This window comes from Hippoglossus stenolepis, chromosome 18, assembly GCF_022539355.2.
Source record: "Hippoglossus stenolepis isolate QCI-W04-F060 chromosome 18, HSTE1.2, whole genome shotgun sequence".
Classification (NCBI taxonomy): Eukaryota; Metazoa; Chordata; class Actinopteri; order Pleuronectiformes; family Pleuronectidae; genus Hippoglossus; species Hippoglossus stenolepis.
In genome coordinates this window covers 5,849,314-6,137,671 of record NC_061500.1, presented here as the reverse complement: position 1 = coordinate 6,137,671, position 288,358 = coordinate 5,849,314, and the positions used below count along the sequence as shown (strand labels likewise).

General features: G+C 42.0%; 10 protein-coding genes and 2 long non-coding RNA genes across 24 annotated transcripts; 8 read left to right on the top strand and 4 right to left on the bottom strand.

Moving 5' to 3' along the window:
• The first annotated feature begins 18,921 nt into the window (after positions 1–18,921).
• ank1b (ankyrin 1, erythrocytic b) lies at positions 18,922–80,904 on the top strand. Of its 7 annotated transcripts, none has more exons than XR_007034981.1 (43): positions 18,923–19,738; positions 45,977–46,078; positions 48,716–48,814; positions 49,367–49,465; positions 49,768–49,866; positions 50,274–50,459; positions 50,742–50,840; positions 51,022–51,120; positions 51,258–51,356; positions 51,685–51,882; positions 52,093–52,191; positions 52,465–52,563; positions 53,149–53,247; positions 53,378–53,575; positions 53,703–53,801; positions 54,043–54,141; positions 54,386–54,583; positions 54,671–54,769; positions 55,005–55,103; positions 55,341–55,439; positions 55,819–55,911; positions 56,104–56,176; positions 57,600–57,723; positions 57,943–58,006; positions 58,229–58,341; positions 59,273–59,497; positions 59,938–60,092; positions 60,333–60,544; positions 61,825–62,029; positions 62,190–62,286; positions 62,408–62,636; positions 62,818–62,946; positions 64,750–64,869; positions 65,130–65,214; positions 66,315–66,389; positions 66,663–66,794; positions 67,056–67,214; positions 67,954–68,025; positions 72,692–73,343; positions 73,458–73,584; positions 74,285–74,356; positions 75,505–75,640; positions 80,768–80,904. XR_007034981.1 is itself a non-coding variant. In XM_035184634.2 (43 exons), exons 1-42 carry the CDS (start codon positions 19,613–19,615, stop codon positions 74,874–74,876), a joined length of 5,676 nt encoding a protein of 1,891 aa, XP_035040525.1. In that variant the 5' UTR covers positions 18,923–19,612; the 3' UTR covers positions 74,877–74,902; positions 75,505–79,779. The 7 variants fall into 7 exon arrangements, 5 of the variants coding, with proteins under 5 accessions (XP_047200397.1, XP_035040525.1, XP_035040529.1 ...); XR_007034980.1 differs by lacking the exon at positions 80,768–80,904 and adding an exon at positions 76,725–79,779; XM_035184634.2 differs by lacking the exon at positions 80,768–80,904 and adding an exon at positions 74,808–74,902 and having other exon boundaries at positions 75,505–79,779.
• On the top strand, positions 80,857–84,366 carry LOC118125727 (eukaryotic translation initiation factor 4E-binding protein 1). Its single transcript, XM_035184639.2, has 3 exons — positions 80,857–81,108; positions 84,028–84,222; positions 84,310–84,366. The coding sequence occupies exons 1-3, from the start codon at positions 80,973–80,975 to the stop codon at positions 84,339–84,341; spliced, it is 363 nt and encodes a 120-aa protein (XP_035040530.1). The 5' UTR covers positions 80,857–80,972; the 3' UTR covers positions 84,342–84,366.
• A 1,492-nt stretch (positions 84,367–85,858) lies between these two features.
• On the bottom strand, positions 85,859–87,861 carry LOC118126040 (nodal homolog 2-A-like). Its single transcript, XM_035185186.2, has 3 exons — positions 87,585–87,861; positions 86,414–87,156; positions 85,859–86,293 (listed from the first exon to the last, which is right to left on the bottom strand). The coding sequence occupies exons 1-3, from the start codon at positions 87,859–87,861 to the stop codon at positions 86,141–86,143; spliced, it is 1,173 nt and encodes a 390-aa protein (XP_035041077.2). The 3' UTR covers positions 85,859–86,140.
• A 2,354-nt stretch (positions 87,862–90,215) lies between these two features.
• On the top strand, positions 90,216–111,117 carry LOC118125348 (low-density lipoprotein receptor-related protein 2-like). Of its 5 annotated transcripts, XM_047344350.1 has the most exons (46): positions 90,216–90,315; positions 91,376–91,498; positions 91,694–91,942; positions 92,261–92,374; positions 92,507–92,626; positions 92,849–92,974; positions 93,369–93,572; positions 93,779–93,947; positions 94,086–94,254; positions 94,369–94,591; positions 94,673–94,792; positions 95,060–95,278; positions 95,497–95,805; positions 96,228–96,446; positions 96,692–96,838; positions 96,917–97,165; positions 97,266–97,460; positions 97,566–97,814; positions 97,895–98,113; positions 98,329–98,577; positions 98,666–98,884; positions 99,131–99,379; positions 99,468–99,692; positions 99,788–100,054; positions 100,373–100,591; positions 100,702–100,878; positions 100,972–101,085; positions 101,910–102,074; positions 102,161–102,376; positions 102,468–102,697; positions 102,772–102,901; positions 103,051–103,244; positions 103,362–103,548; positions 103,685–103,897; positions 104,049–104,232; positions 104,313–104,514; positions 104,637–104,801; positions 104,903–105,148; positions 105,302–105,664; positions 105,894–106,095; positions 106,314–106,439; positions 106,886–106,993; positions 109,555–109,791; positions 110,086–110,389; positions 110,567–110,663; positions 110,941–111,117. In XM_047344350.1, the coding sequence occupies exons 1-46, from the start codon at positions 90,258–90,260 to the stop codon at positions 111,004–111,006; spliced, it is 8,835 nt and encodes a 2,944-aa protein (XP_047200306.1). In that variant the 5' UTR covers positions 90,216–90,257; the 3' UTR covers positions 111,007–111,117. The 5 variants fall into 5 exon arrangements, with proteins under 5 accessions (XP_047200306.1, XP_047200308.1, XP_047200307.1 ...); XM_047344352.1 differs by lacking the exons at positions 97,895–98,113; positions 98,329–98,577; XM_047344351.1 differs by lacking the exons at positions 98,329–98,577; positions 98,666–98,884.
• A 1,572-nt stretch (positions 111,118–112,689) lies between these two features.
• Positions 112,690–118,352, top strand: LOC118098033. The gene is made up of 4 exons (XR_004694108.2): positions 112,690–113,026; positions 114,613–114,919; positions 115,679–115,746; positions 116,293–118,352. It is a non-coding gene; the product is annotated as an uncharacterized LOC118098033 (long non-coding RNA).
• Positions 118,353–120,095: 1,743 nt separating this feature from the next.
• cldn23.1 (claudin 23.1) lies at positions 120,096–121,943 on the bottom strand. Its single transcript, XM_035141423.2, has one exon. The coding sequence runs from the start codon at positions 121,778–121,780 to the stop codon at positions 120,950–120,952; it is 831 nt and encodes a 276-aa protein (XP_034997314.1). The 5' UTR covers positions 121,781–121,943; the 3' UTR covers positions 120,096–120,949.
• Positions 121,944–125,902: 3,959 nt separating this feature from the next.
• LOC118125730 (poly [ADP-ribose] polymerase tankyrase-1) lies at positions 125,903–194,653 on the top strand. Its single transcript, XM_035184642.2, has 29 exons — positions 125,903–126,479; positions 127,855–127,970; positions 129,236–129,344; positions 135,853–135,948; positions 152,714–152,750; positions 156,166–156,241; positions 168,926–169,020; positions 169,538–169,604; positions 169,826–170,012; positions 172,096–172,217; positions 172,367–172,458; positions 172,547–172,625; positions 173,575–173,746; positions 174,222–174,301; positions 175,980–176,125; positions 176,221–176,386; positions 180,090–180,309; positions 182,207–182,316; positions 183,151–183,339; positions 184,000–184,080; positions 184,330–184,516; positions 184,646–184,725; positions 186,738–186,858; positions 187,167–187,264; positions 188,069–188,143; positions 188,743–188,848; positions 189,765–189,951; positions 190,178–190,334; positions 190,611–194,653. Exons 1-29 carry the CDS (start codon positions 125,924–125,926, stop codon positions 190,695–190,697), a joined length of 3,894 nt encoding a protein of 1,297 aa, XP_035040533.2. The 5' UTR covers positions 125,903–125,923; the 3' UTR covers positions 190,698–194,653.
• A 2,328-nt stretch (positions 194,654–196,981) lies between these two features.
• Positions 196,982–206,769, bottom strand: dusp4 (dual specificity phosphatase 4). The gene is made up of 4 exons (XM_035141639.2): positions 206,050–206,769; positions 204,643–204,770; positions 202,487–202,706; positions 196,982–200,169 (listed from the first exon to the last, which is right to left on the bottom strand). The coding sequence occupies exons 1-4, from the start codon at positions 206,417–206,419 to the stop codon at positions 199,781–199,783; spliced, it is 1,107 nt and encodes a 368-aa protein (XP_034997530.1). The 5' UTR covers positions 206,420–206,769; the 3' UTR covers positions 196,982–199,780.
• A 2,966-nt stretch (positions 206,770–209,735) lies between these two features.
• Positions 209,736–217,723, top strand: LOC118125434. The gene is made up of 3 exons (XR_004698845.2): positions 209,736–209,886; positions 215,296–215,615; positions 216,838–217,723. It is a non-coding gene; the product is annotated as an uncharacterized LOC118125434 (long non-coding RNA).
• A 3,972-nt stretch (positions 217,724–221,695) lies between these two features.
• LOC118125349 (putative cytochrome P450 120) lies at positions 221,696–238,320 on the bottom strand. Of its 3 annotated transcripts, none has more exons than XM_035183801.1 (11): positions 237,910–238,320; positions 236,733–236,810; positions 236,269–236,353; positions 236,063–236,098; positions 235,812–235,951; positions 235,532–235,655; positions 235,134–235,278; positions 234,781–234,891; positions 232,316–232,443; positions 226,263–226,350; positions 221,696–223,020 (listed from the first exon to the last, which is right to left on the bottom strand). In XM_035183801.1, the coding sequence occupies exons 1-11, from the start codon at positions 238,097–238,099 to the stop codon at positions 222,859–222,861; spliced, it is 1,287 nt and encodes a 428-aa protein (XP_035039692.1). In that variant the 5' UTR covers positions 238,100–238,320; the 3' UTR covers positions 221,696–222,858. The 3 variants fall into 3 exon arrangements, 2 of the variants coding, with proteins under 2 accessions (XP_035039692.1, XP_035039693.1); XM_035183802.1 differs by having other exon boundaries at positions 237,897–238,012; XR_004698835.1 differs by having other exon boundaries at positions 222,959–223,020; positions 226,263–226,568.
• A 1,102-nt stretch (positions 238,321–239,422) lies between these two features.
• Positions 239,423–272,154, top strand: si:dkey-247m21.3 (5-hydroxytryptamine receptor 4). Its single transcript, XM_035183945.2, has 7 exons — positions 239,423–239,558; positions 250,807–250,888; positions 251,268–251,438; positions 251,846–252,046; positions 252,213–252,366; positions 253,308–253,972; positions 270,214–272,154. Exons 2-7 carry the CDS (start codon positions 250,866–250,868, stop codon positions 270,305–270,307), a joined length of 1,308 nt encoding a protein of 435 aa, XP_035039836.1. The 5' UTR covers positions 239,423–239,558; positions 250,807–250,865; the 3' UTR covers positions 270,308–272,154.
• Positions 272,155–277,208: 5,054 nt separating this feature from the next.
• On the top strand, positions 277,209–286,757 carry LOC118125841 (sulfate anion transporter 1). The gene is made up of 8 exons (XM_035184870.2): positions 277,209–277,350; positions 282,611–283,094; positions 283,185–283,388; positions 283,502–283,748; positions 283,891–284,122; positions 284,217–284,400; positions 284,659–284,946; positions 285,385–286,757. Exons 1-8 carry the CDS (start codon positions 277,286–277,288, stop codon positions 285,961–285,963), a joined length of 2,283 nt encoding a protein of 760 aa, XP_035040761.2. The 5' UTR covers positions 277,209–277,285; the 3' UTR covers positions 285,964–286,757.
• Positions 286,758–288,358: the final 1,601 nt, after the last annotated feature.

Below are 288,358 nucleotides of genomic sequence, written 5' to 3'. Positions count from 1 at the left end.
CATCCATCCATTTCGTATTCTGCTTAACCTTTGAGGGTCACAAGGGGGTGGAGCCAATCCCAGCCAACATTGGAAGAGGTGGGGTGACACTCTGGATTGGTCAGCTCGAGCCTTGAGTCTGTTAAAGAGACGATTCCTCATCAGGATGCAGGACACGTAACAGATGCTAAACTATTTGAAAGAGTAATTTCATCACATACGGCTGCAAATAAAAAAAAAGCACAAAAGTTAAATGACAAATTTGGTTGTAAACAGAACGTTATCGTTTTGTTTATGTCATTGAAAGACACTGTTAAACCCTTTTTCTCCCTGTTTGACTTGCATGACTCAGCGGAATCCATCAACGCGATGAGTCATCAGCTTTTGCACAGTGTGTGTTGCTGTGTGTGTCACGTCTAAAGAACAACACAGCAGATTCCATTCAATGTTTTAAAATAACATTTCATAGCGGATACTTTAAAGCAATAACGTTAAAAGAAGAGGAGCGAATCTGCGGCATATACAATATTCAATAGGTAAAAAAAGTAGAAAGCATCTAAGCAGGCGGTTAATAATTCAGCTTAGATATAAAAAAAGAGAGATATTGGTCACATGAGACTAAACAAAACCTGATACAAAAGAACTTTGTTTTCTGGATATTCTTTATCCAGCTGATTCTGAAGCTGCTCACGTCACGCTGGGATGAAGAGCAGCCTACACAGGTCTGGTCACATCCCTCCGACTCCACACCCACAGATTTATTTCATATTCAGTTTTGTTGTCTTCAAACCGAACATCACTCGAGGCAATTAATCAGACGCCACGCAGCTTTTCTCCACATAAGGACGAGCACAGTTTGGTGGCTGTCGTGAACTCTTTTATAGCTGTATGCTCATAAATCATTGAAACACTGTATTTCAGCCGTGACTCGGGCAGCTCAGTGTGAAGCATAAAGACAAGCCGAGGCACAAAACCACAATTTAACAAGCCATTCAGGGACAGTGCCTGTTGATGAGGTGCTGTAGGACATTTATCTAAAAAAGCTGCTGCGGAACAGCTGTTTGTTGTGTTGTTTACCCTATTCCCGTCTCTTAAAGGCCTAATGACTGCGTCAAGACAGAATTAAACTGTCTGGGTCTAAAAACCACGGTGCTGTGCCATATGTGTTTGTGGAGCAGAGTGTGTATGTGTGCTGTAGGTCTGCCTCAGCCCTCTGGTTATTTCAGGCCATGACAGTATTTCTCTGGGTCCTGTCAGCGAGCTGCTGGAGAGGCAGACTGAGGCGCAGCGAGGAAAGTGGAGTCATGCTGCAGAGGCTGAGCTGCAGAATCATGATGGAGCCGAAGGAGGGAGGGACAGAGGAGGGAGGGGCAGAGGAGGGAGGGGACAGAGGAGGGAGGGGAGTCAAAGAGAAGGAGAGAGAGAGAGAGAGAGGAGAAAGAGGGCGAACGAGCACTGAGGTTTAGAAAGGTGTGTGTGGTGTGTGTGTGTGGGAAGGGGGTTACAGTCTATATCAACAGGTCCTTTTATCTGAACCACAGAATTTGGTATTCCCTCTTGAATGACTCATGCAACTGTTTTCTGATCTGCGTCTTGTCATTTCTAACGTCTGGGTAGTGCGGTGGTGACTTCTGTTGAATACAGAGCAAAGTCAACGTCAAGTCAAACTGATTTACATAAAGCCGAGAAAGGAGATTTTTCTAAAACTGTAACTAAACCTATTTGATTAGGATTAAGGAAAGATCACGGTCATGGTTAAAGGGAAATCAGCATTATCATTCAGGATGGAAACCACATCCTTCAGCATCAAATGTGGATAAACACACACATTAATCTACATTTCTGTAAAGTTCAAAGGTCAACAGGATTTTACATTTCTATTTTTCAAAAGGTTTTTTACATGTCAGGGATTTTTTTTAGCAATGTATTTCTCAAATTATAAAGTTGATTACGTGAACAGCAGCATTAGAACAGACGTGGTTTATTTAAACATGGAGCTGATGCTACGTCTCACCCTGCTCCTGTTTTCTTTAGTTCCTGTTTTATTTTGAAATCCTCCTTTAGTACCTGTGGCTGTTTGACTTCCTGCTTGTTTGTTTCCTGTCTCTGTAATGGCTGTCTCCTCCATGATCAGTGTCCCCCTCTCCTCCATGTGTCTTCAGTCCCCTCAGTCTTTCTCTGCCTGTCAAGTTGTTCTCTTTATTCAGGACTTGTTTGTGAGTCCCAGCTGAAAACTGTGAGTTCTCTAAGTTCTTCAGATTTGCTTTGTGTGTTGTGTTTGAATCCCATGTGGGTTTTTCCTCTGTTCTCCCGTTCCTTTACTTTTTATTCAACTTTGCCTCGTGAGTTTTTTTAAGTGGCAGCCACTGAAGGTACATTTGTGTTTTCAGCTCAGCTTTGGCCTCCCCCAACTCCTGAGAAATCGATCTGCTGAATGATTCACCAGCTAGTTGCTAACTCTGTGTTTCTGCTGTGTGGAGATGGGTCCGCGGGATATTGTCGGGGTTTTAGGCCATTTCTGGAAAAAACAACGAGCTCAAAGGTGCTGAAGTGTATTGTGCACCTGAGGGGAACTTCAAGGCCGGGTTCTAGTTCTCTCTTTCACTTTAGCTGCCAGTCCTGTAGAATAAAGCGAGAACATTTCTGTAAATTGGTGGGCATGTCTATGACGTTTCTAGCATTTGATGGACGTGAAACTGGACAAGTATCTCAGGAGAGGTGTCACACATGTAGAAGACACATAATAGATTCAAGCACTTTAAGCTATATAATAATAATGTCCTGCCTCATTGTCCCAATGTTGTAATAATCTGCGGCTTTGTCCAGACTCAATTTCACAGAAATGAATCTGTCAAACAGGAGTTTAAAAGAACTTGGTCCATATACTGTACACCTAAGTGTGTGTACTTGTTATATGTACTGTAGCATATATTCTATTTTCAGAACTTCAGTATTGCATTGAGGTTTTCTCTGTGTTTGAGCTCCTTGTGCATGTCTCCTGCAGCACAACCACCAACGTGTCAACGTTGGTTTTTGGGGCTTTGAGATTAAAGTGATTGTGATTCAGAGAATGACAGGAGGTTAACAACGACTACATTTATTTTCTTACAGTAATAGGTTCACTAACACGGCACCAGTGTGGGGCGCCTGCAGCCAATCCTGCTAAGTAGCACTTAGTATTCTGAGACAGTTTGTAATCCCTCAAATCAGTGACTGCCTCCTGGAGTGTGTGTGTGTGTCTGTGTGTGTTTGTGTGTGGGTGGGACTCTCTCATTGCACATGAGATATACAGTAAAAGTGTGTGGAACATTCATTTCACTAATGCTCCTCATGAATTGTGAATCAATGGATGGATGCGGGACAAGACCATGAAACTTGGTGGAAGGATGCATTATGGGTCGGGAAAGGACCCATGAACTGTTGGTGCGGATCTGGATCAGGGGGCAGATCCAGGAATAGTTTTCTACTTTCTTTATTATTGTGCTACAGAGTGTTTCTTAACATTTGTGATTTCTCAGAGATGAACTCACGGACCTTGATGAATAATAGACATGTTTACGGGTCTGAAATGTATGAGTGTGTGCAATTTGGTACAGAATTAATTTTAAAAAACAGTATTTAGTGAATTTAACCTAACAATCTTATAAAGGTGTGTGAGTGTTTTTGCTTTTCCCATAGTGTCTGCATCAAAAGAGCTGAAAGTTGAAAGAGAAAAGCGTCTCATTCTTTCTCTGCTCTTTATCCCCTTTTATTTCTTCTTTTTCTCTTAATACCTCTAATACAACAGTCACTATCTACAAATAGCAGCTCTGAAACTACAGTATATTGTATATTTTTTATTTAATATACAGTGTTTGCAAAGAAAACCTCATCAAATTCTGTCGATTGTATTGTCATGTATTTAAGTATATTTTTCCACTTCTCTCTATTAGCCTAAGCTCTGCTGAGCATCTCCCTGGGGTCGGCTCTTCTTCACTATCTGACACTACATTGTAAATAAAAACCCTTTTTCTGGTTGTTGCAGAATTTACTACATGTACTCGCTGTGCTTGCTCAGTCTATAAAGAAACTAGATGCAGAGATGCATTAAAGGAAAGGAGGGATATGTAGGAGGAATAAAAGGACAGGATGGAGGGAGGGAGGGTGTTTCCTTAACGCAGATGAGTCATGGTTGTTGGATCCTTGCATCAGCTTTTGTGCCTCAGCGTTGCTTTTATGTGAAAATCCCTGAAGTTAATGCTTCATTTATTTTAAAAAATGAACAAACTCTGCAGTTGCCCTCTCTTTTCCCCTAATCTCACAACCACTCCTGTTCCTGTGGTGTGAGCTCTGCGCTGTGCATTTGTTTCAAGGGGTGATTTGCACATTTAAATGACTTAAATTAAACTCCACTTTTTTATTTATTTTACGTCTCTGTGCTTTACTGTTGACTGGATTTCCCTGCAGGGAAAACCAAAATCGAAAAATGATTAGAAAGCTGTCATTGCCTTTCCACAATAACACAAGATTAAGAGAAAAGACTGATTTATATTACTTAATTTGTTAACAAGTATTTTAACAACTTATTTGTTCATTGTAAAATAGAATGTGATTGCACTGAAAATGCAGTTTTCCGATGCTACTGTAATATAAGTACGGCGAAGGTCAATAGACAGTGTGGCCGTTAAGTTTTTGGCAGATTGAGAGATAGAGTGGACTTTTTCTCAGGTTTTATTATCATATACTTTATATCACACTCTCAGTGTACATTGAGATAATATTAGGGATGGTCCCTTTTATGTAACTGTCACATATATTGTATATAAATAAGACATCATCTGCCATATTGATGTAATTAGGGGGAAAAAAGCAAAGCATGACATTTTCTTTTCTTTCTCCTGTAATCCACTAACCTCTCTCTCTCTCTCTCTCTCTCTCTCTCTCTCTCTCTCTCTCTCTCTCTCTCTCTCTCTCTCTCCCCCCTGCTGCTGCTGCTGCTGCTGCTGCTGCAAACTGTGCCGTGAGCCAGACGGGCTGAGAGGCAGAGTGGAAGTGTCACGGTTGAATAAACCGTCTCCCTGGTTTGGAAAATGAAACTAAGGAGTCACGCAACCCCCGACTGGTGAACGGCAATTACTGAGGTCAAGTCTGCATATTTCATGAGATTGAGACAGGTTGCTGAAAACTGCTCTCTGGCAAAAACTTGAGTGTAGAAAAACGAGAGTTGGTGATCCAGGCACTAAAGGAGCAATGTTTTCAATAGAGATGTGTTTAATTAAGGATGATCCGATATTATTTGTCCCTTCCTGATGCCGATACCCTGTGTTTGCGTATTGGCCGATACTGATCTGATAACTATGCATTTAGAAAAATAACTTTTCATATAACGTTTGTTTAAATGAAATGTGTCCCCCCCCCTCACAGTTTGTTGAGGGCAGTTTCGCATATGTTTTTGCGACCAGACAAACTTTACCTGGCCGCTTTGTTGTGTAGAAATATGAATGCAACAAGTGTGTTGGTTCTCCTTCTTGCTTTGGGGTTGTCTTTGTTTTTGCGGTTTCCCAAGTTTGCTGCTGTGATTCGTCATTTTTCCCCTTTGCCTGAACTTGTGCTCTTTCCTGGGATGGTTCTTCAAATGCTTTATGAGTTTGCAAGATATCATCAACCCCCCTGAAACTGAAGTCTAGCATACATTACATGAGGGACTTTCCTTTGTGATATATTGTCAAATTGTTGGATTTTTAACTTGCTCTGGCTGACGCTACACTACCAGAAATCACTTCTTCTTCACTGTTCGAAAAACAGCACTTGCCAAAGAGTCGCAGTGCAGCGGCGAAAAAGTTATATGTGGGAAAAGAAATTAATATACTTTAAAGATGTAGTATCAGATCGGTTAAGGTCCCACCCAGTATTTTCAGCTTTCAGATTTGACTACATCCAATACATACAGCAAAAAGTAACAGAGTTAATAAATAAATCTAAATATTTGGCCTCTCTGTGTAAATTGTGGCCCCTTTTCGGCCCCTGATTAAGAAATATCCTAGAACCACCACTGGTGCAAAAAGTTTTTTGAGAGAGTTACCTCTCGAAAACATAAAAAGAACCGAAAGTTAGTCGTCTGAGCTCCAGGGCGAAAAGTGGGATTTGGTATCAGAGGCACAAAAGATTCACACACTCCCATCACACACTTTTTGAGCACATATACTCCACGAGGAAGAAGCGCATGTAAAACACCCGGAGATGAAATATCACAGGCTTCTCCCAGAGTTTTCCTGACTCGCTTTGATGTCTCAAAAAGTGCCAAAACGGTTCGTGTTCATCCAGGAGAGGTGCAGCAGCTTCATCAGCATATCTCATTTCCTCTGAAGAGAGAGGGCGAGGCCGGGAGCGACAGGATCTGTGTGTGTGTGTGTGTGTGTGTGTGTGTGTGTGTGTGTGTGTGTGTGTGTGTGTGTGTGTGTGTGTGTGTGTGGGGTGTTTTTGCATTTTAGGAGGGGCAGGTGTTCCCTTGTGCACGACGAGCAGGAAGTTTCTTCTCCAGGGTCTCTACAGTTTTTTTGCAGCTCCCTATTTTTGTCCCGAACATGTGTTGTTTTTCTCCAGACTTAAACAGAAGTTTGAATGAGTGTCTTTGAGGAACTGAGGCGAACACACTCTGGATATAAAATATTTATAATATTCAAATATATAATGAACACCCAACATTTTTCATAAGGTACGACTAACTCTAAGGTGTATATACAGTATATACCTTAGAGCCTCATTCATTTCATTGTAATGTAGGCATTTGTATATATGTGGTTGTGCATATGTGACGTGAAAAATGATAAACTGCATTTATATATAGAGCAAAATGAACTATCATCCATCAGGGGAATTTCGGGGTTCAGTATCTTTCAAAAGGACAACTTGGCATGTGGACTGGAGGAGCCGGAGATCAAACCATTGGTTTTTTTGGTCAGTGGACGACCCGTTTTACCTCCAGAGCCGCAGCTGCCATGGGTGAGCCACGCCCTGTCAGTTACACATGCATGAACGTCCTCCTACCTGCCTGTGTGCTGCTGTAAAAGCTTGTGCCTCCCCGGTATAGGTGTTAACATTCTCCGTGCGCCTGTTATTGTAGTTGTATACCACAGTGTTTCTGACATTATCATTACCACAGAGAGCCCGGAGACCTCATCAATATTTAAGAGGCACATTCAGTGGTGAGGCGGGTCTGACGCAGTCGGGCACCAATGCTGGAAAACCCTGAATTGTAAATAACTGCATGAGCAACAGCGCACACACACACACACACACACACACACACACACACACACACACACACACACACACACACACACACACACACACACACACACAGGGGAGGGAGGGAAATGTGATTCCTTTTGTTTCAGCTCGAGCTGAACTTCAAAATCGTATATTTCCTCAGAGCGAGTTGGCAAGATATAAAAAGAAAACAGTTTATGCACCGAGTTTCACTGAAGTATTAAATATCGTACATCAGATTTCCTGTGTTTGGTATCGTTGCACTGTGATGTCTGCATCACTTCAGTCCTGTGCTACAACGAAGGTACAAATGTAAACATTTAATTGCTGCTGCTCATTTTTTAATGCAGGACAGATTCAATTTGTACATTTCTTGAGGGGAAACTTAAGTATAAATTTGTTAAATACACTTTCTATTTTGCTCAATATGCAAAGTCAAGAAACCAGGAGCTGGATTCCGTTTAATGCTAAATCATACTTATCAAACTGGTTTTAAAGTCTCACTTTGTAACATTTACTGGGGGTGATATAGGAAATATAAGGATTCGGGGTCAAGTCCCAAAAGTCTAAAGGAGGCTTTCATGGAATAATCAGAAACGGAAAAGAGCCAATTGTTGAGTTGGTAGCGCAACAGGTAGCTGACTGACAAAACTTTTTTTTGTCTGGTTAGGGCGGCATGTTAGCGCAGTGGTTAGCACTGTTGCAGCTTGAGAGTCCTTGGTTCAAATCCCGGTTTGGTGTTTCTGTGTGGAGTTTGCAGGCTCTGTGTCTTTGGTTTTCTCGTAGTACTCCAGCATCTTCCCACAGTCTGAAGACACTAAGCTAATTGGGGACTAATTGGCGACCTGTCCAGGATGTTCCCTTAAAGGATAATGGAAGAATGGAGTCTGGTGAGAAAAGGGAACATGACTCAAAAAAGTAAGATGCCAACACAGAACTAGTTTGTGAAAGGTACAAAGTCCTCTCCCTCTAAACTGTCTTCCCCTCTGGCTCTCTTCAATATCTCTCTCTCTTTCTTTATGTCGCCTTTGAGTTGTGACTTTCTGCTTTTTACCCGTCTCTCTTGACTTGTGCTCCCTCTTTCTTTCTTTCTGTCTCGTTTCCTTTAAAAGCAAACACAGCTCTCTTGATAGCAAGGGCAGCAAGCGGCACCATTATCAATTACTCCCCGTCTCCTGCACCAAATAACCCCCCCCCACCCCTGCAGACACAGCACATTTTCCTGGCTCGAAGAAGAAGAGGGAAAGAAATAAAGAAAGAAAACAGGAAAAAAAAAGGGATGAAGAAAGAGTAACAGAGGTATACAGAGAGAAAATCAGAAATGGAGATATAAGTAGCAGGACAGGAGAGGTAAGAGGAGAAAGATGGAGACGGGCCTGTGTAGAGAGGACGGTAAAGAAAATGCTTACGGCGTTAAACATTATATTGCCTGTCTTAAGGTGGGTTGGGTGATAAGGGAGCGTCTTGCACATTATAGCTGTATATATATATTGCTCTGTGTGTGAGAGTGTGAATGTGTGTGTGTGTGTGTGAGTGGGTTCTGTCCTCAGTTGACCTGCAGGCCTGTACATGCACATGCACGGTATGAAATGGAATCGGAGCAGCTTTTCAGGATCTGCTGGTGATGATTGATCAGTACTGCAGCATCCAACGCAGAAACGTTTGCAGATGAAGAATTAATGTCCATTATCGAGCGTTTATTGGATCTGGGATTCATTTGACACAGAAACACAGCAGCTGTTAAAACAAGTAGAAATGACGCAGCAGATCGTGAACTTCTGTCTGAATTCCTTTTTTCAGTTAGAAGTTAGAAGCATCACTAAAGCTCTGAATGATGATATGAACAGAGGAGAAGAATAAACGGCAGCAGATGACATAAGAGAGTGAAAAAATGAAAACTGTCGATACTTCAATGCACCACTTTCCCATTCACAAATTTCCACGACCCAGACCCCACTGCATATTATATATTTATAAAAATACACAGTTGTAGTTCACTAACCCCAAATCATAAGTCTTATCATACCCTGGTTTTCCTGATAATGCACAGCTACATGTTTTTGTCATGGTTTTAAACTGGTTTTCTCAATGATGACACATTTTTTTTGTCCCTTAAAACTTTTATTTGAAATAAACATTTAGGTTTATACAAATACAAACCTTAACTAATTATATAAATCATTATTATAACTTATAGTGGAGGAAATACTGTATATATCCTTAAGGAATATTAGAAATACCACAATGTAAAATATCTCTATTACAAGAAGAAAGTCACACATTATTAATTACATTTTGTTTTATGAAAAACTGCAAACATTTTCAGCTAAAGACTATAGGATTTATTATTACTAATAATCAAGTTTAATTGATAATGTCATTCAGAGCAAGTTTCACTGTCAAATAAAGTGGAGTAAGAAGTATTTTCTCCGAAACAAATAAAAATACCTTGAGTTTGTGCTTAAATCCTTTGTTTAGATGTACTTAGTTACTTTCCTCTGGTGAATTAATAACCTCAAAGATAACCTTGATCCTAAACCTTATATAGTTTCAGACTAACCTGGAATTTCCAAGTCATCTAAGAAAAAAAACTATCTTGTTCAAACAAACCAAATCTATATTTTACGTCTAAATTTCAATGTAAAATCCACCTGATCCACTTCCCCTGCACCAATCATCCTGTTTCCTTTTCATCCGACCTTTTTCTGCCTCCTGCTCAGCCAACGCCCAGTTGCTGCAGTGCAGCTCACTTCGCTGTTTCCCAAAAACTCTGCCTCCTCCCTCTCTTCATCTGAACCCCCTCGCCTCTTTCTCCCTCCCTCCCCCTCCCTCCCTCCGTCTCTCTCTCTCTCTCTCTCTCTCTGTATCTGTCTCTTTTCCTCTGTCTCTCTGCAGTGTGGCAGCGAGGGGGGGCAACGGGACAGGACGTGAGTTTTCGTGCCTCTCAGACCTTAATGCTGCACTGTCCTATAAACAGAGGAGGAGCCCGGATCCACAGCTTGTTGCAGACGTTCAGTCAATAAATATGTTGTAATGTGAAAAACTTGTGTTGAGGAAGGTAGGAATCCTCCTGCCTCTCTCTCTCTCTTTCTTTCTCTCTCTCTCTCTCTTTCTCTGTCTCTGTCTCTGTCTCTGGTGTATTTAACTTATTAATAGCAGCAAATTTACCGTTGGAAAAAACACTGCAGCAGACAAAGATCTAGATTTATATTTCTCCGTCCTCCCTTGTCCTCTGCGATGTCGGCCAAACTTAATGACCCCAAACAGTCTCTCACACATACTTCATCTAAATGAGTGTAATTTGCTCAAATTCACAGTGTGGGATGTTTTTAAAAAATGTCTCTGAGACCTTATTAACATTAACGGCTCAAGCAATTTACTTTTTTTTATCGCAGAAAAAGTTTTAAACTGATGAAACGTTTCGAGCAAGTCGGTGCTGAACCTCTGGGAGTAGTTTAATAAAAGACTAAACTATGTAAATCTCCACAGAGGAAATTGACTTGTTGCAGCAGCTCAAAAGACGCTCAAAAGACGATAAAAATAAATCAAACTTCTGTTTTAGCGTTGTCATTATGGGATGTTTCACGTTTTCATTCTCATGCATGTGAGCAGAGAAGGTGAAAGCTTTTACAACATCTTCCTCTCACCCACCGTCCTCTATGAAATCTAGTCGAGGACAGAGTTATTCATCTCATCCAGTTTATAGATTTTTTTTTTCCCCCTGTCCTCCGCCCGTCTCCATCAGGCCACTGTTCAAAAGTTAGTCATAAATAGTGTTGTGTCCTTCACGCTCCTTCAAGGGGAAATCAGTCTCCATTCATCATGACCTTCTTGTACAAGACACGCATGTTGTCCAGTCTGTTATACGATTATTATGAAAACAAAAAAGTAAGAAGACTCAATAAGACACTTTTTGACTGAGCTTATTCCAAAAGAGTTTTTTGTGGTAAGGTTTGTTAGAAAATACACAATATGTTTATAATTTATTGTAAAAAACGTTATTAATTCTTTTTTAAATTACTATAAGCGAATAAACACTCAAAACCTGTTCAAACTGGTGATACAAATTTTAATATTATGTCTTCAAACACATATAAAACAACTGTTATTAAGATCCTGTCCCCCCCATGACCCTCAACTGATAAGCTGTGTAGAGGATGATGGATGGATGTTTCATGTTATGGGCTCGGGTGCGAAATTTGAGCTTTTCTCGATATATCACCTAAACCACACTGAATATAGATGTCTACACTTGATCCACTTGAGTTGGGGTCCCATGCCTCTGTAGTTTAGTGGGTGTGGTGATGTGTTGGTGTCATATCCATCATATATTAAACCACATTACATGACATCGTGTCCTGTCCCTTCCCATCACATTACGTCACATTGGATCATCCTATGACACAAACTGTAAATCACAGCTGCATTAAAGAATGACAGTGTCATCCGCTGAGCAGCCACGTGGACAGGAATGGATCTGTACTTCCTAATCTATGGAACAACGTGTTTGCCGCTGCAGTTTGCCGAGCCCCTGCAAAGCGAACACATTTACTGTAATGTAACTCTTGTAAAAATAAATAAATATATAAATAAAAAAGGCAAGAGTCAATGAGCATTGATCAGAGGCAGCGCGAGCCGTGTCCTCAAAGTGCATCTGAGCTGCTCTCTCAGGCCCCGTCAGGTAATCCAAGCCTCAGAGGTCAGCAAGTTTCCCGGCAGCAGGACGAGGGGGAGAAGGAGAAAAGGCTGCAGCTCCAGAGAGAAGGAGACAAAGTAGTCTGGTGCTGGATTCACTGGTGATTTGTAAGAGTTAATCAACACCTCTAGACCTGCTTCATCATTTTTACCCACACACTCAACGACAGGAGGTTGGACGGCCGTGGGAGGTGTCAGTTAAGGGCACGGGGGAGAAATCCAATAACTGTTTAAAAGCTGATAAATATGCAAGTTGCACGATCATCAGGTGCTAACTGAAACAGCTTTGACGATGAAAAAGGAGACTATTATAAGCGATGCAGAATCGCCGCGTGTGCTAGTCCCCTCATCAGCATTTCAGGCAGAAAGAGAGAAAGTTTGCGTTATTCCTCTTCTTGACAGGAAGCTGGTCTGCAGTATCGTGGCGTCTTGGCTTCCACTGGGGTGACTCTGAGATAATTTTTGGGTGTCCGCCAAGTGCGTTTCACCCCCCCAAGCACTTTGATTCTCACAGAGTGGCTCTCGAACGCCCAGTTCCGATGATCGATAGGTCCTAATGGACGAGCGGTCACACTCAGCGTGACATTAAAAAACATAACACCGAAATTCTGAGCCTTTTTTCCCCCAAAGCCACATTTCTTCGTGGCGTCATAAATCAATCAATCACATTTTATCTGGGTGATTTAATTTTTATGATCGGATCAAATATGCAGGAGTCGTCGCAAGAATATGTTGTACAGGTTTTTGAACTTAGCAAGTTTTAAAGTGTTTAAAATACAGTTTGATGACGTTCATTGCATCTATGTTTAATCTATAGCCAGGAGCCTGCAACATTAAACATACAGCTGGCCTGTGTCTGTCCAGATAAGGAGGTGCCTACACCAGCCAGAGGGAGGTGTGCTTGACCAGCTCAAGCCAAAAATAGACTTCAATTAGAACGATATTGAAGTGGAAGCAAAGTCCTCAGAGGAAGGTCTCTCCACTCGGCAGCCATCTTGGGACAGTTGCTTTGGGCTAACAAAACCAGGCTCTGTTCTAAATGGAGGGGGGAGCGGGACAGACCTGCACTTTCAATGGTTACAGTGAAATAAATACTGCAAGTATAGATTTAAAATAAACTTTAAAACTATAGAGCCCCTGGTGACATTGCTGGAAAAAAGTAATAGCCTGGCCACAATTTATAATGTAGTTTTAATGCCTTATTAATTCGTGCTCACGTAATATTTTTTCCCCAAATGTCACCAGGGGGGGGCTCCATATAAAACACGATTTTCAACAGGTTATATTTTCCCTTAGAAACCTCTTTTACGGCTCAATCCGGATTCACCGATGTGCATTATACTTTGAGTGGTGACTAGTTATACGGCTGCAGACGAGCGTGCTGGTTAAGATGCCCTTGACTCAACTTGCACCAGTCTGAGGTCAGCTATGAGATTACATGTATCACACACATGCATGTATATCGGTGGAAACTGTACTGGCTCTTTAGAAAAATAAAAGTGACCAGCACGTCTAATCTCACTTTACATCTAAATCATTTATAAAACCTCCAGGAAACAATTTGTCTCTGGAGTCTTTGTTGCCTGAAAACCTCCAGGAACCAAGAAAGGGTCCCACACATGACCCCTGTCAAAACTCACATTTACTTTTGATAACAATAAAGTCTTTTTGATAAATAGTCTCCTGGCTGCAGCTTATAGACATAGTGTACTCAACATTGCAAGAAAATAAGCACATCAAATCCCTTGTCTTCAAAAGTACGTTTCATTTAAGTTTTTAAAATGTCATTGCTTCGGTTTAAGGTCTAGAAAATGCAGTGGTAGTTGTTTCTGATGATAGTCCTGTATGTCAACACAATGTGTTCACATTACCCCTTCATTTTGTTATAATAAATACATGAATTTAACATCTTTATTTTTGACTTTTCTTCTCATATGTTGCAGTTCTTTTCTGGGCCCACAATTGTATTTAATATCTCAGAGTGAGAAAAACAGAACATCTCATTGTCCTGCGGCGCAGTAGCTGAACTGCTGATTAAATCAAATGCTTTTTTTTCATTGTGTGTTTGTGCTCCTACACAACCATATGTCTTTTGTACTCTGCTCAGCATTGTTTAGAACCAACAGTACAATCTTTAAAGTGTCATACCAGAGCTTATTTCTTATGCTGAGGCTGCTTAATGAGATGTGTATTTCTGCAGTTTTAAACAAGTGAACCCCACAGTAAAGAAAACGAGGTGCAGACAAAAAGCTAATAAATAATAGATTTCTCTGACACTGACTAAAATATAATATTTCAACAGCAGTTTAGTAGAGTATCTGCCAGCGTGTGTACAACAGTATTTAGCAAATACTTTCTCCTCAAAGCTGTGTAGCAGATCCATTTGTTGAAACTGTGCTGCCACCTACAGTTGCCAGTGTGTAAGTGTGTGAGTTGTGGCCCAATACTGGTAATAGAACAACTAATAGTAATTCTGGCAGCAGAGGAGCAGTAGCAGTAATAGTAGTTTTGAAAAATAAATCAGCAAGGGTTAGGAAACTTACTCGGACAATTTGAGGTTGATATCTGAACAAGGAAATGATGCACTGTTCATTTAATCTAGATAATATTTTTTCAATTCCAGGATGTGGGGTCTTATGAAGGTTATTGTAATGACTTGATACTGCTGATAGAGTTGCACACACACACACACACACACACACACACACACACACACACACACACACACACACACACACACACACACACACACACACACACACACACACACACACACACACACACACACACACACACACACACACACACAGGTCGAGATAAACTGTGGTAAAGGATATTTCCACTTCGACTCTTAATATGATCTCCATCCAATTCCTGTCAGAGTCCCTAATTAATACACAGTTTAATGGTCAGTGAGACGTGGCTGATGGTGTCTATTCTGAGAACATCACATGAAAACATCCCGTCAAGGGTAAGATAAGGACGTGTCCTTCAACCTTCTCCTCCTATAGTCAGAGATGACCAGAGACTTCAGATTGGACACAGCAGAACTGGCTGAGACCCAGAATGTGCTGAGGGAAGTGCAAGTCATCGTCAAGGGCAAAGAGCAGCGGATGTAGAGTCTGCTCTGGAGTCAGGCCAGATGGCAGGTGACACACTGCAAAACAGCATGAAACAAACATATGTAGAGCATGTATTACTATTTGTAATAAACTAGCAGAGATAGAAAATACAGAAGAGAACATATTAATATGTATGTTTTATATATAAATATAATAAAATAAAACAATAAAAAATCTAATCAAATAGAGTAACCAATAATAATTCCAAAAATCAATTACAAACACACAAAACGTGTGCGTGCGTGCGTGCGTGCGTGCGTGCGTGCGTGCGTGCGTGCGTGCGTGCGTGCGTGCGTGCGTGAGAGAATATGCTGCAGGTCTGATTCTTTAAAACATCTAGTCAACATCTAGAAATATCACCTGAATGTCGAACTGGACGATACATTTAAGGAAGTATCCTCACTACAGTTTCATGGAGGATATTTTATATAGGAAATTAAGTATTCTTGGATAGTTGCAATAACAATCATCTGCCACCTGATGGCAGTATAACACAGTGAACACAACATTGTTTAAAATGTTTGTGGCTTTAAATGCACTTTGTAAATCTCTGCACGCTCATGAATCACCATCGGCTGAAAACAGTGTAATCCTCTCAGGAATGTAAAGCACGACACCCTGGCAATAAATATCACACTTCATGCTGCACCGTATGTTGATTGATTGATTCAACTTGGGCAACTAAAAAAAATTAGAGTGAGCCGTAACTCATTCATTCATTGCTCCTGCCGCCACTTCACTGCTGCCCGGTTTGTTTTTAGATTTAATTTTTGCAGCCCTGTCGTAGAAAGTGATGAATTATTTAGTCATGGTCGTGCAGCATCCTTGAGAATCTTGTACAGCAAACTAAATATTCTCCGAAGAAAAACTGGGAGCGCTGCCTTTATCGGTTGTACTTATCAAATATGCAACAACTTGCCCAAAGATCTTCGAGCAGCCTAAAATTTATCCCTCATACATTTTTAAAGTTCTTAGGAATGAACGCATTATTCTATTATTTTAATATTGCCTCGTGATTATTGTGAAGTAAGTGGTAAGGGTAGTTTTTCTTTACTCTTATTGGGGGTTAAGAACAGAGGCTGCCACACCTTGTTAAGCCTCATGAGACAAACTGTGATTTGTGCATATGGGCTGTACAAGGTCAAGGTCACAAGGTTAAACTCGTGTCACAGATCTGCATTAACCTAAAGCAAATTGATTGGACTACTTTGACCTATGACCCTCTCTGACATCATTCCTTCGTTCTGCACTCAGCTCTTGCCGTTATCTCCGTTTTACCTCTTTTCATGTCCCTGCTTCATCATTTTCCATATTTAGCTCGGCTCAGTTTGGCTCAGGAGCCGGAGAAGTAAGCCCCAGTGCTGTTTTCATCAGTGACAGATCTCAGCTCCATCTGCTGCAGCGCTTCATCTCTATTGTGACTGAAATGTTCTTCATCACTCACTACACTGTCCGCACATTTATAACGTCCTGCCTGCAAAGTCAAACCCAGCATGGGTTTATATGAGTGGTTACAGGTTATTTATTGATGTCAGATTTATAGATTTGAGTTTTGAGTACACAAATATAGATTCTAACATAATAAAGATGCTGATCAGTGGTCAGAGGCAGCGAGCACAACCCTGAGTTATTGAGATTCTACACCAGACTGGCTCCAGTAAGTTCAACATTAATTGGGCACAAAATTAACATCACATAATATAACACAAGTTAAAGCAATGACTACGAGCAGAGATCACGTTGAACAAGGTAAGAATTATGCTATAATACTATTTAATTCAGCTCATTTATCTGCATTGCCTGCGCATTATTTAATGCTAACGTTAGCGACTATTCATTAGCTTTTTTCTATACTCGCTAACTAAAATAGCAAATAAATAGATAAACAAATATATAAATAAATATCGCCACCATTTAATCTTAGGTAGCAAAACATTAGAAGTTGTTATCACCCAGCTTTAGCTAAACTACGCATATAAAAATGGTAGCTAAATTTAAGCTAGCCCGAGTTATGCTTCTCAAGCTAGACACTAAATAATGGAGCTAAAATGGAGGTGCCATCTTGAATTTCAAAGTCAGGGGTGGTGAGGTTCCTTCGACCTTCCCAGCTGAAATTCCAACTTGCGGTGGTGTTCCATTTGCAACGTCCGAGGTTAAATGGAACGACCCCATTAGCGGCACATGCTAAGTGCTAGCTAACTACTTCACTGCATTATTTTTGATTCATGTATAGATGCAGAGGAAAAAATGGCTTCTAAAACTTTGACGCTAATGTGAACAGGACTGGACATAAACTGTGAGGTACAGAGATAAGAGTAATAAGATTTATAAAGTAAAATATAACCTTTATGCTAACAGTAGCCTAACTAACTGTTACATCTGTCACAGTGGCATGCTTTTAATTAAATCATGATTGAATCAGCAGCACCGTGGCGCACAGGTAAAAGGGACACATGAGAAAACAATTATACAAAACGATTTAACAACAATTTAGAGCCATGACCTCTCTCCTGGCAAAAGCTGATTTAATATGGCAGCACGGAGACGTCCATACACCGGCCTGATGACTCAATTGAGCTTCATTCATTTAAGTGTCTAAGTGACCGCTCGTCTAAAAGATTTGTGCCCGCAGGAGATAATTTGACTGACGCTATGGGAGCATCGACCAGAAAACCTTTTGTCCAGTAGTCTATACGCTGTGCACATACAAGCCTTGAAGAATGTAGACATGCATCTCCTGAGGGTGATTTCAATGTGGACTTTGGAATAACTCTTCTGGTTATATCGACAGCTTTTCCATGAGACCCCCAAGCTCCTTCTGGCAAATCCAGACCAGAGGTTGTGGCGTAATTATGTTTACGACCTCCAGCTTAATGGATCCATTAGGCACAATGCAAAACTGTAGCTCAAATTAATGCACATTGAAACATTTAACCCACAAATATTAGTTGTTGAAGCACAAAAACACTAAAAGTCGGCAGAAAATATCCTTAGAAATACTTCTATCATCGAGAGAGCATCCGATTTTGAATATCCACACGTGGCCACAGTATTGATTTTCACGTCAGGCCTTTTGGCTTTGTATTATCTGGTGTTGATCGCTCAGCAGATGGCGTCTATGAATATAACATGTATTAGTTCCTAGTCTTGTCACATGGTCTCTTTGTAGAGGGCACACTATGTTGCAGCATCATTCTGCAGAAAGCTGAAGTTGCAGAGGTGGGAGGGAGAGAGAGAGAGAGAGAGATACATGAGAATAATGTCATATAACGTCGGTGCATCCTCTGATGTTGAATAGTTGATATGTTGAATAGTGGGCTCCAGAGAATATGAATAACAATACAGTGTGTGTACGATGAGGATGTTTGATTAGAAAACAGATTTACTTTCTTTTCTGTGTTTCTAACAATTGAGTTTAAATATTTTCAGCGATTAAATGGAAATACTATCACGAGTTTTGCAGGAGTTTGTCTTCCGATATATCAATCCATGGACCAATCACTGTGCTTTATTTGTCTATGAATTGTTCTGTCTGCTGTATGAAACGTCCATGATGCCCTCCTCATGTGATGGAAAAAGGGGAAGGCAGCGGAATGGAAGGGGAGGCAGAGGACATGCAGTTTTTATGAAGCATTCATGTTGTTGATGTTTTTTTACTCCCTGTCTGCTTCTGACACTGAAACATGAGGGGAAGTAGGGGTGGGGGGGTGTAGGTGTCAATGTATGGCACCATGTTTCTACACTCACATTTTACACACGCACTCAGTGACTGTATATTAGGATCAGGATATTAATTTCTATCTTACGCCCTTCCATCTCTCTCACCACTGTTCTCTCTCCCCATCTGTCTCCAGGAGGGAGGTGCCATGGAAAAGCCATGGTCAGAGGGAGGGAAGACGTGAGGAGAAAAAATCCCGTTTGAAGGCATTCCGCAGCTCTGGTGCCCTCATCTATTGTACCTCAGTTATGCAAGACGCAACAACACCTATTGTGAGAGAAAAACCTTGAGCAGAGAGGAAAACTGTGGAGAAAGAAGCGGAGCAGAGGGGAGCACGTTGGACAGATTGAAAGAAGGAGCGCTGCTGCAGGATTCCCACTGTGCTGAACACGGGACTGCGTGACAGGTCTGTGCAAGGAGAGAGGGAGGAGAGAGGAGAGAGGGAGGAGAGAGGAGAGAAGGGAGGAAGGTAGGATAGGAAGAAGGGGGAGGGGAAGGCAATTCGGCGCAGTGCAAGCTGACTGGATGAGTAGCAGCCGCGACACAGGCACCAGCATCAGCATCAGCACCCCTAGCTGTAGCATCCTTCTGTGTGGCTGCTGGAGAATGTCTTGTGGCTGCTGTAGCATCACCATCACCCACATACACACACCAGTATCCAGACACAGAGGTTCCCACCTCTCGCCTTACACACACACATGATGTGGTGGCCACCAGAGAGGAGTTAGTAAGTGACGGAGCTTGGGGGACACGGGAGGAGCAAGCAGGGGACGACTGGAGGTAGTGCAAGCCGGAGGAGGGCTGGAACGACGGCGACTGGAGCAGCAGCAGCAGCAGTAGCAGCGGCACCATGGCACAAGCCGCCAAGCAGCTCCGCAAGACCAAGGACCTTGCAGAGGCCGCCGCCCAGGAGCAGAGGGAGAAGGAGGAGGAAAAGTTAAAAAAGAGGAATCGATCCAGGGACCGCAGGCGCAAGGTATGGCTGGCTGTCTCATGAGACATGGAAGGTGATGGGGTTTCTCACGTCCGTCTTTCCCCACCTCTACCTGTCTTTCTCTCTACAAGTCTCTCTGCATCTATTGTGCGTGATTGGCAAGGCTGCAGTTACACATTTATAATCCCACATATGGTCTCGCAGCCTCAGCTGGTGTGTGCGTGCGTGCGTGCAGGCTAACCAGTCAGGCACATATGCTCTGGTGCAGGTTGTGCTTGCGCTCCATCCGATATTCAGCTACAGGGGAAGGAAAATGAGGCTGATGATGAAAATGATGATTGCTGTAAGGTGGAAGTTGTTGATAGAATAACAGATTCTTATTGAGAAGCGCTTTGTGCTATTACAAGGCTGCAGCTCATTCATTTTAATGCAATGCAAGTTCAGTGCACTGCATACACACGTATTTGTATGCATGTAATCACATCCTCATTGAAACGGTGTTGGTCTTATATTCGGTGTTTCCCCCATATTACAGCTTTTTTTTCATTGGGGTAGATATAAAATGGAGGGGGAAGATGGAGGTACACCCTAATAATAACCCATCTGTGTATCTGTTTGGTTGCATTCTGCATGGGTTGTCCATTGAAGACATCTATGCTAGTTATATTATAAATAACAGTATTTGTCGCCAGTATTATTAATCGTGCAGTAAGTGAATATTTAAAGGAATTGTCACTAACTAGACATGCAGTTAATCTTCCTGTGAGCATTACAGCTCTCAGTCACCCCTGCGTTTCACTCTCTTCTTCAGGCTCCTGCTCTGGCTCTGCCTTTGGGTGCAGATTTTTTGGGGTTGCGCTTGCACGCACGCACGCTTGGCAGCACAGAACAATTTGTGAAAGATACTTGTTGAACAGATTTAACAACGTATGGATTTAAAAAAATAATAATTTTCAACATCACGATGTGGAGATTGTACAACGTGTGTGTGCATGTAAAACAAAGAGGGTAAGAGGGTTTGTCAGAAAGACAAAGGGAAAGAGGCAGAGTACAAACATAAATGGAATCTGCAGAGGGAGCTGGGGCTGCTCACTGCTCATGGGGTGTCATTTCTTTTCTCTTTAGTTAATGTTCAGCGAAAAACTGATTATGTAGATTGTTGTTTGCTGAGGGTGTCAGCTGGTTGTGCAGATTTACTTTTCATTGATAGAAACTAGAAAACTGTTGAAAATGTGATGTATGCATGTAAAGTTGTGGCTACAGTAACACAGTATCACTTACAGTATGTTGACTCTATATTTTTAGCAAAATCTGTAATATTCTCCATTCCCTATTCTGTTCTTAGCACTTTTCTTGATTCACCAATATTCCATAGGTTAATCAAGTGATTTGAATTGATCTTTTATACATGACAATATCCAGAATGTGATGTAAGTAGAAACCCCTACATAATTAAAACAAACACATGTGTACAAACACAATATGTTTGTACAACAACATAAAAGAAATCAAATGGTACAAATTGCCACCAACACATCAGTTATTTGAAGATTACTCCGTCGTAAACTGGATTACATTGGATTGGATTTAGCATGAATGGATCTTGTCATTTTCCTGTATTCGTTTTGTAATAAGGTTAAAAAGCTAAAATGAGGTTGGCATGAGTTTGAATTTCAGCTATGATTAAAAGCAAAAAACAAACTTTTTTGAAAAATGAAATTTGAAACACACTGAGATGAAAACTGACGGAAGAAATTGTTACCAGGATACATATTTTGTCTTTTAGTGTTAATACATTTGAAATTAAGCCAGTTAACCAACTTCAGTCACTCCACTCACACCAGATGCCAAGATTATTATTTATTTTTATCAACTGCAGGTAGGAATACTATCAAAAATATATTACAGGGAAATATAATCTGTTTTTTGTGGCACACAATTTATCAGTTTATGAAATAACGACTTCATAAATGATCAAACTAAAAAGCAACAACTTTGGCTGTATCAGTTACCCGGGTTTTTTAATGAGTATATTAGCTGTGCAAGATTTTTGCATCAAAATCATAGCAAAATTAGTCAGGTCATCAAAAAACATTGAGAATTCAACATTTCCTCCTGTGGACTATGGATCCAGATGGAGCGAGGGAGCAAGTCAAAGACAGAGGAGGCACAGGCAGGTCTTAATGTCCTGAGGATGTTAATTAGCTTCCTTCGATGTAAATCAAACTTGGCAACGTGGCATCTCTCTGCTCTACTCCCATCGCACAAAGGTCATCCACTGCAGTGCCAACAGAGATCCTGTGATAACTGTGGATCGGCTGGACAGTAATCTAGTTACAGGAGGGAAAGTGCAGGGCCGCTCTGCTAGCTCTGCTGTCTCAGGTGCGTGTTATGAGTCCGACAGTTGGTTTGGAATAGATCCACGACCTTTGTCAGCTTCTTCTAGCATTTGTCGTATATATGGAAAATGGAAAGGTTGACTATTAAGAGAAGAACAAGAGCAGAAATGTCATATAGGCAGACGGAAGTATGATATACTGATGTACTCTTGTGTGCTAAACGCTATTTTTTTGTCAAGGGGGTGCGTGCTGCGTGGGGGAAGCACTGATTAGACCTGACAGGAAATAACATAAGAGTAAATACACTTCTACGTGCAAATTCAATGGGAATCAACATTTATATTTTTCTACTAAGTCCACAGACTAGCTACAGTATAGTTGCTCTTTACCACAAGGTAATAAAATCATCAGGCAGTTTGAAATCCAGCCAAATCCAATGCATTGTCAATAAACTGTGGCCACATTGACAGTATGTATTCTTGACCCGCGGGCTGTAACCTTATCAATATGGATCACTCGATCACTATCTATCTCGCTAGCTTTGCTTTGGTCAGTAGGTTTATTGATCCCTGCCGTATGTTTACCGGCAGCACGTCACAACAGGCTCATGATTGTCGTAGATTTCTGCAGCCATGAATTATAAATGTCCTGATCAGGTTTTTTTGGCCTCGATCACAACCATTGTCGGAAACCACTAAATGAGTTGGAAACCAAACCTTCTCTTGGGCCGCAGTCAGCTGGCATGAGACTCATACTAATAATAACATCCTTTAAATAAGCTTCACTCTTCCATGGCCGTGATAAGATAAGGAAAGAAGAATGGAATGACGTGACTGAGGCAGAACATCAAATTGCCATAAAGATTGTTTGAGTTCATTGTCAGTTCCTTGTGACCGATGAGAGCGACTAATCTGGGACATGAAAGCTTTTACGGGAGGAACTCCGCGTGAGGCTCTTGGGCACTGCACGTTGTCCCGTTTCCTTCAGGCCTGCACTTAATACAATGGATCCAATCATCTGCTAATGGACAGTGGGTGCTCTCGCTTGCTTGTATTTTCTAAGGAGCTGTGTGCACATAGTTTGTGTGTGTGTGAGTGAAACAAAAACAGGGCTTCAGGGTATCTCACTCCACTTTTATGTAACCTTATAGATACTTGGGCCTAATTAGTCAAAACTCTCTTCTGTGTCTCTCCCTCTTTCACTGCCTCTTGTCTTCACCCAAAACAACATACAGGATGATGACATCAGAAGTTGTTTTCAGTGATGCCTAACATTGGTAATTAAAGATGATATAGGGCGGCACATTGGTGCAGTGGTTAGCGCTGCCACCTCACAGGAAGAAGGTTTGAATCCCAGCTTGGTCCTTCTGTTTGGAGTTTGCATGTTCTCCCCTGTGTCTTTGAGGGTTGTCTCCGGGTACTACAGCTTTCTCCCTTAGTCCAACGAGATCCAGACTGAGGTTCGGTTAATTGTAAAAATGTCCATTACCCTCAGATGATGAGGGGTAATAGAGAATGGATAGTATAAATGATAGACAAGAAAAAAATTATCCTCATTTTGCTATTTTTATATTCCAGAGCTTTGGGTGTAAATTAATAGATCATTTGGGTAATTTGTGTCACTGCAGTTCACAGCACAAAGGTGAAGAGAGTTTTCCTCTCTGAAAAATCACCCATAGCTCCTCTGACGACTGAACTGCAAGAGCATTGGCCTCAGGTTAGACAATTTAAATCTACAAGAAACCCAAATGATGACACAAGAAAACATAAGATTCTGCTCCTCAATCACATGACAAACCTTTACATTTCACACAGGGAACCCTGGTCAGCTGCTGTCTTTTGCTAGACCAGTTTCTTTGCAAACCAGGTGTCAAATGGTTGGAGATGTTGTGCACAAAGATGCAATTCTGCCCAATTTCAATAGTGTTGCATGTTGTCCCAGATTCAAAGGAAGAGGAGGTTTGAAAAGAATACTTTCATACACTGTGTATTTGTGTGGGGAGGGGGAGGAAATGAGCATGTTTACGTGCGCCCATGGGACTGGAGCTCTTTAGGAAGTGTCCTAGAATCCAAGGGTCTAATTTGTGTGAGAGTCATCTGTGCTTTTTTGCGGTTAACCTGTGTCTTCCTGTGGAATTAGCCATTCTTAAGTTTGGGTACAGTATGTGATTATATATTTGTTACTGATTTTAGTTTTTTGCTTAGAGCCACATTTATAATTTCTTTTTGTTACTAGTGACCAGAGAACACTGAACAAAGATGTCAGATAAACATGAATGGTTATGGCTAACGTGTTTGCCTGCGTAGATTAGAGTGTGGATACCTAACCCGAGACTTTAAGTACCTGTCTGGACCCCACGAGTCGGGTTGTGCTTGGACAAAAGGTTTGAAGCAACATTTTGATTGAGTCAGTCACATTGGCTAGTATATGTAGGCATACTTGATTTTTTTTGGTGCACTCGCCAGTAATCAAGGAAATTGTCTGACTGGGGTTGTGTTTAGACACAAGGTTCAGACACAAGGTTCAGACAAAATAAAACCATTTGAAGCTGCTTAGCTTTGTCTGTCATTCAGGTACAGTGGTTTCTTTGTTTCCCTATGACTCAAATTTTACAGAAAACAACAAATGGCCTAAAAGAGGATAAAAGGCTAAAAATACCTTAAAGCTGTGCAGAGCTTAAAAGGTGAATGTTTGCGTAATATGTGTTATTTCAGTTATTTAACCCAATATTATCAAATTATTATTTTTGCTGCTATACCTATAACCTCACCTTCATGTGATAAAAACCTCTTTTATACTTTGTCAGGAGGTGCAAGGTATGGCGAGAGCCTTTACATTGAATTAGTCATTGAAAATAGACAAAAGCTACAGTAATTGGCCGCAAGGTCATATGGACCAGTGCCTTTTCATCCCCGCTGAGGAACGGGAGGGCAGGATGAGCCAAGGTCAAGCAGAGCAGAAAGGAGCAGCACTCAGCCCAGCCTGAAAGCAGCCACAGGCTATATTTACCTGTCAGCCTTGGATTACGCTGCATCTGAGACCAGAGCTGGACATGCATCCGCACACACACCACAACTGTGTGCGAGCCGAGCACCTGCTCCGATCATGTATCTGACGTTGCCCCAGATCTGTACCTGCTCAGACAACACAGGAAGATTCCAGAGTAGAGGCATGATGGCCGATGTTTATCAGACCTCACGAGGGCTTATCTGGGACTCGACTCCCATATTTTGATCTGGAGATCAAGGTGACTTCATATAAGCATGTCTATGTTAAGCACCTTCGATAAGAATCAGGAAAGTCAGTTTGCGCTGTTAATGCAAAACTTTGCTTGGCTACCAATGTCTGTGTACCTGCAATTCTAGTGCATTTACTGTTTTAATGGACCATATTTAATAGCTTGAAAGAATAGGCCTGTGAATGTAATTTTACAAAATGTTCATGTTAGATTCTAGAAATATCTACACAGGCATAGACAAACAAAATTGCTCTTTTTAGGCTAATGTCTACAAGACAAATTATTTAGTTCATAAATGCAAAAAATATATAATAATAAAATCTGCCAATTTACATAGATAGACAGACAGACACTTTATTGATCCCATAGGAAATGAAGGCATCCCCTAGTTTTGAAAAAAAAAATGTTGATTGGGTGAGTTTTCCATTGATAAATCTCTGAAAAAACAAGTTTCCCAATTCCACAATTTAGATATTTTGCCTTAGTACTGCTATTTAATGAAACTGTCCTATCATTTTGCCTTTTATGATAGGACAGTAAGAACCAAACATACCCTATCGTACCAAAGCTTTTAGCAGAGTAATTGTAGGTTGAAGACCAGATCTTCACAAAATGTTTATCTTTTAGTGTGTGTTTTGGCTTTTAGAAAGTTCAGGTTCAGGCATTTGAACCATGAGTCGACGTTTTAATACTTCAGCGAGCAGCAGCTGTTGAACCCTGTTGTGGTCAGAGAGTCAATGTGCCGATGGCCCGTTAGATCAACACGCGGTCGTCGAGTTCCTCAAGAGTAACGGCTCATATGCCAGCGTGCTAATCAGTGCATCCATCACCATTGTTAGCAAGGCCAGGCGGCACGAAGCTGTAAATCTTTTTTGGCAAAGTTTATCACGACCCTGGGGTCAGTGGACAGGTGGTCTGGAGTGACTGATGTTACCATGGTGATTACGGTGTGTCACAGCACGTGGCGGGATGATGAAGGGAGGGGGGGAGATGGACGAGGGTAAACCTCAGCCGGAGATGAAAACCTGCTGCACAGAAAGTCAACCAGACACAAAATGCTGGAAGGGGGGTGGAAGAAGCGTGATGTGTTGGCTCCACTCTCAATCATGTGGATGCTGAATTTCATTTCAACTCACAGCAGCTCTGATGAGACTACATCAATAAGAAAAGATGACTCACACAGCCACTGTATTTCAGATATTTCTGAGATACGTCTTGCATCCCAAGTAGCTGCACTTCATATCAAAAAGGGACAATCTAAAATATACAACAGTCACAAAAACACGTCCCATTTACGTAATTGACCTACATGCAGCGTTTACTGCACCTAGTGCTAATGATGCACTTGACGTTGAGGGTCATTTGCAAAGTCAGTATGTGAGCACTGCTAATTCCGAAGAATCATTAGAGGAAGAGTGAAAGTGATACAGACTGGCACGATGCCACACGCACTGATACGCAGACCACGAGTACACACACACACACACACACACACACACACACACACACACACACACACACACACACACACACACACACACACACACACACACACACACACACTTTGAGCAGGAGCTGGGCATTATGTAATGGACTTAGTGCTCCTCAAGGTCTGCACAGATCATGTGGCCTGCAGGAGCCCTAATGCACTGGAGCAGCCGCTCTCAGGCACACCCTGACTCCATCACTTTGCTCTGCTGGCCTAAACACGTTCTACAGTTTATGTGTGCCGGCTAATGGACGCAGGGCTTGATAAAAAATCTTTGGTTTCATACTGCGGTGGTTTTATTGTTTGTTAGTGTTGGTCTGTAGTGGTGAAGGCACATTTGTGGTGCAAATATGTATTCGTCACTCGCTCCACACAGACTTGATATTGATGTTGGGCCTTGAACAAAGATGAATTTGAGTTTTATGGTAATATTATGCAGAACCGCACATATATAATCAAATGCAATTTGATATAATTGCCCTGTCTGAGAGAGATGTTTATTAATTTCTTTTGTTTTCTCACAACATATTTCCAACTGATACCGTATTAACTAATCATGCATATTATTATAAACCACCCATCAGCTTAGTCGTACGCATGCGTCTTTGTGTGCACGTTCCCCGTGATGAGCAGGGGTGTCATGTCATTGGTTATTGCTGCGTGATGAAACTTCTTCACTCGCTCAATGAACTAATCAATGTGAAGCGATTTTCTATTATCTAGAGGAAAACTTACTCTAAACAGTTGTTGGATTTCACGTCTCGAAAACGAAAATCAAAACAACAAAAGTGTAACATCGCTGGTTTCCAAACAACCTTGCCAAGACCAGCTGCCATTCATTCACTGATATCACTTCACACTGTCTGATCCGACGGAGCTTGCATCAGCACTCATTGATGGCAGCCGGGCTGGGAGCACGACAGCTCAGGGTGACAGCGAGAACTCCAGACTGAGTGGTTCTCCTCAGTCGACTCCACATCCTCCAGTCATCTCTCTGCTACTTCCCCCCCCCCCACCCCTCCTCGACATTCCTCTTCACCCTGTGGGTATGATATAGCATTTCTGGCTGTGAACGTACAACTCGTATGTGGAAAAAAACAAAAAGATGAATGGTAGCGATCACCAGCGCTGTAGGTTTCCCTGCACTGTCCTCGTCTGCTGTCGTCTGTACGGAGGCATTGAGTTGGAGAACCCACTTGTATAAATACTTCATTGCTAATTCAATTTTAAAATCTAGATGGAAGACGGCAAAAGGGAAGCGACTGTTTGTTCCCTCACTGTGCCCTCGGTGCTTTCGTCCATCAGCTGGCTTTTTGTCTCACTGCTTACCTCTTTCCCTCCCCCTCAGTATCTCCCTCTACCTCTTCTTCTCCATTCTCAAATCCAGTCTATTATTTCCTTGGGTTCGTAGCTCTTCTTTTCAGTCACTGCTTCAAATTTCTTTAAATGGTCGAAGCAAATGCTCGTTGTGTAGCTTTGTTGACTTAATTCCAGGTTTCTGATTATATCCAGAATAGTGTATGTGAAAATTTGACTTGATCCGCCAAATGTCTCACTGATACATCTAGTGTTGACAATAAATCCTTGAGCTTAAGACGTCATCCATTTCCAGGAAAACTTCATTCTTTCACCCTGCAATACTTCCACACAGAAATGTGTCTAAAATATCAAACGAAAGGCAAAACCTAGTGCATGCTGTTTGCCGTTTCCCCTTCTCGTCTCACCTTCCTGCTATCATCCATCTCTCCATCCGACCCTGAAACTCTTCCCTAATACCAAGATGATACTTTCCTAAACCCTCTGATCCAGCATTGATACGTGAGAACGAGTGTGGAATAGCAGGCAGGGAACGAGTTAAACATTTCCACTTTCAAATTCAGGAAAACAGATGATGCTAAATCTGTTTATCTCTCTTCAACTCAATTTCCTTTATTTCACTGTTTTCCTGCAACATGACCTGTCATCACTGAGCCATGCACAAGCATCACAATGTGTTTTATCTGGTTACGGTAACTCCAGTAAACAATCAGGTAGCACAAATCATCCATGGGAAAGCCGTCCATTAGCAGAGCTGGAGGCTGAGCTGGATAATAAAATGTTGACAGTGTTTTGCCAGAATAGCCTGTGAGTCATGAAAATACAATTCTTGTATTTAGATGATATCGAGTCACACAGGAACAGACGGAGAGGCAATATGGCTCTTCACTTGTCCTATTTGCATACCCATCGCAGGACTTAATCATAAAACGGTAGAAGGGAGGATTCAGAGTTTCATCTCCTCCCTCGGAAAATCGTCTTTGGCTCGGTGTCCTCGCCTCCGCTTTGTTTACTTCCTGTTGGCGTCTGTTACCGAAGTCACAAGAGCATGGAGCGGAGCCAGTGACTAAACTACAGACAGCGAGAAATTATCTCATCAGCACAGTCTTTCACTGCTGTTACTGTATCACCCAGTGTATGATTCATTCACACCAGCGCTCCTGTCCTGAGTCAAACCAGCCGTCGGACAGCGACATGACGACGGGAGTCTGCAGTGTCACACGTGGATCACTGCAGCATCTTTCCCCTTCAACCCACACTTGAGTTTCTACCTTGTCCTTCTCCGTCTCGCATGTATGACTCACACAAAATATTTGTGAATCGTGGCCCGGTTGTAATGAAGCAGAGAGTCTGACTCAGCTCTTTTAGAGGTTTGACTGACTGACAGGGTGACAGGCTGTGTGCGCTGCTGGCTCTGCACCAGTTGTCCCTCAAGGGAGGCCAAGGTGAGAGCGGATGCACCTTCTCTCAAAAATGCACATAGCCTGCATACTAAAAAAACTCCACCTTAATCCTGTGGCTTAACAAGCTGAGGCGTCATCAGAATTCCAGACACCGAGCTCACTGGAGCATGCAGAGAAGCCCAGAGTGATTGATTGCTCTTAATTGCCCTGTAATTTGCATCGTCCAAATTGAGAATGAGAAAAAAACTCCTGTAAAAATGGTGCATCAGCTTTATCTCACTTTATCTCACTTTAAAGATTTTGCTTTGTGTTCTCTTTTTAATCTTTTACTCCTCCAAGAGATCTGCTACAGTCGATGATCTGTCTTTTGTAGATATTTATATGGTTGTGTTTGTGTTTTCTTATTTATAGCTATTTCTAATAAAGTTCATTGGTAAACTGTAAAATATGAATCCTATTACATTTCTTTGTCATAAGGTTTCAATCAGAAGTATCAGGGAGTATTTGTTATCTGCATTAACCCCCAAAAACCATCCTTGTTCAGGCTCCAGTATATTTTCCCTCGTGTCTCATGATTAAATCAAATCAAATCAAATATACTTTATTGTCCCCATGGGGACATTTTTCCCAACGCATAGTTATCTACATCTCAGGCTTTTTTCACTCTTTGATGTGAAATATAAATTAGAAAGAGAGTGTTTGATACATACGGTTGATTCACCTCTAAGCCGATTTATCTTTTTAAGGTGTCACAGTATTCATTCTGTCCCACAGGAAAAAAACAAACTCCATTCTGAATAGAGCTCTAAATAATCTACTTTTATTTTTAGAAATCGCAGCGATTTCATCCCAAACTGGACTCGATATATTAAAATGTCCTATTCATGTGGCTGACGTGCAAGGTTTACGTGTAGATATATTGTACATGTATGTACGTATGAATATCACACGATCGTTCCACGTCACAGGCGACAAGCTTCCCCGCCCGGTAAATGATGAGTGTGATTGATGGCACTCTGGATGAAGTGCAGCTTTATGCTGCAGTGTGTCAGCTTGTCGTGTCCATATTTTTAGCTCTCCCTGGTGCATCAGGTTTATTATAGCATGAGCTTTGGAGAGAGCTCAGACACTTCTCATTGGGACATCAACTGGCATGTGTCACAGTTATGCAGCTACCCCTTGTTCACCCGCTTGTGCTTCAGAGAAAAGGTTGATAATGCAGATAGTGAATTTATGTTGCCTTAAACCGAAGGTGAAACAGTTTGCACTCTCTTCCTGTGTCGGTGACAAATCAGTGAAAATGAAAAGCTGTTGTTTTGACAACGCAAGGTTCCTACTCGTCAAACAGCTGTAGGTTTCATGGCTGCTGTACCTCGGAGTAATTTAGCTGTCTTGTGAGATGGATTATTCCCGGCAGGATTCGAGAGTCTCACATCTTCTGTGTGTCACTGTGATCGTTTTACCATCTGCTTTTGCCTTCGACCCCCTGAGTCAATATATTAATGACTTTAGAACAGAATTCCTTTAGTATTCCTTTAGTTTCCTCTTTGCATCGCTCAGTGACTCGCTTCTCTAATCTGGACTTTATGGAAAGTTATATTTGGCTGGCCTCAGGGGGGGACAAGCCACTTGCTGCAGCCGCGTGCGATGTGTTAACCCCTACTGGACCTGGTGCTTCAGGTCTGACCCTGGCATCAAGCGTTTGTCCCATTGACGAATGGCTCCTCCTGGACGACCCCTGTAAACCTGCGCAGAATGCTGAATCACAGGAGTTGGCTCTATCGACCGGCTTCAGGAGTAGTTGCCTTCCTGTGAAATCCATCAGACCAGCAACAGCAATTTTGTGGCTGAGGGTAAATCCATTACTCTCCTGTTGTGGCACGTTGAGGTTATTTGCCTTTCTTTTGCCGTTTTGGGCTCATACTTGATGATTCTTCTTCTTAAAATGATTAATTTTAATCTTATGTCATCTCCACTGCGTTTCATTCTATTATTATCTTTCAAATACCTTGTGCCAGCGAGAGAGAGCCCGGTGCTGATACCCTTAATGTTATTGCTGCATCATTGCTATTTTTAGAAGCAGTAGTGATCCTAACAGTTATAGTGGTGGATGTGAACTCAGAAGCCGTGCCCTCCTTCGATCTTGACTTCCTCTGCATTTTCTCCTCGTCCTCTGTGACTTTTCCTCCTTCACCCTCCATCGGCCGCTCGGTGTCTCCATCCCTCTCTCAGCATGTGGCTTACTGGTATGACTCTACGCCCACAGGGTGATTAGTGATGTCCTGCTGTCACCAACACAGACATGCACAGTGGGGACAACGCACCATGCTCATGTCAGAACTTGGAGCTGCCGCATGTATGCACAGACTCACACAGATGTGCAAACACGTGGGTATAAACACAAGCGCGTCATATTTCTGGAGATATTAATGCTATCCAATCAAAAAAGCAACTTAATTAGCAGATATAAACCTACATGGTATGTTTAAGATAATCAAACTTTCAATTATATAGACTTAAATTGAAAGTCAAAAGTCAAATCACCTGTCAAAATCGGCTTGGGAACCTGATATGGTTTCATCTGGTTGTGGAGTTTATCTCCTGTGTACTTCTCCAGTATTTCTTTAGCATTGTATGGACACTTTGCATTGTACGTTAGCATGAAAAACCTATGTTATGTGGCCCAGCAGCAAGCTCCAGGCACGCCCACCGCCAAGCGTTAACGCAACCAGTATGTGAGTGTTGACTGATTTTCTTTTTTGTGACACCCGGCTGTAGTTTTGGGTTCAACTACCTGTCCGCATCTTGTTTCTGTCCTCCTGATATTGAAGGGATTTCCCTCCCCATTGGAGGAGGTGCAAGCTTTCAGGGCATTTGTAGTTGAAGGAAAACACCTCGTATAAGTACAATGAACACATTTAACATTTTGAGTGTCTCAAACAAATACATGTATACCAGGACGTGGGGAAAATGTGTCCATTTAAGGAGAATACGCCGGCAGAGTGCTGAATAACCTGTTGAGTGGTTTTTGGATGTACAATGATTTCAGTGTTGTTGCATGTGCGGCATGCTGCGAGCAGTCAGCTGACATGTGCGCTCTTGTGTGTGCTGGAGTCTTTACATCCTGCGGTGAGGAGCATATGTCGGCTTCTGTGACCGCCTGTTGGCAGCGGGACTGAAGATGATGTAGCACGTTACAGTGTGTCTGTTCGCTCTGATATGACAGTCTGCACATGAGTCGTGTGTTTGCATTTAAATGTGCCAGTGTAAATCTGTACATCTGCACATTTTTGGGTGCACATGCATCTGCACGCACGTTACGACGGCGTGCTTTCTTCTGCATTTTTGTCCGCGTGCATGTGTGAGTTATACGTGTCAGCTCCAGAGCCCTCTACAGTTCTGATTCATGACACGGGTGATTTGAGAGTCAGTCAGTCAACGTCATGATAGTGCAGCCGCCTCTGCACCCCCTCACCACACCCCCATCCCTCTCATGTCATCCATCTCTCCCTCCCGGGCCACAATCATAGATCCTCTGACATCCAACATCCAACCACGTCACATGAGTCACTCTGCAGTGACCTTATAGTCACTTCCATGTTGAGTTCTGTAGTTGATTTACTTTCATGGTATCTAATACAGCTGTGGTTTTGCTTTTAATAGTAATGATTTAATGTTTATATGTCAAATTTAAGAAATCATAGAAATAGAACTAATAGCCTCCAAAGAATGAGATTTTTGAATGTCTTCTATATCAAAGTCCAGTAGTTTTTTGTAATGCTACTAACTAACAGACAAACAAACAAACAAATGCCCAAGAAACCATAACCTCCTTGGCAGAGATAATAATATATTAAGTGTAATTATGCAGCCTCATTGTTCTCCGCTACATTTTCTGTTTTCTTTTTAAACAAAAACATTTGAGATGTTCTAAAAATGTTCAAAGCTTCTTTTTTCTGTGTCTCTCTATTTATTACTTGATTATTGTAGTAGCATTGCTTTGATATCATCTATTTGCCAGACTAAGTGAATTTATTAAACTTCTCACATATCATTCAGCAATAGATATGTGCATCATGTCTATGATACCATACTGTTGCATGGGGGAGTTGAACACAGACACATCTGGGTTCTGCTCTTACATGTCGCCTACATCCTCTTATAGCTGCACAGATTTTTATGAATCAGTCATGTGTTAAATGTGTTAAAACAATGTGGCAGAGAGAGCATCGTAATGGGCGGAGGTCTCAGGAGTTTCCTATAGTAACGTTTACAGATGTGAGCTTGAACGACCCTCCTCTACAAACACGGCTTCTATTGTATATTTATGCTGTAATGACATAACCCAATTCCTACAGTAATGCCGAAACACATTAATAATTGATACTATATCAAAAATTAAACAATGAACTATAAATGTGATGCTGCAAAATACTCATCTTCTCATGTTTAGTCCTTAGTAAGCTAACACCGTACGATTATCACAAAAATGTTGTGCATTAGTTTAAAGATTTTGAAACGATAACTAAAAAGCATTAGAAAATAAGCCTTAATTATTCAAACAAGGAGTAAATACACTGTGCCACCGCCCAAAGGCAAAGGCAGCGGCCACAGCTTTGACCTGAGTTCACCTCTAAACGAAACAGGTGACGGATGGATGAGGGGGGGGGGATGGAGGAGTGTGAAACTGACAGTGCTGAAATGAGAAATATTACAACACTGTGTCATCCACATGGGAAAACCCAGCAGAGAAGCTTTTTATTTCCCATTTGTGTGCGGACTCCTCTTAGTGTGTGTGTTTATGTGTGTAAATAAGTGCACTTGTAATGTGTGTCTGTCTATTGAGGGGATGTGTGGAGGAGACGAGAAACAGAGAGAAGTCGCTGAATTAAATTACTGACGGCTTTGCTCCTGAATCCGGATCTCAACACTGATACAAAGATTTATACGGCACATCTCCATGTCAAGGGCAGGGAATCACAGGCCATTTCGTTTCTGACAACATCCTTCAAGGGCCAAAACGTTACTGAACACAAATCCCCCTCTCCTCTCTAACGCAACGCTCGGAAATGCTTCTTCAGATGTCGGATGATGGTAGTGATGATGATGCTACTCACAGCTGCTTTTAGCCTAAACAGCCTGATTGAACGAAGCCTTGCCTCTGATACATCTTCACAAATTCTGCTTCTGAATGAGGTTTCAGCTTCTCACCACAAAACTTGTCTCCGTCAGAATGTGGTCTAGTGAAAGCTGCTCGTCGGAATCTTTTACATCCCTCCCACCAAAAAACAATCATATGTCCATATTTCTTGGAAAAGCATGACAATCTCTATATACATGTATTTTTACTAGACAGTCGTAGTGATGCTTTTCAACAATGAAAGGGAACACGTGTTTTGTTCACCCTGATAGAAAGGGTTAAACATGAAAAACATTATCCTGCTATTAGCTTATTTTCTGGTAGGGCAAGATAAACTAGCCTATTTTCTGTTTATGGGTTTTTCTTGCCAGCCACATCAAATTGTCTTGCGGGCCATATAAAATATGTTCCAGAGGCCAGAGGTTCCCAGTCTCCAGTCGATGAAATAGACATATAGAGCAGCTGAATCATTGCACTGTCAGTTGCTATCAGGTGGGAGTGTGTTGACTCGTACAGTACAAGCCGGGGTACCCGTCCCCACCCACCCGACTTGATAATCAGGAATGACTGACCTCGCTTCAGTGTCGCCGAGCAAGACGCCGCATCCTCTCTGGCCTCAAAGCGCCCTCTCTGTATCTGACTGTGACCTCTGACCTCTTCCCGTAGGGGGGGGAATAGAAGTACAAAGCAAATCGCACAGGGATTACTTCCTCTTAGACATCTATCTCTCTCCATCACACACACACGTACAGTTTGCTTCGACACGTGACTCCTCTCGCAGCTCACTTTCACTTCCCCCTCCTCCTCTCGCTGTCTTTCTCTCTTGCACCTGACCTCTACTTCTCTATATCACTGTAAAAGTCATGTCCACGCTAATGGAATCATTCCAGCTTTGGCCCTTTAACATCTCTCAAGCTTACAACCACCAAAACAGATCGTTTGAAATGTCATCCACCTTAAAAACAGACCTGAGGAAAGAATAAAATGCATAAAGATGTGTGGTTCAAAGCCAAATTCTCTGCATTGCATTAGTGTTTCAAAGTGGAAACCTGAAATGCCAGTATGGAAATAATCCATTCAGCATGTAGAAACAGCTTATTTAAATGTATCAGCTTTAATATTGAGGTGCACATGTTTCTCGGGACCTCAGTAATCCTTCTTAGCTTCCTTTCCTTGCACTCCCCTTCCCCCCTTTCCTTCCTTCTCCACACACCTCTCTGCTCTCCCCCTTTTCCTCTCGCTCATTATTTCCCTCATTACCCTTTTATGTCCGTTATGCCATCCTTTATTTGGATTTACACTATCACCCCCCCAGCTTGCTCTCTTCTATATGTCCTTCCTGTCTTCCTCTGGCTTCCCATCCATCACCCTGGCTCCTCCCTGTGCTGATTGCTCCCTCCTGTCACCAGTGATTGTATATTGGCCTTATGGGGGGGGGTAGTGCAGCGCAGTCACTGACCATGTGCGGCTGAGTGCTGTGCATTAGTTATGCACACATGACTTTCAGACATTGTGGCTCCCGGCTTCTCCGTGTCTCCTCGTCTTCCTCATATTCTTACCTTCATTTTTTACGTCTCCCCCCTTTTTTGTGTCTTTGCAGTTTTGTTGTGTCTTTATGAAGCATTTATGAGATGTCTCTCTTTTCCTGAAGGACTTTTATCCATTTACTTCAATCCATTTACTCAAGAAAGTGTTGTCATAAAATGATCTCCAACCATAATAGAACATTGTTCTTTGTAAATATTTGTGGCATAAGTGTTATAAGAGGAAAATGACGACTATAATCAATATTATTGATGATATTTCCTTTATATTTCCTCCAGTTTTAAACCCTGGTGTTGTGCGTGTTGTATCACTTAATTTCACTGAGCTACCATTAAAGTTAAATGTCCTGTATTTAGCGTCAGATTTATTGAACTAAATCTCTTCCTTCCACCTCATGTTGTTTCCTCAACAGAAATTGTTTGTATATGACCGTTTATTTAATTTCTTTTTTATGGCATCTGACTGCAACATGAATTATTTAAAGCAGTTTTTCTTACTGGATATTGTGATACAGTGACCAACACCTGACACTCACATATACCCAACCCTTAATAATTTAGATGCAAGTGTTTTTACTGTAGTTTATGGCTCAATTCCCTGATGGGACCATAATTTCCTGTCTGGTATTAAAATGCATTTTCAGATATGGGGCGTTGCTGGCAGGGAACTTGACTTTTGTTCGGGTACCGGTTCGGGGCTGGGAGCCCAGAATGCCAGCACAGAGTGATGACGTCAGGAGCTGACTCTGAGGGACAGCTCTACCCAGCATGCTTTGCCAGTAGCATTTCTGCAGTGCTCATAAATATTGAAAGGTTATGAAAAGAGAGAGAGCGTGAGGAAGGTTGCACAAAGCTGCAAGAGACGTGAGGGTGAGGATGAGAGAGAGACGCTGAAGGAGTAATGATGAGGAATGAGTGGATATGATGTGTAGCTGAGCAAGTGATTATGAATTCAGGAGTTCAGGGCCGCTTCGCCCTCTCACTGTTGTTCTTTACTCTCTTTCTCTCTCGTCTCTTAATTTCTCTGCTTGAGGCAGAAATGTTCACAACAGATTTTTGTAAACCTGTTGTGTAACCCATCAAAATGTTCTGTAAAGGCAGAGGGGTGAATTAAAGGGTGTAAAGGGTGATTATTCTAAACAGACAGTAGATAATGTGGGTTTAAACAATGAAACTTAAGTTGAAAAATGATAAATTATATAGAGTAGAAGAGGGAACTTTATTTATTTTAGGCTAAAACCCTAAATACCAGGGTTTTTGAAGGTTTTTAAACCCACCTCCACCTCTTGTAGCATATGAAATCATTATTGATACCCATGTTTAATTTTTTTTTATGCTAGCCCCGGTTTAACCGACTATTTCAGTAAAGATTTTAGATTTTTTTATTTCATTTGAAGTTTACAGAATTTTCTTATCTGTAACGTTTTCATTCTTATATTTCTGCTCCAATGTGTGATCTTCAAATATATTTAAATTTGTTCTTATATTGTTGCCTTAAGTTTTTCATTTGAACAGATAAAGCACCCTATAACTGCTTTTTGAATTATTTGAATTATTATAGTTATTATTATCTTGTCAGTTGGCATAGGCAGGTATCCTTGAACATCTTATACTGTACATGTGCACAATGTGTTTATGAACAGTGTGTGTGCATATAGTTGTGTACGGTCCTTTCTCTTGATCATTTCTGTGTGTTCTTGTGTATTTTGTATTGATATCTCTCTGAAGACATACATACCACATACCAGTATTAGCTTGTGTGTGCGTGAGTGTGATGTGCACGGAGCGAGACATCAAGACATATGTACAGAAATAAGGAAAAGCATGCTTTGATTGTAATGGGTTGCAGAAGCATTGGCCTGACAGAGGCTATAAATATTTCAGATGCTCTGTTTTAGTGCAGGGACGGAGAAGACGAGGGGAAGATCCTTGTTGTTAATGTGTCTCATTGTTTCACCAGTGAGGAGGAATTTTGGTTTTGCTGCGCTCATTTAATCTTTTATTCCGTCTTCAACTTGTGTTTTTTTTTTTCAAGATAAAGAGCAAATTAGGCTTCGGAATGAGCAGCAGCGGGTTGCACAGAATTTAGCTGTTAGGAGAAGATGCAGGAACACGAATATATAAACTAGAATATTAGCTGTTAGCAGTAGCTCACCTGCAGATACTTGTACCTGTGGTATATTTGGATTTGCAGAACTATTTGAATGGTAGATGTACTCTGAAGGTTTTCCTAACATGATTGTATGATTTCGCAGTACAAACTGTACGTCCTGTAGTCCTCTTCTTACTGTGAGGATTTGGAGCCAGCATCATAACCATCTTTAATAAATCTCTCTTTGTGCAGTTGATTAACTTTCATGTGAGATCGTTTGACGTCTCACTATTTGTTAGTCTTTTTGTTAGTCAAAAAAGATTTGTTGAAAAGTCTTTCTTTGTGCAAACTGGAGAGCTTCAAACTGTCACACTGCAAAAGTGCATTTTAACAACCCACCCTATTTTTAATTAGATCGTATGTCTTGACTTTTATGACACAAAGCAAATAGCCACTGGAAAATAGATGTCAACTATCTAATAGCAATCTTTCAATTTAAAAGTTTCACTCCCTGCATGTGGCTTTACATCTATGATATTTGAGTATCTGTTGTTATTTAGCATGTGCAGGATCTGTGCTTATGTTATTTTTGTTGCGCCATCTCAATCTCACAGACTCCTGCCACCTATCCATCCATCCACCCATCCATCCATCAATACTGAATCAACTCCCACTCTGCAGAGCCTGAGCTGGGCTCCATTGATTTTTCATTTTCCCGCGCTATGACTTCATCTTGCCCGGCAGAGTCATGCTTTTAAATTGATCTCCTCTAATTTTATATTTTTCCGTTTTCTTCAATTATTTACCTGTCTATCATATTTATTATCTTAAATACTAATCATGGGATACCAATGAAATACAAATTATTACATTTGAATAAAACTGTGGAAAATGATGGATTTTTTTATTGCAGTATTTCCCCTCCAGGACTTGCTACTTATTTATTAATCTAAAAGATAAATGATACCCTTTATCTTTTCTCACTTACTGGGGAGTGATAAAAAGTTAGTGAGATGGGGCATTTAATAACTGCAATGTATTTTCTACACTGGTCAGAATGAGGTGATTTATTTCTTATGACTCCTAAATTACCATATGTGGGATATAAAGGTAAATCGTTTATGTTCTTAAACTGATCAGTATTTTTCATTAACTCTGGGCGTTCTTGCTACAGGGCTTTACTCTTACAGACCGAAGTCGAGGGAATTGGGGAATGTTTCAGAGAACCATTGAACAAAGTGTGAAAGAAGAAATAGTGCCCGTTATATTGGATGTTTTAAATTAGGTGCCTTGTTTTAATGTGTCCCTGTGTGGCACAGCCCCGGTGATGCTGCCATGTTTAGAGTCCTAAACTCTGTGTATGTGTGACAGAGGACGTCATCAACAACACACCCTGGATTTGGGGTTGATAATAAAATCATGAGCACTCCTGGAACTGAGATGCTTTGGATAAAACATGGCGTGCAAAATGTAGCTTTGCTTTATCTTGTGTTTTGCGTGTTTCTCTATTGACTCTCCAAATCAAGTTTTTCTCTTCTCGTGCACGCACATTAGTATTTGCTCTGCTAGTTGCACTCACAACTGTCACTGTCGAGGCCTGCGAGGCTTCTTCTTCTGTTCCCTGCTGTCGGAAGCCTGCGAATCCTTGTGTAACTTGGCTTTATGTGTAAATCTTACCCTGGACTGCATCATTAAAGTTCATGTCTGCCTCTGTCTCATGTATGTACGAGTTTGCTGGGATTCTGTCTTTTGTAATAGAAGCGTGTCTTTGTTAAAACCCATGAGGATTCATTACTGTGATCCATCTCCCTCCTTGTTGGTGCCAGCGCTAACATACTGTGGCGTGTGTGCGGCTATTTTTAGTTCTGGTTTGTGCGCATGTGTGTGTTTGTAGGTAATTTGTCTCCATATGCATCTGTTTTTAGCGATGGATGTGAATTGGGTTTCTTGTTCATGCTCACAGTGACAAATGGCCACAATTTCTCCATCCACACTTATAATTTGTGACTCACTGTCCACCAGTATTCATCATAATATTCCTAATATGCTGCTTCAGCTCCGGCATCACTTTAAATCTTCTCCTTGATTTTCCAGCCACTGCTTCTTAGTCCAGTTTCTCCATCTACCTGTAGTGATGGATCAGGATATTTAGTTACCTTCATTCTCTGTGTCCTTCTCATTGTTTTTATAGAGTAGATGACCCTAACCCCTAACCCCTAACCCCTATAACACTTTGGCTTTAGCAATCTTGTAGCCCATCGGCAATCGTCTGATTAGCAATTAGCCTCTTGGGGCTACGACCAGTATCTTGGCGCTTCTGGTGTAGACAGTGACCTGGGAACCAGAAGAACACTCAGTCTGACTAGTTTCTTCAATCACAGTTCTCCTCTCAAAACAAAGTGCTTTAGGTCCAGATACATTTTGGCTAATCTCTATTAACATATATCTTATTATGAATATGAATGCAGATAAATTAAGTAGAACATTTTGTAGAAAATAGTAAAAGAGGTAGTCACAGAAGTGAATTATATCTAACAAACCAAACCATGTCAATATAAGAAGAGTTTCTAAGGCAAAATGCTGGTTTCTGCCAATTCCTTAAACACACTCTCTCCATGCGAGTAGTTCTATAGTATAGAAGCAGCAGGTGACGAGATGCATGTTGAAACGTGACGAGAAGTCTCAACTTGAAGTGACACAAGGACTCCTTTTAAAAATCAGAAGTGACAGGAGCTGTCACTACAATAAGTACACGTACGCAACTTTCTGTCAATGACTTCTGTCAGAGAAGACCCACAGTACAGAAAGCCATCAAACTCCTGCAGCACACACGGTCTGTGATACCGGGGGATCGAATGTCTGTATCTCATCTCAACTCCTCCCAAGATCACGACTGTTTATCACAGAAAACAGTAGAATTGGGGAGACAGACGCGAGTATCCTGAGGACAATGAAATCAGTCCTGACACATTCTGATATAAATCCTTCTGAAAACTTAAATCACTACCTTAGATCATTGACTATGTTCCATATTCCAACTACTGATCTTATTCTGAATAGGACATTATTTTGATTACGACGTTTACCTGAGTTATTCCATGTTGAAGAGCATTTTCTGATCTGACTCACATCAATATTACATCTTGTTTACATTCAAATCCAGGGCATGTGTCATAAAGCATGTTAGTAACTGAACTAAACATAATCATGCGACTAAGGTCGGAATACTAACCCTGACCCTTAACCCTCTGTTAACATGGGTTAATATTGGTGTCGATGTAAACGTGTTTGCTGAGGCTGTCACATTATACATGTAAAGTTCACACCAGCAGCAGCAGCAGCAGCAGTTTATATAACGGCTCATATTAAGTGTGTGACTCAGTTCCATGTGTGTTTTTTTTTAACGTTATCCTTTTTAGGAATGAGGTGTTACTCCTCTTGTGAGACTGGTTTCAAAATCAGAATACTTCACTTGCTCTTGCTCATTGGTTTGTCTTTTTAATATATTTAAAGTTGCAATTTAATGCTTGTGTGTGTGCGCGTGTTTAAAAACGTTGGTGCCAATTGAAGAAAAGCACAGAAAACTGATGCGATTGTGCCTATGGCAGTTTAGATTTCAGTATCTTCTCGCTCAGTATTAATATCAGACGTCTCAGCCTCTTCTGGCCTCAGTCATGTCGAGTTTTTTTTTGGAAACCAATCTATTTTTGGCTCAGCGTGAGGTTGTATGCGTGTTTAACTGTGAGAATATTCAAGTCAGATTTTCAACACACAGGAAGGAGAGGTTGAAACACGAAGCACAAGGATGAGCGAATCTTAAATTACAGCACACACACACACAAACATTAATACAATACTGTTTGCATATCACAATTTCACATCCAGCATAATCACAGCTCGTGAGCCAGTGTTAGACCTTACAGATGTGAGTAAAGCTTTCACATATAGAATTCAATCTGACATTATTCATTTTCATTAAAGGAATCCTAAACAAATATTGTACATTCATTGATGATATCTGTTTGTATGCATTTTAACTGAAATCTGTCTCGCTGAGAAAACCGCTGATCTCAATAAGTCAAACATATGGTTTATTGACTTATATGTTTTATGGATAATCATTACAGCTTGGTGCATGGGGTTCTGTATATGTCATAATATATCAAAGCCATGAGTGATTATTGACCTGCAAGTCAAAACTGGGATTATACTCCATAAATTCTGACTGGTTTTAAAGGTTGTGTGACCAAATCTTCAAGGATTTGATGTTGTGGAGCCTCATTTAAACCACTGTACATGTTGCCCTCTTCTGTTTGTGTGTCTCTGCCATTCACTGTCTGCACCAGCTGTCTCGGCCGGTGTGTGTTGTCTCCTCGGCTCATGCGGGTCAGCGCTGACTGAGTTGTGGCCTCTGAGACGTTGACCCAAGCCTGAGGAATGTGGCTCTTTAACAAACGGCGTAAATATGCTGCTGTTACACTTGTTTACACTCTACTTATTTCTGCAACACTTAAGCTGTGTGTCCTCATCAGCTGCTACTGCTGCAGGGTTTCTTAAGGCATTGCCAAAAAAAAAAAAAAGACCTCAGCTTTAATAAGTCGACCCATGAATATTTCCACTGACGTTGGCTGATGTGAAATGGATTTCCCTCTACACAGCATTAGTGACTCAGACGAGGTTATGAGTATTTCATTTGAAATGAGATAAAGTAACGAGGCAGTTTTTTTTGGATTAAAGTCAGATTTTAAAATGTAGTATTCTTTTAAATAACTTGTTCGACTGACTGGTGGTGGTTGTGTGTTGCTGTTACTTCTTTCAATGCCCCTGAAAACAGTTTTTCCAGTGCTGTTGTATTTCTTTTCTCAACTTTCTCTTTTTCTAGTTTAAACTGTGCTCTGATATTTATATTTATTTGATAAATAGCTAATTTTCCTTTTTTTTTTTTACTTTAGTCGTGTATAGTGTGTTGATGTGTCTTGTTCTTGGCATATTAAGGCAACTTTTGTGTGTTCATTGCTATTTTTTGAGTCACTGAAAATGTGGCATGTAAGACGATATATTTATTTTAAAAACTGAAATCCAATCATTAACATTTCACAAGAAACAGTGTAATCTATACGTTTGAATAAGTTATGAAGCGTGAAGTTGAGATGAAAAATACGTTTGGCCGTATAGGTTTTCAGAAAATTTCAAAAATCAATCACTGCTCGCTCACTTGCTGTGAATTGGCATCAAGCTCAATCTCCTGCATCACGTTGTAAAACTCTTCATAATCACCTGAGGCAGATACAGTGTGAAACATCTGGTTTCATTTGGCCCGGGGATCACATCACATGGCCTCACTTGCGAAATGAGACTGTATTCTTGTTTTTTCGAATTGATTTAGGATTGACTTCTCCAGTACAGTTAGATGAGAACCGTCTCCACTGAGGGTAATGATGGTAGCGGGCAGGTAAAGGAAAATCTGATTTACAGGCAGGTGAATGGCAGGTGAACGACTGATTCATGCATTTTGAGGGGGTCTCAGTAACAATCATTATTGAGTGTATTTGACCCTATAATTAGAAATAAAGTAGTAATGAACTGCCAGGGTCTGAGGCACCGATCTGTGATGTATGGATGAATAGTAGGTAGTGAGGAAACTGGATTCCAGCCTCACAGCAACATGAACACCAGAATGAGTTTGTGGAAGGTGGTGGTGCCAGATTTTTCCATTTTCTGCAAAATATGGTCAGCTCATGACTCATGCTGTTGTTGAATTAATATATATACACACACACACAATCATTAACAAGCTCATATTCCAGATGATGGATGCACATAGAAATCTGGTTCATGAAGCAGGGAGGTGTGGAGTCCTGGGGAACGAGGAGGAGGAGGAGGAGGAGGAGGAGGAGGGATGCAGGTGGAGAAGAAGAAAACAAAAGGTTAACTGTGATATTAGAAATGGTGGATTCATGCATGTTTTCAAATGCCAGTTTCCTCATTTTGAAATATTTATAGTGGGACAGGCAGCTAAAAACATACAGTACCGACGCTTTAGGATGTGAATCTGCAGAGGCTCCTGTCAGAGGCTGTTTGAAGTCCTGTCCCTCAGTTCTCTTACGCTGAGTAATGTCTAGCTCTCATGTTCAAAGCCCAGGATGAGATGGGGAATAGATCACATAGTCACTCAGCCACTTAGGATGGAACAATAGAGGCACAAAAAAAACACAGCACATCAAACAAAGGAGACTGTTTGGATTTCAAGCGAAGCCAAATATTTTTAGTATACAGTGGATTTGGGAAGTATTCAGAAGCCTGGGGTCTATTTAAGTAAGTAATAATATAATGGTACTCAGTAGAGCGCATACTTTCGCCAAGGGCCCAACATCACAATGTGAATGAAAGTGATAAAAATACTTTGTACGCAGCAAAACTTTAAAATCCAATCCCTGTTTGAAACCATTTTTAAATCGAAAAGATCCAGATTGCACACACACATTGATGTCAGGCCCCTAGATATCCATTTCTTCATGAAGAAGCATAAATTATTCCCTGGGAAATTGATTAATATTTTATATAAAGAAGAAATAAAGTGGAAAAGAAAAACTACTGGATCTGCCCCTGTGTCCCAACCTTCCTCCAAGTTGTGTGGAAAATCAGTTCTCTATATTTCGTGTAATTCTGCCAATAAACAAAGAAACAAACAAGTCAGCTAACACATAATGGACAGGGATGAAATCATAATCTATTTTGCACAGGTAATAACAGGTAATAATTAACAGAGCTTCCTGGTTTGAATTGAGAGTTAGATAACAAAATGTCAAAGAAGCTCATTTGAGGGGTGAATCCTGAGATATTTATATAAAAAGGAGTCGAACAGAAAACTATTGGAGAGAATGGACATGAAAAACAGCAAAGATATAAATAAAGTTGGGGAAATAAGACTGTTGATAGGGAAGCAAATCTAGTTTGTGTGTTTGATAAAATCTAAAGCAGTGTGTCAATCACCAGCATCAGCACAGATATGACGGGAGGAGAAAAAAAAAGTCTCAGTGATTTGTAAAGGGCAGGCGTGTCTTTCAGCAATTCGGGATAATTAAGCCACTTGGGAGTAACAGCTCAAACAGATCCGTAACTCTGCCGGGGACAGGGGTGGAGAGGGGCTGGGTCAAGAGGAGGGAGAGGGAGAGAGGGAGAGGGAGAGAGAGGGAGAATACCTCCTCAGGGCATTGGAAGCATCTCATTGTGCAGGTCAGCTGCATTACACTGTTGGCTGATGAATGAATACAGAGGTGGGCGTACAAACACTGACACACACACACACCAGCCACAGGCGCGTTCCCTCTGAGATCAGGCAGGCAGGCAGCGGAGCTCGTGGCGAAGTGTGCTCGGCTATGAAGGCCTGCCAAGCGCAGAGTGTGGGCGAAGCTCAACTGCAACCGCTCTGACATTTTTAGCCTCTGACAGAGGGCAGGTGAGGAGATGAATGGAGTATTGTATTTCCTACTTTGTGTGTCTCGCCTGATTGTTATATTTCACGAGGGATTGAAAAGCAGTTTGTAACCTGACTGGGCCTTTGAGTGCATCCTGATGTCAAGGACTTGTGGATAATGCTGGAGGAGCTGCTTTCTATTTATTCGTGTTTTTTATTTCTAAAGGTATTCTAGAGGTATTAATCTGCAATAATCGCCTCTTTCCCTTTTTATAACACTCCTCCTCTTTGTCCATTGCAGGCGGATGCATCCACCAGCTTCCTGCGTGCAGCTCGTTCGGGGAACGTGGACAAGGCTCATGATCACCTCAAGAACAGACTCGACATCAACACATCTAATCAAGTGAGATGGATTCGATCGGCTCCCTATCCAGAGATCAATGTTTGTGTGTCAGTGGCAACAAGATCCCATTCACAGATTCCATTTAACAAAACAAATTAAATTGTGGCGAGGGTTCACTTCAGGTCCGGAGAAGGAAACAAAAAACGAGATAGCAGACTTTGTGTAGAATTAAATGTGATTGTAGAACGGGACCATGTCTTCAGCTGTTATCTCCTCCCATCTTCATGATTCATTGCTCCACATGGTGTCTCGTGGAGAAAGGACCTCTCAACGTTTGAGTCTGGAGGTTGTTTTGTTGCTCACTTACTGTGTTTGTGTCTGCAGGACATTAAGCTAACTTCTAAATCATTCAGTACCAGTAATACCTTGATTTTAAATTCCGATATATTAAAATTTTGTTTAAATTTTCTGTCAGGACGTTGATATTGGCATTGGTCCTTTAACTGACATGGAAAACCAGTGTCTGGAGTCTATGCTCGTTCTCTTGAGGGGTCAAAAGCTACAGCAGTCTTGACTATTAATAGAGAAACATTAAATTGTTAATACACAGTAAAGATCACTGCTGAACCAAGGCAGGAGCATGTTACTGCTTGACTTAGTAATGTTAGTCTGGAGAGATTTCCACCGGTGCTGGTCTAGATCATATTTATTTTATAGTAGAGCTGAAATTCTTTCCACTTTATGTGCTGTTTTCCTGGAAACCACCCCGCAGTTCATTCACTCATGTCCAGTGGCAGCATATTGGTAGTAGTAAATGTGTCTGGTTTTACTGGTTCCTTTGCGCATTGCCTTCTGGCTACCTATTGTTCTGAGCATGAAATATTTCACCTTTAGAGGCACCCCTGTCTGTGGGATTATATATATCTGGGCTTTTTGCTGAGACCGTAACAACCCGAAAGTCTCCGATTCTTTGACCAGATGTTTGGCAAATTACCTCTAAACCATCATCAGATTGTTCTCAACCTAATCAGAATATGTGCTGTTGGACTGGAATAATAATTACTTTAGAGAATGAGTGTCTCGTTCTTTCTGTGGAAGGAAATCATAAACAGGGAAAGAAGAATTTAATTGGAAAGTCAAATCACAAAGTTTACAGCTTATGAATCAGGTTTAATGGAGAATGGTTGGTAACAGGGGAAAGAAGAGACTCTGCAAAGTTTAGTCTTTCTAGAGGAATATTTGAAAACACCACGTGCAGTAATGTCCCAGTATTCTTCTCAATCTAAGGTAAAATAAAAGAAATCTCCTTATATCCTAATCAAGTAAAAAAGATGATTGTTCCTTTTAATGAGCGGCTTCACTGTCTCCTCTCTTACATCCAGTTGCATCATGACCATAACACAACATTATCAGGTGTGTGTGTGTGTGTGTGTGTGCGCGCATGTGTGTGTTTGTGTAAATTGCACTCATTAACCTTGTCAGTATGTGGGTTAAAGAATGAATGTGCTGGTGAAGAGGAAGTCTGGGCATAAAGTATGAACGCCTGTCTCCCTCAGTGTGTGTTGCACTATTTATACACACACACACAGACACACACACTAACACAGTGATAGATGAGAAGAGAAGACAAACGACTGCTGAGTCAAAAAACTGAACATTTTGCACAATGTTCAAAGGGTTGTTATCACCTTGGTATTAAGATTATAATCATCTACATAATCATTATTGATATGGCCCAAGATAATTGCATTGCATTCATACCCTTTTCCAGTTGTGTTGCTAAAGGCTCAAATTGTGATTTTCTCATGTGATTAATTTCCCTGCAGTTTGTTCTTGTTTGCTTCTGTTTCTCTTTCTGTTGCATCGTATTGATGAGTTTTTAATGGGGACTGAGGCAAGGGCAGAGATGGTGTTTGTATTTGAGATTTATGTGATTCTGCAGCACAAACTCGTCCTCGCTGCATCTGAAAACCTGCAGGCTCATGTTGCTTCCTCTCTCTCTGTCCCTGGTGATATAGTTGAAAAGGAAACCGAAAATCCCATGTAGATGTTCTCACTTTGCAGGCGCAGAGTGTTTCCCATCCCTCCGTGCATGCTCGCAGTGATGCTGTGTTACCCCTTTGAGTTGAGTGACACTGCAGTATGATGGGAAGCCTGAGAGTGGTTTTGAACGGAACGTGGAGCCTCCTGGTGGCCAGATTGGTAACAGCTGGCGGTTTGAGCAGCTCAGACTCGGCCAGACAGACAATCAGACAGATAAACGGACCACTGAGATGGAGCAGTTATCTGCCAGCCTCTCTCCCCCCCTCACAGGTTGTTAATTCTGTCAGAACTGAGTCCTCCTGCTGTGAATTTATCTGTTAATTTCAGAGATACAGTAACTAGACGAGTGATGTTCTGCTCAGCTGGAGAAAATGTGCATATGTTGCACTTGCTCATGGGACCGTGAGACTGCAAGATACAGCGTGTTCCGCTTCTCTTCATCCTTATTAACATCCCACAAGTTATTTGGTTGCATTCAGAACAGAGGAAATATTAAGTTGGGAGTTTTGATGATGTTCATAAGCAAATGTTGGTGTTTATGAAAGGTTCTGAAATACTTTATTCATTACTCTAACATTTCAATACTTCAGAGTATCCTAACCTTATGTTTCTTCCAGTTTCAAAGTGACTAAATCCCTCTGTTGCCTCTTTAAGAATGGTCTCAACGGGTTACACCTGGCTTCTAAAGAAGGTCACGTCAAAATGGTTCTGTCGCTGCTCCACGCTGGCATTGAGCTGGAAGCCACCACCAAGGTACTTTGTTCTCTGACGTATTTCATTCTGAATTGAACTGAACTGAATGAAGCACTTTTCTAAGCTTTAGTTTAACTCGTGGACTAGTTCAGTTCAACCGCATGTAGCATCCATGAGCTAAGATAAGATAAGACAAGATAATCCTTCATTAGTCCCACAATGTGGAAATTAGCACTTAACACGTGGAACCACAAACTTTTAAAACCACTTTATCTGCAAAAATGCAATATTTTTATCTCATGTCAGGGTCTATGTCTATCGGAGTATTTCTGTAAAAAAAGTTAGGATTTTTTACAGTGTTTTGCTTCAAAATGAGATGAATGCTAAAAATAGAACATGACTATAAATACAATTCACAATTTCTTTTAACATACTGGCCAAAAAACAAAACACTAGACACGGGTCTGAGTCAAGTTCTACATGCACAGATTGAGGCCATTAGGTTCCTATTGTTTTCCTGTCATTCACTGTGTATTGTTCTCTCACCTTGTGTGGTTCCGTGTGTGTGTTTTTGTGTGTGTGTGTGTGTGTGTGTGCGTGTGTGACCTCCAGAAAGGGAACACTGCTCTCCATATTGCAGCGCTGGCGGGGCAGGAGAAAGTGGTGGCTGAGCTCGTCAACTATGGTGCCAACGTTAATGCCCAGTCACACGTGAGTCACCACGAGCTGTGAGCAAGAGAAAGTGTGTGTGTGTGTGTTTGTGACGCATCTGCTACAGAGTTGTCCATATATTTAAATACATTATCTGTAAGGGTGAGTCTCTGTACTGTACGGGTGTGTGTCCTTGTAAAGATAAACACAAGTTAAATATGTATTCCTCCAGGTCAGGCGAGTCTTTAAATCTGTGTATGTATGCAGATGTGTTTGTGTGTGTGTGTGTGTTGTCCTAAAGGTTCATATTATGTCGTGATTGTGTATTTGAAACTCTACATAATGAATTTGTGCCCAAGCAGAAAGGGTTCAGTCCTCTCTACATGGCAGCGCAGGAGAATCACTTAGAGGTCGTCAAGTTCCTGCTCGAGAACGGAGCCAATCAGAGTCTCCCGACCGAGGTACGTGTCCCTTCAAACTGCCTGTTGGATTGTGAGGTTTCCCCGTAATTAGATCCTTACACATCATTGGTATCTGTTGTGACAGAAAAGCACAGTTTAGGAAAGTGAATCTGCTGCTTGTTTCTTTCACACAGGTCATTTGTTGTTAATGAGATGGTTAATGGTTGTTTTAGCATATTTTCCATAAAAATACACATTTGTTCTTTTATTAATGTCGGGTTAAAGAATAACTGAGCAACAGGACGTTAGATCTTTCACTGTATCAGCTCAAGAAAACATTGTTCTGCATGGTTTCTTATTCAGCTCTTCATCAGTCCTTTATCTTTCTCGCCTCTTCCTCCTTTTATGCCCTGTTTTTGCTCCTCCACTATTTCTCAATCTCTTTCCCTCATCCTCTCTCGTCTCAGGATGGCTTCACTCCACTGGCCGTCGCCCTCCAGCAGGGCCACGAAAACGTTGTGGCGCTGCTCATCAACTACGGCACCAAGGGCAAAGTCCGGCTCCCCGCACTGCACATCGCCGCTCGAAACGACGACACGCGGACCGCCGCAGTTCTCCTGCAGAACGATCCCAATGCGGATGTACTCAGCAAGGTATGCACCAACTTTTTTATATACTGGTGTAAAGGTTTAATATGATAACACAATCAACCAAGGAAAAAGGATTAGGAAAAGTATTGAATGTGCAGAAGGAATACAAATAACTGGGCTCTTGTGTTTATGAATGAATAGAATAGAAAAATTAAATAACACTAAGTAAAAATACCCAAACTCTATCATCTTGTAATCTGTGTCATGTCTAACCTTGCATTTTAATAGTGGTATTTATAGAATGCCTTTACACTCTCCTCTCCCATCGCGTCTCTTCCTCTGTAGACTGGTTTCACACCTCTCCATATCGCAGCCCACTATGAGAACATGAGCGTAGCCCAGCTGCTGCTGAACAGAGGAGCCAACGTAAACTTCACACCCAAGGTCAGTTCATCTGAGCTGCAGGGTCAGAAATGGAACTGAGGAAACGGGAGTATTTACAGCTGTATTCCCCCCTAGACATGTAGTTCAGTTTCTATTATACAGTACTTTTGTTATATTTCCAAATAATCTGGACTCACAAATGGTGACAAATACTATCTTATTTCTTCCGCTTCTTCCCTAGAATGGCATCACACCCCTTCATATAGCTGCCAGGAGGGGAAACGTGATGATGGTCAGACTGCTGCTGGACAGAGGAGCACAGATTGATGCCACAACAAAGGTAGATTAAAGCATTTAGTCAGTTTGGATGCTCTGTTTCCCCTCATCCGTTATCCTCCCTCCTGCTAATGTGCTCATTTCTGTCCCTTATACCGTTAAACACTTTTCCAATGAGTCTCCCTCTCCGTCTCTTTGAAGGATGAGCTGACTCCTCTCCACTGTGCAGCCAGGAATGGTCACGTCCGCATTATTGAGCTCCTGCTGGAACATGGTGCTCCCATCCAGGCTAAAACCAAGGTAGATGACCGTAATGAAATACGTAATCTATCCTTTGAAGCTTTGTAATCTGCATCGATCATCAAGGTTTCCGGTTAAATACTTACTTTGACTGAATCTCATATTTCTAGCTTGCTAAAAATGTATACGCTTTCATGCAAGTTTGGCTAATTAGCTTGAATCAAGATGTCCTAACCAGGCACTTTAATTTAAACTCTTGTCAACCATGGATTGATTATCAGACCTCTAAGGACTCTGCTTTCCTGAGCTACAATCAGGATGATTCATTCACAGGACTTAATCTATCTCCATCTCCTCTCCACCTTCCTCCTCCACCTGTCTCCTGCAGAATGGTCTGTCCCCCATCCACATGTCAGCTCAGGGGGACCACATGGACTGTGTCAAGCAGCTGCTGCAATACAGCGCCGAGATTGATGACATCACGCTGGACCATTTAACCCCTCTTCATGTAGCAGCCCACTGTGGTCACCACCGCATGGCCAAAGTCCTACTGGACAAGGGGGCCAAAGCCAATTCACGTGCTCTGGTGACTAACCGCTCATTTTTACGTGACCTTGAAACTCAAAAAAGGTTTTAGTCACTCTTTACAATAGGTTAAAGTATTTTGTGAGCTTCTCAACCTTTATAACCTACAGCAGAAAACCTGTAAGCTTTATTTGAACTGTGTCTTTTGATTGAAAAAGCCTCTGGACCGTACACATGTCTAGTTGTGAACCTTGTTTCTCTGTTTTTCCAGAATGGCTTCACACCTCTCCACATTGCTTGCAAGAAGAACCACATGCGGTCCATGGACCTGCTGCTGAAGCACTCCGCCTCCTTAGAAGCTGTCACCGAGGTGAGGCGACGTGGCCACAAAGGAGACAAGTCAGAAAATGATCATAAAAATCCACACTTCTGGCGTTAAAAAAGACCCTAAACCTTCATTGCTTCATAAATCTCTGCTGTATTTTCAAATTCCTCCACTCCCCTGTCAGATGGCAGCTCCTGTCTTTAAGGTTTTGACTGCCAGTCAGTCAGAAGTGGCTTAAGAACTAGAGAATGTCCTCTGAGGTCTCGGTAGTGGATTTATATTGAGCCGCGATGCTCTTCTCTGTCTGTGTTTGTGCAGTCTGGTCTCACTCCTCTTCATGTAGCAGCTTTCATGGGTCATCTGAACATCGTGAAGAACCTGCTCCAAAGAGGAGCTTCACCTAATGCTTCCAATGTGGTGAGAACCGGTTTTCTTTCCCAAAATTAAACAATCTATTCATTTGTTTTAACTTTCCAATATTGCCAGTTGATCAAATTAACAGTTTGAGTTATTCGTGTGGAGATGTTTTACAAAATGTCCTCACTTCACATTTTTAAGAAAGATTGAATTCCATGCTAATTGAAATACTTAATTACAGGAGAAGATTAATTGTATGGGTCATTAATAAAACAATTAGCCATAGTTTCTTTTTCACCACCATGTGAAGTCAGTGTCGTTAAAAATTAAATTGTAGAATGAGCTCCTAATTATGTCTGGATTACTGAAATTAATAGACTGATCTGAACCATGGGCCCTCGGATGAGCAAGGTGGATTTATAGGTGAATTTGTTTTATACTAAACAAAAAAGATATTTAACCCTGATCTTAAAGTAAAGAAACTGGAAATAAATAACCATAAAAAACATGTTTTTCTTTACAAGTTAGAATAACCTGAACATCTCACAAATATACTGTAATGGATGAATAACCTGAAAGTCTAAATACATACAAATTACATTGTACTCTGTAGATTGAGTGTGGTTGTGTGTTTACCTCCACCAGAAAGTGGAGACTCCCCTGCACATGGCCGCCAGAGCAGGACACTGTGAAGTCGCTCAGTTTTTGCTGCAGAATTCAGCGCAGGTGGATGCGAAGGCTAAGGTATGAAGTATTTATAGAGGAGGTCTGTCAGAAAACCTAAACACTTCAAGTGCAAAATCAATAGAAACCTAGTTAACAGTGATTTTCCTGTATCCTGTTTGACCTCTTCCTCCTTCTTGTCTGGGTCCAGGACGATCAGACGCCTCTACACTGTGCCGCCCGTATGGGCCACAAGGAGCTCGTCAAGCTGCTGCTTGAGCACAGCTCAAACCCCGACTCAGCTACATCTGCGGGCCACACTCCCTTACACATCGCTGCACGTGAAGGACACGTGCACACCATTCGAATACTGCTGGATGCTGGAGCGCAGCAAATCAAGATGACGAAGGTAGAGCAGAAGCCAAATTACAAAAATGCAGCTGCATCTGGATGGATGCTCAGTTGGTGCAACAGTATTTCTGCCTTAAGCTGTTGGATGTTTGGTAAACTTCTCTGTCTTTCTCTCTTTTGAGCAGAAGGGCTTCACTCCCCTCCATGTGGCCTCGAAGTATGGAAAGGTGGATGTGGCAGAACTCCTTCTGGAGAGAGGAGCCAACCCAAACGCAGCCGGCAAGGTGAGACCGTCTGTGCTCCATTTAGTTCAGATCTTTCCTCAAAAACAGTGAAGCACTTTTTACGAGGCTGTGACGATCAATCCAGCCAGAAAGCGCCACCTCATAGAGAATGAGCTGATTGATAGAGTATCATAGTATGTGTCTCATATATAAATGTGTTTCTGTGCTGTTTTCTTGTCTCCGTGTGTGTCTGTTGGTTTATATATGTGCGCATCTGTGTATTTGTATGTGTGTTTAACAGAACGGTCTGGCACCCCTTCATGTGGCCGTCCATCACAACAACCTGGATGTTGTGAGACTTCTGGTCAGCAAGGGAGGATCTGCACACAGCACAGCTCGAGTAAGACGCTCACATGTGTGTGTCCAATGTGCTCACACATGGCGCCATGCTAACCCATCGCTGACACAAAAACCAAAACAGGTCAAAAACGAGTGTGTGGTGCTTAAACACAACTACGTGACAATCTTCGTTCTCTGAAACACTCTCTCACAACAGGATTGAAGTTTTAATCTATAATTAGACCAGAAGAATGTTAAGACAGGCGATGCCCACTCTGTGCTTGTTTGTCCCTGTTTCTCTGCAGAACGGCTACACTCCCCTGCACATAGCCGCCAAGCAGAACCAGATGGAGGTGGCCAGTTGTCTGCTGCAGAACGGGGCTTCACCCAATTCCGAGTCGCTCCAAGGCATCACGCCCCTGCACCTGGCCTCACAGGAGGGACGGCCTGACATCGTGGCTCTGCTCATCGCCAAACAGGCCAACGTAAATCTGGGAAACAAGGTATGGATAGTAGAATGGATCCAAATGCATTAGTAGAATAATTTGCATTTTGTTGTCATCTCCTGTTAAATTCTTTCTGTCTTTCAGAATGGACTGACCCCTCTGCACCTCGTGGCTCAGGAGGGTCACGTGGGCATCGCTGACACGCTGGTGAAACAGGGAGCGTCTGTTTACGCTGCTTCACGGGTAAGCTCCACCATAAAATAAAATGAAGTTGATTTCACTGAGTTGATTTATTTCACATTACTGATGCTAATCACAAGATGTTTTCTCCGGTTTCCTAATTAAATAGATTCATGACTATAAATACCATGTTTAGCGTACACACAATTAGAAAGTATAAATATCTTAAGACATTTGCCTCTATTACGATTCACACATGCTCTCACATGCTCTCTCTCTCTCTCTCTCCTCGTCTCAGATGGGCTACACACCCCTTCATGTGGCCTGTCACTATGGCAACATCAAGATGGTGAAGTTCCTCCTGCAGCAGCAGGCTCATGTGAACAGCAAGACAAGGGTAACACGTCTCTTTTCTCACGTGTACTATATATACATACGTAAGACCTGTTCCCCATATGGTCCTCGAGATGATTGCAGTTTTGTTTGCGTGTTTGTTTACCCACCAGTAATCACCAGTATGAGACGAATGTCAGGGGCGACACTGGTGTTAGCGTCAGGCGCCAAAACCATAGATTGAATCACTGCTTTCTCTGTGTCTTGTTTTGTTTGACCACCTCCATCTTTACTCCTCCAGATGGGCTACACCCCTCTTCACCAGGCGGCTCAGCAAGGCCACACCGATATCGTCACCCTGCTGTTGAAAAACGGAGCCCAGCCGAATGAGATCACTTCGGTGAGACGCTTTATGGAAAACCTTACCCCCATTATCCTGTGATAACCTTCCTCTAAACATAAACACTTGTTCAATAGATGACATGAAAACAAATAAGCAAAGTGACGACTTCCCACTGAGATGATTCTCTTACTTTTTGGTCTCACACATTCAAACAGTGTTGTGTGTTATCATCAGTTCAGTTTTTTCTTCTAGAGCAAATGTTCTGTATGTTTATTCACTTGGTGTTTTTTCCCTCTACTTTTAAAAGGTTTATCACATTTTGACATTATCTGTAAAAATAGCAGGTGCTGTGAAAGCTGTATTATCAAATACTTTATTAAAAGGACTTTTATTGTTGCAATATTGTGTGTGATGGTTCTCATCCGTCTCTGTACAGAACGGGACGTCTCCCCTGGGCATTGCTAAGCGGCTCGGTTACATCTCCGTCATTGACGTGTTGAAGCTGGTTACCGAGGAGTCCGTCTCTGCGGTGAGCAAACACATCCTCCCTGGTTCACATGGTTACACCTGTGCGCAAAGAAGTAGCCTTGACAGACCATGACTCAGATGTTCAATGAAATAATTCCCTTGTCTTGATCAGGTTCAGCTCCACCAACTGCTTGAAACTTGAGTTTTAATCTCGTTTTTACTCTCCACCGTTCTCTGCTGCTGCTCTTCACAGATCACCACAGAGAAGCATCGGATGAGTTTTCCTGAGACGGTGGATGAGATACTGGATGTCTCAGAGGATGAAGGTAGGTTGTCTGATTTGTCTGCACAGCTTCGATCATTCATTTTCAGCTCTGACTCTGATTTTGGTAGAAGAAGAATGTTTGGGAGGTACATTGGCATATCAATGAATTCAGATGTGAACATGACTGTTTATAACGCCCCTTTCCCATTTGTTTTGTAGGGGTTGCCCAGCTAACGTTAGGTAGGATTGTGTCTGTATCTCTACCTTGTTGGGTCCGGTGGCTAGTGAACTTGTGCCGTCATTGCAATTGTACTTTTTCCTCATTTTCTCTGTGCGTCACTAATTGTCTTTTTACTCAGTTCCTCTGAGTCTCTACTCTCGACTCCGGCACTGTTTGCTTTCCTCTCTGTCTTTGTCTTCTCTATCGTTATTCTCTTGCTCAGAGATTTATTTAATAGAAATGTGTCTGTTTCTCATCAGCATGTAGTCACAACATTTTCCTTGTTACCAGCGTTATCTGTCCATGGTTTCATAATTGACAGAGCTCCAGTATTTCTGCAATTTAAAAGACAAACGGCTTCTTTCCAATTCAGCGTCGCAGTTACTCCTGCTTTTCACAGCCTAATTAATCAATAAGCTGATTACACACACGCTGTGAACCAGCTGGGACCTGCTACTGTAAACAAAACACAATTAATGTTAACGTCGCCATCTTTCAGAATTAAATCAAAATTTTGAAAGGATTTTCGCATGAAAACTTAATTTTCAATCGGTTTTCTTTGTGTTGCTATTTTTTTATTTACCAACTTATACTAATTAAACTGTAAAAAGCTGTTTGAAGGTGTTTTTTAACGTATTATTTCAATATCTATTCTTCCTTTAATAATTGAGGTGTTTTCTCCTACACAGAAACAACCATCTCCACATGTGATTTCATCTTTAATGGGCATGCTCACTGCCGTCCATGCAGTGTCCTCAACTGTGTTAATATTCACTGTCTTTTTTACCAAACTTCTTCTTTCACTCCTTTGGTTTCCATTCGCTCTAGATGTTGTTCGGTGTGCTTGGACTAACTGTTTATCTGAAATCGCAATGTGACCATTTGTCTGTGGCGTCGTGAAGGTGGAGGGATGGGAGTTATGGTGGTGTAACAGTTACTGCTTCCACATACGCAGAATTGAGTGGCATTATTTTTGATCCAAGCTGAGAGGTCTGCCGCAGTTCAAAATACTGTCCCTCTCAAATGACATAAAAATCCACTGAGGGGGAAAAACTAAATCCTTTTGGCAGATTAGTTTAAGATCCTCACATTTTACGACCGAGTGGAAGAACTTGAGAGTTGAGCTCAGCATAATTTTGCCCTGCAATCCCCTGGTGTTGTCCTTTTTCTCTCTCGATTCTTCATGTGTTCTTTGCAACCTGTTTTTTTATTACCAGTCTTCGGTTTTTCCTCGTTCTTCCTTAACTCTTTACGTGGCCCACAGGAGACGAGTTGCTCGGGATGGACGGAGCTCGCTACCTAAAGCTTGATGACTTCAAGGACCAGGACGATGACTTCCTCTCGCCGAAGAAGACTCTGAGAGACTTTGAGGGAGGCATGGGAACCACGTAAGTCCCCGTGCACAGGATGATATATAACGTGCATGATACCCACAAGTGGAAGAATAACATAATGAAGATGTCATTATTCGAGTTGTTGAACGGCATACATAATTCATCTTTGTCTGCAGCAGCATGAGATACAATAGTGTTATTAGAATTTCTATTATAGAATTGAAGCCGTCCATTTTCTCTTGTCTTACATTATCTTCTCTTCCTCCGCCACAGGCCGTATTCTCCTGCTATACCCAGAATCCCTTGTGTGTCGCCAGAGACGGTTATGTTGGATCAGGTAGGTTTAACCGTACCATGTACATTACATATATTTTTTATGTGTTATCTTATTGCTTCTGTTCATCATGCTCAATCTTTTCTCTCCCTCCTTTTTTCTCTATGTCTGCTCTGTCATTCCCTCCCACTCTTCTCTGTCTTAATCTTCTCCGTCATGGTTATTTTACCGCCTCTCAAATATTTTCTGCCCCGTCTTTGTTATTTCCTCCCTCTCCGACCTCAGCACACTCCCATCCCGCTGCCAAAGGAGTACGATGACGACTCTCTCATCCCGAGCAGTCCCGCTACAGAGACCTCAGACAATGTCAGCCCTGTGGCCAGCCCCATTCACACGGGGTGAGCTAATAAAACATCTAGCTAATGTTTAATCCTCATGTTCGATCTCACTGTGACTTGTGCAGAAGACCTTCAAACGTACGAGGGATATTCACCCTCACCATCTAAAATACTTGTGTTATTTATTGAGGCTGTATTTCTTATCATAAAGACAAGATTTCCGAGACTCAGTGAGATCAGTGACCCAAACTAAAATATATATATATCCTCCCTCCACCTAATCCCTTTTCCGCAGGATTGTCAAAACCCCAAAATCTGCCACCGGCAAAGGAACTTTTTTATTAAATCTCACCCAGGATGTGTGTTATAAGTTAGACAATATATCGAAGATGGATGTTGAGGAACATGAACAGTTTTTTCCGTTCCCTAAACTATGTTTATGCTGTTGATGCGTAAAACATCTGTAATTAAGTCATTAACGACAAGCTCCATGAGGTTAATCCAGCGTGATGTGAATTTATTTAGTCTGCAGTGCTTAGTCATCATTTATTAAAGCACAGTGAGTCAGCAGACACATGTACACACACACACACAGACACACACACAGACACACACTTGTTTGAAGCTGCCTGTCTAATGGAGGATCAAACAGCATGCGTCTTTCTTTTTTTTAAAAGTCTTTTAGTGTCATTCTGGCTGCACTTCATGACCTCTCTCGACAGCCCGCCCTCTCCTGTCATACTCAGACAAGTCAAATGAAAAGAGAATCAACACATTGCATCGGTGTCTTCTCTATGAATCGCTCTGCATTCAATCATAAAGTCAAAACACTGCTACTAACGATACACAAATTACTGATCATTTTGTGTTTCATTCAGGGGGAAGAAATTCTCCCAGGAAAACCCAGCATGGTTGTTAAATTTTATGTTCCTGTCTTATCTAATGTGTTATTTAATGATAAATAAAAACGATGACCCTGTGTGACCTTCAGCTTCCTGGTGAGTTTTATGGTGGATGCTCGGGGAGGCTCCATGCGAGGCAGCAGACACCACGGCCTCAGGGTCATCATCCCTCCTCGGACCTGCGCCGCGCCCACGCGCATCACGTGTCGTCTGGTCAAACCGCAGAAACTGACCACGCCTCCTCCACTGGTGGAAGGGGAGGGGCTCGCGAGCCGCATCATCTCCCTGGGACCGTCCAGTATGCAGTTCCTAGGGTGGGTTAGCTTTGTAGTTTAATTTGTTGGTCAGCTTTAAAGTCAAGTTAGAGAAGTGTAGTTTTTTTTTTTTATGTTTCTGTTGATGACATTGGAATTGAAACATTTGTGTTCTGTTTATAAAAAATTCTCAGGATCCTACAAAAACATTAACATTTTCATTAATGTCTTATACAAATAGTTTTAAAGTTGTCATAGTTATGTCAATTAATTGTTGTACCTTACTGTAATATTAATGAGCTTTGTCATTGTGCCATCTAGTGGACATTGATACGTGTGCACATCTCATGCAGAGACTACATGATGGTGATATCAACAATAACAGAAGAAAACTAAATTTGATATTTAATAATATATATTATTTTACCAAAACAAGGCTACAAATCCAATTTCATATCACTTCACTTTATGATTTATTTATGTTGTTGTTTCTTCCGCAGGCCTGTAATCGTGGAGATCCCGCACTTTGCCTCCCTGGGCCGAGGGGACCGGGAGCTCGTGGTCCTGCGCAGCGAGAACGGCTCCGTCTGGAAGGAGCATCGCAATCGCTATGGCGACGAGGTGTTGGAAACTATTCTGAACGGCATGGATGAAGGTCAGTGTGACAATGATGGATTCCACTCTCTGTGAGACCTTGCACGGCTGCAGATAAGTTAGTTTTAGTCTTGGTGTATGAACAAGGGCACAGGGTGAGGATGTGTTTTTGTAGGAAACTTGTGCCAACAGTGACACAGAGGTAAACTCTCCCTCACCTGGATATGTATAATTAAGGAGGTGTGTTTGTTTTTCTGTCCTTTCTTTCTCTTTCCTTCTCTTCACTCTTCACCATCTGTAGACTTGGAGAGTCACGACGAGCTGGACAAGAAGAGAATCCGTCGCATCATCTCCACCGACTTCCCGCTCTACTTCGCCGTGGTCTCCCGCATTCAGCAGGAGAGCGACCTGATCGGACCGGAGGGCGGCCGGCTCACCAGTAAGCTGGTGCCCCACGTCGACGCCATCTTCCCCGAGACGGCCGTCACCAAAAGAGTGAGGCTGGGACTGCAGGTAAGCAGAGCAGTTCAGATTATAGAAGGATATTAGAAAGGAGGGATGGAACGGAGCGGAGAGGGAAGAGCAGAATTGAAAACACATCTTTCCTAATTGCTCGGCTGTTCATACAACAGAGACAATCTGGTGCTTTTTAAGAATTACTGAGGACAGATGTTTGAATTATTGAACAGCTGATTCTCAGGCTGTGACTCAGGGATCTGTGCCAACACGTTTACCAGCAGCTCTTTTTGTTTGTAGTTGAGATTTCACAGATTTAAAATCCTGAAGTTGATGTTCTGTTTGACAAATGACCCAAAATCTGACTTAATGTATAATCTGCATTGCTGACTGCCGACAGATTATTTGTTCTCTTGTTATTATCAATCTTGATCTTTTAAGGACGTCTGTGAATCGCGTAATGAGTTGTTGCATCTACGAGAGAAAACTTTTGACCCCTGTGTGTTTTCAGGGTCTTTAAATTAGCAAATGATATTAGACGTCAATATAATACATTTGATATAATCCTCTCCCTGACCTGATGATCGTCTCAGCCTGTGCTGCCACACTGCAGCGTTTCCAAATTAGCATTTGCAGCAGGAGCCTTTTTGGCGAATGTGCGGCCGACTGTCACTCATCCAGACCTCCACAGACACACATATGGGGACTTGGCCCACGCTCCTGCTGACGGTCTCTTTTCACACTTCACCTCCACTCGGCTTTGTGCTCCACGACAGAAAGATTATGACGGATTACGGGCTCCACATTTCATTTTGTTTTTGTTTTTGGGGTGTATGCTGCTGTTTACGTTGTCCGTCAAAGCACTGGTTTGCACTGATGTTATTTCAGGAAGGTGCATGAGTTTTGCTTTATGCCTTATGCTGCTCTGTTTATGTTTTCCTTTTATCCAGCCATCCATCACTCCTCAGTTCCCTGATTTAAGTTGTGAGCCACACTGACCAAGCTGATGCACTGATCTGAGCTGGGTCAAGTGTGAAATATGAATTGGTTGCATGTGTGAGTATGTTTGCGAGTTTGATGTTTTTTCAGTCTACAGCACACGTCCTGTTCTATTTTCCTTTCGTATCCTCCCCTTGTTTCTGTTTCCTGCCTGTTTTCTATGCTCCTGCATCACCTACTGTACTTCAGCCTTTATATCGTGTTTCTGCTTCAGTTGTTTGTATCTTAATTAACAAATTTACACCCCCGCCTTTTGTTCGGCTCCATATTCTTTTGTTTTTCTGTCTTTTTGGCATCTTCCTGCTCAACAACCTTTCCCCTCGCCACTTCCACTTCAGGCGCAGCCAATCCCTGACGAACTGCTGACACGGCATCTTGGCAACCAGGCGACCTTCAGCCCGGTGGTGACCATCGAACCACGCCGACGCAAATTCCACCGTCCAATCGGGTTGCGCATCCCACTGCCACCGTCCTGGAGGGAGAGCGCTCGGGATGCAGGGGAGGGTGATACCACCAGCTTGCGTCTGCTCTGCAGTGTCATTGGTACAATCCACTTTAGAGATGATCAAACACACGAGACGTTTGCCTAATATCTCTGCATTAATGATTTCTTTTTACATAAAATGTGCAGTACAAGTGCATTCAGGCATCTTGACGCCTTGTTCACTGGGGCATGAATGACGGTGTGTTTGTTGTGCCTCAGGTGGAACTGCACCAGCTCAGTGGGAGGACATCACTGGAACCACTAAGCTGATGTACGCTCATAACTGTGCCAACTTTACCACCAACGTGTCTGCAAGGTGAGCGCCTCAACAGGAGCCGGGGCGAATTTATGACCCGTCAGCGTCTCTTCCCTGCTCCTCAGCCCACATCTGCATAATAATCCATCTTATATCTGCCTTTTCTGCCTCTTTCTTCCAGGTTCTGGCTGGCAGACTGTCCTCGCACAGCGGAGGCCGTGACCTTTGCCAACCTGCTGTACCGGGAGTTAATGTCCGTGCCGTACATGGCCAAGTTTGTCATTTTCGCCAAGATGAACGAAGTGCGGGAGGGTCGTCTGCGCTGTTACTGCATGACGGATGACAAGATGGACAAGACGCTGGAGCTGCATGAAAACTTCAGCGAAGTGGCCCGCAGTCGCGATATCGAGGTCAGTACAGGAGCACAGTTAAACTGCAGAGACAGGGAAAGGTGTTAGGGAGATAAATGTGGGTTTTGAGCAGTTAGCGCTTGTTTCTATTGAATGATTTATATCATCTATAAGTTTAGTTGTGGCTGCCTCAAAACTGATTCATCTTGTCGCCCTTAACGTTTTCTCGCGCTCTCCACAGCTGATGGAGGGCATGCCGCTGCACCTCGAGTGTTCTGGGAACCTCGTGCCCATCAGGAAGGCCACGCAGCAGCCCCGCAGCTTCAGCTTCCAGGCCTTCAGGGACAACAGGCTGCCCGTCTCTGTCAAGGTCTGTCTCTGTCTCACTGCTCATACGCCTGCCTTTTTTCTGTCACTCACTACTCATACAGTGTTGTGGTTCGTCGTATTGTCGGGTTCAGTGTGTCCTGTTAGTCGGTTTCCCCCCCCCACCTGCTGATCACTGAGACAACCTGTCCATACGGTGGTTTTCTTCACTTGTCCGTGTGCTTTTCACTGTGATCTACACTTTTCAGCTCGTCTCACCATTAGCATGTAAAAGTTGAGATTCCGAGCACAGCGCCGTGTTCCCTCTGCACCACAGGAATCTCACACCACACCTGAAACAAATGTGTAACACTGTCTAAGTTTAAGATCTTTAAATGGAATAGAATAATATACGATAAATGTTATTGATAATTTGATATATTGTGATATGTTGCATAACTTGATGTCTTTTTTTCTTCATCCTTGTGGTTTGTCAAATCATTATTTTTCCAAAATAAACAACAAGATAATAATTGTGCCTTATTTTGATGCAATGTGTTTCCCTTTGGATATGGATGAATCACTATAAAATCTGTCCTTCTCTCTTGTCATAACTTACAGTAATTTCTTGGTTTTCTTTTCTTTCTTGTTATTTAAATACCCTTCTCTTGCACTGTATGGCCGGAGATACACGTGCTTCTCACTACGCATACGTGCACGCATCATGACTTCCTCGTGTATCATGTGTCCGTTTGGTGCATCGGTTGTGCACGTCCTCAGAAATGACCGCAAGATGCGATACACACATGAACAGTAGGGGCAGTGTAGGAGCAGACACACAGATAACATTGTTGATTTAAAGGCCTCACAAAATCCACCACACCGCAGCGATCGCTCTTTTTCTGATATGATCTCAGAAGGAACAGAACTTACCTCCTCCAGGGTCGTCATGATTTTTTGTTTGCAGAATACAAATCCAGAATTTCCATATAGTCTGAGTTCTGTGTTTCTCCAGTAACATGCACAGTACACGCCTAGAATGCAGCAGATATATCTTCAGCCTATCAGTGTGTGTGTATGTACGTGCCTCTTCATGTTTGTCTATATTTCTGTAAATTTTCACTAGTTTGCTCATTTGTTTTGTGTGGTACCTCATCTATTTGTCACCGTCTTTCTGTCCGTGTCCGTCTGTCAGTGAGACACATTTCCTCATCAGATCAATACTTTGATTATTATCTTTTAATTATGGTGCGAAAAACAACTTGCCTATCTACCTGTCGACTCACTCGGGTAATCGTTTGCATGTCCTGTGACGCCCTCACTTTCTTTGCCTGCCTTCCTATCTTTGCGGCCTTGCCTGTCTGTATGTGTCTGTCTCACTGTCTCTCTTTCTCTCTCTCACGGTCACTCTGTAACTGTCTGGTCTGACAGACGTCCAGGTAAATGTGCAGGTAAATCTCTCCCTCTCGCCTGCCTGTGGACTGCTTCCATCCCTTTTTCCCCCTGCTTCTCGTCCCATGTTACTCCGCCACATGCCCCAGACACTGTGGAGGGATCTAATACCTTTTTTGATCTGTCTTCTTTTGTCCCTCCTCTTTCTCACTCTTGCTCTGTTTCTTACTCTTCCTTTCTCATGTGTCCTGTCTCTTAATCTGTCACGTCTTTCCCTTCCTCTTTGCTCCATCTCTCTTTGCTTACTTCTTATTGTTCTAATCTCTCGTCTACTCCTCTATCTGCTTTCTCTCCTTTCCCCACTATTTTCTCTCTCGATATTCTCCATCTTTTCTTTGTCTGACTTCTATGCGTCCTTCGGCTTCTTCTCTATTTCTCTCTCGTCCTCTCTCCATCTGGGTTTTCCTGATCTCAGGTCAGAGACAGCAACAAGGAGGCCGCTGGCTTTTTATCCTTTCTGCGGAAGTGCACCAAGTACGAGGACACGCAGCACGTTCTGTGTAACCTTAACATAACCATGCCACCTTGTGTCAAGGTAAGAACTGGCAATCTTTATAAAGTTTTTCGAAAGTTGTTTAAAAGACTTCTGCTCATTATTTAAGGAGAATTTTCAGTATTTGAAACAGGGGATATTTGTCATGGGTTGAAAATGTAAACAGTGGTTGATATTATGCTCATATTCATGTATTTTGCCATTATTTATCAAAAGGGTACAAAAGTACTACATTAAAGACATGCCAGACAAAAGTAACCATGTAAGTATAATGTGATTTTGTTGTTATTATCTCATTTCAGGTTGTTGGGAGTGAGGAGCGCAGGAGGACTCTAACCCCTCTCGCCCTGAGGGAGCGCTACAGTGCTCTGAACGAGCCGGGTGTGGGTGAGTGTTTCTCTGCCGGACCCTCAGCCCTCTCCTGATACAAACACAGCGGAGACGGGCACTGAATGTTGCACTGCCCTTTTTATTACCCACAACCCTCTGCTCCCTACTCTTCCCACCCCCTATATGTCTCGCGTGCACGCATGGCACAGACTGAGCCTTGGATGCAATGCACTGCTCTACAGTATGACCCAGTGTTATTTGCGCTGCGGTCAGAGCAAATCGTATATTGAATGTGCGACCAAAAGTTGAGCAGCAACCCCCCCCCCCCAACATGACCCAAAATGGCTCCAGGGCACTTGGCAAATTAGCCTCTTATTTTCCCTCAGTGTCCTGGTAGCTATGACAACAGATGAATGACCCCCGTGGTTGGTTTTGCATGGCGCTGGTTTCTCCACTGCGATTTCCAATGGCATGGCAGCAGACACCGTTAGCATCAGCACCTGTAGCTTAGCAGCGGAGATGAGCAGGACCTCGCAGTGGAGCTAGACAGAGGAGCCCTGACACTGGCCTGGGGTAAATGAGCCAAGATTGAGCCGTTGTGGTTGGTTTAACTGGTGTCGACAGTGGGTGGGATTGAAGGGGAAAAGGCCTTTTCTGTCTATCAAATACACAGCGCTGCTACATTGCACCTCAGTCCCTCTGTAACGGTTTCTGAATGCTACTCTGACTGGTGAGACTAGCACCTGAATGAACCCTGAAATTCTCACCGGCCCCCTTTCCCACACGGCCCCGAGGATCATGTGGACATAAAAACATTGTTGTGTGTGCTGCTAATTTCCTTCAACAGAGCAGAGCTTATGTCAAGGTAAGTTTTGCTATTAACAAATGTAATAGCAAGTATTTTAGGAAAGAGAACCAAAAAAAAGAAGAAGAATTTGAGTAACATATCAATCACACAACATAGAAAGTTGGTGGAAGTTGATATGATTTATCAATTAAGTCTAAATTACTCATGACAACCTTCACACATCATTTTACCAGCAAACTACAGTCTCTTAGATATCAGCTGGACTGAGTGAGTCAGAGTTTGATTCTCCTCAGTTACATTTTTCTGGGGACACAGATTCTTATATTTTTCTGTTTTTCTTTCTGTGTAGCCACAGTGAATGCCATGGAGAGGACCGAGATCAAAATCAACATCATATCTGAGCAGCTCGGTTTGAGTTGGGCAGGTCAGTCACTTATTACATCCGTGTTTTCTCTTTGCTCGGCCTGTGGTGATGCTGGTTGCAGCAAGTAAGGACTGGCTGTGGTCAAATTTTATTAATATTTGTGTATTTCATGATCAAATCCCACCAAATTCAACACTGCACTTCCCTGAGCCCAGAACAATACTCGTACCGAGTGTGAAACCAATAAGATGAACAGTTCTCGGAATGCGTTCCACACACAGAGAATTATTAGATGGAGGTTTCTGTTAATCCGCTCGTCTGTTCTCTTGGCAGAGTTGGCACGAGAGCTTCAGTTTGGCACGGACGACATCAACAGGATCCGTGTGGAGAATCCCAATTCACTGCTGGACCAGAGCTCTGCCTTGCTCAACCTGTGGGTGGGCAGAGAAGGCAAAAGGGCCAAGAGTAAGTCCAACACAACCGTACCTCTCTGAGAAATCACTTTTCAGCTGCATGAATAATGTAGAATTAATTTCCCAGTGCACATAAGCAGCTGCAAGTCACAGATATTATCCCAGTTTCACCACAGAAGTGAATCTGTGACTGTTTTTTGACTGTTCAATAATCTCCCATCTTTCCTGACTTTCTTTGTGTGTCGTCTCTTCTTCTGTTGTTTTACCTGTTTCCCCGTCTCCGTCTCCTCCCACCAATGTGTTCCCCTCTCAGTGGAGAGCCTGTACATCGCCCTGAGGAACATCGACCGTGCGGATATCGTGACGTCCCTGGAGGGACAGGCCCAGCCGCCAGCGCCTTGCTCTCTGGACGAGGGCGCCTGTCGACTCAGCGACCGCGACTCCACTCTGCTGTCGCCCAGCGTCAGCAATGGTAAGACACACAAACGCATCGTGCACATAAGACTCACAATGCTCAAATCAATATATTCAGCAGTGAATATTCAGCCAGCTGTATTTATAAAATATGTGCGACGCTCTTTAAGAAGTGATTTAATGTATTTTTAATCTTAAAGCAAGTAAAACAGTCACTAAGTCTAGATCATGACTTATTTCTATACTGTGTTAGGAATCTACTTGTTTTAAAGTAAAGTCTTCCAAAGTTTGTTAAAGGAGACACATGATGCTTTTTCAGTGTTTCTTTCCTCTAGAGGAGCTGCAGCGATGGACACTGAGGAAAGTGTCTCATGTTAGCATGTGAACCTTAATAACCCAATTTAAACTATGAACCTGAATATTAGCATAATGTGTCTCCTTTAAAGATATTTTGAGTGAGAAGAGATTAAATATATATGGATTTAATATGCCGCATATTCCCCGTGAGACAAATGTTCAGCTCATTGTCTCTTTATAATCTGTAATGATCAGAAATGAAGAGTTTTATAGGAATTATTTGGTGCTTGGTGACATTATTTCATATAAAAGCACCATAATTCTGTCTCTGTGTCAATTATTCACTCACATCTATCTTGAGTTAGCATGTAAATAAATACAACTCACAGATGTACTGACATATGACAGTTAGCTAAGACGTCACAATGAAAGATTTGAGACCCTGTTTGCCTGGAGTCTGGGTAACAGCCATTTCATTGTTGTCTCTGTTGCTCCACAAGAGATCACGGACACAAGGCCGCCGCGCCTAGTGCACAAGCCTCGAGTTATTAGACCCCCGTTTTTCAGAAGGGGTAAGTTGAAGGGAGCTCGGGCTGCATGGTGGTTTGCTGCTCATGTCAAAATGACGCTGATGATGATGATGATGATGAAACTCAAGCCATGTTTTTTAAGGTCTGACGAATGGTGTCATTCTCCCACCATGAACCCGGCCTTTTGCAGCATGCACTAAGGGCACAAGTCATTTTTTTCTTTCACACCTCATATTTGAGCCCTGAACATGATGGTTCTTATTCTTCGTGCTTAATATGAGAAATGAGGAAAACTCCCGTTCACTCTTACTGACAGGATTTTTAAGACATTTAAGGCCAAACACTTAATTTCCTCTTTTTAAATGACGGATGTTTGTTAAGATTATATGTGCGTGTTTGTCTGGCTCTGTGCGATATCTGTGTGTGTGTGTGTGTGTGTGTGTGCCTGGGATGGATACACTAGTCAAAAGTAACACTGGTACACAGATGATAGTGTTCTCTGGGCCTTCATACCTTGTTTCTACTCCTCCCTCGTTCTTTCTGTCTCTCTCTCTTTCTTTCTTTCCCTGAGAAAAAGACTGAATTTCACCCCCACTGACGGCAGACGTTGTTACACAAGTGCAATGCTCTCGCGACCTTGAAATTGTGTCTTTTCCTCGGGACAGTCTCCCTCTCTGTCCTCCTCTCAGTCTCTCTCTCTCTCTGAACCTATGACATGTCATATCTGCTGCCCAGCCGCCCTGCTCCTCTTCCTCTTCCTCCTCCTCCTCCTGCTCTTCTTCCTCACAGCTCTTCCTCTCCGACCTCTGACCTCATATGACCTCATGTTGACCTCTGGGCCTCCTCCTCTCTTGTCATCTTATTTCCCCGCGCTCCTCCCTCGTTCAGTCAGAGCGTGGACCTTCTCCTCCTCTCTCAGTCCAGCTCTGTGTGTGTACTACAGTTTGTGCACGTGCATGTCGCATGCTTTGCTGTTACAGTGTCTGTTTGTGTGTGTGTGTATGTGTGTGTGAGTGTGTGTTTCAGACCTAGGCTGCAGTAAAATAATATTGTTATCTCATATTGCAACAAATCAATGTGTACGAATATTTTATTTAGTTTTTACACTAGAAGTATTTAAAATGTGTGAGTGTGCAGCTTCTGGAACAAAATAAAGTTTGCTGTTTTTGATTATGACATCTCTATGTGCATGGCATGCGTTCAATGTATGACGTTTATTTCACAATGTAAAATGTTTTCTCTGTTCAATGGGTGTATTTCAGTCTTGTTTTTAAATGCTATATTAACAAACCAATGTTTTCTTTTCTTGTACAATAAATAGTGTGTGTTTTTATTTCATGCTAAACCCTGTAACACATAATCAGCTGCGTAGCGCATAACGTTCAACGTCCAATGTTGCTCTGACATTGTCTCCTTCATTCATGGGCAAAATATAATATAATAAAAAAATTTTTTAAATCTATACTCTACGGAGCCCTTAAAATATCTTGTGTGCCGATATTTAATGATTTTCATTAAATGTTTTGCCCAAGTCTGACGACAAACTCATTGTTGACATTGTCTGAACGTTATTTGCCAGCAGGGTTAACGCTGTGAGGTGTGTGTCTGTGTGTGTGTGTGTGATTACTTCTGTACATTTAAGTGTCACCTGTGAGATAAGAGTGTGTGTCCTCATTTTTTATTGTAATATGAATGCAGTATTGTGTGTGTATATGTGTGTGTGAGTACAGTGGCAAAGTGAGTAGCGTGCTGTGCAGTGTGTTGTGTTTTTTTCTCGTACCATGACAATCTGTGGAGTGTATTTGTGCTTCACTACATCCTGTGCCTTTGACACCTATGTGTGTGTATGTGTGTGTTTGTGTGTTTATGTTTAAATAGCAGGAGTGAAGGGAAAGGCTAACCCAGTTCCATCCGACTCATTCTAACTTTCATCCTAATTCTGACTCATTCCTCCCTGATCACCTCATTCTGGCGCCCCCCCTCCCATCATCCATGGCCCCTTACCATCCCAGAAACACACACACACACTCACACACACACGCTTACCCGCACTATGGTCCATAAACTCTGAGAGACAGATACTGACACAGTAAAGAAGTGTTTCACCCATTATTGTTATTTTTAACGGTCCAAAGATGTTATAGAGCCCATAAGAATAAGTTTCAGTTTTTAGCTTGAGATGATTTGAGAATGTCTTGTAATTTTTTGTTATTATTTTATAATAATAAGACTAAAAGACTAAAAAAATATCCTTCAAGACATGTCAGGCAAAGTAGATCATTCTCTGCCTGGAGCTGGATCATAATAACTAAGCGGATATTTATTCAATTAGTTTTTTGTTACTTTCTATTTTCTATTGTGTTTATACATCACAGCATTTAAAATCCAGTGAATGTCATTAACACTATATTGACAAGAACATGAATGTTCTTGTCAATATAGTGTTAATCCCTATCATGTTGTGTTTTTAAACCAAAACAAAAAAACGCTCTACACTATGACTTTAGATTTTTGGAATTTGAATCTGTTACCTTGATTCTCGCTGCTTAACTGAAACATTTTCTCCAGGACTTCACTATACGTGTGAAAACATCTTATTCTAAATGTTGGGTGAAATACTCCTTTACTGTTCAATATCACTGAACACTATTCATCCAAAGTAACTGATGCAACGACTTAGTGAAAACATTTAATCAACATTAAATAAACATTTTAATTAATTCATAAACATTATTTCTCTTCAAACAAGGTTTTAGTGTTAAACTCGAATAATAGATTTTTAATCAAACTGCCAGGTATCAAAACATGAAACATAAATTACATTACAACTAAGTCAAAACAATACATCACATGATTAATCTGCCAAGAAATTGATCTTACAAATAATATTAGAAAAAGCCTAAACATATGATGTGTGTTTGTGTGTCCTTGTGTCCTCTGATAGTTTTTTAACATTCAATAACTTCTTAGTAAAACCGTAGTAAAACCAAAACTATTGTACTAAGTACTTCAGTGTTTAAACATTGATAGATGTTTAATAAAATTATCATTTATTCTATGAAATCTGATCATCCTATAAATTCCTCCCTAACAGAGAAGTAATACATACTTCAACTTTGTAATAGATAAGATCAGTTTAGTGTAAAAATTGGAGACCAACCTCCACTAATAGATGCAAATCAATTACAAAACCACTTTAAAATAGAAGATTTAGTCTAAAGTGTCTGCGTCTGTGTGTGTGTGTGTGTGTGTGTGTGTAGAACAGTGTGTGTGCACAGTGACCTTGGGATGCAGACAAACAAAAGCATGAGTCTGATGCGCAGCTGCAGGAGAATGTGAGAGCAACAGTAACTTGCATTTTCCTCCACAGAATCTGCAACATGCTGCTGACTCCCACCCAGAGACGTCTAACAGGGGTTAGAACGATGATAGAGACATTTTCATTTAAATAAAAAAACAGTGTTGGTATGTACAAGTATACAGTATACCCTTTAAATGTAGTAGTTGTAGTAGTAATTGTGAAACAGCTGAAACACATGTGTCTCTGACAGCCTTTTAAAATCCAATTGACATATTTTCACTGAGATGTCGAAGGTCACACTTCTACATTAAATCTATATCGTTCTAACCCCACAATAGATACACAACTCTCACCTCTTCTTTTTTCCTCTTATCAAGGAACACAATGTTTGTTCTCTACACTCACGTCCTTACATGGAGGCAAACTAGAGCATCGGTCACCTGACTCACAGTGGATGACAAACCAAAGCCCCTTTATCCCCCACCTCACTCTTACTGCTGTGTCCCAATGTCCATGACCTGAGCCGGCTTTTACTTAAAACTAAAATCAGAAGGAAAATAGCCCAAATACTTTGTTTTGTTTAATATCAATTAGACAAAGGAACGGTAGAAAGATGAAGGAAGATGAAATATGATGTTTTGTTGCTGGACAAGAACATTATTCTGCTCTGCCCCTTAAAACTGGGAATATATTGACTTTTATTTAATCAGGGTCTTGGAGTCAGATTCCTTTAGGATCAGTGTGACTTACTCACACTGAATGTAATGGGTTGAAGAATATCTGATTCATAAATTAATAATCCAAACTTTAAGATGCTTGATAAAAACTAGAGCCCGACCAGTGTGGGTTTTTGGAGGCAGATGCCAAAATTAAAAGATTTCTGATACCAATATATCGGATAATATACATATTTAGTGACTCCTGAGATGTCGTTATCAGACCCTAATGACAAAGAAATGTAATCAGGCTTAATATTAAAAAACTTAGCATTAAACTTTACTACAAAACATCGATAAATATAATGAAGAAAGAGTAAGAAATGCAACCAAATATACTTTGGTATATATTCTATATATTTATGTGTAATTTAAACATAAATGTACAACTTTTCTCCACTTTTTTATTCTGTAAAATCAAAGCTTTCATAAACATACAAGCTGATACTGATGTATCTGTGAAAGGCTCATTTCAGGTTTTAAAGCTAAATGGATCGGGCTCTAATAAAAACCGAGCCTCCATTACTTCCTGGTGTAGTATATTGGGACAGGGCGGAGCCACACTGTTTCCCTGACTCTCACTCACTTGTATAAGTTGGAGAAACAGTCGACCCTCCACCCCCCCGACCGCTCCCTGGCTGTGCCTGCGTGGTGTTAGTCTTTCTTTTGTCTCGCCCTGTCTTCCCTCCAGGTTACATGCTGGTGCAGGAGGAGCTTCTGTCCCCGGCCTCCATGATGTACAACCTGCCCTCCCCACTGGGAGTGGAGCCCTACTGGCAGGAAGTGTCCAGCCTTGAGTGTGCCCCCATAGCCACCACAGAGGAAGACACATTAATGGAGATGTCAGATGTTCAGGTGTGGCCAGCAGGGGTCAGCCCCTCTCTGGTTACGGTGGAGGACTCATCGCTAGACGGCAGCAGTCGGGCTGACGACTCGGAGTGCGCCACGCTGTCCCTCCCCTACAGCTTGGGTCGCCCGAGCAGTGGAGCCAGCGGGGCCAGCGGCTCCATCATGGAGCTGGAGGAGGAGGAGGAGGAGGATGATGAGGAAGGGGAGGTTGAGGAGGAGGAGGCGCCACAGGAGCCAGCGAGTGCACTGGCAGAAAGGGACAGGGTCAGGGCCAGTGGCGCCGTACCCAAGGTCAACCTAAACGGCCAGCTGGGAGGTCAGAGGTCGGATGGGAGGAGAGGGGAGGTCCTGGCGGCAGGAGGAGGAGCAAAGGGAGGAGGTGAAAGGCTGGGTTCAGTGGAAGGGATTTCTGTTGTTGCAGGCCAGCAGGTGTACGCCCAGCGGTGTGAGGTGTCGGGACTGAGTCGGGCCAACGAGCACAATGGAGACAACCGGTATGTCGTCTTTAACTGAGCTCAAACAGAAGTCACTGTCTGTAGCCGACATGGTCATTAACATATTTACTCCACATGTTCCTTTATGTTCTTTATTTGCACGTTTCTCTCCAGGATGGTCGGAGGCGGAGCATTTCAACCCTATTTACCAGACAAGGACTCGCTGCAGGGCTGGGTCGGCTCGGTGACGTCGGGACGGGACGTCAGCGTGCGCGTGGCCCAGGAGGCTCTGCTGACTCCGGTGTGTGACACGGGTTACTCTCATGTGCTGCGTGGGCGCCTCCTGCAGGGCACGCAGCCCTTTGACAAGGGGCTGGGCTTCTCTCACCAGGAGGCGGGCCTACACACTTGGGGACAGGAGGAGAGGCGGGTCCAGGTCAGGTTGCTTCGCCAACCAGCCGCCGCTTCCTGTGCCCGGAGAGGGAACATCTTTTTCTCCATCCCTTTTATCTCATTTGAATTAACGGATTGGGAAGATGGTCATTCAATTCGATTTTTTTTCGCTCACGACCATTTAACAACAGTCATCAAAATTTATCATTTTGATGAGGTCACAGAATCGAACCAGATTGATGTGTTGTGTGGTGCAACACATGGGAAATATCTGCCATGACTATTGAGTGTAAATAAAGATGGAGGACGTTTCTCCACTTCCTCCCAATATCCAGAAATCAATCTAACGGCGCCATCTTGCTCATTTGGAGCAAGATGGGTGGGAATTATTACTATTACTATTATTATTATTATCACAAGGTGGCCATCGATACCATTTAGCTTCCCTCTTTGGGAGCAGTCATGTCGTCCATCTTTATCAACAGCTTGTGGCCATGACAGATACTTTTTGGTTTTATTTAACACTCTGGCTGCAAACTATTTATTGTGGAATCAATATAAACGTGATGTTTTAATATTAATGTTTAAATTGTTTTATTTCTGCGCAGAAGGAGGAGAAAGAGGACTATGCTGCTGAGGTTCAGTTTGCTGATCAGCCCGGACATGGGCTCGCTAGAAAAGTAAGTAGGTTGTGTTTTCATTATTTCCACTCAAAATATTCACACGCAAACTGAAGCACACAGCATTTTACTGTGAAGGGTGGGAAATAAACTTCAGCCACCAGCCAAACAAAGGTTGGAAGTATTGTTTCCCAATCAGCCGAAACTATGACGAAATTATCCAGAGATACAGATATTAGTATTATTTAAAAACTGCTAAATTCTTGTAAAAAATAATGTGTATTAACAGAAATGAACAATATTCTTGCATATTTCTGGTTTAATCTGTTAAACATTGTACTTTGGGAAAGTGATTGGCTGATAATTTACTGTATGTGAAACCGTGAGGGCTGGTGACATTTTGCCTGGTGGACAGAAAGGTTAGTTTCCTGCTCTGCTCACATGCAGAGGCTTCAGCACTTAACTGGTCCAAGTGTTGTTTCCTTCCCTCCTCCCGCCCTCCTTGCTCCAGGTGGGGGTGGATGTGAGAAAAGGTGCTCAGTCAGTGCAGCGCACCAGTCTGCGGAGAGTTAAACACTGAAATAAACATACTACCCAGTCCTCCAGGTACGGGACACACAACAAGCACTTGTGCATCCCAGTGCTTGGATAGATGCTGCTATGGTAACATAGTGGATCCTGTTAGAGCCTGATAGTCTCTCACGTTCTGTTCAGTTTATGTTTGAGGGCGTTTTCACACCTGAAAGTCTGGACCCCGGTCTGAACCAAGGTTAATGTCCTAGATTTGTTGCCATTGAAATTTCAATAAGGTCATATACCAGCAAAATGAACGTCCTTGTTGTTGAAGTATTAGATCGTTAGAGGGGACGACTACAGACAATCCTGTGAGTCGCTCCTACTCAACTTCCTGCAATTGGTCTAAAAGTTCTAAATATCCAATTAAGTGTTCTCACACTGCAAACAAACTTCACCATTGTTCAGTCCTGACTAAATTATGGTGCGTTGGTCTAGACCGTGGTTCAAGGCACCTTTCACACCTATTATTTTGGTTCGGACCAAAAAGTGAAAAGGTCCAAACCAAACAATGTAGGTGTGAAAGACCCTTAAATTATAGTCCTTGATTTTTTGCATAAGTTTCTTTTAGTCAGCCAGAGTCATCCCGCCTGTGTGTTTCTTCTTTGTGTTGATGCCGTGTCTCTGTTTTCCAGGACAGGAAAGCCACTGCCAAAACATCCTCCAAAAAAACACAACCCGAGCGCAGATGGAAATGAGCAAATGAGGAGAGGAAGACAAAGACTGAGAAGTGCAAACTACAAAAAGACAAACACAAGAACCATCCTCAAGGTGTGAACCTGGAAAATCACAAAAGAAAAAAGAAGAGGAGAGAGAGAGAGAAAAAAAAGAGGAGTTCAACTTGTAGTTTTATAAGATTTGTAAAGAAAAAGTCAACTAGACTAAGGCATGATGATTCTTCTTCTTCTTCTTTTCTACAAAAAAACATAAATGTCAGTAAAATAACCGAGAAAAAAAAAAACAGCAACAAAAAGTGCTTCCTGTGAACTGTAATCGCATGATGACTGCTGGTGCATGCCCTTTGACCTTTTGAACTGTCATTATCTACAACCTGAAGGGGTACAAGGTTCGGGGGGGCTGGCCCACGCGTTGGGTCTCGGGCCGTTTTAAGGACCTAACTCCCCCCCCCTGACTGGATTGTTTGTGTCAGCGAGTTGAGTACAATAACACTGCAGCCAAAAAAAAAGTCCCTCACTGGATGGTTCTGTAAACAGCTCCGCCTCCGCTGAGCCGACCGACGCTTCTCCCACCGGACCCTTTCCCCAATTACTCTCAATGTGATATATGCACTCTATGCTACGTGGACATGTGTCGGTATGTGTATGTGTGCGTACGTGTGCGTGTATTTCTTCTCTGACGCATGTGTTCCTTGCTTGGCGCTGAGCCCCGCCCCATGATTGGCTTCTTTGCCCCTGTGATGTCACTGGCGCGCTCAGTGCTGGAATGAGAAAGCCGCTGTGCCGCCCCCTGCTCGTGAGTGTTCCTGTCTGCGTGTAGCTGACGTCTCTTTCCTTGCTTCTTGTCGGTCGTTTCTTTGGGACGTGTCTGATCCACCTCAGTTTCGCAGCATTGTTTTGACTTCAGTGCCGAACTGAATCTCTCGCTCACCCCCTCCCTTCGTGTTTTCACGTTCTCAGACGACGGGAATGTTTGCTTTGGGGAAGGGGGTTGGTTGCTTGATTGTATTGTGCAGCAGCTCCACAACACAAAGGTCCACTTTTGTCCCCACCCTTTTCTTCCATCCACCTTCTTAATCAGTAGCCTCAATCGATATGCAGTAAAATCACAGGCGTCTCCATCAGCGGCTCCTCCATCTCATCTGTAAATCTCTGTGTGCTCCTTGTTTTCTCTGCAGTGGCTGTAGCACCTCACTGTCGACCTCTCAGTAGAAAGTGGGTGATTGAGAGAGAAAAAGAAAACATGGAGGTTGAGAGGATTTGGTGCTTTGAAGGATTTAATGTGCAACAGCATCGTGCTGCTGCGGCATGTGATTGTGAACGGAACTGTGCAACGAGCATAGACAGGTAGCACTGTGATCGTCCTATTACCACTGACCCCAGACTGTGAAGACACAAAAACACTCACATACACACACAAACAAAGAAAAAGCACACATATGTTCCCACGTAATGAGAAATACATTATTAGGATTAAATGATTATCGCCTGGTCAGAGTGTCGGATAGTTTCTGGAGTATGCCACAGCAATAAAACTGGACGGCGAGGACGCAGAAGATGGACACCAGGGCCGCGTGTGTGTACATGACGGATGTGATACTGGAATCGTCAGTAAAAGACAGGAAACATCTGGACAAACAGGACCGGAGTTTGGCACCGGACAGCCGCGCTGTACCTGACCAGCCCGTCGACCTTGATGTGACAGAGTCCGAGAGGGCGCGATGACGCAAGATCAGAGGACTCAGCTGTAGCAGTGTGGGAACGCGGAGGCCTGAGCAGGATTTGTTTGTTTTTCAGCACCTAACGTAGCAAAAAAAAATAAACCAGGACATGTCGACGTCACACAACCTGAGAGAGTCTGCTGCTGCCGATAAGGTGGAAACCACCAACTGCATTTTCTTTTTTCTGAGAAATTTTAAGTTATCTGTGTTTCACGTATTTAAAAAAAGTCCCACTTTTTGTTCCCTTCATCTCTGCTGGTCACTCACTTTATGCAGAACCCGAAGGCAGCGCGATGAAGGGGTCACATCATAGTAGCACACATTTCCTGGAATTCAAAATCCCAATATTTATCTCATGAGTACTGTAAAACGCTACTGTAGCCTGAGTGACTGAGACACCGAATGATTGAACACACATCACGTGAATGCACGTATTTTCCACGCCTCATCTGATAGAGCACATGTTTATTACATATCACACGTTTTCCACTGTTCCTCCACTCAGGTTTTCAGTTCTGCTTGGTCAGAATCAAGAGGTTTTTGTTTTTTAGGTTCTGCGTCCTCCTCTCAGAGACTGGGACACGACGGGAGCGTTTCGGGGTCAGACTCCGCTGTTTCGGCCGTGTTTTAGCGGAGCAGGGACGCGTGGGAAGGGGTTTGAAGAGGGATGGTTTGAATGCGAGTTTGTGTGGGTGTGTATGTGAGAGTTATTCGATTCAAATACCAAAAAGTACACAGAGTACTCAGTGTGTGGTCAGTAACCACGTCTCTGTGCCCTGTACATGCAAACCTGTGTGTGGAGACCCCTCCTCGTCTACTGCTCAGCTCCTGCTGAGAACAGACACTTCCGTTTGTTGAGATCATCCAAATTCATTTAAAAAAAAAAAAATAGGAACCAAAAGTTTTAGTGTTAGTGTTAGTGAAGCATTTCTCCCATTTAAACAAGACAATGTAGAAATCTTCCATTTGTGCAGTTTTGTGTCTGATGATGAAAACACAGATCGTAAAGTGTTTTCACAGAGTTACATTTGTTTTTACCTAAAAGAATCAACTGTTCTCACAGAGTCAAGCCTTTACTTCTGACTGATGTTATAGTTTATTTATCCCTCAATCACTAAATCGATGCACTCTACTTTATTCTATTGGTCTTTTACTGTGTCTTAATCCTGAAGATTTTCATTTTGGATTAAACCCTATTATTCATATATTTAATGACACAAAATTTACAGAAAATTTTTTTAGATTTCCCCTGTGAATCTTATCAATCTTCAGTTTGTTGTAGGTTCTCACACCCTTATAACAGTGGGGATAATACATGCAAGTCATTGAAAATTTCAAGCCATGATTAGCATGAAAATTTAAAATGCAAAGTTGTGTAGACAAGTCTAATATGGTGGCAAACCCTACAAATGGAAAATTCATGGTGGCTCAACAGCTTAATTCTTTGGGGAATGCCTTTTGCAATAAGTGTAGCAAATTTGATGCTTTTATCACAAAATGCACACGACGACGACGAGGATGTAGAAAGTACAAATATCAGAAAATATAACTCAACTGTTAAAAACAACAGTTTAGACTTAAAGCTTCTGCGGTGGCTAACACCCGTCATTCCAAACCAAACCTCTAGGGCCTGTTTTATTCACACCTGCTTGTTATTACCACCACTAACCACAGGTGTCGCCACAGAGTCATTATCCTCTTGTTCATTTTACAGTTAAAAGACCAGATGTCGAGCGATTTCAAAATCATATAAAAAGTCCTCTAAGAAAAAATATGTATAAAGCTAATTAATGTAAATTGTCACGCGTTTGAATTTGCGAGTGAAGTGATTTGTGATCCTCTGCACTATGATGAATTTAACTCCACCATGTTTTAGTTGTATGGATCCCATGATACGTGTGTGTGTGTGACTGTGTGTGAGACTGTGTGTGTGTGGTGCTTGGTTTTACACCTGGTTGGATCGGAGGGTATAGAAGAGTGAGGATTTTTACCAGGCATGTGACTCGAGAGGACGTGTAACCTACGACGACGTATTTTAAAAAAGAGTATTGTAAAATTTTAACTGTTGCGAAGAATAGAAGATCACCTATACTCCTTTAGAATGGATACATGACAATGTAAACGCAATATCATATTACTCTATCCTAAGGAATGCAACCGCGCACATGCACAAAAAAAAAGATGTTTTTATGAAAATATATGTATAAATATATGACAAAATATATTTAATTAGAATGCTATGCACCCTCATAGAGTTGTTATGGATGTTCTTTAAGCATTATCTAGACTAGGCCAACGCCCATGATCATGGGGAATGTAGAGGCTTTGTAGCTATGACCACTTGTTTTCTTTTCTTTTGTATTGTCCTGGAAGGAGGAGAAACAAACGTGAATATGTATACAAGCCTTTCAAATCAGAGTCCTTCTGACATGACGATATGTATAGATCATCTTACCCTGTACACCAGCTCAAACCATTTACAAGACTTAATAAACAAAGATGTGACAAAGAACACGTGTCTGATTTCACTGATTCACTAAAAGCTATTTGTTGGTGTAAAAAAAAGACAGAAAATAGACCAAAAAATCTATTAAAATAACAATTTATTTCATATAACAGTTGTTTCAGCTCTGGTTGTTGGTTCGCAGAATTTATTTAAAGTTTTTTTCATATGATAATTTGCTTTAATAATGCAGATGTACTTCTTTGATTTTAATATATGCTCAAATATCTGCTAATGGGAATAAAATGTCCCACTTCTCATGTGTTCAGCTGGGAATTAACTTTGGTAAAAGTTACTATGGCAATTTACCATTGTATTTAATACAGCTTCACTTTAGGAATACTTGATATGAATGTACTTTAACATATATTTGTGCCTTTTTTAGCAAGTTATAGGAACTGTAGGGCCATAAGATAAAGTTGTATCCATCATCCTCATAGTAAGATTTTAAGCTGTCCTCTAATTTTGCTGATTTGTTTGTAGTTTGATTTATAATAATGATAAACCTTTTCTTACCAACGAAAGAAATGACACCAAACAGGCAGAAAAGACGAGAATGAGACAAAGATAAAAACAGATAAGATAGTAAATAATATGTAGATAGTAAAAAGTGCCGATATAAGGGTGTATTTGTAAAAGTATTTACAAAAACAAATGTTCTCTGCCTCGGTTCAATGGGTTTTATAATGCGGTGGCTCTGACGGTAAAAGCTCGGTTAACCCTTTGTTAGGAGTTGAGATGTGTAACCGGCTCCATCTGCTGATATCAGTGGAAACATGGTCAATAAATCTGAAAGATATTTAGGTAAAAGGTCATTTGAGACCTTAGGAGTAAATTATTAAAATCAATATGAAATTAAAGAGGGAGGCAGAGTAAGGAGGGAACACAGGGAGGGTGTTTTTTATATATATTTGTATGATAAATGTGTGACATGATTATTCCAGCACATGTTTATTTTCATTCTTTAGTGTGATCCTTGTTTTTCCTGTATCTGTAGAACTGTAGTCATCAGACCCGGAAGAGAACTACAACTCCCAGCTCCTGCGCCGCCCCCTGCTTTCAGCCAATCACGGCCGCCCGCTCCACGTGCCCTTGAGCAGGAAGACCCCGGGTTGTTTTGGCTTTTTCTCTCCACGTGGAGCCTCAAGGAAACTTCTCCTGTCTGTCCAGCGTCCTGCACAACCGACCCGCAGCTGAGAGACATGTCAGCGGGAGGACACACCACCACGAGCCGGGCGATCCCCGCGGTCCGGCGGGTCGCGATCCACGATGCTGCCCACATGCCGCAGGACTACTCCACGACCCCCGGGGGGACCCTGTTCAGCACCACGCCCGGAGGTAAAGCTCGGGGAGCGGGTCAATGTCAGCGGGAAGGAGCTATACAAATATTAATACATCTTATTTATATCATCGGGCTCAGTCAGTGGCTTCTTTAACTCAAACTAATACTTTTATCGTCCCCTGGTTTTACCTGATTCTTGCTTTTATTACTGGGAGCTTTATGGAGCACCTTCCAAAACACAAGGGGCTTAAAGCTAGACATAAAACATGAATGCAAACAATTAAATGAAAATAATATAACAAGATTTCCGTCTCACATTTAATGTTTTAGTCTTTTATTTATTAGTTTGTATGTTTTTATTCATTTCTATGTAACTTCTTCTGTATTTTTTTACTTTTTCTGAAGCACTTTGTTACTTTTCTGAGAAGTACTATATAAATTAAGATGTTGTTGTTATTATTATATTATTATTATCATTGGTAATTCAAAAACACTTTTTTGTGAAATGGAAAAAAGGAGATTTGAAAGAGATGTGAGAAGTTTCACTTACACCATGTTGGTCTGCAGACAAACAGTCAAGTGGTGGATCTGTTTTGAATGTGATCGGAAAGAAACTTAATATTTGATATTTAATATTAGACCCTCACATTCCGGACCATCCTTCTGCACAGCAGGTGTCGTCTTATATTAATGTTAGATGAAAAATATCACCTTGTATTTTTATTTTCTCTAACAAAACATTCATTGCAAAAAGTTCCTCTTTAATAAACGTGGTTTCCTGTAGTTGATTTGAAAAAGGATGGATTTCTTTTTGATGTGACACTTTTAAGAAGCAGATATTATATCTGATGCACGGTTGTGTCGTGTTTCTCAGTGGATGTTTTATAGTGATGGTGAAGAAGAGCAGGTCTCTGCACCCAAACCCTACACAATGTAAACTTTCAATAACATAATTTTCCTACATGCATATTGCAAAGATATTTTATTTGGAGCTCACATGTAAAGTGACTGTGCAGGTGCACGTATTTTATTTGTACATAATCAAATTACAAATAAATTTGTTCAATCTGAAGCTCTGTTCATTCAAATATGAATTACTTTCATCTTCTGCATAATTTAAACCGGTAGAGAAGTCGGACGTGATCAGATTTTTTATTTCAGGGTAATTTCATGTATATTTCATATGTTTATGTCGACTCGCTCCTGCTGAAAGCTTAATGTCACACATTAGGTTCCTGATGTCATCGTCCCGTAGCTGTGTGTTATTACACAATCACTGACTGTGTGGTCAAATATAGAACTGTGCTCACTCGTATCCTATTTATAGTCTTGTTATTACTACACACTGTTGTTGAGTTGCAGCAACATGTTTACGAGATGTGGGCGACACCGCGTCACTGGTCCACATAATTGACTTTATATATTATTAAGTGCAAAATATTTTCACACGGGAAAATGGTAGTTGCTAGAAATGACCAGACTCTCACAACCAACCACTGTTTTGGATTAAGATCAAACTAAGTTACATAAAAGATGAATTTATATCAGAGCCCAGCTGATTTTTGAGGGTCGGTGCCGATACCGATATTAGGGAGTAAAAAGATTTTCGATACCAATTTATCTGAATGGCAATAATTCTTAAGATTTCTTTATCAAACCCGTCTGACAACGAAATTAAATTGCGTCTTTACAGTTTATCCATAAACTTTATTATAAATATCTATAAATTTAAAAAGCACATAGAACTTGAATCAAGACAACAATAATAAATCTTTTTACGTAAAATTTCGGCATCTTTACTGCATTATAAACATCTTTGTAAATGCTGCATTGATTATTGTAAACGTCTAAAAAATAAATAAGAATAGTGATAAAAGAGAATAAACTACAGTTTTTTTTCCTCCAGCTAAAGCCTTTTTTCTGCATTGTTTATTCTGTAAAATGAAAGTTATAAAGGTTCAGTGTGTAGAATTTAGTGACATCTAGTGGTGAAGTTGCACGTTGCAGCTGAACACCCCTCACCTCACCCTCCCCTTCCAAACATGAGAGAGAACCGTAGCTTCAGTTGTCATAAAAACTCAAAGGTGTTTAGTTTGTCCAGTCTGGGCTACTGTAAAAAAAAAACATGGTGGCCTCCGTAGAGAGGACCCGCTCCAGATGTTAATATAAAGTATGTAAATATAAAGTATTTAAATATAAAAGGCCCATTCGAGGGTAAAGAAGACTACAATTAGTAAAATTTTGATGATTTAACACAAGTGAAAACATCCCTAGGATTATTTTATATTGAAATTCTGCCAATAGATCCCTTTCACCTAAATCTTTCAAACTGGACCTTTAATAGTTGGAAACGAAAATGTATTTTATTCACAGATGCGACGTACAAAGTTTTTCCTCAGTCCCAGTTTCACTCTGGTCGTCACGTTCTGTTGTTTGACCCATTTCTCCAGAGTTACACTCAGACGTCCACACGCTGGAGGCCGTGGGAAATCTCTGTATGGTGATTAAAGTAAAGAAGGGAATGTTTTCACCCGCTCGAGTTGTGAGAACGTTCATACTAAAGTGCACATGTTGATCTCGACTGATAACGTGTTCTGCAACTCATCCATCTGGGATGAGTTTTACCCTGAAATAAACCGAATCGGGTCACTGAAGGTTTGTTGACGTCACTGATACGAAAGTCAAAAAACAAGGTGGGACAGGGGTGACGGACGTGTGTGGACATGTATAGAGTGAGGACACACTGGACAACGTGTTTAATGTCAAGGTTAACAGAATATATTTTTGAGTGTTTATCACAGTTATCTGCTGTGGCAGATTATCCTGAACAAAAAGCTTTTTTCATGAAACTAAATGTACAATATAGTAACAGAGATTTGTATTTCTCTACACTTGATCCTTTTTGTTCAACAAACCATAATCATTGAGGAAAGAATAGCACTGAGCAAACTTTCCTCTGCTGCTGCCCCCTGCAGGCACCAGAATCATCTACGACAGGAAGTTCCTCCTGCAGTGTCGGACGTCTCCTCTGACTCGGACGCCTCCCAAGCTGCCCGACATCCCCGGCGTCACGAGTCCGCTCAAACTCAACAACTCCCCCGACACGAAGCCGCCCAAACAGACACCGAACAGCAACACTGACCAAAGCCTGCACACAGAGGACAGCGCAGGTAAAACCCGTCTGAGACGTAAAGTACGATGATGATACGTGTTTTCTGCATTTCTCTCTTTAACTGTGATGTTTTTCTCTTTTCCAGGAGAAGATGACCTGTTTGAAATGGACATCTGAAGAGAGATAGAGACGAGGATAAAAATAAAAAAAAAACATTTTCATTGTTTTTATTTACTGGGATAAATGAGTTGAAAAGAGAAGCTGTGTAATCCTCTTTCAGATTTCTTCTGAAATCAATATGTTTTTTTAAAAACCTTATATGTGTAAAACGGTAGCTCTTATAAAACAACACTAAGTGTTTGTTCAAAGTGAACAAACAAGATGGAAGTCGACCTGTGACGTATTTAAGTCGCATGTATCTCAGTGTTCTGTTAAAATTAAACCATTTATGTTTTTTATGTGATTTAACTCATTTAACGATTAAAACAATTATGTCTTTAAATGTTTAATGTTAAAGAAATAAAAAACTGAAATTATGAACTGTACTTTGTAAAGGTTTTTTACAAACTTTTTGTTTTTTAAACCAGCTTCTCAAACTGGACCTGCTGGTGTCGAGCTTATAGTTAGCGCCCTCTAGTGGATCATAGATAAACTAACATCTTTAAGAGTCTCCATCGTGGTGAACAAACTTTCCCATCCCTCTGTAAAACAACTAAGACGTGACCATGGCAAGAATGCTGATTGGTCGTAGCTCGATGCTTTGGCAATATAAGATTCTCGCTGCCTCTATCCGAGACACAGACTTTAAGGGAAGTGCAGACAGCCTCTATAGAGGTCTGTTACATAAGTTCAGTGAAGCAGCTTTACGTTGCATTTGAATGGAAACGAACAAACTTCAGGTAGAGCGTGTTGTCCATTAACCAGAAGTTCGGTGGTTTGATCCCCGGCTCCTCCAGTCAAATTTGCCAAAGTCTCCTATAGGCAGGACACCGAACCCCAAATTTCCCCAGACTGCTGCTCCGTCATCGATGTGCGATGGAGATAAAGTGGAGCTGTATGAATGTGAGTGTGAATGACTTTATAAATCCAGTTCATTTACCTTTTACAACCCAACGTACAAGTGACTAAACACAACGTTTCCTCATTGCTGGAACTGTTTGGTTTCTCTATGATATTGAGGTTAAGACCTGACTTTATAAAGTGGTGGTAAAGTGATATTTTATGGTGTTAAACAAATACAATTGATAGATTTATACCAGCCAGGTCACCATCATCATTATTATTTCTCTAATATAAGAGAAATACTGTTAAAATACCCTTTTAAATCTGTATGAAAACAATAGACGTCTGTATTTTAGCAAGTGTAACAACTTAATTCAAACCCTTGTATAAACACTGTAAATAAAACCATGACACACTTTTTTCATGATAAGAAATAATTTATTGTAATACTGTACATAGCAAACACACAAATGGATCAATGTGACCCAAATAAAGTTAAAGCGCTTTACATTCTGACACCTGCATGTTGTCATTTCTATGGCATTAAAAACTTCAGTCCTTCAACAGCTCTCTACATAAGTCCTCTCGTGTCCAGCTGAGTTCTCTACAGTGCTTCAGTCTGTGACCGTCTTGTGCTTCTGTGGATCAGGATCAACTCTTACAATCCATCGCACAACTGGTCACCTAATCTTCTACATAATATACTTCAAACGTATAATACTATATGTAATACCCTTAGTTTATAGAGCATTGTCTAGTAGAAACAATAGTTCCCTTCTTTAATGTCCTGCGTCCCAGCAGCAGCCTCTGTCCCAGTGTCAAACTGGACTTCTCCGTAAAGTGCCTGTGGACGTACAGTTCATCCACTTTGTGCGTCTGAGTAGCTCAGATCTGTAAAATCCTCCGGGCCTGTAGCCAAAGTCCTGTCTTTCTCTAAAAGCTTTTTTAAAAAGGGGGGTGTCCGAGTCTTTTGCTCAGTGGCAGCCGCACTCCTCCACCACCATGTTCTCGTGATGCCTCATGATCATCTTCCCGTTCTCGTAGTACAACATGGAGAGCGGCACCAGGCGTGTTGGCACACACGACAGACACGCCACCTTGTCTGGGTGGTGAAGCTTCAGGAGGCTCTGGATAAGGAAAGAGAAGAAAATGGCTGATTAGAACAAATCCATTCAAGTAGAGCATTGGTGTATTAAAGGTGTTTGTTGTTGCTGCAGATGCGGCACAATGAAAGAAGTGTGTCTTACCTGCATGTATGCATGGTTGGTTGAGGTGAAGGTCTCGTCTATTGGAGTAGGACAGCTCCCCTCACAGCGAAATGCGTTGTAGCGTTTTGGATAAACGATCCACTCGCTCCAGCCGATCTTCTGAAAGTCCACCAACATGTCCACCTTCCTGCAGAGGGGACCCTTCTTCTTCTCTTCCACTGTGGACTTGTGAGCATGAGCGGCCCTGGGTAGTCTACGTCTCTGCTGCTGGGTGCGATGGTGCCTCTTGGCCCTGTGGCTGCTCATCCCGGAGCTCGAGCTGACCGTCACTTGCTCCCTGTCCAGGCTGACGTACTTGGAGTGCTCTGCCGTGCGGATGAGCGTCGGCATTCGCTGGCTGTTGGTGTTCTGCCTGGAGAAGACCGCCATCATGACCCGGTCAGCTGTAGGATGCTGGACTGCCTCTTCCTCTCCAACCTCGTCCCCCATCCTCTGTGCGGAGCGCTCCCCCTGCATCCAGCGGCGGAGCATCTCCGTCATGTTGAACAGCTTCCAGGAGGAAGGGGACACCATCGAACTGGGATGAGCTCGGAGGTGGCCCAGGAGCTGCCTGCTCTCTGGGCAGTGCCTCTCAGAGCAGTGGTAGATGTCCACTGAGGCTCGGGAAGACTCGGTGAAGTCCGGCAGGCGGATGCGAAGCTCGGCCAGCTGGACTTCATCACTTTCAGACATGGAGGAAAGGTCGAAGGTGACGGACCACCTCTTGCCAATCTGATGACAACCTGAAAAACAGAACGGTGAAGAAAGTTAGTCAACATTATTCACAAGAAGGCACTGCATTTACATCACATGACATTTGTTTTCAAGCTTTCAAAACCCAATTTCTTATTCATCATGTGATGACCATGACATCCTAGCTTTTATAAACAGCACAGCTTTTATTCCCAGTTGGGGTTTGCATAAAAATACATTGATCAAGAAGAGTTTGATTAAAGAAATGATTAGATTAAGGGCAGGGAAATAAATTAACATATTCACTTTCTAAAGAACATAAGAAATGAACTTGAAGAACTACAACTGTATATTTTGCATAATCTGAATGGGTAGCTCCCTGTTTCATTTACGCACTGCGCGTCATACTGTTACGCACAGCCAGAATAACAAGCTAATTTCAGAGAATATGATTATTTAAGTTATGATGAACACTTACTTTTAGCGACGAGGCTGACCACAGAGTCGGAGTCGTGCAGACCGAGGTTGTCCTCCGCCCTGCTCACGATGCTGGCAGCCGGTATCCCGGCGTGGCGGTCGTCGGTCAGCATGGTCCGGTAGAGCTGCATCATGTAGAGGGGCAGCCTGGTGCTCTGCTGCCGCCGCACCGTGCGTCCGGAGCCCGCGCCCCGGGGCAGTGCGTCGGGCTGAGCCACAACCAAATCCACCAGGAGGAGAAAAAGCGCAAAAGAGAAATCCACAGCGGGAGCCCTCATAGTTCCAGATGTGGTGTTGTCTCCTCCTCAGGTAGAAGCCGAATGGTGCTGATGGGATCCAGAGACTCAGGCTTTATAGGCACACCCCCCTGACGTCCTCTGAACACATCTGTCAAGCTGGATGGATGGAGGGCGTGTGTGATCCACGGGGCCGATCACACACCTTTAACGTTGTGTATCGAAACCAATTGGCGTTTGTAGTGAGGAAGGTGTGAAACCCGCGAAGGGTCCAGTGGCCGTTCTGTACATTTAAGATCCCTTTGATAAGAAGCCCTGACAATCACATCGGTTAAGGAGATTACGAGCTGCACAACTGCGCAGTGATTAATGGGGACGTAACACGGGAGTTAATCAGAGAGGACTGATCTGTTGTGAGAACTGAAGGAGGGAGAAGAGATGAAGGAGGGAGAAGAAATGAAGGAGGGAGAAGAACTGAAGGAGGGAGAAGAACTGAAGGAGGGAGAAGAACTGAAGGAGGCCACGTTCAGGTCAATATGAGACACGTATAAGTCTGATGCAACTTATTCATACGTTTAAATCTAATTCTCCTGTTTGTTATTTCCTCTTGTTTCCGTTGAAAACCATAAAGGAATCTGCAGTAACCTCACACTGACATGTTGAGTCTGTATAGAATAGAATATAAAAATGATAGTAAACAACAGTAAACTGTATATAAGCACCTTACACATGGATAAAAGCGACAGTAAAACAAGAATACAATTAAATCCTTATAATTCTTAGTGCTCATTAGTCTAAATATAAATAGTATTATTATTATAAACGTTATTTAAGCAGGACCTTTTATAATATTTACAAAAAGCTTTACAAAAGGATACAAACAACACTAAATCCTGAATACAAATCTAATAAAATGTCATTATTATTAGGTATTATAGGTTATATCAGTGCTAACTAAATATGATTACATATATTCTAAACTCTTACAAAGTGCTTGACAAAAGGAACAACACAAACAAGAATAAAATCTTTAAGTTATTAATCGGTCGGTTATCTCTGTGCTAAATATAGATTTTATGAATCAGCCTCATTAAAACATTTACAAGGTGCTTTACAAAGGATAAGATAAGATAAGATAAAAACAAGAATAAAACCATAAACCATGAATACAAATCTAATAAAATGTCCTTATTCTTAGGTATTATAGGTTCGTTATCTCAGTGCTACTTAAATATGAATACTACTAATGAACTTAATTCTAAATATTTACAATAAAAATTGAACTGAAAAATTGAACTGAACTGGAGATAAATGACTGATTAGAATATAAGATAAACAACATGTCAGGAAACCGTTTTTAAATGTCAGTATCTTCTCTCTGATCTTTGGATGAAGGCTTGTATGAATGAACAGTTGTGAGAAGCTCCAATGAAAAGAGTTCATACATGTGTCATGTACACTGATGATTGACAGCAGCATGAAAGGGACGCGGATGACGTCAGATATATCAGCCAGATGATCGCTGCTCGTTCACACAACAAACTGGACACTTGACTCCAGAAGAAAAGAACAAAGAGCTGCGGGTGAACTTCGGAGCTTTGATCCCTGTGTGAAGAACAGGATGAGCCATTAGAATTAAAATCATTCTGCTCTTTGAAACGTCTTTGTTCTCATATCATCAAACAAACTTTAGTTTCTAACTATGACCTGTTGGAGCTTCTGGGCGATTGGAACGACAGGGAAAATGTCATTTTAAAAACATTAGGCTTTACAATGTAAAGTGACTTTATAGTGAATGACTAAAATAAAACATCAGTATTTTAAGTGTGATGTCTTGTATTTTATTTGATGTCAGTATGTTTAACTGTAATATAAACAAAAGGCAGAGCTACATTTCAGAAAATGATTCAAATAGATCAGAACGAGGAGAAGCACACCTATAAAATGTGTCTTAACACTTAAAATAACGTAACTAAATTAAGTAAAATATCTATTTATATTCCCCAGATACTCTGGGAATCAGTTCACAAACCACGAACTGCGTAGGGTCTGGTTTATTTATATTACAGATAAATAAACTGGGATTATAACAACTTCGCTTCGTGCATAAAAGTGAAAACAATCTATCCAGATGCGCAACACCGAACTACACACTGAGCTCCGGAATAAGAAGTGAACTGAGGAGCCTCGAATATGACTGAAGGTGGATTTAATGGCATCAATCAAATCAATAAAATATCAAATTAGTAAATACAATGAACAATAACATAAAGTAACTAAGTATGGAACGATTCAAACTGGATTGTATGAAGTTTAATTTGCTACAGAATTAATGTTGCCGTTGTGTTGACGTGTGCGTGGTGTCACGCGCACCTGCGGGCTGATTAAAACGTGTCCCCTCAGCTGGGACTGTTTGTCGCTGAGAGCCTCGGGTCGACATGGACTCTCACCTCCTGCTCTGCCTCATGATTCTACCAACTCTGAGACTCTCAGCAGGTAACGAGCCGCTTGGACACGCGTTTTCTAAATGTTCGTCCAAAGTGTGCGCGTGTATTCGTGCACAAACTTGTTCATTGTCGCAGTAAAAACGCAGCAACGAGGTAAAGAAGGAGGAGGCAACATGGCGTCACTCCAGATCCCACCGGGTTCAGGGTTCTGGTCCATTTGAGATTTGTTGGAGTTAAAGCTCAAGTCAGGTAGTTTACATTGAAGTGAATGGAAGCTGTGTGTCTGTGCTCCTCTTAAGATGAGGTCAAGTTACATAAAGGTGAAGTTTGAGGTCATTTAACCAAAATGACAACGTGCTCATGTCTTTGTGCCAGATATAAATAAAGTTAATTTAAAAGCGGATCAGAGGCTGGAGCTGGGTTAAGTAACATTTGGAGCTGAAACCAACTTTCTGATGGGACAGAATAAGGTTGATTCATGTGGGAGGCCACGTTCAGGTCAATGTGTGACACAGCTGAGTCTTGGGAAATCTATTAATACATTGAAAGCTGGATTTCAATTTGCTTTGTTATTTCTTACCTTTGAAATATTTACATGAATTTATAGTAATCTCACACTGATAGTGTTAAGTCTGTTTTGATTCTGTACTAATATAATATAAATCATGATAAAGTTTATATACCTTTCATAGACATTTACAAAAGGCTCTACAAGAGGATAAAAGCAATTAAAAACAAACAGGAATAAAGTAAAACGATTGATATGTAGGTTATACCAGTGCTAATTAAAATAATAATACATTTTCTTTATCTTGCAAAAGGATAAAACAATGATCAGGTCTATATGAGCTTGTTATAATTCAAGTCAGGCACTTTTACATTAAAGTGACTCAATCCTGTGCAGGTTCCTGTGATCTTTACTGATGCTGAGTGTCACTTCTACAGTGAGTTAATGTGACATTAGACACTTTGAGATCGTTTAACATAAACAAACAACACAAACCTGCCTATGTCTTTGTGCCAGATTTAAATAAAGTTATCAAAAGTGGATAAAAGACTTGAACTGGCCTATGGAACATTTAAAATAAAAAGATGTTATGTCTATGTAGGCCAGTTCCTGGGATGCCACCCAGACCAGTGGCTTTGTGATGATGGAACCTGTATCCCTGATAAATGGAAATGTGATGGAGAAGGAGACTGTCTGGATGGATCTGATGAAATGGATTGTGCTGGTGGGTAAACTTCCTGGTCTTCTAGAAAATAATATTATAAATAATAATATAATACATAGTCCAACTTGTGTTTTAAAGAGTCTAAACATTTAGCAACTTTTGATGGCAGCAGCAACAGTTAAAATTTATTTAAATAATTCCTTTTGCCCTCTTTTGTGCATATCCCTTCATGGTGTCTCGTTGTCTTTCCTCCAGCGGCCCCAGGCTCCCCTCTGTGTCCACCAGGTCAGTTTCCTTGCGTGGACTCTGTCGGCTGCGTGGATGCTTCGGCCCGTTGTGACGGACGGAGCCAGTGTCCCACCGGCTCTGACGAGGAGAACTGTACGGCCGCAGACGGCTGTCTGGACTCGGACTGGACCTGTCGGAACCGCTTGTGTGTCCCCAAAGAGCAGCACTGCAACGGGCTGAACGACTGCATGGACAACTCTGACGAAAAGGACTGCGGTGAGGAAGAGGAGCAGGTGGAACACGGGAGGCAGAATCTGTGTGAATGCACCAGACTTCAGAGTGAAGCTTGATTTTATTTTGAAGGATCTCTAGTGGTATCTACTGCAGCAATGCAGATATTAATGATATCTTCTTTCTCTGGATATTGAGATACCTAAACTTTGACATGCACTCCAGATAACTTCCTGACATTTCCCACAGGGGCAGTATGTGAGAATGAAAAATGTCAAGAGAACCTCCAAGACTTTCCAGAAGTTCCAGGATGTGTAAGACACAACCAGGTGACGTAGTAAAACCCGTTTGTCCTTTTTCCAGGTGTGTGTGTCGAGGGCGGCGTGCGGTGTCCTGACGGGACGTGTCTATCTCCTGAAGAGAGGTGTGACGGACAGGTTCACTGCTTGGATGGAAGCGATGAGCCCATAACCTGCGGTAAGTTTGACACAGATTTACATGCGTTACAATAATGGGAAAAACTTTGCTTCTGATTCTGTTTATTGATCTGAAGAAATGCGACGTAATGTAATGGATTCCTGTGACGAACTGTTTCCTGATTGTCTACAGGTCGTATCTGCTCGATGAACAACGGCGGCTGTAACCACGTGTGTGTCGACGAGCCCTGGGGCACTCTGTGTGCCTGTCGGGTTGGATATAAGCTCTCAGCCAATGGAGCGGTCTGTGAAGGTGTGTGGAAATAGAAAAATATCCACTTTAAATATTATTGATTGGGTTATTGGGTATTATTGAATTTATAGGAAGGGTTAGATTATAAAAAACACTGTGTCCTGGAGTTTTCAGAAGATGTTTTCCACCAGTGTCTCTTCTGAAGCTGTATCTGTTTCTCAAGTCTCTCTTTTTGATGAACAACTCCTTCTCTTGACTCTTCAACCCTCTCTCCCTCCCCAGATGTGGACGAATGTGCGTCACCTTTTTCTCCCTGCATGCATCACTGCACGAACACCATCGGATCCTACTACTGCCACTGCAGAGACGGCTTCAGACTGAATGGAAACTCCATATGTGTAGCAACAGGTAATGAGGCTCGTGTTTCCTTAATGACTCCACCCAACGGAATCTAGATGCAAATGATCGTCACACATATTGTCACCCTTTTTGTTTTGAACAAGAGAAAGAGTCCTACAAGTCTGGATGATTTAACACTGAAAGACATGTAAGGACAAATCAAACGCTGGTTAAGTGTCAGTCAGTCATGAGCTTAATGTGAATCTTCTCTGGATCTAGTTTCGCTCTGAGGAAAAGATCAAACCCGAGAACAAACGTTGCACTTTGACACAAGATCAGTGAAATGTTAATAAGCTGTTGATGTGACTGAGCTCCTGGAAAAAAGAGAAACTCTGAGATCAAACATGAAACCTGGTCAAACCTCCTCCAGTACAAATGTTCCCCCTTGTTCCTAACTGTCCAGGTAACGCCACCCGGCTGCTGACCGTGCAGAGGAGATCTATCGGACTGTTGAACGTGAAGTCTCAACAGTTTGAAGTTGTCATGACCGCGGTGATTGACCCAGTGGCCTTGACGTTTGACGTGGCCCGGGGCTGGTACTTCTGGGCCGACGGGAGTGGCAGCATCTTTAAAAGTGATGGACGTCGCAGCTGGACGACCTACACTGGTCAGTGGATTGGGATGAATGGGATTGTGAATATCGTTGATTATCTTTCAATATTGAAATGTTTTAGCATCTTTTGTTGGTCTTCTACTCCCGTGGTTCCTTGTCCTTTTGGTCATGTCTTCTTTAAATGACCGTATTTAAAGATGGACGACGTGACAGCTCCCCAAATCATCTCTATTGCAAACATGTCCCAAATTCTTAAACAGGAGAGCCTGGTATAAATAGTCTGGCTTGTGATTGGCTGAATGGAAACCTTTACTGGACCAATCAGAAGACGGAGGCCATCTACATGCAGGCAGCTGACGGGGACAGTTACATGACTCTGATGAGAAAAAACATCAGCCCGTCAGATCTGGTGCTTCTACCTGTGGAAAGGTACAATTGGATTTACATTTAATCTTTAACCGTTTTTTATATTTTTTATACTTTCACAATTGTCTTGAAATGTTTGATTTTACAGACTCTGATAATGCATATTTATTGGTTGATATTTAAATTCTGTCCGTCTCCCAGCTTGATGTTCTGGATTAATGGCGGCCCAGGTGAGCGGGTGACGATAGAGAAGTCGTGGATGGACGGATCAGAGAGAAACGCTCTGACGGTCGTCACCGCTCAGTCTGCTCACGGCCTCACTGCCGACGTGGAGGCCAGGAGACTGTACTGGATCAGCGACTTCAAGAAGGTGAGTAACTGAAAGAAACGCAGTTTGACTTCCTTCCTGTTGATGATGACTTGATGTATTTCTGCCACAAATGTTTGGACTCAACATTCATCGTCTTCCTCTGAACTCGTTCAGTCCATAGAGACGGTGAAGGTGGACGGGACGGGTCGGTTCTCCTTCACCGGAATGTTCCCCAAGCGAGTTCCTCTCAGCCTGGCGGTTTTTGAGGGCTTGTTCTACTGGGTCGACGTCAAAGGGCTGTGGCAGGTTCCACAGAACCATCACAACCAGAAGAGGTTTCTCTGGAAAGATGATCTGCCTCTGTTGACTGTTTTCCATGAGCTCCAGCAGCCTAAAGGTATTTTTTACAACAGTATTTTACTTTTTGTATGATATGTTTATCACATTTTTTTAAACATGTCATCTTATCATCCATCAGGCTCCTCTGCCTGTGTGAAGACTCTGTGTCACCTCTGCCAGTTAACTAAAGGAAACCTAGCCGGATTCAGCTGCACCTGTCCAGACTTCAAAATGCTGCTGCTTGACGGGTCATGTCAATGTAGGTTAATTATATCAATTTATTGAGTTATGATCATTAAATGCATCTTTTAAAGGACCAATTATACAGTTTAACAGTTTTTCTTTTTAATTTCTCCATTGCTTAAAGAGATCAAATAAAAGGACATTTGTAAAGGCACCTTTCTCTTTAGATTTCAGGGAATTGAAGCCATTTCAATATATTAATGAAACAGATTATGATTAGCTGCACTTCTGTGATTGGTTGGAAAGGATGTGAGAGTAATTAAAATCTTGTTTGGTTCCACAGATCCAAGATTTCTTTACGCCACCAGTACCAACATCAACCTGTTGGAGTTCAAAGAAAAAGTGTCGTCTGATAAGCTGCTGTTTAGCACCGATGACGGGATCCTGTCGTTTGATGTGGACTGGTACAGAGACTGGTTGTACTGGGCCAACAACACCGGCCACATCCAACGCACCAGTCTGACGCAGGTCAGGACCGAGGTGGTGCCAGCTCCTCTGCCAGGTTTGGGTTTGGTTTTCCCTCGACTGGTAAACAGTTTGTTGAGCAACATGAAATCTAACAGTTTAGATTAAACTGGCACCAGCATCTGAAATGTAAAGATTCTTCCGCTTTACATTTCATGTGAATTTAATGAATTGAATTTGAAATAAATGTGAAGTTAGTTTCAGTCCCGTCATTCTGATCTCTACTGACTCGTCTTCCTGTTTTACTCTTTTCAGTCTGTCATATAAAAGTAGACCAGAGGAAGGAGAGTCTTTACTGGGTGTCCTGTGACCAAAACAGTTTGGGCACCACCGCAGCTGGTGGTGGTCTCCCGCAGCAGCTGTACCGCACAGAGGGGAACATCCGGGAGTTTTATCTGGACTGGCTGAGAGGTGGCGTCATCTGGCTGGAGGACGACCGCATCTTCAGCATGAGCGAGATGGGAGGCAAAGCCAAAGAGCTGCTGCAGTTGGCTGGAGGAGTCCGAGGGAACATGGCCTTCGACCTCAGGGCCAATAGTCTGCTGTGGAACTCAGAAAGCTCAGGTCGGCTATTCCATATTCAGTGTGATTAGATTTTGAAATTTTTTTGGTTATGACACAATTATATTTCCACGATAGACAAAATCTTTTTCTTTATTTTATACTTGTTGATTTATTTGCCAGTGATTGTAGACGTTAAACATTCCTGATAACGTGCCAGTAAACTGTCCCTGAACATGGGTACTGTTTAAAACATGCAACAGACTCCTAATGCAAAACATGGAAAATAAAATGAGGGATATTAATGTTCATATAAATATAGAATTAAAGGCATTTTACTACATTGTTTGACATGGAATCATACAAACCAGAGGCACCGACATAAAATGCATGAACAGTATCTAAAAACAAGCAAATCTTCATTTTTCTATGCTTCTCTACTGTTGAGTTTTATTTCTCGTTCATTTTTTTTTTTTTTTTTTCAGGCCTCACAGCCATGAGTTTGCTGCAGGTGCGGAGCCACCAGGCTGGAAGACGGTGGAACATTCCCGGCTCAGTTGTCGGCGCCTGCGAGCCCTTCCTGTTGTCGCTCTCTGATGATGGCATGACTCTGTGGGATCGGCGTGAAGGGACGCCCCTCCAGCACATCGCAGTGAGGGGTCAGGTGGTCCAAGTCGTCTCTGCACTTGGGGACGTTCGAACAGGTCAGACCTGGTTGATCTGTCACAGAAGAAGAAATGATATTCAAAAACATGCTATTAACTACATTTGATATTATTGTGAATCATCTTGACCGAGACTTGAGGAACGTTTTTGTCCCTTTAGAGTTTCTGTTAAAGTTTCAGGTGATGCTTAATCCCAATTGGCTTGGAGGGTTAGGGACAGTCAGGCTGCTATGAAAGACAGACATTTTAATCTTAATTATTATCATTAACACAACTTTCCACAGTGCCCAGTTCTTCAGCCTGCAGTGAACCGTCCGTGCTGTGCAGACACTCATCAGTCTGCCTCTCACAAGCTCAGCTGTGTGACGGTAAACGGGACTGTCCCGACGGAGACGACGAGGAATTCTGCGTCATCACATGTCCATCTAAAGGTAATGATACAAATCTAAACTTGGACTTATTCTCAGTATCCCTAGTTTGTGTAATTTTCTTTTAACTGTTCATTTTAGAGGATTTCAAGTGCAAGGACAACAGCAATTGCATCGCCAGGAATCTCGCTTGCGACGGTCACGCTCATTGTCGCGATGGCTCGGACGAAGTCGACTGTCCGACCGTGGCTCCTCCTGCGAGTCGGCCAAAAGTCCTGAAGTGTCGCGTGGGCTGGAAGCTGTGCGAAGACGGCACAGAGTGTGTTTCATACAACCACGTGTGTGACAGAGAGGTCGACTGTAAGGACGGATCAGATGAGATGGGATGTGGTGGGTGTCGCTAAGACAAAATCTCTCTGGGTATCATTTTTACTTCAAAACTAATTGTTTAGTTTGTACAAATTTAACCATGTGATTCTTTATTTTCAAGATGCAACTCCAACCAGACCTGCTATCGTCTCATCCACCACATCTCCTGCTCCGACTGAGCCGCCCTGCAGCAGCCCGTCCGTGCGCTGTCCTTCGGTTCAACTCTGCATTTCTCCCAGCCAGTTCTGCGACGGCCGTGAAGACTGTCCTGACGGCTTTGACGAAAAGACCTGTGTGAAAAGCTGCCCTTCAATGAGTCTGTTCAATCTTAATGTTTTGTATTTTCATGGTTTCAAAAGTTATTTTTAACGAAGTCCTGAAAGTTGGAAACCTTCATATATTCCTGACTATTTTCTTGCAGATGATTTCCGCTGCAAAGACCGTCGGAGCTGCGTCTCAAAGAGTCTGGTCTGTGACGGTCGCTCTCATTGTCACGACGGCTCGGACGAGGTCGACTGTGCGGCCGTAGCTGCTCCTGCAAGTCGGCCAAAAGTCCTGAAGTGTCGCGTGGGCTCCAGACTTTGCAGAGACGAGACCGAATGTGTTCTCTTTAGTCACGTTTGTGATGGAGAGAGAGACTGCAGAGACGGATCAGATGAAGAACAATGTGGTGAGTTTTTATGCAAAGGTTGCAGCAAACTCAATTGTTCAAATTACAAATAACTCTTACACTTGTTCTAATATCTCTAGATGCTGCACACAATGCCGATCTTGAAGAAAATCACAAATCTAGGTCTCCTGCACCAGTGGTACCATCTACTGAGCCTCCAACCAAACCACCCTGCACCAGTCCCTCAGTTCTGTGTCCAGGTTCTTCTTTATGCATCAAACCAACGCAGATGTGTGATGGAAAGAGAGACTGTCCTGATGGATCTGATGAGAACTGTGTGAAACGATGTCCCTACAAGAGTAAGTGCACAGGATGAAGATGATGGAATGAGCACTTTTAGGAACAGTTTATATTATTAAACCTGAACCAAACTGGAAAATTCAACGACTTCATTTTTATCTTGAAGTTATTTTTTCCAGCAGACATCGCAGAGTACCGGTTTGAACTATTATAACATCTCAAGTTATTCTTTAAAGTACACAGAGCAAATCTGATACGATTTTTCCCTCCACAGCCGACTTCCACTGCAAAGACCGTCGGAGCTGCGTCTCAAAGAGTCTGGTCTGTGACGGTCGCTCTCATTGTCACGACGGCTCGGACGAGGTCGACTGTGCGGCCGTAGCTGCTCCTGCACCTCGTTCAAACATCCTGAAGTGTCGCGTGGGCTCCAGACTTTGCAGAGACGAGACCGAATGTGTTCTCTTTACTCACGTTTGTGATGGAGAGAGAGACTGCAGAGACGGATCAGATGAAGAACAATGTGGTGAGTTTGCTGATCTTATATCGCAAAAACAAATAAATGTTTATCTTAAAGCGACTCTAAACGTAATCTCTTGTTCTAACTTTTCTAGATGCTGCACACAATGCCGCTAACGCAGAAAATCACAAAACTTGGTCTCCTGCACCAGTGGTACCATCTACTGAGCCTCCAACCAAACCACCCTGCACCAGTCCCTCAGTTCTGTGTCCAGGTTCTTCTTTATGCATCAAACCAACACAGATGTGTGATGGAAAGAGAGACTGTCCTGATGGATCTGATGAGAACTGTGTGAAACGATGTCCCTACAAGAGTAAGTGCACAGGATGAAGATGATGGAATGAGCACTGTTAAGAACATTTATATTATTAAACCTGAACCAAACTGGAAAATTAGACAACTTCATTTTTATTTTTGAAGTAATATTTTCCCAGCAAACATCGACGAGTAGAAGTTTGAACAGATATAACATCTCAAGTTATTCTTTAAATTTAAAGTACACAGAGCAAATCTGATACAATTCCACTCGTGTCTTTGAATATTCTTTTTCTCTCCACAGCCGACTTCCGCTGCAAAGACCGTCGGAGCTGCGTCTCAAAGAGTCTGGTCTGTGACGGTCGCTCTCATTGTCACGACGGCTCGGACGAGGTCGACTGTGCGGCCGTAGCTGCTCCTGCACCTCGTTCAAACATCCTGAAGTGTCATATGGGCTCCAGACTTTGCAGAGACGAGACCGAATGTGTTCTCTTTACTCACGTTTGTGATGGAGAGAGAGACTGCAGAGACGGATCAGATGAAGAACAATGTGGTGAGTTTTGTGATCTAATTTCATAGAAAGAAACAAATAAATGTCGACCTTTAATTTAAATTTAATCGAATGGTTTGTGTGTTTCTAGATGCTGAAAAAAAGATCGCCACTAATCCAGAAAATCCACCTTTAAATAAACCCCCTGCAGTCGCCCTGCCCTCGACTCAACCTCCCCACCAGCCGACCTGCACCAGTCCCTCAGTTCTGTGTCCAGGTTCTTCTTTATGCATCAAACCAACACAGATGTGTGATGGAAAGAGAGACTGTCCTGATGGATCTGATGAGAACTGTGTGAAACGATGCCCTTACACGAGTGAGTCGACCTAAATCCTACTGGAAAAGTGGACAGGTTGTTTTGTTAGAATGATTCTTTTGCATAATGTTTGTGTTACATTCTTACATTCCCAGCTCAGATTCTCTGCAAGGACCGCAGGAGCTGCATCTCAAAGGATCTGGTTTGTGACGGTCGCGCTCACTGTCACGACGGCTCAGACGAGCTCGACTGTCCGAGCGAGTCTCCTCCTGCGTCTCGGACCAATGTCCTGAAGTGCCGTAAGGGCTCGAGGCTGTGTAACGACGGCACAGAGTGTGTTCTATACAGCCACTTGTGTGACGGAGAGAAGGACTGTGTGGATGGATCTGACGAACGAGGATGTCCGGAAACCTGTAAACAAGGTGGTTTCACTAAAAACACACACAATTTACCCATGGGAATATACGTCAAGGTCAATACACATTTTTTACCTTGTGAACACATTTTCTTAATGTCTCAAGAGAATCCTTTCAAATTTGATACAAATGTTCAGCTTGACTCACGGATGAAGTGATTCGATTTTGGTGGTTAAAGGTCAAGGTCACATTTGATCAAGTCAACAAACTGAAATCCCTAAAGTCGTGAAGAAGTTAAGATGAAGCCCGGCCTTTCTAAACACACTGTCCTTTAAATGAGGATTAGCTGTAATGCTGTTTCATTCAATTCGTCCTCCACCCAAGATGAGTTCCAGTGCTCCCACGGGAAGATTTGCATCCCTGCGGCTCAGGTGTGTGACGGGATATCTCAGTGTCAGGACCAGTCTGATGAGCTCGACTGCCGGGAACAAACCAAGAGCTGCGAGTATCGCTGTCCCGACGGCAAGCGCTGCATCCCAAACAAGTTCCTGTGCGACGGAGAGAGAGACTGCGTGGATGGCACGGATGAGGAAGGCTGCGAAGGTACGAAGTGGAAACTAACTTTGACATTTGCTAAAAGACAGTCCTGCCTGTAAGTGCTGAACCCTGTGAAACATGTTCATCAGTTTAATATTTTGTTCTCACGTCTCCAGACCCTGCTACCACTGCTGAGCCTCCTCTCCGCAATTTCAAGTCGGCTTGCGTCGCACCTTCAGTCCTCTGCCCCGGTTCATCAATGTGCATCGCTCAAAATCAGCTGTGTGATGCACGACGAGACTGCCCTGATGGATTTGATGAGAAGGACTGTGTGTTCCAGTGTAAAAACAGAGGTAAGCCTGAGTCTGCAGAGCAACAGTAGCTGCACTCTACTCCACCCAGCAAACTAATGGTAAGGAATGAACTATTTTCCCCCTGCACATCAGATGACTTCCTGTGCAGCGACCGGAGAAAGTGCGTCTCCAAGGTGGAAGTGTGCGACGGACGTTCCCACTGTCCCGACGGCTCTGATGAGATGCAGTGTCGGTCAGAAGGTCCCTGTAAGAACACAAGAAAAATACACTTCAACCATCACGTGTACAAGCAGTTGATGAATTGCAAGAACATTTGTATCATCTGTAGTTATTGATGGGCAATTCACACTATTTGCTTGCACCCTAGTAACTACACACTACAGTCCCCATGACAACCAAATTATACCCCATAGCCTCCTAGGCAGGACACCATAGCTACATCCTGGCAACTGGCCAGAATACTGTGGCTGTATCCCAGTTCAGGGGCCGCCTCCCTCAAAGGACATGAAGGCCGAACTGAAGAGACTTGTCTGGTCGATGGAGGATTTCTGTAATTATTCTCACCAGCTTGTCCCACCCTTACCACTGTTGCCTAGCAACAGAGCGGCAGCGGGACATGATGAGGACGTTTTATTTGCCCCTTGTTAGCTGTTCAGTCGAGTTGAAGCCAGACACTTGCATTTAACAGTGTAAACATCATATGTTTTGGTCTCATCGCTTGCTGCTGCCGTTATCTCTTTGAAAAGCAATTTGTCACAGAAGTGCAATGAATCCTGGGATCGGTTAGCCTGAGCAGGATCCATCCGTCAGAGCCTCTGTTGCTCAGGGACAGCTAAAGTACACTTTGCCAAACACAGCTACCATTTAGTAACATGACACCTTACAGAACCACATTTAAACCACCAACTAAAAGGCATCATAGAAACCACTGGGCAACACGCCACCAGCCATTTAGCCACATTACAGCTTCAAGTCCAATCTAACGACTCTAATTTTGCATCGTTTGATAATCACATTCTAATATCATTGTCTTCATAACGTGTTAAACTCATAAATTTCTCTCTGCCCAGCCTCCAATGTGCTCAACGACAAATCAGCACCTCTGAAGTGCCTCAAAGGTTTCAAGCCGTGTAAAGACGGCCTGGACTGTGTCATGTACAGCCACGTGTGCGACGGAGAGAGAGACTGCCACGACGGGTCAGACGAAGAAGGATGTGCTGTTGAATGCAAAGAAGGTCTGTGTGTGTCGGTGAGTGACATATTTGACAGATGTTGACATTTTAAGGGCGACAGTTGAGATGTTTATTCGCTCTTCCTCCAGGTGAGTTCCAGTGTTCTCACGGGAAGAGCTGCATCCCACTGGGGCAGGTGTGCGACGGGGAGTACAACTGCCAGGACCGGTCTGATGAAATGGGCTGTTCCAAGATGAGTGAGGGCTGCCATCAGCGCTGTGACAACAACACTCGCTGTATACCCAAGACCTTCCTGTGTGACGGCGAGAGAGACTGTGCTGATGGGTCGGATGAGGAAAAGTGTGGTATGAGATTTTGAACATTAACAAGCTCAGATCCAGACTCGCAGAAATTCTGTCATCAGATGATTTCCATATTTCTCTTCCCTTTTTCTAGCTCTGGTGGCCTGTGCGATTAACCAGTTTCGCTGCACCAGCGGTCAGTGTGTGTCTGAGGCCCTGCGGTGTGACGGATATGCCGACTGCAGCGATCGCTCCGATGAGATGGACTGCACCAGACCCCCGCGCTGCCCGGCACACCTCCGATGCCTGCACAGCCACGAGTGCCTGCAGAAGGAGTGGCTCTGTGATGGCGAGAACGACTGCGAAGACGGCTCAGACGAGAAGGTAAGGAAGGACTGATAATGTCCTAATACAAATTTAATCATTGCTTTTAACTTTGTCTCCTCATTTGTGTCCAGAACTGTGTGACACCGGCAGCAACGTGCAGGGAATACCAGTGGCAGTGCGGAGACAGCAGCCAGTGCATCCCTCTGTCCTGGAAGTGTGATGGGAAAAAGGACTGTCACAATGGAGCAGACGAAAACAAATGTGAGCATGTTTATCTCAGATGATTCCTGCTCAGCTGCAGCTGGGGGCATGTGTTCTTTCAGTTTCATTTTGTGCTTTGTTAATAAAACAGGAAGAAGAAATACTTTTAGTACAGTAAAATGTGTTTCATTCTACCTCTGCTTCCACAGGCCGCCAGAGAAACTGCCCCTCTCCCCTTTACCAGTGTGGCAGTGGAGAGTGTGTGGACCCTGGCCTGGTGTGTAACGGCTTCACCAACTGTGCCGACAGTTCAGACGAGGGCGCAGGGTGTGCTCAACGCAACTGCTCCAGCCCGTCAGCTCCTCGGTGTGAACACGGCTGCGTCAGCACCCCTAAGGGAGCGGTCAGTTTACGACAAACGTGTATCTGGTTGTTTCCATCGCTTTGAGCTGAATTTCACGACTGTACAACAACCTTATTCCTGCTTGGCTTGAAAATGCATCTCCCCTCACTTTTGCAGAGGTGTTACTGCGCTGCAGGTTTCACGCTACGGTCCAGCGCCGTGTCCTGTGCGGACATTGACGAGTGCTACATAGCGCCCCACGCTGTTTGCAAACACAACTGCCGCAACACCCGTGGGTCTTATGCCTGTGACTGCAACCCTGGTTTCTTCCTGGAGCCTGACAACAAAAGCTGCAAGACCAAGGGTAAAGATGGCTTCATGAACCAAGATCTCAATAGTTGTGCTTTTGTTTTTTATTATTTGATCAATTACTCTAGCAAAGTTCAAATCAAATGACAGCTAGTTTCATGGCATCATTTTGGTCACGTCTCCGTCTCCAGACGAACCTTTGCTCCTGGCGTCCGTGCAGTCGGAGCTGTTACTCCTGGGAGTCCACAGCAGCACCTTGCGTCTTCTCTCCTTCGCCAGTCGACCGGTCTTCTCGCTGGATTACCACTGGGAGCGGCAGAGAGTTTACTGGCTGAGCCCCGACTATCAGAGCATCCGCTGGACTGACATGAATGGCTCCAATAACAAAGGAACGCTTATCAAAGGTACGACTGACACAGGGACACCACATTTGTTATAAGTCAGTTCCTTGGTGCTGGAGTTGTGCACAATGGTGCTTTTCCTGCTTTGGCAAGTCAAAATGAAAATGTTCAAACATTTGAAATGAAAGCGTCCCACCACATTGTTCTGTTGCAGGAGTGAAGTCTGATTTTATCGCCGTGGACTGGGTCGGTAAGAACCTGTACTGGGTGGACGGACTCGTCGGCCGGATTCTGGCAGTGAAGCTCAGCGACAAGACGGTGAGATCTCAGGACTACACTGTGGTTCTGGGAGAAGATCTGGAGCAGCCGAGCTCACTGGTGTTACTGCCACACAGAGGGTAGGATGCTCAGTCAGGTTGTAGATGAAATTATAGAAAATCTGTTTATTTTTACGACCCTAGATCTTTCATAATTCCAGGCTGATGCTGTGGTCCGAGATCGGCAGCACCCCTCAGATCGAGCAGTCTGGTATGGATGGTTCACAGAGGAAGGTGGTGGTGAGTCAGGGGCTGAGCTGGCCTGTCAGTTTGGCCTATGACCTCCTGGACGACAGGGTTTACTGGGCCGATGAGAAGCTGCGCTGCATCGGCTCGGCCTCCCTGGACGGAGAGCAGGTCAAGGTAAAGTGAAACTTTTAATGATGAACCTCAAATCCTGCAGGGGCCATTTTACATTACAGATATTATATTTGCAGCTCATCTCCCAGCTTCATTATTAAATGACGTTGTCCTTCTCTCACCAGATTCTCCAGTTAGCCGAAACTCCAAGCCCTTTCTCTGTGGGGGTCTTCAACGACCGATTGTTCTGGTCCGACACAAAGAGGAGAACGATCCGCTCGGCTGATAAGAACACTGGCAAAGATCAGAAGGTTCTTCTGAAGAGGCCCGGACAACCGTTTGGACTGAAGGTGAGTATTTGGCTTCTAATGATGTCGGCAGTAACTGGGAAAATCTGAGAGGTTCCTAGAAAGAAATTAGTTTTTACATAGGCATGTTTCCTCTCCCCCAGCTGATGCATGCCCTCTCCCAGCCGGTCACACCCAGCCCCTGTGATCTTCTCCATTGCTCCCACCTCTGCCTGCTGGCTCCTGCAGAAAGAGGCCAGTCTGGAGCAGCAGGAGCTCCAGTGGCGAGGGGGCTCACGGCAGTTTGTCGATGCCCAAAGGGGCTGCTGCTCTCCAAGGACAAGATCACCTGCTCTCTGCCGATGGAGTCGTCTTTCATGCTGCTTTTGTCTCCCACCACAGTCTATCAGGTGAATCATCTCAGTGTGGAGACTAGACCAGAGATCTCTCCTTTCTGGTTGTGCACGTCTTTAATTTGTAAGTTAAAACTTGCTTTTCTTCTGCTAAACTGTTCACTTTTTCGTTTCCCCTTTTTCTTTTTCCTCTTACTACCACTCGACTAGATTTACCTGCACACCCTGCAAAAAGAAGGCGTTGCTCTTAAAAAAATGCCAACCAGTCGAGTTTTGCCTCTTCCTGGAGTAACAGAGGCATCAGGCCTGGACGTGTCCATCCACGAGTTCTCTCTGTACGTGGCCGATGCAGGACAAGGAACTGTGGACGTGCTGAAACTGAGCGGCTCCAGGTCCAGGCAGGGGCTGACACCTGCTGGACAAATCCTGAAGCTGAAGGAGGATCCAGTCACAGCTCTGGCGGTCGACTGGGTGACCTCCAACCTCTACTGGAGCAGCACCAACAGGCCTGACCTCCACGTGACCTCCCACCACAACGGCTACACCACCTCTCTGCTGCAGGGGTCACTGAAGGTGAGGCAGGCCGTCTTCTGTAGACTGTCCTCATAAAATTACTACAATATACAACAGAATTTAATGGAAATCTTAGTTTGGAACATTTGATTTGAAGGAAATTTTGCATTTGTTAATTATTTATGAACCCTAAAGTCTTGACATCAACTTTGTCATAGTTTGACTTTTTAAGGTGCCGATAAACTCTTTCCTTTGCTAAATATAATATAAATCATGTATTTCCTTTCAGGGAACTACGTCCATCGCTCTGCACCCCCCCTCGGGACGACTTTGCTACACAGCGATAGTTGAGTCCAATGAAAAGAGCCAGACGGAGGTGAACTGCGCCTGGATGGACGGCCGGGACAAGGCAGTGCTGTGGAGGGAGTCGCTCATCCCCACCTCGCTGGGCTTCTCTCATGAAGGATCCATGATCTACTGGGCTGACCCGGGTATGCTGTTAGAATACATCTCATGAACTTGATGAGACAATGCAGGTTTCTGCAGGGTCATAAATACATAAGAATATTATGTGTTTTGTTCATTCGAGCATTTGGTAGCAAGCATAAGTCTTAGATTTCATTCATTTTGTCCTAAAAAAATGTTATTTAAACTTTTTGGATCCTGTAGAAATCCTGTTTTGATTGATTTCTAATTTCTCTCTTCTCAGGCGAGGGGGTGATCAGCTCTATCGGAGTGGATGGATCAGGTTATAAACAGTATAAAACGGGGCCAGGTCTGCTCATCTCCTTCACACAAACCGAGAACTTCCTCCTCTGGATCACTCTGGACAAAGGTCGGGCTACTTTTTGTTTTTTAATGTATTTACCTTCACTGTCGGATGTGCTGCTGCTCGGGGCTCGGTGTCTTCTCTCTCTCCTCTGCTGCTCGGTCCTGCTCCTCGAGTAACATTTCTCACCTTCACTTCATTTGTCTCTTTCTCCCTTCAGGCAGCAGATGTCCTCACAGACTAATGTAGCACTGAATTATGCAGCCAAGTAATTATTAGCAATCTGCTCTGTCTTCAAACGCTTCCACTTTGAATCGCTGGTACTTTGTCTTCTCTCCATCAGACCTGTCCTCCCTCAGACCTGAATTCAGGTCCCTCAGACCTGAATTCTGAAATACACTGACTAATGAACGCGCGTTAAATATTTCCTCCTGAATTCTGCACTGCACTAAACTGAATGTTTTATGTTGGTTGATTTAACATCTTTACTTTTACTTTTCAATCATTTACAGATGTGACTCAACTGTGGTTCAGTGACGGACTTCAGCCTAAACAGCTGTGGTTTGAGACCAAGACGAGTCTGGTGGAGGTGAAGGCCTACAGCAACGACACCCAGTCTGGTAGGTTTCTGCAAAGTGTGTCTCCTTTAGCAAAATATAAGCAAATCAAATGTTATATAATTGCAAGCTAAGCTAAAATTCAACAGGATAAAACAACAATCATTTAAAATTAGCAGTATGAGATAAATCGAAAGAAAAGGATCCAGACACTGACTCATATGACAGAGATGAGTGGAACAGCTTTGGGCTGAATCCAGCTGAGCTCAAACACTTGTTAATAAAAGTTCAGTGTTCATTTTTAAAACTGGAGTTTAATCAGAACAGAGAGCCAAGGAGCAGAGTGATAGAATCTTGTTTCTTTTGTTCTGCCAGTGAAATGCTCGTCGCTGCAGTTTGTGGGCGACATGAGAACATTAGCAGAAAAAAGGACGAGAAACCAAATCGAGATGGGAACATTTCATGGATACAAATGCATTTTCTGTGACTTCTATATAAAGAAGCATGACTGCACAGATATACATGCTTGTATGTCAAAGTCGATATCGCAAGCAAGACGATGTCATAATGTTGATGAGAGGAAAGCTCTGAGGCAAGAATGAGAGGATGGAAATATTTAACTTTCAACATAAAACATGTACAAAATCCAGTTTAAGTTTTGCATTCACCAAAGTGTGGTTATATTTGCTTTAGTGTACAGTAACACAAAGAACACTATCATGCTCCGTCCTCACTGTGGAGCCGATACAGATGAGAAACACACTCGTGTTTAAAGCTTCTCCAGTGATGCTGAGTCACAACATGCAGCTTTAACACGGTATGTTGTAATGTTGCAATCAGCCATAGAGTTGATTTACCAGGAGCTGGTTGGACAGAAAAAAAGAAGCTAAATGATCTCGATCGCCCCCTGGTGGCTGGCTGCAGTGTAGCTCATAAACTCTGCCTTTGTCCTTGTTAGTGGCTGGGCCGTGGACCAAACAGTCTATTTTTACTTTTGTTGTTATAGATAGTTCTTATCAGACTGATGTTTGTTCAAGCGTACGTTTTTCTGGTGAGCTGTGAGACGTCATGACGACAGCTGAGACTGACTCACGGTTGATTGAGAGTGTGTGTCGGGGCTGACTGTGGCTCAGGAGGTGGAGAGGGTTGACCACTAACCAGAAGGTCGGTGCTTTGCCCCTGAGAAGAACCCCACGCTGCCCCTGATGGCTGTTTTTGTGAATCGGTGGAAGTGACTTGTACGGTGATGCACGCAGCTGTGATTTGCAGACCAACACAAACTGACATTTTTAAAAGTGGCTTTTCAACACTGAATACTCTGTAATGTGCAGGTCTGTAATCCTCACCAACAGGCCGTGCAGCACTTGGATTTCTAAAGCAGAAACCTGCCAAACCAGTTTGTTAGTCATCATCATCACGACGCTTTTCACCTCAACTTTGCAGGAGAAAGCAGCTAAAGTGTTATTGGACACCCCGGGGCAGAATGAAAAGACTCTCTTAGACTCGGCTTGAGTTGAATAGAAGCTAGAGTGATGTGATCGCTGCAGGGAGACGTGAGATCAGACGCCTGTTACAGAGCTTGAACACACACTCACGGTTCCCTCCTGATTACTCTCTCTTTACCTGTGACACACACTTGGGGTATGAATGTATTCAAAGCAAAGCTGCTCTCTTACGTTAACCAACATCCTGCTGCTGTAATTGGAGAGCAGTTTGTGTTTCAGTTTGTGTGTGAGGCTGCTTCTCCAATCTTTGTTATCTATGTTTTCATTAAGTTTCTGATGTTAAAGCAATTTCCCTTTTTACTTTTCAGACCTTTATTTTGAAATCCAACCTTTTACTTTGAAAATAATGTACGCAGGCACGTATATGCCATGTCTTGAGACATCTGCAATCAGCAATCAACATGAAGCAATATCAATTACAAATACTATAATTTACAGTATAATGTCCTTATTATACAGTATCATTTTCTTATAAAAATATCTTTATAAAGTCTCATAACGATTTAAATCACCAATTAAAGTCTCTTAAATTATTTAGTGCCAGTTTTTCAGATTTTGCAAAGACTCAGCTGAAACAGAAGTGAAGCCTCAGTTTGGACATTAACATGAGTAGCTGAACAAAATGACAATCATCCAGAAGCACACGTGAATAAGAAATCCTTGCACAACACCACATCAGTCTTCAGTTGCTCACACGCTGAAGCCAGATGCTCTTTCACAATAGTCACACCTTTTTCCTCTTAGCCTGGGCGTCGCCACAGTCTGAGAACTGTCATTCCAGTGCCTGAGTGCAGCGTTTTTTATAACAGCCAGAAGGCCCTGATTAGTGTATACAGGAATTCAAAGACAGATTTAGTGGATGACCTGTTGTATAATATTGTTATAACTTTATGTAGCTACTAAGGAGGTGTAAACAAAACGAGGTATCGATGAATAGAAAATATAAAGGCTATGGACACTTTAAGACCTGTGAAATACTTTAAATAATGTGGCTCCAAAGAAAATGGTTCTTAAACATCTATAAATTATGAATTCTTTTATTTAATCATATCAAAATCCATGACTCAACTTCCTCTCAGACATCACAGTTTTAATTTGGACGTTCTCCATCTCCTTCAGGAACAAATGGCTGCTCCGACAGCAACGGCGGCTGTGCCCATCTGTGTCTGGCCTTTCCTGGAGGTCGCACGTGTAAATGCGGCGAGGACTTCTACAGCGTCGGCGCCACTTCCTGCGCCCGCCTCCACGACTGCCCGGATGGAGAGCGGTCCTGCTTTGATGGAACCAAGTGTATCAGCAGCAGCAGGTTCTGTGACGGACGCGTGGACTGTCAGGACCAGTCTGACGAACAGGACTGTGAGTGGTTTTTAGTCTAATGGAGAACAAACTGTGGTGACTTCAAAACTTTTTTGCTAAATTGTTATCGGCCCTAAAAAAAGAAATGTTTTACTTTTACTGAATAATACTTAAAGATGCTTATTTGTTTTTTTCCTTATTTGGTCATGAATATTTTACATTATTGAGAAATAATTGGGTCTTATATCAAAGTTAATATCAAACGTACAATATATTCATAGATAATAGCTGCATATTTTCAGTGATATGTGGCTTTTCTTGGTGTTTATTCCTCAACACTGACTTTCTCCTCAGGTCCAAACACAAACAATTTCGAGAGCACAGCCGGTGATGACCGTCATCACGAGTCTTCCCCTCCTCAACCAAACATCCCAGAACACAAAAACGCTCTTGAAGTTAAAGACTGTGACCCCCAGCACTGCCACGGTCAAGGTCACTGCGTCACAGAGGGTGAAGTCGCTCGCTGTCAGTGTTCGGCCGGGTACAACGGAGAGTTTTGCCAGGAGACGGAAGGTGGACACCATCACGGGGTGGTCATCCTCGGCGTCTTCTGCCTCGTGGCCTTGTTGATGGCGGCTGCTTTTATCTTTGCAAAAAGGTAAAGATGACAGGTTGTTTTCTTTCCCCTGAGCAGAGGGACTCACTTAGAACATAAGTCAGCTGCTGAGGTGTTGGAATTAAACCCAAAGAGTCTCTTGGAATTATTTTGTGCTACAAAACTCGATGACCTGTGTTTTAAACTAAGTATTTGACCTGTGTGCCTTGGATTCATCAGGAGAGCCTGGGCGTCCATCAGGAGCAGATCCATTGAGAAGGAAACTCTGATGGCCAACATGGGTCTGCCGTGTGAAAACTACGATTCTGAATCTGAGGTAACATGTACATGCATGAGCAGATATGTTCCTGAAGTTATTTAAGAATATAAACCATGAGTATGGTTTAATTAACACATTTACGATTAATGTAATTTACATATACACAAATTTACATGTATTTTTAGAGAAAGTGTCTTAAGATTTTACTACTTATTATAATTTTAACTCTGATATAAGTAAATGATAAGTACGTCTTCATTAGTTTGGAAGATTTTATTATTTCCGTTCAGTTTATATAAAGTGGAAAAATGTCTGCTCTGTTCTTCCTCCTCAGGAGCTGGAATCCCCCGACGACACCAAGAACCCAGCGTTTATGTTAAAGATGCTCAAACCTAAATAATCATCTGCATCTTTACATTTGTTCAGATGTCACAAGTCATATCTGATCCTGGATTTCAACATGCTGATGCAGACTGTATTGTAATAAATGTAACGTATAATGAACCAGTAACCAGACTCAGTTTTGACTTCTCATACACACACATCTCACTAGTGATCTTGTAATAACAGGTTCTTTGTCTTCTCTCAGTTCACTGACTGTGACAAATTGTTGTCACAGCTCCTCACGTGACTCTGTGGCCCTTTTTGTAAACTGATACCAGTTTCAACCAAAAACTTCCTTGTGTTGTTCTGGTTCCTCTTTCCCCACGATTTGTTCTATAGAAACATATTCAGCATTAAAGGCTTCTTTGTTCATTTACTTCCACTTGTTTTTCAGCCAGACTTGATCTGGCATCACACCATGAGCAGTACGAGGCCGAGTGAAAAACATGTTCTCTTAAAAATCAAGTGATCTCCTAATTATGACTCTTGTATCGCACATCAGAGGCACTCGTCTGTGGAAACTCTAGAACAGATTCTGTTAAGAAGAAACAGCAGAAGAGGATTTTGGTCTTTAAGTCCATTCCTGTAATGAACCAACATGGGGATCAGGAGAATCTAGATTAACAGTGAGGAGCTGTATCAGCATGGTATCTTATGTATTTATAACAGTGTTAATGTAACACTTCTAACAATGTTAAGACAAAGTGCTTAACAAGTAAAAATAAATCAGACCAGGCATTTGACTCAAAGGACGTTGGCCACTCGAGAAAGTAGAAAAAAATGACACACAAAATAAATGCTAATCGAACATTCACCTGATCACCGTGCTGCTGCTTCAACAATCACAGAAGCTTGTTAAACAGACACAGGGCAGTTGAAGCAGGTAAAGTGGGCAATTACCTCGGGCCTCTGAGAACAGCTGATCCACACAATGCAAAGTGTGTGAGAACCAGGATTCTGGAACAACTAACGAGGCCCCATGCCACTTACCTTCTGCTAAAGGCTGTGTAGTTTTAGAGGTTTGGTTGAAGACTAGACCATCTATCATTTATCGTGCTTCTTTTTGGATATGGGTGGCTTGGTTCAATGTAGGGCCCCATGGCTCTTTTACCCAGCACCCTCCTCAAGATAACTACCAAAGTTAGGACCTGCACTTTGACAACTTTCAGCTGTTTATTAGGATTCCTTTTAGAAAAGTCCTCTCTTTGCACAGAGTATGTTTCCCAGCAGCAAGAATGATTCCAATACAAAACACAAGGATCATATAACAGTATGATCTGCTGCATGCTGCACAGGCACGTCTCCTCCTGTGAGCTGCCTCCTGTGAGCTGCGTCCTGTTCAAGCTTGCCTTCTCTTCTCTATCCCCCTGTTGTCTCGCCCCACACCCTCTGCTTTTCAGTGTTGTCGTCCTCAGGTCAGGGTGTGTGTCTGTGTGTCTGTGTGTGAGAGAACATGCACGTTACTTATCGTCCAGTTGTAGCTTAGACAGAAGACGTGTTTATTATGATCAAACCAAGACCACATTTAACATTTCCGCACATTAAATGTGTTTTCTGTCATTTGAGTCGGGGTTAATCCTGGGGTCACGTGAGCCTGAGAGGTGCCACACACATGAAGTTTATTTTTCCAAAGCATTGCTGCCAGAGCCTTAAACGTGAGTCAGAGATTACCCTGAAGCAGACGATTGGTCACGAGCGCACGCCTTATGAAATGTGAGGTTGCTCCATGAAGGTGAGCAGCAGCCGTGAGTGTTTGGCTTAAGCTTAAAGCAGGAGAAGGAGGAGGTGATTTGTTTGTGTGTGTGTGTGTGTGTGTGTTTATGGAAAGGAGCAGGCAGGTACTCTAAGGTCTCAGCTTTCTTCCTCATCCCGCCTTCCTTTTGTGACTGACTCCCTCAGAGGAAGAGGAACTTTAAATTCTTTAGAGGGGCAGACCCACACACACACTAACACACACAGACCTGGAGAACGCTACAACCAAGACCTAAAACTCCACCACCTTCATTCAGGACGTCCGGGCTGCATTCTTTGTTCATGTGAGTAGATGGTTTTCATTTTGTCACTACTTTCCCCCCCCTGTACTCTGTGCTGGAGGGGAACCTGAAGAACGAGATGCTTTTAGAGGCAGAAAAACTTCAACGCCGCCACTTAAAAGCTATTTATCAGTTATCCTGCCTTGCTCAAGAGCTTTAGAAAGTCTTGTTTCCTACCTTTATGTGTTCACTTTTCCACACTAGTTTTTTTGCACAAGCGTCTGTGATGCAACTTTTGTGTGGGACCAACTCCCGAGGCTCAGACGCCGTTAGAACAGGTTTTACTGAGGAAAAGTAAAAACTGTGTCAGGTTTTATTCTAATCTTGCCACCATATTAGTCAATGTGCACTTCTCTGTTCAACACACACCTTGACTCAGTGTTTCGTGTTCACCTGAATCATCTGTGAACTTTTGCCTCCATTTACTTCATCAGTCATCACGTTGGATGTTTGTTTAATTGGAGCCAACCACATGTTAAACTACCTGAGTCCGTCTGTGTGTTGTCGCTGCAGATGAAACGTGCACATCTGGAGATAATGGGACGAATAATGATCTGTGTTTCTCATGTGGGAAGAAAGTTCAATAAATAAATGGATAAATCCTATTTTGTCTTAAGGAAAAAACATGGAATAGTTGGTTTAAGTGATGTGTGCCTGCAGGCTGGACCTGTTTTGGGTCATTTGTTTGTAACGATTTAAAAGTCAAATATCTCTTGCCGGCAAGTCACTACAGGACAAGCAGCTCTGTGGAAATTTTAATTTCCTTGGAACACGACTTCAACTGTGTCCACACAGTATCTGGTTTCGTTGTTGATTTAATGTGAAAACTATGACGGTAAATGTGTCCGTATTTGACGAAGCATTAATTTCTACATATAATCTGATTGGAGTTCATTCTTAATTTAAAAACACAATGAACATTCTACTTCCTCAGACTCTGTGGTGGGAAACATCCGTTCTCATCAGGCTTTGAATCATGAACGGTCACAGTAACATTATGGTTACCACATTCCTCACTGCACACAGTACTGTAATTATGACTGAATTTTTAAATGTTAGTTTGCAGGATGTGCACAACATAATCACATGCTGCAGCTTAGATAGAGAGATGGATATTGTTCTTGTAGAAATAGAAACACAGGGCACTCTAGCCCTATTTACTCTATATGAATGTATACATACGAACACAACAAGATAAAATAAATAGAATTAATAATAAAATTAGGAGTTAGGATATTTAAAAATGTACTTTGTAATAAACAAATTACATTTTTCAACAAATTAGTTGACAAGGGAGAGAAATGTAGTCATGAAAAGGCTAAAAAACACACTTGTCTGTGGTAAAAGCTCAGATTTTTCTTTATTTTAATCTTTCCCACATTAAAAAGAGTTGTTTTCACTGCTCTAGAATCAGATTTAACAAGATCAGTGTGAGCAGGCCTGAGAGTCGTCCATTAGACCAGTGAGTAACACACAGCTCCCAGTGAGAGGCCTGTGTCCTCTCTGTGTAGTGTTTGCCTATTGTGTTTCAGGGTGTGTCTCCTCCATTCAGCTTCTCTCCTGTTCTCATTCCATTCCCCCCCACATAGTTCCCCTCCTTCCCGCCATGACCACGCTTGCATCCCTCCTCCCTGCCCCCCGAGGCATCGACCTCAGCCTGCCCACCTGCGGAGAGACACAGTGCAACAGCCGCGGGGCCTGCGTGTCACCTCCGGGTGGGGGGGTCAACCTGTTGTGTGACTGTGACCTGGGCTACCAGGGCGAGTCCTGCGAGGACACGGTGAACGGGGCGCTGAGCGTCCCTCTGACCCTGAGTGTGCTGGCCGTCATCATTGGCGTCGTGATCCTGGCTTTCATCATCGCAAAGCTCCGGCAACTTCAGAAGAAGAATCGCAGGTACTGAAACTCCACCAGCGGGATATAGTAATGTATTTACACAATATGTTAAAGAAGGTGACTTTTTTAGCTTTTTAAGGAATATTATCTTTTACCTCTCTATTAATTTTTAATTGTTTCTCTTTGTCTTATTTGTGTCTTTGTGTGAGCTACTGGATATTTGAATTTTCCCATGGGGATGAATAGAATAAACTTTATCTATCAGACTCATGGCTGATACGAGCTCGGTTATTATATCACTTGAAGTGTCGTTATTTTTAGACAAGTATTAAATCACTTAGATTTATAATATACGGTCAGTTTCTCAAAATAATATTTATAAAAAGGCCTTTTTGGAAATATTACAACTTAATTAAATGATAAATCACACGCAGGATTTGAGTCTAGACCAAACCCAAGGAAGATAGGTAGAGCTTTTATTTTGGTACGTCCTCTGACTGTGTGATTTTGCACATTAGCTAAATATTTAGTTCCACCACATTTATATCAACATTCACATTTAGATCAATATTTAGATTTAACATTTAACATGTGATTTTTTTTTAACATTATCTACTTTTACAAGGTAAGTAAATATGATAAAGTTCCGGTGACTGCATGAGAGCACAACACCCATCAAACTCCAAAGACATGTGCAAATAGACAAAACACACAAACATGGTTCACCTCCTGTGGTCAACACAATACCATGTAACTGGTAACGTAAGATCAGAAAATATTTGGAAATTTACAGTTTGTTTTTTTCTGTGTCGTCAACAGGAAAAATGATGCAAAGAAATTTGGCTATGACATTGCTGCGTAATGAGAAGAATCTCCTTTAATCTGAGGTAAGGTACTGACTGGAATTATTCATTATGTATTGGTTATTGAACATTTTGGGAAAGTGTGTGATCTGTAAATCAAATGATGGACTTACTTTTTTGGGCTTAATACACTTCATACCAATAAACTGCTTCAGCTATTTAAGGTATCATTCTATATATCAACAAATTGTATTTATTCATTCAGTGTTTTTTCAACATTTTCACCATCTATTTGTAAATCAATTTATATTTTCCTTTGCACATTTCTACATTTGTGTGCATGTTTCCGGCCACCAAGTATCGTTGCAGTGGCAGGATGTGAATTGGCTGCTTGTGAGGATTCATATGTTATGTGCACAATCACCAGACAGGAAACAAGAGACCCAACATTGCTCAACAGCGCCACTAGTGGTCAAACATTCCACAGGCTCTACCTTTAAGTCACAAATTACTGTGTCTCTGAGTCTAAATGTGGATTTTCAGTCAAGAACCATGGAAATTGTATTTATTTATTATTTATGAAACTTTGTTGTCACAGATGAAAGTAATTATTCTCTTATTCTCATGCAGGTCAACCACAAGGGCTTTGCAGTCCAGTTTGTTCAAGTATGAATCTTCCAGAAATGGAATCAGATACACACGTCTGGCACAATGTCTGACTTCTTACCACAGCTGTGTGACTTGTGCTGCAGCATAAACCAGAAACTCCAACACTGAACTGATAAACTGAACTTTTACTGCTTAAGACACTCGACTGATGGTTCAGTCTGCGAGCGACACCCTGGTTACACTGTAGACTGTCATTATTATAGATTTTTTCATAAATTTGTTTTTTGGACAGTTTTTGTATTGAACTATGACTGAAAATTACAAAATTGCAACATGTCAGTAGTCTTTTAAAACAAGTTCCTGATTTTATTATCACTCGCCAATTTATTTGACACTAGTATCCTCCATTCATATGTGGATGTTTCAGAATCACCGCTAATAAGTGGTCGTCCTGTAAGATTTTACTGATTCATCAAGTAGTGACTTCATTGTTGTGCTGTTTGGTGTTGTATTATTTTGTGCACCACTGACTGAATTAATGTTTGTTTTTTACTTTTTGTCATTATTTTTAACCACAAGCTTCTTTCTCTGAAGTGAAGACTCGGATGGACAAAAGAACAAAGACGATAATGAGTTTTGATATGTGCCTCTTTTTTTTTTGTGCAACAATGAGGAGAATATTATAATTTTGCTCAGAAGGCAAACGATAACTGATGATTTATGTTTCTACTGCTGCACACAACACCTGGTGACTGATACTGAAGGTAGAGACCTAACTGTCCCAGCAGATTACCATCACTGATCCTGACAAAAACATGTTTATAACGTGAACTGACCGAGAGAGAAGACTGTGCTTTTTATTTCAACCACGGAAAACGTATTATCGACCAACAGAAACCACAACGTGTGCACACACCTTCTCAGATCCTGTTCTGCTTCATTTTAAAATTCCTCTCGTGCCATAAATGTTTCACAGATTAACACGGGACTGCTTTTTGGGCTCATTTGTTTGTTATAAATAGTTTGTACTGATATTTTTAGTTCCTTTATATGCCTACTGATGCTGTATATTTATCTTTGTTTGACATTTTTTAATCCTTCTGTATAGAACTAACTTTGCAAATGTGGAGCAAGCTACAATAAGTCTGTTGTAAAACTTATTTCTTTATCAATTAACCTGCTGTTTTTACCTTTTTCTTTTGCTTTACTTCACATGTATATTTTTTTTATTATTTAGGCTGAAGGCAACACTGGATTTTACGTTAGCTTGGGTAGCTGTGTTTTATTTTCAACATAAAACTCATACACTTGTATAAAATGTGAAATCGCCCCCCAACAAGCCAGTGATTTATATATAACTACTGTATAAAAGTGTATAAATAAATTAATTTACTGACATGAAGAAATTTGATTTATTTTAGTCAGGTAAGACAAACAAAACTTAATTTGGGAAGTCAGTCCTCAGTGTTTATGTTCACCCAGTTTGTTTCATTGATCTGTGTATTACTCGTCTCCTCAGAATGTCACTTATATTTACTTAATTCTTCCAAATCCATTTAAAAATCATTATTCAGTTGTTCCAGTGATCTGCTCTGAGGTGTCAATGTGTATAAACAGTGAAAACAGACAACTGCCAGTATGTGTGTGTTGTGTTTACTCTGAAAAACTGTTAAAACTTTCTCTGGGATCCAGTGACACGAGTTTCAGTGTTTACTAAACTCAACACAAACCAGGTAATGAAATAAAATTATGAAAGTTGACCACATTGGTAATTTTATACAAGACGACATGTATCTGTTTCAAAGAGGAAGAGGAGGGATCTGCCCTGAGGGTGAAACCACGTCGACACCTGTTTTCTGATTAATGAGCCATCTTTGCATGTTTGTTTTGCAGGAGGAGCTCAGTGAAATATTATGGAAAGTTGGTGTTATGTGCACATGGTCAATTAAAGGGAAACTGCTGGTTTTACACATAACGTTTTGTTTTAAAACCACTGGGAGTAATAAACAGTTTGGACACGATGAACTATACACGTCTGAGGGTGGAGGAATGTGAGAACGAATAAACGTAATAAAAATGTGTTACAGAGTTGATGTGGGTAGGAAGAGTCTTCTAATAATAAAAAGTTATTTATAGTTTGTCACACCCTAAACACAACATCTCTTCTAACCCCACGTGAAGTATGAGCAGTCTCTGTCTTGGCCACAGTGTTTCATTATTAACATGAGAGTGAAGGATTCATTTAGACTAATATTATAAATAATATATAGACAGTACCTGACTTACTCCAATAGTTTCTCCTGTGTTTAAATTTACTGTTCTTACTGATTCATTATCACCAGAAGGCTGAAAACATGAAATAACTCTGGAGCATCCTAACCACAAACTTTATTTGAGACATCAGCAAACTAATGTCACTCATCGTCTTCCAAGTCACAGGAAGTGGACAATACAAACTCTTCCAGAATAAAACTCTCATGCAGTATCAAAGGATCCTTCTCGCTACACAGAGCAAAAAGTGAGCATTTGCAACTACTGAGTCTAATTGGCTGCTTTATTACAGACTTTGCTTTTAGAACAGCACATAGCCGGTAACATGTTTTGCCTGTGACAATATTCAATGATTGTACTGCTTTGTCTACTGAAAATTACACAGCAACCTACAGTATATATGACTGTATATCTGTATACTTTGCCTCAATTAGCAGGATGTTTCATTTTAATTCACTTTTAAACTTCAAACAAGGTAAATTATAAAAGAAAATGTATTTCGAAGCATCACTGAAATAAGTCTCACTCTGGTCAAAATGGCTTATCTATATTGAAACAGATATAATAGGACATTGGTCTCTGTCACTGTGACCAACAGAAGTTAAACTATCATTGCTCAGAGTATTTGTCAGAAGTACCAGTTTGGAAACTTTGAATCAAATTGCTCCAACCCACATATCTTTCCTCTACTTGTTTAATATTCAAGGCAATTATCAGCATGTCTACCTTAGCTCATACTTTATTTCCATCTGTTTGAGCTGATACCTTCACATGACACAGTCCGTGTTTGCTCCCGAGTCTCAGCCTCAGAGAGAATGAAAAACTAACATTAGCTTTAAAAGAGCCTTAATCTTCACGTACACCAACTGTCATTGGTTGTAGCGTCTTCCACGTCGTGCAGGGAGAACTGCTTCGTCATTCCCTGGGGTCGACTTCAACTGCAATGACTCACAGTCATGGAAGGATTGTCCAGTACAGTGTAGCCTTGTTAGGAGACGTTAAGCCAGTTTACACACTAGAAGCAAAGCTGCTGGACTAGTTGCTCTTAAACCGGTCAGGCTGCATTGTCTGTATACTCATGAGGTTAAGACCGAGCCGACTGGATGGCAAGGAAAGAAAAACATGGTTGAAAAGTGACGTCGGGCTGTACGTGTGTTTGAATAGAGGTCATAAAGAATTTTCTTTCATATAGGAATCTTTGCAGGTGTGGTGGAAAATCTGAATGTTTGAGATTCCTGCACTGAAAGGCAGCCTTGGATCTTTCTTGGGCCCTGAACACGATGTGTTTGCATCAGTCTGTGACATTAGAGACGCTTCATCCACTTTAAATGTCTCCAAACTGACTCTCCCTGCAGCACAAGAGGCCTCAATCCATATGTATTTCAATTAAAGTACTTTTAATAGTTGTCTAATCTCTAAAAAATCAAGAATATAATGTTTTTACACGTATTTCTGCAGTGAAACCTTTGATAAGTTTACTTTGCACCCTTCCCGCCACTCAAACAAGCAAAACAAATACAGTTACGTTGTAAAAAAAAAGAGACCAAGTCGTGTCTTATTCACAGTGAGCGTTTAATAAACTGCACTTGTGTCACAGAGCCACGCACGGTGGGACAATATTGATCAGCTCAGGATGCTTCTCAACAGGTGGCCCATCCTTCTATGAGCTCGGCCATAGTAGTAAAGTGCATTAAGAACACAGTATTTACATTAAAAAAAGAAGTTGCATTAGGCAGTGAACACAGGGAGAAAAACATTTTTTTCCTCAGAGAAATATTTACAAATGGAGTTCAGCATCATTTGCAGAATGTAAAAAGACAGACGAGGCAAATCAGATCTTCCCTTCGCGATTCACTAACAGAAGTTAATCGTAGAGAATCCTCCACTTTCCAGACTTAATCTCTTTCCGCTGTAATATTCTTACGATCCTCTACTACATCATTCTACAGCACAGCTAGAGGCACACGAGTGTAATGATGTAAACGCTTATAATGACTCTAATCTGTAGCCTTGACCCCTTATTAAACATTAAAAACATTATTCTTATAATACACAAATGCCTTCAAACACTTTAATACTCTGGGGTCTGTTTTAATTCATTCTCCTTCGTTCGTGTAATAGTGAGTTTACATCTATGTGAACTATATTTAAGGTGTTTGATCTCTGGATAAAAATATTCATCGCCTATGGTTTCACACCAGACCACGATGGTGACTTAAAAGTGATACCCCTGAATATTAATAGGCTATTTATAATATAGATGGTGATTGTAAAGTCATTATTCCATGACTTCTTCCTGGAATAATGTCCACTCTCAGCTCCTTCTCTCGTGTCCCTCCTCAGGTTGTTTTACCCTCTTTGTGAGCCCAGATGTGTGAGCCCAGATGTGTGAGTCCAGATGTGCTCCTCACAAGTCAGCCTCATAGGGTCTGCCGCCGTACGAGCTGTTCTCTACCCGGGGTGCGGGGCTCTTGGCCCGGGGGAAGGACACATCATCGTCCATGGAGTCCCTGGAGTAAGGCACGCTGCTGCTGGCGCTGCTCCGGCCGGGACGGTTCAGGCTCGGCACGATGACGGGTCTCGGCGGCGGCTTCTGGCGGAACTGCGGGCCCATGACGTCCTCGACCCGCCTCTCGCCTCGGTTCTTTCCGCCGCAGCAGCGACAGATGCCGATGAACATGACTAAGCCGCCCAGAATTTCGAATATCCCGCCGATGTAGCCCAGGATGATGCAGTAGCCGACGCGCACGTCGATGGTCGGGGACACCGTGGCGACTTCCTTGAGGATGTGGGTGTACCAGGCGATGGGGATGATGGTCATGACGCCCGCGAGGAAGAAGAGCAGTCCACCCAGGCCGGCCACCGTCCAGTTGGGTTCGGCTTTCCAGCAGCGGACCCCCGGGATGGCCACGGCCAGGCCGATCAGGGTCACGACCAGGGAGGCGATCATCAGCCCCTGCGCCACCTCGATGATCTGGTTTCCGAAGTACGTGGTGTCCTGCAGGTTGCACACCGGCCTCGCGGTGGACGGGGTGGTCCTGCAGATGTCCCAGATGCCCTGCTCGATGTACTCGGTGGGCGGGGCGTTGGGGAGGTCGTTGAGGGTCCTCCAGTTGGGGGCCACGGTGGCGGTGAGGTTCAGCACCCAGCCGCAGGGAACCAGGACCATCCCGAAGATCAGGATGCCCGGTGTGCGCAGGGACAACCGGACCCACTCCTGCGCTGATCGCCTCGGCATGACTGCTGCTTGCTTGCTTGCTTGCTGTTGTTTGCTCTGAGTCCAAAACAAGGAGTGGTCACTTTGAGAGAAGTGACGGAGTTTTGACAACTTCAACAGCTGCTCTTAAATACAGGTCGGACTGGAACCCGGCGGTGGGCGGGGCTCCTGCCTCACCTGTGCGCCAGATAGGACTCAGGCTTTCTCATCCTCCCCTGCAAAGATGAACCGAGAGGGGGGGGGGGGGAGAGTTTCGACGAGACTTTTATCATGCAAATGTCTGATGAGTGATGAGGAACACGAAAAACATCCGTCAGTTAAAGGCTGGAGGTATCATCAGCCTGCTCAAGTTTCATAACAACCCATTATATATTTATTCCCATTTATGTTACTCACACAAGTTGTTTTTTTATCAACTTTTAAATTAGTCTGGTTTAGTTTAAATAACTTAAAATGACTGAAGTTTCCTGCATGCAGGGTAACACATGAACCCAAACTAGACACAACAAGGCCCAACACAAAAATATCAGTCCCCAAATCAAGATTAATGACTTACTCTCTGAGAAATCAGTGAAAATGATGTAAAATCCCCAACCTTACATTTAAAAAACAATTCCTGACCCTTTCCACAAAGTATTTTTTTAAGCAGACAAACAAACAAAGTTTTGTCCGGGTTAATGAAGCAAATACATATTTTACAGCAGTTACTCTATAGTTTGGGATTTTAAGCTTTTGATTAACGTTGGTGGTTAATCTTTGACAACAGGTTTGCGATTAACACAATGAAACCAGAATGAGACTGAAGCACAGAGACTCGTGCGTCTTTTATAAAACCTCAACAGACTCTTACTGGGGCCTCGGCTCAGGAAAAACCTTTTTATCTATTTTGGAGAACTTCTGTTATAATCTGAGTTTAGAAGAGCAAGCCGGACTGAGAGATTTCAAACTGTGATTGTGTGGGAACGGTTTTCGATAAGAATGTAGTTCTGCCGGAATCCATTGACAACAGCTCAAAGGCCGTCCTGCCTCTTCCTCTCTCTCTCTGTTCTCTTCTTATGTCACATCTATCCGTTGCTATGTTCCTCTTTGTTTTTGTTTCCAATATGAACTATTCACACACACTGAGTTCAGTTCAAAACCCTAAAAGTGAACAACTCTCAAGACATCATCGAGCCTTGCACACTACCATCATCTTCATCAACCTCACAGGGGAAGTGGTTCACATTTTTAAGTCTATGAGAGGCCCAAAGAGCTATTTATTTTTAAACTGGCCACTTCTCAGCCTCTAGTCGTCCCCGCCCCAACGACATCCTCCCTGATTTTACACCACTGTGGCATTTTGAGGTTGATGGTTGTCACCGAACAAGACACACCTTGGACCTTCATTTCAAAAAAATAACAAACAACGAACTGCTTTTTTTTGATGGGAAAAGATGAGACGTTGATTTTCATACTAGTTGTGTGACACTTGCATCTATAGCCTCAGTAGTTGTAGAAGACATAGAATCATTTCTCATTTTTTAATCTTTTGTTGTGATGATTGGTCTTCAGGCCAAGTTTAAACTCTGTAACACTAAAATCGGTTGGAGGAGGAATGTCGACCAACCGACCAGGCAGAACTTTGCTTATTCATCGTCTGACACCACAGTCTTTTAAAAAAAAACATGTGATCAGCTGACCGGCTTGTGGCTGATGTACACAGACATATAAGTGTTGTATATTAATTACATATTCTTTATTTTTAATTGCCATTTTGGTGCAGATGTCACGGCCATGGCACAACTACTTCTTTTATTTTTAAGCTGTATTTTAATGCTTAATTACTATTAATTATATATTCTATTTGCCTAAGTCCCAAAGGGTTCTAGTCTTGTTTCAGCCATATAGTGCACTTTGTTTTAAATAGTTATGTATAAAGAAAAGTTTATTATTATTAATAATGTTATCATTCTGGATCACCTAGATGTATTTCAGTGTTAAATAAAAGACACCATTAGTGTCTCAAATCATTTAATGAATATATTGTCACTGTGGTAAATTGTGGGTCTATTGACCGATGACTTCATTCAGCCTTCAAGCAGAGATTTTGACTTTTAAAGCGTTAGTCAGCAATTGAAACAAAACTTTCTAGACCCTGAGAAAAAAGTTTCACAAGTTTTTCAGTCTTGATTTGACTGGCTAAATTTGTCCTGGCATTTGTGTAACAGCTCACGTCACAATTCAGTGCAGAATGTATTTACAAGATGCTGTAATTTGTGGTTACAGTTCATGGATACAACACTGACACACAGGGACTGATCCCTCAAGCGGTACTTGTTCTTTAGTTCTGATTGTCAACCAGTGTATGAGAATAGATTGTGCTCAGCATGTGATCAGCAAAGTATGAAATTGAACCTTTATTAAGAAACTGGTAGCGTAGACATACATATGCTTATAAATAGCAACAGAGGCTGTGAGCGTTGCAAGTGTAAATTCACCAAGTGAAATAGAGTCTATCACACACACACACACACACACACACACACACACACACACACACACACACACACACACACACACACACACACACACACACACACACACACACACACACACACACACACACACACACACACACACACACACACACACACACACACACACACAGCCATCCTTATTCAGTTTTCATAATGTTTGTGTAGGTTTTCATTGGTACAAAAACCGGAAGCTCAGACAAATTTCCAATCCTATAATTTATTAGATAATATTTTTTGTTTTGTTCTGTTAAAAAAATAAAATAAATAACTGGAATATTTTTCTGTCACATTTGTGTAGAGATGTAATCTGCAGCCCTTGGATTTATGAATAGATATTTGTAGCTTGGATTCCTACTGAGGACAGCAAATGTAGAATTACGAAACAGGATGCAACTTCCATGGAGCGAAGGAGGAAACGTAAAATGGAACCAAACCAGTGTGGTAACTAACATACCTCCAGACAGAGTCATCTGTCACTCACATAAACACACCTTCCTTATAAAACCTACCCAGTTATTTGATTGAATAAATATAAAATATATTTTAAGCTCATAGATTAAAAACACACAATTAAAAGCAGCTGTATTATTCAACAACAATTGTAAAATGTTATTTATATGATTACATATGGATACGAATAATTAATTTGTATTGTATTATTGGAAATAAGATTAAATCATATACCAGTGTGTCACATGTCTGTACTCTACTACTTCTATCGTATAGTTTGTATGTCTATAATGTGTATAATGTATCTATAATGCCCATTGCCATGTAACATTTGCCAAAACACACACAGTGTAAAGTACAACCTGTTATTGTATATTTGTACAATGTAAACTATGTTATTTGTCATATGTGTTGGTTTCATCAATTGAGGGCCAGTCATGGTTTCCATGCTGAGTCTGAAGAAAGCCAGGTAGTTTCTTCATTACCAATCATCTCCCCTAGATGGCGCTATTGTTTAGAGCCAGGCCAGTTGACATTCATCAGCTCATCAATTACATCATAATCGATTTAAATTGTATTGATCCCTCGATTATAATCAGTCTCTGTCTTATTCATTTATACACATTTTACTGTATTGTTCAACTGAATGTGACGTAAAAGCTACAAATGAAAGAAAATGTAGACAAAATTGAAATCCTAAATGTGCCCAACATTTTCTTTATGTCTATCAAGTATCTGTTTAGCTTTATGTTTTATTATAGAGCAACAACACAACATGAAAGAGATATACAATTAATGAATCAATAAATAAATATAGGTACAAATATTTCGTTTTTGGGAAAGGTGAACCCCAGCCTCGTATTTTCATGAAGTTTTCCTCTGAAGTAAAAAATATCTCATTTGTATTTTTCCTAAATCTCAAATAATCTTCCTTAAATGTAAAAAATATATAAATTAAAATAAAAAACCCACACACATTTCACAGACAAAATAACCCAACCAAATTCTACATAAGTATAAATCGTGAAAGACCAAACTTTAGATCTTTATAATGAAATCCTGTTTATAATTTGTAATATTATTGAAAGTGCTGATGTAGTTTGATAAAGTGTAAACCAGTGAAAGCGGAAGTTGTGTTTCCTCGACAGGAAGTTGTCACCAGTGTTTTGTTGCTAGTGGGGACTGTTGTGTTGTGAAAATGGCGACGCCTCGTCGCTCCTCTCAGCAGCAGCAGCAGCCCAATTCCCTGCTGTCCTCCCCGCCCCGCGGCTCCTCTGGCCCCGGCAGCCCTCCTGGCTCTCCTCCTGCACCCGTCGACGATGCTGCACCGCTTCCTCCCCGGGACGGATTGATGGAGAGCCCGCCTGACGGTGAGGCAGACCCGGCCTCTCCCACAACTACCACCACCTCCACCACCGCTACCAACAACAGCGCCTCTCCATCTCTGGCCCTCACCGCCAGCAGCAGCACAACCAGCGGCAGCAGCAGCAGCGCTAGCTCCCCGACCTCCACCGAGGGTACCGGGAGCAGCCCGGCCTCCACGCCCGAGTCGGGCAGCGGTAACCCGGGCAGCAGCAGCAGCAGCAGCGGTGGTGGTGGTGGTGGTGGTGGCGGAGCTAACGGTGCCTTCAGGGAGCTGTTTGAAGCCTGTCGGAACGGGGATGTTTCCCGGGTGAAGAAGCTCGTGGACGTGTTGAATGTGAACGCTAAAGACATGGCGGGACGTAAATCCACTCCTCTGCATTTCGCAGCAGGTAAGAATGACCAAAAAGTCAAGTTTTCAACTTAATAAAAAGTAATTTTCAGACAGGTTGTGCAGCTGGATGATGCGTTCAGGGACTGGAGTGACCAGAAAGAAGCTAACAAACACTGGAGCCACTCACTACAAGTGTTAATATGTATTCAATTAGTTTGTCAGGATGACACTGAGTCAGTAGAAGTACTCTATTAAAACATGGCAACAAATAAAATGACAACTTTTCAAATTTTCATCAGTGTAAACAAAGCATCTATTGCATTTCTGCCTTGTGTAAACAGAACTTCCCATTAATAAAGTTCACAAAGACACACACATGCACTGCTCAACTTGAGTTACTGGTGCTGAAAGATGATTTGCATTTGTTTAGTGTTTGGAAATTAGATTAAAATTTGTGCAACTTAAAATGCGAACATATTTAAAACAGACAGGGGACTGACGTTTTAGTTTGTTTTCATCCTGACTATGTCTTATATTATATGTTATAAGATGTGCATTTTAAAATAAGATAGGGCCCACTGACTTTTCTAAATTCACTTGTATTCTGATAATGTCTAAAAACAGACAATAGTCCATTCTACACATGTAATTAAGTTATGAAATCTTGGATATCTTTGCTAATTCGACTTATGCAACACATTGGATCAATGCATTAAGTCCAGAAACAAGAATATAGATATCTTAACCAGAGGAAAATATTATGCTTGAATTTGATTATCTGGGACATGTCACTTGTATTTGGCTTAGAAAAATAGTCCTTAAAATCTTTATTCATGCCACGGTCAGTATTATAATTGTTTATGACAAAGCAGTCATGCCTGCAACAAAACAACTCAGACGTATTTGTGAATTTGACGTCATATTTAAACATTGGCTATGGTGTAACACGAGCCGGCACACCTATTAAAATGGAGTGCATTTCATTTTTGCCACATGCAAAATCTGAAGCAGATTTGAATCAAGGAAGGAAAACAACCCTGGATATAAAAAGAGCAGTTCACCTCTTCTCTTCCACACTTGACTCTTTTTAATTCTGTCAACAGCGAAGACTAAAAGATGAAAAACAGACACCCAGCTGCTTTACATCTCTCTCTTTAGTCAGCTTGAACAAGAACAGATTCTCTCTGTAGTGCAGCATCACATCTTCTCAACGTTCACAAACAGCTGTGACTCCTGCTTCACAAAACAAATACGTACTTTATGATATGAAGTATTGATTGATTCTTGGGAAAAAGGAACCAAATGACAAAGCTAAAAGTTCTCAGAAGTAAAAGAAGACAGACAATGAACAGAATACAAATCCATAACAATGCGGTAAATGAAAGCTTATTTTGAAAGTTATTTTATCTCCTGCTCTCTTCCTCATGTGTCAGGTTTCGGGCGGAGAGACGTGGTGGACCACTTACTTCAAACAGGCGCTAACGTGCACACGAGGGATGACGGCGGTCTGATCCCGCTACACAACGCCTGCTCTTTTGGTCACTCTGAGGTGAGACTGAACACGGGAACATTTCAGGCTGATCTGTTTGTGTTGTTTCTGTCATTTGTATTATTTTCAGGATGGATTATATTGTGTCGCTGCTTTTCCACTGTGCTGTTGTGATTTCGACAAAGCCAGAGGGAAAGCTAAATATTATACAGCCTGTGTAAACATACACGTGTGCTGTTGTCGAGTTTCTGCCTTTCCCAAAAAATACAAAGCGCACATTTATCCTCACCAATCACAATGAGAAAAGCAGGAAATTAATTTATCGCTTATTTGAGATTCTTGTCATCCCCTCGCTGCTGCTGATGTTCTGGATTATCCGTGACAGATGTGCTGAAGCTTTTTTTTTTTTTCCCTCCCCGTCCTCCTGACCATTAACCACAGCGATGGGTTGAGTGTTTACAGTTTCAGTTGCATTAAAGGCTTTTAGAGGCTTTGTAGGAGAGCACTTTGCAACGTCGTCACAGAAGTGCTGCGCTAATGCTGCTGTATGATCACAGGGATGATTAGCATTGTGATGGGAGTAAAAGCACTGCGTCCAAACTGAAACCGCTCAAAGTTGTTGTTTGTCTTGTCCTGTGTTTAATTTCACTTTAACCAAAAGTGTAGTGGGTGGCAGGCAGAGTAAAGTCAGGCTTCGAGTCTCCGCGTGCGGAAAGTTTCAACTGAAAAAGCAACGATTAAGCTCTTTAAAGTTAGGGAATGATTTGTTGCCTGGAGTAAATCTTGTCCATGAGTTAGGGTGACATGCGTTGTGTGAGGTTGTCAAGCACTTTGGTTTGGTATCGGTTCAGTGCTGCTGTGCTGTGCTGCTTTGAACCTGGAAAACTGAATGTATGCATTAAGGTTTGAAAGTTTGTGTTTGTATACTTAAATCAGATCTTCCACTCTTTAAATCAGGAAGCAGCTTTAAGCATGTTCTCCTATAGGTTGTCAAATTGTACATTTGTTAAGGCAAAGATTGGGCACTAAGGCATTGACAAGCACAAATTATAACTATTTTAATTTTTAAATAGAAGGTTTATATTCCTCAATCTAAAATAATTACTCTCAACTCTAATAAAAGATCAGCACTGGCATCTATGAAGTTCAAGTTAGAGCCGGACCAACATAATGGATGATATCAGACATGTCGTTATCTGCATTTATGTTTGCTGATACGAAAACTTTAATTTTACAGAATAAACAGTACATACAAATGAATATTATAATAATAATAATTTGTGCAGAATAAAAGGGGTTGAATGTTCTGTATATGTTGTTTTCAGGTGGTGTCCTTGTTGCTGTGTCAGGGCGCCGATCCCAACTCTCGAGACAACTGGAACTACACGCCGCTACACGAAGCCTCCATCAAAGGCAAGATAGACGTCTGTATAGGTAAGTACACAAAAACACGCACGAAAACTATTGTGGACCAAGTAAACGTGTGTATTGTATGTTTTAAATATCTTTATCTTGCACTTGCACTTTATCTTGCACATGGTTTGTTTGTAAAGGTTTGTTAGTCTATTGTCCCGGTAAGAATGAATTGGTCTGAGTTGTGAAGAGAACAAAAACAGTCCTGCTGGTGCAGTGAATGTCATTGCTTCCTCTTTGTTGTTTTATTACCTGCGGCTATAATACTTTTGCTAATTGTTACATATTAAATTCAAGTTTGTATTTGCGTGTACCTTTTGTTTTAAATGCCTCCGCCCCCACCACTCCTCCAAAGTCTCATCCCAGAGTTCTGTATAATCACAAAGTAATCTTTAGAAACAATAATAAACCACCAACTATGCTGTTATTTACCATTAAGCATAAAGCAGCAAATAACGTATAAATTGCAATCACTGTGTTAGTGCTTATTCTTCGGCCCACACAGGGGACAGAAGAGCATTGATTTGTTTGTCCCACAATATATGAGCAGCCACCAACGTAGTTTTAATTTAAACAGCGAAACAAACACCACAGGCTCGGGTTGAGAAAGAGCAGCAGCAGCAGCAGCAGCAGTAAATCTTAGAAACATGAACTGAAGAACAAGCCACTGATCCCTGAAGTAGACAAGATGCACCTCAGCATGTAAACCTGAAAGTCTGAGCACTGGGTTGTGTTGTAATCGTTATGATCTTAATGGAAAAGCTTTGCTCAGTAGGAGTTATAATAATAAAAATACTAACGAAAGGCTGCACTGACAGTCAGTGTCACCGTGTTCTGAGTGCTGACAGCGAGAGGGAGGAAAAGGTGCGTCAGTGATTTAATCTCTGTGGATCAATTTGCACAAATTTGATCTCGTTGTCGAGGCTCAGAGCAGTTGATTGATTTGTCAATAATTTTGAATGACATAGAAATGTAGGATTAAAGAACTTTTGTAGCTGCATGATGTGCATTAATAGTTTTTTAGCTAAGATATTCCCCTACATCCCACACACTGCTCCATTAATTCAGTATATATGATGAAACCTTTGTAGGTTCATAAGTTCATTCAGGTTAATCCTGACTAACCTGACTCTTGAAACCTGACTTGTTTTTAGCTCCATACCAGCTTGTTATAACCTAACAATGGAGCTCTTGTGTGAAAAGATGTGATTTAAGGTTTCTCATAAAAGTGACAGAAGATAATTTTTACCGGTAATGAAATTCAAAAACACTTGTTGATTGGATTTACAAATAGTAATATGATGAAACCTAAGAGTTAGCATTACATTTTAATATTATTCTCTGCACTTCTTCTATCACAATCATGGATCGCTTTACCTTAGAATAATGTTTTTAATTAGAATCTAACTTAATGTTGATCCTTTATATTTGTGTCACAGTTGATCTGATGACACATTGTTAGCAGCTGTATTCATATTTTTTGATTGTTTCATGCCACCACAGACACTGAATTTATCATGTTTTCATGAAGCTCCTCTGTTTTGAGCACAAATGTAGTGGAGCCATAAGAGCCGTTAATTTAAGGGCATTCATCAGGAAGTAACGAGCTTTGGTGAATCTGACTTTGAACACTCGTACAAACGAACCTCCCAGGAAAAGGTGACATGTAGGACAAGAAAATGAAACTGTTCTTGCATGAAGCCGTTTTTCATCAGTCACAGTGACCAGGCTGTGGAGGGACGAGGTCATGCAGAGGATGTGTTGACTGCTTGGGTTTTTCCAAAGCCTTTCGCTAATTGTTTTTAGGCCACATTTAATTTACTTCTTTAACAGTGTTACGGTGAAGGACACAGACAAGCTCTGATTGGTCCAGAGCAGTGAGCACGACTGAGTGCTGTCATGTCGCAGCACCCCCACTTTCAGAAGATAGTGTTTAATAACATTTTGTGATGCACGAAGATGATAAATACGTTTTTATTCTCGCGGTTCAAAAGGTAAATATTTTCAGGTCACATTTCCAATTTGCGGGATAATTTGAAAAGCTGACACCTTCACTGCTCCCATACTTATTTTGCTGCCCTCTGGCACAAAGAGAAACTGCAATACACATTTCCACTTATCATTTTCCAGCCCTGGATGTGCAGCAATAAGGGTACTGCAATTCTCTGCATTATTATAAGAACACTGACGAAAACATAATGCAGATTATCAAGTTTTATGTGTCTGTAAGTTTCATTTTCCAAGCATCCTGAAATGATCAGACACCAGAAGCTGCCTGGGATGTAGGGAGAGTCTGAAAACATATGGCAAACTGTGGGGAATGGTCCAAGATAATGTCGCTTGAATGTGTTTTGCCTGCGTAATGAAATATGACTTAAAAATACTGTTCTCAGTTTAGAGTTCACGTTGTGTTCAGTTCTGTTTCTTTTTTAATTTTTCAATATCTATTTTGATCAGCTCCGCATGAATCAAAAGCACAGTTCATTTAGATTTAACAAGGGAATTGACGTAATGATTTCCTTTGAGTACTCAGCTGTGCAAACCCAGTGCATAAAGGTTTTTAAAGAGCTGCCAGACGAGTCCAGTTTGTTTAAGGTGAAATCATTCAGACACCATGAAAGCAGACGTGTGATGCTTTTTCAGTTTCTCTTCCCTCTAGTGTTATGTAAGTTTTCTGTGTAGAAAAGTTCTGCAAAGTTAAAAAGCTCAAAATCTTTGGTTAAGGGAGAAAACTCAGCTCCTAAAGCTCCTAAAATGTAGTTCAGTAAAGCGAGAGCGGAGGGCGATGTTTCCTTCCAAAGCTGGAAGCTGTTGACCAATCACAACAGACTCACATCAGAACCGACTGGCCTTATTTTCTAGTTTCCGACAGAGGCTGAGAAGAGGAGCTGCAGCAATGGCTAGTACGAGGAAAGTTATGTTTTCTTCTGAACATTAGGAACCTTTAAACCTTTTCAAGTAATAACCCAAATTAAAATTATGGATCAGAATATTGCATGTAAGTTTAATAACAGCTAAAAGCATAAAAGCCAAACAGTTTAATCACAGGCTGGGTATATTTTGTTTGGCGTGAGCCAGAGCTGAAAAACTGACCTAAATGTTTGGTGAACATTTCCTGCAGTCTCAAGCAACGCATGGCAACAAAAAATCACATGACCCCCAATGGCTTGTTTATTGGACGGAGGTCTGGTGGGCTGTCGTCCTGCCAGGTTTCGAGATTTGTCGGCTAAATGAGAGTCAGATCAGCTCTGATTTGTCTGTAACTGCAGCTCAGTGTGACGGACGCTCTTGAGTGAAAATTACTTGACCTGCATCTCTCCAAGCTCAAGGTCCAAAGAAAATCTAATCAACAAAGTTAGGAAAAGAAGATCACGGAAAATCCTGAGGCAGCCATTTCTATTGGCCCTGAGTTTGACAGTTTAACTGTGTCCTCAGTTCTCCTCACTTTAATTTCACTGGTCATCATTATGACCACAAGCTGCTAAGACTTGACACTTTTCTGACATTTTTTAGTCACAGACATCGGAACCATTGATTAGGAGGAGCCAGGGTTCGTTGATTAGTCATCTGCTCTCTGACCCTCAACGGATAACCAATACAGCTAATGGATGGATGGATCTGCTCTATGAAATGTCAGGGAGACAAGAAATATTGACGTTACAATATTCTCTCAAATGAAAAATTGCCGATTTCTACCATTTTTCCTACCTTCTTATGTTGAAAAAAATGGGAAAGCTGGAAATGTCCTGCAGGAAATGTCTTTTTTCTGTCAGTACGACTCATGAATAAATGATAGTTTGAGCACCAGACAGCATATAAAAACCTGCTTTACATTATTAGTCGTGGGTGTTTCAGGCAAACAGTTTAGTTGTTGCCATGAGATTTCAGTCTGTGTTGTTGCAAACTGCACGCAGAGTTCTTTATCTTTATTATGGAAGTTGGAGATTTGACTTTTGGCGTGTCAGCACCTCAAGCTCTTTGCCTAAATGTCGACTTGTGCGGAAATGTCACCAAAAAAATAGATCAAAATGTAAATTTAGACCCAGTAAAAGCCGAACTTGTTCCTTTTCACATCTGTGATGCACCTGCCTCCAGTTTGACTGCTGTTTTCGGCTGCTTTCATTCTTCAGCTGCACTTTGTTCCCATGATGTAATCATTTTAGTTTTATTCCCTATTTAGCTTGAACACTGAAAAAAAAGCACCCACACAGATGAGAGGGCTGAAATAAACCTGGTCATTTACTGTTGGTCATGGACATTGTCCTGGAAACTAATCCTCGCAAAAAATGGATTTAGTTTAATCAGATGAGAGGAGTATAAAGCAGAAGACGATATGGCCCAAAAAAGGACGATTTTAACCACAGTCTATATCAATGATTATTACGATAAATGTCAAAACATTTAAAGGTTGAGAAACCAGACAGTTAAATTATTTAACCATTTTGGTGCTGATCTAGGAATTTCTAATCACATTTCTTTAACATTACAGGGAGGATGTTGTTTTGACATTTTCACTAATTTCCCAGGGAATAATTAATGGATCTTGAGGAAATTATTATTAAGGGGACTGTTATAATGGAGGTATGAGCTCTAGTGCCATCTAGTTTTGCTGTTTATTGAGCTTTCGTTAAATGGATTTTGTTGAAAATTACTATGACAACTACAATGGCTGCACTAAATTGCACACATATGAGTTCCTAAAACATGTGTAATGTTTTCATCAAGATCCATGAATTATCTTGCAAAGTAAAAGAAATTGAAAAAAAAAACACCCTTTGTCCGGATCGGCTCCAAAACTTAATGAGTTATTTCCTGGCCCATTTCCCATCCTTCCATCAAGTTTCATGAAAATCTGTAGAGTAGTTTTTGCATAATCCTGCTGAAAACGCAAGCAAACATATAAATAAATGGGAAGGGGGGAAAATATATTATGTCTTCTTAACATAGGGAATCATTACTGTTGTAACAACAACACCTATAGACGAGCCTTTTCCTGCAATCACAAAAGTACAAGTTATTATGGCAAAATAATCAGAAACAGCTCAGACTGGCCTGAAAGAAATGTGAACGATTTTTGAGTCGAGTTTGCAGCAGAAACTGACGATTCCCTCTGTAGGCATATCTCATATTCTCTCACTTCTGGGTATCATAACACGTATAGATGCGTGTGTGTGTGTGTGTGTGTGTGTGTGAGATGGAGTGATTGCTCGATTTATGTGTGAGGGATTGGTGCAGCGCTCAATCATATTTTTTGTTGAGTGGGTGATGAACGTGTGCGTCAGCGTTGGCACAGGTGCACGCACGTGCTCATATGCACATGCACGCCGGGTTATCGCCCCTGCTCTGTCTCAGCAGGGTGGGTTTGAAGCAGACAGGAGTCAAAGGGCATGTGCAGCGGGACCGGCTCGCCTGTCACAACAGCGGGATGTGAGGCGGAGAGGAAGGCAGGCGGAGCGGTGACATTAGTGCCCTGGAAAGAGCTAATTTACAGAAAAAAATGAGCTCAGGCAGAGTTTGTAATTCAGCTCATACCTGTTTGGTAGTCACATGAGGCTCCTCTCCTCTCATCTCCTCCCGGCTCTCTCTCTCTCTCTCTCTCTCTCTCTCTCTCTCTCTCTCTCTCTCTCTCTCTCTCTCTCTCTCTCTCTCTCTCTCTCTGCCTCTGCCTCTGCCTCTCTCTTGTTTTGCTCTCCCTCCCCTCTTTTAGCCCTCCGCTACTCCCACCCTGTCTGACTCTCACCCACCCCATCCCAACCTTCTCCCATCCTCTCTGACTCTCACCCACCCCATCCCAACCTTCTTCCCTCCTCTCCTCACTCATCTTGCTCTCCGCTGCATCGCTCAGTCAGTCGGAGAGGCGAGAGTCTCTCCGCTCGCACTGCCTGCCCGTCTCGTTGCCGCTGCCGCTGCCGCTGCTGCTTCTGCTGCTGCTGCTGCTGCTGTTGTTCCCTGGATTATCTGTAGCCCCTCGTCTCTCCTTTCCTCTCCCCCTTTTATTTCCTCGGCTTAACCACAGCCGTCCTTCCATCACCCATGGAAGTGGGATGTGCCTTTTAGCCTGTCGCGTAGCCCTTTTGTAAGGTCCTCTTGTTTCCCTGCCGCTGTGGTCTGGCGTAGCGTTTTCGCTGCTCTTGTTGTGACATGTCTGTTTACATCAGCAGCATGGCTCGCAGGGCAGGGGCAGCCAGGAGCAGCCAAGGGAGCAGCCAAGGGAGCAGCGCTAGCAACAGAGGAGGAGCAGCCGGAGGAGGAGAGAAATGTGAAGCAGGACTTGCAGAGGGGCTGCCAGGAGAGCCAGGAGATAGAACAAGAGGAGGAGGAACAGGGGGGATAGCAGGAGAAGAGCGAGGGGGAGAAAAGGGTCCAGGAAGAGCAGTTTACGGAGCAGGATGTGGTTCAGTGGCGGCAGCAGCAGGAGGAGGAGGAGGCGCCGCAGGTGGAGGAGGACTGGGAGGAGGTGTGTGTCGGGGAGTTTGTATGTCAGTTCAGGAGCTGAGCTACTGTCTGTGTCTGCCCTGTTGTTGTACAGTGTTACTGCAGCACGGAGCCGATCCCAACATCCGCAACACCGACGGCAAGTCTGCCCTGGACCTGGCTGAACCCTCCGCCAAGGCCGTGCTCACAGGTCAGTTTCCCACCGCCGTATCTGTCCGTCTCCGGCCGCACGCACATTTTACATGTCTGTGTTTCTTTGTGTTTTACTATCTGTGGACTGAACGCTGTTGCAGGCTGCATGTGTTTGTTTACGTCCCTGCTGTTGTCAGTTTCTAGTGTGCTCCTTTCTTCTCCTTCTGTCTTTTTACTCTCAAGCCCACATTGGTTCCTTCATTGTGTGAAAGGCTGCAGGCACTACCACCTTCTTTCTGTCCGTCTATCACCCTGTTATGTTGCAAGGCAGCGCTGCTCACCACGCTCGTCATTCTCCTCCTGCCCTGAACACACACTGGTCACTACATCACATTTTCTTTGTTCTGCATTCTTTTCTATTCTGCCTCCTTTTCTGGCTGAGGCTGAACTCATTGATCAGCTACTCAATAAACAACCGCTCTCTGTTGGATTTCTCCTTCCTCGCTTCCCTTTTTACCTCCTTCCTTCACTCCAGTAATAACCCAAACAATGAGACATAAGACCTTTACTGAGCAGTGTTTGTTCAGCACAATCTAATATTTCCAGAAATCTGTTTGTCTGTGGCTTGTTTATCTCGAGAACTGTGTATTGTTTTTAGGGCTCAAAGAAATGCAGTATTGAATGTGGTGCGATTTGAACACGTAATACCTTCAATATTAATAAACTTTGAATAGACAGGCGACCAGCGCTCGGTAGCAGTGTCAGCTGGCATCATCAGCATACGTGACGTTGTCGATCAGGACAACCTCGTGTTCACGACAACTGCTCCTCCAGTTGCGGGCTCTGCATCCTCGAGCTTCACTGAACTTTAAATAAACAGGTGATCAACTCTTTGTGCAGCAGCGGTGGTGCAGCCTCAGGGTTCTGGGGACTGAGTCTAGCGGCAGGTCGTCACTTGCCGCAGCTCAATTACTGCAGGTTATTTTTTACAGTTTCACAAAGAAAGCTGCAGCCGACATCACCACAGGACCAGCAAACCATTTCAAACAGGCAGGTATAGAATCAGACTGTGGCCTCATCTATCATTGTCGACGTCGTCCCACTTGGGTTTAACTGATGTTGGGATTTTAAAGGCCAGAACTTGGCCTTGTTAACTTAAGTCACTGAACTCTACTTTAATTTAAAGCTTCAATAATTTTATTTCTCAGCTTTTCCACCAAATTACTCGGTCCCCATTTTTTTTAATGTTTCCTCTCAATAAAACAGCAGGACACAAGCTCTAGTGGTCAACATAGGATGGTAAAAGTGTGTAGTGAGACTACAATAATTTATTGGTTCTTTTATTGGTACGAGCTGTAAAAGGAAGCGGGACTCATTACAACTGCTCGATGGCAGAAGAACAACTGGGACTGCCCGTGTTTGCCTTTTAAATGAGGAGCTAATTAAAAGCATGTCCTTTGACATAATTACTTTTTTTCTGTTTATCCCAACTTTGAAACGTCGTTAGTTCAGTGTTATATGTTATGTCAGCACTTTTACTCTTCACACCCTTGATGAACGTCTTGGTGCCATATTGTGTGTGTGTGTGTGTGCGCTGCTGTTGAGTCTTTTTCTTTTTAGATGGGAACATTTGAAAGACGTGGCTCTTATTGAAGTAAATTATTGTTTTTATTGAGAGAAAAAATTATAAATTCAAAGTTCCATGTTCACCGTCTCTCACTGTCTCGCTCCCTCAGTATCGACGTTGGCACTAAATCAGATTTGCCAGCACCACTTCTGTGTTTACACTGCGTTACATCATCAATTCTTTTTTGTTTGGCCTCCGTGGCGAACGAGATGAACCTCGAGATACCACAGCGAGGAGCTGTGTCGTGTCAAAACACCAGGGGGGGGATTTTTACCGCAGCCGCCCCGTGAAAAATTATTGTCCTCGGCAGCCGGAATTGAAATGAGGGCTGTTCGGGGCCAGGATTATTGAACGCTGCCGCATGTGATGCAGTTAGCCCCTTCACCCCCGTCCCTGTATCAGACACGTCGCATGTTTTACAGTGTAGTTGTCATGGCTGTGCGGTTTACGAGCAGTAAAACCAAAAGATGTAGCAGAGTAGTACTTTAATTGCCCTCGGTTTATATGTGTTAGAAAATCTAACACGGCACACTTCAAATCAAATGTGTGTGTGTCTGTGTGTATAGTATGTAATGACTCAGTGTGGCTAATAGTGTAACTGATTAGATGACTCATTAAATCATTTCAGTGCCAGGACACCTCACTGAAATGTGCAAAAAGCCCATTAGAAGGTACATATTCCACACATTTTAATGAAAAGGACAACACTAAGTCATTTACTGCTAAATGTTCTCTCCCTGTTTTCAGCATCAGCTCTTTCACACGTGCACCCACTGATGCATTCAGGTGAAAATCAGCGGTTATCAGGGAAACTAGTTCTTCCATAACACCGACTCCCCGACTCTCCCCTCCATCACTGGTCTCCTTCTCCTGCAGTGGCCGTTCTGCACTGAGAAATTCATCTTGCTAGAAAGATGAATTATGCTCTTAACTGCCAGCGCTAATTACCCTAAACTATCCTCCTGTCACATTGTCACTCACCCAGTGCCACCCTGGAGTGATTATACTGGTGTAAAGACAGTCTCAAGTGATGCAGTTCATGCAGTTCATGCAGTTATCACTTTTATTACTGCGTATGTGAGGCTTTTGTATCGGTGTGATAGAATTTGCTGCAGGATAAACCCTTCGAGAAGTAATTACATGTGTGTTTCTGCACATATACCTTCATTTTACACAAGTTAATCCTTTTCCTCCCTGGCCTATATGTTCTGTGTCTACGATTTAGTGGTTCGGCTCTTTTCCTCATTTCTGCCGCATGCCAGCACAGCTTTCAGCTTCAGTCTGTGGTGATGGAAGTTTATATTGACCCATAAATTAGCTCTAGTGCTCTGCCACATCCAGAAAACTGCTCCCAGAAATGACTCTGTTCCCCTGTTAGTTGGGATGTGACAGGGAAAAGCAGAGGGTATCTTTCTCTCTTTTTTTTCAAACCTATCTTCAAACTCCTGTCTCACTGATCTCATGTATACATTGAGTTTGTTTTTTCGTGTTTTGTTAAACTACATCGTGTTGTTCGTTGTCCTGATTATAACGAACATAAACGTAAGAACACGGCAGAGCGGCGTTGATTGTCTTTAATGTTCTTTGTTCAGTTTCTCCCCGGATACGCCTCTTTACAAACACAACCATGAAACCCTGTAGACTGTTGCTGTACTCTGTTGCAAACACAATACACCACTAATCACACCACACCAGGGGGCAGACTCACACGCACAAATTCATTACCCACATTGTGGATTGCGGGTTTAAAAAAAGCCTGTGCAGAATGTTTTATCAAGTTAATTGGCAGAAGTGCAGTGAGTTCGTAAGGATAGATGCTGTAGGTTATAAAGTATTATTGGCTGGGCGTGTTATCGGACACATTATGCTTTTGCATTGGACGAGATAAATCTATTACAGCCCATCCAAATTTGCATAGCATTATCAGTCACACAACAATTAAGTCTGATAGAAATATAAATTCTTCAAAGCTAAAAGTACAAGAAGCAAGCAACTTTCTCTATTGGGGCGTGGGAAGTTAATTGTATTGTTCCTTATCAAGTTACAGAGGAGGGCATGGGCAGATTTGCTGTGTGATTAGCCTATCTCTAAATGGTCAGTGGCTCCAGGGGGCTGAATTCGAACGGCCTGCAGTGCACAGCCTTTATCAGATGTTGGAGCGAGGCCGGTATGTTTCGACCTGATTTATATTCCCGTGTCAACTGTTGAGGAATGCTAAACAAAATTTGCATTTGCGATCGAGCACTTTCAGCACAACCTCGAGCTACTGCTCTCCATCACCAGCTGAATGAGAATATAAATTTAGCCTGGCCTATAAAGTGAGTTATGCACAGTGCGCTCATTTACAGGTATAGCAGTTTTGATGGACATGGAATTCACAGTGCACAGTGGCCATTGTAGTTTCTGCGGCAATGATGACATTAATTGCGGAAAATGACAGGAACATTTGAGTTTGGACACTTTCCTGAGTTTGACTTTTACATTTGAAAAACGCAGTAGGAGGTTGTAAGGATCTGACTCATTCATAACAAGAAGAAAATGTCCAGAATATTCAGACGAGAAGTAGCATTTGAGTTGAAAATGCAGTGGGCAGGACATGATATGTATAACCTCTGCTTCAGAAATCACATGTTTTTGTTTACTGCACATCTACACCGTTGTCGGACCATTGACTTATTGTCTTCTACATGTATGACACCTCTTTAAATTCTTGTTCAGAATGAATTCACATGGGCTCACTTGGACATTTTCTGGACATTTTACTGGGGCCGGCTAAAATGTCTCACCAAGTTCCTCCTGAAAATTTCAGGGAAACTGTCTGGACTTTTGCTCACAAATATCCAAGAAACAGATGCTCTCACAGAACTTGTTCTAGGCCCAAATCCCCAGTCATGAACCCAGTTGTCGTTAATAATCCACGTTGACCCAACAGCCAAGTCAAGGTTTTTTCCAAGGCTGCTGCTCTGACGTGTGAGGGTTATCAAAAACCTGAAGTATCCCTTTAGCAGACTGTGGATAGGTAATTGAGAGAATCATGCAGTAATGATGTGAAAAGCCCCAGAAGAGCTAACCTAAAAAACGAAAGGTTCACCACAAGGATTTGTCTGTACATCTGTCTTTGCCGTCATCGGTGATTGATCTCAGTTTCTGGCCGGAAACCAGTGATTAGGACTCTTTCATCATGTTGTGTCTGTCCTTGACGACTATTTCTCTTCTTCCCTCATCTCTCCATTGCCCACCCCTCTTCGCTCATCAATTACGCCGCTGTTTAATGAGCTTGCAAGTACAGCACGTACCCGATTCACTCCTCATCCTTACCTCAGCCAGCCTGGGTGTCACTCTCCTTTCCTTTGACTCGTCATCTGTACTCTTTTGTCCTCTTGCCCCCTGCTGTCTCCCATCCATTTCAAGCACTGTAACAATCAGACTTGGCATCTTTCACCCTTTCACCCTTTGACATTTGTCATCTATTATCTTTCTCCTCACTTGAAATGTCTAACTCTGCCTCAGCCTCTTTAAATCTCTGTCAGAAACATAATTCTAGTCTTACATTGGTCCCTGGCGCATCGCAGACCTCATACAACCCTGTAAAATGGTACTTAACCCCCTTTAAGTTTTATCAGGTGAAGGTTGGCAATCATCACTGCAAAAAGTTATCAACCATCATCAAGACTAAGGCCTTTTGGCCAATGAGCTTCATTTAAATAGACTTTTTAATAAGCTTTTGTAATGTAATTTATGTGGTTCTCTTTAATTGTCTTTGGTTTTAAGCTGCAATTAGTGATATTCATCTGCATATTTTGGTCTCACACTTTCACAGTTTTGTTTGTTTTATGTCTCAAAAAAGAAGGAAATCTTTATTAATACATTTTTATATTCAAAAAAATATTGAAGAACACCTGTAGAAGAGGAAACTGTTTCAACTGTGCATAATGCTGCTTCAACCTCTGGCTCGATTCGAGTGAGTGACAGGTGTGTGGGTTTGTACTCGGAGCCATTGAGGGGGAGGAGGGCGTGACTAGCTAACAGTGCACTTACCCCACAAAGGCGGAAAGTAGCATATTGTGTTGAGACTGAAAGTGCTGTACAAAGTATTGAGAACTTTTATTATAATGGAGCATGAAAAATGGAAGGAGGTGACAGGAATATGTGGAGTTATGTCCTAGTTTAGCAGTAATGTTGCATTGTTTTGTTACGAAAATGGAGGAAGGCCAGGGGGGTCATGACACCTTCTGAGAAAAGGCGCATGTGTGTTGTGTTATTCACGGCTAAGTTACGAACATAGATAAGGCTGTTTGTCGACTTACCGTGCAACTGCCACGCCCTTCAATGAGTTTGAATACATTTGAACAAATTGGGTGTCATGTCAAAGTCATTCGAACTTGATTCTTGGAAAAAGCGTCAGCCTTAGAGGACATCTTCAAATTGCTTGTTTTGTTTGACCAAAGCCAAAGTTACTCAATTTGCACTGAGACTCGCTGAGAAGCTGCAGTGAGCAAATGTTTGGCGTTTTTTGCTTGATATCTTGTCACTGCAAATACATCGCTAATCTTTTCACAACATATTTTAAGCCTGAATGCGCAAACAAAGAAGTGGCTTGTGGACAGTTTTTCTGCAAATTTCATCCCAATTTTTCGAAAACAAGCAGGCTGAAATATTCTCTGCTGCTTTGTTTGAAGTGAGGCAGGTGACAAAGGTTTGGAAACCCACTTCAGGAGAGTGCGGGCGTTGCATTATGCAGCTGGTATTATGCAGAGTATCAGCTAATAATGAAAGTGTTATACCAGTGGTAGATTGTTCTCACCATTACCTTACCTTCGATTTCTGTTGTTTGTCTTCAGTGCACATTGCATAAATTTACTTGCGGTAAACCTACTTGAGTTACGGAAGTCTGAAATGTCTCTCCGAGTGCCGATAGCTTGGGGACAGTAATAAAGAAGGAAGGAAAAGAATTATTATTCATTCCTGTATGTATTATTCCTGCATAATCAAAAAGAGAGAGTAAGACTGAGGGGAATACATAGAGACAGAAGAGAAGTGAGAGTGAGAAGAGAGTCCATTAGCTCCTATTAATTACCTCTGATTGGTATTCACAGACTAGCTGCTTCTGAGCTTCAGAGAGATCAATTCTCTACTCTGGACTGCAGTCAACACACACACACCCACACCCACACTAGCTTATTACTTTGGCCCTGTTATTTGAACTCTTACTCACACAAATGCTGCCTCTCTGGCCTACGAAGACCTACTTCTTCTACAGGAGTGTTCACTTTTTTCCAGCATATTTAGTCTGTGTCATATTTGATACCAACATGACCTCATTGCAGCACTGAAGTGCCACAAGCAGAGTTAGATTAGGACGACATGTCTCGTTGTTTGTTCAAACGAATTGTGAGCCTGCTGTTTGCTTTAGGCTAAGTGTCCTCCAGACGGAGGTTTAGCCAATTTGGCATCCGGTATGAGATTTCTCAGCAAGTTGTCCGTATCATGGAAAATCATGTGGCCCTTTGCTATGAAGCTGTTTGATCGCCTTCTTTTGATTGTACTTTCCCTTTCTTGTCCTCGTCTTGAATTACTCACCATTATGAAACCGTTTTTATATTTTCATTGTAGGAGTTCTCTTGTGTACGTGTATATATACGAGTGCACACTAAAACATAGCCTGTGATGTTGTGTCCTGTTGTCATTCATGCTACTGCTGCTCTTTCAAATAACTCATTGTCACATCAGTGTAGTCCCTCGTACGTACTGTACAAGGGACAGTACGATATGTGATATCTCAAGATGTTTGCCCTAGATTGGTATTGACAGAACCAGGCTTCAATTTTCTGCTACCGTAGGCATTATGCGTTTGGCTCGCCTGTCCATCAGTCCATCCTGTTTCCGTGAAAGCAATGTCTCAGGAAACACTTTGAGGGATTTTCTTCAAATTTGGAACAAGCTTTAACTTCAGGATGAACTGATTAGATTTCGGTGGTCATAGATCAGGTCACTGTCAACTCATGGCCATCCCATTCTTGTGAATGCGATATATCAGGAAAGCCGGGGGGGTAATATCAATAGATCTATGTCTACTTGGACTCAAATAATCTGATTGGAATATGGTGGTCAAGGTCACTGTGGCCTTTTTGCCATAACCCAAGAATCCATCTTCTAATTATGGCAATTATCACAAATTTCTAGTGATGTAAAATAATGAGATGACAACATTTTATGTCCAAAACGTCGAAGGTCAACTTCACTCTGACTTAATGTTCAGCAATAACACTTTTCTGGCCATTGTTCGATACCATAACTCAGTGACAGAAGGGGAGATTGTGACCATATTTCCTGCACCTGGACTGTCGGTGAAGGCGGTAACTCTGGTCGCTGTATAAATTGATCTGATCTGAGGGGGTAGAAATAAAATAAGGCTACCTCCACTGCCGCGGTTAAGATAGCTTTTGATCCTTCTTTCTCATTTATTCCTTTGATGGAAAGGCATCCACAGACACACACTCAGTGTGGGTCACACAGTCCAAGGCAATATCTGTGTAACCTTTTTACCAGACTCTTGCTGATAGACAGATAAGTAAGGGTCCAGGTTTCTGCTGTCGACTGTAACAATAGAGCAAAGGATTTATGATACAGATTAGTGGACAGACTCTGCAGACATTTTTGGAGTTTGCTCAAATCCATAGAAACAACATGAAATAGAGGAAGAACATTTCAAGGTGGCGACGCCAAATAAATTGATAAACGTGTTTATACAAACTCATTATCCCATTATGTTTCCATGACAAATCCTATTACTGTTACTAAAGCAACAGCCCAGTTGCCCCTCAAAAATCAATTTCATCATCTTCTGAATTCCTCAAAGTACATTTGAACATTTATCTCGGCATTAGATGCTAATCAATATCCTGAGTAAAGAAAGCATTCGTCTTAACATAATGACCTGAGCGGACAACCTTTGGCCACACAGATGGATTTAGAAAGATCTAAAGACTGGAGTTTATGTCGCGGATCGATTATCAGTTGGCGGGCCCCTGGACACAGATAGGTAAAAGCCTCCCCACCCTTTCTACATGGAAGCAAAACAGCCTGACTGGAAGACACACAACAAACCTCGCCAAGTTGTTTGCAGCTGTTTAATGTCACTCTGTGGTCATTTTGTGTCCAGAGGTGATGGTTTGCACGTGCACATGCAGGTGCATTGTCTTTGCACTCATGTCTGTCTCTGTTTTGTTGCTTTGTGGCAGTTTTGTGTGTTTTTGTGCTTGTTTTGTGTCTCTTTGTAGCCATCTCTTTTATCTTTGTTGTTGCTTTGTGTCTCTTTGTGTTGTCCTATTGCATCCATGTGTAGCCTTTTACATCATTCTGTTGTCATCTTGTGCCGTCCTGGGATCATTTTGAATTTTATTTTGTGTCTCTTTGAGGTAGTTTTACATCGGTTGGTGTTATTTGATACTTGGTAGTTATTTCATTTGACTTTTGAACAAGAACCCCCCCGACTTCTTGACTGCTACAACCATGACAATATATCTTCCCTGTGCGTTGCAAGTCTTCAGCTGCATGTCCAGTTGTGTATTGGATCTCCGTCATCTACAGTCTGTCACGAAGGCAGGGGTGTGGAGAACTTGAAGAGGAATTAAAATACTTTGAGTTAAGTTGCCTTTTTTAGAACTGTCCCTTGTCATTTTGTCATAGTCAGCTTTTCATCCTCGGGACTGAGTTAGTGACGGCAGTAATAGGCTGTCATCGCTAAAGAAACGGTGGCAGCAAGGATGTGCTGATATAAGAGGGACAAGAAAAAAATAATCCACCAAGAATAAAATGGCTTTCCGTCATTTTCTTATGGTCTCCCTGTCATCTTGCCATAACTGGAACTAGTACTAATCGGAATTTTTCGCTGCCACACAGGTTTTCATCTTTCAGAATCAACAACGGCTTGTGTCCATCCGCCGCTACTTTTCAATCTAGCAGTTTTAACAGAAGCTTTTTTCTCTCATCCTGGCTTTTGCTGTTTGACTATTAAAATAAACAGTTTGTACTTGAGAAGCTATACTTTTAACAGAAATTGCGTGTGCATCAGTGTTTCCATTAAAAGAAGTGTTCCTGCCATGCTGGGTGTTGACGACCTGCTCCCAGCAAGCACTTCCTCTCTATTGTAAACAAAGAGAAAAAATAAATTGCTGCTTTGAAGAGAGGTCTGTGGCGGGCAAGCAGCTTTACCACACTAGAAAATTAGCCGGCGTGCTCTCGTGTCACATCGGCTTGTGGAAAATGATGGGAGATTTAAGAAAGCGAGGGAGGGTTGGGGGAGAGTGGATGGATGAATGAGGGGCGGGGGAAGAGAAAGCAAAGGAATTGGATAGAGGTAGAAGAAGAGAACATATAAAAAGAGCAAGGGAGGAAAGGAAGAGGATGCTGACTGGCTTTGTTGGCAGACGAACAGAGAGATGATCTGATGCAACATCAAGTGAATGCAAAGAAACTGGAGGAGGGGGCAGCTCTGATCATTGTGTACGTTAACATCCTAATCATGACGACAAAGAGCTGCTGTTGCTGCTCTGAAGCCTCCGTCCTGATGCTGCAGGAACATAGGAGATCTTGCACCTGTGTGCACATTTGAGTGTGTGTGTGTGTGTGTGTGTGTGTGTGTGTGTGTGTGTGTGTGTGTGTGTGTGTGTGTGTGTGTGTGTGTGTGTGTGTGTGTGTGTGTGTGTGTGTGTGTGTGTGTGTGTGTGTGTGTGTGTGTGTTTGTGTGTGAATTCCTGCGGCGACACGGCCAAGTGTGTGGCTTTCTTTACTTATCAGTGACATGCTCATTGATTGCCTAGACTGCTGTTCAATTGGTCCCCAGTGATGAATGATCCCAAACCCTATTTTTCTCCAGACACACAAACAAACATACACAATGATTCTGTTTTGCTCTCCTAATATCTAAAAAAAGATAACATAACCCAGCAAGAGAAGTTAAACAATTCTGTGTGTTTGTTTCTGTTCTAGGCAAATTATGGGGACTAAATTCTTGGTATGGTCGGGGTTAGGTTAAGTCTCCAGTAAACGAATGCAAGTATATGTGATGTTAACAGTGACCCATGACAGCGTGTGTGTCGGAGAGAGAGATATGCACCAAGGTTACCTCACCCCTCCTTTGAGTCGTTTTCCTGCAGCTGAAATTGCCTAGTTTTCCACATGGCTGCACAGCTCCACAACACAGAGTAAGTCAGTGAAGGCAGTTGGCCACTGGGCGAGAGTGGACGGACAGAATTTGGCTACTAAAATTTTAAAAAGCAAGAAAGTTCGCTCACACACTAATCCGTGAAATGTGTCACACAAATAGAAGCAAATCTTTGTTAATCACTGACGATCACAAAATGACTCAATGACGCTGCTTATCTTCAGGAAGTTGGTAGTTTCACACTCGAGAAATTTGAGAGCGTGATTTTTGATGTTTTTATTAACAAACACACTTGGAGAATAAGCCGCGCGAAAATGATTCTGATTAAAGTTGGAGCATATCTGTTGAACGCTGCAGTAATATATGTTTCCATTATCTGTCATGAGTCATTGTGTCGAGCAGCCTGGGCCGGCCTGTGTGTTTGGTGGACTGATGTAGAGGAATGAGCGGACTGGGGTCTGTTTTGTTTCTCCTCTGCTGTTGCGTGACTCCTCTGTTTGTGTGGCTCGCTCAGGACAAACATGTCATGATCTAATCTTATCCATATTAATTTTTATGCAGACGTTAACGTTGTTTATTTTTTTTTGCTCCTGAGAGGAGAAGCGTGCCTCCTTTTGTATCGCTGTAACAAAGAAGTTTGTTTATGTGTTGGGGCTTTTCAGGCATGCTAAGCAGCTTCCTGATACCATCACACATTAGCATTTTTTTTTCTGTTGATGTTTTTTTTTCATCGCTATCTGGAGCCGTTTTCAGACATGACCTGCGGGTAAAATCCGGAGAGTTGACTACTACGGAGTTTACCCGCAGTCTGTTTTTCACACGTGCACAACACAGCGGGAGGTTCTCTGCACAGATAAACATCACAACAGCAACAAATCCTGGTGATTATCCAGGTGAGATGTATAGATCACCACAAACTCTCTAGACATCTGCGTCGGTGTCTTCTTTGTGTATGATGTACATGATTGGTTTTCTTTTAGTTTTTTCGCTCATTCACCTCCTCTGGAGAAAGTACGGAGGACTTGCGGAGTTCAGTGCATTTCTGAAACCTCCCGTAAACGTACAAATATTCAATATTCTACAAGAAAATCATCATCACTGCATCCTTTTGTTGGTGCCGCCCAAGTCAAGCACGATGCTGGAACCAAGAAAGAAGCTTGTGGAAGGACACACACTCGCATTGAATAATGTTAAATCCCAAACAATTCGTCCTCTGGCTCAGAGAAGAATACGCTTGCAAACAATCCGGATTCTGCTGTTTATCACACGTAGGAGGGTGGGGGGGTGGTGAGTGGCTAAAAAACACAATTAATCCTTAGCAGTTCTCTTTAGTGCACAGTGTGAGGCAATTAATCACACAGTGTAAGCGGTTGGTGTGTGTGAAGTTAGCTGAGCCAGCCAGAAAGAAAGCGACCCAAACACCCTCTTTTATAATTTCTGTTCACCTACCATTTATTATTCCCCCCCCCTTCCTTTTGATTGGTCTCAATGCACACTGATACACTCACAACCTCAGCAGTTGGGACATTGCTGAGGTCAGAAGTGGATCGCTCAAACTCCTGACTCACAGCCAGTTGTTGTATAACATGCAGATAAACTGCTTCCAAAATAAATGATATTTGATTCAAACACACACCAACACACACACACACAAAAACACACAAAAACACAAACATGTGGACAGCTGGGCACTGAGGCGACTCATGGTCCAGTCAGCATCGGTCAGCGTCATGTTGGCTTCTACAACCACTTAAAACACAAACACAAACACAGTATACTCAAAATACTCAGTATACTTTGTCATTGCTGCTTGGTCAAGTCACAGTTCTGCATCTGTTTGACATTGACTCGTCCACATCTGGTCACGACCCCTCGATTCACACTCGTGTACATGCACATGCATCTACACACCCACACACACACACACACATGCATGCATGCACAGGCATTCATATTCATTTCAATGCATGATTTTAATTATACAACAATTTGAATTCAAGCAGTGATCGGTGGTGTCCAGTGCATTCTGCCAAGTCAGTGTCACACACACACACACACACACACACACACACACACACACACACACACACACACACACACACTTGCACATAATATCATCATTCAGGAGGCAGCTAGCTTGTCCCAAGCTTTAACCTGCCCTTGTCTCTTCTGTTCGGAGTCAGCAGGATTGTCGATGACTCACACACACACACACACACACACACACACACACACACACACACACACACACACACACACACACACACACACACACATAGAGTTAGGCCCCACATTCTTTGTGTAGTTTGTTTTATCCCTGTCTGTTATCGTCACCAACATTCATTCTCTTTAATGAGCCGGTGGCGGCCAGGTAGGGTTTGTGTTAACACATTATTATATTCTGGCAGCAGCCGTAATGACATGGACTCATAGTTCATTCATAAGGAAAGAAGAAATTATTTTTTAAGGCCTGGTATGTTTTCCATATATTAAAGAAACACTGTGACTGCAGGAGGTATCATCAAAAACAAACACACACTGTCTCCCATTAAATGAAGCAGTTTCATAGGCTGGTCATTATTTTAGTTGTTGTTTTCTGCATTTCATTGTAATTTCACAGACAAGACTGTGATACATGGAGTTTTTTGTATACCAGTGAAAGTGCAGTTGTGGATCTCTTCCCATTAATTTAGACAGAAATCTGCTCTTGTTAAGGACTTTGGTAATTTCTTTACCTATTTCTTAGATTGTATTTTTCTATTTCCTTTATTCTTATATTTAGAATAACAGAAAACAACCATGGGCTGGCATGGTAAAAAACTTCAAACCTCAGTGGACCACGTTTCTATTTGTCATTTCTCCTGGATTTAATAGCATTTGTAAGCAGCCTCTAGATTATCGATCAATACTCTTGTGTCCAGGTTGGTTGCTACAGTGTCACCTGGTAGACACTTGGTGGCTGTGTGCAGAATCACCCTCTCAATGGTTCATTCTCTACTTCCTCTGTTTACTCAATAGTGAGTCAGTAAATTAACACCTGGGCTGCTGCTTGTTGGATTGTCAGATAGGATTCGACAACACTCTCACCGTCTGCCTTCTCCACCTCTGAACAACTTTCCTCATCGGACCGTCTGATGTCCACGCCCAAGATTTGAAAGGAGTTAAGGATTGAACCTGTCTCAAGCTCTGTTTTCGGAAACCGTCTTAATTTTAGGAAGGACTTTGCTGACGTGGTTGCCCGGTTGTTCTGTTTGGTTTCTAGGGACTTTCCAGGTATTGTTGACTTTGGTGAGTCTCTTCGTTTTTGTTTGAAACAGCCTTTCGAGACTTCAAGGAGGCAGACTAGAAGTGGGATTGAGTTTTTACTCCCAACTTTTTCCCATTTTCTCTGCGGGGGAAAACAATTTCACTTTCGAATTAATTGTGTAAAAATTAGAAGGAAGATCAATCCCGAAAGTCATATCACAACTGGATGTATTGTATGCGGCTGAAACTGTGGGAGATGTAGTCCAGTAAAAAGTGCCGGCATGAAGAAATATTAACTTAGCACGATGCCGAGCAAGCAATTAAAGGTTGACGACGATAATGATTTTAATCGTATTTATGATAATGTAATGCAGCCGGCCTGTAATAACTCTGACTGTCAGGTGATTAATGGAAAAATGATTCTGTCTCAGCATATCAATGGGTTCAGAACTACAGCATCTAATTCTTTTTTTTCTTGATCTCTTCCTGTACGATTTTCTCCTTCCCCATTGTATTCATATTTTTCTGTCTCCTTGCCTCACTCTGCCCCTCTCCGTCACTGCCTTCCTCCTTCCTCTGACGGTTCCGCCTTGGCCTCCCTAACACCAATTATACTGTGTCAAATCCATGCATGTCAGTTTCCAGATCCCTAATCATCCCTCCTCTCTTTCATCTGCAAATCCTTTGTTCCTCCCTCCTCCCCCCTTTTCCTTCACTGTAACCTTTCTTCTTCGCTCCTCACCCTACCCCACCCCTCCGTCTGCTCCGCGCGCACGCGGCCCATCCTCCTCATCCTCTTTCCATTTATCCGTATCACATTTACCTCTTCGTCTCCCTTTGATATTTTTTTTTTTTTTTGCTTTTAATTTTCCTATTTCAATTTTATACCTGCCTTTCTCTCTTGCCCCCTTTCAGAGACCAACTACGTTGCATAAATGCGCCGGCAATTTTTTCCACATTCGTTTTCATGTCTGAATTTGCCCTCAAGTCACTTGTCAGTAGAAGTCGCGAAAACGTAATCCTCCGAGGTCGGACCCTGTCATGGCTGTTTCTCTGCAGTAAGAGGCTGTCACCTGCAGCTCGACGTCTTAACATCTCGCTCCTATTCTCCCAAATATGACAGAATGCCTCAGTATTATGTTACCACATTTGTATTGAAGAATAACTTTGCTGACTTAGTTCCACTAACTCAATATAGCAATTATAGCTGCTTCACAATAAAAGCCTTCTTCCTGAAAGTTTTAATGTGAAGCAGCAGCTTGTGCAAGGGGAATAAGGTTGGCTTTGATGGTAACAACGCAACATAATTTTATCAAAGTCTTGTTCTATTTATAGTAGATGTTTTATAATATAATAATCAATATACAATTTAAGTTATATCTTACAACTAGATTTGACCATTTCCATTCTAAACGTCCCTCGTAGCACAGAACATACCACTAGGGCCGGAGAAGGAATAGCTCCAGTGTGTCAGGTTGAGTTTTTCTGTTTGTGTGTGGATAAAACAAGAAATACTTTGAAGCTAAAATTAGCTAAGCTAAATTAACCTAAGCTCAACTAGCTCACTCCTGGTTCTCAGTCAATAATATAAGGGAATCTCCAGTGATTTTACCCATGAAGCTCATCACGAGGAGTAATGCTTATAGCTCATGAGCAGCCTTCTCCTTTCTCCTCTGTGTATATAAAGGGAGAATTTTAAAAAAAGTCTTTTGATATTGTAAAATCTGCCTATTTGAGTGTTTGAAACAGCAGACGGTGGAGCGCTATAGGCAGTTTTTTTCATCTTGGATCCACGAATTTTCCCCTGGGAAATTGATGAAAAAGTTTTTAAAAAAGTCTTGCAGTGTTAAAGAAAAATCATACAAAAATCCCAGATCTGCACCAGATCCACGTCGAGATGTAACGAGGTCTTCCTTGGCTCATATTTCCACCAAGTTTCATGGAAATCCGTCTTGTAGTTTTTCGTGTAATCCAACAGACACGGGTGAAAGAACGTAGGCTGAAAAATCATATTTTATAAATTTAAAAGTGACTGTCGTAGATCAAGACCTTGCTGCTTGAAAACCAAACAGCAACCAACAACCCCAGCAATGTTACAGATCCCAAAGGGGCTTGTGTTTCCCCCACCCATATCAGATTAAGCACATATATGTAAAGGTGTGTGTGTGTGTGTGTTATGACTGTAGTAACATGGGGGCAGGGCCAAGAGAGGGGGAGAGAGATGGAGAGGGAGTGGGAAGCAGGGGGAGGGGTTTGTTTATTTCTGTTGTGGGTTCTCTTTTTTTTATGGTAACTGCGCCTCCTGAGTCCACAGGGAATAAAGGAAGGGGAGAGAGAAAGAGAGAGAGAGAGAGAGAGGCGGGACAGAGATGATGATGATGGAGGACGAGGGAAGATGGTTAGCAATATGAGCGGCTGCCAGGAGACGGGAGGCGAGCGAGAGAAGAGAGGGCTGCGCGAACACACCAACGGGTAGAGGCAGAGAGCGCGTGTCGGTCCGCCGCTCGTCGCCCCAAACAATGAACATGCTGTGGTCGCTGCCGGCAACACATCGTCACGGCAACCGGAGCCAGAGGGGTGCGCACTGAGTGAGAATGGCAGAGAGGGGGGAGGAAAGAGAGGAAGGATCTGTCTATTTGAGGGTGGGGGGGGGAGAAAATCTCTCTTTCCGTGTTTGTGTATGTTTGTGTGATTGTTGTCGCCGCCCGATCATGTGTGTCTGTGTGTGGTCGCTGTGCGTTAGCGGCCAGCTGTCTGACTCTGTGATCTTCTCTAACCATCTAGGTGAATACAAGAAGGATGAGCTGCTGGAGGCGGCGAGGTGAGTACCACACTCTTTGTTTTCCTCTTGCTTTCCCTGCTTTGTGTCATCCTTTCATGTTTTCTTCTCCTCTTACATGTTCACCTGTTCTTCTCTCTCATCTCTCGCTTCCTTTGCTTACTCCTCTTCTCGTGTTTTCCTTTCCTTTCCCCTCCCCTCTTTTCTCCTCGTCTCCTTTCCTCTCGCGTATCATCTCATTTCCTCTCATTTTGTTTTTCTATTTTCCCCTGTTTCCCTGTTTCCCATCCTTACCCCTTCCCTCTTGTTTTCCTATCCTCCCCTTCCTCTCTTCGCTGATCCACTTATGTTCTCTGTTTCCGGTCCTTGTTTCCTTATCCTCCTCTCTTGTTTTTCTTCTTCCTCTCTTCCCTCTGAGCTCCTCTGATGTTCTTCATTTCCTGTCTTTTCCTCCCTCATATTTTCACCCTTGTTTCCTCTTCTTGAGTCATCCTCTCCTCTTGTTTTTCTGTATTTTTTTCTTATGTTATCTGTTTTCTTTCATTTCTCTCATTAGCTCTTATCCTGCCTCCTCCATTCCTTTCCTTTTAATGTTTTTCTAACCTTCCCTTCTTCCTCCTTCCCTTTATTTGCATTGTATTCCTCTATTTGTTCTTCTCCTTACCTTTTTTCTTTCTCGTTTCAATTCCATCCTCCAACGTTTCTCCCAACTTGTATTCCACTTTCTCTCCCTGTGGAAGACTGTTTATCACTTGTTCTTTCTTTCCCTCCATCACACACACACACACACACACACACACACACACACAAACACAGGTTCGCTCTCATCTCCCACACTAGACAGGTGTTTCAGATCCAGAGAGCTCAGTACACGTGGGCCAGGGACGCACATTTTGGAGGCATTTCATGGTTGCAGGCAGTGCATGTAGTGTGTGTGTGTGTGTGTGTGTGTGTGTGTGTGTGTGTGTGTGTGTGTGTGTGTGTGCGTGTGTGTGTGTGTGTGTGTGTGTGTGTGTGTGTGTGTGTGTCCGTGTGTGTGTCCGTGTGTGTGTCCGTGTGTTTCGCCTCTTGCATGCGGAAACACCTAGCTTTCATTTGGGATGTGTGTGGGTGGCTGAGCGCTCAATGCCTCAACAGCCCCCTCCTCTCTGCATCTCCTATACACAAGGAAGCAGCTGGCCTAGCATCGCAGTACCCCAGTGTATTATGGGGTCAGCGGGCTGTTTAAGTGTGAACTGTGAACCCAGTGTGCCGTTCTCACAGCTGAGCCACTGGCGGGTTCATCGCCAATGTCAGATTCGTATATTACTATAATTTTCACACTTTTTAGTGTTGTGTTTGGTTAAATAACTCCAACACATGGCTTACGGGATATTATTGTCTCTGGCTGTTGAGCTGCTAAATGTTGCACTTTTTTCACGAGCTAGTCCCTTATTTAGTTTGTCTTGCCTGTTGGCGATGGGCAGGTAGCGCACAGTGGGTTTGTCAGAGCGTTTTAGTTGTAAGGAGCAGCCTGCTTTGTGTGGAAAAACATGATTTGAGGAGTGAGAGTGAATCAAAACAGTTGCAGTGTGTCATTAAACCAAAACAATGAGCTGAAAGATGCTAAAACGCTTTGGTAAAAGTATATATTCAAACAGAAGTTCTGTTGCTGTAAGAAAAGAACAGAACCAAACTTTGAAATTCTTGATATTTTAAGTTCCCTCACTGAATACCAGAGCTGAATGGTGCTTTTTTAATTACCTCTAAGTCGTTTTAACTGATGGGTATTAGTGGTATTGCTGTTGAACTTAATCGCTTGGCCAGATTCAGGCAGTTTAAGCCGCTGACTATCATTCAGTCGGTCACCTCTCGTGGAAGATCATACCCACTCGCCAAAGTTAAATAGTGCACGAACAGGGCGGGGGAGTGGGAACGAAAGAGGTGCCGCTCTCCCGATTACAAGTCAGTGTACCATCAAAAAGATTTTTGAAGGGTTAGGGTTGTTTCAAGGTAAAATAGTTGCATAATATTGATTTAACATGCAGCTTAAGTGATTTGGAAGGCTTTGGGATAAGATGTAAGAAGCAGGAGTCGCAGAGATGCTTGTTTGTTTCCTGTTCACGTATTTAAAATGATAAGCAGGCGTGTTTGCGAGCGCCTTCCTTTCTCAGCCGCCGCAGATTATTTATTTGAAATCCTATCTGCAGAGCATTCACAATGAAACTAATGGTAAACTGTTCAGCTTAGCGACTTTTTAAATGCAAGTTAGACGCAAACAAGACATTATGCACTTTCTCTCCCACTTGGAGCCACCATGCTAAGCTAACTGTCACTCTTAATGTTTTCTTTCTGTCTTTTCACCTGATTCATTGTCAGTAAGGCTGCAATAAATATTTCGTAGCAAAACAACGTAACTTAACAAATCTTACTTAACTGATAGGTCGAGCTGATAAAGAGCTGATGCTGCATCACGAGGATAACTACTTCAGAGGGTCTGATGTTCTTCTAGACTGTATCTTATTTTTAATTACAACAGGTCATTGAAGCTCAAATATGAACTCCCACCTCTCAGATTTAAATGAATATATCAATTTCAAATACTAAAGTGACAGCCATAATATACATTCATCGGGAAACACACACGCAATTCTCCTCCCCTATTAGATCCTCAGAATGTTGTTTGCATCAAAATGAAGGCTCTCTTGTTTCTGGTACAAGCAGTGGGAGTTGACGAGCAGAGCACAAGCGACCTGAAAGAAAGATGCTGAGCAGGGGATGGAAAGCTGGAGACAAGGGGAAAGATGGACAGTCTGGCGAACGATAGACAGCAGATAACGGTGGCTGGATCGTTGGAGAAAAAACAGAGAGCATGAGAGGAGGGATGGAGAGTTAAAACCGAGAGAGGCAGAGGATGTGAATACATGTTTTAGATACAAAGAGAAGGAAGGACACAGAAAAACACAAAAGTAAAAAAAAGGAGAGAGAGGAGGGGAACATGGAAGAGGAGAAGAATAATCCCTTTCTCTCCATTAGACAGCTTCTTCCTTTACGGCTGTCATGGGGATGATGGCTGGGGTTTGGCTCCTGCCTTAGCAACTCTTCCCACTGGTCATCCAATGCCAGGGCAGCAAGCCTGAGAAGCAGGAAACACAGATCAACAACATACACAAAATCTTAACTCCTCTGGAGCTACACTTAACGCTCTTCTCCATCAGATCCTCTGTAGTTTGTTGTTGTCAGGTTTGCAAGAAAACACACATTCTTTCATCCGTTCGCCAAACATTTCTTTATGTCAGCCTGTTTGCGCAGATGAAAAATTCTCAGTCTTTCCCCTTCGGTCTCAAGCTTCTTATCTCATTCTCCCTCATTTTCTCCCCCTCACTCTCTCCTGCTGAGCAACAGCACTAATCCTCTACGGTGGTGGACGTTTCCTGTGTGTGATGTGTGTGTTTTTTACGTGTGTGTACCTTTGCAGAAGTGGGAATGAGGAGAAGCTAATGGCTTTGCTCACGCCGCTGAACGTCAACTGCCATGCGAGCGACGGCCGCAAGGTAAGGGCAAGACACACCCACCCACCCACACACCCACACACATGCACGCACACCCACACACACTCGTATTTTCTGTATAGCTGCTATCAAACATGCACTGAAGTCAGTTTCTCAGGTCATTTTCTCGAACTTTTCCTGTCAGCACCCTAATAAAATGTAAGAGTGAGTCCATGTGAGAGAACAGCTGGAAAATTCACTGTGAGCGAAAGAGTGCAAGTGTTAATGATGTTTCTAACGCATTTGTCAGGATTAAAAAGAGGAGCCATATGTCGAGGACGCCACAGAAACTTTAACCTGGAAAGAAAACAAGATCCGACAGCTTTTAGCATTAAGGGCCGACGGCGTTGTTTATGTGCTGTACACAAACACGCTCTGCTCTCGTAGCCAGATTTATAGGTTGTGTCCTTCATTCTGCATGCTCCTCGCCTCTTTGCATTCCGATCACCTCACCTCAAGAAAGTCATTAGAGTTACAAAACCATCCAAAAAGTGCTTTACGATGTTATTTATTTACTCGGGAAGCTGAAACTAACCCTGTTATTGGCAGCTTTCACTTTAGTTGTCTCCAATAGTCTGATCTCTCTCTGGCAGGCAGCCGCAGCCTGTCTTGGTTTTTTGCTCATTAAAATGAAGAGACGGAGACACAAACCCTTCAGTAAATATATTAGCACTCGAGCCGAACAATGGCTGTGCATAGCATCACGTAAAACAATGTCAGACTCGGGGACGGCTGTTTTTACAGTCCCTGAGAACAAATGAAGAGGGAGATAGCAAATAATGAGCCTGTTGTTGTTGTTATTTCTGCTTTTGTCAGTTCATAGAGGAAAACAGAAAATGTGGAGATGCTCTTATTCAGGGGACTTTTTCCAGATGAATTTGTTTAGAATAGCGGAAGAAGCAGATGACAGTTATCAAAAAGCAGATGCGGGTCAGTGATTGTGCACAAATGACACAGTTCTTTACACTTTACAACACAAACAATTGATTATGATTATTTCAAGAGCCTAAAACTGAGAAGTGTTGAGATGCTGCTGGCCCCATTTTCATTTACAAACCCTGAAGCTGTGTTGTAGTATGGACGTGCAAAAACAGAGACGTTTGGAAATGTAAAACACCGGCATTCTTATCCTGATTGGTTCTTATCGTTCATGACGTGACTACCAGCTGTGAAGGCAAAACTTTATAAACATTTATTCTCAGTAACACCTCATCTTCATATCCAAGAAAATAAATTCCTCATCTTACTTCTCTGGGGATTATTCCTGATGCAGAGCAAAAATGTTCATGTGGACGGAGACGCGGTTAGTTTTTAAATGAAAACTCGAGTTTTGGTTTCACACTTTGTTGTTATTTCAGTCAAAAACCCTTCAAATGAGTAAAAAAGAGCTCAGACAAAAACAGAGTAATCTTACATGTAAAAATAACCAAATCGGTCTGCTGAAAATACTGTGTTAGTGCACTTAGAATAATCACTTAATTTGGAAAAACGTTATCAGGCCCTGTAACTGTGATTTGAAGTTCCACACAGAGAGAGAAACGTGTGGGTTTATTTGGCAGTGGATTTTTTTTTTTCTTCACACAAGTGGATAATTTTGCCTAAGAGCTCCTTGAAGTGATAACCTGAAACCGCGAGCACACAATGAAGATAACTAACGCTCGATTCCACTCCCCACAGAAGCCGCACTGGGCTGTGAGGCGTTGTAGGCGTTGTGGCCTCATGATGAATTGCAGGTCACATGATTCACGCTGGGACAAAAACACTTTTCCTCCCCACATGTATAATCATGACAAAATACGTCTTCATCCATTTCCCCGGGCATCGTTACTCGCCATCACAGTTTGATGCATTTGGTCAAATAGAAACTCAGTTAAATGTGATTGGAATGAATGATTGGAACAGTTCCACGGTTGAGGGGAAGGAAAACCTGGTTAATTAAGAGCCACTCAAGTGTGGTTCATTTCCGGCCGTATGATACACAAAGCTGAACATAATGAAAGAGGCTCAGTGAACTAGAATGAGCACAATTTACAGCTTTTTTCCCTTCTTGTGCTGGTCACGTCTGCATTATGTGAAGTGTGTAACCTGATGGTAATTACCTGTATGCTATACTCGCTCGAATAATGTTGTATCAGAGTGTATCGGTCAGATTATGTTGCATGTGCAAGTTAATCCTGGTCTAATTAGATTGCAGAGACTCTAGAGCATCTAAAAAATTGCCAGGCTTGCTAAATGAAATGTTGGGTAGAACCTACAGTACATTGGCCAACAGAGTAAAGTGCTGCACTACATCCTGTTCACTTTAATTGAAATTATTTCGTGGCAGCAGCGTCCCTTCATGCTTCCTTGGGGAGTCTTGAGTCCTCAGGTTGAGTCGCAGCAGTATTTGTCTGGATTGTGACTGATTAGTGCTTTGGATGAAAGACTATAAGGAAAAACAGACTCTTCTCTAGTTTTTGTATATTCTATCGTCATTCTCCCGTAGGTGTGGAGAGAGATGCATCTGTTTCAAATTATTTAACCGTCACTGCTCCACAAACTTCCAATGCGTCCTTTACGTCGGCATGGTTGTTAACTAGTACATCCACGGGGATGAACCCAGAGTTTGGACTGAAGGCTCTGTTTGTTTTCGTTTACGTATATCTTGAGGCTGACCCCGTTTTTCCCTGAGATCCAAGCACCCCACTGTGCGAGGACAATTTTACAAATAGGTTTGGGGGTCTCTTTTGAGCTCTGGTCTGTGCCTCTCGGGGGTTTTTTAATTCCAAACTCTCGTCAGAGTGGAAAAGCTTTTGAAGGAGCATTGAGGTTGTCACGTAAACGTAAGACTCTTTATTTACAGTCCCATCTGTCGAGAGGTGGAGGACATCTCTAGAAGATATCATGAGCAGGTTATTTATTGAAGGCACTTGTTATCTTATTGGTCATTCAAGCAGACCTTGCTGTATTTTATTGGTTTCTATGACAACTGCTGTGAAAATCAAGGAGGCTTTTTCTCCGTCATACAAATGCAGTTAACAGTCTTGAAGAGGCTCTTTCCTATAATTATGGGTCCTTCAGTGTTGCCGACAATGCTTAGCTGCAGCTTGTATCCATCGCCACTGTAGCTGTAATTTTGAAGGAACATCCTCCGGCTATTATCCGCACAGGTGGCCTGCCGGGGATGTGGTACCCCGAGGGAAAACCGTGTAATTTGAAATTCTTTAGAGATGCAGGGGACAAACGCGAGAGAGATCATCGAGGACCGCTGAAATTTAATGCTTCATAATTAAATGAATGCAACCACGGCCAGAATATAAATGTTGTGCTCGAGACATTTTTCTGAAATGACCCCTTCCTGCACACGTCTGTATTTAAAATGCTCCACAGACACTCAGACTGAGAGCAGTCATGCACAGTAGATGGAATATATTTTCACACCAGTGCAGTTTTATCCTCGTTATGCTCTTTGAATAATTTAATGGGGTGATGGGGATTTACTTTCCCACTGCTAACAGAAATTATCGAGCAACTTCTGCCTAATAACTACAGATATTAAGGGAAATTGAGAGAGAGTGAAAACTTTCCCGCTTGTCATCATTGTTCAGTTTTACAAAGCGTCGAAAGCAAATTAGTGCGATGGAAAGTTTACAAATACAGAGTGCAGAAAGTGCTCATTAAATATACACACACAAATTACAACACAAACATCATGCAGATCGTCAATAATTCAACAATAACAAATGTGTACTCACTCAAAACCTCAAATAAATGAGTGCAACACATTAAAGTGGGCCACAGACCTAATGGTGATGGTTCTTTATAAATGGTTATTTGATTAGAGACTAAATTACATTTCGTACTTGGCATATTTGTAATCCTGCAGTTACTGATAACTGATACTTATCATAAAAAACAAGCATGAGTTGTGTGTTTTGGTTGATTTAAAATGTCCAAACCCACAATTTAGAAGAGTGTTCGAAAGATATAAAGTCACAGATAATTATATTATAAATGTGATTAATATACGACTTTCTCAAGTGTTCACCTCATGTTTTGCTAGTTGAATTGTTGGTCGACACGTTGAGCATCTCTCAGCCGATTCCCAGAGAAAATCGTTGTGAGACTCAGATAATTACAGCGAAAACCGAGCACAGCAGAATCTTAGTGTTTGATAATAATGATGATGCTTCTCCTAAACTTAAACAAGAGCCACTTCCCTCTCTCTCGCTGTCTCTCTCCACTCCCCTCCTCCCTTTTCTCCTCTCTTTGATTTTAATTAGAAGTGACACAAGCTCTCCGTCTCACCCTCTCTCTCTCACACACACACACACACACACACACACACACACACACACACACACACACACACACACACACACACACACACACACACAGACGCAAGCACATGTGCAAATGGATCTGGAGCATAAGCGCTGATTGCAGACGCCTCTCGGTGAATTAAAACGCTCAGCTTGTACACAGCTCACACTCAGGAGGACAGAGGGGGAGCAAACAAGACGGAGAGAGAGAGAGAGTGATGGACATAGTTGGTCAAAAACTATGCAAACCCCCCTGACCACTATATAGATGTAGTGTCCACATACATTTGGCAAAGCAGCGTATCAACCGAAATCTTTTTATTTCCTTCCCAGCTCTTATTTGAGCAAGAGCTTCTCGTTCTCACTGCACTTCTCTGTGTTACAGGCAGTACCAGCAGTGTAACAGCATCGTGTGTGTGTGTGTGTGTGTGTGTGTGTGTGTGTGTGTGTGTGTGTGTGTGTGTGTGTGTGTGTGTGTGTGTGTGTGTGTGTGTGTGTGTGTGTGTGTGTGTGTGTGTGTGTGTGTGTGTGTGTGTGGTGATCAAATGATTGAGGGCCCATCAGAGTGGGATATTGTTAGCACATCTGAGTGGAGAGTGTTTTTCTAGCTGCCTCTATTGAAACCTACCGCTTACTCCCACACACACATACACACACATTTAGACAAACGCACGCACACACATGCATGGATGCACGCTCACAAACAAGCACACTACACACAGTAGTCCTGGGGACACTAATGGATCGATGTACTGCCTTAATTATGATAATACATTTAAACTAATTTGAACCATATCCTCAAAACAACAGTCAACCCTTTGAAACGGCCAAAACCTCATTTAAACTGTCTAAAATGCAAACTAGTCTTCAAACATCCTGCACATCATGGACCAACTTGCACATACACACTCCTGCAGGCATTACCTCCTCTAACTGCATACACAAGTTTTCCCCCCCTTTTTTTATTTCCACCATTCCCTTTTTACATGCATCAGCAACACTGACTGTCAGTAGCTGTGCTGGGAACTCAGTTTTGTGTTCGTTTTCATGTTTTGGACTCTGTTGAGCTCCATCTGTTGTGAATGTGTGTGTTTGCATTTGTTTGTGTATGAGGGTCTTTATGAATATTGTGAATTTTCAGATCTATATTTCACCAGTGAGAATCGCTGCACACACTCGTGTCCTAGCTGGCGCCGACATCAAAGAAACCGACAAGTGGAGAGCAAGAGCGAGATTCAGATTCACAGAGGGAGAGGGACGAGAAAGGGAAAGTCTTTCATTGAAGCCTTGTTTAAATGTTGATTATGCGATCTCGTCGTGCTGGGAGCCCCACGCCAACTGGCAGTGTTCGCCATTCTTATCTCCTGAAAAAAAACATGTATCTCTGTAAGGGAACTTTTCAAGAATAGACTTGGAGATATTTGACGTTGAGAAAATGGCTCGGGACTGGTTAGTTTTTTCCTCTGGCTCGGACTCGCACTGTGCTGTGAAACGCTGACACTGACAACATGATAACGTTAATGAGACACAGTCAAAGGAATAGTTTGACTTGGTCAATAATTTAGGCTTAAAAAGAAGAAATGAATGAAACTCACTCACTTGAAGACAAAAGATAGTTGCAGATGAAAACAGATCAGTGACGGGCGACGAGGAGACGGCGATGCTCCTCAAATATAAACAGGAAACTAGCGGATGTGCCATATTTTCAACACTTCTTTTTGTTTTTTAAATGGCTCCAGATGAAAAGAAACATTGATTTGCATTCTCATGGGTAATTGCTCTTGAAATTCGTTAAAAAAAATAGAAAAATAAAAATTGCAAGTGGAAGATAATTGAAAAATATAAACGTTTATTCACTCCAATGCCTTTATTTAAGTAATACAATAATTTTGAAATTCAAGGACGGCTATTTCCTGAGCTTTGCCTCCACAACTGAAAGAGGTTTGTTTTTTTTATCCTAGTGCTGTTGTCTCGATCTGTATTGGAAATGTGTCAGCTCGCCTGGAAACTCTCCTCCTCTGTAGGTGTCCCTCTGATCCTGGTGTGTTGGCAGATCAGAATCGAGGCCATCGTGGCTCTTGTCTCGGCAAAAGTTTGCTGAAGTTTACAAATCCAGCTGAACTCGCACAAGGCTGAAAGAGTGACTGTGAATTGAGCCGGACGGGGTGGGGAGGGGGGGGATTTTCAGAGCGGCGTTTTTTTTGTGTTTGTAAATGTAACCCCACGCCCTGTCGGAGAGATAATACACTTCGGCTCCTCTGAAACACAGAAGGAAAATATCCAGAGGCATTTGTTAACCGTTCAGATGGCAGATGACAAATAGGGTATGGAAAAGTTTTAATAAAGTTCTGGCAGTGACAAATTTAACCTCTTACGTGCATGTAGGCCCATGGCGTGTTGCTGTCTGAGGAAGACGTATGCAGTTGCAGCTTGCGGGTTCGCTGATACTTCATCATTAGGAATCAGGTGTCACAATCTGTGGTTCCCAATTAAAACACTTACACACTATTCATTTAAATATATATATATATCAAGCCTCACTTACATGTCTTTGTCATAAAGGTTTGATAATGAAATCAAATCTAAGTCAACAACCATTTGCTATAAATGGAAAATTCCTTGATAGTTTAAACACAATAATGCTCAGATATTGCAAGAAGTTAATTTTAAAACAATTGGCGTTGGATGTAACACGTACAATCATTTGGCGATTGGATATGACATTTTAAATTTGAAAGTACTTTTCCTGCTTCTAGGATGTGACTGACAGGACACTTGTCTGTTATTTTCAAGCTGCGTTATCCTGAAGTTCAACTTTTTGAGCCGCTGGGCTTTAAACTTTCTGTCGAGCCCTCACCTCAGTTTTTAGTCGGGAGGCAGAGCAGACAGACAGGTGATGGCTGAGGTGTGTGTGTGTGTGTGTGTGTGTGTGTGTGTGTGTGTGTGTGTGTGTGTGTGTGTGTGTGTGTGTGTGTGTGTGTGTGTGTGTGTGTGTGTGCTTGCGTATGGACAGCAAGAGATGAGAAAACTAGCTGTAGGTTATTTATCTGCCAAGCTGTTGGCTCCGCTGAACTGGCAACAGCTTCGTGTGTGTGTGTGTGTGTGTGTGTGTGTGCTACGCAGAGGAATAGCCTGTAGATTTGCAATTAAGTTCAGAGATGCAGCCTTCTGACACTGCTCATGATTTCCGGTGCGTCCACCTGCAGCTAAAAGACCATTAGATTTGATGTCAAGTTTTTATTTTTACTCTACTTTAATTTTCTGTGTTTTTAACTAAGTTAATAATCAATTATTTTATATTTAACTTACTGACCCTCTGTTCAACCTCATTTTAAAGTGTAAACACACATTATAGAATGTAGTGAAAGATTTGTTTAAATTTGAACATTGGACTAGAGAATGTTTGGACTGATTCATCCTGGTTTTAAAATGTCAGGCATGAATTTATTTTATTTTGAAATACAGCCGTCAGAAACAACCCAGTGAATTTGCTTTAGTTTGATTCTTACACATTTCCTGAAACACTCTGTAGCGTAGATCCAAACTTTTAGCAGAGAACGTAATTTACTGTTTAATAAGCTCAGTATCATTACATTACAATTTGTCAATAAGACACTCTAGTACATATCAATTAGATGAGTGTGTGTGTGTCGTTACTACAAGATGTATTCTGTCTTTCTGTCCACCAGCGGATTGATCGTGCAGAATCTCCACAGCATTTCTCACAGGTGAAGATATTTATGACCTCAGGGTGCGTTCATTTACTGATTGATGCTCAAACCCACGCTGCAGATCACATCTACGCCACAGTGTGTGAAAGGTTTATATATTTGGTTTCAGTGCAGGTACAGACAGCTTTTTATTACACTGGGTGTCTTCCACGATGTTCGCTGACAAAAAATAAGATTGTAAGTTGTTGTGAAGATCGTGTTTACGCAGAAGTCTTTGGTATAATAAGATGCATAAATAAACCCAAATTAAACTGGTCTTCGATTTAAGTTGAATCATATCACACAACTGAAATGGTCTCTGCTCAATAGTTAAATTATTTTTTTGCAGTGTTGTGTTCTCATGTTTACGCGACTCATTTGACAGAAACTTTTATTCGGGCGACGTCCAACACTAAAGCTTCAGTGCAGTTCAGACTTATGTTGATAAGAGTGAAGCAGGTCTGCAACCTGCAAGGGAAAGCTAAGGAATAACATACATGCACGCGCACACGCACACGCAATACTAGACAAAATGGTCCAAATGTTTCCATTCACCCTCCCAGATAGATCATGTCTCATTGCTATGGCAACTGCTGACAGCTAGCAGTCACCGTTGTCATGGGAACAACTTGACAGGGTCATAAGGAGGAGAGAGGGAGGAAGAGAGGGAGAGAGAGAGAGGATGTAAGAGAGGTTAAAGAAAAATGGAAACAAAGACGGGAATAACACAGAGGCAGATTACACACCCCATGTGTTTCCAAATGGTGTGTTAAATCAAAAATGTGCAATTTGCATTTTTGATATTGACGATTGTCTTTGATGTTTGACGATCAAATAAGCAAAAATCTAGTCGACTCTTTGAATTTACTGCGACCATCGGATGCAGATATATTTCCATTGAGAGGAGAGGGATGAATTAAAAAAAGATAAATGCCACCAAGGGAAAACAAGATTAGTATTTTTTCCATCCAAGCTTGAACGTACCCTCTGCATCGCTCCTCGCTTCCTGCTTCATTCGTTTTCCTCCCATATTTCCCTCTTTCATCTTCCTCCTCCCCTCTTCCCCTCCTCACTCTCCCCCCGGTCCGCAAAGAAAGCTTTTAGATGATTAAAACACAACAGAGTATTTTTTTTTCCTTTATTGCCATTGTTCACTCTCAGTCTGCTTGTGTAAGTGCCGATTGCATCTGTTTGAAATATAGTCCACCAGGTTTCACTCCAGGGCGACATATTTCATCAAGTCTTAGAGGACATTAGGGACAGAGGGAAATAAACAGGTACGGGTTCGGGTACCAAACATGAACTAAATCAATCTAAAAACTGGATTTAATCAACAGACACTCAGGGAAATACTCAGAAGTGAGGAAAATAAACAATCCTACACTTTAATGGATTAATTAATCATCTGCTCCTATAAGGTTCTGCCAAGAGTTAGATGAAAGGATCAATATTCCTTTCATGTTTGTGTGCTACATACAAAGCGAGCGATGGTTAGCTTATCTCAGCGTAAAGTCCGGATGTAACTGGTGAGGCTCTGTTCAAAAATGCAAAATACATTTTTAATAACACCTCTTAAATTCACAAATATACACGTTATAGCGATGTCTCAGTTCAGCGGCCGCATCCTTCAGAGGACCCGGTCTACACAGCTGACGTCTGCTGCATCCCGCGCTGACAGCCGTCACCTAGCAACAAATCTACGGACAAAAATGGTCTTCGGTTGATGTGTACCGTTAGCTTTTCGGTTGTGTATTTACATTTAAAAATAAATTCTTCTGACGTTTTTTTTGCCTCGCTTTTTGCTGCCATTACCTTTTTGAAAAACAGTTTGTCACTTACTGAAGCCCAATGAATCATGGGATATGTTGTGCCAGGATGGATCTACCCAATTTTTGCCTCCGTTGCTCGGGGGGGGTGGAGGGACATATTTGTCGGCCGCATTTGTCGGAGCCTTCGAAAATTGGGACAGCGTAGTTTCGGCGCTGTGACATAATTAGTCTACAAATACGGCTTCGGAGGGATGCAGCCCCTGAATTGAGACACAGTTTGTATCTCAATTGCTAATTAATTAATTGGATAATCAGTGCTTGGCTAAATAGCTCTAAAGATAAAATACAACAACAATAATTACAGTAATAAACTTTATTTATACAGCAAATTTCGTATAGGCCAATGAGATGGGGCAAATGTTTGACTTGCATGCAAACAGCGTTATTTCCAATTATCCTAGCTTATCCTGACAATAGCTATATATGGGATACATAAGTATAACATGGAGTGACAGTGCCATAAATGTAAATAGAGAAACTCGAGTAAAACTGACTGATAGTGTTTTTCTCATCCTCATATTTCTCTGTACAGTAAATACAAACTTCTTGTGTGTAAACTGGAATACACTGGGGAGGTTTGTCATTTCAGGCACTTGTGTAAACAGCCTCGTTTGACCTTCGCCGCGCTCGTTGTTTTGTCACCAGCAGAATTATTGTGCTTGTGTAAAGACGAGCACATGTGAAAACCTTCATCTCCCTTCGCTGTTCCGCTGCTGCTGCTGCACGGTGGTTCTTATTTAAAGAGCATTAATTAAAAAGGAACTCATTATAAGGCCGTGGGTGTAGTAAAAACTAATGAAAAAACCTGCAGCTGTGCTTCGTAAAATGGCAGTTCGGAGCTTTAGGAAAACAACAGGCTGCATTTGGGGAAGAGTTGGAGGATGCACGACGGGTCAGATACTAGATAAATGGGTGATGCTTGTGATTATTACTGTGACTGGTCTGTGGCTGCTGAGGTCAGAGGATCATAATATAAGTTTCGGCTGGAGACGTTTTTTTTTATGGCTTCACTCCCAATAAGCGTCTGTGTGGAGAATTCAATACAAGACTTATTGAGGCAGTTGTCTCACACACACACACACATGTACACACGAGCGTGCATACACATAAATATACATGTTCACAGATTGAGGAGGTGGAGCTTAAACTAGTCTGACCCCGGCAACAACATAGTGATGCAGCAGCACGTGTGAGTGTGTTTGCGTGCATTTATGTATCCGTGTGTGTGTGTGTGTGTGTTTGTGTGTGTGTGAGAAGATGACTCACTGGTAGCAAGCGTTTAAGGAGCTGATTAACGCCTCAGTGTTTTTTACCCTGTTTATTTATATTCGCAACAATTTGCAGTAACAAGAACACAGACACAGAACGACGCTGCATAAAATGAAACGAGGGTTATGACTAACTCGTGTGCCGTGTTCTGCTCCTTGCAACGACATTGTCACATCCTGTACGAGTGAACCATCTGTGGAACCATCCGCCTCCCTCCGCTTCGCTGCTGCTTCTCCGCCGAGTCGAGTTGAGCTGAGGGAGCACATCACAAAAGATGAAATATTTTTCAAGATCTCATCCGAACGCATGGAGCTAAATTCTCTGAAAACACACAGTTGCAGCCACTTTTGATATTTGTTTGACATTCGTTAAAACATTATATAATAGAGGTCCAAAATGATTGGATCTGTGACATTTTGAAAAGTTGTTGCATAATTTTCTAGATAGGCATCGAGCAGTTTCAAAGCCACGAGGCCATGAATCTCCTTTTTATAGTCGCATTGCAAAGTATTGGATTCACTGGAATTGTACTAAGTGTCAAAGAGGAATATTTGTGGTGCAGCCCGTCTAAAATACAGACATGGACAGCTACAACTTTATTTGTGATTCAGTTTCTGTGCTTCAGCATTTTCAGTTTGAACTAAATCGATGTCTACTGCATTAAAGTGCCAATTCTGAGCTTTAATTTGTGTAGGTTTACGTAGACGTATAAAGAACTGTGTGGGAGATATGGCCCTTTTAACAGATGCCCGTATTGTAAATGTTCTAAAGTAATTCTGCTCTTGGCTTGGACCCGTTGTCTCTTTCAGTGTCAGTTCATACTCTACACTTTTGGGAACTATGTGTTAAAAGGGCCATATCTCCCACACAGTTCTGTCTATACTGATGTAAACCCACTCAAATTAAAGCTGAGACTTGGCACTTTGATGCAACAAAGCATTGTTTTGTTTCAAACTGAATGCGTTGAAGCTCAGAGTCTGGAGAACAAAAGTGTATAACTGCCTAAATAACTGTCTGGACTGTACTTGGCCCAAATTCAGGCATTTAATGTAGTTAATGCAACTTTAAAAAATAAAGCAAATGTCTTGTTTGCTCATTGGTCATAGTTTCATATCTTCCTGCTGCATGTGCATGACTTAATCCACAGTCCTAATCATACTTTAAATCTCTGTTGATCAATTTGAATGTGACTGAATGATGGGAACATTCTCGCCCACTCCTCCTCCCGTCTGGGTGTCACTCCGGCTCGGGAGGACGAGCGTATAGAGGAAACGCTGCATCTCATCTCAGACACATCATAAAACATCCACAACTGCGGCTTTTCATCACTTTTATAGAGGAAATATAGTCGGTCTTTGTCACCGGAGACTGATTCAGGAGTGGAAAATCCCATTCCCCCGTGGAAAAGTCCTGCCTTAAAGAAATGTGCTCAGCGAAAAAACCTGTGTGCGTTTTCTCAACCCACTCTTTGTATACAGGACTGATGATAACGAAATCACGGCGGTGGCTTGTCACGCCACAGAAAGAACATATGGGCCGACATTTAATTTATTTTTTTCTCCTTCTGTGTCTCTGCAGTCCACCCCACTCCACCTGGCAGCAGGATACAACAGGGTGAGGATAGTTCAGCTGTTACTACAGCACGGAGCAGATGTCCACGCCAAGGACAAGGGGTACGTACACGAAAGCAAAATAAAGGAACGAAAGAGTTTGAAGGAAAAGGAAAATATTATTAAATTATAGATATAGAAATGTATTTGATATAAAACAAGTCTTTTTAATTTGGCTAATATCAACTTGCAGCATTCTGATTGGCTCTGACCATTTTCAAACAGGAAAAACATGCTAACCACTCCGATAAGGTTTTCAAATTTATCCTCACTTCCCCATCGAGACTGCTTGTTGAATAAATTTGATTCACCTACTGAAGTAATTTTGTTCTGACGGACATGCACAGACTTTTTAATCAAGTGTCACAATGCGATTAACATTTCTGACTTTGAAATGAATTATCAGATGGTTTTGTATTATATGAGATGCTCACATTCTCAGGCTCTTTTAATCTTTTTACAAACTTCTCTATTGGACCTCAGAAGACATAAAAATTGAGTGGAGGAGTAAAGAATGTGGTTTGAATTAATAATTGATGTGCAGATCTTAAAAACTTTCCCTTGTGTTGGACTCTTCCAGCGGTCTGGTGCCTCTACATAATGCCTGCTCCTATGGACACTATGAAGTTACAGAACTTCTGCTGAAGGTATAAACAAACAACACGGCTGAGGATTTACCTAAACAGTGAATCTTTAATGAATCCTGATCCTTAATAAAACCCAAGAGAATCAACTTCCACTGTTTTTATGTTGTTTTTTCCTATTTAATTAAAAATTCCTTCATACTTCATAGCTCTCCACATTGCAACCTGTGCTCCGTTTCCTCCCTGTCACTTCCTTCTCCACTGACCCTGTTGTTTCCTTCCAGCACGGAGCGTGTGTTAACGCCATGGATCTGTGGCAGTTCACCCCGCTCCACGAAGCGGCGTCTAAAAACCGGGTGGAGGTCTGCTCGCTGCTGCTGAGCCACGGGGCTGACCCGACCCTGCTCAACTGCCACAGCAAGAGCTCCGTGGACATGGCGCCCACTCCCGAGCTGAAGGAGAGACTCACATGTGAGTGTGGCACTTACACAAACTGCAGCTGCACAGTAGAGCTCTGCTAAATGTGTCTTTGTGCTGATTTAATGAATAGGTTGTTTTAGGAAGGGGGTGTTTGCACCAGTCATGTTTGGAACAGTTGATTTCAGTTTATCTGAGCATTAAGACAAGTTAAATATGGAAATCTCTACTCTCTTGAAAAGAAAGCTGTTGTTTTCTGGAGCAGAAAACAAGGAATTATTGGTTCAAAATGCTCGATATATTGAGCAGATTAAAATGAAATCTCGACTGACGCTGATATTAAGTTAATTGTACAGTTGCATTTGTTTAAAACACCACAGAAGAAAAAGAGCAGCTTTAAAACACCAAGTTATTCTTCTTTGAACTGTGGAGGTTGGCTGTGATGTCACCGATTGTTGTTTTTGGTGTTTTGTCACCTTGGCTGAGTTTCATTCTTACAGTTGCTCATCATAACAGTAGCTTGCCTTTGTCAGACCAGTTTGCATTTGATAATGGTTTTGGAACAGTTTTCCAAGACCACAGTGACTCTGGATGCAGGTGGATGGTTCGACAACCAATGAAAGCAACCAAAATGTAATACAGTGCAAATATTTGGAATTATGTACCCTGCAGTTGTTTGTTCTTCTTTGAAAGAAAATATTCTGGAAGGTTAATTTAATATTGTCATGAAAGCAGATTTAGACCTCGACACATCAGCAGCTGCCACCTCTGTCTTATTTTGATTTCAAGTTGATTCACATCTGCTCGAGACGTATTTTTCCTCTCACGACATGTCAACTTTATTGATATTCTCTCTCAAGAGTTGCTTTTTGAGATGCAGAAACTTTTCCATCCTCATGCATGAAATAATTGAATTGAGCACTTGGGGCTATGTGATGTATTCATTAAATAGACGTCAAGTTAAACAGAGCAGTGTAAGTAAAACATTCTCTCAGAACCCCAGTATCTTTTCTTCACGTCTGCAGCCAGAGTCAAAGCAAACAAGATAAATCCTTGTCTCTGCCAGGAAGCTTCTCAGGTAGAAGCTGAGCTACAGACTGAAGAATACTTTCCCTGACATTAAGCCTTTTATTCAGGTTGAATACTGAGGTGGAAAACATGTTTTTTTTTGTTGATGGTAAGAATTGATTTAATTCAGATCACAATATTGAAAGACGTTAAATGTAACCGCTTTGACATTCGACTGAGCCAAGTACAATGGTGGCTTTTTAAAGGTAAAGTGTGACGTTTTAGGCAATGTGATTTTTATATTTTCTTGCTGTGTGGTTGCCTGGCAACCAGCTTCAAGGTCAGGTACTGCTTACTTAGAAATAGTCATCACAGCATATAACTCTTCACTTTGATGAATGATGAAACAAATGAGAAGTTTAATAATGAATGAGCTTCAGAGGTTGTGGTATAGGTTGGTTTACAAGTGTACTAGTTGTTTGTAGTCGTGATGCAGAACCAGCTGACAGATCGTTTTGACTCTTGGCCTCAGAAATCCTTCAAATGAAACAATCCATTCAGGGCAAAAATAATTCCCTGCTTTGTTTTGCACAAAATATCTCTCATAAGGTTTTAACCTGTAAAAATGGGATCACACGTAGACATTGCAACATTTACAGGGGTCACAAACCCAAAACGTTCTGGTGCCACTGTGGGTGCTTCACTAACTGGGATGAAAAATGACTTCAACTCTCTCATATAGAATAAACTGCAGAGGCTGCGTCTGTTTCCAATTTACTAGCTATTTTTTTTCGTGTTGTTGATTCTCTTTTTCTCTCGACCACATTTCCCAGATGATGTGACATCTGTGCTGCTCTTACCATTTGTCTAAATGTCTGATTATAAATGCATGAATGCTGTTGCTCCGACTCGAACAGACTCCTCTTTTATGCTGCCTCAAACGCTTCTGCAGCAAAGTAGTTTGTTGTTTGTAATTTTTCCGTCCTCGGGGGGATAATCACTTGTTTCCGCTCCAACTCCGGCACACACACTGTTGCATGTGTTGCTGGGGGAGAAAAAAAAACTTTGAAGTAATCTAGGAAGGATGTCAAGGAAATCTCACCGAGTGTTTTTGTGTGTGTGTGCTCAGATGAGTTCAAGGGCCACTCGCTACTTCAAGCTGCGCGAGAAGCCGACATGGCCAAGGCCAAGAAGACGCTGGCGCTGGAGATCATCAACTTTAAACACCCTCACACACACGAGACCGCACTAGTAAGACAAAGCACACAAACACACACAGATACACACACACACCTGCAGAGATACAAAGACTTATGGTTCTCTCTCTCTCTCTCTCTCTCTCTCTCTCTCTCTCTCTCTCTCTCTCTCTCTCTCTCTCGCTCTCTCTGTGTGTGTGTTAGCATTGTGCAGTGGCGTCACCTCACCCCAAAAGGAAGCAGGTGACGGAGCTGCTGCTGAGGAAAGGTGCCAACGTTAATGAGAAGAATAAAGAGTGAGTGTTGTTCTCGTACAAAACAAGATCATTATTTACACATGGATGCAAACAAAACAATGAGAATATTATGACGTTCCCTCTGCAGTTTCATGACTCCTCTCCATGTGGCTGCGGAGCGCGCTCATAATGACATCATGGAGGTGCTACAGAAACACGGCGCGAAGGTAAATTCCAGTTATTTTCACCTGTGGCACTGACTCGTCTTCGTGCCCATCAGGCATGTGGAACAAATGTGAAGAGATGGTCTCACCCTGTCCGAACACCAACTACATGTGATCTGTTTGCTGTTCCTGGGTCTGGTTTGAACTCTCAGGCCTCATGTTGTGGGTGATGTTGTAAATCCACGATCGGGACTTCTTTATGACAATAAATGAATGTAAATAATGTTTTTGCGTCGATATGATGAAGCGTGATTTATGAGGTAATTTGTTGGGATTAGATGAAAACAAATATTCCATTTTCTGAATTGATTTTTCCTTAAGATTTAATGCATCATGATATACAGAACGTCAATATCTCAATTTTACATTTCATATAGTGTGACTGAAGGTTAATTATAATCATAAAACTTAACCATGTGTGATTTAATTACTAAACACGACAGTTTCTACAATATTATCAGTAAACAACATCTACCAGGACGCATTTTGTTGAATATTTGTACTGAGGCCGTCACAAGGCATTCTGAAAGTTTACACACATGTAGACATGTTTATTCTTAAATGTAAACATCTTGCGTTAACGAATATGAGCTCCACCGAAGACGTTATTATTGTTTTTTATATATACAAAAACTACTGAACCGATTTCCATGACATTTTGTAGACGGAAGGGGGGCCAGTCTCTTTAACATGGTGGGCATATGGAGGGCATTAATATCTATGTAAAGTTGGAGGTATGTGCTTCCAGAGCGACTTCTAGATTTTTTATATAAAAGTTTGGATTGGATTTTGAAAGAAATCAAAGCTTATGATATATTGAATGGTTGCCTGGACACAGTAGTGGAACTTGACTGTAGATAAGGCCGGTGAGAAGTGAAGCAGTTTAAGGAACAAACGTAGCAACTGAAGCTTCCTTTCAAGAATCATCTTACAAAGATATTTGTGTTGGCAGGTGAACGCCTTGGACACGCTGGGTCAGACGGCGTTGCACCGCGCAGCGCTGGCAGGCCATCTTCAGACCTGCAGGCTGTTGCTAGGATACGGGGCCGACGCCTCGCTGGTGTCGCTGCAGGGTTTCACTGCTGCTCAAATGGGAAATGAAGCCGTTCAGCAAATACTCAACGGTACACCAACCTTTTTGTGTGTGTGTGTGTGTTAGTGTGTGTGTGTGTGGGCGGGCGGCTGGTGTGCAGATGTGTACGTAGGTGCTGGGTTTTGGTTGCTATGCACTCGCTGGCAACAGTGAGATTAACTGCGATTGTTCTGTAAAGGTCAATATTGATATTTTCTGACTTCAGATAGGTGCAGATTGTTTTTTAAGACGGAATAAAATTCCACAGAATATTGGAAACAAACACAAGTATTGTTTACATTCAGCGTTTCTCACCAAACCCTTTGTGTGTATCTTTGTTTTCTAACAAATCTGTTGAATTTTCTCCTTCTTAAAACACGTCTCTTGTGTTGTTTACATCATCTTTACAAATCTGCAGTTATTGAAGGTGAATAGAACAATGGCAGATTCTGCATGTGACATTTACCTGCAGCAGCTGTGGAGGAAAAGTATTTCTAATCCACATTTCTCCTCGTTCTGCTGTGCAGAGAACGTCCCGGTGAGAAACTCAGATGTGGACTACAGACTTCTGGAAGCTGCTAAAGCTGGAGACCTGGACACTGTCAAGGTGATTTGATTGTTTCACATTTATTATCTGGCTGATGTTGTGGAGTAAAAAAAAATCATATATCAACTTTGTACATAAAGGTAAAGCCTGCAAAAGGCTTATATCATATTTTTGTCTGCCAACTAAAAAATAAGTCGGGCTCTAGTTTTTTAGATACATGAATATGATCAAGTGAAATGTAATGTAATAATAAATCCTTTAAAGCTTAACTTTCACCTTAGCGCATGGGTCTAACAATAAGAAATAGTCAGTTTGCCTTACGGGGGGTCGGTGTTACATGGTTACAGTTCACATTTTATCCTCCTAAAAAATCAATTTTGCCTTAATTTGAAAAATGAAAAGTGACATTTTAGAAAAAGAACACGACCCCAGTCGCCTCCGCGTGTGTAGACCAATCCCAGGAAGTAATTGGCTCTGAGTGAGCAGAAATCTTCTTTAATTGGCTCATTAAATTTTCGAAATAATGTGGATTCTTATCCAGAAAAATGGGCTTTGAACTTTAGCAGCTGCATAAATGAAAATGGAAAGGATTTTATCAAACCTTAAATACCTGAACATTTGACTCCTGTTGAGCTCACAGGGGAATTAGGTTGAGATATAGATTAGATAAACGTGTCAGTAAGTTGTCTTCAAATCTGAAAAAAAGAAAATCTGTAAATCGTGTCTCTGGTGAACTTACCCCACGAAAACTTGAACGTACGCCAACAGTATTTTTAAATTAAAATGGAACAACATGTCGTGACCTTTTCGCTGCTCCTGCTGCTCTTATGGAGTCCCGGTCGTATTGACTTTCATGAAATGCCATTTGGATATTGTTCTCTGTAAAGCAAATCTTTTCTGTTTGTGTCTTTTGTATTTTTTAGTCACATTGATTTTTGATAAAGGAAAATTGCCAATCGTTTTCTTATTAAAGGCCACATTTCCCATCTCAACAGATTTCCGACCATAACATTCTGATCACAGCCGTCTCATGCGGCTCGTTGCACCGCCACAGTTAGTTTTAGTTTGATCTCGGTTTGATTTCCGATGGGCCCACTCATGTTCAAAGGGTAGGCGTTAGCGATGCGCTGTAATATACTTCGGATAAAAAACCACCCACTAATTGTCAGGACCTGGTAACATTCGGTGAAGTATCTGACAGAGTATTTTGAGCGGAGGCTGTGGAGACGGACAGGTATGGTTATCCACATGAAGAGGATCTGTCAGCGTGTGAAGTGTGAGGCTTTGGCAGGTTGGTGAGGAATCTGAGCAGACCAGACAATCATGTCTGGTCGGGCTTTCTGTCTGTCTTTTTTTTTATTTTTATACCTGAGGCGCAGACACGTACGTGCACAGATTGACGTTTTTTTTAAAAAAAAACCACTTTTTTTTGCACATTTTCTGGGAGGATTCCTGTCAACTGCTCAAACGTCGAGGAGGTTCAGACTGTGACTGTTGGAACAATGGTCTCTGCAGGCGACGGGTCAAAGATACAAACCAGTTCTGTCTTTCCAAAACAATCTCTGCATCATCCCGTAAATACCATTAAACTAGACTGGCACTCAATACCTCCACCAGTCCCCTTATATTCAGACAAGTGGCACCAAATTACACAAACTCATAGATACCGGTCCCGTGGAAAGCCATTTCAAACAGACTTTATTATTCTCTTTCTGTATCTCATTCTCTGTCTCTTCAGTCGCTGTGCACGGCTCAGAATGTGAACTGCAGAGATCTGGAGGGACGACACTCGACTCCCCTTCACTTTGCTGCTGGATACAACAGAGTGTCCGGGGTGGAGTACCTCCTGCACCATGGAGCCGACGTGCACGCCAAGGACAAAGGGTGCGATACTTTGAGTTATGAGACAACGTAAAAGTAAATATTAGAAACACAAGTGTGAATCTGTGTGGGTTTAACTGGTCTTGTCTCTTCCGCAGTGGCCTGGTTCCCCTCCATAACGCCTGTTCGTACGGCCACTACGAGGTGGCCGAGCTGCTGGTCAGACACGGAGCCTCAGTCAACGTGGCCGACCTGTGGAAGTTCACGCCGCTTCACGAAGCTGCCGCCAAGGGCAAATACGAGATCTGCAAACTGCTGCTCAAGGTCAGACCTGCACGTTTCTTTCTTAAAAGTAACTCGCTCTCAGTACCGAGTGTTGTTTAATCATCTGGGTATTAATGTGAATCTTAGATGAAATCAACTCGTGCTCAAATACAGTTTATACAATTTATTTTGTAGACATTAGTAGGTTTTCAGTGTCTGCAGCCACCTCGATATGACGTCTTGGTCAACTGGAAGCTTTAAAACCTTCTGTAAATATTAAACTTTATCCCCTTCTACACAGTTTCAGTGGACAGTATTTACAAGAATGATCACCAATCAGAAGAGAGCATTCAGTCAAAGATAAGACTGGTTTCTGATCGTCACCTCTCTCTTAATGAGTCGTGTGAAAATGTTTTAGTTTTACAGCTGGATGTGTTTTTGTTTTTTCAGTCATAAACACCTCCAGACAAGGTTACATCACCACTGTGTTGCTGCCATATGGGCCTGAATAAATTAATGTTAGATCGGCAATGGTGAATTCACAAAGGACACACACACACACACACACACACACACACACACACACACACACACACACACACACACACACACACACACACACACACACACACACAGGGTTTGTGCTTCTGTCTTCATAAGGACATAAATTGACATAATGCATTTCCCAACCCGCTAACCTTCTCCTATAACCTTAATCTTATCCCTATTCTACCCATTAGCCTTAAACCTGGTTTTAAACCTTAAACAACCTTGTCACAGAATGCGAGGACCAGCCAAAATGTCCTCACTCCCACTTAGTCTCAAACTAAAACCCTACACACATCAACAGTAGGGACTCGGTTGCTTCATGTGATGATTTAGAGTAAATGCACAGTAAGATTCAATTTGAAGCTTCTTTATCGTTAAATACTTACATAATCTAAATATAATAAAAGACTAAATACAAAAGTCACTGCAAAAAGCCGTTTGTTCAAGGACAATTGAGACATTTAAAGGTTATGGCTCACTGTCAGCAGGAGTGTTTCAAAGGACTTTGGGGGGCCCTTTGCAAAAGGAACCTGGGGGGGCCTTACAAGAAGAAGCACATGATTCATCATAGATATTCTAGCCTTCAACCAAAAGTCTAAAATTGCAAAGCTTTTTTTGGCATGGGGCCCCGCAGATGGTTTGAGGACAAAATTGTCATTGCTATGGATCAGGGGGGGGCCCCTGAATTTATTGTGGGATTAACAAGGTCAGGTTGACAAGGTGGTGCTGGTGATAACAGAGTAAACAGTGATGATGCAGGGGGTCTGACTGGTGCAGCAGAGTTGCTTGGACAACAGTCACGGTCGAAGGGAGTGGGCAGCGTTTAGGAAAGTGTCAGCTCTGGGGAAAAGGCTGCTTCCCCCGTCTGATCGGGCTCCGTGTCACAGAGCAGAGGAGCTAACCTGCACTGGCTGCTGTGGTTGTGAGGGATTTCCCAGAGGCGCACACTGGAAGCACCGGGGATGTCGTACTGAATCGACTCCGATAACTTTATTAAGACGCTTTGTGCTTTCTATTGTCACTCGTCTGTAGTTGCTAACATGAGTCAGTCAGGGCCACTGTGGCTGGTCAGCTCTTTAGTTCAATCAATATCCAGGGACACCATCTGCCTCAGCAGCTTTTGTTTGTGTTCATCCGACATAAGGTTAGCGTGGCATCGTGGGAATTGTTCATCCTCAGCGATGGAGTCGTTTCCTTTTACAGGCCTGGAAGCTGTTGTTCTTTGTTGTTGGAAGGGCTGTTAATGGCTGTTGCCATCGGCCGAACCGTATCCATATGCAGCAGCTCATGAATAAATCAGATGAAAACTCTGTGTCTTTGTGTTTCAAGATGAATCTGTGCCATCGAAACAGTCGTTCTGAGTCACAGCTGCTCCGCCTCACGTTCACTGATCCGATGATTGGTTCCGACTCTCTGAGGTTTACAAACGCACACAGAAGATCGATTTGTGCAAGTGGACACTTTCTTTTTCACGCTGATCGATTTATCTCAAGTTCTCAATGTGGCAAATTTCAGTTGGATGTTGTGTAGACATGGCAGCGTCCTCGTTTCCCCTTTTTAACGCAAACGCAGACACACACATGCACACGAGTAACAGAGTGTTCCTGCACTTTGGTGTTAATCTGCCACGGCCCCGGGATGTAACTGTTCTCTCTCTCTTTCTGAATAAACTATTCCAGAGTCCGGCAGAAGGTTTTCCCTTTGTCTCTGTCTGTTTGTTGTCATTCCTCTGTTGTCCCTTTATTTGTGCTGAGAATAAAACTCTGCAGCTTTCGCTCCCAGGGCTCAGGAAGGATCGTGTCAGAAATATAAAAAGCATATTAACGTCTTAACTTCCGCCAAGGAGGTTATATATCCGTTGTTTTTTTATATACGTTTGTTTGTAAGCAGGGCTACGCAAAAACTACTGATTGTATTTCCATTACACTCGGGCCGTTTAAAATATATCTATGAGTGTGTGCCATGTGGTGCAGATCCAAATAATAATCCGGATCTCATGGATTTAAATGTGGTTCCTCAGGGGGACTGTTGGGCCTCGCTGGAGGAAATGCCCTTCATCATCATTTAGTAAGAGACTGGCTGTCAATCAGACAAGGTGACATCTTGTTTGGAGTTTTTCTTGATGGAATCTGAACTCCTTGTGTATGTGGCATCTTATTTTTCTGTGCTCCGTCACAGTGGCTGAACACTCGGCTCTTCTTGTGTTTTTTCTTTTGATTCCCTCTCGAGCTGCAAATGGAAAAATCAGCCACCACATTAAAGCAGCTAACTGGTTTCAACGCGGTGGCTAATTGTTTTTCTCTTGACTCGGTGCAGCCACGAAGCCGCGAAAAATGGTTAAAATCACAAAATGAGTTTTAAATCACATCACTGATGGTTCAGAATGAACACCATTAAAACCAGGTGCCTGTATTAATGTCGCGGCGAATCAGTGCAGACTGAATTCAATAGAGGTGTAAGAAAACTTTTATTTATATGTATATGTAAACATTTATTTATATGGTAATGTCCCCGGGTTATTTCTATTCTAATTTTCCCGCACAGTGAATCTATTACAGGTAAACATCAGTAAGGAGATGAGAAAAAAAGAAATAGAGAAGTAGGACTGAATAACATGAACGTGGATTTGTTCAAAGAAACCATCCATACAGCCGTGAGAGAGATATCTCGGGCTTTTCCAGGCCAGCAGTAGATACCAAGGAGACCCCAGTCCCACGACATCCAATTTTAATGAGCGGATTTCAAAACTTACAATGAAGCGACAAGTTAAACCGTAACCTAGGAGACAGTTGAGTGATAGAAATGTCTGCTTCCCCGCTCCGCTCTCCAGGGTGGGCGGTGTTTTCCACTTCACTGGATGTCCCGTCCTCACCTCTCCACCTCCCTTTGTCTCTCCCTCTCTTCTCCTCTCTGGTGATTTACCTTCATCCTCTCCTCGCTCGTTGCTTGTCATCGTCTTGAAAATCCCCTCACTGGGGTTTGAAGGATGAGGGATTTTGAGGACTGTAAGTTATGGGTAGCGTATGTTCTGTGCTGACATTTGTGGTTTGTCAAATTTTTTGCTTTTTGACTTTGACATTTCGCAGAAAAGAACTTTAAGCTGGATTGACCTCTGTGAACACTGACTCAATTATAGATGGGCACTGACACACCGCCCTTTTTAAAAAAAATTAACTCTGTCTCCATCTCCTCCATTCTGGCCTCGTCTCTCCAGCACGGAGCCGACCCCACCAAGAAGAACCGAGACGGGAACACGCCTCTGGACCTGGTGAAGGACGGAGACACCGACATCCAGGACCTGCTCCGGGGAGACGCCGCCCTGCTGGACGCCGCTAAGAAAGGCTGCCTGGCCAGGGTGCAGAAGTTGTGCAGCCCCGACAATATCAACTGTCGGGATACGCAGGGACGCAACTCCACCCCGCTGCACCTGGCAGGTAGTGTACACGAGGAAAGACAAAGCCGCAGACACACAGCCACATATCAGCAGCTCATTTTAGTAAGTTAATGGTAAATTAGTCTTTTCTAGGCATAAAAACCACTGGAAACCTTTGACCCTGAAACTGGAGTTTGCCTTTTATATATGAAGACCACTGGCATCGGCCCTTAATCCCCTAAAGATCTTGAATCTCGTTGTCTTTCCAAGTTGACGTCTTCGTCAACGTCTTCTTTGTGCATAGCTCCTCTTATTCATCCTGGGATATTTGTCTCATTCCAGTTTTGCGTCTGTTGCGTGTTTGAAATGTCATCAACAGCCCCCCCTCTGAAAATTTTAGGAAAATGTCGAGACTTCAGTGCTTGTTTGAAAGCAGTTTCTCTATCGCGCCTGATTCACACTCTGTCAGCATTGCCGTCAGGAGCAATTTGGGTTTCAGTGTCCTGCCCCAGGCCACATTGACATAGCGACTGGTCGAGCCGCTCTGCCCCCTGAGCTGCAGCCGCCAACACCTCTCTGATTATGTAAAGCTCACTTAGCAGACACATTAAAATGAGGGATAAAGCAAGAAGGCTTTCAGATACTGTTTGGCTGAAGTCTGCAGGATTTGAGCGACTAGTGGAGATGGCATATTTGCTGGTGCCAATCACTCTGGCTCCAGTGTTTCGGCAGGAGTCGACCTCTTGGGATTTTAGCTCGAGTGCGGTGCCAAGAACAAGGCAACGAACACTTACAGACAGGGAGTGAGTCAAGAGGGCAGAATCACTTTGATCGTAGACAAGCAGGCTTGGACAACTCGGAGATTTATCAATAAGTTTTGATGAAAACATTTTTGACAATCATGTGCTCAAGGTTTAGCTCACAGATCACTCATCTGAACTTCAGGTCTTAGCACAGCGGGGGCGTTTCTATCGTGTGATTGATGTGCACGTCTGAGGGGATTTTTATTTTTCTGAGCTTTTGCAGCACAAATAGAGTCATCAGCCGATCACTGTGCACTCCAGCATAACAACTTACCCTAGACACACACTGCTCTGGGTCAATAGCAGCCTAGTGTGGTCTCCTGCCTCCTCAGAAGTAGCTTTAACATCCTCAGCAGGACCTCAACTGTCCCACTGATATCCTAAAATATGTCTGGGACCTCCTGTCTGAGGCAGTGAATCTCTCCTTCTCTTTTTCTACTGTGAGAAATCTCTTCTTTTGGTGAGTGGGAGGAGGAGGAGGAGGAGGAGGAGGAGGAGGAGGAGGAGGAGGAGGAGGACATGATCCTGATGCTGAACTCATCTGAAAATTGATCTGGCTCAAATCTGTTATTGAAAAAGTGTTGCAACTGTCACAAATTTGCATGGAATCCACACAGTGTTTAACATAGTAGACATAGTAAAAGGCTGTCAAACTAAGAGCTGAACCCAGACTGAAGAGTACATTCATAAACATAGACTACTTTTTCCTGCATCGTCTTCTTCATCCTCCTCTGGACAGACAATCGATTTTGCCTCCGTCCATTTTTAGACTCTATTTATAGACTTTCTAGACCAGACTGAGCCTTGTATCGTGATAACGTATATATCTTAATTAGAGGATGACACTTTTATAGCTGAGGAACGGCTGAAAAACACTCTGAAGGTCTTTATTTCATGGATCTGGACCACTTAGAAACACCCACACACCCTCTGCCTGGACGCAGTGGGTTGTAAAAGGAAAAGATGATTACACGCTGCAGCAGCAGATGTAGGCTGACATGTGTCTCTATCTCTCTCTTGTTAATTTCTCTGTCACTGCCTGACTCCATTTTTTTGTTTTCTCCTCGTTCCCTCTCTGTGTCGGCCTCTGCCTCTCCTCCATTGTCTTCCTTTATGGCCTGCTGTGTTTTCCACACAACCCACACTGATCTGCAGCCGGATACAACAACCTTGAGGTAGCAGAGTATCTGTTGGAACATGGAGCCGATGTTAACGCACAGGACAAAGGAGGGCTGATACCTTTACACAACGCTGCTTCATACGGGGTAAGACACACACAAACTAAGTAATTCACCATTAACCACTGATCGAGTTTATTTATTGAATTATATTATTGTATTTGTATATCAATGAATACCTTTGGGCATCTTTCTCCATTGAATCCATATCATGTGATGCATGTGACAGAGTTTTATTTTGTAACTTGCATCCATGTTAATAGGGATGGGATTTGAAAAAACTGGTGCTTTACAGCGTTTTGCTTTTCACAGCTCAGGAAACGCCTGCAGATTTCTGATGTTTGACTTTAGATATTTTACTTATTTCCACTCTTTTTCCCCATTTAAATGTTAAATGACTATTATTATTTACTATTACACGTCTCTGAAGAAGAGCCTGTGATTTGTCCTTCCTCTGGAGTCTTTTGTCATCTGCAGAGTCACATACTGTTTCTACTAGACAGCACGCTGCTACTGAAAGAGTAAAACACATGTTTGAATGAAAACTTAATGAGCTCTGCATATTGGGGACAGACACACACACACATACAGAGTGTAGCATCTCCCACTGTTACCCTGAAACCAGCTACGTTGTGTTTGATGCTGAGGCGAGAGCTGGAGACAGACGATGATGGAGGGGGACAGGAAAATAAGGAACAGAAGGACCGGCGGGAAGACAAGGATCCTGACAGTGTTAATAATTCACATAATTTCTGTTCCACAGTATTTAACATATTACATTTTCTTCTGATCACTATGTTTCCAGGACTTATTCGCCACACTTCCACATTTGCTCTCGTTAAGTGCTTTTTATATTTGTTGTCTTTTATCCCTCGTCTCCTCTGACACCTCCACGCTCTTCCTCCTCTTCCTCTCGTCTAGCACGTGGACATCGCCGCCCTGCTGATCAAGTACAACACATGCGTCAATGCCACAGACAAGTGGGCGTTCACCCCCCTTCACGAAGCGGCCCAGAAAGGACGGACTCAGCTCTGCGCTCTGCTGCTGGCGCACGGAGCCGATCCCACCATGAAGAACCAGGAGGGACAGACACCGCTGGACCTGGCGACTGTACGAACCGATTTTCTCACATATCTCTTTCAGTATTGGCCCACGTTTCCTCATATTGCATGTGTGCTACATCAGCATATGTGAGATCATTAGTTTGGCTGAAGTTTGGTTGGTAATGGTTAACTTTTCAGACAGTGGATGAAAAATGTAGATGGTGGTGCAGGCGGCTTCCTAACTCCTTGGTCCCTAATGAGGCTTCCTCAGAGTGTTTCCTTGCCCCTGTCGCTTGAGTTTTACCCAGAAAACAACACTTCACTGCAGGTGATGGGATCAGGAAGTGAAGAGCAGTTGTGAAAGGTTATTTCCAGCTAAGAGCTTTCCTCTCTTTTAATGATCTGAAGATCGGCTCAAATCAAATGCCTTAATTTTCTCACTGCTCTCTATTTGGGCATCAGCCAGTCGTCCCTGTCCCATTTGCAGCTGGTGCAGAAAGCTACTGTTAACTGGTACCACTTTCTCTCTAACATGGCAATATAAAGCGCGGTATACACTGTCCGATCACCCTTCTAGTTAGCAAATGTAGCACATGACTTATCAGAGTTATCTACAGTTAAAATCTGCTTTTATGTGTTAAAGATATTGTGATTAAAAAGTACATTCAAACATTAGATTAGTAGTTTAACCTTACGTCTTGTCTTTCTGTCTGTTTCTCCGTTGCAGGCGGATGATATCAGAGCATTGCTGATTGATGCCATGCCACCAGACGCTCTGCCGAGCTGCTTGAAACCACAGGCCACCGTGGTAAGTCACACTTTTATACGAGTGCAGAGACAGAGAGCGTTCAGCTGCAACCTGTTCTGTGGTGGGCACATTTATTCCTGTTAGAACAAACAGCATTTGAACTGTCAGAGGAGAAAGCTGCTGAAGATCTGTTTAGATAGTGAAGGATTGTGCACTGTAAAAACACTTAAATAAGTAAGCAGTGTCTGTGTTGGTGAAACGTTTTGCTTATCAAATTAAACCTCACATTAAATATTGTCTCTCTCTCAGGTGAGTGCGACTGTGGCGAGCAACGGTGCAGCAGGGGGCGTGGTCATCTCTCCCTCGCCATCCCCATCCTGCCTGTCCGCAGCCAGCAGCCTAGACAACCTGACCACACCCCTTGGGGACATCACAGCGGGCGGGGCCACCGGTCCTGCAGATGGAGCATGTGGGTCGGACAGGAAGGAAGGAGAAAGTACGTTGACACAGATGTCGTCTCCAAATATAGTAAACTCCCTCTGAGAAGTTGTGGATGTTGTTAACATGTGTAAACAGATCTGGGCTCGTCTGACAAACCTGCTGACATATGTGTGTGTGTGTGCAGGTCTGCTCGACATGACCATCAACCAGTTCTTAAAGAGCCTGGGGCTGGAGCACCTCCGAGACACCTTCCAACGGGAACAGGTACACACACGCACACACACACACACACACACACACACACACACACACACACACACACACACACACACACACACACACACACACACACACACACACACACAAAGAGCTTCAAATTACATCTAAGTGAAACAGTTAATGATCCCACTTAAATATCCAACGTTGTAATATTTTTCAGCCTGAAATTATTCAAAGGTTTTAATCTCCTGCCTTTTTTTTTTGCTGCCTTTTTTTCCACTTCTCCTGTCAGTTAGTCATTAGCAATGGTTGACTTTTGAAAAGCCGAACAAAAGCAGAGATATAGAATCAGTTAGCGCGGCACAGAGAAGAGACGGTGATGTGATGCAGTCAGAGGGAGGTCAAAAGGGGGAGACGGAGAAAATAGAACGACGGAGAGATTCGGGAAAAACAGATGGGGCGACAGAAAGAGGAGAAAACAGAGACAGAAATAGAGAAACTGAAAGGTGACAGCTGGCAAAAAGGCTAAGCATAGATGGGAGAGTGGAAGCAATAAGGTGAAAAGCTTTGTCAATGTGTTGCAGTTAATATCGTTCCCCCTAAAGGGAAACGAGTCTTCATTAATATTCAGATGAAGTGACGTGGAGATGAGAATCAGCTGAGTGTTAATAATACAGATCTTTATAAATTTCAGAATAACATTAACAAGAAGAGATTTAACAAGGAAAACTATTATTTCACTGCCATTACATCATTACATTGTCCTTTTAATTTTGTATTATAAAACCAAACTTTTACTCATGTGTAAAAAAGTAAAATTACAAAATACTTTTAAATCTAAATACGAGAAACTCTAGAGCTGATTTAATAATTAAAAACTTAAATAAACGTTCTTCTGCGTGAATCCTCCTCCTCCGTTTGTAAAGCTTCACCGCTGACGACTCTGTTGAGGATATCGTGGTTCATTCAGCATTTTATAGCAAACCCAGTCCTGAGCCCTCGAAGGAACTGGTTATATAGATGGATGTTGAAGTCGAAGGCTAAAGTTCACAGTACATGACTTGTTGCTATCAGCCTGGACGACGCTTCAAGTGGACATGTCACTGTTTCATCTTATGCTGAGTTCACGCTACACGATCTTCAGCTTGATTTTTCACCCGGCAGTCTTGCGGTCATTGCGAGTTCATACTACACCTGACAGGCGACAGGAGGTCACACTCCACACGCCCTTTCAGCAGGAGAAGCCCCAGACTGTCTGGTCACCCCGTCACTCGCTCTGATTGGCTGTGGTTGTCTCTGAATTGTCTGGATGTTTATGCCAAGTTCACACTACACTGCCTTTAGTCCGATTTTCCAGTCAATGACAAGTTTTGGAGCTGGAAAAAAGCCTCAGGTCAGATCCAAATCGTGTTCGTTTGACAGTCGCCAACAGCTATGTGTGAACTTTAAGAGTTCAACTCTTCAAAGACAATTCGAGAGTCTCGCCAACACGTACCCTCGTCTGATTAGATCTCCAGCAGCCTAAATATCAAGATGAGTCAGCGTCAACTACAGCCAGTCAGAGCGCAGGATGGGAGACCGGACATACTCAGTGGGGGGGTTTGGTGCTGGTGAAACATCGTGTCGTGTGTGACCTTCTTTTAGGTGACTGCTTCACATTGGGTGTGATATAAACTGATAGAGAGATGACGCAGGCTTCTGTGGAAGTAAAAATAAAAAACAAAAATTCATCTCGTTGCTGTGATTTCTCCGCTCTCCCTGAACAAACTACACCATCGTCAATTTGCATATCAACGGCTCGATTACACTCATCTGTTCATTGACCTTTTCCTCGAGCTGCCTCCGTCTTTCTCTCATGAATATTTGCTTCTGCATTATGGTTTTGATCATTAAACTCATTATTGATTGTTGGCAATTCTGAAAATCAGCTGTCAACCCGACCTGCAGTTGTCACCGTTAAACTGATGTATTTTATTGTATGAGTTATACAGTTACATTGTACATTTGGCTGAAGTGTTCATTCCGACTCACGACACTCGTCTGTTGTTCCTGAGCAGATCTCTCTGGACGTGTTGGCAGACATGGGTCACGAGGAGCTGAAGGAGATCGGCATCAACGCCTACGGTCACAGACACAAACTCATCAAGGGCATCGAGAGGCTGCTGGGAGGCCAACAAGGTCACAACTGTTCCTTTGGAAAAGATAACACCACTGCACTTAGTTTAAAGACACAGAGCATTTAGAATAACGTGTTGATCTTTAACATTAAACCCTTGTGGGAGTAAACAGGGAATTTAATAAAGAAAACAGCTGATTAGGCCGTATGTAAAGTGTTAACATGCTTATCCGACAAATCCACCACACAAGGTTTTTACTATGATTAGAAATTTGAACAGATGACCGGTGGACAGGAGAAATGAAAGATCAGTGGCGTCATTTTTTCCCCGTCAGACTCACCCTCGCTGTGTGCGTTTGTGCGTTTGCAGGTGGAAATCCATACCTGACGTTCCACTGCTCCAGCCAGGGCACCGTGCTGATCGACCTGGCAACGGACGACAAGGAGTTCCAGTCTGTGGAGGAGGAGGTACGCAAACACGACTTCAGTTACACCAAAACACCGTACATAGATACTACTAACACTTAGTCGATGGTGGTTATTCCTTCTCCTCAGCACCTGAATGAAATTGAAGTTAAGTTAGTGTCCCTGCAGCACGACGACACTCTGTGCAGAGCAGCTTCACATTAGTGCCACCGCTCTGCTCCTGTAAATCAAAGTAATGGAAGGCGACAGCAGATATGAGTGTGAGTGAGTTTGAAATTAATGAGGAGCATCAGAAATTTAACAGGTAATTTAAACTGTAAGTTTTAGTTGAGATAGTGAAAAATGACACATGACGTCTTTCCCGGAAACACAAGTTAACTGCGTTGACCTGTGCACACCGGTGATTTCAATTATTCAGGGAGATAAAGTCGTTCTGTGAAACACGGTCGTCCACATTTCCTCAGACGGCTCCTGTCATTTCAACGATCCAGCTGCTGCACTTTTCTTTATCACTGCCGACGCTTCACTTCTGCAGTCGCATCGCTTCCAAATTTCCCTCAGGCGTCGCCGAGGCAACTCGTCTGATCGCTGAGCCGCCGCTTCACTTTATCACTGACAACACGGCTTCAGGGATCCATACATTCTTAAATCTACTCTGGTAGATTCCCGGTAGATACTCAAGTTGGAATTGTTCATGGAGTTGGTCACTGGACGAGTAGCTGAGGTGAAAATGGACTCAGAGAACGTCATCGATCACATTCAATGAGCAACTTATAAGGAACCTTTTTAAAAAGCTTCTCGTGTGTTTGATTGTGTTTGATTGTCTCCTGTGTTTTTCCTCCTCAGCTACAAAGCACCATCAGAGAACACCGCGATGGAGGCAACGCAGGCGGAGTCTTCAGCCGCTACAACATCATCAAGGTTTGTCCCTCTTTTCTCTTTTAATAATGTGGTTGCGTAAGGATGCTCACAGAGGAGTTGGCGTTCGGACAACAGTCATCTGCAGAACAAAGATGCACCGAAGATCAATATGCTGGTATTTTCATAGTTATCATATTCATAGTATAGTGCAATATTCATGAGTAGTACGATAGTAGTGTTGTGTGCAGTACATTATTCATGTGTGACCACGCCCATGACTTCTCCTATTTCATGGTCTCGCCCGAGCTTAAAAGTCACATACTACCATTTGCACATATCTAACCTTTACTGGAATAAACACATCCTGTGATTGCACATGGAATGAAGACGTCTCTCGTGCAATCGAGGGGGGAACGCGTTCTCCTGTGCAATCACCAAGCTCACTGTGCACTTCAGAAAGGATAATACACGAGTATTCACTCAAACATATCAAGTATCTGTAGGTTATTACATTATTCCACTAACCAAAGATGAAGAACTGGATCCTAATTAACACAATTGTTTGTCAGCTGTAAATATGACGACTTATTTGACTTTTGCTACTTGATTTTGATTCTTAATTCACAGCAAATGTGACCCTTCTCATTCTCTGCCTGCAGATTCAGAAGGTGGTGAACAAGAAGCTACGGGAGCGATACGCACACAGACAGAAGGAAATCGCAGACGAGAATCACAACCACCACAACGAGCGCATGCTCTTTCATGGTAAATAAAAAACACGTGATAAAACCAATACCAGATACTACTGAACATTTTTCCATAAAACTTGGTGAAGGGATGGGACATTGGCCAAGAATGAAACTATTAAATTGCAAAGGGGCAGATCCAGAATTTAATATATTCATCACTAATGTTTTAGACATTTTCACAGATTTCCTGGAAATGTATTCATTAAGTCATTTTTAGTGGACTTGTATCTGTGAGTTTTTGAAGAGTTTAATTGAATTTAACTGTTGGGCTCTGGTGGGTTTCTGACAGTCTAGTTAAAAAAGTAGCACCAGGTTCATTACTTTGTTTATATCATTGCTGGAAATGTGATTTCGGGGGAAGAAGCAAAAGATGACGGGACAAACATTGCAATCTGTTTGTGAATTCAGAAAAGCAGCTGCGCAGAGTCGCATGGGACTGGATTTGTTTTTTTCTGATCCGTAAAACTGCAGCAAAATCGGATTATTTCCAGGTTGGAGATTCTTGTCGCGGGACAAAGTAGTGTTTGTCCAATCCAGTGACAGTTTTCCTCCTCATTACGTTTTGATCACGTCTCCCCTGCAGCTTCAGTCACTTCCTCTTAGTCGACACAAGTAAATACACAGCTCAGTCTTCTGCCTCCAGATTCAACCGTTAATATGTTCTGAGATGAACTCGGCTTTGCCCGGCGACGTTTTCTACTCTCGCAGCCCGGCGGCAAGCTTGAGCAAATCGCATTAATCCTCCATGTCCCCTTTCAACCTCAAGGCTCATTCAGGACACAAACCTCTGCAGCCAACTTCTGTTTCTGTACTTCAAACACTGTAGAGTCTACATCGCTCAAATTTTCTCGACAGGTCCGAAAAGAAAGATTGTTTAGAACCCAGAGGGGGGAAAAAACATGTTTTCTCATATTGTTTTTTCATCCTGTCAGGTTCTCCCTTCATCAACGCCATCATCCATAAGGGCTTTGACGAGCGCCACGCCTACATCGGCGGCATGTTTGGCGCCGGCATCTACTTTGCGGAGAACTCCTCCAAAAGCAATCAGTACGTGTACGGGATAGGTGGCGGAACGGGATGTCCCACCCACAAGGACCGATCCTGCTACGTGTGTCACAGGTGAGAAACTTTAGTGGTTCAGGTCAACCGTGGACATTTCCTTTTACGCAAAAACTTCCATCCGTCCGTGCAGAAGAGGAGGATGTTTAAAAAAAATCTAATCTATATAAATATATTCAATATTGTTACTGTTGTCATATGTTTATAAGTACAACAAATACATTTTGACGTCTGATCTCCATTTATGTGACTTGACCATTGACGGCGCTGATCTGTGTGTTTTCAGGCAGATGTTGTTCTGCAGAGTGACACTGGGGAAGTCCTTCCTCCAGTTCAGTGCCATGAAGATGGCCCACGCTCCCCCGGGACACCACTCTGTGATTGGTCGACCCAGCGTCAACGGACTGGCGTATGCAGAGTACGTCATCTACAGAGGGGAACAGGTCGGTGTGAGCGCGCACGCACGCACGCACGCACGCACGCACGCACGCACACACACACACACACACAAACTTTTCCATGACTACAAACTGTCTCTTCATGTCTGTAAAACACTTTCTGTTGAGCTAGTATATGAATTAAATAGATTTTCACTAATTAATCTGCTAACTTTTGCTAAAACATCTGATGAACATTCTTTAAAATATGTGACTTAAACAATTAATCAATTATAAAATAAATTTGTAGAGCCCGGCTTATATGAACGTTTTGTTTTCCAGGCGTACCCGGAGTACTTGATCACCTACCAGATCGTGAAGCCAGAGAGTCCGGCCACGCCTTCTGCCACAGCGGAGCAGAAGTCCTAAAACACGGTGGCAGCTGGATCCAGAGACGCCAGAGGGCAGTGGACTAAACGCTCGTTCTCACAGGACTAGAACTGAACTAGCAGGCGTTTCAAAGTCTCCAGAGCTGAACTTGACGTGGGCGAGCGTCGGACCAGGCGGATGATCCTCGGAAAACAGACGCGCACTTGTCAAAACGGAGGGAGGAACAAGAGGATGAGGAGGCAGTCTATGAGTTTGGGGGATATGATACATGCACAGTCAAGCTGACGGCGAAAAATCCATCGCGTTCTGTAATTAATTGGATCTAATCTTGCAGGAGAAAATGCAAACGGTTTGATCAATGCCTCTGGAAATGTACCAGTGAGCTAATTTTTAAATTTGTCGCCCGGTGGCTCGATCCTATAAACAATTAAAGAGAGCAATTACAACGGGACACAGTCCGAAGCAAAATCAACATCTCTGATTTTGCACCTTTGCAACACTCCACGTATTCTACCCCCCGTTTCTAAATGTGTTGTGTTGTTACCGTGTCCTCGTTCGGCTTTTGTGCATCATCCACCGCAACAAAACAACACCTCGAGGCCACTTCCACAAACAGAGATCGTTGTGCTGAGAGAAGAGAAGCTCTGCGCCGGCTCCTCGCATTTTTTTTTTTTTTTTAACCAACGGGGGCTCATGTGCACAAGAAACACTTCTTCTGCGTCCGCTCGCATCGCTTCCCGCTCTAAACACGGAGCAAGCGATGCAATGAGCGTGAGCGCGGGGAAGGAAAAGAGATTACTGTGGACAAACGCCCAGAAGTCAATAAGCAGACAGCGAACAGGAGACCTCAGTGTTTGTCTGTCGAGTCTCCACTGCACTTCACTACCAGGACCATCTCCTGCATTTACACACACACACACACACACACACACACACACACACACACACACACACACACACACACACACACACACACACACACACACACTGAGGAGAAACACGGGCATTACTTCCACATGAGCGAGCAGCAACCAGTGTGTCACACCTGACACCTGTCAATCTGCCTTAATTTCTCCTTAATGGAGCAAAATGTTTAATTTGCGTGAAAATACAGAGATTTTCAAAGTTTATTTCTTATCTTAGTTTAATATTAACTTGGCGGTTGCTGCTTGTTTTTAGCTCAGTTTTTAAAAAAAGACCAAACTTCTTGAACCAGAACCAGGGGCCTGTCCTACGAAGCAAGTTCAACATAGCTCATAACCTGTTGCAGCGAATGTTATCACTGTGATTTACCTCGTATATTATGAAATGTATTAAACGTCATTTCAGGCCACTCGGGGTCTCTCAATCTAAACTATAACAAAAGATTTAGTTTGATGACGTGAAGCAGCGTGGGATCGTCTTCGCCACCGTTACCGATTAAAATCTACCTGACGTGACTCGGGAGCAAATCATGTTCACAGATGAGGTCAAAGTAGTAAAGTTTTATTCATGTTACACAGCAAACGGCAAAAGAATAATCATGATCTGTTACAAGAGAGCAAAACAAAGAGTGGAAGGAAAAAGTTAAGTCAAAGCAGAGACGAGGGAAGTCGAGGGTAAAGAGATGACGCCATTAAAGTCAAAACTCCCGAGACCTTGAACAGAATCTCTCTGAGTTGGAAACGTTTTGGACGATGTAAGGACACAAGTCAACAACGTGTGTAACAAAGGTCGATTTTAGACCAGAGCTAAACCTGAAGTTACCTCGATAACCACAAATCCTGCTTCGTAGAACAAACCCCAGGTCGACCACAAGGGACCAGATTGTGACACTGTTCTAACTACAGACATAAACATGCACATCTCCTCTTCGCTACATTTACAACACGAGGCCCCAAACAGAAAGTGACCAACACTCCTCAGGAGGGAGCGCTTTGGTTTTACAGTTATTACCGAACATTATTTACAAAGTTTGGCTCCTCAGAGTGTAGATCTGAAAATGGTCTCGTGCTGCTTCAACATTCTCTCCTGCTTCATGTGTTCTAACGTCTGTTGTTGTTGTTGTTTACATGAACCTGCTGCCTCTCCTCTCTACCTGGATCTGTCAGCGCCGCCCAGTGGTGGCACGGAAGAACTGTGGGCTCGCAGTATTTAGTACATCCAGTGTAGTTTTTTTTTTTAGGAAGGCATTTATGTTGAGGTCAATTTCCACACAGTACTATTTATTTGTGTGGTTTTTTTCTTTTCTTTATTCTGTTACACTCCTCAAACATTAAGAAAAATGTGAAGTGAGATCTATCACGAATATTTTTTACATAACCAGAGATTTACTGACGTTGAAAATAATGGATCCATCGCAACGAGATGAACTAACTCCTCACACTATATGTACTGTAAGTTTGACCTGTTTTTTGAATGACTCTGACCATGTTCTTCTGTTGATGTTTTATTATTTATCTGTATTATTTGTATCCTAACGACACTGTACGTTACACGGGACCACGCACGAGTTTCATTTCCTTCATGTCGATCGCGTCAGAGCAAGTCGAAGGTCTTGGAATTCCTTCAAACGACGAGGGGAATGGAAAAATGAAAGTGGCCTTACATGTCTTTGAACTTTGCCTTGAATTCGTTTGGAAAACTCATGACGGAGTTTTACCCCCGAATCAAACAGTAGCAGAAAGAAAGCTCGTTTCTTATTTTATACCTGCTTGTCAGACGAGCAGCGAGAGGATCTGGGTTTTAATTTGAACACAAAACAAACATCAGACTCTCCGACACAAGCTGCTCTGACGTTTAATTTTCTTTTTAATCCTGCTTTTACAGTTTCTGCTGCTCGGACTCAGATTCCAGCTGATTTGCACTTTCAAGCGGAAGGTGAAGATGACGTCGGTCTGAGCCTGAACAAACTAAATAGAAACCTCGTTAAAACTCTTTGTTTCAGACAAATGAACTAAACCCTTTTTTTAATCAATCTACTTTTTAAACTGTGACGTTTTAACATCGGCTTTTTTCTTCCTCCAGCCCACACGTTGGATATCAACACTTCATCCCAACAGCAATGAATGATAAAGAGAAACGGTTTCTGCAGCTTCACGTGTCAACAAATTATAATGTGATTCATCGATGTGGGGGGGGGGGAGTGGAGAAGGAAATTAATTAAAACAGAAAAAAACGAAACGAATAAAGTGACGGAACAAGTGATGACTACAGCAGGAATGAGGAAAAACTAATAAGCTTGAAATTATATTGTAACGGCGAGACGTTTTTCAAAGGGGAAAACGACAGCGCTGCAGCACTGGGACACAACACAGTGTACATATATCAATCCCCGTGTAAAGGAGGTTTGATCTGACATTTCACACAGATGTTTAATCTCAATTTAACAAAACTCTGATCAGAGTTTTAAAAAAAACTTTCTTCGTCGCTCGAAGGGAGAACTTAACATTTCCCTGCGTCACCTCTGGATCCGTGACAGAGGTTTCAGATGAAGCGGAAGCTTCACACGTGGCGTTTCTGCCGTCGACCCCTTCAGAGGTCGACGGCACCGTTTAGATTTATGTTGTTTTAAATGAGACTGTATATACACTAACTCCAGATGGGCCCATTAACGGGTCTTTTATGGACAATTTCCAGTTTATTGTTTCTTTTTTTTTTTCTTTCTTCTTTGAAAGACTTTTCAAAGACTTTTTTTTTTATGTGACGATAAATATTTGAATCGTGTTTTTTTTCGCTGGTTACTCTGCTCATCTATCGAGAGCCAGTTCGGGCCATCTATGTAAATAGGGATTGTAAGAGAGTGCGTGTGCGAGTGCGTGTTGGACCGATCCATCGCTCATGTTCTGACCTGCCTTCTACCAAAAGCCACAAGTTTGATGACCACATTTTTCTCATGGGGTTTTGTTTGACCCGCTGTTGTACAGACGGCTGCACAGAGCTGCCGACCAGCGAACTCGAGAAACAGAGAAACTCTTGTACAGACGAAAAATCCTTAATAAAAGAACTTGAAGTGGCGTCTTTGTTTTTCTTCAGGTTATTGGGATCATGTGGAACACGTGGATCTTATGCTAAATTCTATGAATGTATTTGTGTTGGCTATACATTTGTAATAACAAGCGTATTGGAGTGATAGTGAAAAAAAAAGAGGATAATGTCAGAATATTAAAGAGAATAAAGTCGTGATTGAGAAGAAAATCACGATATAAAGAAGGTAAAAGTTGTCATTTGTATTAAAATTGTGTAATAACACGAGAATATGTTATTGTAGAATTGTTATTTAATGAGTAAAAAGTTGTAATAAGAGAATAAACTTATAAAAAAACTTATAATATTAGAAGAATGGAGTTGTGGATGTGTTGCAGGACTGTTGCGTTATATTAGATATGGTTAAGCTTCTCTTTGTTGTTACCTGAGCTTCCACTTCACTGATTCACCCTCAAACTACCACATGTTCTGATTATTGCACTTTTCAGACTGAACAAGAGGATTCAGCTCCACACGAGGAGATGTATCTTCTGGTCTGAGATAATGGAGGCAGTAACTGTCTCGAAAACTCCAGTTCAACCTGTTTCCTGTAGCGTTGCATTGATTTTCTGTTTGTGCAAAGAGATAAACGACCACAAGGGTGAAATTGTTTCAGCAGCTCGGCCAATTTAAAAAGGAGAGAAGCTCCGTGGTTCATCAGCCCCGACACTCATCTGGATGGTTAATTAAGATGGTGATAAAACAGGGTCATCAACAAGGCCGGTGTGGAGGCAGCTGTTGTGGAGCCAGCTGACGGAGGAGACAGAAGACGTCTCCCTGAAACAGCTCAAGTTTAGCTCCGATACGGTTTAAGACTGAAATGTTATCACAAGCAATAAGAGTAAAGTATGATACTGGCACTTATAACGAGGCTTGTAGCGTTAGCGTGAGTAGGCTCTACCCCCACTAATGTGGGTATACCCGATCTGTTGGTACCATCTATGAGTTTCTACGACCTTGGTAAGTTCAGGGTTAGGGTTGGGGTTGCAGCTACGTTTAGGATTTGTTGATACATCTCGATGACTTCTCCTGCTTCATCCAAAGACTGGGCAGCTGAAATGGGGAGCCAAAGGCAATGCACTGCCCCACAGGGTTAGGGTTAGGGGGTTAGGTTTACGATTAGGGTTATTAGGGCTATTATGTCAGATGGTTAAAGATACAGGAACCCACCATATTGGATTATTGCCTACAGGTGCTGGTGAACAATAGATGATTAAGTTAGGTTGAAAGCCTGATGCTTTACTGACTGAGCTATACAGTCCACATGAGACAGGTAACTGAATCGAGGGGTGTGGGGTAAAATTCCTCAACCCACTGAGAGTTAGACCTGATGGACTCCACAGGGTTAGAGGGTTAATCCCGCCCCTTATAATAGATAAATATTGTTAAACTCTTTAAGCACCTGCCCGAGACACAAATAGCCCTGTTACTCTGGAGTTTATATTTTAGGATGACACAGTAAACAGCAGTTTATTCTAGTCATGTGGATTCATCAGATTCCTATCACTGTCCAGGGTGGAAGACGATACATTATATTTCTGTGTTTTCAATCTTTCATAAACTTACATGAAACAGACCTCTTGAGAACAAGTACAGGTTCTCACCACTGGGTGGTGCTGCAGGACTACTCTTGCTTTCTGTCACAAAAGATCCTTTTAAATTACAGTTTCCCGATTGTTTTAAATCAGATTTTGAAGGACTTCATTTTGAATAGATTTGTTTTTAACCTATTTAATGATCGTATGAAATGCTCACAGCCTTTGATATATTTACCTACATATATACTATGATGCCTCATATGCTTTTTTATTTCTTAAACCTCAAATCTGTTTTCAAATCAATGAGGAAACACAAGTTTTACAAATGCAGTCACTATCCTGCTGATATTATCCTGAATAACCTTAGGCTGGACATGAGCGTAAAAATAAACTGTGCTTTAACACTATTATTTATTATTTTTACTATTTAACACTATTATTTCATCAAGAAGTAATTAGATGAGTAATTCTGAGTTTTTCTGTCTTTTCCTTGAACCCACATTCACTGAACCTGCTTCATCTACACTTAGACAAATTAATTAAGTAGTTTTAGGAAAAGATTGTGATTTAAGGTTTTAAAAAAAGGACCTTTAACAACATATGAAGTAAAAATGGTGTTTTCCTAAATTCCTACATTACCCAGAATGCCATCTATGATGCAAGGTTTTTATGGTGAGGTGACTCATTAAGTTCATATTAATATATACCCTTACAGATAACCTGTGTAATATTATGTTTGTATATTTGCTCATTTCCACACAAAGAAAAAACACATATGACTTAATTAAGAACATTGTTTATTCAACAGTGGATCTTCAGTAATAAATAAATGCACAGATCATTCATTCCACAATAAAATCGAGGGAAAGTTCTTTTTTATATATAAATGTCCGAGCGGAGGATTGATATTGCCATGATGGGTAAACAGACAGAGAGACTAACACAGAGAGGCAGACAGACGGACGTGTACAGACCACACGCATGTGTACAAAGTATTGCGTTTTTCACTGATTGGCTCTCTTCTCTCCTTCTTTCTCTCTACGAGGACAAAATGTCTTTATGCAAAGTCTAGTCAGTCTAACATCACCATGATGTGTAAATCACTCATAAATTATAAATACAGTATTGCATCACTTCAAAGTGCTACAGAGATAGGTGCCGACAATCTTCAAAAACAGAAAAGAAAGGTTTGTTTTCTTTGAAACCCTGTTTGTGTATGTGTGTGTACGTGTGTGTGCGTTTTGTGCATACATCAGGACTCGGGTATAAAAGTAACCCGCGGTGGGACTTTGTGCCTTTGGATGTCTAGTACAGAGCGCAGAGCTTAGCCTGGTACGAAAAGCAGAAGAAATACAAACATTGTCTCAATCTGTGGCATCGTGAAGATTTGACCTGATGTCGAAGAACGACGTCGTAAAACGTCACCGCTGTCAGAGTGCTATGGAGAGAACCGAGGACAATAGAGAAGGGATATGGCTGCTTGACTTTATACCTCAAACTATTTATAAAGATGGACGACGTGACAGCTCCCTAAAAGTGTAGCCAAAATATATGTATCGCCCCCTGGTGGCTGGTTACACGATTGGTCGAGCACGTCTATTGGCAGAACTTGAACCCCTGAACGCTACTACGCCGAATCTGGCTCCAAAATGAGCAAGATGGCAGCGTTTCGTATCTGGGTTTTTTGGGCTTCATTTCTGGATAGTGGGAGGAAGTGGAAACACGTCGTCCATCTTTGTTTACAGTCTATATGTTGTACAGATACACAATTAATAAGATAAACGTTTTCTGTTATTGGGTTATGGCCTCAAAAGGTCAAAGCTTAAAATCATTGTCGAACTTGTTCCGTGAGGCAAAACACTAAAACATTAAAAGATATAGTGTATATAAGTATTGCAATCCCATTTTCTCAAGTTAAAAATGTCAGTGTATCTCTTTTTAATGATTAGGAACCCAAAATGTTTGCAGGACTGTTTCTGTATCGTGTTTGAAAGTAACCTGAGTTCTTCACGAATGCCGTTTCTGTCTAATCCTCGTGACTTTCCTCTAACGTCTACAGTATATTCTGTGTGTGTGAACATGAGGAGGGAAGCTTTTTGCTCTGTAGAGGGAATCAGAGCCTGAACTGCGCCGCTGAAATGCTTGAGATTACTTTTGTGACTAACATTCAGCAATCTAAAAAATAAATGTCCCGGGCAAATCCAGGGACGCCTAAATCCATAGAATACCTTTATGTACAAGGCACAAACATCTTAAAAGGGAGCAGTTTCTGGTGGTGCACATTTTAGCTCATTATCAAAAACCCATTTTCCAAAGCATTCAATAAATAAAGTTGCTAGAGGAACTGAAATCACCGTTTTTTTAAAGTTACGTATGTTTTGGAAAATGATGACCAGTAATAAATAGGTGATTTATAACGAGTTAAAATATACAAAGCCACCAGCTTCGTCCTTTATGTGACGTCCAGGGTCAATGTGCTCTGAAAGTCGCCCTCTGATCTAAAAAAAGGAAAATCGATGAGAACGTCTCGGTCACGTCACATCCCCTCGTGACCTTTTTCCTTTCAGCCCTTTCATTCAAAAACTAATGTTTATGCGATGTAGAAAAAGGGGAGTTTCCTAGAGGTGCCTGCGGAGGGGTTTCCCAGTCCATTTACAAGGGCCCCGGCCTTTATTTGGCATCTTGTTTTATTTATTTAGCCTCTTCAGTGAAGTCGATGAAGAGCGGAGGAGAGGCGGCGAGGATGAGAGGGAGAGATGATGAGGAGGAGGAGGAGGAGGAGGAGGAGGAAAGGAGGGAGGAATATAAAAGGATGAAAGGAAGATGACAGGCGGGAGTGGGGGGGGGGAGGAAGAGGACGTATGAAAGACAGGAAGCTCCGGTTGGATTGCCGGCAGAGCACCTGTCACTGAAGAGCCTCCTGCTTTCTATCACCGTCTCCTTCCCTGTTTTTTCCATCCATCTCTTTTTGTCCGGCGACAGGAGGGACACCCTCAGGAGGGGAAGGAGCGGGTGCTTAAAATTCCTCCTTCCTTCCTGTGTCCATCTCCTCTCCTAAAGACCTGTCGTCTCCATAGCAACACAGCCTGCCTTCATACTGAGCTTATTCACTTGGTAGTCATGAACGTGTGTGTGTGTGCGCGTGTGTGTGCGCGTGTGTGTGTGTGTGAGTCAGAGAGAGGGAGAAAGAGTGTCCGCTGCCTCTCCGTGTCAGTGTGTGTGCGTCAGTGTGTCTCTGTGCGTGTTGTCATGTTGTTGTCGAGGAAGAGGACGTCTCAGTCCAACGCTCCGTCCGAACCCCTTCACTGAAACAAGCGTTAAAAGCCAAGTCCATTTTTGGTCAGTGTGAAGAAGTCTCGTGTTGAGGCGGAAGGAGCGTTGGCTGGTTTCTGAACATTAGAAAAGTTCTGTCTTTCAGTCTTTTGAGTTTTGACTCAGGCACCGTGACACTTCTCACCCCCCCCCGCCCCTGGAAGCATGTACGTACAGCTTTCTCAGCCAATACCAGCCCAGTTTGTGCTCAGATAGTCTGTGGGAGGGGGGGCGGGGGCGGGGGCGGCGGCTGCGATCGGCTGTCCATCAGCAGCCGGGCGAGGTCGTGAGCGGGCTGTGGTTTAGGTAGGCGGGGTTCACCACAGAGACTGGGAAGTTGAAAATGAACGGCGACGTGGGCGTAGCAGCTGTCGAGGTGGCGGCCGTCGACGACTTGGGTCCGAGGAGCGGGCTCGCCGTGGCGGCCGCCTCGGCGGCACAGGAGGTGGCGAGGAGCTGGGACTCGAACTGCAGCAGCTGGCCCATGAAGCTGAAGTTGGGGGAGATGATGCTGCGGCGCCGGCGCACAAACTCGAAGGCTTCGTCGAGACGCACGCGCTTCCTCTTCATCAGGTAGGCCAGGCAGATGGTGGCGGAGCGGGAGATGCCCGCCTGACAGTGGATCAGCACTCGCCCACTGGAGTCCCGCACTGAGTCTGAGAAGAGAGGGAGGTCAAAGGTCAGATGTTTCCATGAACATTACAATCACTTAAGAAACTAAAATAAAAACAACCTCCAAATATCCAAACATCATTTGAATTATAAAACATTTTGTTTGTGGTAAAACCTCCGAGAGTTTTCACCCCTGCACATTTGTTTCTTGTTTTATTTTCCATCAGCTTAATACAGAACAACTACTGAACAGATTTCCATGAAATAAAACATGGGCCCATGAAAAAAAAATTGATTTTGCCATGAATCCAGACGCAGGACTTGTGTTTTTCACTTTCTTTAACATTGCGAAGTGAATTGGTAAATTTTATTTTCTCAGAGAATAATTCTTGATTTAAAAAGATCCGCCATGTTTAGAGGACAGATATTTACGATTTGGTCCAAATAAAAATGCGGAGCCATGAAAATAAGTTCTTCTAAACACAGCAGATGTTCAGTGACGCTTTGACTCAGACTCTCGTCGTTTCCTCTCCTCCACACTCTCCTCCCTTCCTTCCTCTCTCTGCGCAGTCAGATCCGTAAACTAACCTCAAAGTGAGAACGCAGCAAATCACATTAAAATGAGACATGTGCAAAAATAAATCACCAACAGGCCCCGTCTTTCACACTTCCTCCTCATGTCCTATTTACGTCTCTGCCTCTTTCAGACACACACACACACACACACTGTTACTTTGTCAGTGTGAGTAACCAGATTCAGTTAATGGTTTGATGAAAGCGTTTACAGTAACTAAATGTTCTGAACATCCTCGGATCGGATAATGAGTCAAACGCTGCTGCTAATGTCCTGGAGCATGTGTGGCCCACTGCAGGAAATTAGAATCCGCCAGTACGAAGGAGATAATGGAGAAACTTCATTGATTGCTTTTTATTTCCATGTTGATGGCTTTAATTTAATTTTAAACCACTGCCGCTTTATTAAATACAATATTACAGCTTTGAATACACTTCACTACATGAACGTTTCTTGCACACGAGCAGAATTCTACAAGACCGAAGAATGTTTGCTGCCATTTCTCTGAAAGCACAGATGCTTGATGAGCGACAGACCCCCCCCCCCCCATCGCTCACTCTCTTTGTATGTCTTTTTTCAGATGCCTCTCACTCATCTCTCACACACACACACACACACACACACACTAGCGATCACACACACACTGATCTCAGGTGACTCCACCACCACAGCGTCTGCTCACCCGGTAACAGCGGATGAGTCAGACTCTGGTCCCACAGCAGCTAACTATGACGCATACCAGTACCTACACACACACACTCACCAGAGTACGCACTCAGCACGGAAACCACACACACGTCTACACACAGCATGGATATACAAAGCAAAACTCACACTTGCTTATATCTTATACTCACAAAAACATTTCTGAAATCATGCTGCAGAGAAATTATTGATTGGAATATTTTTTACCATTTTTAAATTCATTAGAATCTGGTAGGATTTCTTTTTTTGGTTCTTTATCTCTCTAAAGTCTGCTGAGATGTGAGTTGCTACTCGGGGAACAAAATAATTCGTCTGATTTGTCATCACCGGCCTGAAAGCTTTTCCACGACGGCTCTCTGAAAGCTCCTCTCCGGGAATAATTGTCGGGCTCCAGACGAGAAGAAAAAGCGCTTTGCATTTCTGGTCAGTTTGAGATTAAATAGAGGAAGAGGAACGTTAAGACGAACATGAGCCACTGGGGCTGGAACTCAGACGCCATCGACAGAAAACCCAGAGGGGAAGAGAGGACAGCACAGCACAGCCCACACTGTCTGATTGACAGGTGGTTAGATTCATCTTAAACAAATATATTGAAAGTTTATATACATTTTTTTATATGAGACGATGTTTTCTCATCACCTTTGGCTCTAGAAACGCAGATTAGAAACGTCGTTAATGAAAATAATTGTTATTGTAGCTCTTCATTTTATATCATTAATACAAGTAGATTTTTAATGAAATTTAAATTAGTCCTCTTAACAAGCCTTATTTTGTTCGAGATCAATTAATTATTCTCTGAGAAATCAAGGAAAAGGTTAAAATACGCAATGTTGGAGAAAGACAAAAAAATATCCTGCATCCCTGATCCAGATCTGAACCAACATTTAATGAGTTGTTCCTTGGTTCATGTCTCACCCATCCACACAATTTCGTTGAAATCGGTTCAGTAGTTTTGGTGAAATCGGGCTAATTATCAAACATAGACGTACATATTTTTTGTACAAAACCAAAACAACAGCCTGAACGTAATACGACCTAGAAATCACGTGACCTGAAAACAACCCCCCCGTAAACTCACTGACCTATGAACTCGATGGCCTCCAGGAACCAGCAGCTGATGTCCTCTTTATGGTTGTCCTGGACTGGGATGCACTTGTACTGGTACGCCCCCTCAAAGTGGTTGGGACAGTCGGCCGACACGTTCAGCAGGGCGGAGATTCCTATGGCGTCCAGGACCTCCTTCTTTGAGGCGTGGAGGGCGCTGCCAAGGTAGAGGAACGGGAGGATCTCGACCGGGCCGCCCTGGACAGAGGACAGATGGGAGGGTGATGATTAATTAATGAATTATGTCTTCATTGCTTAATTGAGTCAGTCGTTAAGAGAGCCAGCGGAAATGTGCTTAAATGAAAAAGCAGCTCACACGATAAGACAAAGAGTTCAGTGTGTCAGCGAGCAGCAGCAGCAGCCGAGGCCGGATGACTCCAGCGCGAGCATGACCTCCCTTAAATACTTTGTTAATCACATTACCCGCACTCCTCATCAGACAGGGGTGGCTTATTATCTGTGTAATTAATGCAGAGTCATTTGATTCAGACCATTTACTTTGTTAGTCTTCATCTCGAGCCGAGTTGTTTCCACCTACGGAAGCACGACCCACTGTAGCTGATCAAGTGACCAGCGAGAACACGTTCCAGTCACAGAGGGCGACGGGAAATATCAGCATTGTGTGTTCCTGCTTTGTGTTATTTAACTTGATGATTTCACTCCATCAACAAATGTATTCATAAGAAAACGTTCTGAGAAAAATACGCCCCCATTGCAACATTTTCTCAGTAAGTCACTCGGGCCCGGTACTATGACCTAGTACATCAAGTACATGACGGATTGTTACACACACTCATAACAGAAAAAGGAAGCGTCTGGGCGAGCGTGAAAAAAATTTGAGTACGTGTTTAGCCTTCTGGGTTTTGCAGTTTTTTGGTTAAAAATAGTCATTTAACCCTACGTCAGACCGTCATCATCACTGTAACCACCCTTCACGATCCACCACCATCTTGTTCTTTTAAAAAAAAAACAAGTGACCATATTTGGTACGAGCTGTCAGTCACACGGTATCCATGCCCCAATGCATGCTGGGCTTTATCGTCACTTCTGCGTTGGCTTCCCTTTCTGGAACTGTTTTTATAAAGTCTATAGTCTCCACTGAATGATACTATGATAGATTAATTAAATTTAATATTTGCATTGCACACATGTTACACATTAATAAAACATATCATATATATATATATATATATCAAATATATCCCACAAACCGATGTACGTTTGCGTGTGTGAACCAGATCTCTAATCATATTGTTTTTCCTCTCACTGGGTCTGAGAGGTCAGGCTGCTGCCGGTCTATACCGGTAGTGAGGCCTATTGACGAGGGCTGTTTCTGTTTATGTCACTGCCGCTGACGACCTCGCTACTGACACAGCGGCAGGAAATGATCGATACCCTAAGAGGTGTAATGTGAAGAGGGGGGGGGGCGAGAGAGGGAAAAATACAAGAGAGACTACTTTTTTTTTAACCCACTCCATCGTATCAATACTCCGGCAGGAACTAATTCCTCGAATTAAAACTCCACCTGACAGTGTGGCCGAGACCAACGAGACTTGTTTTTCTTCAAAAGAACAACAAACAAAGAGTGGCTTGTCCTCGTCTCGCTCCTCGTGCATTCCGCTGGGAATTAAACCCCAAACCGCATGTGACTTTGAGCATTGCGTAAAAAAATCTGCCGGCTCGAGCAGCAGATCACTTGGCAGCTGAGGTCACAGGAAGTGACAAGAGAGGTGAAGCAGAGGTGAAACGCCATCGGAAAAAATGATGAATTTAAATCATTTGGCAGAGAGACTGATGAGGAGAGGCTCCTTGTACAAAGGAGGCAACGTGAACGGTTGAGAAGCAAACAGCCTCCAGGGTTTGTTCAGTGTCAGTGTGAGAAACTCAAGCAAGTTTTACAGGATAAAAAGACCAAACAGTCGCTGAATCAATTAGTCGGATCAGGTAGAAATGGAATAATGAAAAAAAATTCTGTTAAATATGATAAAAACTTGATTATTTTTAGTCTAATTGAGTCAATTCGAGACAGTTTTTCAGGCATTAGTGGTTATTTAATAAGTTTGACACTAGAACAAACAAACATGGGTAAAAGAGTGTGAGTCCAGGTGGTTGTGCACATTGTGTTTGTCTTTACCTGGTCGTGATGAGGCGTCCCACAGGACGAGCAGGACGAGTCCATGCTGGACTGGCTGCTGAGGGACGGTAAGGATTTGGTCTTTAGACAAAACTCCGGGTACTCTGCGAAAAACCGGTCGTATCCGCCTGGGAAAAAAAAGAGACAATGATATTTAGAATGAGATGAGAGACAGACGCTGCAGGAACATTATAGAAACACACATTTCATATTTGTGGTGTAAATATAGAAAACACACGACAAAAGAGGCCTCGACCCACATGAACATTCCCACATCTGCACCAGGATTCTCTCCCCTGCATCCCACATAAAGTCCATTCAACCAACCTCTGACCTAATCTGTGCTGTGGAAACAATTTCATCATCCCTTTGCTTTTTAAAAAAAAAAATACATATACAACTGCAGGCTGACCAGTGCTCCCAGCACCTCGGGGGATCAAACCAGATTAACCGTGGATATGTCATCTTTCTAAGCTACACACATGTACTCCTGTGCTTCAAGGCGCCTGCGTCATTAGGATGCACAAAAAAACGAATGCGCCACAGCTCGCAGCAGCTTTGCTCTTTCAGATTCCCTGCAGTCTAAATATAGTCTGGTGGTGAGAAAAAAACACATCCAGAGCTTATTTCAGATTTTACTGCTTCCCATCGGTTATTTACTGGAGCTGGACGCTTTCTAGAATGACCATGTGTGTCCTGTGAGTCCCCTCCGGTTAGAAGTGGCTTCCATGCATCAGCATTACCTCATTCACTCAGCACAGAGGCACTGGTCTGTGTGTGTGTGTGTGTGTGAGTGAGGGATTTGTAAAAGAAAAACATGCATAAAAATAGAGCAGGCGCCGACAGCAGGATATTCAAATATCTGCTTCACAAAAACAATAATCAGTCAATAAAACAATATTGATTATGCTGGTGAAAAGATACTGAATAAAGCCAACATTGTGGTTAATAGAAACAAAGCTGTCAAATTGTTCTACTATTTTTATTGTTTCTGTTCTTTAAAGACTCAATTTAAGAATAAATCAATAACATAAACATCAAAATCCTCCAAGTAGGTTTGCAGCTGCTGCTATTAATATAAATGTGGTTTTTTTTGCTTATTCAAAAGGAAGAATTAAACAATATTAGAACCCACGTATATTTAAATGACAGCTATATTGTAGATTGGTGTTTCAGAATATTATTGCGGTGTCCATGAATGAAATCAAGTATTTGTGAATCATTATTATTAGTTTTCTGTCTGATTATAATGATTTTTGGACATTTTCTTTGTGGAATATCCCAAAATAAACCACTGCACAACAACAACATACGCATTAAATCCTTCAAGTGGACCTTCACAGGTTGAGTCTGGACATTTAATGAGCATATTGTTGTTTCTTCTACAGATAAATAAATAAAATGTACCTTTCAGCAGGTACGTGTCTGTGGCGGACGCGTCCCCGCACAGCGCGGTCAGCACCAGCGTCACGGTGCTGTCCTCCTTCACCGTGTCCGCGTCCGGCGTCCTCTCGTCGTACAGCACCACGGCGGAGTACATCCCGGAGCGCAGGCGGCCGCGCACCTCCTCGTCCCCGGCCAGGACCTGGTCCAGGCTGAGCGCGGAGCCCTTCGCCCGGCGGCGCACGATCGTGTTGCAGCGCGCGTTGACGGCGCCGCGGATGTGCCCCGCGCTGAACGCGAGGAAGGAGCGGCAGTCCAGCAGCAGGCACTTGGCGCTGTCGTCCTTCAAGAGCCGCTTGAGCACCGTGCAGTCCATCTCGCACAGATCCTCCATGGTGGCTGTGATCTCTCTCTCTGTGTGTGTGGGGGTTGTGTGTGTGCACGGATCCCTTCTATCCACGCATCGCTGTCACCGCACCGCTCATCACGCACGCTCCCGCACACCTCGGCTCCGTCTCTCTACTGACTGCTTCTGCTCCGGACTGCCTTCTCTTTATTTTTCTGGTTTCTGTTTTTTTTTATTTTAAATGAATGGCTGCGTCGCGTCACGCCGGAGGTGACGTCAGCTGATTGGCAGCCAATCACGACGCGTCCAGTTGCCCGGCCCGTCTCCTCCCCTGATGTTCATTCATAAAAAAAAAAAAACAGACATCAATGAAAACGGGAGGTGATGAAGATGAGACCCCGTGAAGCGAAGACTCCATCAATCATCAATAGAAGGAATCGTGAAATAAAGGCTTTAAAAAGAGGCATAAGTTTAAAGTTTCAAATATCTTATTCTCAGGTACAATGAAATAAAGTATTGTATATATATATATAACTTATATGTAATATATAGATGTAAGTGTACAAATTTACAAAATGGTGCAAGAAGGTTTTGTTATTACACCTTTTCCTAAACCAGAATTAAAAAAGCCCAGAGCGTAATATCCTATCGGTCTCTTTGTTTTATCTATTTGTGGACAAACATGATAAAATGAAAATCATCAACTGTTTGTTTACTGTCTTTATTTGCCTTTAATTAAGAATTTACACCTTCATTAATGAATATGTCCGTGGTAAAAGTGAATGAAAGTATATTTAACAAGAAAAGATTGATTGCACATGATGAAACCACAAATTTAGCTTTTAAACTCCCTTTTTTCAGTCTTTCAGCTTTTAGGATTTGTGTTCTTTTACACAAAAGTAGGCGACTGATTCATTCAATTAATACATATAAAATGTTAGCTAGCTCAGAAATGAACGTAACAGAAATGGATTTGAAAAACGAATGCTAACGTTTAGCTATAGTAGCGTATCTGACAGTGAAATGTATCTCTGCTCTCTAGTGGCCAAAAATCAACCAATGCAGCTTTAAAGTCATATCACATCTTCAATATAATACATTTTACTTGGCTTTGAAAATAAAGTAAAGACCAAGATTGTTTTAGTTTTAATCCTTGATGGGAAAAATGCATAGTTTCTTAGAGATGGACGGATGATTTCAGTATCTTTGTGCGGACTGCAGGTGGGTGTGTCTGCTACCGTGCGCAGACATCCATAAATCTGCGTATGTATATGTATCAGTGTGCAGCTGTGTGTGTGTGTGGGCGTGCAAACCTGAAAGCGGAAATGTAATTTGCATCTTCTATCGCATGCAGCCTTAGCGAGCGTGCACAGGTATTTGCATGTTGATCTCGTTTCCATGGTTACGAGAGGATAGAGAGCAGCATGGCAGCAGATGAGAGAAGGAAAACGCAACAGACTAGCTGCAGAAACAGGCGGAGCTGAGAGAGACCTGCAGATAAACAGACCATAAAAACACAGATGCATTTATTATGAATGGGTTTGAGGGAGATAACTTGTGCACGTGAGCACAGGGGGAAACAATGCATGTGCACGAGGATCTGTGTTTGTGAGGCTTCCGTTCGGTGCTCAACACAAATGCCGTGCGCTTGATTTATCTTTAATGACTCCTCCAAGATGTAACTCATGTAGAACAAGTGCGATCTGACAGCCATGTTGAAATGACACTTGTAAGCAGACGATCGGGATCAGAAGCTGCTTGTTTCCCACCAGCTTGAACTCGTGTGCACTTGAGTATTTATGTCGTGTTTTCTGTCTGGCATATGCAAAAAAAAATGAAAGCGTATATTCTATAGTCTAGACGCAAGTGTAAGTAAATGCCAAACCTGTAGAGAGGAAATGTGGTTGACATTTCATGGTTATAAGGAAGCAATACAAATGTGTACAACTATCCATTCATCCACTTATTTAAATATATATATATATATATATATATATATATATATATATATACACACACGAGACAGTGAGAGAAAAACAGGGAAGGAAGAGGATGGAGTGATGAGAGGAAGCACAGGGGGTGGGGTGTGATGATCGAGTAAGAAAAAAGAAAGACGAGATGATTTCTCATGCTGGATCACAGCCTTCGACAACACACACACACACACACACACACAGACACACACACACACACACACCACTCTGCATTACTACCGACCCCAAACAAAGCCTCGTACAGGCGGGATGATGCTGCTGCCGTAGCAACAAGGGAGAGGTGTGGGGAGGCGGAGGCATCAGGCAGGGGGTGGGGGTCTGCGAGTGGATTGGCTGGGGAGAGAATCTGCACTGATGTCATCCCTTCCCTCCCTCCCTCCTTCCCCCCTCTCTGCTCTCCCCTGTCCATCCATTCATCCATCCTCACATCCCTCGCCCGCATGTCGTCATCCGTCAACACAGCGGTTGAGCGTGAAAGAGAGAGAGAGTAAAGAGAGAGAGAGGGGTTCGCTCATGTCGGAGATGGTAAATATCTCTCCCTCCTCGCTCCATTCCCCCCCCCCCCTTATCCCCCACACCTTCTTTTGTTGACCTCTCTCACCCTAATCAATCCTCTCTCTCCATTTTTATTATAGGCATGAAATTAAAAGGAAATATTAATATTTTTCGCATATGGACTTTAAAAGGCCCCCTGATCGAGTCAGACCAATTTGTACAATACGTTTAAAAAACATGCAATTAAAAGAAATAGCAAAACAGCAAAGTGGCAGCTGACGACGAGACGGGTCCAGAGACGTGGAGTCGATGACAGCAGGGTGTCTATCACAGGATTGGTGGTCATGGCTACAGTGAAGTGTCCTTGAGCTAAACACTAACACCAATTGCTCCCAATGGCTTTGGTAGAGAGTCACTACATAAATGCTAATAGCATGTTATTTATCTCAAATGTCAACTTGTGTAAACTAGGGTAACGTTCCCCAGGCTCTAGCTTCATATTCAGACAATATTCTTTAACAATCCCTCAGTAAGAAAGCAGACGTGTGCAGTTTCCAAACATGTCGACCTACACTCCTTTAACAGAGCAGTATATGCAATGTAATTGTGGCGTGTAAGCAGTAGTGGTCCACAAGGAGAAATGGTGAAAACAGCAAAATATCTTAAAACAACAACACACATGCAGAGGAGTGTGTGGGACGAGTGTGTGCGAGTGTGCGTGTGTTTGTGAGGCATGTGTATACACACTCTAAATCTGTCCCGCTCTCTAATCCCATAATCCGGTGGTTAAACCCCGACCGAGTGCCGCTACGTTTTCATGAATGAGTTTGTGTCATTGTTTGTCGTGTGTTTACGTGAGTGTGTTGTCGAGAGAGAGAGAGAGAGAGAGAGAGAGAGAGAGAGAGAGAGAGAGAGAGAGAGAGAGAGAGAAAGTTAAAACAGAAGAATGAATATATGGCAGAGAAAAAGGAGGACACAGGGATGCTGTAAGGACACAGAGGAGAGAAAAATAAGCTGAACAAAAAGGTAGAGAGACAAAGAGGGTGAGGGATGAGAGACAGGGTAAGAGCTGTCGCAGATCTATCATTTCTCATGTTGTATATCTTACAATGAAGAAATTAAGTCCTTATACAATCATTATTTTAGTTTTTGTGATATAAAAACAATCATAAACCATATTTGACATTCCTAAGATATATTAATGTAAACCTGGATTTATGCATTAGTGGAATATATGTGGTGTTTTGCTTTTGTTATCCAGTTTGGATTCCTACTTTTTATTTTATTTCCAAGGCAATATTTTATATGTTTTATATGTTCGAGCTTACAAGTCTGTTTCAACTGTGTCGGCAGATGACAGCTTTGTTTTTTCTGCCAACATTTTTAAAATTGGAGTTTGGGAGTTTTGAAGCGATGCCATGTTTGTCCTGAGCCGTTTGTTGAGACTGTCTGGGTTAATAAGTAATAAAGCTACAGGTCAATAGCAGCTTATCCTTGTTTCAGCGGTTCAACTTTCAACACGCACACACAGATGCAGGGTCATTGCACTGAAGCCCTTCATCTTGTCGAGCTCTCACATGCTCACCTACCGATCCTGAAGCTGCCAGCACGCACCCACGTGCCTTATTGCCTGTTTACTTCCACTCATCACCGTGAATGTGAATGTGAATTGCAGGCTCTTTATTTGGTCGTTGAGTTGCTTCCTTCCTGCTCAGCCGAGTGTAAACACTTCCCTGATAACCCTTCTGACAACACACAATATTAGTCTTACTACTTATTATTACTACTTATCTATAATAGAAAAAAGAGGGTTAAAAGTAATGTTGAAGTTGTAGTTTAAAGGTGTCATACTGAAGTTTTCTCTGTTAGTGAATGTGGTTTCTTGCAGGTGGTAGTGATGGTCACTGTTGCATTTACAAGACAAGAGGTTATAAAAGAGCGCTACTTCAGGACGGGCTAAACAACACGCTAACGTCAGAAGTTAAGAAAGACTAGCACAGACGAACTGAAGTTACCTAACTTTGGTGTTGCAAGAAAAAAAAAATTGGATGCTGATATCGAAAGATAAGTAAACAGCTGTTAATGCTAAAGTTGGCTTTGTAGCATCAGCATCTAGACTTCATACAAAGTTGCAGAGTTTATATACAGATGAGAGAGAGAGAGGTCTCTATTTTTTTATTAAACTCTTGGTGAGAAGGTGAATTAATCCAAAATGTTTTGACGTTACTCTGCAGTACTGTTAGCGGTGTAGGCTACAAGCTCCAAACACAAAGGCATCTGTCACCTCTCCACAGAAACCAATGAGAAAAAGCCAAAACAGATGATAATAGTTTCCAATGGGCACAAAAAACTGAGCATCACATAAAGGACGTCTTTGCTTGTTATAGAAAATTGCTTCTACATTATATCGTGTTTACTTTAACCCAAACCTGAAGTGAATTTGTTCTATCTTTCTGTCACACACTCAAAGAAAACACACTTCTTCCTCATTCAAATCTCACTGTGTGTTTTGAATAGTCAAAGCAGCACAGGATGAACCTTCAGGATCATATTCAAAACTATTCATATTTCATCTGTAACCCAGGGACAGGGGTGCGTCCAAACACTTCTGTTAAGTCTACAACGTTCAAACTTTTTCAAATTACACAGCTAATACAAATATTGTTTGACTTAATGAGAACAAGAGAGAATTCATGATCATAGCCTGGAGGAAGCTAAAAGTACCTTCCTGTCATAAATACTGCCTCATAGCCCGGGCACGAGTCCAGAATACTTGTTTTTAAAATATATATATATATATATATATATATATATATTTGGTGTTCTGGGTAACGTCCACATGCTGGTGCTGGGGGCAGAGCGGTGCCACAGAGAAAGGTGAAGGTAAACACTCATCATATTTGGATGATGTGATGACATGAAACAGTGCTAAGCAGCAGTTTAGATAGTTTACAGACACAACAGACACTGGCACAGCAGATTACGTCTGCATGTCTGTGAAGAATTATTAAAGATTGATAATGTAGCGCACCTCGCAGGACTAGTTACTGCAGTGGTCAAGTTAATCGCTAACTTGTCCTTGAATGTCCCTGTGCGTTTTTTCCGTTTATTAGTATGGACAGACATCGGATATGGAGCTACATCTCTCATCTGGACAGAGATTGTTTTAGTTTTCAAACTACAACCTATTTGTAGCCTTAACCAGCTCATGGACATGCTAGCACTAGTCAGTCACAATAGCCATCTGATTTTCCATCTATTTTCTGGGCCCTTAAGGCTAATTTACGTATAAAAGGAGAAACGTCTGTTTCAAACGATTTAACGATGTCATGTGGTCATCTCGCTTGAACTATTGGCTACACTGCCCCCTCCTGATTCCCTGTGGTACTGCTCCACTTTGTCAATCTCGCACATCTTTCAGAGGACTTCCAAAAATTTGGATGAAATTATTGCAGAGTATGGATAGAAGGCTTTGTCCTTTTCTGCATATCTGACGTGAAATTAGCCTCTCGTGGCATTTTGTTGCTAGCCAACCTAGTCATAAACAAGACAAAAACAAGCTCGAGATCCATTTAAAATACATTTGTGCCATTGACCTCTGTCTCCGGAGTGTCTGCAAAACTCGTCTCTTGTTTTAAGTGGGTGGTGCAACATCCGAAATTAATTTTGGACCCAAAGGTCAGCACCGTTGAGACAGGTTCAAGCAATATTGGTCAACAGCATCACTGTGAAGGCAAAGTTGAACATTACAGTGGGAAATATTCACAGATTTACTCAATCCACTGGAACGAATTGATTTCTCTGCTAACTTTTGTTGACCAGCTGCCTTTGCTGTGACTGGGAGGATATCAGTTCTGTGTCAAATGCAGGCAAACGCTTTAAAAAACCATGTAGGATATGGGCTATTTTTATAAGTGTAAACATAATGACAGTAACAGTCATAGTAAATGTAATTGTTAGTAGATCAGACAGTTATACAATCAATTCAGATAAAACATAACATGGTTTTACTAGTTTTTATTTTATTTATGGATTTTCATTAGTGGCTCAGCTCCTCTCAGTGTTTGTGAATGAATGACTATATGAATGAAGAAAGGTCAAATGCAGACAGGAATAAAGCACAATGTGTGTTTTTGTCTGTGTGTGTGTGTGTGTGTGTGTTTGTGGTAAAAGCAGAACAGACAGAGGGATTACAGACAGGAAACAGACCGAAACCCTCTCCATCTGTACACAAACACACACAGTCTGCAGTTTGTTAGTCATCTTTACACTGAAGCTGTGAATCTGGATCAAAAATGGTATATTTGACTGTTGCTGACACAGACACACACACGCAGACACACACGCACACACAGTCACTCCAGTGTGGCAGAGGTACGTCCGACTTGAGATGCACGTTGACGTCATCCATCTGTCATGCTTTTTTGTTTGAGAAACTGTGACAGAGCCAGGAACTGTGGTTACTACGGCAACGAGTGGCCACATATGACTGGTGACGACGGGTGTAGACAGACCATGTGCACACACAGATATACACGACAGTACTTTCACAGCATGCAAGTCCAAAAGAGAAACCAGACTGAACTCGTGTTGCAGGACGACATCAGCTCAGTCTATTTTCCCAGAAAACAACATGAAGGGCAGCTGAACAGTGATTGGGGTACTGAGGGGGCAGGAGACGAGTGGGGGTGAAACAACAGGAAGTGGAGTGTCCTTGTTAATGTGACATGGTCACATTTAAGTGATTGAATTTCCTCTCTCCGAGCGAGTGTGTGTGTGTTTGTGTGTGTGTGCATGTGGTAGTGTGTAGCCATGAGTCAATTGCTCAATTGCCTGACAGCCAACATGGCTAAAGTTACACAACACAACTGAAACATTTCCCTTCCTCCCCCCCTCTGTGTCCGCTCGTGGCACAAAATGAAAGTCGAGACTCGAGGTGTGATAACATTCTTCCCCAGCACGACTTGGCTGAATCACACTAAATACTGTGTGTTGCAACATTAGTTGAGCTCTCGCCTCCTGCTTCAGAAGACAAGTTAAAAACTTTCCATTAAGCTTCATCGAGGAGCCTGAAACGAGGACTGTGACGGTGTGGATTTCTTCCCACCGCAGTGATAAAGCAACATATTTTTATGATATAATATATATATATATATATATATATATATATATATATTATATATATATATATATTTAATAGTCAAATTATACAATTTTAGCATAGGGATACAGTGTTGGGGAGGAACGGACACATATCTTCTGCTTTCTTTCCCAGAGAGAAGATCTCATGTTTGTCTTGGATATTAAGCCACAGCAGGAATAAGGCCAAGATGACACATGCTAAGCTAAGCTAGCTTTGTTGTGTTGATAGTTTCATATTTATCAGACAGGTTATCAATGTTCTAATCTATCAGTTAGACATTTTATTCGGATAAATTGAATTATTTGGACTTAGCATACTTTACATGTTTGATCTCACAGTAACGTGACAAACCAAACCATTTTTTGCATTATTGTGAGGGAAGGAAAATTGTTTTTGACCTCTATGTCAAGGAAAATAAAATAAAAAAGCTTTTATGTGTCTTGCACATACTTTATAAGGATTCCTGCAATAATCTATGTGTGTTTTGGCAAATTATTCCAGCATTACTTTGTATTTAAAGGTTAGTTTCGGGGCCTAACCCTGACCCAGTGTTCCCCCAGTGTCGGCGCCCCTGCTCAGTAAATAAAGGTCAAACTGTTCTTTGCTGTCACAGGTTACAAGGACGACACATCGACTTAAAATCACGTTCTCATTCCGTTTAATCCAACAGTACCAACGTCCTCTTCTCTGCCATAATATCTCCTGACCACGAAATATCATTATGTTCCAGAAGTGAGGGTTGAGTCACATTTACTGGACCTTTTAAAGTGCACTGCATTATCCACATTGACTTTGCCATGGATACCCATTATCTGTTTATGCTGCAAGCAATGCCCTTTGCTTGAACACACCATCTATAAATAACCAGCCCTTGGTAAAGAGCGACTTTTGGACAATATTTACAGGAGAGTTGAGCTGTTACATACAGGATGTTATGTAATTTTCAAACCAGACAGAATTCTCCACGGATCGTTTGAGCGACTTTATTTTTTATCCGTATCAAATATTTCCCACTAATAGGGGATGGCCTCGTGCTCGCTGCAGGGGAAATGCCTCCTTCTTCAAATTAGTTCCCATGAATAACATCCTCAGACTGTCACACATACGTCTCAACATTGCACTTTAATGGTTTCCAGGAACCATTAGATGATATTTTGGGTCATGTGTATCAGTTGTTGTCTCCTGCTCGGGATTATTACCCATCCTGCTCTGCACTTCAAGTACACTTTGTTTATCACATTCAGGAAGACACTGTAGTGGGCAGTCTTTTAATAGCTTTTTTACATCTTCAGATCCTGAAACGATCTAAACCCAGGAGGAGGCGGATAAGACACTTGGGAGAGAGAGTGCTGCAACTGACAGTCCAACTCCTACTCAGTCCATCAGCCAAGCACAGAATCCATTCTTCGCTTTTCTTGAGATGTGTTTTTCAGTCTTTTCTCTCATGTCGAAGTGTCGGGACTGGGAGAGTTTTGCTGTAGCTCCCGATGTTCGAACTGCTGTTATCTTCTCTAATTGTGCAAAGACAAACATTCCCCTCCCACACTCCCACTGGGATAAGTTCTGAGGAAAAAAAAACACAGCGTGGAGGATTCAAGGATGAAGCATTGAAGTGAGTCAACACTCTCTAACCATTGTGATGATTCACCGCAGCACAGATTCCTACCGCAATCAGCCTCAGTCCTATCATTATCATTATCCATCATTGAAAAAGCAAAAGTGGACAGTTTTTATATATATATCTTAATCAATTGTAAAATACAATCCATCCATCCATCATTCCATCCAATATCTACGTACACCGCTTATCCCGTGAAGGTCACAGAGGGGCTGTGGACAATCCCAGCTAATCATTGGGTGAGAGCATAGACTGTACGTAAAGATGGACGATATGTCTCCACTTCCTCCCACTATCCGGAAAATTATTGAGCATATTGTTATACCGCCATATTGTGCATTTGGAACCAGAGCCTGCGCAGTGGCGATCGGGGTCTGGAGCCGCGATCGCCCAGTCGATCTCAACCGTCAATTAGGAAATTCCACCCTGTTCTAATAGCATTAAATTTATAAATAAAACTAAACTAAAGACTTTGAGTTCATTGCCCAAAAATCAACGGCTTGAATCAAAGAAAAAGTTTTGATTGTAGACATTGCAGCACACTATGAAAGTGATGCAAGACTTTAACCCCAAATCTCTGCATCTGAGTTCATTGTATCAAAAACTATACCAACTGGAATTGTCTCTGTACCTGAACCAATCAGTTTGCATGAATGAGCGGATCACTGTGTATATAACGGTCAGGAGTGGGAAGCGGGACTATTAGAGAAGTGGCCTGACCTCCTAATTCAAGCTATGTGAGCACGGCTAAAAGCTGTAAAGGAAACAGACCGGCTATTGTTGTGTTTATGTCTCAGTGTGTTGGAAAGCCAGCCTTCCGAACAGCCGAGGATAAACATACTGTTCACTGAGCTTTGTGACACCGAGCAAACGGCACCGATTCAGGCTTGAAGAATGCAGCGGGTCTGGATGGTGGCCTGGTTCAGCAGCTCGCTCGCTGTGCGTCTGCAGACGTCTGTACGATCGGGACGAAGCAAGTTTATGATATTTGTTTTGTATGTCTCATATGCAACAGTTCAACCTAAAAGAAATTAAAGATGCAGTTCAGATTCATTGCTCAGCGAGTTCAGTCCACAACACAGTTAAATGTCATCCTTTAGATTCTGACTGTGGCTGAACTTTTCATTTAACTTCCCTCCTCCTCTCCTCTGACCTCCTCTCCCCTCCTCTCATTCCCTCCATCCATCCTCCCCTTCCACCTCTTCCTCTCTCCAAGTGGACGTCACCGGAGATGGAGCCACTAGCCGAGCAGCTAAAAACAGTTCAAGTGTTGTTCCGTGATGTTTGAAACGAACGACCGCACACAGGAGAAGAGGATCGAGGGCAGCGACACGGTGCGAGAGTCAGAAGAGGAGGACGAGTGGTTGAGAGTGTTTGCAAGTCAGAGTGAGAGTAAGTCATCGAGGGAGGGAGGCATTTACTCAACTGTACTCAGAGCCACTCATCTGATTCCCCTGGTTTCTCTCCATCTCCCCCCCCGCGTACAATTGAATCATAATGGAACGACATTTGATTTTAATGTTAAAGTTATATTGAGAATCACACGTTGATGACAGATGCTCCTGAAATAGTCTGTGCATAATGAGCTGATGAGTTATTCTAGTGTCAGAAGCTCGGGGACGATAAAGCATTGAAGAGCAATAAAAGAAACACTTCTGTTGGTTTGTTTATTAATTGAGTGTTTGATGTAATGTTTTCTGAATCAAGAATATGAGAGATTTTTTATTTATTTTACAGTTATCACTCTGTATTTACAGTGTTTTCAGAAGGAAAGTGAGAATGGTGTTATATCAGGTTTTTTCACCCACACTGGAGGCTAAACACCCACATATCCATGTTTTCTTGCTGCAAGAACACGCTGATCAGCAACATTACAAACAGCTCAGCTATGAAAATGTGAGATAATTCATACATACAAAAAAGGATTACAGAAATAAAAAGAAGCGCTATTAGGAGATTAAATATCCCCTGGGAAAACTCCATAAAAATCATAATTTCACTTCAGGATTTAAATAATTCTGAAAGTTTAATGAAATATACTCCAAATAGTTTTTAAATCATGCTCTGGACGGGAATACTGATCAATATATTCCCCTGTATTTTATGCCAGGAAGAAATTTTTTCTGCAATAAAAGCAAGTAACAGTAAACTGATGTGTCCTTCAGGGTGGTCCCCTCCGCTGTGTGACTCACAGAGCTGCATGACTAGAGACTCTTAGTCAACTTATGTATCACTAAACAAAATAAACACAAACAAATGAATGGCTTAAAGAAGGAGAAAGAAAATATTTGACCTTTCTTATTTCAGAAATGAATGTAAGTCGTACTCTTCCGTGTTTTTATCCTTATTTCATTTAAAATTCAAGTCAGATTCTCTCATGAAGACTTTCCCTCGCTGATTCCATCAGTGCTGACAACCGAGGAAACGACTACAGATTCGGAGCCGCGTCCGCACATCCGTCAACTTCCTCGACAAGTCCCAGGAGGTTCATTAAATATTCTGTGGAGCTGAGCGACCGAAACCGACAACTACAACTGACCACTTCTCCAACTTCTGTCTGAGGCAGTTACGTCAGGAGATACAGGCCCATTTTCTGCCTCACACACTTATATCTGACGGCGTGCTCTACTGCCGAGGGTTTCCCCCGGTGAACCTGAGCGGCAGCGTGCCGTTCGGCAGCAAGAGGGAAGATGAATGAGACAATTAAACAGTGCGTGATGGCACCTCGGTGACTAATGGCTGCTTCCTTCCTGCCTGTCTGAGCACAGACAAACACTGTAGTAAGCAACACGAGCGCGTGCTGCTGCGTTGTCGGATTGTGTGTTTATCTGAGTGGATGTGTGTCTCTGTGGTTTTGTGAGGTCTGGGGATCGCTGCAGGAATTCAACTGCAGAATGGTCCAACTGTTGTAGACATGAAAACAGCTGATATGAAGGAAACAGGAATTATCCAACCACAGCAAAGTGGAACAGTTACTCACGCTAAGAGTTAGAATAGGCCTCTCACAAGAAAAGCAGAAAAGTAAGGAATGGATTTAAACAATATTCTTTCTGCTCTATCCAGAGACTGTCAAAATAAAGATGGATGACTTGTCTCCACTTCTTCTCAGATACCGGTGCCACCATCTTTCCCTTTTGAAGTAATTTGGTTCTGTCTCAGCTGTCAATCATGACTTTCCATCTAATTTTATAACTTCAAATAACCATTTAAAACCAAACTTATCGGAAATATAGGTTTTCAGTTTATCCCACTTATGTCCCATCTGCTAACATGGAGGTGAGAGTGTTTTGAATTCCATCTGAAGGTTTCACTTTCCTCATTTTTTATTCTTTTCACAAGTTTGGCTCATTCTTAATTGAATTATTTATCAACATGCTTATCATTGTGTGATTTTATTAGCGCCTTTCAAATCACATTTCTGCTTTTCGAAATGTGATCTCTAAATACAGATGTGCTTACTTACCCACTTGTGTCTACAGTGACGAGTGTCTGTGTGTGTCCCAGCATGTGTGTCGGGGGTTTTCCTGCCTGTACTTCCTGTTGTATACCCTGTTAAAGGCCAACAGTCCACTGGGAGTGGACGGACAGGACAGTCATGTGGTAATTAGCTCTGCTCATTAAAACTGACCCCAGGCTTTGTTCTGCCATCTGGATACATTGTCCTGCCTCCTGTTAGACACGTGTGTGTCAGAGGGCGACTGACATGATTTACTTTTTCTCTTGAGCCTGGACAACCCCACGTGGAGTGAGTGTTTCCCTTTCTTCTACACTCTGAAGGAATCTGCCAATATGAGCCTTTCACAGACGTATCAAAACCACCTCTGCTCCTCATATCGTCGAAAATCATTAAAATGCCCTACACCTTCACTTGGAGGTTTAATGGGCAGGGACCCACGGGGGAAGACCAAGTATAATCCCTCACTGGAGGGATTATATTTCCCATCTGGCCTGGGAACACCACGGGATCCCTCTGTGGAGCTGGAAGAGGGACGCCAGGAACACCCTGCTTAGCCGGCTGCTCGGACAAGCGGGAAGAAAATGGATAAATGAATAGATGGACATTCCACCAGAGCAAATTCACTGGGGCATTGTTTGAAGGACACGCTGTCAGGTGATTTTTTAAATGATGTTTTAAAATGTGAAGGACAAGCACACGTAGTCGGTTTAGAGTGGAACGCAACACATGTGCAGCGTGAAATGCTGATCTGTCCGTAAGGTGACTTCACGGCTCTTTGGTTGAATTCCTGCAGCAGACAACGTGTCTAAATCAGATCAGTGTTTTATGTGAAACGTGTGCACAAACAGAAATCCAGTAGTTCCAGCTAATTCTGCATGTTTCCAACCGTTAACCTATCATGACAGTTGAAGTTACAGAATATTGATGCCTGACTTCACAGATAAGGGTTTTATTTTGCTTCACTACAATAAGAGAATACATTTCAGTATTCTATTTTCAGTTTGTGTCTTGATTTAAAAAACAAGATATTACACGTTGATTATTGATCTCTAAAGGGCCTTATACAGTATTTAATACACATGTGGAAATAACTTCCAACTTGTCTTCTCGCGAGTAACTGTACTATCCACAGTAAATATCAGTACCAATGATAATATGACCTTGACATAATTTAACATAAAAATAACCTCATCAATATCAAGGAAACGTTTAAATTCTCAGCATTTTCAATCATACAACCACAAATTCAAACCTGGAAGGACGGACGAAAAAAACCACCTCAACCATTATCATGCAATAGAAATGAACACATATTAAAGTATGTATGACTTTTAGATATTGAGCTAAAACACAGAAACCATGAGGGTGGTTCTTTAAATGTTCAACCTGCCAGTTTCCTCTCATCGATTTAAACTTGATCGTAGGAGTGAAACAGAAAAAACAGACGATAATGAAATTGCTACAAAAGAGAAAATGAGACGAAACAATGAAATAAATGAAACGAGAGTTGTTTGTTCTTGGGCACGAGGACGATTCGGAGCAAGTTGTTCTCGCCTGTCGAGTAAGAGCATCAGCTAATGGACAAGTGTGGGGAGAGCAGTGAGTCATAGCACTCGGCTCACAAGGACCCCATTTTCTGTTAGATTCTACGTGATTTATGTCTCCGAGAGTATGTGAGAGTGTAACAGAGAAATATGGAAGCCTGCAGCAGAGTTCAGTGTGCATCAGAGTGTGTGTCTGTGTGTGAGTGTGTGTGTGTGTGTGAGTGAGAGATGGTCTGATCTTTAGTCTAGAAGACCAGTGCTTTAGAGTACAGTTTTTTACCATTCACACGCACATTCATACAGTGCATCTGTGGGCAGCACGTTACTATGAGGGGCAATTTGGGGTTCAGTATCTTGCCCAAGGACACATGTGCATGCAGATGGGGAAGACTGGGATCGAACTAACCTTTGGGTTAGAGGACGGCCGCTCTACCCTCTCGGCCACAGCAGCAGAGAGAACAGTGGGTTTGTTGAGCAGCTCTGTGCAGGACAAAGGCGTCTCTGAGACACAGACCTACAGCTGATTATACAGACTGCAGACAGCATTAACAGCATAGCTCACATTTTTTATACATGTTACACACCAGGACTTATTCACATTGGCTGGATGTGGCTCCAGTGTATCGCAGGGCCAACGTACAGAGACAAACAATCATTCACACTCACACCTACGGACAATTTACAGTCTACAATTAATCTAACGTCACTCAGTATGTCTGTGGACTGTGGGAGGAGGAGGCCGGAGTAACCGGAGAAAACCCACACAGAGAAAACATGCAAACACCACATAGAACGACTCTTTGTCTTTTGTTTGATATTTTATTTCATTTTAATATATTATTATATCTGGTTTTACTGGAGAATATTAATTTCATATATATATATTAGGGTGAACTTTCAACAATCTATGATTTGTCTTACTGAAAGTAATTAGAGGACATGTCATTGTTTGACATCACGGGAACTCTTGCACTAAAACGCTCAGTGAAAACCAGGCACCCTGAGAAAATGAATCTGTGGCATTCAAAACCACAGAAGTGACAAAGAGAAGAAGCTGAAACGAAACATTTTACTCATATTTGAGCAACTTTTTACTTTAAACACAGGCTGATAAAACAACAATGCAGCACGGAGGTCGAGATTTCTGTCTCAAAAACATCACATGATGTTACAAACGTTTTAACGCTTACAGCATTTCTATGAAACAGATACAAACATAAACAGTATCATTTTTACTGCTACACTTTCATATGAATAAATTAAGACATTAAAACTGGTGTCAGTGTCGCAGGCGGACAGTAAGGCTGGTGTGGTCCACGATTCAAGTGCTAAAAATCATTCCAAGTCTCCAAAAATTATTTAAAATGCAGGCATGTGCTCTGACAAGCCTCCTGGCATCATTTACATGTGATTCGGATGGCGTGCGTATCACTGCCGACTGAACGCATTCAAAAATAACCAGGTTAGTGTGTGTGCGTGTTGAGTGAGAGCGAGAGACAGACTTGCATACTAAAGGGAGGACAAGTCAGTGTCGGTATGACGAACTGTTGCTAAGCAGTGGTGGTTGCTAGGAGGAGGGGGGGCAGGCAGGTTTGCCGTCAGTGATGGAATCTGAGGGCTTACCTTTGTGTTTGTGTGTGTGCACGTGTGTGTTTGTGTGTGCACGTGTGTGTGTGTGTGTGTGTGGATTTATTTAGTTGAAACACTGACTCTACAGTGTGGCAAAAAAACAATTTCTACATTATTAAAACTGCAGCTATGGAGATTTATCAATTTGAATTAAAAACAGGTAAAAAAAAATGAATACAATTTTAATATATATCAGCTCAACCTTGAAGCGAAGCCTGATGTACGAGACAAGTTGCTGCAGTTAAATCTAATGAGCCGAAGAGATTTGTGTGTCGTGATCTTTCTTATGCTGTAAAATATGGGATAAGAGTAGAAAAAAAAATACCGTCTAGCGTTGTCATATTTAACAAAGGAAGAATGAGTCATTGACTTTCTGGTGCAGATTCATCAAAGACAGCTGCAGAGGAACTGGCAGAGTGAAACCAACACACTCCTCGGCTTCCCCCAGGAAGATTACTGTATTATACGCAGCGGGGGAAAGCCTCTCAGTTTGACGGCTTCCCTCTCAGTGTGTTCGGATATTATCTCAGATTTCTTTAGAGCCTACATGTTGTTGTTTTTTTTAAATCTATCAACTGGTAACGTCACTAAATATGCTGTGCATCCCTTAGCTGGTGTCACTCTTGTCAGATCTGGTCTGATCCAGTCGGGCGAAAGACATGGTGGGGGGGTTGGCGGGGCGAGACACAGGCAGCCATTTGTACTCGAGGTCCTGTGATGGAGGGTCCAAACGCCAGTCGTAGTGCGTTAACAGGTACACGCAGGCTTCCTGCACAGGGCGGCACACAAAACAACAACAACCCTGATTCATGTTGCATTTTTTACTTAACTTACTTATTGACGCTACAGATTTAAGAGCAGTGTGGGCTGCACTTTTTTTTTTTTACTGCAGAGCTAAAACGAAATGTTGAGACTAGAAGGCACTTGGCAGAGCACGAGCATCCGCCAACGCTGAATAACTCTCCAACTTGCAAAGCTACAGCCTCCATAACACTTTGCTTGTATGTTGTTTTTCCTCCCAGATTTGGAAACAGCAAAGCAACGCAGCACCTTTTAACAGCCAAGCTGAAACTGAACATTGGGTAAAGATTTGAATCATTAACGTCACCTCTCAAGTTCAGACATAGACGTATATATATATATACATATGGAGGCAGGACCTGTACTGCAGTCAGCCACCAGATGGCAATCAAGACGCTTTGGCTTCACTTTTGTGGAGCTGTCATGTCGTCTATGTATATGCGACAGTTCTGTACAGTTTTGCACGAACAAAATCTGAAAGTAGATGGTAAATTTTCACTTTAGTCGCTGGAACACCATCCAGCAGAGTTTCCTGTTTGTAATTCTTATTTTGCATCAACACGTCACCAGTTTTCTTTCATATTTTCATGTAAAAGCTCAACTATGTCCCCCCCACGACAGAAAGAAACCTCATCTTCTGCTCTACTTTCATTCTATGGCTGCACTCAGATCTGCATGGCTGGTAATACCATAGCCAGTATCTCTTATTGGCTGATACTCGGCCGCTGATCTGACTAGACTCATCCACCGGTTGCCCCACCTCCCTCCACTTTATGAATGAAGATTTGCCTGATGGAGGGGGAGGAGCAGGATGGATGAAGCGGGGAGGGAGGATGGAGGAAGGATGATTAGGGTGGGGGTAGGGAGGAAGGAGAGAGGGGGGAGGGATGAATCGAGGCGGCGATGAGTCACATCTCTGACCTAGAGCCCTGCGGTCTACTTTTTACTCTGGTCACACCCTTCTATTTGTGTGTGTGTCTGTGTGTGTGGTGGCATGCGAGAGTCGTCGGCCTGCTGAGAACCAATCAGACACACTTTAAAGAACCAATCAGTCTGGTGTTTTAGCCGTAGCAGAGCAGGTTACAGTGAGGGATGAGGTTCAACGTGTACATCATCAGTGCAAAATAAACCTCACCAGTGTGATGGATAGTGTGTATACACTTCCTGTACGTTGTGACGCAGCTGTGTGGGGTCAGTCGATGTGTGTGCTGCGGTTATCAGAGATCGACTTTTACCGAGGAACTCCTGACATCAGAAGAAAAGCTGCAGTTCACTCCTGATTTCATTACCTTCACCAGGGAGGTTGTTTTCATCTGGGTTTGTTTGACCGTCAGCAGGATTACTCAGAAACTACTGAACCGATTTCCATGAAATATTGTGTGTGTGGGGGGTCGAGCAGATCCAGGCAAACAAGTAGATCCAGAACTACTACTACTATTTCTTTTCCACTTTCTTTAACATTGCAAAAACATGTTGTTAGTGGAGGTATTGTTTGGTTTTGCCTTCGGTTATGTACAACCTTAGTGACCAACCTGACCTTTCACAGCAGCAACTTTATTAACTATAATTAAATTCTAACTAACAGAAAGAGTTCATACATTCACTACAGTGCACTTGCAGTGTTGGTACAGAATATTTTGTATTCTTTTGACCTTATTTATCTCCTGTTGCTCTGGAAAGCCACACACCACAGAGCTCATCAGCTGACATACGACATTAACTGGAATTTGGCCTAAATAGCAAACACCAATATAGCTGTGTTTCGGTTTCAATCCTAAGGTATTTACATTATTTCACAAACCAGCTTCTGGTTGTTAGAATAAGACAGATTCAAATTATGCAAATATAAACACATTTTATATTATCTTTCTCTCAACATCAGGTTATTTCACGATTGACTACAGCCGAGGCATGAATTGCTATAACTGTGGCACATAGCTGACCCGCTGTGGACACTATACAATGGCAAAAGTGTTTGTATGTAAATGGACATGACTACTCATTGTCCACTTTGGGAGCTAAAGCATGAGGACAATGTTGTGCCCACATTATCCCATTCATGCCATTTCCTAAGCAATAAAAAAACAAGCAGCCATCTCGAATCAGTAATCCAGTTTTAAATAATGAGATATGATTGTGCTGCTGAAGAACGAGGAGCGAGCAGTTCATTAAACCACCAGGAACATTTCACCTGAGCTCCATTCAATCAGGCCTGAGTCAGCTCAAAAATAAAACAGAACTTTTAAGCTACTACAATTGATTAATCTGCAACTACTGAAAATCATCCTCACACTTCTTGTTATAACTCTGAGGCGCCACTGGGTAAACTGGGTAAACTGGGTCACAGAGGTTGTTTTCAGGTTGGAAATAGCCCTGGACTCCCCAGTGTCAACACTTGTACAGTACACACAACTGTTTCCAGAGAGAATAGCCCTGCATGGGAAATAAATCTCCCTCCTTCCTGTTGCAACACCTGCAGCACACCTGTCTTGTTCCGGTGTCGTCTATAGGATGTGGATGTATGTGTGTGTGTGTTTGTGTTTGTATACGTGTCTCATGGGATATGCGACGGTGGCTATGGTGAATGTCACCGTGGGGAAGAGCAGGTGGTTTAAACAGGACAAACTGTACCTGGATTTTTTTCGTCTGATATCTCTTTCAAACACGCACACGCACACACACACACACACACACACACACACACACACACACACACACACACACACACACACACACACACTCACACACACATACACATGGCCAAGCATTTGATCATTCCCATGAGCAGTGTTCTATTTACTGAGCGGTTGGGGGATGGTTCACCTCTCCATCTCTGCTCTTTCTTTCTCTCTTATTTCATTCACTGAGCTATTTAAGCTTCAAAACCTCGGAACTTAGACTCAAAATATCATAAACAAACAACAACCACAGTCTGTTAGTTATCCATAATTATTATTACATTTATCAGCCAATTTAGAAGTTTCACAGTCGTATCAATATTGGGGTTTAAGTTTGCTGATATATGCTGATATGAAAACTTTAATTTGACTGAATAATGCAGAAAAGAGGTGCATTCATGTTTACATGTTGTGTACGTGTCAATTAAAGTTCCATATATTAGGTTGTACTTGTGTTTTATTTTTTATATATAGTTATTTATAATAAAGTTATGCTTAATCCCTAAAATGTCAGTGTTATGAGCAGAGTCACCTTGAGGAAGACGTCCGCGAGCTTGGATCCAATGCAGTTCCTGGGCCCGCTGCCGAAGGAGCACAGGAAATGCTCCTGACCTGCGTTCCTGCACAGACAATAAAACACAGTGACATGGTATTTAAAAAAAATGCATATATGTGCAAATAAATCAGGAAATAAAAAAAACACTTGTGCTTGTCTTTCCTTTCTTTAAATCGGAGCACTCAATCCAGCATTGTTCAACAGGACTGGATTCCATTCATGGTCGCTGGCTCAGCAGGATAATGAGCCCTTCATGCTGCTGTTCAGCGCATCTCAACAAAACTGTCAAAGGAGGCGTTTGTTATCCACAGAATGATCATCAGAGGTGACATCATATGAAGATCAGATGACGATGATGACATGATGGATGGACGTCACTTAACACGGCCTCACAACCAATGACAGGACTTGAAGGGTGGCCAGTGAATAGTGACCCTTGTTCATCAATGTATGTGAATAAATGCAGATGTGATCAAATGTGGCATCGAGAAAATCTTAACCAGAACAGAGAGAACTCTTCACTGATGTACTTGTTGCTCATAGAAACTTTTACATGATGCAGTCAATCACTAAGATTGGGTACATTTCTCCTCTCATGTCTTATTTTAAAGTAGTTCAGTAAAACTATATCTGAGTTTAAAGCTGCCCTGTGGAGTTTTATTTTAGACAAAGAAAATTAGTGTTTACTACTGTGCATTTCTTTAAGGTCTTAAGACATTTTGAGTGTATTTAAATCCTTTTTTTTATGCATCAGCAAAGCCGTTTATGATTATCTTGTATTGTTTATGTCCTCACTTATTAGCTCGAAGTCTCTGTGGGTGAAATCAAGTTTCTTCCATCAACGTCAAAAAGTCCACAGGGTTAATTTGAAAGGGGATTAAGTATTTTTCATCCTGAGCTCTATGTTTACAAATGTGGGGGTGAATGAATGGTACTTATGGGGCAACTGCGACATTCCATGAAATGTCCACTAAAAGTGCTTTTTTTCACCAGTAAACGTCTCAAATTGTTATTCTGGGTCTTTGCTAAGAGTCTGGCAACATTACCATTACCATTCATTTACACCCACACAGTCATAGACATAGGGCCCAGGTTTGAAAAAGAGTGGAATTCTGCTTAAACGTGGTACCCATGTTACCAGTTTGAGCTCCGACCTCTCTTTACCAATTAAATGACAATTTTCTCTTTTGCGGATCAAGAGGCAAATCACCTGGACTCTTGAGAGGATGACGCTTCTTTTCTTCTCAAAACATCTTTAAGATGAGGAGATGCAGGTCGGCTCAGGTTTGTCAACAGCCTGCTGATACAGACCATCTCTCCCCTCCCACCGCTAATGCATCCTGTCTTCCTGAAACCTGAGCTCTGATTAAAGGCAAACAGGAAGCATTAGCGGTGTGTATAGTCTGCGTCCATCGTGTGTGTGAGTTACAGGCACGGAGAGAGGGAGAATATTAGTGTTCTCTGCAGCATCTGTCTAATGGTTTAATGTACTATTAGTCTCATCCTGAAACAGTGAGACTTGAAGTGCGTAATGCAGTCTTGTAATACTGTGACACAGAGAGAGAGAGAGACTTAGGAAGCAGTCCAGCATAAGGTTAAATCAAACATGCTGAGCGGATAGGATGTGAATCACAACTGTATAATCTCCGTTGTGTAGTATAATCATTCCTTCTTCCATAAAGTGTAATGAAACTCTGAATACATTGATGCATTTAATGTAATTACCCATTAGGTTTCACAGAGAGGAGTCAGAAAGATTCTCTGATACCATAACTGACATGTTTCCGGTCGTCCAATGGCAGAAAATGTTTTAATTATCTTAAATATAAATGGTTTAAGACGAGCACCAGGCCTCTTTAGATCGCCATCATTCAACAGTCACAAAAGAAGAAATGGAGCAAAGACGACAAATGTCTGGAGTTAAGAAAAGCAACGAATTGACCTGAAAGCAACGAAGCAAGAAGTTGTTTCAAATCCAAAATGATGGAACTTCTGGTTTTATTTGAGCGAGAGACGACAAAATAACTGCTCGAGTGCTTTTAAATAGATTAGTTGTTCAACTCAGATTTGTTTTGGGGATTCAAACAGGAGAGGTGTCTTCCTGGATAGTTAGGTCTCTACAGACACTAATGAATGTGGTGCAGCTGTGGCTCAGGAGGTACACCGGGTTGTCCTCTAACTAGAGGGTTGGTGGTTCGATCCCAGGCTCCTAACAGAAAATTAACTTGTCCGATTTTGAAATATAGCTGGTTGACATAAAAAATAGAAATAAAACTATACAAAAACAATGGCGGCTGAATTAAAGATGTGAAATAAAAACTAAAAAGTCCCTCTGGTTAGAGTTGATTGCTTTGAGAATCACATTCAATACTTTAAGAGGGTTATGTTATAATTATAAGAATGTTCCTACTCCTGAGTTTTTAATCGTAGAGCAATAATCTGACAATATAACTTGATATTACCAAGAAAAAATCCTGCTCTTTTACAGTAAATACATTATTAAAAAAATAAGCTGAGCAAACAGTCAGTACTTCTTTCAGATTGATCTAAAACTAGCAACACAACCTGCTGCAGTGGCTCTGACTTTTATCTGTTGGACTCATTTATCTACAGCCAGGGCCTGTGTGGCATTTGGCCGACAGGATGTTAACTTGCTATCTTCACTATTTGCTTCCAACTGGAAAAACACACACACAAACTCACACACACACACACACACACACACACAAGCTGACAATATGTGCTGGGACACACAATATACACAAGTATCGCACAGAAACTCACATGCACGGTGTGTGTGCACAAACAGACGATGTGGTTAAACTGTAGTTATTGCAGGTGGGCTTGTTATGTAACAGGACCGCAGTCGTTAAATTAAACAGCCAGGTGGCGAGGGAGAGGAGCCAGGCAACTATCGAGGCTCACAGGAAAAAAGTGTCTCCAGGAAGACTGGCAGATGGAGAGGCCGAGGAAGAAGCAGGTCGGAGGAAAGAGAAACAGACTGGAAGATAAAGGGAAGGATGGAAGAGGAGATTCAGCAAACACACACAGACAGAGAGGAGAGGGAGAGGGAGAGGGAGAGAGAGAGAGAGAGAGGGAGAGAGAGAGAGAGAGAGAGAGAGAGAGAGAGAGAGACTAGGTTCATTTATTCAGCCTCATGGAAACTCACTAGTTTAAGCAGAATCTATACATCTATAAACAAGCTACATTTAAAGACCTGTTTAATACAACTTGAGACTTAACTTGCAATGGTAATACAAACCATAAGTGAAAATATACTTCACTAAATAGAGTCATTCTCAAGCCACTTATCATTAAAGGGACATTTCCCCATGTTCACAATCAAGCTAGCAGGCTGGCTGGAGAGACCAGAAACAGATTAACGACGGAGCACATAACACAATTCATATTCTTTCTTATTTGGTCTGGCAGAGCAGAAAATCTTTCATGGTGACCAAAGACAATTTAATATATTTTGGGGCATTTTATTCATCAACTTTTCTTTAAGAGGGCTGTGATGGCTCTGTTATTACTCGCAGCAAAATGAACCTCTACTGAATCTTAAGGGTCACAAACATATATTCTCAACGTGTGTATCTGTATACACACTCTAAAAATGGTCATTTGTTCCTAAAGCAGCTGCAGTTCTCTGTATCGATTCGTGATTCAATTCAATTTCTAGCTGCAGATTTTGAGCTCTAGTGAGTATTTACGGCAGCAGGACTGGTTCGTAGTAATAAAGGCTCATCTCGAACATTTCTCCACACAAACGGAGATTCACTCTGTGGCTTAGATGCATAAGCTTCGGCTTTGGCTACACAAACAATCATAAACGGTTGGATCAGTTCATTGTCGCTCTTGAATAGGATTTGGTGACAAATATATGATATTACCAGATTTATCCTTTAATGCTCAGAATGTCTTTTTTTATGACTGTATAATAAAACACAAACTTTCCTATTGATATATCTGTTTATTTTTATGACTCATTTTCTAGATTCTCCTCTCTGACTCATTCTTTTACCCCAGCCCATCCTGCAGAGCACGATGTGCACACACACACACAGACACACCCAGACACACACACCCAGACACACACACCGTTACACCCCCACACACACACACACACAGCGCAGGGGGAATCCCCATTGGTAAAAGCGGGTGTGAGGTGGCCAGTTACCATGGAAGCAGCTACCTGTCTATTCATTCATAGATTTATTGTTTTCTAGTTGAGTGCTCTGCTTCCTTTACACACACCAGTGAATTTAAAAAGACAGCCATTTCAAAACGTGTATCATACTCTGTAAATGTAGATCAAAAGAAAATGTTGTGAATTAATATTTTTGAATATATATATATATATTATATTTATTATTTGTATAATATAAAAATATGTAGCTTTTAGTTTTTTTCTTTGTTCTATTGCCACTGAATGAAAACACAATGTTCCTTGTGTTTTCAGGCTGTAACATCTTATCTAAAGAAAATCTTTGTTTCTTACGATAAGATAAACTCAGACTACAAATCCCAGTGTGTGCTAATGCTGCAGGAAAAATTAAATGGGAATACAATAATTTACTTATGCAAATGTTATGAAGCTAAATCTTCACATGCAGACAAAATAAACTGGGGTGATGTGGATGGTGAGGGGTTGTCTTTAAAAATAATCACATTTCTTGACCTTTAAAAATGGCTCTAAATTAAATAAATTACTAAAAGAATAATAGACAGAACAGTGTGATTTTAAGTCAGGAAAGAGAGGGTCATCCCTCAAAGGAAACTGTTTAAACAGATTTTATTTACTCATAATTTTATTTATCTCCACTGGTTTCAATTTGTAAAACAGCAAAGTGCCGCTAAAAGGGGTTTAATAATGGTAATTCTATTTAACGGGTAAAATGGGAAACCCCAAATTAAAAAAAGGGAGTTTCCTGTTTTTGTTCTGAGAGCCATACACATGTGCTGAAGAAAAAGAGAAAAACCCCAAGCAAACACGATGGGATCTTCTATGACTCATTTTTCTGTATCCCATCCCTCCCCACGGGCACCATTCTCCCCCACACACACACACACACACACACACACACACACACACACACACGGTAAAGACTGGGTTGCCATGGCAGCAGCTACCAACATACATACATACATACATACATACATACACAGTTCCCCCCCCCCTCTGCCTCTGTCGCCTGAATGAAAGAACATGAATGAGAATAAACGGGTGAATGGAGGAAGAGGGTGAATAGGAAAACAGTCGACTGACAGAGTGAGGGAGGCCGATCAGGTTTCATTTTACTGCGGCAGGTATCAGACAGACGGTGAAGGACGCGAGTGAAGGATGTTGTTGAGCCAGAGATTGTTTGTCTTCATCTGTCTCTTTGTGCATCTACAGTTGTATTCAGACGCCATGTATGTGTCGATCTTTATGCTTGTGTGTGTGTGAGAGCGATCAGGTCAGATTTTAGCTCTCAGGCGTTGTTAATCTATCTGCATTGGTTGCCAGGGTAACAATGTAGGCGTATGTATGTACAGCGTGATTTCCCAACACAGAACCAAAGAGCTTTCTGCAGTCTAGACCCCAGACAAAGTAGATTACTGGTCGGCTATTTACAAAAAGAATAAATGTCAAAATCAAACCTGTGCGTCTCTCTGTATCATTTAGGTTATTTCAATCTTATCATGTATGGCCCCTGATCACAGGTAGAAACAGATTCTGTGTCAAAAATGTTATCCATTATTACCTCTACAAAGGAGGTGATTTTTTTCACCTGTTTATTGGTTTATCGATTTGCAGGATGACACAAAATCTACTAAACCATTTCCACCAAACTTGGTGCAGGGATGGGGCCTGAGATGAATCCATTACATTTTGGTGTGGATGCAGATAAAGGAACATATAGCATTTTCAACATTTTCTAAAATGTTTCAAGGAAAGATGAGCAGATCAATAACTTCACTTTAAAGTCCTCAACGTCCAATGTGTAGAAAAATAAATAACTAGACTAAATATTGAGCGTCTTTACCTGCCGCTCCACCGCTCTGGCAGGAAGTCGTTCGGCTGCTGGAACATCTCCGGGTCACGGTGGACTCCGTGGCTGATGTAGATTGCGCCGTGGCCCTTTGGGACGTGAAACCCTGCGAGGGTGGAGTCCTGTACACAACGAGAGAGGGGGAGAGAGAGAGAGAGAGAGAGAGAGAGAGAGAGAGAGAGAGAGAGAGAGAGAGAGAGGACATCACAATATTAACCTTGTGTAGTTATAGTGCATGAAAGCAAAGGAACAGAATGTCAAATACTTTAGATGGAAAATGGAAAATATCTATTTGATGCAAGAAAAATAAATATCGACCTAAACCTAGAACCACACCCTCTTTATTCTGTGACTTAAATTCAACATTCACTGTCCTCTGTGTTAATATAATAATTGTAACATAAGCTTTTCTATCGTCTCACGTTATTACACTTTCACATGTTGACGTTGCTGTTTGCACTGGGAGGTTTAATGAACGTCCAACAGTTGGAGAATATATCAAGATTCCCTGTGATAATTCACTTACATACATTTCCAACGCTTGAATTATTAAACACACTTTACGTCTTTATTTATCAAACTGGAAAAATCATAGAAATGCTGTTTCACATCTGATACAAACAGAAGAGGATATAAAAGTAGATTTAAGTATCTACAGGCTTTGCACCACTTGCACTGACGGTGAACTGGATACACTGAAATACCAGCAATGTAAGAACACGCTAAAATAACCTTTGAACCTAAATGAATGGGAGACATTTTTAACCCTCATGTTTTCCTTGAACTCCCCTTTAAACAAAGTTTCCTTGGGGCAAAAAGCCCACTTACCCAATTGTTGCCCTTTTAATTCACCTTTTTCACTACATCCATTAGTAGCTGCACTAATGGACTCCCAGAGAACATGATCACTGTTTCTCTTTGCTCCACCCTCGCTCTCCTTTTCTCTCCCTGCCTCTCTCTGCTGGAGTGGAAAATCTTACACAAATCCTCCTCCTTTCTCTCAGTTCTCCCGGAGAGACGTGCGTTCCTCCTCCCTCCTGCTCCGAACACAATCAGGCTGCTACAGCTGCTGCATATCTTTGTTCCACTTGATGGAGCTGATACTTTTTCCACCTGATTGTGAATACTAATAATCTTTCTCTTTTCGTAAACACCTACCTGCGCATAAACATCTTATTAACTCTTATCTGTCCCGATCCAGGACTTAACTCTTTCTTTTGTACTTACTTACTTTGTATTTTTTTAGGGTTGTTTAGGTTCAGGTCATTTTCTTTGACCTTGCACGTCATGAACCCGTGTCCCATCGAAACGCCTTAGGGAATCAAAATGTACTGGTGTGTTTCCCAGAAGTGTCAAATGATTCGGCTTCACAGCGTCACCAGCACGCACCCCCCCCCCACCACCACAGACCTCCGGCTCCCTCCCTCTCTACCTCCCTTCCTTCCTTCCTTCCGGCGGAGCGGAGCGAGTCAATCCCGGGGACGGATCAATGCCTCTGATTGGGCTGTTGCATAAGCCTGGTGGATGAGGTCACAATGATAAAACAGCCGGTTTGGGGGAGGAGGCCGAGATGCTCCGAACGCTATTAACCTCGGAAAAATGCAGCCGGTCAGAGAGGAGACAGGATTATTGGTCGACAGTGCTAATGTCAAACCAGAATACAGAATAACAGAAACAATTTTAATGACTGACAGTGCACAAAGAAAAAAAATAATTAACAAATATAGCAGCACTGGTTAATGTTAGTTAGAAGTTAATGATAGTCAGACACACAGTGAAATAGGACTCACTGACAACAAAGGCAAAATAAGAGAGAAACTAATCTCTTAGAGAATCCTGGATAGGAAAGTACATAACACCAAACAGTGAAATGACACATATCGCGCTTCCTCTCACAGCCAAACAGGAAACACATCAATCAATATTGTTGTGGCCCTGATGCCAGCGGAACCCAGTGTGGAACAAAAGTGTTTTGCATTTTATTTTAGTACAAAGTCGTCACAACGGTTCGCAAAAGCAAATATCTCATAAATAAAATGTGTTGTTTCAGGACATCCACCCTGACAAGCTGAAAGAAGCTTCATGAGAAATGACTCAAAATGACTGTGTAAGATCATCAAACTGGTATTCACAGCAGTACCATGATCCTGTCCACCCCCTGTAGGTCTCAGAGTGTACTACACTCACAAGAGAGGACCTCACAGCAGAAGAGACTTTCACCTAAAGTAATCTGTCGCCATCTAGAGGAGAGCAGGGGAACAAGCAGGACAAGAAAAAATAAAATCCTTGAGTATAAATAAATCCTCAACTCACCCACACTTCTTGATGCACTAACATTTACAGTGGTGGCAGTGCTCAGCAGAACAAGGTGCCCCCCCCCCCGTCCATGATTTTGAAAGTCAGTCACCATGACCAGATCTGTGATCTATGAAAACCAATGGAAAGTGTTCATGTCCTACCTGATCAGCAATTCTGCGTCCGCCGATGAAAGGAGGCCAGAGTCTCTGCACCTCCAACAGTACGTTGTGCAGGTAGTCAGGTTCTTCTCTCGCTCGCCGACGTTTCTCCTCCTGAAATTCAGAAGAGAAAAGATTTTTATTTGTTGATTTATAGTAAAACAAGAAGCTCTGGGCAAAGGCTTTTTATTTGGGGTTGATCTAAAACGCAATGAGCTAATTCTTCTCAAATTCTTACAATCAAAAGAGCTAAAATGTCCTGTTTGTGTGTTACTGTTCACAAGATTTCTATGTATTAAAGATCAATATTTTCAGCTGTATCAACACTTTGTGCACTTTGGCCTGTGTTTGTGTACCTGTTCGTTCCCGCTGAGTGCCAGAGTGAAGGAGGTGAGCAGCGACGCAAAAGCTTTGGGGATCAGAGCTGAGATGAAGAGCAGGAGATGCTGGGAGGCAGCGGTGGAGTCGGGCAGCGGGAGAGAGCCGAGAGAGCCCACAAAACTAGAGAGGGTCAGAGGGAGAGAGAATTTCAGAAGATAACGTCACTGTATTTGTTTAGCAGCCATGTGTCTGACATTGAGACATCGAGATCGAGAGATAAGCAAAGTTCTGCCTAATTTGGATTTAAAGCTGAAGCTGAATAAGAAGGTAAAGGACGAGTCAGTCGCTACGATTCTAGGTTCCTATGTTCAGCAAACTTTAAATGTTTTTAAAAAAGTTAAAAAATGTGTTTCTACAGGTGGAGGAATCTAACCCCTGTTTGTCATTCTCCAGTTTGTCTTTGATGATGTCCATCAGTTTGTCTCTGGCGTCCAGAGCGGTGGAGAAACCCGACGACCACAGAGGAACCTTCATGTTCACAGGGGCAGAGATCAGACCTGTGGGTGCAGAGGAAACAAACAATGACAGAAAGGAAACACTCACACAATAAAAAAGGGAACTGGTAAATCATGCAATGCTGTATTGCAAAACAAGAACGCTGACTTACTAAATGAGTCTGCAAAAGAAATTGAGCAAGTGTCTGTGTCTCTTACCGTGCCAGTGCCGGGTGCAGAGCTGCATGATTTCTTGGAACAGCTCCGGCTGCTCCTCCGCTCTTACGTTCAGAAAAAGGCCCAAAACCAACTCCGTCCCCAGACGCTTGAAGACCGAGTACACACACTCTGGCTGCCCACTACACATACACACATGCATCAGATGCAGATTACTTTTACTCTCCTAAAATATTGAGTCTTTAATATAAATGACATGAATTAAATGCTCCTAAACTTGTAAACAGTGTTACCTGAGAGAGAGGTCCTTCAGACAGCGCACACATACACTGTGGTGAGAAAGAGAAAAAAGAAGAACATACAATTTTCTTATTTTTGAGCATGAGCAACATCCACAAGTTAGTCCAGCATTAAATCCCCGTACTACACACCGAACGCTATTGATCTTTGGAAAAAGCTGTAAATAATGTGGTTAAATGCTGACACCCTGTTTCCCTACCTGCTGATATAATCACTTGACGACTTCAAACAGCTTCCTGAAAACAGGCTGGTGAGGGACAGACGGAGAAGACAAGCCTCTTCACCTGAAACACACAGATGCAACGTTCTCTTATTTATATTTGCTGAGCAGAATTGAAACACAGTTATGCAGTTATGATCTTGTACTTAACAACTCTAAAGTATCTATATACTGCACTGAGAGGTAAACATATACTCATCAGTGGATTTCTTGGCCCAACAGACACTGGTTTCCACTGCTGAGTGTTTTCATAATTGATTAATTAGCTCATTACTGTTTGAATTTATCAGTTTCTTTTGTTTTATAAAATATGAAAAATGACCCAAAGTCCAAAGTGACATCTTCAGGTGTCTTGTTTGTTGAAGCCTTGATGCTGTAACATCATCTTAGAGGTAGATTAGACGCTCTGCTGTGTGTGTGTGTGTGTGTGTGTGTGTCTTTACCATTAGTGGTGACAAGGGTGTCACCGTACATGTTGGTCATCAAGTCAGTGGGATCCTTCAGGAACACGTTGGATTTCTCTGAAATAAACCAAATAACTTGATTACATAAACACACACATATACATGTCTCCATCTGCAGTGTGTGTGTGTGTGTGTGTGTGTGTGTGTGTGTGTGTGTGTGTGTCAGTTATTCAGATCAAGCTCGACGAAATAACAACATTCACAAATGTAGGAGAAAAAGTAGGAAAAAGTAGGTTCTCATAAACCACAAACATAAATACTGTATGTAAGTAGACTTCAGTGAGTGTTTACACAAATACTTCCATGTAATGTGAAAACACTGACTCCAAATCATATCGGATATTATTAACCAAGACAAACAGGACACACTTTTATTGAATAGATTTTTAGTGTGACCGCTATTTTATATGAATATTCAAAAGACACACTTTTTTCAAAAGTTTCCATGTCATGTGACCAACCGACTCCAAACCAGTGCTGAATTACCAAAGATAAACGGGGGCACAACTCTTTTTATTGGATTTTAGTGTTTCTGGACATTTCTAGTTTACATATATTGTCCTAAATAATAAAATACATATAATTGGATGAGATCCTGACTTGAATGAGGATCTTTTTCTAACTTCAGGCAAAGTTGATGATGCATTAAGAAGTTTGGCATATTTACAATTATATCGACTGGTACTAAGTTTTAATAGGATTATATCATGTTGAGTTATTTCATGTATGAACTCATGTAATTTCCTATTCAAGGCCCTTTTTAACTCCTCTATAAATCTCCAGTAGCCTCTTAATATGTTTATCCTGGCATTAATGGTACTGATGTTTTTACAAAGCTTATATTTATTACATTACAGTGTCTCTGGAACCTGCAGGAACACAACGATTCTACATTCAAACTCAATAGAAGCTCCTTGTTTCCCTCTTTCTTCCTCTTTGTCATCACGAGTCTCTCCCATGACACGTCCCTCTGAAGTCCGAGTGAAGTTTACTCCATGTGGAGCTAATCCTGCTTTTTGTTCTTTAGCCTCGGGGCAGAACGAGACCAGGAAACTGTCTCTGCGTATCCGTGCTAACGTGACCCGGACTAGGCCAACCCTGCACACCTGTAACACACGCACACACACACACGCGCACACACACCTGTCCGACATACCGCACAGCAGCTCTCTCATCCCCGCCGCGGAGCAGATGAACACGGTGGGTCTGTTGAGCAGGCGGCCCTGGAACACTCGGCCCCGGTGCTTGTCGACCCGCTGCCGGTAGAAGCTCACCGGGTCCCGGTAGAACTCCAGGGACTTGTCGCCCAGCAACGAAACACCTGCATTTCCTGGTAGTTTGGACATTCTAGGCGCCGATGACGCAAATTCGTCCAACACTTTGACTCACAACTCGAGGACAACCGCGGCTGTGAACTTGACTAAGACCGAGACCAGGTCCAGACTCGGACTAAACCCTCATCTGGCCCGAGTGTAGATCCGTTTGATCCGAGAGACAGCGAGCGGCTGCGGGGGAATCGACCTCTGATCACCGCGCTCATTGTTGTCACTGTTTTCTCCGAGGTTACCTGAAGGGCTCACTGGACACACTGATGCGTTCTTCCCTGTCGGGAATTTATCGTTACCAATCAACCATGTACTCAACCAACGTTTTATTTGTATTTTTTAATTAAATGTTTTGTATTTTGTATTTTATTCAACTCACAAACTTACAAACAAATAAAAGAAATACAGAAACTCATCATAAAAAGAGGAACAGCACAACTGTGACCATCTTCAGATATGATACAACCAATATGTATAAAATACACTTTTTTTTAGCGAGTGGAATGATATAGATAATTAGGTCATCCAATATTTATAGTGTTATAATATTTTGTGTAACATAGTAGTACACAGTCTGCCCTTGGGTTGATTTACTTCTATGTCATTCAGCTAAATTAGTTTATTTTTAGTTCATTGACCTTGTTGAGGTCAGACAATCCAAGAACCAGTCTACTCTGCTGGTTGTCTGGAAAAAACACAGCCAAACCAAGTCTAAAAGAAATCGTAGTAGTACAACTTGCTGCTACCTGTCCATTGACCTTTTGTATGTTGCACGACTGTATTGTATATCCTATATTCTGTATGATTTCAATGGTGTTGTTTATGTATGAACTTTTGATGTATGTGGAAGAAGCCGAAGCCAAACTTTCATCGATGTGGACAATAAAGTGTATCTACCTATCAATCTTTCCAGGGAGGCCCAAAGCTTTTCGAATAAATGTTTTATTCAGTGATACAGTTTAAAATGAAGTTCAAACTTAGCTTCTTGTTACAGATTTTGCATTATTCCTTTAAGGTCTCAGGTGTCATAATATCCCAGACACGTCTCATATGGTTTTTCCATATTCAAACTTTGTCACAGCAAAAGTTGCAGTTTAGCATTTTATTCAAATGTAAACACACGTTTTAATTGTATTGACTGATAGTAGTTACACATGTTTTTGGCCCCAACCACTCAACTAATCCCATTGCGTCATGCAGCCACAGGATGGCAGCACCGATCCCCTCTCTCTCTCTCTCTCTCTCTCTCTCTCTCTCTCTCTCTCTCTCTCTCTCTCTCTCTCTCTCTCTCTCTCTCTCTCCCCCTCTCTCTCTCCCTCTCTCTCTCTCTTTCTAGCCCGGTGTCACTCATCAGCAGCTCGTGCAGATCGGATCTGTTTTCTATAATTTTTTTGTAAATCTCATTCCATGTCTTCACTTCATCGGGAGCATGAGAAACACGGAGACTCACCGGAGGAAGGAGGCGAGGAGCCCGGTACAGGTGAGCAGGTTGGATTCATTTCTTTACATAAAAGTTTGTCAGAGAGAAGGAAACAGGTAGAGGGAATAAAATAAACAATTTTGACAGTTTAAAAAACTATAACTATAAAAACTGAAGACATTTATCATTCATTACTCATTTCTTGTCATCAAAAGATCAGTAGGTTATTAATTAGGTTATTGATCAGGCTGCAGTCATCTAACATTACATATTAAATGCAATGCACTTGTTATGATTTTTATGTTAACACTCTTAACTCATTAGTAGGTCTAATAAGGATATTTGTCATACAGTTTCATTTTAATCAACCACTTTTAATCCATAAAAAGGGGAAATTTAAACAACGTTTGATGGTCAGTATATTGTATATTGTATATGTGGTATTAGTAGTATGTATTTTGAGTTCTTAAATATGAATTATTATCCACTATCCTTCAGGGGCTGAGACTATCATACAGACAGAAATACAGTAGAATGTGCAGGTACATGCTTTAGAGAAGAAAACGTTATATTTGTGCACAAAATCAGCAGTTAAGCCACAAGCCGCAGTATTATAGTGCACATTAAGCGATACTTATACTTAGATTAAGTGCTTAAACTTTAGTTGAACTTCCTTTGGTTCACCAGGGTTTTTATTACTTGTTTTATGACATGACTTATGTCACTGGAGTCAGAGACGTGTGTCTATCTGAGAGCACGGATGAGTTAACAAACAGTGGGTGTGTGCAATAGGTGAAAAATTGCAGTTATGAAGAGAGTTCAGCAGCATCTTTCTGCTCATTCCTTGTTCATTGGGTCTTCGAGCCAAAACATGTTGGACTTACACTAAATAAGTTGCTCTTTGTACGAGCGTTGCTGGAGTTTCTACCTCATCAGACGTTTTCCTTGCTCATCGCATGTTGGAAGCAGGTGAGGTTGTGCCAAAATTCCCTTCCCTGCCTCCACAGCATTCCTAGGTCTTTGTTTTGGCCGGCTGAGACATCCACGAAGAGATTAGCGGGAGCTTCTCCCAAAAACTTTAGTTGGCTGTCAGGACACATGCAAAGGTCAAGTACCCTGAAAACAGAGAACTCCCCAATGACATCTCATCGCTGACATGCTGCAGTTTCTCCTTTTCTGTTACTTGATGACAGTAGTTTGTCGTTTCTAATCTGTCATTAGAAATATGACGCTCATAGTTCATCAGCACACACATGCACACATACGATCTGTTGTTAATGTAAATGCACTTCAGGAGGGTAGTGGATTCTGCTGCTGCTGCTGCTGCTGTATTTGGCTGCTTGTCTGTTGGTTCAGCTTTGAATTGACTGTAAACATTGTACGGTCGAGTAAGATGTTCTGCTCCGACACACTGTGCTGTTTACACCATGTGAGCGTGTGTGTGTGTCTGCAATAGTTTTTCTTACCTCTTTAAACACTGACCTTTCGTAGCCAGTAGAACTCGTGGGGACCAGAGTCCTGTCCTAATGAGGCAAAATGTCATAACCTGGCTCCTGGTTAAGTTTAAGGGTTAACATGTGATTGGTTGGGTAAGTTTAGGCAGTGAGGCATGAATTGGTCATGGTAATGTTTTGATTAGGCTGTCCACAAGGAATGAATGGAAGTTGATGCAAAATCCTAATAAGGGTAGATGCGCAAACTGTTATCGGTGTGTGTGTGTGTGTGTGTGTGTGTGTGTGTGTGTGTGTGTGTGTGTGTGTGTGATTTTATGCATCGCACTCCTGCCCCATGATTGGCTGATTGGTTTATTGCTAGAGGAGTGTTTACATGTTTGTGCAGACGGACTCTAGTGTCTCTCTGTGAACTCCACCACATACACAGGACACAGTCAGTGCCAATAACAATGTTCAGGGAGATGCACATGGTCGCAAAGCCCCCCAAAAAAAAAACGAGGGCAACAAAGCTGAGCAAAGAAAAACAAACATACACATATTATCTGAGAAAGAATCTGCTGCGCTTCAGGCCGTCTGCAAGCGGAGGTCAGTGCTCTCAGTTCATTGGACCACTTCTCAACCAGTGAACCCAGCTATGATGGATACTGAAGCCCGCCATTCACTTCAGCAATTTATTGATGAGGTGCAAACGATCAACATTTACACACACAGGTGATTTATCATCACACAGTGTTTGTGTTGAATTGTTAATCATTGGCACAGCATCCCATTCGGTTCAGTCACTGAGACGTGGCCCATTGAGTTATTTTGAGCATGTAAACATCTGAGTAAGTAGGTTAAAGAAAAGATGGAGACATACAGAAACAACAACAGACAGAAAAGACATTGCATAAAATAATTAAGTATAATGTATAATTCAAACAGTTTCTAAAATGTATATACAAGGAAAAAAGGTGATGCAAAATGGGCTAATATAAATATTAAACATAAGGAGTAACATTACAATTGGTTGTTATGTGCAGGATGTGTTTGTAAACATGGCCTTATATAGTATATAGTGTAAAGCCAGTTTGTAATTATATTTATACATTGAAATGACATTATTATCTGATGATATGGCTTAAATATATATATATGTCACCTGAAATATTCCCTTTTTTTCATTGGTACGTATATGATCAAAATGAAACGGCTGCTCAACACGACAAGCGTGACAACCCACAGCCGCTCCTGTTCTGATCGTGTGCCAGCCGTCTTTGCTAAAGCACCGAGTCTTACAGATATGAAGAGCGGATGACTTATACACAGAAAGACTGGTGCGTGCCTAAGCTCTCACATGGGATGCGACATTTCCAAGCAAATCTGAGGCTGCCGTGTCGTCAAAGCAACTCCCTTGGTTATTGTTTAAATCCCCTCTCTGGTAATAAATAAACTTTATTTCTTTCCCTTGTCGTGGCTCCTGTTCTCAGGAAGTCTTTTCCAAACCGGCGTTGGCTTGCCAACTTCTTTTGGCATGTCCCCATGCACGAAACATATTAAACTGCGTCGGCACCATGGAATCCTTTAAACACACAGCATTAGTCCGAATCCGCATTGAAAGTATGAAGCAACAGATCGTTCATCACTCAGCATCTCTGAGTTTCCCAGCCCGTGTGTAACCTCTGGCAGCAACTTGGCAGAACACAAAATAAATAAAAAGCCATTTGTGAGCGGTTTTACCATCATTACAAATTTAATAGCACAAAAGGTTTAAATCTGGATAAAAAATTTAATCTCATTTTGATTATCCTGTGAGAAAAAAAACACCCGGCCTCATCTGGAAACTGAAACCATGTGGATCAGGCAGCGGCCAGTGGCATGAGAGCACTGGTCCGTTCCCAGGTATGAGCATCTGTAAGTGAATCAGGCAGGTGAAACAAACTGGTGTTGAGAGACAGCGAGTGTACTCCACTATCCCCCGGCAAATTAAGGTGAAGCTGTCTTTTTTTTTATTTTGAGGGGATCAGCCGCGCTCTCTGCCTTCACCAGGAAAGGTTATCTCCTCTCCCCTGCTACCGCCTGCTGTGCCGTCCTTATGAGCCACTCCCTGTAGACATTTAGGAGAGAGCTGCCGCCTTCAAGGTTAATTTTAGGCCGTCTGAACCAAAGCCAACTCATTAGCCTGATTCCCAGGGCTTGCCGGGCCTTATTCATTATCAGCGACACCTCACCCAGAGCAACATGTTTGTCTATACTTTTGCCTTTTTCGGTTATCGAAAGAGATTAGTAGTGCAGAAGTAAATTCCACACAATGTTGTCAACAAAGATAAGCTCTTTGTTTTGCTCCTGCACAGTATGGAAATACCTTCTCTGTTTTTTTATATCGATATCAATCATGCCGTTTATTTTCATCCACTCTCCAGCTGTTTGATGTTCGTTTCACATTCTCCGACTTCCTTTTGCCACAGGCCGGGTTTCCCTTCGGGGCTCAGCATTATATAAATGGCAAAACGTATCTAAGCAGCGAGCCTGGCAAACATATCTCACATGCCAATAAAACAACACAGGGCTCAGTTCGCTCAAGTTCTTCTCCAGCTTCTAAAATAGTTTTGAAACTTTAACCATGGTGGGGTAGGGTAGCTGTCGGTATGTTTATCTCTTAATGCAGCTATAGAATTACATTTCAGGCTCATGTTGGACGATCCCGAATCATTGTTGATGAGTTATTTCTGGACAGTTACTTAGTGAAAGAAGCAGAAAGCAGGACAAGGTAGTATCGTATTTTCTTTAGCGGAACAAGGAAGATTTTAACGAGTTGAACGGGATTAAATTTAACTATAAACAAACGTTACCCAGGTGGTTGCACGCCCCTTCTCTTCACAGTAGAAAACTAATTTCCATTTATGATATAATAGGTGAAAATTCTTCGATAAAACAAGTAGATCTGCATTATACCTTTTGTAACCCCCAAAACTCCCATGATCCCACACTGCGGCAAGACGTCATCAAACTAGGTCTTTTGCTAATGTTTTGATGGAGAGACCCCTAATAGCCAAAGTTAAATACCGTATGTGTAACTGTTATCACAGTCAATTTTTTGTATTTGAACGTGAATGAATGAAAAAGGTTTAACAACATTTCAACAGTTATTTAGATATTTAAAATACTTTAAATCGTGTTTTTTCGGCATAAGATCTTTATATGAAGAAGCTTTTTTATTTCTTGGCATTTAATTGTTCCCTTTGAATGTATTTCGAGCAGGAATTCCCAGCAGTGTGGTTGCAGAAAATATGAATGTGGACAGTGGTGCGATGAGAAAGTGGAAAACCGATCAGCATTAACTAAACCCACAGGGAGGCACACACTATGGGATTCCTTCGGGTGGATGCTTCATTTCCTCAGCCTGCTTGTGTTTTGCATTGGTCCACACATAACTGTTTGTGTGCACATGTTTGTGTGATGCTCTCTTCGCTCTTCTTTTACCGCCGAGTTGGCACCGGGCCGAGGCCAGCGCGCTCAATTACCTGCTCACAAACCATTACCCTCAGCCACACAGCTTTATCCAGCAGACACGCTCCGCACTGCCTGGGTTGCATCTTGCTCCCGTGATGGGTGCAGCAGGCCAGAGAGTGAGTTACTTCACCTCTGTGAGTGCAAAGAAAAGTCAGGGGCTCCACAGCAAGATAGAAAGAAAGGGGAAACGAGGGGCTGGGGAAGATTCGTGACACGTTTGACTTAAACACACGTTTGACGTTTTGATCAAAATGCACATTTGTGGCTTCGTTATTGTGTATTTTGATGTTTTTTAGTTGTTACCCTGGAAACAACTGATTGTACATGAAGGACAATAACTGTGTCTCAATTCAGGGGCTGCATCCTTTGGCGGCTGCATTCCAAGACAGATTGCGTCACAGTGACGCAACAAAGGCTTCGATTAGTGGATCCTCTCAGGCCAGCATATCCCAGGATTCATTGCCCTTTGTTTCCAAACCGATTTTTTCAAAGGGATAATGGCGGCGGCAAGCGATGAGACCCAAATGTCTTACAGTTGAAATGTTAGTATCAAGCTTCAAATCAAATAACGATACATGTGATAAAATCCCAAGGGCCATTCAAACTTTCTTGGTGTGTCCAACTGCAGCTCTGTTGCTAGGCACAAGCTGATGACCCAAATCAAGGAAATCTTCCGTAGACCAGACGTCTCATTTCAGTTTGGCCTTATACGTTCTTTTATGCTCCGATGCTTATAACCTTTTTACGATAATAATAATTTTACAGTGAATCACGGAAAAAGTATTATCAATATTAATATTCTCAGTCCTGTCTCAGTGTTATATTTTCAACTTTGTTCAATCCAAAGCCGGAGTTTAGGGTATTCCTGAGGATATTTGTAAAATAATTAACTTTAGTAATTTTGAACTTGGCAGAACTGAACTTATTTTTCAGCCACACTGCATGTTCCAGGAACGCTCGTTTTTAATTTCAGCTGCCAAATATGGTCTTTAAATGGGGGAATATCTCCAGATGCAGCCTGGTTATTCAGTTGCTTGTTGCACAAACCAGAAGCGTATACAAATCCTTGAGATGAACTGTCCTGTTTGCACATCACGCAGCTCGAAAAGACACGAAGCCGACAAATGGAGCAGAAGCCTCGATGTTTCTTTCCCCCGAAAGTAGACGCTGGTTTGAGATAATGAGTTAATCCTCAGCAGACTTTGTCCATCAGGATGTGTCACTGCAGGAAAAACTATTCCAGGCCAATGTGTCCCCAGAAGGTTCTGAAACAGTGAAACACTGGGAAACCAGACAAGGACGGGAAGTAAAGCAGGTACTTTTAAAGTAAAACAGGAAACAAAACAACCACCTCCACCAACATTTCATAAAAGTGTAAAGATTCATTCCCAAAAACACTGACTGACCTAAAAGAATGAAAAAAAAAAGAAAAGACAGATCCAGGGCTTCTCTTCAGTGCCAGGCCGCCGAGGAGGAGATTCACTGTTGAAGAGGCAGAGAAACCAATTTATACACTCACAATAACCGGAAAGTAGAACAGAATGCAATACAGCTACACAGGGCTTTTTATTTTCCTGACTGTCTGGCTCTTATTGTGCTGTTCCCATCACTCGCTCCGTCTGCACACTCCGCAGGCATGCAATATACAGTAGGACGAGCAGGGAACACCAGATGAAGTAGAAGTGTGCAGGTCGCGGGGCTGATGTTTGAACTGGGCTATGTCTGGCTTTTATTACCTTGTTTGTAAGCACGATTACGCAAAAACTACAGATGGGATAACCAGGGAACTCGGTGGGAAGGAAGAGTTTGGTGTGAATTCAGATCAGGGGACAGATGCAGGATTTTCCTTGATTTCTAACAATGGATCTTGATGAGAGACATCTTTTAATCCCACCTTGAAATGTATACTAATTAGAAGCTACTTTACAGACTCCACACACTTTTCAGTATAAGAGCGTCTGTCCCTGCATTTGTTGTTTTTTTTGAGAGCCACAATCTTCCCTGCTTAAGCTTTTAAAATTAGGACGATGGGCTGCAAACCATGATACTCCTCTGTCTCCTTGGCAACAGTATCAGGGATGACTCCTCCACATACAGACAAACAAATATGCATGTGAGCGCACACACACACTCACGGTTCAGCCCTCTTACAGTCTGAGGTGTGAGATTATGTGAGATCTAGGCCTATTTACCTCCCACCCGACGAAGTTCTTTTGCTGCATTTAACACAACAGTGTTTAATTGAATGAATAGAGGCAACCTCTGAATTGAATTCGTCTTCTCCTCTTCGTAGAGATTTCCCTCTGCCGTGTCCGTCAGATGCTTTCAAATCACTGTTTCAATCACTGCAAACAAGATTTGGAACCTAAACATTGTCATAAACAGAGCAGAGGTAGATTTTCAGATGTGAATCAGGTAGATCAGAGTGAGAATCTTCTAATTACAGCTCATGTTAGATGAGTCAGTCACACCTCCTACAAATGTATCTATCTATCTATCTATCTATCTATCTATCTATCTATCTATCTATCTATCTATCTATCTATCTATCTATCTATCTATCTATCTATCTATCTATCTATCTATCTATCTATCTATCTATCTATTAACATAGTATTTACAAATATACATATAGCACAGTCAGATATAATAATGTGTCTTAACTTGAATTTGAGCTGATCTCTGTTGCCAGTCTTTGTTAATCCTGGCTTGATATAGTCTTTATCTCTGGATTGTGAAAACTGCAGCTCGAGCTGACCTGATCGAGTCGGGGGAGAGAAAACTAAACAAGTTTAAACTGAACCCAATGTTTTTTCCCCGATAACAGGCACGTGCAGTGTAAAAATCAAGTAGATAGCCAAGCCAATGGGACCGAATCCAACCGAAGTCCAAATATACTTTCAAAGTTCTTGTCCGAACCCGGCCTGATTAGCCAGGACCCCAATTTATTATCATGGTTTTATCAAAATGGTAATCTGTTAATCCATGCAGATTAATCATATCTCTACAACTATTCGACAAAAGACCATGAAGCAACCTGTCATCTCCCTCCCCACTGCTCTGTGGAGTTTTTCAATCAGCTCCTCGTCTCTCAGATGTGAAATGGACACGGTGAGCTGTGAAAACTCGCCTCCCTGGACGCACATCACAGGAGAAAACCACAGAAACCTGTCAGAAATATGGCTCCTGTCCCTTCTCGCCCTCTCTCTATTTCCTTCTTTCAATCCTCTTTCTTCCTTTGCTTAGAAATACACATCAGGCTAATATCTTCTAATTCCTGACAGAACCATGTAACCGAGTGAACAATGAGTAGGAGGGTAGGTGGTGTTGTCCAGTGATGATGATAGTGTGTGTGTGTGTGTGTGTGTGTGTGTGTGTGTGTGTGTGTGTGTGTGTGTGTGTGTGTGTGTGTGTGTGTGTGTGTGTGTGTGTGTGCGATGAGAGAGAGAGAGAGAGAGAGAGAGAGAGTGATAATGCTGATTACAATTTCCTCTACGAAACCATTTAAGATGCAGCAATCAGTCATTTTTGTGCTATTTAAAACTGGGTGTTGTAATGAGAAAGCAAAGCTGAATCCAATTTGTGCCCCATTGTTCAGCTGAAAGATTCCCTCAGCAACTCGATGACTTAAACATATATTTGCCATGCGTGTATCAGTCTTTTGTGTCCCAATCGTTGACGAATCACTGAATCTGCCTTTCGGACACAGACCGTGATGCCCGAGGGATGAGGGGCCCCCGAGTGAGGCCTCAATGTGCTTCAGATTAGGTGCTGGTTAGATCCCATCACATGAGGTATGAAATTAAGGAGGATTTGATCAACTTTCTCTTCTCAGGCTTCACAAAAACTACATCCGTCACATTTCATAGACGTCATCGAGTGCAAATCGTGTGCAACTTCAAATGGACTGTACTGAGGTTGTGCGCCATTATCCTCATTTGTACAATTCCTGTGTCTGAGAGAGGGGTCACTTAATTGGATCTGAACGAATCTATAGAGAACTTCATAGCCCTCAATAGAGTTGATAAATCCTCATAAATAAGTCCTCAGATCCAGATTTGGACCCTAGGACATTATTGATAATGTTAAAAAAAACCTTTTGACAGGCCTTTGTCCGGATGAATGGCAAAAGTTAATGGGTTCATCTTTGGACCATAATTTCTATGTTATCCTATTCACAAACAAACTAACCAACAGTCAAGGGTAAAAACATAACTTTCTTGGTAAATCACCTGATTCTATAGTTTAGAGTAAGTTTCCTCACAAGATAATCATGCAAATGTCAATGTTTAGGCTTTGTCTCTAATTCCTTGGTTGATCTGGTCGATGGGAATCGCTGCAGGTGAGAAATCATAAAACATCTCTGTTGGTACTCAACAAATAAAGATGGTGGTGGTAGGGAAACATTACATCTACGCCCAGGGGCCCTATCATTGTTTAATCTGTTCATGGTCCACATGCGCTCAGAAATGAACATAAATTCTTTCAGGCCCTATACAGATGGTATGTAAGCTCCTCAGCCAAGTACAACGGGGCTTTGGTGTTCTCTATCAGGGTTGTGTCATCTCTCCGCTGTCCTCGAGAAAAATGAGCATGTTGATAGAAAACAACCTGAACTTTCCCTTGTTTTGATTTCGGTTTTGGCTCGATTGTCATTACTTAAAAAAAAAGTGCAACATATTTTCACAACCCAGTGTTATGTATATGTGGAAGGAATTATGTCTGCACCGGTCAGAAACTGGAGAAGCTGTCAGGCCTTGTCAGCTCTTTTTGGCTCTGGGGACCAGCAAACAAATCAAAACCAGTCTCGCGGACCTGGGCTGCAAGTGTATTAACTCTAAACTGAGATAAGTCAAACCGTTCCGTGCCAAGATTCAGTCCAGTGAATGATGAATGATTACACAACGGACAAAAGTAAACCTACACCTGGATAAAGTGATACACAGACATGTCGAGCTGTAAATAGCGGCCTGTCTGCAGGAAGTTGGCAGCAGTCTGTTGGGCGATGATAATGACCCTCGAGTGCGATAAGGCCAGACAGCTGTTAAAAGCGGAGATGCAGCATATGTTGTTAAGAGGTCCTTAAAGCTGATAAGGCATCGACAGTGCTGTGGTGATGAGAGTCTCTCTGCTGCTCCTCAGAATCAGACACTTGGTCTGAAGTGACTCGACTCCAGTCGCTCTCATTTCCTGTTACACTGATCGAATTTGTCGAAATCCCCTCGGTTATTCTAAAAATAGAGGGAAGCAGCGTTCACTTATCTCATCTTGTGCTAATAGGTTTCTATGTTTAGCTATGTGAGCTTCATGGTTCTCAGGCTGGTGGTCCACTAACTTACAAAACAATACATATACAGTATATTTACAGTATAATAAAATATTTCTATCAGCCAGCTACCTGTGCTAGGTGTTTAGTTCTAAATGGCAAATGTTAACCTGCTGCTAAACACTCACCTGTATTGTCACTGTGAGAATGTTAGCATGGTGGCGTTAGCATTCAACTTAAGGCGACACTACTTCTGATTTTAGCCTTACAGAGCTGCTAGCATGGCTGCTAACTCACACAAAGTACTCACACAATGCTACTGAAAGCTAAAAATAAAAAGCAGATGTGGCAACTGACAACATCCATCGGCTTCTTCAGTGACAGAGTGAAACCAGGACTTAAGGGGGTGGAGGTAAAGCACAGCACAGTCATGGAGTATCAAATCTGCACGACAACAACTGTAATTATATTCCATCAACAAACCTTTTTAGAAAAAACTAAATCATAAGAAGCTGTATACTTATCAGAGTCAGAAGTTATAAATTTGACTGAACTTGGTCAAGGTGAACAATGACCCAGAGTTGAGGCTTTAACCTCCTTCATCTGTTTAGACTCCTCTTGCTACCGCAGGCTGTTGTTGGTAAAATCTATCTGTTTACCTTATTTACCAGGTTAAATATGGGCTGCAGGGTCAAACAGCCTGACCTTTAGAGCGGGAGAATCTCCACCAGCCCCAGAGGTGCAGTTCAGCAGCTGGTATCTGATCTGTGATCTCTCCTTTCGCAAAGGGAAGAAGAAATGAGAATTTCTCTTTTGGTTCTCACTAAAGCATGGTGTTATTATTGCATTACAAAGACAAACTAACACACTGATGGAATCTGGCAGACACAGCTGCTGCCTGTTGCAGCCCATTTGCCCTATAAATATCACACGCTTTCATGCTGTGATCCAGCAATTTATTTCAGGCGCAAATATTAGATTTTTGGTGTTGGATAGACAAACAATAAGAAATCCAACCACTTTGTACGTGCAAGCTGGATACTATTTTCAGAAAAGCGAAGACTTAGTGTGTGTGTGTGTGTGTGTGTGTCGACAGGGCCAGAGCATGGGGTGATGAGGACTCTCCTCTGCTGACTTCAATGCAGATGACCAGTGATGGCCACAGCATCACCTCAACAGTAAGTAAATAATCCAAACTCTGTTATATATTTTTTAAAAAAGGTCCCAGTTTATAAAAAGTAATTTCCGTATCATTGTCCACAACGCAGTAGAATAGGAGTTTGATTGTAAACAGAACTGGTCTTATTTAAAGTGGTAATTTCTAATAATTTCGATAAATAATTATTGAGTGAAGTTATCGTTTAAACAGGAGGTTGGGCTGGATGCATGGGTTAACCCACCATCTGACCATGATAACGTAACTTTAACCAAGCAGTTTCATTTGCCAAATCCTAGGCGTAAAGAAAAAACCTCTTTCACATGAGAAGATTCTAAATAAGTGAGGAATTTCAAAGTACTCACTGACTAATCTGTTTTTATATATTTTTCTTACTGCAGTTTGTTGGATGACATAATAAACACGGGACAACAACAACAGGAACAGCAGCAGGAATTCCAGAGCTCATTGGAGACGATCGTTCTCACCATCTTTCTCTCCATCGTTATTATCATGACGGTGTTTGGCAACCTGCTGGTCATGGTGGCGCTCTGCAAGGACAGACATCTACGGTGAGCCTACTGGCTTTTCACCAACTCTGTGCCGGACTATAAAACAGACACGTGTTGTACTGGCAGATCTGGTCGGGCGTGATATTAAGTTTCAAGTCACATTGCAATAGTTTCTGGGACTTTTGAGATGAAAACAGAGATGGGTTTCAGGAACTAATAACAAAAATGCCAAGGCACTCACATTATAGAGTTTCCCCGGAAACATCCTGTAAATATGTAAGTTTAAAAAAAATAAAAGTAAGACAGACTGATCAGTGGACAGAATGAGCGACAGCAGCTTTAAAGTTAAGGCTTGTAAGATGTGAGCCATGATACGATAGTAAAACATACAAATCGTACACCATGAACTGGTCATTTTAACAGTGACTTGTATGGATATGTCCTAACTTGTCTCCTCTGGCTCTCAGGAAAAAGAAGACCAACTACTTCATCGTGTCGCTGGCGTTCGCCGACTTGCTTGTGGCGCTGGTTGTGATGCCCTTTGCTGCCATTGAGTTGACCACCGGCCAGTGGCGGTACGGAGAGATTTTCTGCCTCGTCCGAACATCCCTGGACGTCTTGTTAACTACAGCATCCATCCTGCACCTGTGCTGCATTGCACTCGACAGGTTTGTGAGAGACGACGAAGGATTTGAACCGTCTTCATGGGCTTTGATAAATTACCCTTTGTTTCAGAGATGCATATCAGACCCTGAGATGCAAACTTGAGTGTGTGTGTGTGTGTGTGTGTGTGTGTGTGTGTGTGTGTGTGTGTGTGCGTGTGTATAATTCCAGGTATTATGCTATCTGCTGCCAGCCACTGGTCTATAGACACAAGATGACGCCGGTGAGAGTGGCAGTAATGCTCGGCAGCTGCTGGCTCATCCCCACGTTTATCTCCTTCTTACCCATCATGCAGAGCTGGAACGCCATCGGCATCGAGGACATTGTAAGTCCTTAAGATCAGGAGCCACGCAGGCGGGAAAGCAGTGAAACAGTAATGAGCTTAAAGATCTTGGTATTCTTATAAAAAAAAATTACATTACAATCCTGCATCAACGAAATATATAATGTGTTTTGACAAAGTTTCCCAGCGAAGAGTTCATATACCTCCCTGAAACGCCCTAAAGAGAGAGATGTTCTTTCCGTGGGGGCAAACGCAGCTGAAACCTCTCCAACCTAATATTCTCTGTTTCTAATAACGTCTCCAATCCCTCGAAACAATGACACGGTAATGCAGTGATCACAAAACAATTCCATTCCCCCGTGGAGGCTCTCTCGCTGCGAGCGAAGACGGCACTTCAACGAGCATTTTCTGCTGGTTTGGATATGTTTTGGCGTGAGGTTATTTCAGAGCCGCCTTGAAATGAGCTGCAGGACTCCCAGAGGCAGGCGGCGAATAGATGAATTTATTCAGCCACGCTTAATGAAATACACGGCTCTTTCGGTCAGGCCGCATCCAAACAATGATCTTTTTATATTTATTTTTTTATCGCTGCCTTCAAGTGATATGTCACAGACAAAATTGCAAAGGAATTGAAATGACTTACGTGCGCACATTTAGGCTGTAGGTTTCAGTTCGTTATTTTATATTAGTAATGTTTGTTGTTCATTTTTCTTTAAAAATAATTCAAAAAATGTTTCAACACACTTTAGTTTTGCCCCAAAAAGGAATTGTTTGAAACTGACACTTCTTCACACTGAAGCTGCCGCAAAGCCACAAGAAGTGATTCAATAATTGTGACCTTTACGGCTCTGACTAATGGAAAGAAAGTCCTAATGCTTAAAATCTTACCTATTTCTGATTCTGGTGAATGCTTTAATACCCATAAATCATAAATTATGTTCTGTTTATTCTATTTTTGTGTCTGTTTCTCTTCTTCCGTCCAGATTGAGGAGAGGCAAGCCATGACGGGAGGCTCCAACGACACCAGCTGTGTGTTTCTGGTCAACCAGCCTTACGCCCTGATCTGCTCTGCTGTGGCTTTCTACGTCCCGTTGGCCCTCATGGTCCTGGCCTACCAGCGAATCTACGTCACTGCCATGAGCCACGCACGACAGATCGAGACGCTGCAGCGCGCCGGCTCGGCCCCCATCAGTGGGACGGCTCCGGTCATCTCTGTGAGGTCCTCCACTTCCTCGGATCCCTCAGAGCACTACCGTCTTCGGACAACATTGATGTCCTCCTCTTTGGAGCAGGCTCCCATAGCGAACAGCCGCATGCGCGTTGAGACCAAGGCGGCAAAGACGCTGGCAATCATAATGGGCTGTTTCTGCTTATGCTGGGCGCCGTTCTTCATCACCAACGTGGTGGACCCCTTCATTCATTACTCAGTGCCCTGGCAGCTGTGGACAGCCTGGCTGTGGCTCGGGTACATCAACTCAGGATTGAACCCGTTCCTGTACGCCTTCCTGAACCGAGCGTTTCGGAGGGCGTTTCTGGTGATCCTCTGCTGCGGGGACCAGCGGTATGCACGGCAGGGAAGCTACTCCTATAGACAAACCCGTAGACCGTGCTCTCCCACGTCGGTCAACGGCACATCTATGGCACTGAGGTAAGGTCACAACATTTGCACCAGTTTCTGTGAAGGTTTGCTCCATCGTTCTCTCAATGCACTGAAGCCAGTGAGGCAGATGTGTTTTCCTAGTCATGGTTCAAGTTCTATTTGGGTTTGGCACGATCACCTTAATATTTTGACTTCGCACGGTTGGCCTGTTGAAACAGAAGACACAGCACGGTTCTTACTAACAGCGGATCTGTAATGTCATCGTCACAATTAGGGGAAAAGCCATTTTGTTGCACTGATGACGAATGACACTATACCTTTATCCTGCTGTGACGTACAGTAGATGTGTGAGTAAACAGGTCTGGGAGAGTGAGCTGCCCTTTCTGTTAAAAGTCCAGCAAAGAAGAAATCAAGGCCTCAGGTCGGGAACAAGGCTCATTTTTCTCTCCCTGCAAAGAGAGATGGATGCAACGTACCTTCCTATCACGGTCAGCTAGGTGCCAATGGGCTGTCTCTTTTCTTTGTATTTTATTTGTCTGTCTAGACAACAGATTTGACCTTTATGTGTTCCTTTGTTTCCAGTTTGACACCATAAACACTGGACCAAAAGAGCTGTTTACACACTGTTTACAGACACACTGTTTACATTACTGATTGGATCTGTGTATTCATTTAGATCAAATTTTTATATCAAGACATTTAAAATAGTAAAAATATTTAGCTGATTTGTTTCCAGCGACCTCACATCATGGCGCGTCAGTACAGACAGGAAGAGAAAACATCACGCCTTGGTGCAGCCATCATCTTATATGAATGAAGCAATTCTTTTTAATTTAGGCCATGTTTCATACCCTTAAGTGTAAATAATGGATGTGGACATGCTGTGTCTCATCTAGAAACACTATTCATTGTCAAAGCAGCGGCGGTGCTCTGCATAGTGAACATTTTAGCAGGAAAACATGAAAATTGTCCCGGACTTTGACTCGCAAAGGAATCATCAGCTATGTGATTCTGCTGCTCGTGAAATATGATGTAAGGTTTGGTTAGTAAATAAAACCAGAGCTGTAACTATAAACTATAAACCTTCATCGTAATAAGAAACAGCTGCAGCTGGATGAAGACATGAGGCAACACTTGATATTTACTTTAGCAGTTCATCTTCCCTTCAGAATAAAAGCAGTGACTTGAATCTAAAGTGTTCATCATATTTTATTCAGGCCTTTGTTATGTTAAGTAATGAATATTGAAATATGTTTCAGCGGTAGCATGTATTTTTCATTGCGAAGCTAGATACTTAGTTAGCGACATGGCTCGAGCAATGTCAGTCTGTTGGTTCACCACGTAGACTGAATATAAAGATGGACGACACACACACTCTTGATTGCCCCCTGGTGGCTGGCTGCAGCATCTACCTCGCCTCCTCCATGTTAGCGGATGGGACATGGACCAAAGTTTGTCTTGGTTTGATCATTTTGGTTTTAATTAGTCATTTGATGCTATAAGAACGGGGTTAGACGTCATGATGATACATCTATATATACAGTAAATGGTTCCAGACTGAAATACATCAACAACATCAATAAACTGCCATGAAAGTTTGTGCAGACATGTTGAATACCTTTGTTTTATCACAACACTCGGACATTCCCATTGGACTAAACCGTTCACCTGGTTAATTAAAAAGTTAGCATGCCAACACTCTGAGCTAATACACTGAGCTTTACATTGTAAATATCAGATCTCAGGTGGGTTTCCATTATTATCCAGTGTTATCCCTGACTGTCTTTTTTGCTTTTGTTAAGCCCTCAGTAAAAAACTCACGCCTGCTCTCACAAAATGCGTGTTGGATTGAAAAAAATATTGCCGTTAAAGTTATGAATCATCTTAAGTTGTTATTCTGAGCGTAGAGTCATCTGAGCTGTTGAAAGAGTAAAAAACATCTGGTGGAATACATTACATTTTTCAAAAATATTTACGCACTGGCATCTTTAATGGAATTTGAATGTATAATATCCCATAATAGTCCAACAGGCTTTTCTCCGTTAAAGTGGGTTAATGATGGTGGTTTAGCTGATGTCTGTGTTTGTGCTCCTTCGAGTGCGGAGGATGATGGAGGAGGTGACCTGCTTGCGTCTGCACTGTTTAACTTTAACACAAGTACTTCGCCTCCGGATAGAAACAATAACGATCACACACACAAACACACAGACACACACAGACACACACACACACACACACACACACACACACACACACACACACACACACACACACACACACACACACACACACACACACACTCACACAGATAGATACACAGCTGATAATTTATTTCATACAGAATAGGCACAGGCTGAGGGATGTGAGTGAGACTGTGGTGTGATAACTTGTGATTGTCTCACGCTTGTGTTTACGACACACACAGTGGGAATATATACACACATATAAACACACACTTTAATGCTTAATGTGCACCATTCTCTTCTGCTTTAGCTGTTACTTCTGTGGTGTTAGGCTTGTGCGTGTGTGTGTCTGCGGGAAGGGGTTTCAGTGATGTGTGTGCAGTCTGTGTGCATTTTTCGGGACTTCCTGTCTGTGTGTGTAGGAAACAGAAAGACAAACAGTCTTAGCTCCGATCTGATATCCTGTCTCGAAATCTGTCGGACAGAAAACAGATTCAGACGATCAGATTACTACTGGCAGGACACTGGAAAACTGAAATGACTGGAGGAATCCTGTCGAATTGTTTTCGTCAGGGAGCTCCGGCTGCGTCGAGACGATGTCTGTGGGCAGGTGGCGTGTGTGTGTGTGTGTGTGTGTGTGTGTGTGCGAGTGTGGTTATTGTGGTTTTTTTTGAAGATACAAACAAGTGTCTTCTACATTTGTACAACTTGGCTCTGAAAAAGGAATATTTCTCTTAAGAAAAACACATTTGTGTATTATGTCTGTAACTAAATTACACTGTAACATTTTCATTATTTTTATTTCTTTATTTAATCATGTGGCTCAAGACCACAATGACATAACACCTGACAGTTTTCTCCAAATGTTAGTTTAAAAAGAACCTCATTAATATCTCGTTCAGCAAAACGTCTCTTCCTCAAGTCAAACAGTTTTATAACATTTTAAATTTGTATAACAAATTAATTTGAGATGGGATGATAGAAAGATTATTAATAATAACATCACCCAAATCCTTAAGCTGTTCTTCAGAGTGGTCCTGACAACACAAACACACACACACACAGACACCGACACACACACAGTCGCAGTGGATAGTAGACACTTGTTTGTGATTAGAGTCATAACAAAGAGCTTGTGTTGTGCCCACTGTTGGAGAAGGAAGAATCTGAAGCATCTCAAACAGGTTCAAGCTGTTGAGTAAATACAGTGGCACCGTCCTGTGTGTCCTTGTGTTGCTCCGGTCAGGAGATGCTCTGTTTTACTGTGTTCTGTCTGAAAGCTAATGGCCACATGAATCGGACGGTGTGCAGCTGACTCCTCGGAGATGAATAACACTTTTGTCATTCAGCTCAACACAATCTCAAACACTTACAGGAGTGTGGGGTATTGAGGAAAAACCAAAACCAAGACATCATGTCCACTGTTGGTAGTGAAGCTTAACTTGTGAAACTCATGTGTAACAGTAATGAATTCACTGACATTTTTTCATTCCTAAGTATTTCAATTTAAAATTCATTATAATAAACTTATATTTAATTATACAGCACTTTTCTTCTCGGAGAAAAGATTTAAGAGACACTAGAAAAGAAAGGACAAAAGTAACGGAGCCATAAAATCCAGCTCCCTTCAAACAGCCAAAGTCCCACCATCATATTAAGGAATAGTTTGGGATTTTGGAAAATATGTTTCTTCGCTTTATTCCCGAGGGTTTGACCAGAAGACTGATGTACGAGGAGGATTAACATTTAGAATGAAGACATAAGAGAAGAGTCAATCTTTTCTATCTAATTCTCAGCCAGAAAGTGAATAAATTAACAGAATGTAAACATCAAGCTCACGATAAACACGTCCTTTCCAATGATTCTCAGGCAGTTATTAAACTCTCTCTCTCTTCAGTATTAACCCAGTCATCTGAAACCGTGACTTCTGAGTCTCACGAGTTTAATCTCCCCTCTGCTCGTCTGTACTTTCTCTGTGATTATCTCAGCTCTGTCATCTCCACTTCTTTCCAAGCAGCTGACATCAGGACCCAAACCAGCGTGGGCAGAACGTGTGAGGTTCAGCTCAAAAATAAAAAAGCACGGGAGTGAGTTGAACGAATGTGAAAGGTGCAGTTTAAGTGGGATTAATGTGCACATATCACATTCTGGATCAAACACGAGTAGCCTACCTTTTACGGGCAAAAATGTACAATAAACGGGTGAACTTTAGAAAAAACAGTGCAGCTATAGTTCTAATATAAACCCCCCTTCCAATAACAAGCCATAACTCTAAATGTCAAACTCTTCCTGTAGCAGTTGATCAGGTTCAGTGGGATCTGTCCTGGTTTCACTTTCATCACGCGTCCGGTTGAATTCCTTGAATACAGCCGAGCGGCGGTCACTGTTATCAGCCGCGCACGGTCACTGGGCTTGTTTGGGTGATTCTGGCTCCGATGCCAAAGCAAAGTTATCTGTGTGTGGATATTTTCTGATAACTTCTTATTACATTCTGAATGTTTCTGTGCTTTGATGATTGAGATAAGATAAAAACGTTCGGCTCCATGTAGGGACGTGATGTGGAAGAAAATTAAATGAATTATAATAATTACATTGAGGGTCACTCCTGATGATGTCAGTGATGTCACTAAGGTTATTTCAGCTTTGGGGCGGGAGAAAGACAAACGCACATAAAGTGAGAAGTTTGGAAGATGAAGGCATTTATTTACCAGTCAGGGAAGGTCTATCAAAAAGATGCTACCACGTTGCATTATGGGAAAATGTAGGATCCATATATAAAATATAATAAAATAGACAATAAAATAAATGATATATAGATAAATACAGAATAATACACCTTCCTATACAAACAGAATATTATGGGCAGATAATTAAGTGCAGTGGCACAGGATGATTACACAGTAAGGATTATATTGCATCGAATAGTTATAATTGTATCAGTATATATATATTGTATAGAGTAAAGTATATACTATATAAAGTATATATATAGTTTTTATCATAATTTGTTTTATAGGAATACAATACACTAAATCAGTGAAGCAACCCTCTGATATACTAGTGACACTTTGTAAACTGTGTAAATGTAGAAAATGTGTGAATGTGAAGCAGAACACTGGTGGAAACATGTTTTATTGACCAGACACTTGGTTTAGACAGACAGGCGGGAGAAGTGTAAACACTCCAGGTTGTGATTTATTATGAGACCTGTATGATTTATTATTGTTTGATTGAACCCTGAAATTCTCCAGCTGCTCCTCTCTCTTCGCTCTATTTCTTTTTTTTACTTCATCTCTTGTTTCTTTGATTCTTTTTTGTTGAACATTGACGTGAAAGGTTCGTCTTGTTTCTATAATCACCTTTAATTTCTCTTAACTTCTAATCTGCTACTCATCTTGTTGCTGTCTTGACCAACATGATTTTGGATTTTCGGGGAAGACAAAGATTGGAATTATGTTCAGGCCGTCCCTGATTTTTATCCCAAAGTCCATACCGATTGGTTCCTGTTCCACTTTTCGCTGCTGTCGTGCCACTTCCTCCTCAGTTTCTTTTTCTGGATGTCCCGAACTCTTCTGTGATTCTAAATGAAACCCTCCCTCGGTCTCTTCATCTCTCTGTGGCCTCGCTTCTCTGTGATTGGAAACTTGTTTCCTTGGTGACAAATTGAACCGTGGAAAGGACCCACCTGGGCAAATCAGCTCCATGAAATTCAGTTAAGGCGGCAGTCTATTTTCTGAGAGGGCTTTGTGTCTTCTCTGTAAATATGATGTTGGGGCAGTGAGGAGCTTCTGGGTGTTACTTCACCGACTTGAAACTCAGACTCCGCAGTCAGCCTCTAAACAAGAGCTGGATTAGTTCTAAAACAGCATTTATCCTATACATTATCCTTCTCGGTGTTATAGTTACAAGCTGCGTATGTCCTGGCAAATTGGAAGAAAACCTTATAGAAAAGAAAGAGCAACCTTTTCCTGCTAATAGATGTACTAAAGTACAGTGGTTACAATAGACAGGAAATAGAGAATGTTTTCCAAAGAAGAAAAACAGATCATGAAGATGGTTTCTCATTCAGAAATCCAATTATTTCTATTCAGAGCTTGAGGCTAAAATGTTCAATTGTATACAACAAATGATAAATGACTAATATAGGGCAACATGACTGTCATGTATCTGGGATAAAGAATAAAAAAAAATATGGAAAATAAGGAAACATACAGGAGTTGATTTCACAGAATCGTGGGCCTGACCTCCTGCAGGACTTCACCTCAGATGACTGTCGGCCCGACAGAGAGATGGAGCAGGGAAATAAGTCCTAACTTCATTTCTGTGCTGAAACATTACGATTGAACTTTTGTATCAGATCTCTTGCCAGGCCTCCTCTGATGGGGCTTCTGAGGACTCTGTACTATCACAGTTTCCCATCGCTCTGTGAGCTCGGGCTCCGCTCGGCATCACCGAGACTGGTTTACTGTGCATTGTTTTTCCAGATCATGTCACGAACAACACACGGGTGTGATCGCATCTAGAAACAGATACTGGAAATGTTGCTTTCTTTGACGACGCATCTCCACTTCCTCTCGTCCACTATCCAGAGATGAAGCCAAAATATCCCAGATACGAGCGCCAACGTCATTTGGGGCCACAGTCTGATCAGTAACGAGTACATCTATGTATTTTTACGTAAAAGCAGAATAAATGCGCCTTAAAATGGAGAAGGTGGGGTTTATGACCTATTCTGCAGCCAGCCACCAGGGGGCGATCGAGGCGCTTTGGCTTCACTTTTGGGGAGCTGCCACGTCGTCTATCTTTGTATAAAATCTATGGTAAAACGGACAATAACTTGTTTTATGTCTTATTTACATGAGCTGCCAATCAGACATGAGCATCATTCTCTTGCTACCCATAAACCCTTGTGTTTTCACATTATTTCCTGTAGTTTTGTTTCTATCATATTCTCATTCCTGTCATTTTTGTTGCTGCTTTATTAAAAGTTTTTGTGAAGCCCTGGTTCAGAAACCTGCTGGAGTCAGAATGACGGTCGTGCAGTGTATGTAACAGGAGCAGTTTGTGTGTGTTAGAGGTGTGTTTGTGTACATGTATGTGTGACTTGCCTCGTCGGACGCCCATATGTCGCTGGAGAGCATATGTTCAACTTTACAACAGTGCAATTGAGTTTCAGTGGCCACGCACTTGCCAGAGATCTCTAGTCAATCTTTAACCGCTGACCTCGTCGTAGCTTCGGGTGAATCGCATACTTCACATTTCTCCGTCTGCACAAAGGAGAGGAAAGTAATGGTCTCCTGCCCGATACCGAAGATAGACGGGCTCAGTCTAAATCTGGCATGAACGCGGGCGCTGAGCGTGTACATTGTGCAGAGCTGATATTAAATTCGGGGATGAGGTTCAGGCATTCTTAGGATTTGTTTGTTTCATTTGCTTTCATTGTTCTGATCATGTGTTTTTACTTTAAATTCCCTCTGCGGAGAAAATTTCCCCCAAAGGAGCGATGAAGATTTAATTCAGTTCAATTCGGTTAAATTGTTTCTTTGGAAACTGTTTGGATGTTGTGTTCTCAGTTAGAGCTTCAGTAGCCTCTCCCTGCACGGCAGGCATTAAATATGACTTTACTGCCCCATGTTTCTGCATGCATGCGTGTGTGTGTGTGTGTGTGTGTGTGTGTGTGTGTGTGTGTGTGTGTGTGTGTGTGTGTGTGTGTGTGTGTGTGTGTGTGTTTTCTAGCTTGTAAAATGTACAGTTAGATAAATGGGCTGGAAGAAATTCTTTCAGGAATCTCCACAAATAAGGACATGTGAGAAAATGGGATTCAAGGTGATGACCTCTGTAACTAAACCGCTGCTTTTGAGTCCAGTTAAAATCTTGGAGTGGAATTGGGTCACATGTCTAAATATATTCCCCTCTGATATCCCACCAAAGGTTAAATCTGATTTCCTGAGTGGTTCAACGAGCTGCACAATGAGTCCGTTTGTCACCTGAGGTTAAAGGTTCAGTGTGTTAGATTTAGGTGAATGTTATTTACTGGCAGAAATTGAATATAAAATAATCCTTGTGATGTTTTAACTTGTGTGTTTTGAGCATTTTGAGCATGTTAGCATAGCATGTAGGCTAAAGCTTGCCTAGCCAGACCCAAACCATAACGATTTTTCATTGGCCAAACATTTTGAATAACATTGGCTTGTGCTTCTCCTCAAGTTTTAAAGTAAAGGAAATCTTTAACGTGAAATTGTACATAATTCCCGGAAGATGCAGTTTGATGAATTCTCAGAGATCAGTTCTCTATTGTAAGTTAAGTATAGACATAATATATTTTAGATGACCTGACAGTTTTAAAATGATACGACGGTGATGCAGACATGGAGGACGATGCTAAACAGGGTCACTTCACAGATCTGATCAGTGTCATACTTCTCTTATTACACTGTGTCAGTATTAGGATGCGACTGATGTTCCCTTTTTGTTATTTTAATTTCTCTGAGAAGTTTCATGTCGTGTTTCTGCGACGTCTCGCTCTGTCACACGGTTCAGTTCAGCCTCGGACCCCTGCTGTTCGCTGCTCGACTCTGTGGTCATCCAGAGAACTTTTTTTATGTACTTTATTATTCTTTTTCAACTGTCACTCATTTCACTTATTCTCTGTGGTGCAAAACCCTCCAGTACAACATTTTTTGTTTTTCATTTTTTTATTCAGTTATTGCCTCGAGTGTCTTTTGTGTTTCCATAGAAACAGCAGGCAGGTGGGAGGAAATGATGAAGACTTTCAGATTAGTCATCAACTGGGTCACTATAATGTACTCAACTGATAAGACATCATTGAATTACTATTCATCTGACAGCCTTCAACAAAGTTACAAATACATTCTGATGTAAGGAAAGTGTGTCGTGCCTCTGGAAGACCGTGGTGCAAACTGGGAAAGACGATAAGAAAAAGGAAAAGACAAAATGAATGTGACAAATTCACAAATTATCTTTTTTGTGGTTTGAAACTGGAGCTTTAGACAAACTCCATATTTAGTTTTTTCAAACTTAAAGCAAAATAAGAAAGTCGTGTGGTTAAATGTGTTTGACTGAAAGATAGCTGGGTTGTGTTTTGTCTGTGGTGTACATTAGTGATTGCTCTCTCATGCGCAGAGTTCAGTCCAACATGTTCGTCACGGCCAGATTTCACCTTGGACCACTCTGCATGTCCACTACTTCATCTTAAGTGAGTTTTTATTAAATGAAAACAGCCGTCACATTCTGGTATAAATGATTATAGAGATTGGATTTCTGAATCAATCAGAGGAGCTGACCGAATCCCAGCTGGAGGAGCTTCATGGTAAACTTTCATTTAATACCTCAGAGATGACTATACATTTGTATTTTTGCCCATTAACTGCAAAAGGGTTTCGTAGTCCTGACCAATCAAATGAAGTCTACATAGTATTCACTGTGATGATTTGTCTAAATTGAACCAGTTGTCATTTTAAATCTGTTTTTCAAGTAGATTTTCTGGTGGAAAACAATTAATTCACTTCGGTAAATTACCAGTGATAAGTTAATGAAGTTTAAAAAAGTCCACGAGGCTCTGGTGTATATTTTATTAGAAACTACAAATATAGATGGATCAGAGAAGGTTGAACAATGCGACGCTGCTGTATTTAATTCACTTAATCATGTTCTCTAATAAAGAAATGTAGTCACAAGATAAAGTTCGGTTCAATGAGCGGACACGATTTCATCAAAAGGAAAAATTATATGAGGTTAATATCTTTCAATTCAATGTCCACACACACACACACACACACACACACACACACACACAACTAATTAGTTCAACTGATCTCCTCCCAGTGAAGTGTGTAGCCTTATAAAGTATGATTTAATTTTTTTTTTGTTTTCATTTCATGACATTGCAATTAGTGTGTTGTTTTGATTTGAATGATTATTTTAAACATGACACAAGATTAGTCATAGAGACTCATGAGTGGATTTGTAACAAACTGTAATTATTAAGGAACGAACGCTCGATTTAACCCGAATGATCGAATCACAAAGTCAACATAAAACAGAGCGATGCTAATGAAACTGACATGTTATAAACTGTGTGTTATCAACACTGTGCTCGTTTTTGAATTTTGGATTTCTCTCTCCAGAATCTCTCCGCATTCGCACAAACACCAGAAAGCCAAACATGCAACTCGGAGGATTGTGTGTCCTAGAAACCCAGTTCGTGCTCATAAAGGGGCCACAGGACGCCAGTGTGTGGCTCAGTCAGTCAGCGTCTGTGTTTATTGTCAAAGGAGCGTTTGTGCCAGAGCTCTAATTTTTCAGGCCTCTCTTTCCACCTGAATGCATCTTTGTGGAGCTTCGACACCTACAAGTGTTTTTTTCATCTCCCAGCCGAGCGTCTTGTCAGAAGAGGATTGAATCCTCGTCATCTTCTGTCACTTTGTCTCTTTTTAAATGTCAATTTCATGAGCTTTTTGCACGACGCTTCACATATTCACAAAATAATCACAAAATATATCATCTTAATAATGACAGTAATTATTAGAACTGTTGGTTTTTGTTGTATTTTTATGGATGAATGCATGAATGCTCAGTCTCTCTCAGTCTATTCATGCTCTGCTGTGCCCCTTGATGGTTCTGTGCCATTTGAGCGACGAGACGCTTTAATTTGGACACAAGGTTTTTTTAGGAAACGTCTGCCTCTGAAAGGAGTTGGGCCTGAATGTGAGAAGAAATGTGGGTCTCTAAAAGAGTAATGTATTAATAATCTGCCCGAGTGCATGGTCTGTATTAGAATATAGTCTTGCGTCCAAAAATAAAAACAAATCTAATTAGTATATGACAGGATGATATTATAGCAGAGCATAGACTGTATGTAAAGACGGACAACGTGTCTCCACTTCCTTCCTCCTACTTCTGCTTCCTGTTTCTGCGTTTAGGTCTTTATTGTGTTTTCTCGGCACAGGACAGATGCTCCTGACCAATAAAATCTCCCCATCTCTCCATTATTAACACTTTGCGATCGAGGAATCCATCTTTAGAACTCTGTCATTCACAAACTTAAGTTCCCTCTTTCGAATTCCCAATTGATGTGTCCAACATATTTGTCACAGACTGGAAACACTGAGGCTTCACTGCCCCAGTTTCCAGAATGAATCCCCACTTTTGTGCCAATTAGCAGACGAATTTCCCTCGAGTGCCGGAGCTGTCCGAGCGGGTCCGTCTGCCCTTGTTGTTCTCTTTCTGTGTGTGTGTGTGTGTGTGTGTGTGTGTGTGTGTGTGTGTGGACACGAGTACTGAGGAATGTGTGAGGACTGGAAAAAAGTCCAGATTATTTATCTAATTGAGTAAAAAGTATGTAAAACTAGTTATTGGTTATGGTAAAGTGCACACACATTGTTATCAAAGGGCTTAACATAGTTAAAACAGTAGTTGGTGAAGGAGGAAGCTGTAACACCAACTCTTCCAAAATGATCTGCCCAACCAGCCGAGGGATTCGTAGATGTAACCATCGTCATGTCCAAGTTAGCGCCGCCATCACATCCTGCTTCCTAGTTTTCCTATGGGGGATTATCTGCCTTATCTCCCGCCCCCATCAGCGAAGTCCCTCCTCACGTCTTCAGCTCCAAAGAAACGAGGAGATAAGAGCGAAATTTGATTATTTAATGTCCCCGAAAAGATATCGGCGTGAAATGAAAGGAACACAAACCTCTCCTTCTATCTCGTGTTCGATCTCTCTATCAGGTCGTGTTACAGATCAGATTTAGTTCGCAAGGAAATTTACTGGAAGTGGTGGTGCTGCAGGAAGTGGAAATATTATATTTTATTTTCCAGGCTTCCTGGAGTTTTGTGCCTTTAAGGATTGTACCCAAGACTTTTACCTTGACAGAAAACATGCTAACACTTTACTAACAAAATTACATTAGACACAGTTGCTTTTGTAATTTGTAACTTTTGTATTATTTGGGGTTCTGATCTGTATTTAGATATGTACAGTGATAGTGGTAGGATCAAGATTTCCGTGGGCCTTGAGGGAAAAACATTCATAAATTAATGTTTAATGAGATTTCTCGTTTTCCACCAGGCTAACGGCATAAACAGAGAAATAGAGAAAGCGATTGTACAAATACAGAAAAATAAAAATCCGAAATGTAGTTTTCAAACTTCACCTGCAATGTCTGCCATTAGTTAGAATTAAAGACTAAACTAAAAACCTTTAAAGATCCGATTAAGTCAAAATGTCCTCCTTTCTCACAATCGTTCCCCCACTCTGCCATAATGAAAACTGCTATGTAATGACTATACTGCTGAAAAACGCAGATCGTTAAAAGTGTCACAAATACGTTTCCTGGCGTGAAGAATCCCACATAAACAGATTCAAATCTCAGGCCGCATTAGTTCTGCAGATCTGTCGTTCAGCTCAGAAACTGAAGAAACATCTTCCACATGTTTAAAGCTTCCCGTGAGACAAATTGGTAAAATAGCCCAAGATGTTCCTCCTCCTCCAGCCTCGCCGTCCTCCGCTAATCTTTGGTTTTTTAAAATCATAATTGACATCTGACATAGCCTCACGAAACAAATGGTGGGCAGGGAAACATTGTTCCCCTTTCTGGGAAGGAGCAGACAGCGAAGCAGATTAGAGGAGACACAGGAGGGAGAGCTCCGGTGGGAGTTAACCACTGACCTATCTCCGGACAGAGCGTTGTAGCCCTGTAGTTTCTTAAAACTGATGTTATAAGATTTGATTTAAACCTGTGGGAAAGTTCCAATGTTTCCTTCACCACAATATTCTTTTTTAGATCTGGGAATGTTCTAGTTGGGGACATCTGAAGTTTTTTATGCTACAGCTGATATGTAAAATCAAAACATCTGTTTCGTGGCCTTGAGATCGAGGAATAACATGTTGCTGTTTGGATTTTGAACAACACCATATATGTAGGTCCAGTGAAGTGACCTGTACCTCAACTGAATGTGAAAGGATTTGTAAAAGACAAGAAACACAAACAACATCTCGGCTCTGTCGCTGGTATGTTGGTGTTTTGGTCGAGCTGCAGATCCGTCTCAAAGCTGCGGGATGAGAACGCGTCCAATCCACTGCCCCCAAAATATGGAGGTATTAATTTAATGATGTCAAATAGGCATGACTTTGCTTATGACTGAATTAATGTGATTTTCATCCAGATCCCACAAAGACGCCGCATGTAGTCTTCGCGTAATGCCGGCCGTGGGGCTCAGATCTCTGGGATAAGCGGGGGTTTTGTTTTTGCCTCATGAGGAGCAATAGATGAAAAAAACAAAGTCCTGTTGGAGGAGGATCTGTTTAAGGATTTGTGCACGACAATTCAATTAAAATAAACTCAATAAATTCTCATCTTCCTCAAGACAGTAGGAACAGCGTTTTTTGGCAGAGATTCTTCGTGGACTCGAGACCCGGCCGCCGGCGTTCGACTTTTTCAGACTAGAGTAGAGGAATACTCTGTAAACCTCGCGTAGGATCTCTCCTTCCAGTAGCTGTTTTAATTTTTATATATCTATTAGGGCGACTATGTAACATGTATCCAGGGACTAGAGATGGGAAACTATCTTTGGCCTGGTTGGTTTATTAATGTGGACCGTTCCTGTAATAATAAACCCAGCGTACTTGTGCGTGTGAAAACCAGGACGTGGAGACATCTGGGTTTATGTAACTTTTACCTCCACCAGAGAAGTGTTAAAGCGAAACCATGGACTGTAAATATAAATTGACTCCGTGAGGTCAAGGTGGAAGTGCCTGAATCCTGTATTCTTTCAAATGACCAACAGGGGGCGACCCCACAGGTCAGTTTCTATAGAAGTCTGAGAAAATGACCCCACTTCTCACTTGATTTATAACACGAGTAATAATTTTCCTATAAGGAGTTTGCTAGTCTTCTCCACTACAGCATGTTAATTTAGTAAATTATGGTCCCATTTAAAGTAAAATACGATAAAGCACTGTATGTATTGGGGGCCGTGTGATTGACAGCCAGTACCATCCAATGGGAGCAGGTCGCAGCTGTAGTAGGTTCCACCCTCTAGCTCCTCCAAATACGGTTACTTCTGGTTTTCGAAAAACCAAGATGACAAAATCGAGGCCTCAAAACGGTCGTTCACGAACAAAAAATAAATCCCAAGACTGTCTCTGGATTTTTATGCTGGTTTCAGGGAGGTAAGAAATGAAGTTAATGTGAGACAAAGTCAACACTGACTTCACAAAGTGGAATGCAGAGACTTTTTTCCTGCTTCCGGCCTTTGTGGAACTTCTCTCATCGTCTAATCGATTTTAATCGGGATGAAAAAACCCTGGTCTCCCTGTGTCAGAGTCCCGGCCCGTATCCCCAACAGCCCATTGCATTCTCAACCTCTGCGGCTTCTGCACATCCTGCATTGGAACATAATGTTGCCAGGGTGAAAACAACATTTCCTCCAAAAGCATATTTGCCAACGCAGCGACCTCAGATTCATTCCATGTTTGTTTGTAATCCGGTTTCCCTGAGTTTCCTCCTCAGTATTTTCAGGCCGGTATTGTGTTAACACAGATCCCTTCCCCTGGCTGGAGGAGGTTGGGAATCCCAGAGCACGCCTGTGTGACGGACAGCGGAGCGGCTGGACGGACAGACAGGCAGCGCCGTGTTTGGACAGTAAACAGAGTCCCCTCCACAGAAAACACACAAAACAGAAGAGGAGCAGTTACAGGACATTTGTGTTTATCTGCCCCCATTGCCTCCTCACCCTGGACATCCCTCCACATGGGACTGTGTGGTCTAATAACAACTAGCCAATCACAGGGCCCAACCAGAAGGAGTCCATTCAGATTCCTGTTCAGGTGTCCCTTGTCCCTCAGGGTGTGACAGTGTTGACACAGTAGGAAAGATGACACAGTGTAAACTGGCGTGAATGTTAATTTACAAAGCAAAGACAAACTGGTGTAAAGACCCATTACCCACAAGACCCTCAGTTTATGTCGAAGTTTTATGAGGTTGTTTTGTTGTTTAAAAAAATACGAGTAAAATAAAAATTTGGATGGATTTTCAGTTGCTGTAATGTTGCTCTTTAATTTCGAATTTACAGTGAGTGTAACTTGCTTTTTTTTCTACATATGCATCTGTGTTACCTTTGTAAAATTCTATCGGAAAAATAATATTATATCGCTGCATTAGTTCCATATCACTATTTCTGGTACACGTGTTTCTGTGGTCCTCAGAAACTGTCATGGCTGCCAGAGCATCGTGAACAAACATCCACTCGGGTTATAAACCAGAACACTTTTGCCGCTGGCTTCTTGAGCTCAGTAGTTGGTTGTAAACAGACCTGAGAAAATATACGACACACTCACTAAATCACTAAATATTTACCTTTTTCATTATGAAATTTTGTTCTTTCAATAAACTATCGCTGTAAAAACAAATTCCAAATTGTCCTGTTGCAACATTAAACTATGATTTGTTTCCATCCTTCAGGACCACTTGTTTCTCCTGGCTCCCTCCTCCTCCTCCTCCTCCTCTTCCTCCTCCTCCTCCTCCTCTCTTTGCAGAAGAGTTTGCTACCTACTTTGAGAAGCGGTCAACAGTGGTTCCCAGTCATTCTTTTCTTATTTCCCATGCCTCCTTCTTCTTCTATTCCCACCGATCCTGCCACAGAAACTCTCTCCTCTCCGTTTCTGCCAGCAGAGCCTTGATTCAACTGTGTCCGCTCCGACCTTTGACCTTTTCAAGTGTCTCTTAAAGTTGATTTATCGTGGTATTAAGGCTGTTTTAATCATGCCATCTTTGATTAGTTATGACATGTTTGTGGATGTATCCTTAATTCTGTCTCCATGATAAAAGACGTGTTGACATGGTGACATTCCAATTTATAGTGAGCAGGAAATTCTATAGGATGATCTGTTGTTGTGTCTCCTTCATGTCAGATTTCTTAGGAACATTTTCTATGCTCTCATATCACAATCACTTCTCGCATTCTGTCCATTGCTGCAGCTCCTCTTTTCAGCCTCTGTCTGAAACACTTGGTTTTAGCTGCTGTCTCTTTAAGCTTCTTATGTTTCCTTTAAGACTTCACTAAAGAATTCTGCGTCTCTCTTTTCAGATTGTCGTTCCTGCCGAACCGGAGCTACAGTGACAACGGGCGGAAGATACTGGCGAACGAACAGGAGTCCCAGGACTCTCTCGGGGGGCAATGAGGACGAATGTACGATGAAGGAGCTGTGATATAATCAGCTGATGAGGACCTCTGCCGTGATGCTGGATTGTCACTCCGAGATCAGACATCATGTATGTTGATGTCGTCCGGGGAAATTCAAGGGTCAGTGGCACGACTGTTGAAAATCGGACTCTCGAGAGGAGACGAGTGAAGCACACTGGTGCAGGAGTTCATGGACTGAAACACACATCTGTTCTCAATCCAACATCCGGATCATAGGATGTAAAGCTCAAGTCAGGGGTCCAGGAACTACAGCAAATTACTCTGACGAACAAGATGGGAGAATCTACCGCAGTTCAACCCAGAGAGCAACTGTCGCCGGTTCACACCAATTACAGCAAGTGTTTTTACGGCATTTATACATTTTTACCAGCAACACTCATCTTTACCGGGACTCTTCAACACTCCAACTTCTGGATGCATCATAAAAAATTAACATTTCTATTTGTATCCAACAGAAAACGCGGAAAGTCGCTTTATTTCTAAATACGACATCGTTAAAACTTTAACTGTGATGAAACACTTTCCATGGCACAAAATAATGTTGCACTTACTGTGAGTTGAAAGTTTTAAAGTGTGTTGTGTCTCTGGTCACGTCCTCCTGTGATGCAGCTCGACACCGCTGCAGCACCGCGGACATTTTGAAAACCAGTCTGAACGTCATCTTCATCCCGCAAGAAGCAACGATGACGTGTGAAGATTTACTCTGTTTAGTAAAAAGTTTGTTACAAAGCACTGAACGTACAGTCGAGCAGAATGTGAAAGAAAAAGTCTGATTAAAAGCTGGTGAAATGAGCAGCGTCTTCAAATGCAGATGTTGTACGAAGTGCATGAAAAAAATCTCAAATTATATAATGAAGACGGGTTCGCACGTCATAAATTACATGTTTTAGACACAGCAGCAGTTGAGACTCCAGTAGGAAGCTGTATGTGAGAGCTCGGTACCTGCAGGTCGAATGGTTCCTGCTCTTGTTGGTCCGACACGTGGAAACTGAAACTGCAAATGGAAACAACCACGACAAGGTTGTACAGAAGAGTTTACAGTTTGATTTTACCACAGCATCTGACCTAAAGCCCCTGAAAACTGTATTTTAATTCATATTTTACATTTATCATAAGCATTGAAATAAAGCTATTTATTTAACTTATTTATTTAGAGTTTTTAACATTCAAATACCTTTTCTGGTTTGATCAGGTTTGATTGACAGGCCCAGCAAGAGGTGCATTAACCTATGAACTGAAAAGTCACAATTTCAAAATAATATCTTGGCAGATAACATGATATTAATGTGAAGATTTAGTCATTTGTGTTGTTAATACCAAAAAATAAATACATTTGGAAATTGGTAAAAAAGAAAATTTTATGTAGCATTTGAATTTTTTCTTATTTCTTGTGAATCTGAGTAAATAAGTTAAGATAATGAGGCCAACGATGTTCTATATTCTTCTTATTTATTACACTTCCAATGAAAAGATCAAAACCAAAAATACATTTGTGCATCGTGAAGCTTTCTGATGTAACTACACTATATAGACGTTTTCCTTTTTTCCAAAACTCAAACAGGAGGAAGCTGAGTCAATGTTCGGGACCATTTTCAGCTGCACTAGTGACTTTACAGCATCAAATCAAATACAATGAATTCATATTCATCATTATGAACTAACTGATGTGCTTGATAGGACAATAATGTAGATTTATGGCTTTAAACACTGACTCTTCTCAGTCATTGGGGTTTTTGACAATAAAAACATTTTTTGGCACCACCTGATTTTTCTTGCAATTCTCACCTGCGTTCACTGTACAGAGGAAATATTTTATTTTCTCACATCGAAGACTGAAATTAAAAACACATCACAGATGAATTTGGAGAATGAGCCTCAAGTTGTTTTGCAATTATTTCACTTTAACAACAAACTTTAAACATTCCCTCCTAAATATCCAGATGACGCTAGTATTACATAATCATTTTGTAGTGGAGGAATATGAACTTCATACTTATCTGTATTTCGGTGTATGCTCATTTTCTAGTTGATGATAAAATGATAAAATGAGAAATTTCAACAACCAGATAAATATGAACATGCATTGATTTGTGTCCACTAGGGGGCAGTAAAGCTCAAAATCAAACTCACAGTAGCACTGACATGTGAATAAAGTGGATTTCAGGCCACGTGGGAGGAAAATGCCAAATTCACTCAGTTTTAATATTTCGTTATGTCTCCAACACCTGAATAAATAACTGCAATGGTGACACTTTTACATTATTAAATAGACTTTTTATCCAAAGAGAGTTAAAGGATAGATTTAACTCAAGGTTTACATATCAGAATTATATCTAGCAGAGGACGTGTGGATCCAAATGTAGATGCAATGACAGACTTGATAATAAAAAACAGACTTACAGGCAGATTGATTGACATCCAGTGTGTTCAGGTGGCAGTCACACAGGAAACCACACAGGACGATAAGCACCTGATCCCATAAGGAGCTGGTGACAGCGGTGGGTTTATATACATTATATATATATAGATATATGAGAGTGGGCCGGGAAGCTCAGGTGATGGAAATAGGAAACAGGTGAAACATGGTGGGCGGATGCAGAACGACGGGTCTGAGGAGATGAAGAGATGCAGCCTAGGAGAGAAGAGCCAAGAAGCGCTGAGGATCCGACCGTGATGGTCTCAGTCTCTGTCTGTCACAACATCCGAGGCGTGAAACCAACCAACCCACACTGTCCTCACTGAGATCTGCAATTTTATCTCAGCGTCTGTCGACACCTCTGCCTCAGAGAACAAGAGACGACTAACGTTCTTCTGACGGAGCCTTAAAATCCTGCTTCAAAGATTAACAGATAACTGAATGTCTTGTTACAACATGTGACAACTTTGAATAATTCACCAAACTCATGTTTGCTGTGTGTGATGGAGAAGATGAATAAACAGAGAATTTGACAAAGAATGCTGTAAACGGATTGATTTCTGGATCATGTGGAGATTTAAGTTTCTACCGTGCAGAGTAAACTGAGAGAAGAATTAAATTCAAATATGACAAGACTTTTGGAACATGCAAATTCCAAATAAGTAAATAAATAAAAGAAGAAATTTCAATACATTTCCATGGTGAAAGCAGTGACCCCCCCCAAAATTCATGAACCCCAGAGTTCATGTCATATATATATAGAGAGAGATTAAATACTTGCATACAAGCAAATACAGGTTTAATTTCAGTGCATTTAAGTTTCTACCTTTGTTTCCTAATCTTGGATTAAATTTCAGGATGGTTTAATAGTTTAGTTTGTTATTGATGCTGCTAATCCGGTTTCTTTCTTTCTATTTTGTACTTTTTCTAAATATTAACGTCTTGATAACCTGTTTTACGTCGGCCACATAATGTGCATGACACAATAATAAAAATCAATAAATCAAAAATACATTCTCACCATTTACGGTGAGTGGATTTCTAATTTTATTTTTGCCCGTCTCCTGTTGAAGATGAACCCATCATAACTCCGGTTAGGGGATGGAGCTCAGACTGGTATCACGCTGTGTCGGCCCTGAATGGCATTTTTAACAAGCCTTTATTATTGTTGGCGGTGGCAGGTGGCGATTACACACAAAGCCCCTCATCAGGAAGCCTATTTGGTGACAGCAAACACGATTATCCCCGTCATCTCTCCCCTGGCTGAGAGCTCATTTGCTGGTTTGATTGGCACTGACCCCCGAGTCTGTGGGCCATTAACCAATCAGGGGGAAACCCACAGGAGGAATTCATTACTCTGTGAACCCTTCAAAATCTCACCAGCTCCAACACCAAGCGTGGAGAGCTCAAGGTGTCAGAGCTGGACGCGAGTTTTCTAAAAGCATCTTGGCCTTAGATTCATCTGAAGTTAGCATCAAATTATTTTTAACTCCACCAGCCGCAGATCCAGTGTTTTTTATCCTTCTATGGGCTGCTGGAAATTAGTCATCTGACAGCATGAATCCAGTGGAATCAAGAGTTGTAAAAACAACTTAGTTAAGGATTGAAAAATGTGATTCCAGGGGATTTATTACTTATCTCCTTGTGAAGGTTGGACGTCAACATCTGGACACGTTATATGGTGATCATGGAAAAACTTGAGTTTTTATTGGAGCTGAGGGGGTTGATCAGATGTAGATTTACCAAATCAACAACCAACTTCTTTCTTAAACTCTTGTGAAAAACAGATTTAACAGAGAACAAGTTGAACCTTTGTGTCCTTTGTTCAAGTGAGTGAACTTTGGAAAGTTGTAAAAAAAAAGGTCCATGCACCCATTACTACGCCAAAACCTTTGATTAAAAAGATCAAATGTTTTTCTCATTCTCTCATGAAAGAAAAAACACAAAAAAACAAACAAATACAAATACTCAAAAAGTACAAATAATAAAAAACACTAAGGACAGAACGAGGAGCCCACCCAGCGATCCCCCAGAGCATCACTGACCAAACATCAACCCTCTGTAGCCGATTCCTTCGCTCCATTAACCCCAGCAGTTGACAACTCTAAATACACAATGTTGTCGTTTTCCCTTCTGGACAAAGTTTTGGCAAAAACTTTGAGATTGGACACAACAGCTCCTCCTCGACTTCCCCTCGGGTATTCTCTTCTTGGTGATGAAACACTTCTGCCACAAGATGTCACTGAAGCACAGTTTGGTCTTTTTTATTACTGCAGCAAAACTTGTTTTAAAATACATATGAAAGAATAAAAGTGTTAGACCTATGACTGTAAATGCTTCCTATGAATACTACTACTAATACTACTACTATTTCTTCCTGTATATCAAGGGTTCACTGCATTAACAGACAGGGAGGCATATTATGTTAATTATTATTAAAGCCACAGTTATAGCTAATAAAAGCTTAATGACGTGATTAATGGCTGAGTTCCATTCAGCTGCAGGGATTTCAGAGGAAGTGTTTCTGTTTGTAAGGAAGAAAAAATGCCAAAGTAAAGAAAGTGAGTTGATAATGACAAATATTTAACATTTGAACTTTAAATCATAAATTCTGCAAGTGAAAAAAGACAAGAGCTCAAATATCATGAAACTGAAAAATGAAAATAAACGTGAATTTCCTGACTTTGTTTTTAGTTTGAATGTATTTTTCAATGTTCAAGATCAAAACTTTTGTTGTTCTATTATTATTTTCTAAAATAAAATAAAAAGATTTGAACTCATTTAGCTTCAAGACACCGACTCTATATAAGATTTAGACTATTTTTGTCCATGAAACCAAATGACTGCATATTTAATTTAGAAAACGTGTTTTTGTGCTTCTGATAATATTTTAACAAAAACCTAATTATCAGTTCACATGAGTCACGTTCTGAAAAACTGGATCTGTCACTGATTTGTGCTGCTGAGTCAACAGAAGGATCTTTTCATACCTAACCTCACTAACAACTCTTCAACCACTTCTTCACCTTTCAGGATCTGTGTGAAGAAAACAACAACCTGGGCAGGATGTGTGTTTTGTAATCTTCCTTAAACATTTACGCTCCTGACAGGCAAAGAGATTTACCCTCAACTAAGTGAGTTAATAAGTAGAAGACGGGCCCCTGGGAACACCGTGTCTTGGACAAACTCTTTGAAATCCCGGAGAAAGGTTGTAAGTGAAGGTTATCGAGACATAACTTTGGGTTTCAAAAGTCTAATCTGTGTTCGGTGAAGGTCTGAGAAACAAAAACAAGTTTGAGAGTTGTTTTCTTTCTTCTTTCTAGGCCTATTTTATATATCATATGAAAAACTTTGAAATATGCTAAATACAAACCAAATTCATCTAAATCTGCCTCAATCAGAAAGTGCCCTTTTAACACTGATGATTGACGTGAATGGACTAATGCATCTTCATAATTAGTATGGATGTAAAGGTGGAGCTCACCAACTGCCAGGCCGCACAGCAGTATAGAAGTTTCTTGCTTTATCATCCAAAAAAAGTATTTTCCACATCTCTCAACCTGGCATTAATGTGTTTTGGGTGATTGGGCTCAAAGGTGGAACAGAGGAAAAGAGGAACTGCAGCCAATCCCAGCTGACGTAGGCAGAGTCCAATCAAGACCTAGTAAACACTACGATGCAGCTTCATAGTCGGATACCGTCTTCCTCTATTGTTTTTATGTGGTTTGTTGACCCGTGCACATGAGAGGAGATGTGAGTTTGACAGAGTGATCAGATCTTAATACGGGCATCAGGTTTAACTGTCATCAGGTTTACATCACTTCAAAAGGGAACAGGTGCTGGAGGATAATTCTCATCAGGGCTCATCATGTTTAAATCTTAATTTAATTTCAGACTGATCTCTTTTTGACCATACAACTGAACAACATGGAATCATGGAATCGAACGGCTGCAGGAACAAATGTCGGGAAACATCTTTAGACGCATATGACACTCACATGTTAGCAGACAGTTCTGGTTAGAATTGTGCGTCTAACATCTACAATATATTAATATAATAATATATTAATATGTCTGAAGCATATTGACGTCTACTGACAAATGCAAGTCTATTCATTGTCACATTTCCTGATATTTCCTTTTCTTTCTTTGCTCTATTTTGTTCTCCGCCAGCCACAGAGGGAGCAGCGGTGCAGAGTGACAGGGGAATTTGAAATGTGACCTGAGACATCATCTCTGCATGCATGCACACACACACACGCACACAAACACACACACACACACACACACTAGCAGGAGTACGATCACCATAGCAACCATCATCCACAGCCATTGCCCCCCCTCCCTTCCTCCGTCCATCTCTTCTCCTCTCTCCCCTCCCCCTCTGCTTGGCTCCAATCCGCACAAACACAAAAAAGAATGGGGGGGGGGAGTGTGGCTCCCATCATGCTTTGCACGAGGAAGCAGGAAGAAGCAAGATGCAGTCAGGGTGCACACTGGAGCAGAGTGGTGTGGAGGAACACAACACACTGGTGGTGGATGAGGACGCACCAGACAGGGGGCGATGGCCGACGTTGCCTGTTCAAGCTGCTCCTCCTCTCCGGGTGAGTTCTCCATCGTCTGACGTGCTTTGAAACCAGGAGACTGATGGATGGAGCTTTATGGAGCAGACAGATGGATGCAGCCGGTGGATTTAAAGGGGCAGAGCAGTAATCCCCCCCCCCCTCCTCAGATGGAGCAGGATGAGTGAGCGAGGGATCAAACAAGGTGATAGGCCGGACAGAAACCAATAAGGTCACGTGATTAGTTTTGGTCAGCAGGAGGTGGCTGTGATCTTATAGTGCATTGATGATGTCACGTCCACCAGCACCACCACCACACAATCCAATCTTAAGTGAGTGTATCAGAGGGAGATAAAGACGTTAACGGTCACCAGTTCACAACAACACTGACAATAAAACCATTCAGTCTAATATAATACACACAAGGACACACACACACACACACACACACACACACACACACACACACACACACACACACACACAAACGCTCTCTGTGAGACTGTCATACAAAACACATCTCATTTATATGTTTATATTACACAAAAACCTTTCACAGTAATTTTACTCAGACAAGAACAAAATGACTGTGAAATATATATATATAACTAAAATAAACAGATAGCACTTCTTTTTATTTATTCTTACCTCTGCGCCTGACTGCAGCTACCACTAGAGGGGAAATCACAAATTACCATACCAAGATCATGTCTGTTAAAAGGTGTTTCAGTTTATAAAAAGAGTAAGTGAACGCATCACTGTTCATAAACATTCAGTAATTGTTTTCAGCTGAGTAATAAATTTGTCCTAGTAAACATCAGGACTATACAAACACTTCTCTGGGGTCTGAGCAGCCGTCATCATCCTCGTGCGGCTCTCGTTGTCTTTCAGTAAGTTTTTAACCAGAGCGTAATCACACCTGAGCTGATAATGATGCTATCAGAGGAGCTCCGGCAATAAAAAGCTCCGGAGTCGCTCGGGGATAATACTGATTGAGTTCAGTCGGTTCACTTTTGAAGGTTTTGTGTTAAAGATTCACTCACACACACACACACACACACACACACACACACACACACACACACACACACACACACACACACACACACACACACACACACACACACACACACACTCGACCCCAACACCTCGACCCATCACCTAAAATCCTTTGTTTGCTCTGAGTAAATGTCACAGACTGAACTAGTTCTCATCATATTTATAATATTTACTGAGAGTCACGTGTTTTTTTCTATCACGCTACACATTTTCACATTGTTGAATTCATTTATGTTATTTGAAGTTTCCTTGGAACGTCATGTTTGCCTTTATTTTCAGCATGGTTTTATTTTACTTTATTTTACTATGATCACTGTATCTACACACTAGGTAACAATAGGTTTTTAAACCAAACTATGCTCATTGACATATATTTTGTCAATTCTAAGGCACAATCTAAGAGTTTAAGTTTGATTAAATGTGTATTGATGTTGCAAAATAACTGTGGCTGAACGACAAAAGTAGAAATGTGAAAATACACGTTGAAAAGTACTACACGTGAGAGTACTGTGAAGTTTCTTAACGCTCTATATTAAAAGATTATTAGGTTGGATTTCAGATTTCCTTCTTAGAAACTTACAAGAACTTTTTTTGCACACATTTTACCTGCATATTACTAATACCTGCACGTGTTTTAATCTTTTTCAAGACACAAATATTTTGTATGTCCACTTTTGGTATAGAAATGAACACTTGAAGGGATAGTTCACCCCAAAAATTAAAGTTCCCTCGTTATCTACTCACCACTTTGCCGATGGAGGTGGTGGGTGAAGTGTCTGAGTCCACAAAGCACTTCAGGAGTTTCAGGGGTAAAACAGTGTTGCAGCCAAATCAAATATATTTGAAGTAAATGGTGACCACTTTTTTAAACATAAAAAAAACCATTAAATTCCTCCATACTGCTCCTGTGGCATAGTGGTGAGTAGATAGTGAGTTTGCCCTTTTGGGTGAACTCTCCCTTTAGGTCCCATCTGATTGGTGTATTCTGGCCGATAGAGAGATTTGGGTCATTTCTCCTGCACTTCACACAGATAACAGAGAATTGTCTTTTACTAGTTGCACCACAGGCACAGGTCTTATCTTCTGTTTGCCTTGTAACTCACTCTGTCAACAGGATGTATTTAAAGAGTATAAGATGCCGAACATTTGCGTCTGTGCTCATTTTCACTCTGTAAACACGATCACAGGCCGCCCCCGCCCTCCTCCTCTTAGGCCTGCAGCGCGGGGCAACAAGACACTGGGTTCCAGTAAAGAATTGTCTTCATTAATCTCCACACACACACACAGAGAAACATGCCGTCCCACCCACTGCCGGTGAGCGAGCCAATAGGAAGCAGTGTGAGGGTGAGCAAAGCAAAGGGCTGCTCTTATCTCACTATTTATCCTGCAGGGATCCCACTCATATCTGCTGCTGTCTGAGGGACATCAGAGAGAGGGAAAGGAAGAGAAGGAGGTAGAGAGTCAGAGAGGTAGAGAGTCAGAGAGTCAGAGAGTCAGAGGACGTTTTTTTTTAACTGATTTTTAAACTTGACACATCAGAGACGTGCATTGTCTCGGTGGTGTGACTCTGCAGGTGAGTGCGTCATCACAGTTTACTCACTGGGACAATGTGTGTTGTTACAGTTTGGATTTATCTGTTGCTGATATTGGTTCCTGTGCCCACTGGAAATTTAAAAATTCATCAAAAAGTTTTAAAAGTTGTTGTGTTGATGACAGGGATTTGCTGCAGGTGAACAGATGTCTACATCATGGAGCTGGGCCATATCGCAATTATATATATATATATATATATATATATATATATCAAGATAAAAAATTATATCAGTGGATCAATAATTATCACAATTGTTGTCACATTTCTTTATTTTAAGTTTTGAGATTGATTTTTGCTCCTGAGTAAAGGTTATGGTTTTGAATTATGTTCTACAAACACAGTAAAACAGTTTATATCTAATAGAAATATTGAGATTTTGGTATATTGTATTGATGAAAATTATATTGCGAGAATTATTAATATCATATTATCGGTCAACCCTACTTTGTTCTGTATTTGAATCTGTTCTTCTGCAGACTTATTTACTCTTTTTTGATTTTTGATTTAATTTTGACAATTTACAAGTATTTTCAGCCTTTCAATGGTTAAAATAATAAAAGCTTTATTTATAGTGCATTTTTCAACAGAGAACAAAGTGAGTCACTACAAGAAAACAAATGATTAAAATACAGAAGCATGTTAACAAAGATATGTTTGGATCACTGATAAAACATATTGATATATTGCAGATGGATTTCTAACAGTTTCAGTTTGCTTTATTTCTGAACTGGAACCATTTCCGTTGGTCCACAAGAGACCTTCATCGACACAACTGTTCCGCGCATGAATCTTCAAACCAGCAACTTTTGTCTCTTTACAATGTTCCAGAATTCCAGTCCTGAGTTTCAACCTTCAAACAGTGTTGATTCTTCAGTTGAACACATGATTTGCATCTTTGCTAAACTACCTGTTCTTTAAATAAGTAGTCAGAGGAGAATTGAGCTCAAACATACGTTTTAATTTGCATGTTAAAAGTTAAAGTGACGACATTGAGAATAACATAATATTATATCTTTATTGGTGTTTTTTTCTTTCTGCAATATACATTTGATAAAATATAGCACTAATAAATTATTGAAATAAAGGAATTATTTTCTGTTGGTAATTTCTTTTATATATTATAAACTAACATTGTAGTTGATAAAGAGAAGAAAAGTAGTTACTGCTGTGATATTGAAGCTCCTACATTACTTTGGTTTTGAAAAAATTACCCTAAACAATGATGATATAAATGTTATTATAGCAGCTCAGGATTAGTCAGCTTCCTGTCACATGATGTGTTTTCACCCCTTTAAACTCATGAAATGAGTCATTTGTTAGACACGGTGAGGAGCTTTTCTATCACAGGATTAAAAGCAGGACATTGATTTGAGATGCAGCTTTAATCAATCGCTGCTGTTCACGCCTGACACTTCTATAAATTAAAGGCTTTTGGTGCAGAGTGGTCCTCAGTGTGACTCCTGTTGTGTTTGTCCGTTAATCAGGTGTAATTTCTCTTCTTCTATTGAGAGAAAACCTTGTGTAGTCGCGCCATTTTTATCTGTTTGTGTTGAACACAAACACAAAGTAGTTCTTGTGCTCTTGCAGAAGTTCTTGGATTTTGTGTTTTACGGCTCAATGCTGCACAGGCTCATTATTTGTCACCTGTGGCTTCCATCAGTTAAAAAGTCCGGTTTGGATTTATAACACCCACATGAACAAAGACTCTGTTTTAATTTGATCAAAGGGCTTGTTTCTATGCACAGTGAATGATTAGTTAACAAAGAAACTACAGGAATCTTTATTCCTGTAGTGAATAAAAAACAGAAGCACGATGAAACATATATTTACAGCTGATCTGATTGAAGTTTACATAATTTCTCTTTATCCCTCCATCACATCAGTCAGGGAGAGTTTTCAGGGCAGCCACAGGAAGTGTAAATCAGCCCGTCAGTGTTGTTGTGATGGTCGAGGCTGATAACATGTCATTTATCGTGGTTATGTCACGTCAGACGCAGCTGTGACACGGAGGCGTTGCTCACATGCTTTCATTTGGTGATGTAGTGTCTGTTATGGGGTTTAAACACCAACTCATCATTTTCATGGTGTCATCATCGGTGGAAAACAGAACTTAGACCTTTATAAAAACACTGTGTTACAACTAAACCATCATGGAGAAAAATGCATTGTTTGTTTTTAGTTGTAGTTGTCGTGTCCCAGCCACTAACATGAGCTGCTTTCAGATATTCACTGAACTTCGGATATTCTCCCGGGGACGTGTTCTGTAGAATTTGCCGCCAGCAACTTAATGAGAATGCAGAATATTGTCCGGAAAATTCACCGCCAGAGAGTGGGTGTGTTGTTGATGTTTAAAACAGCCTCTGAATTGGCTTCACTTTAGAGAAGCTGCTGTGTCGTCCATCTTAATATAAATTTCATAATTTCAAAGGTTTCCAACTTTTCTGCTGATGGCGGTAAAAGGCACAGCAAAGCACCCTCAAAGGCACGGAAGAACATACTAGCTAGCAAGGCAAGCTAGCTATTCAGAGGAATAACAAAACCGACAAGAAGCAAATATAAAAGTGACCCAACAGGAGTTAAGAGCCTGAAGGCATCTCCACTAATATTTTCTTTCCATTTTTCTCTTTCCCTGTCTTTTTTGCCTCCTAGGAGCACAGCTGACCACTTTGTCCACCTCCCCTTCCTTGTCCCGTCTCCGTGCTGCCTCCTCTTCCTGCTGAAGACCATGGAGGACGTCTTCAAGGTCACAGAAACCACACAGGCCCGGCCACCTCTCCTGGAGCGGCAGGTTCGCCAGCGACCGTCCAAAGTTTCCCTCCTCAAATCCAACCTGAAGAAGGGCATGACCTGCTCTGTGCCCAGGTTCCGGTCCACCCTGACCGGGTTCTTCCCTGTGGTGGGCTGGCTGCCTAAATACAAGCTCAGAGAGTACATCTGGGGCGATGTCATGTCTGGGCTGATTGTGGGTATCATCTTGGTACCGCAGGCCATCGCCTACTGCTTGCTGGCAGGAGTGGAGCCCATCTATGGCTTATACACTTCATTTTACGCCAACATCATCTACTTCCTCATGGGGACGTCCAGACATGTTTCTGTGGGGATTTTCAGCCTCATGAGCCTCATGGTTGGACAGGTAATGGATCAGATCCTAAGTGAAAACCTGATGAATGAAATGTCGAAGGGAAATAATCAGCATCTGTTGATTATTGGTGTTTGTCTGCAGGTGGTGTATAGGGAGGTGTTCCTGGCAGGTTTTGACCTCAGTGAGGATTCCAAAGCTCCCGGTCCTGATGTGTTCAATGGCTCAATGGGCGTTAACCTCACGGCAGGTGTGCACACTGTGGAGTTAATGGGCCTGCAGTGCGGGAAGGAGTGTTACGCCATCAGTATCGCTGCTAGTGTTACATTCATGGCAGGCGTCTACCAGGTAAAGTTGAATCTGGATTTTACTGTAAAAAAAACAGGTAATTAAAGGCATCTTTTGCAGTTTTTAACTAGTCTAAGCGCTACAGATTCTTAGTCTTTACATCCCCTCACCAGTTCATGATGGCCGTGTTTCGGCTAGGCTTCGTCTCAGTCTACCTTTCGGCCCCCATGCTCGACGGTTTTGCCACAGGAGCCTCCTTCACGATTCTGACCGTTCAGGCTAAATACCTGTTGGGTCTTAAGATTCCACGTTACCAAGGCTACGGCACAGTCGTCGTCACCTGGTTCAACATCTTCAGCAACATTCACAAGACCAACCTGTGTGACCTCATCACCAGTGTCATCTGTATCTTCATATTGGGTAAAGGACTCTATTTTAAACATTTCCCATCAGATTGTCAGTCACTTTATCTTCTTTCATTAATGATATTATTCCCAAAAATAACATAGGAAGTTCGTACATTTCATGAATATGGAATAACACTACATATTTTGAATCGTAGTGGGAGCGAAAGAGATCCAGGAGCGCTACAAGGATCGTATAAAGATCCCTCTGCCGACTGAGCTGGTAGTCGTGGCAGGAGCTACACTGGCCAGCCATTTTGGGGAGCTCAACAGCCATTATGGCTCAAGCGTTTCCGGTCACATCCCCACAGGGTTCATCCCTCCCCAGGTGCCCAGCTTTAGTCTGATGCCACGGGTGGCACTCGATGCCATTCCTCTGGCTGTCATTAGGTACTGCAGCACCAATTAAAACTGCACTATGATGTCTAGCGTTTTAAATTTCTGGATAAAGCCTGAAACGTAAACTAAATGTTTTATCTTCTAGTTTTGCCTTCACCGTGTCGCTGTCTGAAATGTTCGCGAAGAAAAACGGCTACACGGTTCGTCCCAACCAGGAGATGCTGGCCATCAGCTTCTGTAACATCATCCCCTCCTTCTTCCACTGTTTCACCACCAGTGCAGCGCTTGCAAAAACCATGGTGAAGGATTCAACGGGCTGCCAGACACAGGTGAATGAAGTTGTTGAAATGGTCAAACCCATTATCAAGTGTTTTTAAGCTTTCTTTGTGTTTTGACGGTTTAAACAAATGGAATAATTTCTTGAAGCATTGATTGGACTGATTGAAGTGTGCTATACTGCAGATCTTAGTTGTTTTCTAGTTAACCACACTTCTATGCTTAACAACAATTACTTCTTATCTGTTCGTTAACTTTGTGGAAGGTGCTCATCATAAAATCTTTCTCTCCTCCATTTTCACCTTCATCAGGTATCAAGTCTGATCAGCGCCCTAGTCGTCCTTCTCGTCCTCCTCTTCTTCGCACCTTTTTTCTACGCCCTCCAGAAATGTGTCCTTGCTTGTATCATCATTGTCAGCCTTCGGGGGGCACTAAGGAAGTTCAAGGATGTCCCGGCAAAGTGGCGCTCCAGCAGGGGTGATGCGATTGTTTGGCTGGTCGCCATGTCGTGCACCGCCCTGATCAGTGTGGAGCTGGGCCTCCTAGTTGGCGTCGTCTTTTCCATGATGTGTATCATCTATAAGACCCAGAAACCAAAAGTGAGTAACTTGAGCCTGGTTTTTGAAAACTAATACCAATGACGGTAAATCCAGAAAGTATTGAAAATGAATTGTAGATCTTGCACACTAGAACCTCCACCACATCAGAAATGATTTGCTGATCTCAATAAGTTAAGCTGTATTCAGACATGAACTCTGGAAAACCTTCTCCGGAGTTTGCCTTTCACATATGAAGACCGCAGCAGAACATTGTGCAGGTCAGACGCGCTCTGCCGAAATTTTTCTCACATGGGCTCACTTAAACATTTTACCAGGGGGCTGGAAGGAAAAGATCTAGAAAATGTCCGGAGCAACTGACTCTCACATAAAGCCCCTCCGGAAAATTTTAAGGAAAATGTGCGGAGTTCAGTGCATGTCTGAAACAGCTTCAGTGAAAGACTAATATCCGTAAACTCTTCTAATCTAATCTGATGACAGGTCTCTCTGATGGGCCGGGCCAACGACTCTGATCTTTACGAGGATGTGGACGAGTACAAGGACCTCCTGCCACCACCGGGGGTCCAGGTCTTCCGCTTCCAAGCTCCTCTGTACTATGCCAACAAGGACTCTTTTCTCAAGTCCCTCTACAAAGCTGTCGGAGTCGAACCTTTCCTGGAGCTGACCAGGAGGAGCAAGGCAGAGAGAAAGGCCAAAGATATGTTCTTGAAGGAGGCCAAAGCAAACGGGGATAAAACCAACGGAGAGGTTGTTATTGGACTTGTCCAAAGAGAACTGGAGTTCCACACGATAGTTTTAGACTGCTCCGCCATCCCTTTCATAGACTCAGCAGGGCTGGCCGCGTTCAAAGGGCTAGTTAAGGAATATAAAGAGATCGGGGTGAGCTTGCTGCTCGCCAGCTGTAACACCTCAGTCATTGATACCCTGAGGAAGGGTCGGTTCTTTGGAAAGGATGACAAAGACATGAGCAGCTCGCTGTTTCATACAGTTCACACTGCCGTTCTTTATGCAAACAGTCGAAAGCTCCTAAGCAATAGTGCCATTAAAGATGATGCATAATGTAGACTGACGGTGCAGTGACGGACCTTTTCCTGAATTAACAGTTTAATGTTCAGCAGTGGAAAGTGTCTAATTTTAACTTGTACAGACTTTGTTATAGTTTCTCTTTTAGTCTGACTTTGTATGGAATTCCTTTGTATAACATCTTGCTTTTCATCCAGCTGCTCTGATTCAAGCTTACAACAACATGTTAACTTGTCTTCAGATCGAGAGTCACCTCTGGGCCTGTAGCATCGAGTTGGCACCATATCAGTCCCCCTGGTGGAGTGCAGAGGCCCTTTAACCTCTGATAAGTCTCAACATGGGCCTCAATAATCTTTAAAAGACTAATTCAACTTTTGAAGAAGAAGCGTTCGAAAGAAAAGCTTTGTGCTACTACGTGATTCTTCAGCTTCAGTCTGACACTGACGGAGCTTTGTCTTCAAACCGTGATTCTTTACAACACACTTGTACTCTGGCCCTGTTCTCTGGTCTCCACAGCTTCATGATCTGTTATATAAATATATGGGATTTACATACGTCTGAGAGCGAGTCTCAGATGCTGGAGGAGAACGAGTCATCACTGGTGCTTCATGAAAAGTATAATTTTGCTGAGTAAACAAATGGCAGCAGCTGATTGAGACATTTTCTCTGTTCAACACTTTTCATCTGCGGTTTTAGTGTGACGTATAAAATGTAGATTCAAGCAGTTGAATTTAAAGGCTCAAAGTTCAGGTTGGGATAATTCAACAAAGGATTTGTTTTAACTTTGATCGTCCAAAAGACGAGCAGGTCAAGTGGCATTGTAACAAGGTGTGGACATTCTTGTTTGTACCTTTTGAACATTAACATTTTGTAATTTCATAAAGTTGTTCTCTCGTCAAACATTTCTGTGTATTAATTCAAACATAGTGTTTGAATTCATCAACACTGCCTTAATGTTCAATACTTGAATTAAACTGAGAGCATTTTTGATGAACCACTTGTGTCTGTGACTTCATTTTTGTCAGGGTTAGTATAATATATATATTTATAGTATGATATACAGTATATTTAAAGTATAATATCAAAGTAAGGAATATTAAAGATACATCACTGACTGGATATAAAAGTAGATAACATGTCTCCACTTCCTCCCACAAACGAGAAATTAAGCCAAAATATTCTGTATATGGACGCTGCCATCTTCCACATTTGGAGCCAGAGTTAATAGCAGTTAACTATTTTCAAGACAACAACATATTTAAACTTAAAAGTCGTTCTAATGACGGCCGACTGTTTCCCAGAATGATGATTAGTGTAGAGAACCTGAGCAGCTTCACCAGGCATCACTGTTCTGCTGCGTCAGGCTCCACACAACTATCTGTTGGTCTGTGACGTCATGTAATCACAGACATTATGTACAAACACAATCGTCATCATTTAAAACCCTGACTTGTCGGTTTTATGCATGTTGAGTGGTTTTAAATTACAGCACTGCAGCAGGTTGTATTTTACCTAATTTCACTGTGCCCCCGTTTTACTTATTAACTATAAACATGGAAAGAGTGAAATGTTCGTCTCAACCCAGACTGTCAATGATTGAATAAGTTAACGTGTGAGATAGTGTCTCGCGTGAATCACTACTATAATGAATGGCTAATAGCCGTGCAAGTAGAGTATGTTTTTTCAGAATTTTCAAAAGTCTAGGTGTGAATATTACACTGAAGGGTCTCTAGATGATTCACTTTTGGTGCTGGTAGCTCAAAGGTTAAGATAATGGTCCGACATATCTGCACAAATAAGAGCTAGAGAGAGAATTTAAAGCTCATATTGATCAGAAAAAGATTCTCCATCATATGATATCATATAAGTGACACTGTTAAAACGTTATTAAAGGTCTGGGTGCATCCTGTAGGACTATAAACACGACCTTAAGCTTACATATCAACAACAACAACATCATGATGTAGCTATGAAGTCAGTAAAGTACTTTTATATCAGCGTTAGCTTTTACAACCAATAAGATTAGAGAAAGGATTTACAGCTTATTTAGAAGAGCCAATCATCTGTCATCACATGGAATACATGACGACAGGTTTGATAACGACATTTTAAAAATAATTGACAATTTTTAAAACGTATTTATCAGCCAATACATCGTATCAGAATTTCAGTATCGACCCCTAAAAAACCCACATCAGTCGGGCTCCATTAAATATTAAAATATGGAAGTGTATTGCGTTACCTCAACAACTTCACACTGGCCTTATTTAAACATAGGCATCAAGTAGATGAACATTTTCCACACACTCAGTCTTTATGGTGGAGTTTATGACAGATGAATCTCAGGTGCGATAACCACTACAGCTGATTCAGGATTGTGCCTGTAGCCGATATGATATGTGGCTGTTCGCCTGCTCACTGACACGTCAGC

Coding starts and splice junctions, on each gene's coding strand:
- LOC118125730 (XM_035184642.2), top strand. CDS start 125,924: ATGGCGACGCCTCGTCGCTCCTCTCAGCAGCAGCAGCAGCCCAATTCC. Junction 170,013..172,095: donor GCTGAAGGAGAGACTCACAT/GTGAGTGTGGCA, acceptor GTGTGTGCTCAG/ATGAGTTCAAGGGCCACTCG. Junction 173,747..174,221: donor CGTTCAGCAAATACTCAACG/GTACACCAACCT, acceptor TCTGCTGTGCAG/AGAACGTCCCGGTGAGAAAC.
- dusp4 (XM_035141639.2), bottom strand. CDS start 206,419: ATGGAGGATCTGTGCGAGATGGACTGCACGGTGCTCAAGCGGCTCTTG. Junction 202,707..204,642: donor GGACGCCTCATCACGACCAG/GTAAAGACAAAC, acceptor TCCTCTGTCCAG/GGCGGCCCGGTCGAGATCCT. Junction 200,170..202,486: donor GGAGGCCATCGAGTTCATAG/GTCAGTGAGTTT, acceptor CTCTCTTCTCAG/ACTCAGTGCGGGACTCCAGT.
- si:dkey-247m21.3 (XM_035183945.2), top strand. CDS start 250,866: ATGGCCACAGCATCACCTCAACA. Junction 252,047..252,212: donor TGCTGCATTGCACTCGACAG/GTTTGTGAGAGA, acceptor GTATAATTCCAG/GTATTATGCTATCTGCTGCC. Junction 253,973..270,213: donor GGCACATCTATGGCACTGAG/GTAAGGTCACAA, acceptor CTCTCTTTTCAG/ATTGTCGTTCCTGCCGAACC.
- LOC118125348 (XM_047344350.1), top strand. CDS start 90,258: ATGGACTCTCACCTCCTGCTCTGCCTCATGATTCTACCAACTCTGAGA. Junction 96,839..96,916: donor CATCACATGTCCATCTAAAG/GTAATGATACAA, acceptor TGTTCATTTTAG/AGGATTTCAAGTGCAAGGAC. Junction 102,902..103,050: donor TGGAGCAGACGAAAACAAAT/GTGAGCATGTTT, acceptor CTGCTTCCACAG/GCCGCCAGAGAAACTGCCCC.
- ank1b (XM_035184634.2), top strand. CDS start 19,613: ATGGCACAAGCCGCCAAGCAGCTCCGCAAGACCAAGGACCTTGCAGAG. Junction 55,912..56,103: donor CCGAGGAGTCCGTCTCTGCG/GTGAGCAAACAC, acceptor TGCTCTTCACAG/ATCACCACAGAGAAGCATCG. Junction 73,344..73,457: donor GAGCACAATGGAGACAACCG/GTATGTCGTCTT, acceptor GTTTCTCTCCAG/GATGGTCGGAGGCGGAGCAT.
- LOC118125841 (XM_035184870.2), top strand. CDS start 277,286: ATGAGGACGCACCAGACAGGGGGCGATGGCCGACGTTGCCTGTTCAAG. Junction 283,389..283,501: donor TCATGGCAGGCGTCTACCAG/GTAAAGTTGAAT, acceptor TCCCCTCACCAG/TTCATGATGGCCGTGTTTCG. Junction 283,749..283,890: donor CATCTGTATCTTCATATTGG/GTAAAGGACTCT, acceptor TTTGAATCGTAG/TGGGAGCGAAAGAGATCCAG.
- LOC118126040 (XM_035185186.2), bottom strand. CDS start 87,861: ATGAGGGCTCCCGCTGTGGATTTCTCTTTTGCGCTTTTTCTCCTCCTG. Junction 87,157..87,584: donor GGTCAGCCTCGTCGCTAAAA/GTAAGTGTTCAT, acceptor TCTGTTTTTCAG/GTTGTCATCAGATTGGCAAG. Junction 86,294..86,413: donor CCAACCATGCATACATGCAG/GTAAGACACACT, acceptor TTCCTTATCCAG/AGCCTCCTGAAGCTTCACCA.
- LOC118125727 (XM_035184639.2), top strand. CDS start 80,973: ATGTCAGCGGGAGGACACACCACCACGAGCCGGGCGATCCCCGCGGTC. Junction 81,109..84,027: donor GTTCAGCACCACGCCCGGAG/GTAAAGCTCGGG, acceptor TGCCCCCTGCAG/GCACCAGAATCATCTACGAC. Junction 84,223..84,309: donor GCACACAGAGGACAGCGCAG/GTAAAACCCGTC, acceptor TCTCTTTTCCAG/GAGAAGATGACCTGTTTGAA.
- LOC118125349 (XM_035183801.1), bottom strand. CDS start 238,099: ATGTCCAAACTACCAGGAAATGCAGGTGTTTCGTTGCTGGGCGACAAG. Junction 236,099..236,268: donor TCAAGTGATTATATCAGCAG/GTAGGGAAACAG, acceptor TTCTCACCACAG/TGTATGTGTGCGCTGTCTGA. Junction 226,351..232,315: donor CCAGAGCGGTGGAGCGGCAG/GTAAAGACGCTC, acceptor TTGTCTGTGCAG/GAACGCAGGTCAGGAGCATT.
- cldn23.1 (XM_035141423.2), bottom strand. CDS start 121,780: ATGCCGAGGCGATCAGCGCAGGAGTGGGTCCGGTTGTCCCTGCGCACA.